Source organism: Sebastes fasciatus, chromosome 22, assembly GCF_043250625.1.
Source record: "Sebastes fasciatus isolate fSebFas1 chromosome 22, fSebFas1.pri, whole genome shotgun sequence".
NCBI classification, from domain to species: Eukaryota; Metazoa; Chordata; class Actinopteri; order Perciformes; family Sebastidae; genus Sebastes; species Sebastes fasciatus.
The window spans coordinates 12,126,395-12,384,908 of record NC_133816.1 but is presented as its reverse complement, the minus strand read 5'-3'; the positions used below and the strand labels follow the sequence as shown (position 1 = coordinate 12,384,908).

The window sequence follows — 258,514 nt, the reverse complement described above, 5'->3', positions numbered from 1 at the left end:
CCAAATTCTGGGTGATAAATCAGGAGATGACGGCGGCAGTGATGATGTCGATGACACACATTGCTCCTCTATGAATAATTTAAAAACTTCTACTTCGTGTTTTATTTATTCACCTGCCTTCCAGGAGTTTATTTCTACGAGTATGTAGAGAGGTTGGTCAGGGTTAAGTACAACTCGTCTTTAAACTGTTAGCGGTTGACTTAGCCGCCTTGGTGCTCCGGATGGGATCCCCATTGGTTCCTAAAAGCAGCTCACAAATATAATTTTTTCATTTTTAAAACAGGCTCAGTAATTTTCTAAAACAGCTGGGCACTGTAGTTTTTAATAATCATAACTCAAACAGGAGGAAATGGGGCATTTGTCGGGGACTATTTTCAGCGGTGGATGAATACACATTTAGCTCCCTAGTAAGTATTTTACAGCAACAGGACTGTATGTGTGCGTTTGACCCCAAATAAACAGTGTCCACGTTTATGGTAATGAAGGAACATTAATGTGCACATGGTTATTTCTATAAAATAAAAAAAATATTCGTTAAACATTCACATTTTGTGCTGAAACGCGCCACTGTTCAATAGCAGCCTCGAAAAGCTACTTTTCAAATTTTGAACGATGATATTGGCTGCAAGATTTCTTTATTTGCAACACAAACATGGGACAATAACTATCTTTAATCATGGTCTAATCTAAAATAATCAAAAGACCTCATTCGTATTTTTGCTTTTAAATCACCTTCAACGTGCACACGGACCACCTGCTAAGCCGAAGGATAAAAAGCTGCGGTGATTCATGCCAGTGACGTCCTTGTGATTTAATGAGTCTTTTCTCTCTCAGTGTGTTGCTCTCTTTACAGGCACCACCTGAGCACCAAAACCTCCTCCAGCCTGTCACCCCGACCTTTACTAATGATTCTTCACCATGTTAATAAAGGTGAAATTGTCACTTAACATTAGCTGTTGTCTGGTGTGTCTTTCAGTGGGCGACATTGTCAGAAAACTCCTCATTAAAACTGGGCCTATTGAGAAATCTAGTATTTTCTGTAGTAATCTTCTCTGTAAGGCGTGGCAGTATGACAAATACAGGCTTTTTTTTTTTTATCAATATATATATATATATCAATATTGCCGCAATATCATCTTATAATTGGCATTTTATTCTATAAAATATAAATGGACAAAACAAGCCTAAATGTTGTCAGCAAGACCAACACTGAGGTCATGTGCTCAGTATTTGTTTCTGGGACTTCTGGAGATTTTAGCAACCTGTTGGGAGTTCGTTAAAAACTACTGCTAACTGGTATTAAGTCGGACTTTTTGGCATTTATTAGTAATATATAACTATTTTAAAAAATGCTTTATGACACGTTATAACAATATTAAATAATAATAATAATAATAATAATAATAATACAAAATTGATTCAGCATTTACCTAACTGTGGAATCAAAAATCAAAATATCTATTTAGTTATTTATTTTTCCTTTCCTTCTTGGTATAGTCATGTTATGTGTGTGTAAATGTATGTATAATACAAAAAAAAATCAAAATATCTGAATCTAAATGTTTTAGATCTTCATGATGGGAAAATAATAATAATTTTCAATGAATGAAAAAATATGAAAATATTCAAATATTTTAGTTTTTTTTGTATACATATATTATTTAATATAATAATAGATTTTAATTTGACCCCCCAAAAATAACTCAAGTATTTCTAAAATCATGGAATATTCATTTTTTTATTTGTTTATTAAGTTCATTATTTTCTATTGAAAATGTATATCTTTATTTTACCATGCGCATAATCATGAATTACATACAGTAGAAATAATCCCAATTGCTTAACAGCTGTGCTCAACAACCTATTTGTGTTAGTTGAAGGCATGACTGAGCTTCACAAACATCTATTTCAAGCTGCAAAAATCGGTCAAAGGTTATTCCTTCAAAATAAAAGTCTCAGATGATAAAAAAAACAAGCTACTTTCGATTCGACTGAAATGTAGAAGTTGCAGATTACTAAAGTGTCAGCAACGCTAATAAGTTATTCTCATGTGTTAATGAGTATTGTCATCGCAGTGCTTCCTAAAAGGTTTCTGTCAGAAGGGGGATTCGAACCCCCGCCTCCAGGGGAGACTGCGACCTGAACGCAGCGCCTTAGACCGCTCGGCCATCCTGACACATTATAAACGCATAACACATATATAAATAAACATAACAGGTCGGGAAATAGACATTTTTGTGATTTATTGATGGATATCACATGTTTTCAATAAAAAAAAAAATACATAAGAAAATATAATATTTAAATAAATACATTTTAATTAATAATGAATAATTTAATTTTTTTTTTTTTTTTTAAGAAATTAAAATATAATCAGACTTACCCTCCTCTTAGGATGTCTCAAGTGCAGTATGTTTCCTGTCATTTCACACACCTGCTGCAGTTCTTGCCCTCAACATAAAGAGCTGCAAATTCAAGGTGAAAGTTCAAGTTTATGATCATTTGATAGCATTAAAAAAAGTAGATAAACAAGGTCCTGCAAGCCTCCTTAAAACAGTAACCCCTTAATATACAGTTGCATTTCACTACATGTTTTTTTACAGCTGCATCAGTCCATTAAATAGAAATATTTTAGATGTGATCTGCAGCATTTTATACATTTAAAAAAAAAAGTCACTCGACATATTTGGTAACTTTTAGGTCTCAGCTAAAATTAAAAATAAAATGATTTGAGTTTGAGTTCATAATAAATTGAATGAATGAATGAATGAATGAAAGACTTTATTTCGAACATAAATATAAATAAAAACAGATACAAAATAATAACAAACAAAACAAGAGTAATAGTGTCCAAAAAGGAGTAGGTAGAAGTAAAACTTCTATTTCCCTACCCCTTTCTCACTTCTCCTCTAATAACTCATATATCATAGAATGATAATATAATATAATATATAAACTATCCCAGATTTTTTTACATCCCAAATGAAATATATGAACAGCATCCCAAGTTTATTTACAACCCACATGTCCATCCGGAGTTAAAAAGTAGATGTAAACCAACCGTTAACGCAACTCTTCCTCAACCATATAACTCCCAAAAATATCTTTTTTGTATAGCTTTTTAAAGTGATTTATATTTGTGCTCCGCTTCAACCCATCACCTAACCCATTCCACAAATCCACCCCACAGACTGAATATAGTTGACCACTAGCAGGATAGGGGTATTTTACATAACATTTTAACATACTGCATACTGTGAGAATTTGTTGTCTGTGTTTCACTGTTAAGAGTCCAAGATGGTCAAATATGGTAAAATATATACTATTATTATATATTATTGTGTGTTATTTTTCAATTTTCTAAATGGGTTGCCTCATCAGAATACCTACCAGTGTTTTTGGCACTTCAGACACTATTTAGGTGCAATAGTCTGAAAATTTTTTGCACATGGTCAATTAAGATGTTGGAGAAACACAACTCAATATAAAAAGTAGGGCTGTCAAAGTTAACACGATAATAACGCGTTAACGTAAATTCGTTTTAACGCCACAAATTTCTTTAACACATTGCGATTTTTAGGTTGTAGCGTACTCAGTTTTAAGCAAAGGAAACTAAATAATGCTCCAAACTTACGTTAAATTTTGGCGAGGAAAAACGGGCATAGCCATTTTCGAAGGGGTCCCTTGACCTCTGACCTCAAGATATGTGAATGAAAATGGGTTCTATGGGTACCCACGAGTCTCCCCTTTACAGACTTGCCCACTTTATGATGATCACATGCAGTTTGGGGCAAGTCATAGTCAAGTCAGCACACTGACACACTGACAGCTGTTGTTGCCTGTTGAGCTGCAGTTTGCATAGAGATTTGAGCATATTTTTTATGCTAAATGCAGTACCTGTGAGGGCTTCTGGACAATATTTGTCATTGTTTTGTGTTGTTAATTGATTTCCAGTAATAGATATATACATACATTAGCATAAAGCAAGCATATTTGCCCACAATGTGCAACCTGACTAAGGCAGACAGATCAAATGCTTTTGGAATAGTTTCACGCAAATACACTGCAAAGACGATAGGTGACGCTGGCGGCTGAAGCGCATGCCTGCAGGATTACTGATCAGTCTTTTTTAACAGTCTCATTATAGCCTGGAAAATTGAGAATATGTCAGATAAAAAGTTACAAGAAGTGAGACTGGACAAAAAGCAGTGAAGATGAACAACCAGTCGAGGAGCTCCCACCAAGCAACACTGCCAGATGCATCATGAAAACCCATGTTGATAAGAGTATTAAATACTTGACAAATCTCCCTTTAAGGTACATTTTGAACAGATACAAAAAATGTGCAATTAATTTACGATTAATCACGATTAACTATGGATAATCATGTGATTAATCGCAATTAAATATTTGCATCGATTGACAGCCCTAATAAAAAGACACATAGATCATGAATCATCTATTAAAAGTAGAAATACAATGCCATAATGCATGTCATACTGTTGCATTTGGGCTAAAATTATTATTTTCTAAATTGTAATTAATCAAGTAGGTTCCACTAACATTAAAAGGGAGATGGACAGACAGACAAGACAGCATGAAACAATAATAAAGACCAAATTAAAAGGCGTGGGCACCATCTTACTAAAATTATTCTTCCTCTTTTAATTTTAATTGGTCTTTAAAATCATTAAGAGACAAGTTTTTTCTTCATAGAGGCAGAGATCGTGCTGCGTTTCCTCCCAAACTCTGCTGCAGCTCTGGAGGACCGCCAAAAGAAGCAAAGAAACCCCAGCAGCTTATCTTTTTTACATCTCTGCCATGATTGGCTCAGACGTCACACATGCCTTTCATCCTGGAAATCTCAAACCTGGCAACCCCTCCCTCATCTGCATCCACACAAGGATTCTAAAACGAAACAGAGGTTTAATGAAGCTGCAACGTCTGGTTTAGTTTACTGTAGCATCTGGTCGTTTGATACTCGGAGCAGAATTAGACCGACGTGACAGATTTCAACGCCACTGATCTGATGTGTTTCTGAGCATGTGACAAAGAGGAGAAGCTTGTGATTATCTGTTAAAATCTACATGTGTGAAATGAGCAAAAAAATGTAGTAAGAGATTATGAGAGAGAGGGCGACACAAACACACACTCACCTGCTCCGGCTCTGGCCTACTCAGCACTAATGACTGTGTGATTGGATTATCCGGGCTTTTAGCAGCACCACAGCTGCAGCTGACAGAGAAGCTAACCTGCAAAGGCCAAGCTGGGGTCAACAAGAGGTCACCTGGGTCGCGACCTTTCCATAAGACGAGGGCCTTGGGCGGGACGGCAGAGGAGAGGCGTAGAATGAAAGACGAGTGATAAGAGGGAGGTGTTTTTTTTAGCAGGATGGTGACAGACAGGATCCATGTTTCTGGGAATCCAGAGATGCTGGAAAGAGAGGAGGAGGAGGGAGGAAGGATGGAGAAGGGAGACGGGATACGTTGTGACAGAAGAGCCTCGCAGACACTGCTGGCCTCCTGGTGACTCCACTGTACGCTGGAAACACAAACAAACAACTCTCCTTTTTTCTCTCTCTCACACTTACTGCCTTCTCTATCATAACAAAAACGTGTCCGAGCCATTACGTTTTGTCCAAACAGACCTCAAAACAGAGGATATCATTTCCCATGACCCCGAACTATCCTTTAACCATCTGCTAGGATGCCAGCAGGGATTTTTATAAGCACTTAATGGGATATTTGATATGTGGGCCACGTTCACCCCTTCATATGACATCACCATGTAGTCACAGATTTAAATTTGTACGTGCTGAGATCAGACTGGACAACAACAGTCTCCGCTCCATTGTCTGACTGATTATATACCTCGCCATACTCGATATTCTATTCAAGTCTATGGTATATTGCTGTACTATATTTATGCCGTATACTCAGTGGTGTAGTGGCAACAGACCGTTGCTATGTATAACAGACTGTTGCTATGGGCACAATTCTGATCTCGGACTCTGGCCGACCGTTTTTGTGTCAAATCATTGATTTCTTCAGTAAGCAGCCGTGTAATAAGCGGGATAATGTACAGCTAGCGGGTCATTATTGTGAAATAAACCCTTTCAGGGCGATGCAAGACCCCTCCACTTGTCGGGGTTTATTTCACAACAATGAACGCCTTGCTGTTCATTATCCCTTACTGTGCTACTATATTACTAGATGACTACACCTTATACTAAGTCTCATATTCCATACTATATAATGTACCATATTATACTATATTGTGTTAATATCTAGACAAACACAGAGTACCATTACTTAAGGAGGACCTATAGAGAGGCGAAGTCCCGCCCCTTCCGGTGGGACCTTATTTGGGAAAAAATATGAACAGTAGTCAACGGCGAGAGACAAATATTTTTTTGATTCACACACATATGATGTTTGTTGAAAATACGTAATTAGAAAGACTACACACCCTAAGTCGTGTAGTGACGTCTCTCTCGCTGAAGCTACGATGCCTGTGTGTTTCATACTGGGATGTACTCACACCAGCAACGGGTCTGATCGTTCTTTCTCTTCCCGGCTGATAAAAAGACAATGGTCAATGGTCGACAAAGTTACAAAGCCCAAAGTCCACGCCAAAGGGAGTTACTCTCCCCCACAGAAACACTGCTCCTGAACTGCCTGAAACCCCTTGATTGAAGTCCCGCCTTTTCTTCCGTAACATGGTGATGTCACCAAGTAACGCATTTGCATAATACCTGCCTATCAGCTAGTTTGGCACGCCCTCAAACATGTTCTAGTAGAAACCCAAAATACAAGTATGCACCCTGAAATAAACATGATATGTCCTCTTTAATCACATCATATATTAGTCTGGTGTACACTGTTTACATAGACTTGTTGACTCTACTGCTATCAATCCCACTACTGTGACTTTACTCTGTCATCTGTCTCCAAATGCTCTGCATACTTAGTTTGTTATATTATTATTTATTTCTGTTATGTTCAATACTATATAACTGCATTTAATTCTGTCCCTGTGCTGCTGCAATAGCTGAATTTCCCCGCTGGGAATCAATATCTTAAAGTGAATTCATGTTACTGTATTTTATGAGTCACTACTACGCTGACATAGGAGACACATGAATATTTGAGGCTGCAGGTGTAAATGAATGAGTCCAGTCCAGAGCTGAGAATAGCCGCCCGTGAGTCAATTCCCTGCAGGGGATTTGTCTCTGCATTAGCTTAGACCAGAGGATGATGACCGAGTCTATTAGAGTGAGTAAATGACAATACTCTCAGCGCATGTTACACACACACAGATTCACACACTGATCCACTGAGCTGAGGGAGAATATTCACGAGCAGTGTGCTGCTGGCTACTGTTGTTATTGATCATCCTGCTAACTCCACAGGAGTAGAGAACGCAAACTATTTAAAAACTGTAATCATTAATGGATTCAGGTGGATTTCTTTAGGATTTTACGTAGCTCAATTGTGTATTTATTGTACATTTTATAATTAATGTTTCCAACTCATTTATCCTGTAAAGGGCCAAGTTTTGTATGAATGTTTTGTGCATTAGTCTCCCTTTATTTTACTGTATTGGTTATCCAAACCTCTAAACTCTTTTTTCCAAAATGTGTGAAGATGTATGAAAACAAGTCCCTAAAGCTAGAACTGAACACTCGTGGAGACTCTTTGTCTTGTTTACTCAGTCTAAGATCAAATATTTCCTCATACAAATCATACTTTTTATTAATTGTTTTGGATTGTGTGCTGTGGCAACCTGTGGCTTGCAGAGCAAACAAGCTCTAGCACGTTTTTACATACTGTAATGTGGTTAACACTGTTGTCTTTTCATTTTTTCCCGTCTTTTCATCTTTTAATCACTACTAAAATGTGTTATAGAGTTTTTTTGTGTTTATTATATTTGCATATATATATACAGTATATATGCATACATTTTAATTTACATTTGCCTTAAATTCTGCCTCCAAAGATAAATAATTTAATTTAATTTAATTTAATTTAATTTAATTTAATTTAATTTAATTTAATTTAATTTAATTTAATTTAATTTAATTTAATTAAGCGTTTTTGACTCTATTTTATTTGGGTAATGTTCTTGTGTAGCTGCGTTGTGTTAAGACAAAATTAAACAACAGCGGATTTGAGAGGTTTCTCTAATTTTCTTAAAAAGAAAAAGGGTTTTGTAGAAAATCATGTTTACTTCAATGAGGTATTGAAAATAGTATTACTTCAGTATATTTACTGAAAACTTAACTATAATATGAATCCTGGTATTGAAAATGTTCAACAATACTCAGGATTTAGTTTAAATTAGATGGCTGGAATTAAATAGAAAATACAAATTAGAAGAAATTATACTCCTAAAGAAAGCCACCTGATCACTCTAAAGTCCCTGTAAACTAATTATAGTTTATATCTCTATTCTTTTATTAGTCCATCTAGTTTGTCCGTCACCTTTATAACACTCTGAACTCCACTAAACAGTATGTTTGGTTGACTGATGTATTCTTGTTGCACTGTGTATGTATTTGTTTTTTATAAAAGCCTAACTGCAAATTAGCTAAATGCCATTTTTATATGATATTTATCCATCCCTGCAGAAAAACCTTAATCTCAATTTATCAAGGCCATAGTTGCTGTGACAGAAAACAAACTTACATGTTAACCATCCACTCTGTCAGGCTGTACGTGTGTATTAAATAGCTGCAGCTGGTGGTTTTTCCACCCTGAGCTCTGTAGGTGTCACTCTAACTCTGTGATCGGCCACCTGTTGCTCCGACACAGTTCTTCAGTACTGAGCTCGAAGTCTTTAGAACTGCACGGGAAGGAATTTAACTTGGTATTTGAATAGAAAAATAAATAAATTACTAACAAAAAAGTGAAAAAATATATATATTTTTTTATCTATAAGAAGGTATAAATTAAAAACAATTTGCATAGTGTATATTTTCTCCCACAAAAATGTTTTATTTAGTAGTGTTTATTATTATGAATGGGATTTTATGATTTTTCCCCCTTTGAATTTCCTGTTTTGTCCCTTATACACCCTTATACACCTGAGTTTTTGTTTTTTTTAAATAATAATATCCCCTTTAATTTCTGTGCTCATGCCAGACTAAACTGTAAAAGTCTGTACGAAAAGAACACGTCACTGTAGTCAGCACTGTACGCCCGACGAAATACCAGACACCCTGTCAGCGTCTCCTGTAACGGCAGCTACATCACCGTCTCACAGTGATGATGTCAGAGGGGAAGCCGTCTGCTGAACCCGGCACAAAGTGGCACAGTCTCCTCCGGGTTACGACAGGAAAGGAAGCGGGGTGTCTGGTCATGGTGGGCACACAGTGGCACAGTCTGCTCACACAGATACATGCATTCACACACTGCAGCTCATAGATAGACGCATCTGTCTGGGAATTAACAGCATAAATTAGCGTGATTTTCTTTGTTACAAAGAATTATTTCTCGCTCTTAAATCATAACTTGCTGTACGTTTAGTCGCCTCACCTTGATTGCTGCTTATTTTCTCTTCAATAAAGCCAATTTGCTCTTATCAGTGTTACCTGATTGCACTCTTATTTCTCATGAACGCTGGCTTTAAATGCAATCACATCATTTCTGCTTAAATGTCAATGATCTCAAATTTAGATCCTAATATTTATTTTACTGCAAATGGACAAATTTGAATGAGCTACAATATACAGAATACTCATACAGAGGAGAGGTTTAACCAGTAAGGATATTATAAATATGCTTCTCTGTAAAAGACACGTCTCAAAGGGCAAAGGTCAACACCAGACTCCCTTACGAAAAAGTAGTATACTTCAACTTTATTTTATGAAGTAAACTTCAGTAAAGTATATTTCCCAAGTATACCTTACGTAGTAAGTACTAAAATCAATGCACTAGTATACTTGTAAGTGTACTACTAAATCGGCCCACTTCTTAGTTTATAAAAGTATACTTTTAAGTGTGCTTTAAGTGTAAGAATAGTAAACTTTGAGTATACAACTAGTTCTAAGTTGTATTTTGTACTACAACTGAAGTGAACTATACGTATAGGTATACTATTAGTTTGCTAGTTATATACTTGTAGCCCACTTTTTAGTTTAAGAAAGTACACTCTATGTAAACTACTAGTTTGATAGCTTTTACTGCAAGTCTTCTTTAACTTATAGTACTTAGCCAGTGATTGATGCACTACATGCTGTAAGGCTCCTTTTGAGATAAAAAAAAATGCCTTCACGGTGAACAGAGAATTAAAAAACATAGATGATTTGAAGTAAATAAATATCCAAATATACGATTACAAACTCTCACACACTCTAAAAGGCTACTCTACCAAAAAGTAAGCATAAGCCAAGTATACTTAGACTTTCTGTATACTTCTAAGTATGAGCAAAGTATACTTAAGTATACTTTTGTTAAGTATATCTCTGATAAGTACATAAAAAGTAAACTGAAAGCATACTCTCTTATTTTAAACTTAAAAGAAGTATACTAATAGCACACTTGAATAAACTTCTCCTCCACATATACTGGAATGAGAGCAACTATATGTGATTAAAACATAAACTGCTGCTTGTTTTAATACTGAGATTAAGCCGGTCACGTTTCATTCTCACGTCCATTTTTCGCTCATCTTTCAAACTGTCTTTCTCTTGTTATTGGTCTCACAGCATTACACAACTTCTTCTCACAAGGTCACACTCTGTGTCTATACCAACTTTAGAAGACGAAGTGTTCGGCTGAAAATAAGTCTAAAAGTCCAGTATGAAAACAGGGTTAAAAGACGGAGATGAGATGACACAAGACATGAAAAACATCTGTATTCATCACCAAGGCCACGCCCATTCCTCCCCCTCTATATCTCCCTCCATCCCATCATCACACCATCACTCCTCCCTGTATACTGCCTGTACTCCTCATCCTCGACTGGCCCTGACACTCTTTTTCATCCTTACCTTGCATTTCCTGTTGCTCATCCTCTCTCTTTCCCTCCTTCTATCCATTTTGTTTCCTCTTTTTTTAAAATCCTGTTCCTTTTCTAACGTTTTCCCAACTTTTCTCTTCCTAAAATGTTCTCCCTCAAACTCCCTTCTCCATCCTCCTTCCCCCCTCCCACTCTTCTTCTCCTCATCCTCGCCATTTCTCCTCCCACTCCCCTGATCTTCCTATCCATCCCTTTTTGTCTTTATTCACTCTTCATATTTTTTTCCCCCTACCTTCCTCCCTCCTCCTCCTCCTCTATGTGCAGCTGGTGGGGCCCTTCCATTAGTCCTGACATGCAGAGGCACTGATTCTGTAAAGGTCGTGACCTCTCGCAGCGGGCTTCGCCAGGGCTTAGTCCTGCTACACACTCACACATCTGCGTGCCCCGGGATGCCCGCCGCATGCATAACTCACCCTTTACACACACACACACACACACACACTGGGCGGCGCAGACACACACTCATATCTGCAGAGTATACTGTATATACGTACGTGCACGCTTAGATTCACACAACTCTGGCCTTCTTTCATCATGCTGACTTAACCCCTCCCTCAATAACACCAACTGACTGCACAGCTGCTGTGTATGTGTGTGTGTGTGTGTGTGAGAGTCAGATGTGGAGTGGGAGAAATCCTGCTTAATTGGACTGCTGCAGGCTTGGGAAAGACCCATGGTCACTCTCTTTTTCTCACCCCTCTCTCTCTCCCTTTTTATCGTCCACCTGTACTCTTTATAATCCTGTGTTTCTATGATCAACAGCGGCGGTGGTTGTACAGTATACGCTGCGCAGCTGCACTGAATGTAGGTGTGCTTTGGGAATCCACTCAAACATAACAAAAAGAAGAGAAAAAAAAAAGCTAAGAGGCAAATTACTGATCATCATCCGTCATTTACAACATCGGCAAACAGGCGTTTATATTTAGCCACAGTCATCAGGTGTGCTGCCTTTCACAAGCACAATATCAGATGGGAGAAAAAAAATGAAGGACACACTGCGGTTCAGCTTTAGAATCAGTATTATCAACTATCAACTCAAGGTTTTCACAATACTAGAACTGATTGACTGAGTAGAAGTGCAAGAAACTTTTCTCCAGTTTGGTGACAGCTGGTAGCAGCTACGCACAAGGCCGATGCCTTAAGAAAGTAGTAATGCAGAATTTATGTTGAATTTTCCGTTTCTTTCTTTTCATTTTTGACCACTACTAGTTTCTTTTTTTTTTTTAGATTGTGTGACAGTATTGTATTTATTATATTGACATTTATCTTTGTATTTATTTAAACCCATTTGCATATATTTATATTTTCTTTTGTGGTGGTCTCAAATCCCGCCTTTAGAGATGAATCATTTTAATCAATTGATTTAATTACGTTTTAGTTTTTAGTTTTAATTTTTGACTATTTTATTTAAGCAATGTTCTTGTGTAGCTGCGTTGTGTTAAGACGAAAACAGTGCATTTGAGAAGTCTTGTCTGATTTTTTGCGTAAAAGTTGAAATAATTTGCATTTAAATTGCTCAATCATACCTTTTACATATAGTCTTTATGAAATCACATTTTGCATTACTTTAGGGTATTTAATGTAATGTAATTACCTTTATAATTTAAATAATAAAACATAAAACATAAATGTAATTTATCATATTAATTCTATGTTTTTTTTTGATAATTTGATAACACAGCATGAATTAATTAACAAATAAAATAAATATAAAAAATATATATTAAACTACATTGCAATAATGTAAAAAAACATAAAAAATAATGTAATTCATCATAATTAATTCTGTGATTTCTTTTCGATGTGATATCCTGATTTTATGTTAAGTCAGTGATGTTAAGTCAGTGATATACTAGTGAAAAGAGCGTCTAACTATTTTTAAACACATTTTTGCTGCAACTTGTGGCACAATTATTTTCTATTACATTTACACATACAAGGGTTTTAGCAACAAGTATGTTTATGGAAAAGTTGCGATCAAATTGAAATTGAATGAACATAATGAAAAAACTTCTGAACTCAATGCAAATAATAAAGTGAATCTCTTGTTACTATGAACATGATGCTACGACATTAACCCCAGCAGATATACCTGAGGCTTTTCACAGTTTGGTATCACCTTTAATTCTTTCACTTTTATAGATGATCAGCATCAGAAAATGAAGCACTCGCTTTTGGCGAGTAGAGACAGTTCTGTTCTTTCTTTAAATAGATAATCAAGCACAACAATCATCATAATGCTGTTCTACATAAAGTTTTGCAAAAGCGGGTCTAACACATGTGGACCCAGTGGTCCATCTGAGTTAAAACACGTAAAGTTCCTGCTGTTTGTGAATGAAACCCACACACTCTGTAGATTTCCATACTGAAAACAACTTTCCCTCCACAGTCTCGCCTCTTTCTTGCCCTTTTACCCAACCAGTATATGTCTTCATCTCATTTTACCACTGTTTTCATCTACTGAACATCTCCCCTTCCTCAGCTCTGCTCTTTCATCTTCTCTCCCCTCCTCCCTCCCTGAACCCGTCACTGCTCACTGTAACTGGCAACTTTGCTTCTCTCCCCTTTTGTGGCGGTGACAAAGGGGGCCGGTGCCCTCTCGCAGGCTATGTTACAGGCTGTCACATGAGGCGGACACTCTGGGACGGCCCAGCGTTATCTGCTGTGACAACTCAGATTACTTCCACAGCCTCCCATCTGATCAGCACATCCAATTCAATTAGTGGCAATTAGTCCTGGTCCTCCCCCCCTGTGTCTCCACAAAAAAGCAAAGCTGCCGAGCTCAACCTGGCAGGCTGGCTGGTGAACAACTTTTGGAGCAACTTGTAGTTCCCCCCACCCGTCATCCCCCAATTACCCTCACACACACACACAATGACTCATTCACACATTCATACTCATATTCACCGTCAGAGCACATATTCAAAGTGACACATCACATAGAAGCCACAGTTTTCTGCACATAAACTCCCACACATCCAATTCAGCGGCAACACAGAGGGACGTGCATGAATGCAATCTGCACCTAAACGAGTACAAAATTAAAGCAACTATAATCAATATTTTTTATAATAACAAAGGATCAAATGACTACATGTTATAGCGATGAAAACATAGATTTATCGCCTAACTTTGCAGTTCCTCTCAGCTTTATGGAGCATTTTAGCATCTTTTAGCTCATTGTTTTGGTTTTCTGGCTCGCAACGTTATTGTTTTTGTTCACTCCCATTGCTGTCTTAGAATTGGCTGCAGCAGGTAGCTATTTACCAAAAGGCAGGCAGACAAAGTTAGCGACTAGCTGGGGAACATAGTGGAGCTTTAAAGAGCCAAATATTTCCCTCAGGAGTTGGTGGAGACCAAAACAGAGCTAAAAAACAGTGATTATTGGACTTGTGTTCACTAAGTGACCAGAAACTCTACTTCAAATAGATGCTAATGTAACGTGAGGGTTCAATATGTGGTGGTTCATCACTCTTGTCCAGAAAAAACAGCTGGATGGAAACGGATAACTATCTTAAGCAGCAATTTACTTACTTTTCTGGTCTTCACACTTCGTCCGCTTCACACCTCCTTGTTCCTAACTCACATGTGACTGAACTAACCAATCAGAAACAAGGAGGACTGAGCCTGAGGTAAATGTGAGGAAAACCACAGAGGTAGATTCAGACCAGGAACGGCGTGTCAATATGCGCTCGTTACAAGCATAGTGTCCTTTCAAAATTAACTTCCATTTTTAGGAAGTCGTGGTTGACATTAACTTCATTGACGTGTGACTCACGTGACTAAAGACTGACGTGAAAAAATAAGTCAACGTTACTTTTAGTTTCATACGAGACACAAACACTGGTTTCCTGGTTGAAAGTCTTGTTTATTTGACCCATCCAACACCCAACATCCAACACTCCCGCCGGCCCTTAGCGCAATCTCACGCTATCAATACTACGTCACTTGCTCTGACTGTCGAATAATGCCGCGAGTGGGTTTACATTGGAGTTAGTTGAAAGCCCAGTTCGTCACATACTATTGCTAAAGGGTGCCTCCGTGCGTTAGTTTCGGATGCCTATTGTCACTTACCAAATGACAGTATCTGACGAGTTGGGAATGAGAACGGGTTTGGCTAGAGGACAACAGGTTCAAAAAGTCTACTTTGTTTTATTTCAATGATTTTGGAGGCATAAAAAGGTAAAATTATCGAGTCATACAATAAGTCTGAAACATAAACAGATTTGTGTAACAGAGATATGTTTCTGTTCTGCTTTCATCTCCTATTAATCTTCTTGTGACCCCTCAGGTTCATCTTGTGACCCCTTGTGGGGTCCCGACCCACAGGTTGGCAACTACTGGTTTAGTGTTTAAATTCACACAAACTGAAAACACATTCAAACAACTACAAAACTTGAAAGAATATGCCAGAAAAAGAAAGTCTGCACCGATGCCCTCTGGTTTGTGGAACCCTTTTGTGTGCCGCCCACCCCCTTTTTCCCCCACACTCGCCCGTCCTCACCCCCCCTTACTGTGGGCCCGCGCACACCTGGCCTTCGCAAATTAGGGCCCTGTAAAAAACCAGCGAGCGGAGAGAAAAGCGGGATGCATGGTGGAACGAGGGGAGGGGAAGGGGAAGGGGGGAAGTTTGGTCGACGGGGTCTTTCAGCATTCCGATGGAGCAAAAAGTTAATGACGGCTCTATTGTGTTGTGAGAAAGCTGGCCGGAGGAGAAGTGTTACAGGGAATCACGGCCTGTGCCAGTGAGCAGTGACAAAAGGGGGCCGGTCATGAGCATGCATTGAGTTTTTACCATATTTATATCGCTTACATGGTCGCTGAAAAAAGTGCACTCACTCATCCTCGCTTCGGAAACAAAAGCAAATTTGTTTGGCGCGGCAAAGCGGCAAATAATGAGAGGACTTTGTTTTCCTGAGACAAACACATCAAGGTTATCAAGAGAGGCCCGAATTGTGTTTAAGGCCTCAAAGAAAAATGTTTTAATGCTCATTTTTTAAATCATATCCAATCACTTTTTTCGCTCCTTAACTCCCTCCCTCGCCTCCCTCTTCATAAAAGCCGCCCTAACACGCCCGCCTTCCGCACAGGCCTTAATGCATGCTGACAGCTTCCCTCCGTAATTGGTGATCACACCCAGATGGATGGTTCCTTAATTTGCTGTTCCCAATAAAGCCAGGCCGCTCAGGGGAAAAGGGGCTGCAGGGGGAGTTGAGCTGTGGAGGTGGTGGTGAGGGGGATCTTTGATTTGTTGGTTATAGATACAAGAGCAGTAAACACCCAAGGCTTCGGGCCCGACAGTTTGACCGGGCTTTTGTTCACACGTCCATTGAAAAGCAGAGAGGGGCCCCTTCCTCCTCCTCCTCCGCCTCCCTTCCTCTTCCCCAATAATCCCGTTGTGAGCCCCTGCTCCGGCTCTCTCACTAGCTCCCTCTGTTTTCAGTCCGGCCCGGAAATGCTCTGCATGAGGATGTATGAGTGTGTGTGTGTGTGTGTGTGGGGGCGTCCTGCGTTTGAGGCGAGGGCAGCAGGACGAGGAAGTGATCTCTTGTGTGCATGTGTGTCTTTTCCCTTTTCATTGATAAAAACAGATTGCTGCAGTCCGACTGAATGAAGTATGAATGGAGGCAGTGAAGTTCCCGAGGTTATAGGTTACGGTCCGGGTAGGAACCTCGGTTCATGTGTGGTCGTTTTAGGCTCTATTAGGGAGAACGCAAATAGGGTGACGGACTGGGTCGAGGTGGAGACCCCCTGTTACTAATGAGGGCAACCTGCAGTGACCCCGGGGCTGCAGAGGGTCAAGCCGAGCCTGATGGGATGATCCAAGTGTGAAACCAAGATTTAGAAATGAGACATTTTTATATGCAATACCAGTTACAAGTTTGGACTTCACTAAAGGTACAATATATAATATCAGAATGCAAATTATGCATCATTAACCACAAAATAATTACGTTAAACTTGACAAATAACCCCCTAAAATACACCCAAATTTGACAAAATGACATCTTATATGAAAGCCCTGTTTAGGACTGAACCTCCACTGCGTCCTACAGGCCATTATATCAGAAAATATGCTAACATCAGCAACGCCCTGCTCTTTTTTGGATTTGGGAAATTTTACACCCTGGTAACCACAGCCAAAGTGATAATGTAATTTAGTGCTTTGTCCACCTATGCATTTCTAGCATCCAAACAGGGTTGTGTTAGCATGAATTGCTATTTAAATTTAACTTTTATAATACCGTTCTAAAATATAGCTCCACACTGCAATGTAAGAATGATAAAATTGTAATAATATAAAATTTACATGGTACAACAAATAGCGGTACACGGACGTTCGAGTCTAATACGTACACCCTGTGATGGCGAAATGTACGTGGTGGACCCCTGCATACTCGCAGACGCGGAGAGTATAACTTCGGCTTAAAGGGACCTATTTTGCTTTTCCTCTTTCCTTTAGTGTGTTATATCGTTTTTTTGTTCATGTAAAAGGTCTGCAAAGTAACAAAGCCCAAAGTTCACACAGAAACACTGCTCCTGAACTGCCTGAAACACCGTGCTTGAAGTCCCGCCTTTTCTTCCATAACGTGGTGATGTCACCAAGTAACGTATTTGCATAATACTTGTCTAGTGGCACGCCCTCAAACAAAGCTAGTTAGAGCGGAGCTGGAGTGGAGTCTGAAGAGTTTGGGTCAGTTGACCAATCACAACAGAGTGGGCCAGCTGACCAATCAGAGCAGACTGGGCTTTTCTGTTTCAGACGGAGGATGAGAAGAGATGCTGCAGCACAGCCAGTATGAGACAAATAATGTGTTTTTTGAAAATTAAAGCACGTTGTAGTAGAAACCAAAATACAACCTGAAGATGAGGATAATAGGTCCTCTTTAAGAATGGTGACTTTGGCCTGGGACCTGTTAGCCTCAGTCTTCTTTTAGCACACTAGCTGTATCATGTTTGCAGCCATCATATTCATATTTAGGACACTTCAACATGTTTCTTCTTTTAAAACAAGTCAGCTGAAAGCCTTCAAAAGTCAGCGACTGAAGTTTTCAGCCAAATCATGGAGTTAGTGTTGTTAAACTAGCTGATTAAATCTGCCAGCGACAGTCTGCATTTCAGTTGGCAAAACCGTCAGCTAGAAATGAGAAACATGCCATGGACACGGATAATTAAAATCACACAAAGGACGATCACTTAAATCTGCTTTAGAAATGATCATGGCACAATCAATATCTGCCTAAAGAGACACAAATATCCTCAGAAAACTTCATTCATATGAGACGAGTGGCCTTAAAGCTTTCAATGAGATACTCAATACTCCAGTAGAGCCACAAGTGACTGACATCTAAACATACAAGGACATATAAGCACTCTCTATTAAGATTGTCTTAATGAATAAAATCTTAAGTACTTTCTTCCCTCTCCTCTTTCTTTCAGACTAAATGCTGCACTTTCCACCACGGACTGCACTCTACTCATCATCACCTCACCTGTTATTTCCTAAAAAGGACTTTCTTGTGCCGTTCTAAATCCTTCTCAGTGTCGCTGAATATGTAATTAGCTATTGTCGGTTTGCCTTTGAATGCGTCGCCGGTTCACCGAGTCTTGAAGCATGATAGAATATAAGAATGTTTCTGCACACAACCTTGCATTCATTAGCGGAGAGAAGCACTCTGCTGTGCATTAACGCCGTGCTTTACTCTTAAAGTGAAGGTGGAGGAAGAAAGTGAAAGACATTATTGGCGGATTTAAAAGCAGAATTCATCAACTTTGCTCGAAATCCAAGGAGTTCAAGGTTTCGAGACTGTTTGCGGTGGTTAACGGTGAAAGATCATGTGCTTTAGAGGCCGGGTGCATTGTGCTCCGGGAGACAAACGAAGGTGCCATGTTGTGTCCTTGGGGGTGTGATCACTTTCTGAAAACCCACTGACCTAATCGAGGAAGATAAGCGCTGGAATGGCCGCCCCGCTACAAAAGCAGCTTTACACCCAAGGCCAAAGTCAATCTGCAGCTCTGTCCGCTGATTCACAGCACAACACGACACGACACAAGAATGCCTGACGCTTGTTTCATATCATCTGAATGCACACTAAACACTCACAGTACGAACGCAGAGGTGAAGAGGTGATGCAAACATTTGGGTGCGCAGACAAAAGATAAAGAAGGAGGAGAAGCGTCCTTGAATACGACAGAAAAGTGTAAATTGAAAAGAAAACTTAGGTAGCAGAGTCATTGTCCTGTTACACCATTGCTCACCAGGTTCGTTGTAAAGGAGGTTAGAATATAATTAGTTTCACGTCTTCAGCTGCGTTTCTTTGTGTCGCCGCGGCGAGATTCATTCAGCTCTGTGAAAGGTGGAGAAATTGAAAATGGGAACAGTGCGATGATGTGTTGTCACGAGAGAGTGTGTAACAATGCCACAAAACACAACAATGGTGGTCCACCTACAATTGTTTGGTCTAAATGCCTGTTTGCCTTTGCACAACAATGAATCAGTAAAAAAAACACTTAAAATACTTACAATAAAGTGGTCCTGTTGTCTCTTATTAAATGCTAAATATATGTCCAAAAAACAAACAGTGTTTTTACACCAACCCCAAAACTTTTACATATTTTTCAAGCTAGATACTCTTGAAATGCCGTTTCAGCTTGACTTTAAATGTCTCCAAAGGCCTTTTTCAATGCCGATATTTTGACTTGTCATAGTAGAAAATGCACAGGTGTCGCTAATAACACTAACGATGACTCTGTTCAGCTCAAGTGTCCCAGTAAGTCATGTGACAGCGAACAGGGAAGCACAAAACCATGACCCTGAAACTGAGGCTACGTTCCAAATCGCGTACTTTTTCTGTTTACTTTTACTGCAGCTGCCCTCACAAAGTACATACTGTTGCATGCTGTATGCATATTACGACAAACTACTTCTTCACAACATTGCGCCTTGAACTTTGACCCTCTAGCTCAAGTGTGCAGAGGATTGTTGGTCAGAATAGCCAGAAAAGCATGCTGGCTTGTATACTGCAAAATGTGACCGGATGTAGCAGTAGTACTTTTTGTACATACTATGTATTGGGACATACTAAATCTTTTTCTGGCATACTAAATAGTACATAAGTATTGGAACGCACAGTGAAGCAGCTAAATGGATCTTTAATTGTGTGCTTCAACCTGTTCTTTCTTGGGCTATAAAACCCATACACAATTTACTTTTTAATAGTTAACATGCTTAATATATTGTACATTTCAATGCACACATTCCACTGCCTCTTTCATCATCTCACATCCTTCCTTTGCTCCTTTTAAATCCTTCAATCTGGTCCGTCTCTCTCTCTCTGGACGATTTTGGGTCGGTTTGGTTCTCACAGGAATGCAGCTGTGAATCTTTTCGGCGAGCTTAAGCCCCGACTCTTGTGTGAATCGTGTCAAAACACGCAGACATCACTTAGTCCAGCGAGAGCCGAGAGAGGCAGGCGGGCTCGGGGCCTCCGCTGAGCTGTCCGGCCCTTAAGGTCACCTGGCAATTAACCTCTGACCGGGCAGCGTGTCCCCGCCCGAATTTCTTAACGTGTCTTTCGCTCTGTCCTCTCACTCTTCCTCTAGATTTCTCTGCTTGTATCCACTTTGGAGACTTTCATTTTCATGTTCTTGGTTTGCTTTGTTTTTCCTGGCTCGGTCAAATATAAAGGGATAGTGAAACTGCCTGTAAATGTGTGGGAAAATCGAACCAAATTCATGCTCGCTGGTGTTGCTCAACAGCCGACAAACCCAACTACTATTCCATCATCTCCCTCCTCTCTTCGTCTGCTCAGCCAAACTAATCCAAACCCTCCCTCTCCTCTCCTCGCCCCCCCGACAACGCGACCCTTGACCCTACGCACCTCTTTGAATGTCACATGACCGTGCAGGTGTGGAGGGGTCTCTGCCCCGGCCAACCCCCAATTAGTGACCCTAATTAGTGAAGGGGCCCCCCTGCTGGGCCGCTGAGCTGCTTTATAGGAGGAGGAGGAGGGATGGAGGAAGGAGGGCAGGGGGAGGAAAGGTGGGGGGGGGGTGGTGGCAGGAAAGTGATGCATTCCTAAAGGTCCGTGGACCCTCCAGAATCACACACAAACACATACGGCAGCTGTTAAAAAAGAAAACACGGAGCCAACATGGAGCTGAGAGTTCATCAGTTGATGCACAACAAACAGCTTTTGAGTGCTGATGTGGAGTTGATCCAGAGCTCGCTGTTAAACATGAGACAAGTGGGAAGCATCAGGTGCACATCACAGACAAACACAACATGCATCCTCTCTATATTTTCTTTCATTTGTTTGTATATATTGAATTTTTTTTCTAATCCTGCATCCCGTTGTTGATTTTTCATAACAAACATCCCTCCATTTAACATTTTATAAACACACTATTGCATGCAGCTATAAGGACATTTTAATTGTTTATTAATGTGCAGTATTTGTTGGCAATTATAACTTCTCCTATGAAGACATAGTTTACTGTACTGTCATTTATTATCCATTTATACACCAGCATCCACTAGTATATACAGTGTAGTTGTTGACAAATACATTAATAAACACTTATATCTACTTACAACTAAATTAAAGGGTGTTAAATGTTAATATATGACTTATAAATACTAAAAATAAATAAAATAATAATAATAATAATAATTATAACAATAATAATATATCTTATTGTATAATAAATACTTAAAAAAATTACATAAAAATCCCTACAACGTTAACATATTTTGATGACTTTTGATGATTCTATTTAATTTTATCTTTAACAAAATTCTAATAAGGAAATAGGAAATAAATGTGTAATGTAATTCTGAGACAGTTCTTTTTAAAGTTTTATTTTATTTCATTTTATTTTATTTTAAAATATAAATTAAAAAAATAAAGTTGTGAGTCAGTTATTTTTAGAATTTAATTTAATTCAATTTTAAAATTAAATAAATAAATAAATTTCTGAGCTTGTTATTAAAGTTTATTCAGATGTGTTGGCTTTCCAAACAATTTTTAATTTCCAAAGGATTTACTCGAAAATGATTGTTTATTGATTATTAAGTTAATTGAGTTTATTCTTATGTTGAATTGTAGGCTTCCCTGGAGACAAATTTAATGTTTGCATTTTCAGCTGACCTGCTGTGACTAAAAGACTAGATATTAATTGGAAATAATTAATTGGAAAAGTACCAATTAACATATGTTTTTATATATAAATACCAAATTACATTGCCCTTTCTAGGAACCTTTTATAGTAACAAATCAAATCCTTTCTAGAAAATCTTTAGAAAACAATAACATAACATATTCTGCTTTAAATATAATAATAATATATTACTATTAATACTTTATTAACTGCTCAGTATTTCTCTGCACACCATTAGTTAATATGGCCACTGATGAGAGATTACCAATTAAACCCCAATAAAATGCCAGTTAGTGGAGTTGTGTAGCTGCTGACTGGAGGCTGTTAACGGCCACAGTTTGTTCCTCTGCTGCAGGAAATCCCCTCCTGTCCGTCCCCTCCCGGCCCTCCGACCGTCCTCTACAGCAGGCCACCCATCTGGTCTCCTTTCTGCCGGCCCTCTCGCCTTTTCCTCGCTCAAATAAAGGTGCCAATCACTATAATTGGCACCCTGCAGATCAATTGTCCAAGCTTGAAGGAGTGCCCCTCGCTGAAGTCTGGGGGATATACGTTACCTTTTTTTACAGCTTAATAAAACCTACACTTGTTCTTTCTTTCTTATTGTTTATTCTTTATTTGACACATAGTTTTAGTAGAAAATAGTTAATAGTGAGTTAGCTGACACATTTTAGGTTTTTAAATCAGCGAGCTGAACTGTTTTATAGTCACAGAGCATCCCACAGCCAGCATCCCTCCTGTGTCAGTCCAGGTAACATGCAACAGGTGGCAACAGATGGAGGCCCAAAGTGTTTTTCAGTGGCGGAAGAAGTACTCAGATCTTTTACTTAATTAAACCACAATGTGGAAATGCTTTGTTAGAAGTAAAAGTATTAGTATTAGCATAAAAATATACTGCTAGTAAAAGTACTCACAATACAGAATGGTCCATTTCAGAATAATGTATATTATATGGATTATAAATACTGATGCATTAATGTGTACATCACTTTAATGTTGCAGCTGGTGAAGATGGAGCTGATTTTAATTACTTTATATACTTATGGGTATAGCTTGTGAATGTCAATATAGTCTTAACTGATAATAATACGTCAGATTTATGTGTTGATTATATTTTGTATTATTAATCCCAATATGCAAAGTAATTAACGTTATTAGTGGAGTAAAATGTACAATATTTGCCCCTAAAATGTGTTGGAGTAGAAGTATAAAGTAAAGCAGCAGAAAATGGGAATACTCAAGTAAAGTACAAGTACATCAGGATTCGTGATCAATATTACTGTAGGACTGGAGATGTTATTTTTGGTGTTTAAATGACAGTTATATACAGATGACTATGCATTCTCTCTCTTCTTTTTGTCTACCGTTATATAGTAGTATAGTATATATATCGTCTATAGTTGAAACTGTCACACAAAATTAACTGTTTTGTTGTCTTGTGCAAAAATTACAAACTACTCCAACTACAGGATCAAATCTTTTGGTTACCAAAAATATACTCTAAAGGGACATTTAGGCATCAAATTAGTCCCTCACTTTTAGTTTTTGGAACTATTTGATCAAAAGGAGATATTACTTTCATCTGGCATTTTTCAATATTGTTCAAAATTGTGTATTTATTGTTCGGGGAAAGAAAGATTCTACTCCGATCTCTTTATATGAAGTCAATTAAACTTGTGGTTTCATTAGCAGTCCTGTATAAAAACACTGTACTTCCGCTAATTTTTCATTCTAATAAAATTCTTTTTTTTGTCATGAAAATATGAGATTTATTTATGACAGACGTGAAGCAGAATAGCTCGGGTCATTCCACATTTGGGAAGTATGTTCTCATAATTTCATCCAATTAATGTCCCAAGGGCAGCTCAGTCAATTCAGCCTTTGTGAGCCACCGACCAAACCAAAACAGAATTAAAAGTGCAAAGTATTTAACGGCCTACGCAGAGAGACCCGGAAAGGTGAAATGTCCACTGCATTGATGTTTTCGCCACGCTGATGGGGAGGACAAAGGAGCCAAGGTTCTTTTGCAAAGGCACGCCCCAAAATCCTCGCCGTGAATAGAAAGAGCTCCGACGTGCAGATGTCAGTCATGTTTGTGGATTTTGATACAAACAGAAACTCATATTTTTACTGAATAGTCCTTTAAAAGTGGACATTTCTTTGTGGTGGCGAAACTGTCCACAGGCATCTCCGATTTTAGTTTCCGTGGCCTTGACGCAGGCGAGAAAGTGAAGAAAACACAGGAGGCAAATTACATAGACATATATTTATATGCATATGAATAAAAATACATATACATATTGTACAATATCTCGGCCGAGCGTGAAAACAGCTCTGTCAGCCCAGAAACAGAAGTAAGCCTCTTTTAAATAAGTGCAAAATGTTAATGAGACAAAGAATTGTAAAGCATATATAAAGTCTTTTTTTCTGAATCTTCCATCGCATTTTTTGTTTTTCCTGTTAAAATCACATGGAGCGGACATGGAGATAACTTGTGCAAAGACCCATTTATATATATTCATATATAAATTTATATCTATGTACATAAGAGTTTGTTCATCATAAGTAGTAGCTGGTGCCATTAGCTTGACATTACTGCTTAAAGAAAAGAAGTTATGGCCTATGCAGGGCCTTGGCTGTGCATAAAGAAACAAAAATAAAATATTTCCACACAATCTCAAAAGGACTTTACCCCATCAGAGGAACTCATGATGGCGTAGTGAGAAAAGGCCCTTCATGAGATGGTGGTGACCTAAACAAGTGCAAGATGTCACACAACAAAAGCAACACGTCCACTCAGCTGGGATGAGAAGAAACCTAAGAAGAAGCTAAAGAGGGGAAAATAAAAAAACAAAAAAGGCTTTGTTTAACTGATGCAAGGCTTTACAAAGCTTCTCTCTGTCCAAGACAAGTGGCATCTCCCTCAATCTTCACCTAGCCTCGCCATGACTGAGCGTACGATACAGTAACTGCAGATTTACATTACAAAACACCACCGTACAGTGACAGAACATGGAGTCAGTGCTGATTCTCAATGTCGAGGGAAACCACAAATGTCCTGAAAATGGGATCAATTTAGAGAGTTTTTTTTACAGAGTTCATGTATCTGCCATCGTGTGCAGCTCTAAATCATGCAACAAATGTTGAATATTCCAGCAAAAAAAGGGGGGAAACTGACTGTGTTTTGCTTAGGACACAGCAGGAAAGCAACTTAGCTTAGACCCTCTTGTGAGTAAAGATGAGGGTTTGTGAAAAGGCCTTACACGAGAAGCAAGCCTCCTGACCTCTCAGCTCCATCTCCCTGCTTAATATTTGATGCCGCAGCGTGTGAATTATGGATGGTGCTTATAGAAAATAATACAGTGTTCGACAACAGCATAGGTGCGCCGCTGCAAAGAGCCGCGAGTGGATGACAGGGGTTCTCGGGGCCTGAACACAACAACAACAAATCACCTTCTACACAGCCGGCGCTACACGGGTGCAAAAAGGCCCCGGTGAGCCGCCAGACGGGGTGTTTTCAGAGGCTGAGGTCAGAACAGCGTGCATTTATCTGCAGCTGGAAACATGTCTTTGCTGCAGCCTGGCCTTTACTCGTGAGCAGCTTTTTAAATTGAGAGTGTCCGTGAGAGAAAAACGTATTAAACCACACAATGAGAGCAAACCTAGACATGAATAGATACATGAGGTGAAAATGAGAAGTTATGAAAAGGGGGCGAGAGCTCATCTGACACACACAAATTGAGGGCAAACTGTTGGGAATGGCAGGTTCTCGCAGGTGAGTTTTGGTTTTGTTTGGACAACAAGAAAATCTGGCTTCATATGGAGGGAAAAATAGCACAGCTGATCCTGTTTCTCTCCTCCTTCAGCCTGGCGTGCATGAATTTGACGTCTCAAAGTGGGCTGTTTTTTCGGATCCTGAAGAAAATTTAGGTTAATTTAAAAATATAGCTGAAGGAAAACTGTAGCTTATCTGGCTTTAATTCTGAAAAAACACCTTTCTAAGAATAAACTGACTCCAAACCCTGACTCTTACTAAAGCTGGGAGGTTATTTTGGGGGGGGGGGAGAAACAGGAAGATGAATAAAAACCTACAAACATAAAGTGCTTTCAATGAGAGGCGAGCAGACGGGCTGCAGTCTAACGGGAGGGCGAGCTAGTAGTCATCGTAAAACATCAAAAAGGGGGGAAACACAAATTTAAAGAAAAATCATCGAAAAGATTCACATGTGATGCTGCATCCTATGTGCACACAGTAAAAGTTGAGTAACAGATTTCTTGTGATCATTATGGATATGACCTGATGAATCGGTGCTTCTGATAGTTATGATGTTGTTGCAAATAGAGCTGTCCTCGACCGAAGAAATTCTACGTCGACTAATCGATTAGTTGATTTAATCGACAGATCTGTAAAACTGAGTTTCTCCACAAAGAATCGAACTTTAAATCTGTTGAAATAAGTAATTCAGCATGAAAAAAAACATTAAAAAATGACTAATCGACTAAAGAGATCTTAGTCGACTAAAAGGGAGCAGCCCTAGTTGCAAACCATAAAATGGGCAACTTAAAAAAGAAGAAGTTTAAGTGTTTGGGGGTAAAACAGCAGCAAATTCTACAGATGTCATGGCTCATTTTGAAGTTGCGTATTAGTCCCAACTTGGGCTGCGACTGTTAACTGATTAATCTGCCAACTATTTGTCTGTAAAAATGTTAAAAAAACTGTGAAAAACTTACAATTTCTCAGAGGCCGTGGTGATTTACTGTCATATGTGACAAAGAAAAACAGCAAATTATCACGTTTTTGAAGCAGAAAATGTTGAGTATTTTTCCAAAAAATCATTTAACAGATTATCAAAACTGTTGCAGATTACTTTTCTGTCGATTAATCAACTAATCGTTGCAGCTCGGGTCTCAACCACGCTGATAAACAAGATGTAAAACTGACTGAAACTGACTCCTTTTGAAAAGCGGCTTTCATTTCCGGCCTACAAGTTTGGTTCTGTGGATAAAAAAAATTTCCAAAAAACTCGGCCAGATGTTTCTATTTTATTTAGTGTCTCTTAGACGTTTCCGTGAATCAAAGATTGAAAAGTTAATCTGGGTTCAAAGGTCATGACCTTGCTTCAGTGATTGGAGGACACCTCCAAAGCTTAATATCCATAAATGCTTTGGCAGACTCTGACCAGCTATTCTCCTCATGTTCTTTTATATTAAACTATCGGATCTAGATATGTGATTTTTGCACCGTTTGTCCAGATCCTACCACATATTATTTCATACACAAACACAACCAAATAAAGAATTTACAAAAGCTACTGCTGGACACCAAACAGACTGATATTAAATGCTACGATTCTTTTTTTTTTTTCTTCCGTGTTTCTTCCATATCATGATAGCACATTAACTAAAATCAAACATGGCCACTTATGTACTGAAATGTGTACAAACTGCTCTCTTTGAAACACCACTCCTCTCATTCAGACTCTGATTCAGTCTGAACTATCCACGTCAAGTATGTTTTTTTTTTCCTGAACAGTAAATGAAGGCCTGTATAGAGAGAAAACCACACACACAAACGCACTGGACAAAAGAGTGAAGAGTCACTTGAAACCACTGCGAAGAGAGCGGTGATAAAAACATCTGTCTGTCAGGGTTCACGCAACATACACACACACAGCATTTCTGCAAAAATTCACAAGTTTTTTTTTGTTTTTTTTTATGTGTCTCCGTCACATTGCGTCCTTTTTCACCATTTTGTGTCCCAACAGTGCTGTGGCACAAAATGGCGCCACGAGGGACCTTTTTTCACATTTCTCATGATCCAGTGTCAACGAACGACTGAGGAGAAACGCTCTTACAAAGACCAGTCCCCTGGCGTCCTAAAAGAGGGACACGTTACTTAAGAAACCGTCTTCTTCCCTCCCAGATCCGTCTCCTTCCTGTCCAGCCGCATGTACGGCTCAAAAGCCGAAGAACCGCAACCGTAGGCGGACGTCAGTTCGTGATGAGCGCCCCCAAGCAGCGGCATGGAGAAGCAGAGGGAGTGCGGTGGCGGGACGCCCAGCCGCGGTGACGGTGGGGTGCCGCCCAGCGACGGCAGCGACAGCCCGAAAGTCCCCCCAGATAGGGAGTTGGGAGGGGTATTGCTGCTGATCCCCGGAGAGGTGGAGGAGCCGCCCGGGCTGCTCAGTAGGGAGCCGTTGGGGTGCTGCGGGGGACCCAGGAGGGAGTTGTGTGGGATGGGGCCCGACAGGAGGCGACCCTGCTCCAGGAGGCGCAGGATGTTGCAGGTGGCCAACGACTCGTTGGAGGAGGAGGAGCGTTTGTCTGAATCCTTGGTGGTGTCCTTCTTCTGTTTGGTCCGGCGGTTTTGGAACCACACCTTGACCTGCAACAACCAGCAGGAAAGATTCACATTATTGTTTGGTCCCAAACACACACTTGAGTCAGCAAAATCAGAAATGAAAAGGCTTGAAAACTTTACAAAGGCTTGTCATCACAACACTGATTCAAAAGAAGAAGTTTCATATGTTCTTTACGTCATAAAAATAACTAAATCCTTCTGATTATATGTACATTTTAAAGTTATTTTGTGTCCGTATTGTACCACAAAGCTCCTACTATCAGAGGTGTGGACCTCAGGCATATGACTTGAGTCACAAATTTGATGACTTCAGACTCGAGTCGACTTGAGAAAGTCAAAAAAGACTCGCAACTCGACTTGGACTCTAACACTAGTGATTAAGACCAGTGAAAAATATTGACAGACGCAAATGACAATACATTTGAAGAAGATTACATCATGACTTGTTTAGGACTCGAAACTCAAAGTTAAGGACTTGTGACTTGACTCTGGACTTGACAGTCTTGACTCGGGACTTGACTCAGGACTTGACAGTCTTGACTCGGGACTTGACTCAGGACTTGTCAATCTTGACTTGGGTTTTGACTCGGGACTTGTCAGTCGTGACTTGGGACTTGACCGTCTTGATTTGGAACTTGACAGTCTTGACTTGGGACTTATCAGTCTTGACTTGGGACTTGAGTGCAAAGACTTGAGACTTGCAAAACAATGACTTGGTCCCACCTCTGTCTACTGATAAAAGTGATTCATAACTCGTGAATTATTCACATCGTTTTCTTCCTTTTAACATGATAACGTGTCGCAGATCACTGAAGTTTCACTAACTAACACTAACTCATCCTGACATTATCCTCTTCCTTTACATGCCTAAAAGTTGATAGTTTGCACAGGCTGAACACACGTGTAGCTGACTTCTTTGTGACCTCTGCTTGATGCATATCTATGCTCCGTGAGCTCACGGTTTGCGAGCGGTGAGAGCACGCAACACCTTCGCAGTAAACCGGTCATACACGCATAAATCCGTGCCGAACAAGCAGAGATGCTGTAATCCCCCGGCACCAGCCGTTGGATCAACTCTGTTGTTCTCTGCACATTTGATCATGGTTGGTCCCATGCACTTTACCTCCTCTCACACTTCCAAGACTAGAAATGTACATGTGGGGACAGGCAGTGACATGAGAGCTATAAAGCAGAGTGAGAATATTGTCAGTCACGATAGAGACACTGAAAATAGAAAGATATGTTCGCAGAAGTCTAAATATAGCCTCAGAAAATGGAAAATAAAAGTATGCAAATGCACCACAAATCAAGCTTTTCTGGCTCTAGAGGAAAAAGAAAGTGAAAATGTAAAACAGAAAAAGTCAGCATCTGCACTATCATCATCTTTCACGGCAGCAAACTTCAGACTTGGGACTTGACTCCAGACTTGTCAGTCTTTACTTGGAACCTGGCTTGGGACTTGTCAGTCTTAACTTGGGACTTGACTCGGGCCTTGTCAGTCTTAACTTGGGACTTGACTCGGGCCTTGTCAGTCTTAACTTGGGACTTGACAGGGGACTTGTATGTGTTTACTTGGGACTTAACTCTGGACTTGTCAGTGTTGATTTGGGACTTGACTTGGGACTTGTCTGTCTTGACTTGGGACTTGACTTGAGACTTGACTTGGGACTTGTCATGTGTTGAGTGGACTTGTCAGTCTTGACTTGGGACTTAACTAGGGACTTGTCAGTCTTGACTTGGGATGTGTCTGTCTTGACTTGGGACTTGACTTGAGACTTGACTTGGGACTTAACTTGGGACTTGACTTGGGACTTAACATGGGACTTGACTTGGGACTTGCCTGTCTTGACTTCAGGCTTGACTTAGAACTTGTCAGTCTTGACTTGGGACTTGACTCTAGACTTGTCAGTCCTTACTTGGGACTTGACTTGGGACTTGTCTGGGGACTTGTCAGTCTTAACTCTGTACTTGTCTTGGGACAGGCAGTCTTGATAGAGACACTGAAAATAGAAAGATATGTGTGCAAGTCTAAATATAGCCTCAGAACATGGAGAACAAAAGTATGCAAATGCAAATCAAGCTTTTGTGGCTCTAGAGGAAAAAGAAAGTGAAGATGTAACACAAAAAAAAGTCATCATCTGCACCATCGTCTTCTCTCACGGCAACAAACTTCAGAGTTTCACCACACCAGCCGTCACGCCACTTGCAGCAGATTGAGCAAAGCTCGGTGAACTCTGCCTGTCCCTGCTCGCCGTGTTTAATTGATGGGAGTGCAGCGCAGCTTTAATGTATAGCGTGTGGAAATGTCGGGGCTTGGTGGGATGTTGATTGGAGGGCACGCCGGGGTCAGAGGAGATCGCTGCACGGAGAGCAGCCTCAGAGACGAATCACACACATGAAAAATGTATATCATCCTGACCGAGTTTCACTACAGCACCGCTCGCTGTGTGGCATGCAGGATGGTGGTTAGTGTTTTCATCTTGCTGTCATATGGGGAGCATTTAAATGAAATATTGTTACCGTCTTGTTATGATACGAGGTGATGATAAAAATTTAAACATGTACAAAACTTCTGGGAAAATCTTGTTTTTCACCTTAAGAATTAATTTTACAGCCAATCTTTCATTTCTTCCGACAATTTTTTTCTGGATTACTATAAGATTAACCCATTTGTGCCCAAAGACTATATTTAGTATGATAAGGAAAAATGACACAACATTTGTTCTGATTGGTCTAAAGTCTTGAAATTTGGTACAGACATACTTTGGGTACATATCTAACAGTACAACTTTGAAATTATTAGATCACATGAAAAAGCTCACTTTTATTAATAGTCAAAATCAGGATTTTTTTTTAAAAATGAGAAAAAACAATATTGTTTATTAAAGGTTTTCCATATGAAATATTTTTAACACAGCATATGCGTACATATCTTTGATATTCAACTTGTTATGTGTTCATAGATACCAAATACTTGATTGTGCTCCTTGTATCTTCTTAGACAAAGACATTTTCTTATCGTGCTATATTTAGTATATTGCAACAGTAGTCCCATGTACCCAAAGACTAGATGATGATATGATTTATGATAAGAAAAACTCACTTTTCAGCCAAACAGTTTCACTGATTTTGAAAATTTCTTCATAACACTTCCACCAAAGGAAATTAAAATTTCAGTTGCGGGCACAAATGGGTTAAAAAGGGACTGTGTGATAAGTTGGTCGGTGTAATTGATTGTTTTTCTTAAGAAACGACTGAAACCGATTAATCAATAATCAAGATTGTTGACGATTAGTTGACGATTAATCGATTAATTATTGCAGCTGTAATGTCTACGATGTCTTGATTTGTTCCACCAACAGCCCAAAACTCAAACATGATCAAATTAGAATGATAGAAAACCGAGAAAAGAAGCAAATCCATCCCATTGAGTAGCAGGAATGAATTGGGGAATTTTGTGTCAAAAATGACATTAATATGACGTATTATCTTCTGAGCACATCTAAAAACTTAAATGTTTTGTTGTTGTGTTGATTCAAGTGTGGAGAAGTTGATTAAAAGACCATTTTCTTTTGGTTAAAACCAGAGTTTGCATAATCAAAATCTTTCAATCCGTCAATGAAGACAACATTTAAGCAAAACGATTGCTTGAAAAGATTTATGTTGTAAAGCACAAAGTATGTTTGTGTAGATAGAAATCAGCGGAACAAACAAACATGTTTATCCGTCCTCTATTTTCTACTCATCCTCTTCTACATTACAACACTACATTGAAAGTTATTTCTGCATACGGCAGACTGTCCGTCAGCCTCATCGCGATTCTTCGTAGAACTCCAGTAATCTAATCCCTGATACGTGGGGATTGGAAGCAGACGACTTAACGGGAAACTCCTCTAACAGCAGAAATGCGTAAGCCTGTGAAGGGTCGGTGGCTTGATTCAATTAAAAGTTTCATAATCATTTGTTGGCTGCACAACAGCCAGACGACACACGTAGATTCCACGAATAAAGCCATGAAGATACAACGCAAACACAGCAGGACTGTGTGAGCACACACACACTCACAGAGGTCACATGAGGCCTGAACATGCGACAGTCTCTCTCACACACACACACACACACACACACACTTGCAGTGAGCGAACCTCTCACATGACCCCAATAATCAGTGAGACCCACTGCTCTGTCAGAGGACCTTTGGGTGTCGAGAACCTCGTCACTGTGCAGGTGTAAAACAACGATCTGGAGTTGATATCAGAACGATTTTAAGGTTTTCACAGACGTTACAGAGTTCAAATAGCGCCTTAACTTCAGAGGATCATCAAACACACTGAGTTGGCACTTAAAGTTTCATCTCAACCTGCTCTTAAGTTAGGGTCAGACCACTACAACAAAACATTGACTAAATCACTGGTATGTAAACTAAGTAAAATATGTATGTAAACTAAGTAAAATAAGCATGCATGGCAATTACAGCATGGTTAGGGAAAGATGACGGTTATGTGAAATAAACTGTGGTTATAATATGGTTCAACCCGATTTCACGGGAAAGTGTATATATATCAAGACATTACAAGGACATTTCGCTTGTCATGACGACGCACTTTTTCGCTTTTTGCGTCATTTTCTTTTTGTGTCATTTGTACACCACGCAACAAAACTATGGTAACGTCTGCAGTTAAGTTTAGGCAACAACAACATTCAGTGAGGTTTAGGAAAAACATCATAGTTGGGCTTAAAATAAGTACGTAAACTAAGTAAAATATGAATGTAAACTAAGTAAATTATGAATGTAAACTAAGTAAATTATGAATGTAAAGTAAGTAAATTATGAATGTAAAGTAAGTATGTAAACTAAGTAAAATATGTATGTAAACTAAGTAAAATATGTATGTAAACTAAGTAAAATAAGTATGTAAACTAAGTAAAATATGTATGTAAACTAAGTAAAATATGTATGTAAACTAAGTAAATTATGAATGTAAAGTAAGTATGTAAACTAAGTAAAATATGTATGTAAACTAAGTAAAATATGTATGTAAACTAAGTAAATTATGAATGTAAACTAAGTAAATTATGAATGTAAAGTAAGTATGTAAACTAAGTAAAATATGTATGTAAACTAAGTAAAATATGTATGTAAACTAAGTAAAATAAGTATGTAAACTAAGTAAAATAAGTATGTAAACTAAGTAAAATATGTATGTAAACTAAGTAAATTATGAATGTAAACTAAGTAAATTATGAATGTAAAGTAAGTATGTAAACTAAGTAAAATATGTATGTAAACTAAGTAAAATATGTATGTAAACTAAGTAAAATAAGTATGTAAACTAAGTAAAATATGTATGTAAACTAAGTAAAATATGTATGTAAACTAAGTAAATTATGAATGTAAAGTAAGTATGTAAACTAAGTAAAATATGTATGTAAACTAAGTAAAATATGTATGTAAACTAAGTAAATTATGAATGTAAAGTAAGTATGTAAACTAAGTAAAATATGTATGTAAACTAAGTAAATTATGAATGTAAAGTAAGTATGTAAACTAAGTAAAATATGTATGTAAACTAAGTAAAATATGTATGTAAACTAAGTAAAATAAGTATGTAAACTAAGTAAAATATGTATGTAAACTAAGTAAAATATGTATGTAAACTAAGTAAATTATGTATGTAAACTAAGTAAATTATGAATGTAAAGTAAGTATGTAAACTAAGTAAAATATGTATGTAAACTAAGTAAAATAAGTATGTAAACTAAGTAAATTATGAATGTAAAGTAAGTATGTAAACTAAGTAAAATATGTATGTAAACTAAGTAAATTATGAATGTAAAGTAAGTATGTAAACTAAGTAAAATAAGTATGTAAACTAAGTAAACACGTCACAAATGTCACTAAAAAACGCGTCACAAGCATCACTAACGTAACTCAGAAAACAAAACAACGGTCTCCTGGTTGGAAGTCCTGTGTTTGTTGGACCCATCCACCTCCCCTGCCGCTTCATACGCTTTTTTTGTGCGACCAGGCTGTATGGCTAGTGTTAAGCAACTAAAACACTTGTTTAAGGTAGGAAAAGCTTGTGGTTACAGATTAAAAAAGACAAATATTGACTACAGGTGTGTAACTGGATTCAAACTCTGGTTTCCTGCATGAAAGTCAGATTTACTTTCAGCCTCGCTACATAAGGGGAAGTATTTCCTGCACTGGCATCGATGCTCCCCAGTGATTCCTCTATTCTCTTCTAGTCTGTAGCGTGTCACCTAGGCACCTTCGTGCAGCTGGCATGAGTTTATCTTGTAAATGACGAGGAGCTTGTGTGGAGGTGATCAGGCTGTAACTATAGTATCACTGCACTCTAAAGGCTCAACGGGCAGCGGGTGCAAGTGAGATCATAGTTTCAACGACTGACCACGACACAAATAATGGGATCGGAGAGGATCCAGCAGCTCAGAGAGGAATAATGACGCCAGCAAGTCTTACTGTAAAGACCCAAAAGAGGCACAGAGGGGGGGATAGTGGAGATGGAGATAAGATAGAGGGAGGGAGGGATAAGCAGCAGAAAGCTTCTACATTTCTTCCTCGTTAGCTCACAAACCGCCTCTCTAAAATCTCTCTCTACATTTTACTCATGCGCCACCGCCTGCCAAACACCCACATCCCTTTAAAAGCTTTCACTACCGATGAAACTCCCAACCAATCCCTCTCCTTTATCCCAGCACTGTGGGTGTGTCTCCGTCTTCTGTTCACTCCACAGTCCTCCTATCCATCGGCGGGGGGAAAAGGGGAAAAAAAAAAAGCTTTCTGGTGTTTTACTGGGATTTTATTAGAGGGGGAAAATGATGAGAAGAGAAGAAAGCAAAGCTGCCTTTGGTACATCTACACTATTGGATGTAAATCCTTTTTAATGGGATCCAGGGTTCAGAGCTGGGGCAGAGATTACCGAGGGAGATCTGGATCTGGCGTGACCTGCATCTGCCCCGGCCGCGCCCTCTGCACCCCGCCCTGTTGCACTCTGGCCTACCGGGGCGAGGCCGGGGCGATGAGTCGAGGTCGGCAAACCCAAGACTGGTGGAAGTATTCACATTATTAACCATGTTATTGTGTTTTTAGGTCAAGCACATCTTGAACAGTGATTGTCCTCTTGTCTTTTTGTTGAATGTTGATTAATTCGATGTTGATTTAATGACAAGAAAACGCTGCCATTTAAGGAAAAGTCTGATGTTATTCTGTATTTTCCGTACGGTACCAACCTGACTACCCTGCCCTGTGCTCAGTGATTACTACTGAAGACGTAAATCTTTACAAATACCTCACAAATATATGGTTTCTTCTCTTTCTTTCTTTTTTTCAGTCGATTAGACTGTTTTCAGGCTATTGAATAGGAGTTATCGGTCGCTATAAGCCCCATAGATGTGGGTCAATAGGGGCCTACTAAACCCAACAGTAGGTTTTATCATCCATCTAAAAATCTAAAAAAAACACAGTGTTTTTCCCTACGTAGTTTTGTTGCCTAAACCTAAAGAAGCCTTTTGGTTTCATTGGTTTCATTCAGTTTTACAACGTGTTAGAATGCGTTGCTTTTAAGTTTCATTTTCACTTTTATAACGTAGCAAGCAACCCACATGGTTATAGCGACCGATAAGGCCTATTCACTAAATCAGCTGGGCACTGTAGTTTTTATCAAACATCACTCAAACAGGAGTAAATAGTGCATTTGTTGGGGACTATTTTCGCCTGCTGATGAATACACATTTGGTGCTCAAGTGAGTATTTAAAGCAGCAGAACAGTGTATGTCAGACTGACTGAAATAAACTACAGTGCCCACGTTTACTGTAATGAAGGAACATGTCACCCAGTGCAACAGTGTGACACATAGATGTGTTTTTAATTGTTTTTGAACCACTGAGAGGAATAAGATATATTAAGCTTTGGCTTAGTAGTCGGAACAATTCATTTTTAGTTTTGATCTTTTTATGGAACATTTTGACAATGAGAAGAATTATATGTTATCGCCAGCCGTGTCATTTAAGACAGCTGCAGATTTAGTTAATTTCTATGTGTAAATTGCATCTGAAAGAGAAGACTGTGAGTGATTATGTATGGAAAATCGTTAAATTACATTTTTATGATTTGCAAAGCAGCAGGAGGAGTCGGTTGACAGATTTTTCCTTTTTCCTCTTGTTTTTATTACTTTCCATCTACATGACAGTCAGTTCTTTAAACATGTATGTGCCACTCTGTGGGAATTTATAATAATAATAATAAACTTTATTTATATAGCACCTTTAATACAGGGGGAGTAGTTCAAAGTGCTTTACAACAAAGTGAAGAAACAAGAGAATAAATAAAAACAGATTAAAACGTGCAAATACTGCACTATAAAATCAAGCAAAAAAACAAAGGAAGGCATAAGAACAATAAAACAAGTTAAAGATAAGTATAAAACAAAGGAAGAGTGACAGGTTGTTAATGTTGCAATGCCGAATAAATACGTTTTAAATTGTCGTTTAAAAATGTTCACAGAGATTGCATCTCTTATAGCCTTGGGTAGTAAATTCCAGTCTTGGTGCATAGTTAAAAACGGTTGAGCTGCCAATTTTCTTATTTGTGTGATAGTTTGTATTTTCCTAATTCTAATGAAAAGTTTATTTTTTAAATCAGTGCAAGACAAAGAAATTGTGTCAGCACAACATTAGGAATATAGGTGTAAAGACGAAGAGAATATATATTAAGGGTAACACAAAAAGTGGTTTATATATTGTATGTATATATTCACAAGAGGAGAGCAGGAATATAATGTAAATGTTTTATGAGTTTGTTGCAATCAATGTGATGTACTATCGTTTTAGAATTAAATTTAAGACATCATGTTTTAGCCCCTTTACAGCAATTCCCCCTTACTACCAGGTCAGCTGCCACATTTAAAAAAACGACTGTATTGACTGATATTTTTATATATTTTTTATATTAACACTTAGTAACTGTGCTGCCCATGGAAATAAAGTTGACTTACTTAATTATATACTTCATTGTAATCTGATGATTACAGGAAAAGGTAGGAGTTCTGGTTGTGGGTATTTGTATGTGTCAATATGATTATTATAGTATGTTGAGAAAAGACAAAAATATAAAAAAACGTAAGAAAATCTTAAAGGTCTTATTGATAAAAAATTTTATGTAGACAAATATTATTTAAAACACATTTTTTTTATAAAAAATAAATAAAAGTATGGCTTTTCCTGAAGAAAAAAAAAAGATTATGATTGAAAAGAATTGGCGGGTCCAAAATTAATGTTTTGTTTACACCTGTGGAAGATATCTGACATTTGGTTCCCACTTCTAACAAGGCTTGTGAGCCAATAGTAAAACAACATTGGTATCACGTTGTATCTCTGGGTCGTCATTTAACGTGGAAAAAAACGGATAAATGGCTGAGATTGACGGTAAGAGCCTGGCAACGACTTGTTGTGAAGTGAAAGCAATGGAACGGGGGAGGTAAAATGCAACATGCAGTGGCTGAATGTTATCAATAGCACCTTTAAACAATTGCCTCTATATGTAACTGTATGCATATAAAGTCCTCACGCTTCCACAACAAAATCTTTCATCTAATCTGATTGATTTCAACTGGAAATACAAATCAAGGAAGCAAGAAACAGCAACTGTCAAGCAAGAGAGAGGTGGGACGTCACTGATGAACGAGGACAACAACAACAACAACAACAAGGTAGGGGATAAAAACGAGAGGACGGGTGTAAGTGTAAGCAGGGCGGGGTAAACTGAAGGTCAGCGAGAGATGATCAGGCCACCATGCGTGAATACATAGAGGTCAGCCAATCAGAGGCCTGCGCTGTGAATCTAGACAGCTGCAAAGAGAGCGGCAGGCGAACTGGGCTAGAGGTAGAAAGGTTAAGCCAGATGAAGACCCAACGGACAGATCAACTGGGCATCCATATGTGTCCATACAATAAAGCAGCTAAGCTCTGCCCCCCAACATGTTAAAGTTGGACTAAAGATGATTTGTTTGATGTTTTTCTATAATTCTATCTCCTGTATATTTATCACTCTGTTTTTAATCACTTTACTGCGATGCAATAAAGCTGAACTGATCTAAGCTACGACGATGGAGAGCATTAACTAAAAACATCTCATCAACACTCTCCTGCCCGGTCGTATAATGCCGATAATGCAGAGTGAAATGCAGGATTGTGACCGTAAAGTCTTTAAGAAGGACACTTTGGTGACAGTCTTTCACACTTTCTATGACCCCTCCAGCAGCCCGGTGCTCCCGCTGTGACCTCGTTCAGACCCTCTGATCCCAGGCATGTGATGAGCCGCGGCATACAATGAAAACTCTTTACCATGGAGCGGACCAGCGGCTATTCAACCGTACGTAACAAACCAGCGGATACTCAACTATATGTAATGTAAAGCACCAATGGAAACCAGTGTGCGTTCAGCTGTACTGTGTGTGACGGACCAGTGGTCGCCATTATTGAAGAAACCAAAAAGTAATGGGCTGAACCAATGACTTACTCAATTGTGTGTGATGGATCAAACACATCAGTCTTTTTAAACATCATATAATGACACCAGCACCAATTATTTACAATAAAATGATTGTCTTTTAACTTAAACTGTGTCCCCTAGTGGATGTCTAAATGCACCAGACACCTCTGTTTAGAGTATTTTCATGTTTATGCTGATGTTTTATTTATCTTGTTCGCGTATTTTTTGATATGTCCATGCATTTGTTGTATTATTTTGTCTAGCCCAAGCACACATCAAGATAAATTTCAATACATTTTTCAGTGACATAGTAATACATTTATTTAAACTTGAATCTTAATGAAAACTGGCGACTGTTTCTGTAAATTTAACTTTTTCTTTTCATGTTAACAGAGCCATTTGACGGATCATTAACCTCACAGAAAAGTTTACTTATTAATTTAAGATAATGTTGTTGGATAATTTAATGTAAGAGACCATGTAAAATATTAAACAAACAAATATTTATTTATTTATTTATTTATTTATTTATTGTCTTTTATAATGAAAACTGGCAACTGTTTTGTTACATTAAAGTTTTACTTTTAGAGCCATTTGACAGATAAATGATTAAAAAAAATAGGCCCGTTAACCCTAAAGAAAATGTGTTTAGAAATAAACTAAAACAGTTAGTTATTCGTTTCTTATTCTATTTTGGTAAAAATACAAATCGGGATGCAAGTTGTATAATTTGTGTAAGCATATGCACTTAAACGGACGTCTATCTCAAGCTAAATATGGGCCAACATTGTTTTAATTAAAACATTTCCTGCGTTATTTATTTATATGATCAAGTCTCTCGGTCAATCAGTGTCTTTTTCACACCAGAAGAGGGTTGTTTGACCACTCAGAGCCAACGTCCGTGCAAAACAAAGGATGAGGGAAAGATTAGACACTAGTGATGGTGTTCTAGACAGCTTAACGATAGTTTAGCCACATTTGGGACTAGCGCTATCCATTGCATCAACATAATTAATTCAGTTGTGTCTTGTATTGCAAATTTTCGCAATGAGCAGAATAATAAAATGCATCAGACTTAGTGTGCAAGGTTTCTGTGCCTAACGTTTTTTTTTATTGGATGACGGATAATAAAAAAAACTCAAAATACAGACTTGTGTGCAAAGACTTTACATATGAAGGGAGACAGTGCATTTCCTTTCTGTGCCACTAAACTTGGGAATAGTTTACCTCCAATTCAGTTGACAATTTTAAAAACATTGCACGCTTTTCTTAAGTTATGCTCTATTGTTCTGTGATTTTTTCTGTTTTGTTAATTATATTCTTTTGTTTGTTGTTTTTGTTACAACCGTGCAGGGCCGGCTCGAGCCCTTTTGGTGCCCTCAGCGAAATTTGGATTTGGACCCCCCGCTCTAGGGTCGCTCTAGATTCTAAAAGATTTTTATTTTCATAAATAACTGTATTTATTATCATGTAAATAAACCATTGGTCCCTGATATTGTTAGCTTAAAAGTGTTTAGTCAGTTTCACTACAATTTACACTTTTATTAACAAATAAGTGCGGCCGGGCAGATGAAAAAGTGAGTTACGGGGGTGAAAAGTGTATTTCTTTCTTTCTTTCTTTCTTTCTTTCTTTCTTTGTTCATTTGTCACCTCAATGCAGAAAATGAGGAAGGGCGCCCAACGTCATTTTTAAAATGTTTTTAAATACATTTATTTTTTTAGAGGACGACCAGCGCCCCCCAGAAGGTGACGCCCTAGGCGACCGCCTATATGGCCTATGCCCTAAGCCGGCCCTGCAACCGTGTCTTTTTGATCATTTGTGTTACATGCTTTTATTGTGAAGAAGTTCTGTTTTAAAACAGCTATGTAAACAGGGCCGTGTCTTCACAGAGGACAGGACCTCAGTCTTGTTTCTGGGCTTTTTGAAGGAATAAAACGGTCTCTGGCATTGTGCAGGTGGTTTTTACAGCAGCATTTAGATCTTGAGCAGAAACTGTACAAACTGACCCAAATCTTTTTTGTTTTGTTTTTCAAATCCATCAGTATTAGGATTACAGAACCAAAGATCACCAAGGGTCACTTCATGTGAGACAACAGCCCGGTTCTGCTCTTCAAGACTCTTCCCGCAAGCACATCCAGCATCGGCCGACCTCACCTCCATCTTCCTCTTCTTCCTCTCCTCCTCATCATGCTGTACATTCAACCTGCCTCGCATCTTCTTACACCCTCAAACCCGTGCCAATGTCTCCACCGTCACATTTCACCTGACCCCAACACCTCGAAGCCCTCCATCACCTAAATTTGCCCGAATAAACCCGTACCGTAGCACATGTCCAGCCAGGTTCAAACAGGGGTTAACCCCGTCTTATAGAATCGCTGGTAGATATGGCTGCTTAATCCTCCTTAGCGCAAAAGCACTTGGGACTGTTATGAGGCCCACCTCTCTCTCTCTCTCTCTCTCTCTCTCCACCCTTCCTTCCCATCCTCCGTCCGTTCACCGCCCTCGCTCCCCACGCCCCAGTGAACCCCACCAGGTTCAGATAACAGCCTCCACCTCCACCGCCCTTCTCACACTGTAATGTTAGAGATGTGCTGCACTCATTCAGCCAACCAAACCAGCAGGTGTTTGAATGTGGTCCATGACTTTTCTTGCATGTCACCCCGCAGTCACTCGAATCACCTCCGGCAAAAAACAAATCGGGCGTCGTGTCTTTGTTCTTTTAGGAATCATATTTGATTTTGTTGTCACAGCTGGCAAAAGCGAGACACAGAGTTCTTAAAACTGAGGACAGTTTCACAATTCAGCTGCAACACACTTTTATCCCTATATTTTACATCTCTACACATAACATCTATTGCACGTCTGTCTGTTCTGGAGAGCGGGATGTGTGCATATATTTGCAACTTGTTATGAGTCCATAGAAGAGTCCAAATACTTGATCGTGCTCCTCGTAGTTTCTGAGATGCAGACATTTTCGTATCATACTATATCTAGACTTTGGGCACACGAGACTACTGTTTTTTAAAATATAATGGAGTATATTGCAAAAACAGTAGTTTATGTGCCCAAATATTAGATGTAGTATGATAATAAAAACAAAATTTTCAGCCAAATGTTCTGACTAATTTTGAAAATTTGAGCAATCCCAGAGAACATTTTCACCAAAGGAAATTAAAAATTTCAGTTGTGGGCAAAAATGGGTTCACGTTTTTATATATATATAATATTTTCATTAAATTGTACCCACATTTTGATTAATTGGTGGGCACGAATTAAATAATTTTGCCAGTGCACAAGGCTCAGTCATTCATTCCAGCTTAATAAGTCCCTTGTTCTTGGTTGTAGATAGCTGCAGTCTGGACAGAGACTCTGTAAGCTTTACTTTATCTTGGGGATGAGTTATCAAGACATGTTGACTCCGCTTTGCAAAGGATTATTGTTAGTAAAAGGTAATTAAGGAGGATACTGAGAGCTTGTGGATGATGATATGCTGATTTGGAGGATGCTATCGGCTTTATTGTAAAACGATTTCATTAATTGAGGCCACAAATTACATCTCATTCGCACACATTTCTCTCTCTGTGGCCACTCGTTGTATGAGGATAGAGGGCGTCGTTCGCTGCACAGATGGTAAAGCCCTTTGAGACAAATTTGTAATTCATGATTTTGGAAGTGGTGGAAAGTAACCAAGTACATTTACTCAAGTAAAGTATTTCTATTTTTACTTCTACTTTGCTGTAATATTGCACGCCTTACTCCACTGAATTTAACAGTTATAGTTACTTTTTCAGACAAGTTTACAAAACGTGGTGTAAAAACAACATAGACCACCCCAAAACTGAAAACCTGAAAATGCTATCTAAATAAAGAAAATATCTAGAATAAATCACTCAGAAGAAATAGCTCCTTCACTACCAATAGTATCCTCTGGAGTCTATTCATCTGTGAATACACTGATCATGTTTTATTTACAGTAACTTTATTTATACATCATGTAGAGACAAGCTGAGAACACCAGTGTTGATGTGGGATTTTGTATGAACACAGACTGACATAGTTTTATTTACATTTTTCTGCTGTATTTTAGGGGTGTAAATCACAAGTTGCATATGATTTTACAATTGTATTACTGGGCTCTTCCAGACATTTAAATGAAAAACAATCTATTGTTTTTAATAAAAAGAATAAATATACATTTCTAAATAAAGGTGTATCTTAAAGATGACGATACGTATGGATGTTTTCACTTTGCATCGATGATATTGGATCGTTGAATAGATATATTGATACAGATCAATGTATCGTTACACCCCTACGGTATTTGTGTGTATAAAATAGTGAAACAATATCGTTTTTACACATAGAACGGCTCTATAATAATACTTTGAGTGATTATAACTAAAGATTTGTACATGTTTATGTCATTTTTCATGTATTTTGGGTTCCTGGCAGATTTATATAATACAGTTCAATTGAAAAAATGAAAAGTCTGACTTCCTAAACAAGAACGCTAATCTGCATAACGAGTACTTTCACTTTTGATAATTGAAGTACACCTTGCAGAAAATAATTTTACGTGAGCGTTTGTGAGGATTCTTACGTTCCCTCTCCACTGGTGCTCCCATGCAGGTAAATCTGCCAGTTTAACTGTGTTACACATTTGCTTGGCGAATGACACAAAGTGGTTACATGGACGACCTTTGACCCCAATGGCAACTTGAGGTCTTGTGTGTGTGTGTGTGTGTGTGTGCGTAAAAAGTGAAAACCTCTTGTGTCCAATTTTGCTGATTTCCCCGCTTTCACGTCAGTTGAAGGATTACATGTTCCTCCATATGTTTGGAAAATTGCACCATCCTTGGCCTCACACACACTTCACTCTGCCAGAAGCTGATGAAACGAGTCAATTCAGTCTGAGAGAGTGATTAAGGACAAATGCAAATACGACTTAATTGCTATTATGTCCTTCTGATTATCTAATCAGTTGATTAGATAATCAGAGCCTCGCGGGTTTCTTCCCTGACCATCAGTCGGACAAAAGTTCCCGTTCTGAGGACGATGATGCTCTCGCTTTAGGTCACCGCGGAGGAAAGTTTCTTTACGACGACAAACATTTGAACTGAAAGCACAAAGCAGCAAGTGTCCGACCGTCTGTCTGTGTCCCTTCCTATCTCTTTCTCTATTCGGAGTGTTTGGACAATCCCCGCACTGTGCTGCCTCGTCTCCGCTACATCTGCACGGCTATACGTCATTGCCGGGTCCTCGACGCTCCAGACGAGTGGCCAGACACCGTCTGTCTGGGCCGTCATGGAGAACAATGCACACAACGAGGACATTCACTGTACGCAGACACATAGACGCAACTTGTCATCTTGGAAACGCAGATTTCCTACAGTACGTGGTACCAAACTGAGTCTTTTGAGAGGAAAAAAGAGCTGACATTTTTCTGTTTTCGAGCCCAGAGTGTCTATTTACCACTACAACTAAACAATTACACAATCCTTAATTCAAACAAATGCTCCGAGATTAAATTTGACACCAATAGCACAAGAAGGTGTAACTTCATAACAGGGACTTTAGATTTACCAGGTTTCATAAGAGCTTACTCTCTGGGTTCTTCACACTACTCACAATAATACTACTAATACGTTTTAGTAAGAGATCGCTTTTCAAGATACTCAACGATGCTTTACATGTTAAAAAAAGATCCTAGCAGGACAATAGCAGCTCCAGCTCCGACCCTGACCTCTAAACCTCCAAGCCAAGAGGCAAAAAAAAAATACAAGACAGCAACAAGAAGCATCACTTTAAAGTTTTCACAGCGAGCACACTAAACTGTGCTCGAGGCTGTTTGGTATCAGAGAGTCGTCCGTCTGAGAGAAAAGACAGCAGGCGGAACATGAGAGGAAGTGTGACGCTGATCTCAGACGACTTGCACACCTGTCGCAGGTCAGCTGTTTCTTAAATCATGTCAAGTATCACTAACTTAAAAAATGTGTTTCCGGCAGATAAATCAGTAATGGTCGCATGATGTAGTGGCTGAAACAACATTCATATAATCAATGCCTTCATGAGAAAAAAATAGAGCTGTCACAGTTAACGCGATAATAACACGTTAACGCAAATTTGTTTTAATGTGACGTGTCCATTTTCAAAGGGGTCCCTTGACCTCTGACCTCAAGATATGTTAATGAAAATGGGTTCTATGGGTACCCACGAGTCTCCCCTTTACAGACATGCCCACTTTATGATGATCACATGCAGTTTGGGGCAAGTCATAGTCAAGTCAGCACACTGACACACTGACAGCCGTTGTTGCCTGTTGGGCTGCAGTTTGCCATGTTATGATTTGAGCATATTTTTTATGTTAAATGCAGTACCTGTGAGGGTTTCTGGACAATATTTGTTATTGTTTTGTTTCCTCCATGACCGCTCGGGGATTCTAACATATATATACATACATTAGCATAAAGCAGCATATTTTCCCACCCCCATGTTGATAAGAGTATTAAATACTTGACAAACCTCCCTTTAAGGTACATTTTGAGCAGATAAAAAAAAAAAATTGTAATTAATCGTGTTTAACTATGGACAATCATACGATTAATCATGATTAAATATTTGAATCGTTTGACGGACCTAAAAAAAATAAAAAATACAATGAATTTGTCCCTACCTGGCTTCCGTATATCTCTTTGAGTGTGAGCCAATAAAATCAAAGCCACGTGTCTAAACTTTAGCAAACGCTAATTTATTCTTATAAAATGTACATATCTCTATTCTAACAGCAGGTACGTCATTTTAGTTTACTAGTTCTTGAGTCAAAAAGTTGAAGTTTCAAACACTGAAACTAACCAGAGTTTAAGTCGAATGCATGGACCCTGATAGCAACAACTTCACAATCAAATAGTCCATCTTCTCCTCATCCTCGTGTAAACAGATCTACAATGACCTGCAGGTGTTTTCTGTGATAAAAAATGAGAAAGGTTTAGGAGCTTTCTCTGTGTTTTAAAGCCCAAGGTTGCACGTAAAATCAATCCAACACACAAGCACATAGGGCTGCAACTAACCATTATTTTCATTGTCGGTTAATCTGTTGATTATTTTCTTGATTAATTGATTAGTTGTTTGGTCTATAAAATGGTGAAAAATGTCGATCAGTGTTTCCCAAAGCCCAAGATGACGTCCTTAAATGTCTTGTTTTGTCCACAACTCAAAGACATTCAGTTTACTGTCATGGAGGAGTAAAGAAACCAGAAAATATTCACATTTAAGAAGCTGCAATCAGAGAATTTAAATGTTTTTTCTTGAAAAATTACTCAAACCGATTATCAACAACATCCTCATGACAACTAATTGATTAATCGTTGCAGCTCTACACATACAGTATATACCACATCTCAGGGTCTGGATGATAAAGTTGTTCCTACACACTGTAAATAACGGTGTTATTCTCTCTGTTACACATACAGTTTGCATAATAATTCAATCATTCTAATTATTTATGCTCATTAAAGTCACAAATACATTTTAAAAGGGGAATTTATCACCTTATTAACTAATTTTAAATAACAAATGGTCTGTTTGTGTGCTTAGAAATAACACCTGTTTGATAATAAATGTCCCCAAAAATGACAATTATTTTGGCACTTGCATTTTTACATCCTGACTAGTTAGTCCAGTGTTTACCAGTAAGAAGGTAGCAATTTAATAGCCATGCATTTCAAAAAATAAAAACCTGCCTCCACTTATCGCTCTATCACAGCTTTTTAAATGACAAAATTATAAGAATTGTGGTGTTTTGGGGGATTTTCACATCTGGTTTCCTTCTCTTAAAACACAACATCTGGCCTGAATTTAATTACATTGAAAATCTTTAACTTTGTGACTGCTAAATATTAAGCGCAAGGCCTTTTTTGCCACTTTAAAACACAATTGAACAGTCTCTTCCTAAGTTATATCCACTTTATAGCAGAATCAAATTGATATCCTCAAACATCTGTGACCAAAAAAAAGGACATTTGCTCACATCATGTGTATTGTCCACCCAGCTTTACATTAAAGATTAAACATGGCTCCGTCACTGAGCTCTCTCCCATTTGCTGCAGGATTAAAAACCAGTTTAACACGGCCCAGAGACCATTAAACCCATAGCTTCTCCATGGAAGGGCTGCGAACAACAATAGGCTGATACAATGGCAGCGTGTACGTCAGCTGCACTCAACTCAGGAGGGACTGTGGAAGAGCTTAAAGTGACCACACAGCATGGCGTCCTAAAATCTGCTCAAGTCACACTGTCAAACCTGTCGGAGCAGGCAGGACACGTCCAGGAATGTGTGAAAGTCTTTTATCATGCAAGAAAAAGGAAGTAGTTTGACACATTTTCAGGGGAAATGTGAGGAAAACAGGAGCCAAAATGTCCATTTAATTACTAAGAGGTACACCTAAAGAGCCTCTTTCTCCTCTTTAGACAGGAATAAACAGGAAAAAACAGCAGTTTCTCTGTGTGACAGTAGATTCACACAGTTTTCAAACATGAATTAATCCTAAAACAACACACACATGCAGGAAAAACAAGTTCACAATAAGAGCTGAAGCATCCCTGAACATCTATGGGCAAACTGATCACTGTGTGTGTGTGTGTGTGTGTGTGTGTGTGTGTGTGTGTGTGTGTGTGTGTGTGGCACCCCCTCCTGCTGTGTTACCCTGTAGCTGGGAGCCACCTGCTGGGACGAAGAGGAGAGGTAACGGATTACTCAGTAACGCGTTACTGCAGCGTGATTACTGAACGCACAAAGAGTTGTAGGTTTCCTCTCATGATGCTGCAGCTACTAAGAGGCAAAAATAAGTTTATATACTTGTGGTTTGGCCACATTTTGAGGCTCCAATATCATAATGAGGTTAAATTATCCATTTATTTAGGCCTATTTTGATTATTTCAGGCTGATCTGAAGTATAATTTGGAGGAAAAGTGGCTGTTTTCTTCTTCTGCAGGTGGAACTTTGAAATATTTGCACTTTTTTGACGGAGCATTAATGTTGAATATTAACTCATTTACAAGTCTTGGAGGATGAAATTGAAAAGTAAAGAAATGCAGACTAACGTAATTTAAATAATTACTGACTAATATATGAGATATACATATACATACATATATAAGATAATATATGCATCTGTTTATATCATGTTTATTTTTTTGTTTAAAGCTTATTTTGTATATTGTATATTGGTAGAAATTCAATTTCTTTATTCTTATTTTATTCTAACGTTTTTATCTATTCTTTTGTTATTATACTGTTTGACTTGCACCAACAAAACCAAAGCAAATTCCTAGTGTATACCTCTTACACCTGGCAATAAACACCATTCTGATTCTGATTCTGATCTTATTAATGTTTGTGTTACTTCTGAAGCAAGTAAGAAATAAGCAGTATTTTTCTTTTCCAGATCAGCAGCAGCTGCCTCGGATGAGACTCCATCCAGCTGGACGCACCTTTATGCAGCTTTTTCTTCTTTTTTTTAACCTGTTTTCTTATTTTACACATATTTGTCCTGTTTATTGAACAGCTGTGGGTCTTTGCTGACTTAGTTTTTATCAAGAGAATAGTTTTTGGAGAAGAAATTGTGCGCAATGGTCACCAAAAATCCTCAATTTAAAAAATAGAATTCAGGTTTTATGTTTAATCCAAGTTATGTGCGTCTCGGCGAGACACTTTGGAGACAAAATATTCAAATTATTTCTAATATTCTTATTTTCAGACATCACTCAAGTTGTCTTTAAAAAAAAAAATCCACTTTTCTTTCTATAATTCTGTCATAAATTTTACATTTTAGCCCCTTTTTTGTATTTTGCGTGCGTGTATGTTTCTGCTGCCTCATTGCCTCAGTGATGACCAGTTTGAATACCTGACCAAACTAATTGGAGTTACATTATGGGTCAACGACCAAATCCCCAAACATTGTTAAAAAACACTTAACGATCCAATCTCCCATGTTACTGAAATTAGTATTTGTGTTTCAGAATCAGAATCAGAATCAGAATCAGAATCAGAATCAGAATGGTGTTTATTGCCAGGTGTAAGAGGTATACACTAGGAATTTGCTTTGGTTTTGTTGGTGCAAGTTAAACAGTATAATAACAAAAGAATAGATATAAACGTTAGAATAAAATAAGAATAAAAAAATTTAATTTCTACCAATATACAATATACAAAATAAGCTATAAACAAAATAAACATGACATAGACAGATAGTGTAAATATTGCCGGTGTGCAGTCACAGATAAAGAGGCCTGTCATGGTCATAAATAAAGTTTATAAAAAAAGGTGTCAGATGATGTTTTAGGTGCTAATGTTTCTGAAACCAGAAGGGAAAGTTCACTTGTTTGATTTGAATTGAAAACAAGTTGTTGTTTTTTTTTTGTCAGATTTTTTGGTTAAAATTCAAGTGTAAGATTTCATTATGTATAAAGAGTTGAGTGGGAGTTTGGCACAACGAAAGTTGGAAGGCGCAGTTAGTTTTACTTTATAGCTTATTAAGGTTTATTAAGTAACAATGAGTAGCCAGACAAAACGAAAACAGATGATTTTCTGTTTAAATTTTCATCATACAAGTAAATATTTCGATTGCAATTTCTGAATCTAATCGGAATAAAAGAGAGAAAAAGTTTGAGCTCGAAAAAAAACATTGAAAAAAGACCCACAAACTCGAAGTTATTCCAGGTTTCAATGCCTTTTGTTGCTTTGAAATGAAGCGTATACAGCCTCCTTTTGCTCCAAAACCTCCAAAACCTCCAAACCCAACCAACTGCAGAAAAAGAACAGTTTTTCAACCCCCAACAGAAACCATGTAGCTTTAAAAACCTGGAGAAAACTGTAATAGATAGATAGATAGATAGATAGATAGATAGATAGATAGATAAGATAGATAGATAGATAGATAGATAGATAGATAGATAGATAGATAGATAGATAGATAGATAGATAGATAGATAGAATGGAGCTGCTTTAGTGGTCTGTAAAACCTGTGAAAACCTTGAATAGTGAACTAAAAAGCCCTTCAACAAACACTGTATAAATCACCTGAAACCAACAAAACAGCACAAACAACTCACTTAAAAAGGACCTACAACTTTGAGAGAGCCTCCATCCATCTTTCCTTTTGTGATTAGCCTTGAATGTTGCATTTGCTTAAAAAATATGCTCCAATAGAAAAGAGATAATGAGAAGAAAAGAGAAGTAATGCCAACTAAAAGCCTTTCGATCACGCGTAAAAGCTGCCTTTCAATGCCACATTAAGGAGATTCAGAGCGAAAAGGGTTCAATATTTGACGCCATTACTGAGGAGACTTTTATTATTTACATTTTTGTTCTCACTTGAAGGTCAGGCAGTTTTTCCATTCAGCCAATCCGCTGCTGCCCAGAGTCTCCTCAGCAGCAGCAGCAGGAAGCTGAGGCCCTCCCATTAACACCCCTAGTGTCAGCACTAATGAGGGACACAGTGGCTGCTCTGTGTGCTCTCACACACACACACACACACGCACACACACACAGAAACCTTAAACTGAAACATGAAAGTCAGTAAATAAAGGTGTTATTCTCTCTGTTACACATACATTTTACATTATAATTCAATCATTCTAGTTATTTATGCTCATTAAAGTCACAAATTCTTTAAAAAGGGGAATTTATCACCTTGTTATAGCTAATTTTAAATAACAAATGGTCTGTTTGTGTGCTTAGAAATAACACCTGTTTGATAATAAATGTGAGTCAGATATGATCAGATATGATCAGTTTGACCAGAAATGTTCAGTGATGTTTCAGCTCTTATTGTGAAGGTGTGTTTCCTGCATGTGGGTGTTGTTTTAGGATTACTTCATGTTTGAAAACTGTGTGAATTTAGTGTACCACAGAGAAACTGCTGTTTTCCCTGTTTATTCCTGTCTAAAGAGGAGAAAGAGGCTCTTTAGGTGTACCTCTTAGTAATTAAATGAAAATGTTGGCTCCTGTTTTCTTCACATTTACCTGAAAATGTGTCAAACTACTTCCTTTTTCTTGCATGAAACACACACTCACACACACACACACACAGATATTAATGTTGGTGTACTCCACAGTGATGATGCGTAAAGCTGCTGCAACAAGTGTTTTATGCACAAGAGGTGATTTAAGTCTGCAAAAGGCCTCCAATCAAAATACATTTCAACCTACTTTCATTTTATTTCCTGGATTTATTTTCGAGGTTTTCGTTTCTGAAACCTGTCACCATCACTACATCCCATAATTATACCCTTTGTTTTGGTGACGTCTATATTGACATGTTAGTTAGTTCCTTATGATGTGCGCACAAATATCCAATGCACTCACAGACACTCACTTAGATCTGTATTTGGAGACTATATGGCTCCAATAATAAGTGCACTGTTATAATACATAAATAAAACACTCCAAGAGTTCAGCAGCTCGTCCTTCATAGCGCCACATTGCGTAAAATCATGTAAAAATTTGATAAAATGCGCAATATATACACTTCTCGCACGAATGGCCTCAAAAAAAAAAGTCTGAAATTGACAAGATACAACACCAATACGCATATTATTCTATAAACCTGCAGTATGTTGACTAAATCACATTTATATTGGCTATAGGTGAACGTCAAGTTAAGATTTGTGGAAAACTATACTTTACAAGTGCAATTACCTCTGTTTACATTACATCTATTTTTACATTTTATACTTCTAGTGTAACACTTCTGTTTATATTTATTTATTACATCTACTTTACCTGTTTTATATTGCTTTATAACTGTGTGTGTTTTACCTGTTGTATGTTTTATCTGCCTCGTTTAATCTTGTCAAGTATTTGTTTTAAAGCACTGACCAGAAGTGGCAACTGTGAATCTCGTTGTACTTAATATAATGACAATAAAGCTCTCTATTCTATTGTATTTATTCTATTCTATTCTATTCTATACGTGTTTTAATGGTGCATAAATAGACGATTCTTTTGTGATTTGTAGGTAAAAAAAACAACGAATTAAACCTGCAGTTCAGTGCATTATTACTGCATGAGTAAACGAGATAGAAAATCATAGTTAGTCTACTTCAATAAACATAATAATATATAAGCTTTAGTCTGCAGTGTGTGAGTGATGACGCACATAATACACACATAGGGGTCTATTTCTATTATTATTATTTAAGTAGCCTTCAACCAAGTAACCTATAATGACGAATAAAATTAGTCTGCTTTTTTGCCTTTTTGCCTTTTTGCAGGATTCAGGTGCAACCACTACGCATGACTTATGCTCCTGTCACGCGCATGCAATAGCCTATTATACGCAATTATTATTTTTCTTATGTAAATGTGGACACATTTTTGATTTTTTTAAAAGAACCTGGGCTATACATGAATTATCTGACCTATATAAATACACTGACTTATTATAAAAATGTAAGACTATAGTCATAGTAATGTAGTGTATAGGCTTCATGCAACATTTAAGGCCTTTATTGGCGCGTGCGCAAACCCCTGCATGGGGCTTATTTATTTATGGGTGACTTTTTTATATCTGTTTGTGCCGCAGTATACACCTGAATTAACATTAAGCATCATAAAAAAACTATTTTCCAAATGATCCTATTTTGAACTGAATTAGCTGCCTTGCTTCTTCAGAGTATGTGGTTGTATAGTTTTTCGGATAAAATGTTACTTTTGTAAAAGGCTTCATCACAGGCATCCAACTGCATCCAAAAAAAATTAAAACAAAAATAAAGTCCTTCAGTGTCCCTTTTGTGCCATTTTTTATATTATTCCAGTGGGTTTGTTTTTATATTGATACCAATGTCAGAATCATGTAAAACAACTTAATCAAATCTTTCATCAAATAAAACCAATGATGTTTATGTTATATTATGTTGCTTGTTATTGATGATGATATTCTTATAGATGCTCCTTGTGTAAAGCAAATTCCCCCCTAGAGGCAATAAAGGTTTCATTCATTCAAAATCTTGTAAACATGTTTCAGCCTGGATTTAAGACCCGGATGTGTCCATTTAAGGAGTGTTCTGGGCGGAGCTTCTTCTACTCCTCCTCTCTGATTGGCCGAGGAGCCAATTAAAGGCCCACAAACTCACCTGTGACTGAATCATTTGAAAGATCGTAATAAGCTACAACCTTTGAATTTGGTCAATAAATAAGATAAGCTAACACTTTATTATTAAAATATATTTCCATCTCCATCCTCTTTCTTACCTGTGTTTCCGAGAGATTCAGCTGCCTCGCGAGCTCGGTGCGCTCGCGGCCCACCACGTACTGGCACCGCTGGAACTCGAGCTCGAGCCGGTACAGCTGTTCGGCAGTGAACGAAGTCCGCGTGCGCTTCGGCCGGTCCAGGTCGAGGCCCTTCGGCAGCACGATCTCACGGATGGTGCCTTTGGCGTCTGTTAGAGAATAAAAACAACAAAATAAAGTAATTTTTTAGAAGCAAATGCAACAACAACTTCCTGTTTACATAAGTTCAATAATAAATAATAATATATTTATTTATATAGCACTTCTCAAAACAGATGTTACAAAGTGCTTTACAAGACAATAAAAGCAGATAAATAGAGTAAAATATATGGTAACTGTTAAAGCAGAACATCACAGAACAATCCAATACTAATAGAGGTGGTAAAATGGTAGGACAAGTTGATAAAATAAATATACAGTATAAAATAATAATAATAATAATAATTAAAAAAATGTATATAGCACTTCTCAAAACAGATGTAGCAAAGTGCTTCACAAGACAATAAAAGCAGATAAATAAAGTAAAAGATATGGTAACTGCTAAAACAGAACATCAGACAATAAAAGCAGTAAATCAAATATGGTAACTGCTAAAGCAGAACATCACAGAACATATCAATAATAATAGAAGTGGTACTTGGTGGTAAAAAAAAGTGTTTTCAAAAGTTTTTTAAAAGTGGATACAGAGTTAGATGATTGTATCTCTATATAGGAAGTGCATTCCAGAGTTTGGAAGAAAAGCACTCAACTGAGACTATTATTATTATTATAAACTAAAATATCTAAATGGAATCACTTCCAATAGGTTAGAAACAGATAAACATCTCTTTAAGGCTGGAGTGAATCTATAGACTACATAGTGCCAAACGGATGTAATATTAATGAGTATCAGACTAATGGATTTAAAGAGAAAGACATGGATGGTTGCGCGTCTTTGAGATAAATGTGTTGTGTTTTTATGCACCAAATATTTTGAACAAGCTCCCAGAAACCTGGAGGACCAACTCCAACTCTTTTAAATCAAAGCTTGAAACTTTCCTGTTTGCTGCTGTCTTTTATTAAACCAGATAATGATCTTATATACTGCACTAGAGCTTTTGCTCTTGTGTGTTATATTCTATTTTAGCTTCTATCCTAGCTTTTATTTTTAGCTTGTTTTTATTTTCTAATCTTTAATGTTTTTATAACTGTTTTAATTATGTCTTAATGTTCTTTTGCACTTTGTCGCAATGTTTAGATACATTTTCTTTTTTTTCTGTACTGCTTCTTTTGTATGTATTTCATTTCTTTCTATTGGATTGTTTTCCACTGTTTGGTTAGGTTTCTCTGCACATTTTGTGTACTTCCTGTTGTTGTTTAACTTTTGTTGTATTTTTTTAATTATGTTAGTTTAGATCTTTCTTCCTTCTATGTTATTGTTTTTTTTCTCCTGGGGTTGGGGGGAGATCCTTTGTATAAGCCTGTGGCTTCTTGACCTCTCCTGACACATTTCTTATTTGTTTTTCTCATTGACTGGATTTTGTGCAGTTTTATATATGTGCAAATAAAAAATAAAAAAATGTTCTTGAATGTTTATGTAAAGCACTTTGAATTTCCCTGTTGCTGAAATGTGCTCTACAAATAAAGCTGCCTTGCCTTGCCTTTTAGCACAACGGAGTGTTAATAACACGCTTGTGCTCTGTGGAAAAAAAAGGCCAGTTTGTTATTATGTATGTACACAAGTGTGGTGAAAATAACACTTTTCTGTAATTATGCTTAAATTACTGGCTGGTATAAAAAAAAAACTCATATAGTTTGCCATTATTATACTCACTATAATCTATATTCAGTAGCTGAATGTATCAAATATTATAATCGAACGCGTAAATCCTCGTTCCACTAGCTGCGTAATGTTGCTCCACGTGATTGTAGATGCAGACTATACATCAGTTTTGAGTACTTAAACATGAAAATATCTAGCATCTGTATAGCTAGAATACTTTATTAGAAAAAAACACATTTTTTAAAATTATAAATAAGGGGTGATTAAAATACACACACACACACACACACACACACACACACACACACACAAGGAGAATTCTGCTCAGTTTTGCCCCAATTTCTCTCCATCGGAGTGAGTATGAGCACTGGATATCTGTCCTGGGCTATTAAGGGTTTTCCAATGAGTGGCGTTGCAAAAAAAAAAAAGGTGGCACAGCTTTGTTTATGTGGATTAAGTGCCAATCAAATGCTTCACTCTCTCCTGTTTCTAAAGTTAGAGGTCTGTGCGTCAGTATCTATCCACAACAACAATAACACTGTGGGTGAGTGTTGTTTTTTGGGACAAACTATGATTAAATATTGTAAATGTTTTTGGTTAGGCGTGGTTTTGGTAGGGCTTATTCGTGTTATTTTATTTTTCTATTTTATTTTATTTGTAGTTTATTACTCACTGCAGGCTATCTGATATTAATCTCACTTGATTTATTTTAAGAATTTGCTGCTTTGATAATTTTTTATACATATTGTAATTTTTTTTGGTTAGGCGTGGTTTTTGGTAGGGCTTATTCGTGTTATTTTATTTTTCTATTTTATTTTATTTGTAGTTTATTACACACTGTAGGCTATCTGCTATTAATCTCAGTTGATTTCTTTTAAGAAATTGCTGCTTTGATAATATTTTATTACAAAGATTGTCTGAAAAATCTGAACTTTTTAGATAGAAGAACAAAAATGTATATAGGACGTCATAGGAAACATTGAAACATACATTTTTTTTTTATCTGAGCTGTACCAGTGTTTGTTGTTGGGGTTTTTTTGGTTTTTTTATTGTGTTTGTGAAAATAAGAAAACCCAATAAACATATTAGGGGGAAAAAAATAAAATAAAAAAAAAGATAGAAGAAAAAAAACTTGAGAGCACGAAAACAACATATATTAAAAAAATTGAGTGCATTCAGATATTAGAGCGATATCCTGGATGGGTCATTACACCCAGAAGCCCTCGAGTTATTGTCTACCAAAAAAAAAATCACAATCTTTACTTTAATTTTGCTACAATCGACCAATTCTGGAATTTTAAAGACGCGTTCCATTCGATAGAATCTTCGTATTTTTTGGCTCCACTGAATATTTGTTCGTATTTATCACATTGAATGGAAGCGCAGAGGCCAGACAAGTCCTCCTCTTTGTCCAGGGTTTTTAGGTCATAAAATATGCAATTCAATAAAATATGAAGAGCTCTGAATTAAATATGAAACAAAACTGATTGAACCGAACATCCATAGTGTTTCTATAGGAAGGATTCCGGTTAGAGTAACCAAAACTCTGAGGTAACTTAAGTTTATTATTAATTTTATTTATTTTTGTTAGCTATAAAAGGAGATTTGGACATGTATTAAAGGCAGATCTTCGCTTTAAATCACGTATTTTTAAAGCGTGGTACAAAAAAAAATATCTGAGGTACAGCAGGTGTAGAGGAATGATATTTCATTAATTTATTCAACCTTTATTTTAACTCGGAAATACATTGAGGAAGAGAATCAGTGCGTAAAAGGTAAAATTGTGGGCTGTGTTTTGCCACATAATGGGAATTAAAAGAATTAATAAAATGCAGTAAAATAAATCAGTTAGAACGCCCTAATCTGCATTATTTCAATCACAGTATAGACAGTTATTCTTCAGTGTTTGGTTATAGCCTACAGGCCTTTGAAGCTACGTTATGAAACGTACCATGATGTCTCCATCTTTAAGCACGCGTAAATTGTCGCCAGGCAAATAATATTCTGCACCAGAGATGCTATAAAAACCTTCATAATATTTGTTTATTTGTTTAGCACAATTTAAGACTATACAACATAACAAAAAAAAAAAAGAATAATATAAAGTGCAGGAAGAGGCAAAAAAAAAACACTGGGCTTATCTGAAGCCTCCACCTAGAGACAAGATTAATATAAAGAAATAAAATGACTACATAATATAAATATTCAGACATACATTTACAGATTTTCTTCACTGGCCCCAGAGCAATAAAAAAAAAAAAAAATAACAGCTCAAACTGTGATGGAAACATTTGTGTGAGCAGAGGAGGAAACTGTCGCAGACATGCTGACCTCTTGGTGACCTCTCTGCAGAAAAACCCAGAGCATCCAGCAGGCTTAGCTTCAAAAACAAATCCTGACAGTATAGCTGTACAGTAAACCTTCACCAAAACACACACCTCCTCCTCTGGAGAGACACCATTAACCAGCGACTGATGCAACACTGTATGTTTTACTCAACTACCTTTGTTTACATTTATTTATTTATTACATCTACCCCAAAAAAGGCTAGTTACACATTAATGCAGCAAAATAAGTTATGCAATTATAACATATTGCAACTGACAGATCATCACATAATAAGTACTTCTTTATGTATATTTTACTATTAATGTTTACACAACAAGTACACATTTAATTGTTTTATTTTAACATTATTGCTCCGTTTACTCAAGTAAACGATCACAATAGTTTCCACCACCATTTGTTATAAGGGGTTAAATAAGAAACTACTGTGCAATATATCCTTGATGCAATATACACCTCAAGTGCAACTACCTTTGTTTACATTTTATTTATTCCATTTACCCATCTACCTGTTTTACAAGTGCAATTACCTCTGTTTACATTACATCTATTTTTATATTTTATACTTCTAGTGTAACACTTCTGTTTATATGTATTTATTACACCTACTTTACCTGTTTTTTTATTTGCTTTATATAACTGTGTGTGTTTTACCTGTTATATGTTTTAACGGCCTCGTTTAGACTTGTCAAGTATTTCTTTTAAAGCACTGACCAGAAGTGGCAAACTGTGAATCTCGTTGTATCTAATACAGTGACAACAAAGCTTTCTATTCTAGTAGAGACTATATATGAACACCTGATCTCATGTGAAAAAAAACAAGAATGCATTTAATTTAAAAGAAGCTGTCTTAAGTCTCTCTCTCGCCATTTTTCCTCGTGTGTCTCCTCCCCTCACCTTCTCTGTGTGATTTACTATTTTAAATTTCTCGTTTTATATATATTTATTGTACTATTCTCTGGCTAAACGAGCTGCCTTTTGTGTGCCACAGATACACGTTCAATAAAAAGATCAAACTAAGCAGCCTGCAACCATAATATTCACAACATCCGCCTACAACCGAGGACTGATAGGCCGGCATATTGATTCTGTCTACAGTAGAAACAGCTACACACCGATGCAACAAATATTGCACAAAAAATACCAGTTGCAATTTAAAATTTGCATTTTTCTTATGCAACTGAACTGAACAGTGCAATCTGCTGAGTTTCTGTTCTTGGAAAACATTAAATAAAAAAATCTCCTTCGTGGAAAACTTCACAATGACTCACATTCATATGTCACACATAATAATATATTTTAAATTCTCTATTTTTTTTCCCCCTCATTGTGTGCTTCTATTTACGTGCTTATATAAGTATTGCAAATGTCCTGAATGCAAGTAACCTTAAATAACCTCCAGGTTTAGACAGATTTATGCATGTTTTCTTTATGTTATTGGACGCTTGAAGCTTCCCTGTATAAGTATATAACACACATTTCATTTTCCATAATTTAACGTGCAAACATACATTAAATACAAATGTTTTAAGGCTATTTAGACTTAAAATATGACTCCAAAACCATCTATAATTATACAGATTTAAAAAAAAAATTTAAAAACACACCAGTGTTTGCTGTCTGTGGTGATTTTATCTTAATTTTCTGGATTTGATTTTATTTTTCTAACCTCTCATCCAGAGGCTGCAGGCCTCCTGCGATGGGGCGTGGACACTCATATTAAATTAAATATTATTCTCATGTTCATTAGCATAACGTTGGCACACAAAGACTCCCACACACACATCGCTTTATCGATGGAGAGCTGAATGATGTTTTCTTTCTTTCTATGAGCTTCTTTTGTTGATAAAAGCGACACAAACAGCCTGAATTTCTCGTAATTATCTTCCTTTGTTATCTTTTCTTTCCTCCGGTCTGATTTTCAACCTTCAGAGAATTATTCACTATACATGTGTGAGACAAATAATAAGGCAATGTATTAAGACAAGTCATTGTTTTGACTTCTAACCTGACCTATCCATTTGTTCTAAATGAACCAAAGGAGTTGTCACAGACTGTGCCAAAATATAGTGTTTTAATTCTATATTGCAATACATAGTTTTTATTTTAATAAATATCTAAGGGGTGTGTATCACGGAAGTGAAAGTAGCCTATTGTTACTACAGCAGGAGAAACCAGAGGTGTTGTATTGTTCAGCATCAGTCCAACTTTAAAAACACTTTTATGTTTAAATATCTGCTTCCTTTTCAGTTGAGGATATTTTATTGTAGCATTTTGGATATTTTTAAAAGGGAGAACTCCAAATTCCAAATTCCAGGTTCCAAATTCTAAGTTCCAAATGTATCATATATATTTATTCTTGAATTCTATGATTTGTAATTGCAGTGTCTGTGATGAAGCCTATATTTATATGTGTGTGTTGTATTGTTCAGCATCAGTCCAACTTTTAACACACTTTTATGTTTAAATATCTGCTTCCTTTTCAGTTCAGGATATTTTATTGTAGCAGTTTGGATCATTTTTTTAAAGGGAGAACTCCACATTCCAAATTCCAGGTTCCAAATTCTAAGTTTCAAATGTATGATATATATTTATTCTTGAATTCTATGATTCTAATTGCAGTGTCTGTGGTTGAAGCCTATATATTGATTGTGGATAGAATAACAGTGGGAGTTAAAATAGCCTTCCTGGAAAACTCTCACAGGTTTGATTTTTACGCAAAGAACAAAATCAGTGTCTTACCTCTCACTAATATCCTCCGACAGTAGTCAGGGTCCACTCCCAGAAGTTTGTCTTGTCCGTCTTCGCTGGAGGACGTCGGGGTGGACGCAGATGTCCCCGGGGTGTCCGTGGAGCTCTGCACCGGAGACCGGCACTTTGTCTCCATCCGGTCCGGACACAGTGGGTTGTTGGGTCCACAACGGTGGTTCCCATCGCCCATAGTGGTCGTGGCCTGATCAAACATCTAAACAAGTAACTTCTACTAAGATCTCTCTCTGTCCTTTATGTGGCTGCTGCTTTCACTCTCGTCTTTCTACTTTCTCCTCTTTGCAAGTGTTCTCCAGAGACGACTTTGAGAGCATGCCCTCCTCCTCTTCCTCTATAGCATCCAAAAAAAAAAAAAAAAAAAGTAGATCCACTTACAAAGGATGCATGATGCGGTCCTGCAGCAGCAACGGAACCGAGGTGCGCTTCAGGTGTCGCGGCATGACATGACGCACGGACGGGTCCGGAGTCCAAACCAAAGCTCAGCTCTGGATCCTGCTCTAACTTACAGGAGCCACAAGAAATGCATGATGGTGCAAGCTTGGAAAAAAAGGTACAAGGAGGGGGGCAAGCAAGCAAGGGAGGTGCCACAAACACACACACACACACACACACACTGCTCACCCACGTAGAAATAAAGTGAGAGGCGGTTGCGCGTAAAAACAAACCCACACAGAGCCAGGGAATAAAAGTTTCTCCTGGTGAGTCCTGGAGCAGCAGCCTGTTACTTCACCTCCTGCTCACATCGACTGCATCTGCGGATCCAGGGTTGCATTGCATGTTGTTGGTGCCACATAAGGGGCAAAGCATTTTGGAGCAAAGCTGTCTGTGTCTGCACCTCTTCAGGAGGAGTGGGAATGGGAAATAATGGGCACCTTTACGCACAGATATAAACGCGCTCTGGTGTTTTTTTTATCATTTCAAAGCTGGAAACATCACGTCTGCGCTGAACAGAGCAGAGCAGAGCAGAGCAGAGATGTTGGTTGGTGTGTGTGTGTGGAGGATATTTGTGGTGACACACGGTTGCACTTTACAGAGAGGCAGAAGCAGAAACATCGCGCGTCATTTCCTGCCCACGCAGGGTCGCAGCTGATTGGTCCACCGGCTGGGTGCACGTTTGTGACAACAAGAGGATGAGAGGCGCTGCTGCAGACAGACCGGAGATCAGCCGAGGAGGCATGACACCATGGTTGGGTTGTGTGCGCTTTCCTGCTCTGGAAGCCCACTGTTTTAGAATTTCCCAGTAAAATAACAGTAAAGAAACTGGCAGCAGGGTTGCCTTTATGATACTGTAAAATTAACAATATTATACTGTCGCTGAAATTTACAGCTTGGTACTGTTAATGAAAAATACAGTTTGAACAGTTTTTTTTTTAATTAATTTCACAGTATTTTACAGTTAATTTACTGTTCAAAGATACATTATACAGCTGTTTTTCACCTTTCTTTTATCTTACTGATTTGTTTTAATGCACTATTTAGGTTGTATTATTTACATACATTTTAATAAACATAATTTTTTTGTCCTAGATGAATAGACTTAGCAGGTTACAGACATAGGAATAGTCATACTAAATACAATTAAAGGCACTTGTTAGTGGAAAAAGGCTAAAATAGACTTGTTGACACTTTTCCCAAAAATGTCTGTCTCTAGCTGGCTACAAGCACAGAATGCAAACCAGAACAACATGTGAGTGAAGAACAGAGCTAATGCACTGATTTTACAATCATGTACAATGTACAAGCCTCACATGTGCAGACCAGGTCCCAGAATTAAAAAAATACTGCATGAAACTGTTACTGATGATACTTTAGACAGTTGATCAGCAGTAAAGTGCTGTTTTTTAAGAATGCATTATAGTTCAGTTAAAAAATGACCTATGAGCGTAATTTAACAGGTTTTATTTTGTATTAACAGTAAAGCACTGTTTTTAGCAATAACAGTGTTAATACTGTTGAAATCCTGCTGTAAATTAACAGAAATTGTTTACAGTGCAGCTCTCCGTCAGACTCTGACTCCTCTGCTTTTTTGTTTTAACTTTGAGCTCTGCAAAGAGAGAAACAGCAGTTCAACATCAAGGCTATGTATTTATTTTGCATTTGTTTTATGTTGTGGCGTCTGAAACTTTAATGTATGTTTAAATGCTGCTGTCTTGGGCCAGGTCTCTCTTGCAAAAGAGATTCTTAATCTCAATGAGTACTACCTGGTTAAATAAAGGTTAAATAAAATAAATAAATAAAGAAGCACTTCTGACCCAGTGAGGTAAAACTTAAATTACATTTAAGTTATTCTCTTTAGATCTCACTCATTCATGGGCCTCAAAATTCATAATATGAAAAGAAGATCTTAAAAACTGAATTTAATCAACATACATTAGGGCTGGGCAATATAATATTAATATCATGATATGAGACTAGATAATATATCATAATATGTTGTCTTTCCTGGTTTTAAAGACTTCACAGTAAAGGGATGTCATTTTCTGAACTCACCAGACTATTCTAGCTGTTCTATTATTTGCGTTAGTCATTATATTCACATTACTGATGATTATTTAGCAAATAGCAATAGTCAACTCTACAATATCGATATCGAGGTATTTGATTTTCTCCATATTGCCCAGTTCTATATGACCCAGTGAGGTAAAACTTAAATTAAATTTAAAGTGTATCACAAGTTATTCCCTTCAGATCTCACTCATTCATGGGCCTCAAAATTCAAAATATGAAAATAGGAGTTTAATCAACATAGACTACATGCATGCATAGTGTGTATAGGCCAATATATCAAGGCCAGCATTGGATTTTTAATAAATAGGCTACTGGATAATCATGTCTGATATGATTTAGGTTTCTATAAACAGAAATCCTGTAGTCACATCACTGCAAAAATGTATATATATTTGTCTAATTACTAGTCAAATATGTTATAACTTTTAATATAAGACACAATCACCTAACAAGTAACATTTCAGTGACTTGTTCTCAGACAATGCATCTTGTATATCTTGTTAAGTGACAAAATACTACTTTTGAGGCTTATTTATGACACACAACACTTCCTAATATTAGTGAAATAAAGCTCAAAATTAGTTTTCCCAGCTAATTTCAAAATCTCTTTTTATCCTTAAAGGCATAAACAGCACATTTTGTTTCCAGAAATCTTACCAAGAGAATTTTCACTTGTTCCATTGGCAGATTATTTTACTTATTATAAGCAAAATTACCTTGTATTCATGGTGTTTTTACATATTTTTAGAGTGGCTTTTTTCAGTTTCTTTTACAGCCACATTTTCTAAATGCATTCTTCATTAAAATACGTGATGTACCCCAGAGGTAGCAGTGACTTATTCACTAAGTATGGTGATGTGTTTAACGTTTTTTTTCGTTTCAGAAGTAGGGCTGTCAATCAATTAAAATATTTAATCGTGATTAATCACATGATTTTCCATAGTTAATCATGATTGATCGCAAATTAATCACACATTTTTTTATCTGTTCAAAATGTACCTTAAAGGTAGATTTGAAAAAAGTTAATAATCTTATCAACATGGGAGTGGGCAAATATGCTGCTTTATGTAAATGTATGTATATATTTATTATTGGAAATCAATTAACAACACAAAACAATGACAAATATTGTCCAGAAACCCTCACAGGTACTGCATTTAGCATAAAACATATGCTCAAATCATAACATGGCAAACTGAAGCCCAAAAGGCAGCAACAGCTGTCAGTGTGTCAGTGTGCTGACTTGACTCTGACTTGCCACAAACTGCATGTGATTATCATAAAGTGGGCATGTCTGTAAAGGGGAGACTCGTGGGTGCCCATAGAACCCATTTTCATTCACATATCTTGAGGTCAGAGGTCAAGGGACCCCTTTGAAAATGGTCACGAAAATGTAGCATAAGATTGGAGCGTTATTTAACCTCCTTCTTGACAAGCTAGTACGACATAGTTGGTACCAATGGATTCCTTAGGTTTTGTAGTTTCATATGATGCCAGTATCTTCACTCTAGCTTTAAATGAGCCAGCTACAACCTAAAAAAACACAAGTTAATGCGTTAAAGAAATTAGTGGCCTTAAAACAAATTTGCGTTATCACATTAAATTCGACAGCCCCTATTCTGAAGATGAGAATTAAGATGAGAATGACAATTCTGGTTAAAACAATGAAGAAAAAATTCAAATATCTGTAATATAAGCACAAAATATCACCTGTGTAGCATCTAGAAATAAGATTTATGGCCTCAACAACTCATATTGGTCACATCTTGTTACATATTCTGATATAATACAGTCCAATAACACCACAAACTAAAGCCTGAAAGACAGAGAGAGTAAAATTGTTAGATTCAACAGGTGTTCCTGTTATTTTGTCCACCCCCTCTCCATACACAAGTCTTGTTTTATGAAACGGTGATAGCACCCTGTTAACACACGATCTGCTCTGAGCACTACATGATGAAAAAAGAGCATAAAGTGATGTTTCTATTTGTTTTCCATTGCAGATAAAACACCTCATTCACAGTCATTTACAGTCATTTACTGTATATATGCAGCGGGGCCCATTCTCTGCTGTTGATGGTGCAGCCTGCAGTTTGTTGTGATTGTGAGATAATTTCAGTCGCAGGAATGATTGAAATACTGGGTGGAATTTCCTCTTTACAGGTGAACCATCTTTGAAAACACTGCAGAGAAGAAGAAGAGGGGGAAAAAAGGGGATTTTGAGCGGGATTATATAATTATAGTTTTGCCGTGTGTGTTTTTTCTTATTTTTCCTTATCCGAGGCCGTAATTACTGCACACAGCCGTGGGTCGTTACTCCTTTCAGCTGGCCTAATCTCACAGAGGATGAATAGAAACTGTCAATCAGACGCTGCACTCAGCAGCGAGACAAGAGGGGACTGATTGCTGCTGCTGTGCTGCCACACACACACACACACAAACACACACACACACACATACACACACACACACACACTAGTTCTTCCTCCTCTCCAGTGTTTTCACCCTCTCTGCCTTCAACTAAAAGTCTCCAAAAAAGCAGATTTTTACCACGTTTAACTTTTCTAAATGGACATTAAGGGGGTTTCTGAGCAGTTTACAGAACAGAAGTGCTCGCCATCTAATCGCCTGAAAAATGAAATACTTGCAGAAATCTCCAAATGTCAAAAGTTTTGGATTCCAAATCACAGCTTGACTTTTTCTATGGTGTTCCTCAAGGTCTTGGTGTCTTAATGTGGTATTTTGGAGGGATTATTGATCATTTTGATACATTTTTGAGTGGTAAAAAAAGGTTAAATTTAGCACCAAATCTGTGTAACAAACGGTATCAACCCAAAAATTGCTGCAACATCTTATGAGACATAATAGAGCGTGGGAATGACCATCATATACTTCTATCATGATGTTCTAAGCCCTTATACACTTTCACTAGTTATTTTAATTAATTTTTATTACAGATTCATGATTAGAACAACTTGACACACAGTGCTGAGCTGCATCTCAAATTAATCTTCAGGTTTCCAGCTTTCAGATGATGTACACCACTTGTATGTCACATCTACCGTTGACCTGCTATCGCCCCCTAAAGACCCCCTGTATCCCCCTGGAAAAGACAAAAACGGGTCTATTGTGGGTCTTAGAGGGTTAATATGCACAAATATATACACGGAACAATATTTAGGTATTAAAGAAACAAAATAACATGAGGAAGATAAATATAACAATTAATAATAGTCAGTTTAGAATTAAATCATTTGTGCCCAAAAAATAGATATAATATGACAAGGAAAAATGCCACAACCTTTGTTCTGATTGGTTGGACACGGACATACTTTGTGGAAGTATCTAACAGTACAACTTTGACATTTTTCAATCACATGAAAAATCACATTTTTATTAATAGTTTATTAATAGTCAGGAAATTTGAAAAAATTAGGAAAAATGTGTTTATTAAATGTTTTACATATGAAATATTTGTTTACACTGCATATGTGTGCATATCTTTGATATTCAACTTGTTATGAGATACAGCCATTTTATTATCGTACTATATCTAGTATATTGATAAAAACAGTAGTCCCATGTGCCCAAAGACAAGATATACTATCATAAGAAAAACTCACTTTTCAGCCAAATGGTTTGACCAATTTTTAAAATGTCTTCACATTTGTGCTTTGGGCAAGCCCAGACAACACTTCCACCAAATGAAAAAAAAAAATAATGCATAGATCAAGTATAAATAGTAAAAAAATAGCTTAATCTTGACCAGCTTCAGCATTATAAAATCTTCCACAATGAGCTCTACTTTATTTTGCTGATAGTACTTCTGTACTTAAATCAGGACTTTTACTTGCAACAGAGTGTTTTAACACTACTATTACTTTTACTTGATTAAAGGAACTGACTGCCTCTTCCACCACTAACAGTCGGTGTCCTCTTTGACCTCTTTGTCCTCTCTGTGTCCTTCTTAGTCATTTTTCATTCACTGCACGTCATGTTTTTTTTTAATCACTTCATCAGTAGGAGAGATGAATAACCACGTTTCCCTACTTTTGAAATGTTAACTGCCTTGAGGAGATGTTTATTAGCCTATAGGATAATTGAATTATTGTGTAGTTGTATGACCCCCATGGTGATCTGAAGCTTGAGACCACTGCAATCAGGGGGAAAAAATATGTTATTTTTTCTTGATGATGATTAAATCTAAACTCATTCCTCTAAACGTCAACCCTATTTTATTTGAATCCTATTTCTGCTACACTCAAAATCCAAATTACACCACACTGATGCCTATAGCCAGAGTGAAAACCCACATCTATACTCTCTGCCTGTATTTGCCTGCAGGCCAAAAGGGAAAAAAAGAAAATATTTGCACCAAGCACCGACTGCCTCATCTCCGTCCCCTCCACCCCCCCTCGTGTGCGGCTGGATTGCGGCCTCGTGGAGATGAATCTGATCAATCAGATCAATCAGCAGAGATTACTGTAATCCCAGAATCCCAGAGGTCAGAGGGAGGGCACCGGGCCACTCAGAGTTCACACATCCACACACACACACAAGCTCCAGACAAATCTGTGCAGGAATGGCAAACACGTATAGGAGTCCTGTGGAAAGTGTGATTTTAATGGAAAGATTAATTTCAGATGATTTATTCAGCCTGGTGCTGCGTTCAGGCGCGACTCAGCCATCATCATTAAGAACTTTAAACATGCACTGTCTGCTTTTAAACATGCACTATCTGCCTTTAAACATGCACTATCTGCCTTTAAACATGCACTATCTACCTTTAACATGCACTATTTACCTTCAAACATGCACGATCTACCTTTAAACATGCACTATATGCCTTTAAACATGCACTATCTGCCTTTAAACATGCACTATCTGCCTTTAAACATGCACTATCTGCAACCATCTTGGACTCTAACCACTGGCGCACTTTACACTTACTTTACACTATACATCCTATACCACTTTATAGACTGCACATATGTAAGTAACTACATGTATTTATTGACGGACTGTACAAACTATGTTCACCCATTCACTCTGTATTTTTTATATCTCTATTATTGTTTTTATAATTTTTGTATACCGTTACCTCTCCTGTGTTTCACTCTGTTTGCTGATGTTGCTGCTTTGACACCTGAATTTCCCTCTGGGGATTAATTAAAGGTTCATCTTATCTTATCTTATCAGAAAAAAACATGATTTATATCATAAAAATAAAAATGCATGTATTTATGATTTTCCAAGCCTTTATAAGAGGCAGTATTGCAAATTGTTTATTTTACGCACGTTATATCACACGCGTAAATTGGTTGGATCCAGTATGAATGTCGTATAACTGCTGCTGCTTTAACTAGAGATCCTGGAGAGAAAAAATAAATCAGGATTCAGGTGCGTTTACGTTGAAATACAAGCTTGGAAGGAGGAGGGAATGTAAAATTACGCATGATGGAGACGCAGCTTTACGCACCATTTATTAGAGTTTATTTATTTATTATTAGTCTTTATGATAAAATCTCAGAAGGCCTCTTTAAGTTTAGATACAAAAATATCTTGATGTTTTCTTCCTTCACTCTCAGAAGGACAACTTTTGTTTACAAGCTGTTATTCGAACGTTCCTGGCGCGTACAATGCGCGAAATTCTATCTGCTATATGATGCAGATCAGCGCAATGCAAATAAGGAAACATATAAGAAAATTCTAGAATCTATTATTTCGTTCAACTGAACCACTAAAAAACAGGACCACCGTGCAGAACTGCACTTCATTTTAACGAAATGTAGGCCGTTTTATAAATATATGAATTGTTATTAGTAGAAAATATTTTTTTTGTAGCAACTAAGTGCTACTAAAGGAAGTGTACAGGCAACACGTGAGTATAATAATAATACACGTATTATAGGAATTTATATTTACTAACCTTCAGTGAAAAATTCCGTTTCTGCCAGGTACCCAAAAAATACTGATAAAATAAAATTAATTTATCAGTATTTTTCAAATACATTTTATTTTATTTTATTTATATGTATGAATATATGATTATCCGTTTTGAACTTGTAAAAACGGATAATCATATATTCATACATATAAATAAAATAAAATATATTTTACTAGAGTATTTGTTGCATTAAAGGGACAAACTGTAGATTATTTGCAATAAAGGTTTAGGATGAATAATTGTAAAATCTTCATATTAATATTTCTCGCTTTTAACCACCTGCAGAGTTTAACAATATTTCTTATCAATAGGCTACAAACAGTAACATGTGAATTATTTAGACGCTGAAACGAGCTCATAGTTAATGCATGTTTACTCCATATGAATAACACTGTACACCACCACCAATACTACTAGGAACAATAATTAAACACCTGTTCTGTAGACAAATTAATAGTTTTCTTCACGATTTTAAAGCATTTTTTTTTTTATAACCTTACACCTGCTCGTAGTGTTGTTATAAAATCATAAGAGCAAGAAATATACTTTACATGTGCAAGAAAAAGAAGCAAAATTAAAAAAATATTTCTCCTGGTTTTCTTACAGAATGGATCCCTCCGCAGCTCTGCATCACTACTCTTCTTCTGATGATATTTAGTTTCATAGAGTATTAGTAGTAGTAGTTATAGTAGTAGTAGTGGTAGTGGTAATAGTAGTAGTAGCAGTAGTAGTAGTAGTAGTAGTAGAAGTAGTAGTAGTAGCAGTAGTATTAGTAGTAGCATTAGTAGTAGTAGTAGTATTAGTAGTAGCATTAGTAGTAGTAGTAGTAGCATTAGTAGTAGTAGTAGTAGTAGTAGAAGTAGTAGTAGTAGCAGTAGTATTAGTAGTAGCATTAGTAGTAGTAGTAGTATTAGTAGTAGCATTAGTAGTAGTAGTAGTATTAGTAGTAGCATTAGTAGTAGTAGTAGTATTAGTAGTAGCATTAGTAGTAGTAGTAGTAGCATTAGTAGTAGTAGTAGTAGTAGTAGTAGTAGCATTAGTAGTAGTAGTAGTAGTAGTAGTAGGATAGTAGTAGTAGTAGTAGGATAGTAGTAGTAGTAGTAGTAGTAGTAGTAGTAGTAGCATTAGTAGTAGTAGTAGTAGTAGTAGTAGTAGTAGTAGTAGTAGTAGCATTAGTAGTAGTAGTAGTAGTAGGATAGTAGTAGTAGTAGTAGGATAGTAGTAGTAGTAGTAGTAGTAGCATTAGTAGTAGTAGTAGTAGTAGTAGTAGTAGTAGTAGTAGTAGTAGGATAGTAGTAGTAGTAGTAGTAGTAGTAGTAGTAGCATTAGTAGTAGTAGTAGTAGTAGTAGTAGGATAGTAGTGGTAGTAGGATAGTAGTAGTAGTAGTAGTAGTAGTAGTGGTAGTAGTAGTAATAGTAGTAGTAGTAGTAGTAGGATAGTAGTAGTAGTAGTAGTAATAGTAGTAGTAGTAGTAGTAATAGTAGTAGTAGTAGTAGTAGGATAGTAGTAGTGATAGTAGTAGTAATAGTAGTAGTAGTAGTAGTAGGATAGTAGTAGTAGTAGTAGTAATAGTAGTAGTAGTAGTAGTAGTAGAAGTAGTAGGCTAGTAGTAGTAGTAGTAGTAGTAGTAATAGTAGTAGTAGTAGTAGTAGTAGAAGTAGTAGGCTAGTAGTAGTAGTAGTAGTAGTAGTAGTAGTAGTAGTAATAGTAGTAGTAGTAGTAGTAGTAGAAGTAGTAATAGTAGTAGTAGTAGTAGTAGTAGAAGTAGTAGGCTAGTAGTAGTAGTAGTAGTAGTAGTAGTAATAGTAGTAGTAGTAGTAGTAGTAGAAGTAGTAGGCTAGTAGTAGTAGTAGTAGTAGTAGAAGTAGTAGGCTAGTAGTAGTAGTAGTAGTAGTAGTAGTAATAGTAGTAGTAGTAGTAGTAGTAGAAGTAGTAGGCTAGTAGTAGTAGTAGTAGTAGTAGTAGTAGTAGCGGTGCTGTTGTGTCCAGGTTTAGTTCAGGACTCAAAGTGTCCCACACGGAGGAGAGAGCAGAGGACTCTGCAGAGTTTCTGTCAACTTTTCTTTGTTTCTGAACCCAGACACACACACGCACACACACAGTTAGTCATGTTTATATCCTCCCAAACATAATTCAAACAGCCAATACTGAATTATTTTTGAATGTCACATGTATATTTAACATTTTCATGGCATAAGTTGAGTGTTAATGGTGCATTTGGTGCTGTTTAATTTGCATTTTTCAGTAGTATTTATTGGCTGGAAATGAGCCAGAGAAAATCCACAAAGCCCTCACCTAATTTTTGTAGTTTACTTTGTCAGTAATGTTCAAATCTGAAAATAAAGTTTTAAATTTAAGCTTTGAAGCACAAACTCACAGTGATACTGTAATACCTCCTAATGCACTTTTGTCCCTAAATATTCATAATTATATTGATAATGTGGATTTAAAGGGCAGCAGGTCATGGAACAGCTTCAACTAAACTCCTTCTTTAATATCTAGAGATCTACACACAGACTGGTTAGCCTGACCTGGTCAACTGTTTAGTGTTGTTTTAGTAGTATTTTAGTGGAGGTAATACACTGATGTAAATCTCCAGTCAAGTGAAGGATGTAAAAGTTACTTTGAGTGAAGGTTTGTTGTTGCACTTTATCAATTTATGCTGTTTTTAGTGATCAGTTATGAGGCTTTTGTAAGCGCAGAGTAACCTCACAGATTTCACTGATCAGTGTTGGATTACTGCTCTATAATTACAATAGCATGTAATAATATTGGACACATTCTGATTTCTAATAAAATGCATTTTGTAACTAAAATTTCCTAAGTGAACCCAAATTATTATAGTCTATATATATATACTCCTTTATGAATCTTGAAAGCAATTATTCCCATCAACTATTTCTTAATTTTGCCATGTACAATACATCCATATTTAAAGCTAATCAAAGACTTTGAGAGGCAAAACATTTTTTTTTAAAGAACATTAACAGTTAATCAATAAGAAAGTATACGTTTTTTGAAGAAAAAAAAACATGTTTTCTATGCAAATCTTTAAAAGTATAAAGCAGCAAAGGAATCCACACTGGAATGAGACCATCAGAAAAATCTAGAAATTAGAAGGTACCATATACAGAAGTCTGATGTTTGCGGTAAGCTGCTAAAATATTTTTTTAATTGGTGTGATTTCAAATATTTGTCTATTTTAAGTGAAATTTCCGACTTAAATAAATATTAAAAAAGAAACACAAGTAAAAAGGTACAGATTTTGTACCTCAGTCCGGTACAGTGACTGAACAGTAGGTTCAGTAAAAGTGTTGTAGAGTCTTAAAACTACTTGTTGAATATTAAAAACAGGTTTATTCTCACACCTCTGGGGCTGATTTCACACTCACAGTGCAACATGCAGTGTTTCAATAAGTTAAAATGATCTATTCGTTCTTGCTCTTTATACCAAACATAATTCATGCTCTGTTAGGACCAGTTAATCTTGTAATTTCTAAGAATCTGAAATGTTTATATTTTATTATTACTTTAATCTCCACATGAGAACATATTTTGTGTAACATCGGTGTAGCGGTGTAGACTGCTACCTAGTGTCTCTGCTATGAACTGACAGAAGCCGAAATAAGTACCAAAACTCAAACACACATTTTTATTCATTTTTGACATTATAAAGTACAAATCACACACACAGAAGACAGATATCAACAAATAAACTGCTACATTCTTGAAACTATTGAGCATTTCAGTTTTACGCTAAGAAGAAACAAAGCAGACTTTGACCTGTTACTCGCAAGCAAACATCAAATAATTGTATATAATCTGTACCAACAGCTTGTGGTCGACTATGAAGAGAAATTACACACAGAATAATTTTCTTTAAGGCTGATGTATTCGATAGGGTATAAGAAAAACACAGAGGAAATGTCAGGATCATGGCACTAATGTATATTAAGCAGATCAGGCCTGGCAACTCTCTATGATCTGCACTCGTACTGTGATGAGAGCGATGGGTAGAGGATGGATAAGAGAGACAGACACATCTGTCTGAGGCAAGCCGGTGGAAGAAGTGGGATTTAACACTGGAAAGACAACAAAGTATGTGACCGGATGTGCAGGAGATGGTAAAACAACATCAGAAAGAGGACGGTACAATGAAAGGCACTTTGCGTGGCATGTGTGTTCTGAAGGCTTCATGAATTCAAACACCCGAACTCTGCTGGACCGGCTGCAGGAAGTTCTCTTAAAGGAAAAATCCACCCAAAACAAGATTATTCTTATTGTTGATTAATCTTATTGTTGATTAATCTAATTCCCGATTAGTGGATTAAAGGGATTGTATGTAAGTTTTTACAAATATAAACAGTTTTAATTGTTTTTTTTACTGCAAATGTGTGAACAAGTTGTAACCGAAACAAAAAATGAGACCTTCTGTGACTTTCTGAGTTTCCTCTATCAGCCCGTAGACTGCTTTTAATGTGACATTTTTCCAGGAAAATCGAATGGATGTGACGTCATGCACGTTCGCGAGTGCCTTTGCTCTCTTCAGCTCAGTTAAAAATTTTGTTTGGTTAGAAATGGAGTTCGCTAACGCCAACAAACAGCCAGCCCCCACCACAAATCAGACTCTAGTGAAGCCCATCTTGCAAAAACAGGAATGTGACCGACGTTGGGGGGGAAAACGAGGATCAACATCGGCCGGGCCTTCGATTCATGGAGGGATCTTTGTTTGGTTTTGGGTATCAAAACTGACCAAAATGGCAAAATTCCTATTGGACAGGTAAGCTAACATTACTGCCAAGCATGTGTAATATATATATAGTGATATTGTGGTTTTAGCTGTCAATCACGTTCAGTCTCGTGTGTGTCGCCTCACTGTTTTGACCGATGCTCGCTCGCGTCTAAGTAGTGCTAGCACAAGCGCGAGCAACAGGACGCTGACTGTCGTTGACGTAACGGCCACAGGTGTCACTGTTAACAAGCAATTTCTCATTCTTACATAGAGCCCCTTTAAGAGTTTGATCTGTTCAATGTCAGAGAATACAGAAAAAATGTCCAGTCTTCAAATGTCTTGTTTTCTCGGACCAACAGTCCAAAACCCAGAAATTTATATAAAGAAAATCCTCACATTTGCAGAGCTGACACCAGAGAATATTTGGCATCTCGGCTTGAAAAATGTCTTAATTCACTAATTTATTAATCAGAATAGCTGCACATTAAAGAGTAACTTCAGTATTTTTCAACCTGGACCGTATCTTTCCATGATTTTGTGTCTAACTGACTAATAGGAACAACAACTTCTGAAATTGGTCCAGTATTGAGGGAGAGCACTGCAGATAGCGGCTGCTCACAGGCTGTAATATGGTGCTATTGGGGCAAGCTGGCTGCGTCATTAACGTCCACTAAAAGTGCTTGTTTTTGCCATGACAGGCTTTGATTGTTATTAGAAGTGTCTGACAACATTATGGAAAGAGTCTCCCTCAAGGAGAAGTCTCGTTCTGAAATCTGGTGAGGTGGCGTAGACACAATAACAAACAGACCAAGCGAAAGGTAAGAAAACCGTTTTATTTCTCTGTTGGGTTCTTTCCATAATGTTGTCAGACACTGTCGGCGGCAAAAACAAGCACTTTTAGTGAACTTAATGTTACATTGATGCTGCTCACTTCAGCTTTATTTATTACCCTTAAAAACGGCTTGTACATTTCTTTAATTCTGTGGAAAGTGGCAAAACACAACAACATGTCAAAAGTTTGGTAGCAGAGATCTAAAACACAGACACTAAATATCTCATAATAATGAAAGACGAAGCGCTTCTTCCTAGATGCACTATTGCACACAAATGTTTCATCATCATGCAGGGAGATCCATCACAGAAAAAATACCTCAATAGATTAATGCACATGTTTAAGTGTTATTCATGTTCAGTTTTTCCCCCCTCTTTCTATTATTATTGCTTCCTCACCTAAATCTATTGAAATAAGTTCACACATGTTCTTTGGGATTTCCTGGGAAATACAGAAAAGATAGTTAATAACCTATATAACAATATAAGAGCACACTAGTTGGATTTTTCCTTTAAATGGAGAAATGTGACACTGCAGCAGTTTGTCCCCAAAAAGCCTTCAGATTGGATGAGCTTTACATACAGAGGTCTGCAGTGCCCCCTTATGGTTAAACAGAGACATTACAGGCTCAACTAATAAGTTAAACTCTTTTCCCCCTGAATTGTGCAGATTTATATTTCTTCCTATAGGTCAATTTGAAGCTACTTAATTAATAAAAGAGCCCTTGTTTAGTCCCTCACCTATAAATCCATGTGGGATTCAGTTTGCACTTCAGGAAAAAGAGGGAACCGGAGGTGAAAATGGATCTGATGCTGCACTGATTCAAAGAGCGCTGCCGCCCTCTAGTAGTTCAACGAGGGAAACACAGATTACCAACAGAAATGGAGACAAAATGAAGAGCGGGAGGAAACTAGTCTGTTCAGATGTTGTGAAAAGTTGCAGCAGAGGAATGTTTTTTTTTGCATGTAAATGTTCTCAGGACACAAACATCCTCTGAATCCAACACTGAACACTTGAAATGCTTTATGTACATTACGTGGCACTAAATCATTTGTGTGTACACTTTTTCCTATTTGGTGTGTGTATAATGTGGGAAGCGTACACTTCTATGTTGGAAAGTATGTATGTGTGTGTGTGTGTGTGTGTGTGTGTGTGTGTGTGTGTGTGTGTGTGTGTGTACTTCAGGTGGAAGGGGAGCTTGAGCTTTAGTCGAATCCCTGCCAGTCGCTCTGTTCAGAGTCGTACTCCAGCTCCACCCCGATGCAGCGGACTCCCTCCAGCAGCATGGGGGTACCGTGGTGACGATCTAGATGAGAGGAAGAGAGAGAAAAATAAATTCACTTTACTTTCAAACCTTAACAAGCAATGGGCTAAAGACTTTGATCCATATGCATTAGACATGGTTTATTTCAAGCAATGGGCTAAAGACTTTGATCCATATGCATTAGACATGGTTTATTTCAAGCTATGAACAACTCAGTTGTTCAGATAAAATGTGACATAAATAGTTGCACCAAGAATGAACAAAGAGAGCTAGAGAGAGAAGTTCAGACCCTGACGAGTCTGACGCTGTAGCAGGCTCAGTCTTAAAGCTAGAGTGAAGATACTGGTATCATATGAAACTATGAAACCTAACGAATGGTTGGTACCAACCATGTCATGTTAGCTTGTCGGGAAGGAGGCTAAATAACGCTACGAAGTTAGGCTAAATTTTGGTGAGGTAAAACTGTAATGGCCATTTTCACAGGGATCCCTTGACCTCTGACCTCAAGATATGTGAATGGTTCTATGGGTACCCCCGAGTCTCCCCTTTACAGACATGCCCACTTTGTGATAATCACATGCATTTTTCGGAAAAAAACATGCAGTTTTATGCATGCAGTGCAATTGTGTTATTTCCGTCTATTCTAAAAATGGTGTATTTTAATATTTCTGCATACTGGGCTCCCTCACAGTGCTGAGCTGCATCTCAAATTAAGCTTCAGGTTCCCAGCTTTCAGATGATGTACACCACTTCTATGTGGCATCTACTGCTGACCTGCTATCTCGCCCTAAAGACCCCCTGCTCCCCCTAAAAAAGACAGAAATGGGTCTATGTGGGTCTCTTCGGGACATGTAGCCTGCAGTAGCCTTTGAGAATAATATCAGCATCAAAACTCACAGTGAAAGGATGCAAGGATGTGAATGATTTGTCCTTTCTTTTCTCGCAGCAATAGCAAGTCTTGAGGCCGCATTTTGAACAAGCTGCAGGAAAAGAGCAACTGACTTTTGGCTGAGACGCAAATGAAGAGCGTGTTTCTCAAGATCTGTGAGGGTTAAAACTAGTTTCATTCTGGCTCCATTGAACCAAACAGAGTCACTTATTGTTAAATGAAAGGTTTCAGTCATATCAGTCCCACATTGCAAGATTATAATCCATGCGGTGTGTACACGGCGTAGGAGAAAGAACTGACTGGCTGAGACGCTCCGGTCAGGGCTACCCTTCCCCCTCCAACTGGAAGTATCTGCTTCTATGCAGTTCCTGACCCTCCCATGTGGAACACAGGAGCCTCCCATGTGGACGTCTCAAGTCTTAAAAGCTGTAGAGCGTAACGCAACAGATGATCACAGAAATCAGAACAGGAGTTAAACCTATTCACTCTGTACTGTTACGAACTGGTCAACCGCTTCAGTTCTCTGTCATAGTGCTTATGAACAAGGCAGCGTTGGTAACACATGTAAGTTGAATTTAACACGTACAATGAACATGTTTTAACCACTTGTGATGCAATGTTTCGCAGTGGGACAATTTAAATCACTAGCGTAATATTTTTATATTTCACTAATCTGTGTCTTGCTCACTATTAAAATTTCTTGTTGCCATAGAAACAGTCTCAAATGCATTGGTGGTTCAGTGGTAGAATTCTCGCCTGCCACGCGGGAGGCCCGGGTTCGATTCCCGGCCAATGCAATAACTTTAATTTTTCCACCATATCCATCATGTAATAGACTGCAGGGAATGACTGCAGACACACATAAATATATCCAATATAAAAAACAGTATTTATAATCATTAGGGCTGTAGCAAATGACTATATTCAGTATCAATTCATTATTTTTAAATTCATTATTTGGTCTTTGAATTGTCGATAAATAGGGAAATTGCTCTTTACAATTTCCCAGAGCCCAAAATGACGTCTTCAAATCAGCGTGTTTTGTTCAAACGACCATCCAAAACCTAAAGACATTTTATTTACAACAATATAAATCATAGAAAAGAAGCAAATCCTCACAATTGAGAAGCTGGAACTGACAAATATTTGTTTATTCTTGCTCGATGAAAGACTTGAATAATTAAGCGATTATTAAAATAGTCATACTTTTTTTTGCCAGTTGACTAATTGAAGTAATGATTACAACAAACACAACCTCAAAGATATTAACAGGCTTTATATAAGGCATTTATAATGACTGAAATGTTTGTTTTAAGCGTGTTTGTTCTCAATTACACACCGACATCTGGACAGATGTTCAGGTCACGTTCTGTGAGTAAAAATATACCAACACAACCACCAATCATCCTAAAGCGCACACTATCGCTACTATATTTACGCTGCCACTAATGGAAACACACATATGCCCTCTTTACCTAATTCTCCATCTGCTGACACAAATGCCAGCGTCTAATTCAGTCTCACTGACACAGATTTAAGTGGAGAAAATGCAAATTAATTACAGGCTCTTCTCTGCCTTCAAAGAGCTTTACAATAGAAGAGAGCAGGACAATAATGTTGCAGTGTTTGTTACACCTGAAAAACAACTTTGCATTTTATAAAATACCAAGGATTTGAACTGAAAAGATCCTCTGCACAGAGTCACCAGCAGGTACAGAGTCACCAGCAGGTGGCGGTAGCACACAAGTGAAAATAGTGCCCTCAGTTTCTGACTTTAAAACTAGAAGAGGAAGAAATAAGAGACTCTCAGCAGTCAGCTGTAGTAAAACTAATGGGCTTCAAAATGCTGATTATAAAAAAATTAGATCCAATTAGTGTGAAAGAACTTGCTGCTCCCACGTTGACATTAAAATGTGCTCATTAAAAACTCTGGATGAGGACTCTCTTCTGTGGAAAACTACATTTCTAAAATTCTATAAAGTATTGCTGAATGATAAGTCAATTATTCGATTAGTCAGTTGACAGAAAATGTATTGGCAGCTATTTTGATTGAAAAAATGCCAATGCCAACAGTGTCTTGTTCCAGCTTCTCGATCGTATCTTTTGGTTTCGGAAAGTTGGTCGGACAAAAGAAGCGATTAAAAGATATCACATTGGATTTTAGGACACTGGAATTGATTGTGAAAACTTTTCACAATTGTTTCACTTTTATGGACCAAACGATTAAAGTTGGCGGCATCTAGTGGTGAGGTTGCAGATTGCAACTAACTTAAACCTCTTCCGTGTGCCAAGCGTGGTGGAGAACTACCATGGCGAAAGACGAATGGCCCTACCTAGAGCTGTTGTAAGGGCAGCGTAGGCCATTTGGAGAGTAGCAGAGCCAGAGTGTGTGTGTGTGTACGAGGGAAATGAGTGTTGAAGCAAGAGAGAGAGAGCGGAGGCGGCGTTATTGACTCCGGCCCAAGCAGGAAAAAGTTAAGTGTTTGGTTTGTCCGTTATGGGCAACTATAGAAACATGGCGGCCGGCTCCGTGAAGAGGACCCGCTCCGTATGGATATATAAACGGCTCATTCTAAGCTAACGAAATCACAGATTAACTGATTGTGAAAATAATCGTTAGTTGCAGCCTTACTATAAAGATAAAAAGGGCAGTACGATGTTGAGTTTTAACAGCAAAAACTACAGTTGTTTTCATACGCAAATTGTAAATGTGCATAAAAACAGGCAGATGGAAACACTTTCAGTTCCCCATCTGTCAAAAACGAAGCTCCTCTACAAGCTACAGTGTGTTGCAAAGATGATTATCGCGTATATCGCTAAAGTCGCCTCACCCATGACTCTGGCGTGAACTCTGACTTTAACACAGACGTCCTCGTTGGTCTCGCTCAGCAGCAGCACCTCCTCACACAGAACCCCCTCCTGCTGGGCCATGTACTCGCACGTCACCTTCAGACCTCCTGGGAAACACACACACAGAGAAAAATACAAAGATGAAGAGGGGTTGGATTTCCTCACACACACGTAACACACTCTTTCTTTGTCTCTCTGCGTGAGGCGATGTTTTGAATATGGATCAGACTGATACGAGACGATCAAGAGAACAAAATGATGGTCACGAACATATTAAAACACACACACACACGCACGTAAACTCACACCTGTCGCTGTTAACATCAGCTGACCCAGCTCCAGACACAGTATGTAATAAAAAAGGGTGTGAAAGTGAGCTCACAGTAAAGGTCAATGACCTGCTTCAGTTACAGGCATTTAGTGGGCCCAGAAACATTAGAGGATCACTTTTGGCCCAAATCAGCAGGTTTAGTGGTGAGAGGGGAATCCATTTAAGACTCACACACGTGTAAAGTTTGCCATTTCATAGGTGTTTACAACCTCTGAGATCACAACGAGTGACGGGAATACAAGACAAACGCAGGAAAGTGTTTTGTTTTTATGATTTTTTTATGATTCCTCAGAGACAGATTGCTGCGCTAACGCTGTCTCGACTGTCTGTTCCTGTAATCCTCAGCCATCTGGTCCTCCACGCAGCCTGTAACAATGCCACCGAGAGTTAACTCGCAAAGTATTTCACATCAGGTCTGCCTGCAACACAAACAGGCGCATGCTAAACGTGTTTTTGCATTTGTATATTACACTGGATGAATGTTGCGTAGGATGTGGCTCAGAGAAGATAACTTGTGATACTGTTTGAGCCTAACCCCGAATTTCAAAGCGTCGGGTCGCAAAAGAGCGGCCAAACTCTGGCTTTGGCAATACTTTCGAGTATTCCTGATCTATTTTTCCATCAGCACTGATGCATATGATTCATTTACAACAGGTTACAGTTTTCTCTGAGTCCGAGCAAGGCCCAACTATTACATTATTACACTAAACAGTAAAGAAAACTATATTTGTGTACCACTTTTCAAAATGGAATCAATAAACAAACACTAATAAATGAAAAACAAGCCATCGGAAACTATAATGTCAAAGAAAAATGTCAGATAATGCTAAAATAAAGATAATATGATAATAAATAATAAGATAAAATAATGATAAAACTGTAAAATATGTAGTAAATTGTAATAATATAGTAAAGTAGTAGTGTTTATTGGCCGTCAACCTCTCGTTTACGCGCGTAGTATCGGGAAAAAAATAGACTTGAAGCCTAAATAAACGCTTCAGGTGGCGGTTATGCCCGGGAGACGCAGCCGAGACACAAGCCTGCACAGAGCTGGTGCAGACAGCTGCATGTCTGATGCCGTCTAGACGGGTTTTATTAAGAAAACTAATTTAAAGGGGATTTAAATAATTAATGACATTTAAGAGCTGCGTTTGCAGCTTGCAGCAACATCATCACAAGAGCAGTTTGATGGCAAATTAAAACAGAGATCTGACAGAAATGTCTACTGATCAAAATGCAACATACTGGAATTATAACACTGCTGTGCAATTTAGGGCTTGAGCTTACAGAGTGTGGGAGGATAAGATAAGAAGATAAGATAAGATAGAACTGTATTTATCCCGAAGGAAATTATTGTGTAGGAGTTGCAGAAACAAAGTAGGGAAGAGTGGAGGGGTTAAAGGTCAGAACTCGCCAGATAAATTATTGACGTCAACGTATATGTCCAGCCGATAGGTGACCAGAACTTGAAGTACAGAAATGCCAAACTAGGTTTGAGGTCATTTCCAAATAGTGTCATCTTTACATAGTTTGACCACCAGAGAGCGCTGGAGAAGAGACTTTTCAACTGTAAAATGTCCATTTCAATTCATATTGTGGTCACAATTTTAAAATAAAAGTAATTAATGGGATCCTTCTCAATAATTTAATTTTATGCTTGTGTAAAAAATTATAATATATAGTACTATTATTGGACTGTATCAGGCTGGTCATATATCAAAGTTATCCTTAAGTATGGCATTTACAAATGACCTTATCTAGTGCAGATTATTATGGTCATTTTGCCTCTTCAACAGTGGTTTCCAAGATGTTTTTTTGCAGCACAGACTGTTTTTTAATTAACAACATTGTTGAGGGCTGTCTGAAGAGGGTGTATTACTAAAAGTGGTTTACAGATAATGTATAACTTAAGTATTATTCTTATTATTCAGTGTGTTTTATTTTCCATTTTATGTCATGCATTATATGTATAACATTTCATCTTATTTTTTTTCAATCTTATTTTAAAATGCGTCACAGTTATTAGTCATCTGTTAAGCACCTGCCTTCATTAGCAGTTTGATTTATTCAGCCGCAGCCGGATAAACGGGGGCAGAGACCAACAAACTCGGCTCCCTGTCTGTCTTCCTCTAGAGTCCAACAATATACAGTTCAGTGTTTGTCAGGCTTTAATAGAATCCAACGCACGCATGGTGTGAAGTCATTTTATTATATTTGTAGGAACCAATTATGCACATATTTATATTTGGTATAATTGTTTATGTTATCAGCTGCAGTAACGTTGTAACTGATTCTCAAATAAACCCTGGCTCCCTGGCTCCTGGGAGTACATTGAGTCTTCCAAAAAAGAAGGGTTGAAATTGATTGGAGCACGAGTCAGAACTGAGATACCTTGCAGACTAATGGTACGTGTCCACAGCCTCCGTCCTTTCCAAGCTTCCTATTAGCTGTGCAATGCATTCTGGTAGTGTGGCGGCACGATTCGAGAGACGGGGCGTCACGTTGGCCGCTCCTGGTTTGCATAAAGTTGAGGTCTAGGCTACTTTATGCAAATCAGGGGCGTCCGGTGCGACTCGCTGCCTCTGGAAACTTCCGAGAAACTTTTAAACAGTCGTTGATCCAAAATAAAGACAGATTCAGCACCTGCGCAGCTTATTTCTCGCGGAAAGTGTTTGTCCAATCAGGAGCCTAGTGCCTTGTGTCTAGTGGCAGCCCATTAAGCGTCCAATGCTGGGAAGCGGGGCGATCTCTCGCGTTCCAAAAAACACCCCTGTGAACACGCACCCTTATAGCCCAACTGCCAGATGGGAGAAACTCGGAGTTGATCAAAATGTTAAAATGCAAATCAGTTATTAGTCATCGGTTAAGCACCTGCCTTCATTAGCAGTTTTATTAATGTAGCCACAACCGGTTAAACGGGGGCTGAGAGACCAGCAAACTAGACTCCCTGTCCAACAAAGCTGCAATATACAGTTCACTGTTTGTTCAGTATTAATCTCTTAATGGTGGTACTTCAGGGAAGCTTGATAAATATTGTGATAACACTGTTGACCATGATATTTAGCATGAAAATGTAGTAACCTTACCAGAGCTAATTGAGCAATAGAGAAGTTCTTTATATATTTTATATTTTAAAGAGCTTCTTTTAGATGCAAACTCTGCTGTGTTTATTCATGTTTGGTTTTTGATCTCACCCTCTGGTGCCGGTGTGATATCAGTGATCCGGAGGTGTGGACTGGGTACTCGAGCCGGACACACATCCTTCCCCAGAGCCGGGACCTCAGGCAAGGTGAACACTATTTCATAGCGGTGCTGCGTCTTTAGGAAGCCGACCTGCAGAGAGGGAGAGGGAGAGATATTTAGGGAGCTGAAAGGGAAAGATTTAGGAGGGAAAACAATGGCTGTCTTTCTCTCTCCCTCAAACTTTGGACTAATCCGTCTGTAACATAGGGAGAGGGGTTTATAGAGAGGCAAACAGACTTTGGCATGGCCTCACATTGCATAGTGTAAGTCCATTACAGCTCAATAAATAAAGGATTAATGAGAAACATGGATAAGTAATTCTTATAAGCACTGCACTGTTGGGCTGAGTTTTCCTTGAGGGAGTCCTCTAATTTAAATCATTAGTTATTGCTCTGCTGATCTTAATCCCCCCTCACCTCTGCCAAATTGGCAATTTCAGCCTGATGGGAAATAAAAATGAATCACCTCCTGGATTTCACTCAACTCCAAAAATATTCCAATAATACTAATCCCCTGTGAATAGATTTGTCAGTAATTCAAGAGCCTAATATTATTCATGGTTACACCTTCTACAGCGGTTTGGAGAGTGAAGCAGAGACGCCAGCATGGACCCCCAGAAGGACAAAATTCACTTGGCAGTTGGCAGGGATTTTTCTGTGTTAGCAATCAACAAGTTGAGTATTTCTGACCTTTGTTGATCTTTAGCAGAGCCAGAGCTACAGCTGCAATGATTAGTCGATCAACAGAAGGTTAATCTGCAACTATTTTGATAATTGATTAATCATTTAAAAAGGTACAGTGTGTAGGATTTGGCAATATCTAGAGGTGTGGTTGCAGACTGCGACCAACTGAGTCCGCTCACTCCTGGTTTTAGCTTCTCAAATGTGAATAAGTGCAGCTTTTTCTGATTCATATCACTGGACTTTGAATATCATGGGGTTTTGGGAATCTTGGTCAGACAAAACAACTAATTGGAAGACTTTGCCTCGCTATTTTCTGACATTTTACAATATAAACAATTAAAAGAAATGATCAACAGATAAATCAATAATGAAACCAATCAGTCGCAGCCGTATACAAGATCATGCATCAGGTTGTACGTGAATTTTCAGATACCTTTTTTAAATTCATACTAGCAACATGCAACATTTAAAAGGAGACTATAAGGTAGGGGAAGTGAGATCAAGAGCAGCAGACAAGGTAGAGAGATGGGGAGTGATGCAGAGGAAGCTGTGTAACTTTAGCAAAGAGAAACATTCATGAGGGAGTCGTCAGAGAGGAGTGAAGAAAGCCTCACAGACGAGTCGGGATAAAAAAAAGAGACACAGCGAGAGAGAGAGAGAGAGAGAAGGCCGCAGGGAAGTGCAGGCGAGGACAGATAAGCACCAAAGCCCCTCCGGCTAGAGCTGCAAACGGCAGCTACAGCCCCACACGACCCCCCGGTTAAAGCAGCAGAGCAGAGGCTGCAAACAGCAAGAAGTGAGAAGGGAGAGAGGGAACAGTGGAGCAGCGCTGCAGAGAAACACAATAATCATTCTTAGAGCGTAGTCCCACGCATGTCCAGACACTGTGAGCTGCGTCTGAAAAATTGATTTAATATGAATTTCATGCCGCGGATTCGGACCAAAAGAGAGGTTGCTTCGATGATGGAGACGGAGAAGTGATAACCAATATGAAACATTTTAGTTAGTAAGCAATTTAAAAGTCTAGTTTACGAGTGCACTGCCGAGCGATGACAGTGGTGTTTCTGAAGATGTGTAACACTGGGAGTGGCACACACCCAGAGACACAAACGGCTCATTGTTCATCAAAAGAAAATGGTGTAATTCTTCACTGAACTTGACTTGAGGAGGAAATACCACACATTTTATGAACTTGTATGTCCAGTTCACCGAGATGATTCAGTCAGTATATATGAACATGCAACACTCTTTACTAGCTACAAACTGGAGATCGTTACATGTACTGTAAGATGTCACTGGGAGGAAAAAAAAACGACAATCCTCCACAGACAGTGAATGAGGCACTAACCTATACGATTTGTGAGCTCTTTTATATTCTGGTTTACAGCTGTTGGCAGTGCTAGAATATAAAATGAATGTTGCTGTGACTCCAGATGGTAACTCAGTAAAGTCATTTTCATTCATTGAAAGTGCTGGCAAACCATTTTAAATGAAAAGTGTGTAAAATTTCAGGGGCTCTATTAGCAGATATTCATAACTATGTTTTCATTAGTGTACAATCACCTAAGAATCGTGTAATGAGCCTTGGTGCTACGCAGGTAACGTACCGTGGGTTTATCAGAGCTTGTTCGATGAAAACAACCGCTTACTGTGCCTGTAAACTACGCTGATGAGAGTGGTGAGACTGAACCAAAACAGTTTGGTTCAGTAAAGCTGAGGGTAACTGCTGTGTCAGACTATGGTTAGTTCAGATTCACCAAAGTCACACAATAACACAAACAAACTAACCGATCGAGGCAGTGGTAGACCAGCAACCCCGCTTTTCTGCGTGGTAAAATTGCAGTTTTTTTCCAATGGAGTCTGGTGGCTTTTGCGAGAACATATATGGATACAACGGCTTCAGTTCCTCGTCTGAAAGGGCTATCTGACGGCAAGGCAAAGCGGTGAAAATATTCTAAATATAGCGTACAATTAAACTGCTATTGGTTTTTTTTGTTGGGCCTTTCTTTTAGGTGGCTAAAATACATTTTGCTGCCAGCCCCGTCCACAGCAGTTCATTGCTTTGCCTCAGTGCGGTAACTGCTGTCTGCTTCTCCAAACTGGGGGCGTGCCGACCTTCATCTACTGTGAGGTAATACACTGACTGTGGATAAGTAGCTCATAAAACCCCACTTCAAAACACCCGAACTATCCCTTTAAACTAAAAATGTCCCTTCTCTTATTTTATGGCAATGCTTCCTGTAGGCAGCCACACATCGCATTAACCCATAATCTGGTTACTCACAGTAATATGATTATAGTTTTATATTGTAATATGCTTACAGAAAAAGCTCATAAACACAATCTGCAAGTTCAGAAACATGGCTTTCCTGAGTCACACTAATAATCTGAATTGGCCTCTGGAGCAGATCTCTGTAGCACTGACAGCTGCTCATTTCCATCCCCTGCTTCGCCATCTTAATCAAAAAACGAGATCAGACACACAGAAACACAACTATGTGTTAGAGCTACGTCACCCCGCCTGCGCTGACATGCAGACTTTGTGAAATTCAAATTAGTTTCATCAAAACGGGTATTCATACAGCTGCTGTATGCATACCACTCCAACCCACACACCTACATCTTTGGTCTTTACAATCACCACCCGGCCATCTCCATAGCAACACAACCCCCCTCCCTCCATGAAGAGCCATAACGCCGGGCTGACAGTACTCTGTGCCCACTCTCAAGTACGCTCAAAGAGCTTTGAGAAACACACTCACACGAACGGGCTGCTCTGTTACGGTGGAGGTCGCAGCCAAGTTTGTAGTCCATCTACACGTGCACATGCAGCTTTTAAGCAAATTGATTTGGCAGAGAATTACGTTCAAAGCTTGGAAAGGCTCAGCTACACTGAGCAGAACTTTCCTTTGGGGTTTTGATATAACTGAGAAACAGTAGACAGCTTTCTGAATGTGCTTGGTGTCTATTAAGGTAGATATACCATGCATGTTTAGTGCACTTCAACTTGGGAAAGTCGTTTTTACATTTATTATAAATCCACAGAAAAATATAAAGGTAGAAAAGGAATGTCTGAGTGGCTGAATTAATTAAATTAATTATTCAGTGACAATAAAACGGAGAGAAAATGAGCACAGAGGCAGCTTAAGTCATTCTGTGATATTGATATAAACGATCATAGGATATGCTCTGCCTGCAGACAGGAAATCGTTTCGAAAACGTGAGCTACTTGAGATGCACTTGATTTTGTGTGCCAGCCACTCAAAGAGAAACAAATCCATGACTTGCTCGATAAAGCATGCGGTCGGTTCCTCTGCCTGTGTGCATGTCTTTTTCTCAAACATCTAAATCAGTGCTTTTGAATTGTTTTTACATTAGGAGCTATTATTCATCTGTAGACAAGGTTTTACTCTTTAGTGTCCTCATCCAACATCTAAAAACATCCTAATGTCCTTTCCTAACCACTGTTCCTTGACCTTGACAGAAATCGTCATGAGGTCAAGGAAAGAGGATTGAAGCTGCATAAAATAAAGGAAGCATTGAAGCACCTTTCCTTAGTTTCACGTCCTGCGCTCAAATCCAGCCAAGGATCTTTGCTGCAAAGTATCCCTCATGTTTCTCCCTATATTTTTATTACTATTAATGATGCAATGTTGAATGCGTGTTCACAGGGATACTAATTCAAAGAAAAAAGGCCTTGAAGAACTGCTAATAGGACAGAAATAAATGAGCTACTGCATGTTTTAATTGAGCAGTTAGAGGGAACAAGTTTCATTTATGCAACCCTTCATTAGCATCACGATCATCAGCAGCTTCAACGTTAATTAAGTCACAGCTGAAACAAGTTAATGGTCACTGGTCGACAAATTTAAGACACATTAGTATTTTTTTTTTTTTCCACAGGCAGTTTTTGTTGGAGCCGTTTATGTTGCCGTTGCTTGGCTCCTAAGTTGAGCTCCCCCAGGGTCTCCGAGCTGACAGCAGAGAACAGATGAGAGGTCTGATATCATTATTCTGTCTTTATAGCCGACAGAGGAGATTAACGGTGATGAGAAAAGACTTTAATCTTCTCCTGGATGGTTCGCAGATAAAGCCCATCGATGCTCCACTAGATCAAAGAGTTACCTCCTGATATTATATCCACCACTCGAAGAACATGGCACCAAGGGAAGTCCAGTCCCTAATTAATTATGACAAGACTTTTAGGGCCAGTGGAAAACTAAACTAATTTAATATCTGCTTCAAAAAGTATTACTAGCCCGTCCTTACCTGCTTCCATGTTAGCATATCAGGCGTTTTTAACTGCATGTTTTTATTGTGAACCTGATCCACAAAGATATGATAACCCTGGCAGGAACATTAACTTGGACTTGGATTAAGTGATCTGCTGTACATGATGTCCATGAAGCAGATGGGGACTGAATAATGTCTGCATTCTGGGCAGAAAAAAACTACTCTAGCACACTTTTTTGGATCCAAGGGAGCATGTGATGATGCCAGCTGATGACTGAGCTTCGTAAAAAGGATGATCATTATCTAATAATGATAAACATTTCCTGTATTTGAGTCCCTCAAACGGAATTGATTCGTGCAAGAACATCATTGCTGGATTTATACAAGTACAGCACGCACATTTCTGTTTTTACTTTGAGTGAAAAAATCACGACAACAATCAGATTAAGCTCTTATCTAAATGTTCACAAACATGTAAATCTGGAATCTGAGAAAAAATTCAATTAAATCAAAGTGTTTTAACAGATCTTACTCGTCCACTGTAGCCATCAAGTGTCAGGCTATTGCAAGTTTAAACATACCTTGACCATGAAGTTGCCGTCGTCCTCCGGAGTCACCATGACAACGGAGTCATGCAGCTTTTCGTCAAAGTGAACATGTGATGGGGCTCCGGCGGCGGGGGGATCCTCTGAGAAACGCACGCCTCCTGCCTTTGCACAACCTGAGCGACAAGGGGGAAGAGGGAAGAGCCGCTGAAGGTCGGACATAACATGAACAAAAACATTGGATCCCTTTAAAAGGGAGAAAGAAAAGTGTTAAAGCCAGCCGACTCCTTTCAGTGACATAATGGAGTGTACTGTAGAGCACTTTACAGAGGCAGTCAATCCATCATATATAGTGTTGGCAGGACTGAAGGACACAGGAAGAGAAAAGAGAGATCAAAAAGCAAAGTAACATTAGAAAGAGAGAAAAAAAGTCTGAAGATGGGAAACGAATAAAGAGAAATGGATGATGGATGACAAAAAAGTACATGATTTGGAGTTAAAAATGGTAGAAAAGTTGCAGAAAATTCACCTTATTATCAATAAAAGCGTCAGTTAATCACTGAGACTATAAATTTTGTTGAAAAAAAGTCCAGCCGAGAGTAATAGTAGTAATAAAGTGATACTTTATTGCTCCATGCACAGCATCCTCTAGGGCCCCGCTACTTGAACAGATTACATTCTTGGTATCACAGGGCTTAGGGACCAATATACAGTCTTGTTTCGGTAATATTGCCTTTTTTTAATACCAACAACTGACCAATCATCCTGCCGATATGATGTAGTTTCTTCATTGACCTTTGCGACCGAATGCAGACTACTGGCAGCTCTAATAGAGTTTGAATCCTAGGGATGAACAAAATATAATCATTGGTGATCTTAGACTGCTAGCAAACACAATGTGTCATGAAACTTCTCCTTTCGATGAAATTACCCCTCTGCCAGTCTCCACGGGATCCCAGTGTCAGAGTAAAGGAGCTAAAGAAGTTTAGGCTTACAAGCTAAACACATTATTTCCCTTTAGGTTTTAGTGCTCTCCTATGACACCGAGGCACACTGATATTTATTGTTCTCATCCCCAGTGTGAGAGAATGGAAACTTGGTTCTCCAAATAAACCCCCTCCTCCCAAAAACAATAATTCTCTTTGACAACAAACCATTTGTCTGAATTTCTGCTCAAAGGGCTTCGGGTCTGATTATAGAGCATCACTTTCCCAGTCCTCAAACGAGAGTGAAACAGAAGTGAATACAACAAGAGATGGAGAAACATTTGTTACATTTACATAACCTTCTAAATGCTTATTTAATATTCTATTAATAGGAGGTTGTCCTTTTTTGGGACTCATCCATCACTTAAATTTGAATACCGTCCATTTCCCAAAGAAACTCTTCGGAAAATGTAAGTTACCAGTATGTGTGCGACTCTGAGATTACGTGATACGATACGATACGATAAAATAATAAGATGAGATAAGATGATACGATACGATAAGATAAGTTAAGGTACGATAAAATACTATACGATACGATAAGATAAAATAATATGATAAGATAAGATAATACGATTAGATAAGATAATACAATACGATAAGATACTATAAGATGAAATAATATGATAAGATAAGATAATACGATATGATAAGAAACTATAATAAGATACAATAAGATAAAATAATATAAGATAATGCAATAGGTACGATAAGATACTATAAGATATGATAAGATACAATAATACGATAAGATAAGATAAGATAATACGATACAATACGATAAGTTAAGACAAGACAAGACACGACACGATACGATAAGATGATAAGATAAGATAAGATAAGATAAGATAAGATAAGATAAGATAAGATAAGATAAGATAAGATAAGATAAGACGATACGATAGGATACGATAAAAGTAATATAAGATAAGATAAGATAATACGGCAAAACAAGACGAGAAGAAACTAAATTCAATAGTGCCTCCTTCCTGTGAACTACAAAAGGATTAACCTGTTGTCTTGTTGTGTAGTGTTATAGAGTTAGAGTCTATTTCACAAACGCACACACAATTCCTGGGCACCATATTTCTGATCGCCATCCTTCCAATTATTCTCGACTTATACAAAAACTTCAAAGGAGCTTCAATCAGCCATATGGCCACCGTGCTTGAGCTTTGTTTTGTAGCCAATATTACTGATTGCCAGCTCTATCAACACAGCATAGATGTACGTATCTTAAGTAACTAAAAATAAAAATGCACTACTTCACTGACTTGTGTGTATTTATACCCAGACTCACAAGGTGTCATAATGAACACATGAGGCGTTTTCACCACCACACTGAACAGGTATCTGGATTCAACAATATTAATTCAGTAAGCTAGATGTTGGTTTAATTAACACTGGCTTCAAAACAAGGCTGGTGCACAGCAGAAGATTTCCATTTCCATTTTCCCATTTATAGACGACTGGATGACTGGATTAATGCATGGTTTATTAAGTTATTATGGTGTGCAAAAACTAATTTAAGATAAAGCAAAAGTTATTACTATGTTTCATTTGCAATTACTTTAAATGTACACTCACTGAGATAACAGTTTTTACTTTTTCCTCACTGGTTTGAAGTGGGCGGGGCTTGGTTGGAAAAAGGTGATGTCATAGACTTCCATGCACCAATCACAATTTAGCAACATTGGAATCAAAGTCTGATGACTGTTGCTTATGTTGCCAGATCGCTGTCAATCAGATCTGATCAAACAATCAGTCCTGATGAAGCAGATTATCTCTTAATAAATGCCTGATGTTTTCTTTTTCAAATATTAACATTTGATTGTTACTTATTCAGTCATACATAGCTTTGAAACAAAGTTTTCAGGGACTTTAACTCAAGTTTAAACTTTAATCAGTTATGCTTGCCAACCTGACAGTCGGGGAGATTTTTATTCTTTTATGTCTCTTTCCAAAAAAAAGCTTTAAAATGGAATAAGCCTCTCTCCTTTTCTTCAAATTTATTGGCAAAGACATTTCTTCCCCTCCAGATCTGGAACAGATATACTCCTTTAAATCAGACGAGATTGTTGTCAACAGAGGATAATTTCCCTTTCATTGCCAAGTCATGACAAACCAAGGTGAAACCAGTGCCATCTTTATGAATTATTAAAAGGAACAGTGTGTAACATTTCGGGGGATCTCTTTGCAGAAATGGAATATAACATTGTAACTATGTTTTCATTAATGTAAAAATCACCTGAAACTAAGAATCGTTGTGTTTTCATGTTAGCTTAGAATGAGTCCTTCATATCTACATAGGGAGTGGGCCCTCTTCACGGAGTCCGCCATGTTGCTCCGCCATGTTTCTACAGTAGCCCAGAACAGACAAACCAAACACTGACTCTAGAGAGAGCATTTCACGTTTTTACATTACCTGAAGTTCTCAGATAGCAGTAACGAGAGCCGCAGAGCGCAAAACCATGGTGCCGCCGTCTGACTTCCATTGCTCCTAAAGTAGTGTTAATATAGTAAGGATGACCTCTGAGCGAGGCGAACGGTGTTACTACGGTTTTGCACTCGGCGGCTCAAGTTACCACAGTCTTGGAAAGGGAGGAGAGAGAAGAGGGGTACTCGGGTGGTTGCAATCTGCAACCACACCACTAGATGCCGCCAAATCCTACACACTGTACCTTTAATGCAACATTTATCTTGAAGATGGTAAATGGACTTGCATTTATATAGTGCTTTTTTAGTCTAGTCTTGATCAAAATACTAACTCACACACTGATGGCACAGCCTTCGGGAGCAATTTGGGGTTAAGTATCTTGCTCAAGGACACTTCGACATGTGACCGGAAGAGCCGGGGATCGAACCGCTGACCTTCCAATTGGTGGAGGACCTGCTCTACCTCTGAGCCACAGCCGCTCCATCAAGATCAAACCAATAGCAAAATGATAAATTTCATATTCCAGAAAAAACAGTATATGAAACTTTAATTTAATTACACATGGCTGGAACAATCGTGCTTTACACTGACTCAGACGGGGGAGATATACAGTATGAAGGGATGCAAAACTACTCATATCATAGTTGATCATTATTTGCATTTAATTGAATTCATATGCTGAATTATGTCTTTGCATTACATGTAGCCACGGACATTACTGGCCCACTTGGGCCCAGTTCCATTAAACTTTTATACGGACTCATATCAGAGATTAGAAATCCTTGCTATCAGCAATCTGGGTCACAATAATGAGTTGTGGAGTTACATAATGTTCCATATGTGCAGGATGGTGTGTGTGTGTGTGTGTGTGTGTGTGTGTGTGTGTAAAGCTGCGTATACAAAAGATAGTGCAGAACACCTTGCAATATTAGCAATATCCCGTGGTGGAAGTTCTGATTAAAGATATACAAGCGCAATATCCCAGGTCTCTCCAAAATCCAGATAAAGGATAACGAGTCAGGGTAAGTTAATATCCGGAAAATTTGTTTTTTCTTTTCGGACAATGTGCCTTCAATTTATATATTAAAGTAAAAGATTATTGATAGGTATTTTACAAATCAAGATTTCCACCATTTTACTAAATTATTTATAAAAGATAAGAAAGTACATAAAACCATGTATTTGATTACAAAAGTGTAGTATTGTAGTGTTTGGGGTTGGGTATTTAACATTTTACAATTAAGAGCATTGTGTTACGTGGAGTATATATTTTAACAATTGGAGACAGTTTAAAGACTAGACGTTTTCCCCAAATGCACACATGTTTATATCATTGTAAATTGTATATCTTTGGGTTTTTCAACTGTTGGTTTTCACTATTTTCTCAGCTCAGATTTATACGGTAACAATCATTTGTATTTTTTATCTTTTCAACAGATCAATGTTGTATTTTGCCGGCCACGTTTCAGCACACAGTTACACTACAGCTCTCTCACTATACTTCAGGAAACATCTGATCTAAAAGCACAGAACTCCTCCCTTTTGATTGGGCACCCTTGCTTTGAGGCTAGCTGTGACTGAGACCAAACATTAAAACATTCATCACCATAAAAACATCCCCTGGCTCGCCAAGAGTATGCAAGGGTGTATTTTTCCTCCGAGGGAAGAAAGACTCTTCTAATGACTGAATCAAGAGACCAAGACTTAAGCTATAAGTTGATCATCACATCACATGACGGGACTTGTTATTTAAGGTCACCATTCCTGCTATAAGAGGCTTTTTGTTTAAATCCTAGAAGTTCATACAATTGGGCTCCGTGACAGTAATTGCATTGACACACTAAGCTTAATAATGACGAGCTTTCATACTGTACGCCAGTCTATCAGTAGTTAGAGTCAAAAGGGAATGTTATACCCTTTGGAGTTTAGAAAGAGAGGGGGCTTTCATTAGCAATGAGTCTAACTGAACTTCCTCTCCAAAGTGAGAATCCATTCCAGAAATGGGACTAGTGTGTAACATTTCAGGGATCTATTGGCAGAAATGGAATATAATATTAATAAGTATCTTTAGTGTATAATCACCTGAAAATAGGAATCGTTGTGTTTTCGTCAGCTTAGAATGAGACGTTTATATCTACATGATGGCGGTCGGTGCAACCCCCAGTATGGAGAAGCACTTAACCACTTCACCTTGCCATCAGACAGCCCTTTCCGGTTAGATTTTTTGTTCTATTGTGTGACTTTGGTGACTTAGTCACACAATAACACAAACAAAGTAACCAATCGAGGCAGCGGTAGACCAGCAACTCCCATGTTCTGCGAGGAAAAAATTGGTGTTTTTTTCTATGGAGTCTGGTTGCTTTGGCAAGGGCATAGATAACAGCTTCAGTTACCGTCATCTAGGTAATACACTGACTATGGATTAGTACCTCATACAACCCCACTTCAAAACACCCAAACTATCCCTTTAACTGCACAGTGTTTAACCACTGTAAATGTGTGCAATATCATCTGCCTCAGTTTGAGCCTCCTACCACTACAGGTCTCATCTCTATTGTTATCATCACTATGGTTATTAATTTGTGAGGCAGCTGGCGGCGACGTTGTTTGCACCGGAAAAACATATCTGTCACTGGCCCATGTTACTGTCTACATCACTTTAATGTTTACTCCTTCAGCTCTTTTTACTTTATATATATATTTGCATTTGATGTACTTGCATCTGTACAAACAGCCTCAAAGCAGTAGTAGAGCTCTGGGCAAAGCCTCTGTCAGGCTCATTATAACAATACTGAGATCTGTGGCCTTTTAGATGGGTTGGATAATCTCAGAGATCATCAGAGCAGATATCCACACTTACCCTCTCAGTAGTAGCAGACCCGTAATCACACAGATGCATGTGCACACACAAATAAACATGCACTAGTGTACGCGCACGCAATCCCACTGAACTGGCTTATTTCAGATCTCTAATCTCTATCTACTTCTGTCCTTCCTCTAATCTGTAAAGGCTATATTTGCCTCTGCTCAGCTGGATATTGCAGAGCTCTGTTAGCCTTCTTCATTTTATTTATTTTATTGTCCTTTATTTCACCAGGTTTGTCCCATTGAGATCAAAGATCTTTTTTACAAGGGAGACCTGGCCAAGATAGCAGCAAGACAGTTATACTGAGAGTAACAGACAACACAAAAAATGACATTAAAACTTGCTCATACAAAACACTTGCACACAGACAACCTGGACTGCAGCGATTTCTCCAGAGCTTTAAACTCATTCAAGGTAACTACGTTTTGAAGTTGAAGATCAGATTGTAAATTATTCCAAGCAGTAGGTGCCGAAAACCTAAAAGCTTTCTTTCCCAATTCAGTTCGTACTTTGGGAACAACAAATTGCAAAATGTCCATAGAACAAAGATTGTGACTTCCAGTTTTTCTTTTTAAAAGAGAAGACAAGTAAGAAGGAACTAAACCCAGAATGCTTGGTGCAATGGTGAATCTCAGTGACCTGTGATACACGCTATCCAGCATGCAAAGACAATGAGCAGAAGCATTCATATACAACACATCTCCATATAACAGGTAAAAAGGTAGATTCCACCAGTTTCTGTTTCACACGAATAGAAAAGCAAGACTTGTTTCTGTAGTAAAATCCTAATAAGAGCTTCAGCTTTTTTACAACAGACTGAATGTGCTCCTTAAAAGACAAGTGGTCATCAATTAGGAATCCTAGATATTTAAAAGTAGATACCAACTCAATTTGTTAACCATTTCTCATTACATTTCTTCTCTGAACTCTTTCTCTTTGACCAAGATGTCACTACGCTCCAAATAAAACCAAAATCTGCATGTTTGTATAGGGAAAAAAAGGCAGGTTAGGACCAAAAAGAAGCACCACATATGGTGTTGATCAATGCAGCGTTTGCAGGCTGAACAGCTGAACTAGTTCGATCCTCCCTAAAACACCATCGCCTGCAATTGATCAACTCTGTCATGTGGTTTCCAAAAAGCACTAAGGCCAAGTTTCCATCCTGTTTTGATTCCCACTGTTAATCACAAGCTTCTCCATCTGGTGAAGACATTAATAAACAAAACACACCTGGAACTCTGGCATTTAACTCAAATTAAATTATGTTTTAAGTAAAGTCTTTTCCTTGCCACAGATCCAGTGATTTCTTTGCCAGTATTTTTCAAAATAAACACAAATATACGTTGGTGACGACATCCATACAGTATAGTCGGCTATATTCAAGAGGACCTATTATGCTTTCGTGCTTTTTTCCTTTCCTTTAGTGTTATTTTTTTTTGTGCATGTAAAAGGTCTGCAAAGTTACAAAGTCCAAAATCCACGCCAAAGAGAGTTACTCTCCTCCACAGAAACACTGTTCCTGAACTGCCTGAAATGCCTTGCTTGAAGTTCCGCCTTTTCTTCCATAACGTGGTGATGTCACCAAGTTACACATTTGCATTATACCTGCCTAGTGGCTAGTTTGGCACGCCATCAAACAAAGCTAGTTAGTACGGAGTTGGAGCGGAGTCTGAAGAGTTTAGTTCGGTTGACCAATCAGCGCAGACTGGGCTGAGGGGGAGGAGCTCAAACAGAGCGTTTCAGACAGAGGGTGAAAAGAGGTGCTGGTATAACAGCCGGTATGAGAAAAATGAAGCGTTTTTTGAACATTAAAGCATGTAAACATGTTCTAGTAGAAACCCAAGATACAAGTATGTACCTAAAAATAAGCATAATAGGTCCTCATTAAGAAAAAAAAGAGCAAAATGACGTGAAATACAAGAGGCGCTTTCCTTTTACCCTGGCGCTGCACTGACTCTGAGCTTTGGCGCCGCATTTCAAAGCGCTACATCTATCCAATTTGAATGTTTTGTGTTGTAAATGTCTTGCCTGATTTTATTTTCTGGTGCTGCAGCACAGCCGGTATAAGAAAAATAAAGCGTTTTTTGAACTTTAAAGCATGTAAACATGTTCTAGTAAAACCTAAAATACAAGCATGCACCTACAAGTGAGCATAATAGGTCCTCTTTAACATACAAAATAAGTGATTACAAAGAAAGTTTAAGGAGACAGTGTTGGTTTCATCTATTGTCTAAGACGGGTGTCCAAACTTTTTTCTAAGGGGATCAGATTTGATAATGTGAAAATACCTGAGGGCATTATCACAACTTTTTCTAACAACAACTGTCTTTTGTTCAAATGTACGTCACTCAGGTGCGAACAGGTCTTTCTACAAAGGAATTCAGCCTTTCTTTCACACCTTGTGAGTCACATAACACAAGAAACAAGCCGTTAGGAATCCTTATGAGTTCCATTAAGTTGATAAATATGTGGTTGTCAGACAACCACATCAGTGTTTTGCAAAATACTCTGTTTACACTCAAACTAATGATGAGCTTTTCAATAGCAAACTGGTTCTTCAGAGATCTTTGCCTATTGTTAAACTGCTCTAAGGAAACAAAGACCAAAACTGCACAATAAAAGCGTCAGCGCTCGCATTTTTAAAATACATTTATCCTCCCAAAGGTGGCAACACATTCCTACCTCTCCCCGTAAACAAAACACTCTTTCTGTGACATTTCAGTCCATCCCAGACACATGAAAAATACATAGAGGAAGTCAATAGAGAGGCTCCCTTTGCATCGCCCTTCATTCAGTGACCTTATCAAAGAGAACAAAGGCCTGCAGAGTGGTCCTTTAAGACAACAAGTACCCACGCTGCACTGGGGAGGAGATGCAGCATATTCATGGTAGTAATAATAACGTGATTTACGTCATTTACAGCTCTCTATCCCGTCTTGTTCCCTTCCAGTAATTTTTATTAAGCCCTTCCTGCTTTTGAGGAAATAAATTTGCTTGCCTTCACAAAAATCTGCTGACATAGACTCGGCCGCATCAACACACCCTTTTCCCAAGAAACTCAACTGAAAGAACAAATCGATTGTGAATTTAAATCTAATTGATTATCCTTCCTGCAAAGCCCCCAGGATGTCTCACCGGTGGAAAGGTTAATGTGGGGCTCTCAATCACGATACATTATAGTGCCATCCTGTTTTATTAATGCAACAGCCAAGCCCTTCTAAGAAACTTTCAATCCAGGGGGACGATTACAGCAAGTTGAATTCACCTACAGCAGATTATAGAAGCTACAAACATTATGATAGTAAAAGGGTTTATATGCACAGCAATGAGTTATATATTATATTGAGCTATATACTTTTGCTGCGTTTCCACCAAGAAGTTCCTGGTAATTTTAGTCCCGGGACTACTTTTCAAGGAACCCAAAGGTTCCTTCAACCCACTGATGTCTGCGTTTCCATAGTGGTCTAAAGACTAACTAACTTTACTTTTAATGTTATCAAACAAAGAGAAATGCTCTCCTCTCGTCTGAAAATGGCCTTACATCGATACTAGAGTACTTTTTTAATGAATGAAGCAACACATGAGTTGAAGCAGCGGCGCTGTGTGTGTGTTTGACAAATCAGCGACGGTCATCCCTGCAAACTCCACCCCAGAAGTTCCTGTACTTTCAGAAAGTACTACCACTTGACCAGGGCCTTTTTTGGGGGTGTAAAAAGTCCCTGGAACCTAATTTAGACCCTGGTCCCTGCGGTTGAAACACAATGACTTCCTCAAAAGGTTCCTAGTCCCGGAAAAAAGTTCCTGCGGTGGAAAAGGGGCTTATGTGATTTCCTGTACTATATGCACCTGTAAACTTTATTTTTTATTTTTGCGTATCATTGCTATTAAAATAAATTAGAAATGTGTTTTGATCCTGATCAACCTTAAAATCAAATGTCAAAAGAGCAAAGATGGAACAATTAAATAGAGACGATAGAGAATGAATATTGCCGACAGGAAATCTGGATTTAGCAACAGTAGACTGGTTTTATTTCTGTTACCAAACTGGGCTAGTTAAGACTTTCTCAGTACCTCCTCCACTTCCCCATAAGATGAATTTATGCAATCATTTTTTCAGCCTCTTGCCACATGATTGATGTAAACCAGTGATTCTCAAAGTGAGGTCCAGGGACCCCCAGGGTACTCTGTCAAGGGGTCCGTGACATAACTTGCTATAAATTGTAAAATTGTGCTGTATCATTTAAAAGTACATATCTACTCTCTCTGTTTAAAATGTATATAAGTTGTATTGATATTCAATAATATTGCAAATTTCCGGTATCTACAATTTAAAATGGATTTCACAGCTCCCCAAAACAGTAGAAAACAACTATTAGACTTTGTACTACTGAAAGACTTAGTAGAAGTGCCTTTAAATATGAAAAGTTAGTGTACATCACAGTAATTACAGCAGGCAATGAAAGCAATAATAAAAACTCACTCTTCTTTGCAGCAGCCATGTCACAGGAATAGGTCCAGCACCGACACACTCTGGGACACACTGTCACAGCGTTGTCATCTCAGCTTCTGACCTCAGAACAACCCTGCAAAAAACAAGTTAGGAAAGAGGAGACAATGAGGGAGAAGCATTTAGCAATATAAAGAGAGCGAGAGAGAGAGAAAGAAGATAGGCGATGATTAGATCAACAGAAGAGCACCGGGAGATAAGGTGGAAGGTAAAGGTTGAACATGAAAGCGAAATAAAACTCGCCACAGTAAGCTTCCCCGGGTGTTTTTCTTTCTAAATGCATGACCCCCGGTTGGCCTGTATTTCAGCTGAGAGCACAGCTGTGCTGTACCAGTCAATCCAGGAGTACCACAGACTCCCAGCAGAGACTTCAATTAAAGGAAAACAACAAAACGGTCTAAGAGGATTACCTCGGGGCTGGAGCTGCTGTTCCTGGACTTCGCACAGATGGAAAACATCCATCACATCTCTGGGAGGTGCTTAATATAAATAATAGCAGCACATAAGTGAAAGGGATAGTTGGCAGGTCTATGTAATCTACTGCCACAATGATACTTAAGAGCACAGCCTTATTATCAGGAATTACTGCTGTTATACAACAATAACCAACATAAATTCAGTCTGGCAATATTCCCTAAAGCTGTGACTTTACAGAATATTAAAACCAGGTGAAAGCTTTACATGACTACAAATTATGGGTGTAAGAAAATATTGAAAATATTGAGTATTGTGATATTGTATTTGGTATTGATTCTCAAAAACACCGTATTGATTCTAAATTAATATTCTACATGCAAAGATTAACTCTGTCAAAACTTTATTTCATTTGCTAGGTTACGCGCCCTCTCAGTGTATGTGCCCTCTCAAAGTAGTGCTATGATGTGGGATTTTACAGGAACTGTGATAAATGCAAATCCCACTGTTCTGATTGTATAAAAAATAGGGCTGTCAATGGATTAAAATATATAATCGCAATTAATTGCATGATTGTCCATAGTTAATCACAATTAATCGCACATTTTTTTATCTGATCAAAATGTACCTTAAAAGGGAGATTTGTCAAGTATGTCAAGTCAAGTAAGGGTCTGTAAAGGGGAGACTCATGGGTACCCATAGAACCCATTTTCATTCACATATCTCGAGGTCAGAGGTCAAGGGACCCCTTTGAAAATGGCCATGCCAGTTTTTCCTCACCAAAATTGAGCGTAATTTTGGAGCGTTATTTAGCCTCCTTTGTGAGAAGCTAGTATGACATGGTTGGTGCCGATGGATTCCTTCGGCTTTGTACTTTCATATGATGCCAGTATCTTCACTCTCCCGATACAACCTAAAAATCGCAAGTTGCGTTAATGCGTTAAAGAAATTAGTGGCGTTAAAACAAATTTGCGTTGACGCGTTATTATCGCGTTAACTTTGACAACCCTAATTGCGATATAGTGAATCGTAAACCCTATATCATGATATCGTATCGCCAGATTCTTGCCAATACACAACCCTACTACAACTAGCATTTTTTACACTGGCTTCCCCACACAACTGTACTGGTTGCTGCTTGATGTCTGTGAATATACAGTATCTGTATTGTGGTGGCTTTTGAGTGTTGTTTTCAATTCAGAACCAGAACAATGTGCGGCAAGAAGACGTTTCCTCTCACTCTTTATGCCAAGCAAACACTTGATCTCAGCACAGATAGTTTGGCAGATGCGGCTCATGTTATATACTGTATATTTATTTTTTTGCAGTCTTGACCAAGTCAATCTTACTCCAATCTGGACACATACAAAAATCAGATGCTGCCCTTGAAATGTTGTTGTTGAAAAATACCAACTGTGCCAATGTGACCTCGTTCTTAGAAATCTGTGATTCCTTTTAGTGGGTGGTATAAGCATTTTGGTTCCTTTTACACTAACAGGAACCGCTCACATCTGGCAGACCAGTGACCCACCATGAACCCCTCGTGGTTTACACTTCCTTCTTTCAATGTGTAGCAAGGCTGGGAATGAAGACGCAGCTAGCGAGGATCCAGAGTCTTTGCTTTTCTTGCTACAACACACAAGGGAGGCACGGGTGTCACATCATGGGACAGAGAAATGTCATGTCCACTGAGAATAGGTCGGAATCAGCGAATGATCTACTTTTAACAGTGGGAAATATCAGTGCTGTTTTGGGGGCGCCTAAATGGGTCACTATGATTAGAAAACCACTGATGAGCTTCAAATGTACTCGCCTCCAGCTGTGAGAGGATCAGGGTGAAGGACGTCTGTTGGACAGAAAATGCTTTAGGGGATTGTTGTCACATCAGATACATTACTTACTTTGACCACTACCACTGTATGTAGCTTGTTGAAGGATAATACAGCCGCGACAATGAATACATTAGCTGTCAACTATTAACTTGACCTACCGTACCTGTGCATTGTTTTCCTGTACAAAGAGGGATTGATACAGACTCACTCATTTTCAGTTTCACGTCCAGTAGAATAGAATAGAAAATACTTTATCGTCTACTTTTTGCGTACAAAAGGCAGAAATTTGTCTTTGGCAAAAACTGCTATTAAAAAGGGTACATTAAAACACAACATATCACATCCAGACAGGACACATTTAAACACATTTACATAAAAACACAATATATATATAGCAGCTACATTAAAAGGAGCACCAGGCAGGTACTTGATGGTGAGGACTTAATCCAGGTTAAATCAATAGATATAAAATGCTGTGTGCTGAGGTAGCAGTCTGGCTTCAGAGAGTGGGTGTCCTTACAGATTACGATACTTTATGGCAACAGGGACACATTTTTTTATATGTTTTTCTTTGCACAGGGGACTCTGTACCCTTGCCCTGAAAGTGGTGATTTAAGGGACAGCTGTGGTCATCTAAGGTTTTGCCACGAAAGCGTTGGACTGCTTTGCCGTTGTGATAGGACAGTGGGGTCTGTTTGCAGCCTGTAATTGTACTGCCAAGTTGGACTACTTTGGAGAGCTTTGTCTCGCTTTTGACACTTAGGTGCTCGAACCAGGACCCAATGGTTAAAAGTGAGCATACTTTCAATTAATAAATAAAAAGTTTTAATCTGGCTTCACTATTGGCTTGTTTACAACCTGTCAAATCATCTGATTGTGTTTCTAGCCCCGTCTGTACGATATCAAGGTGTTCCAAGATCTCTGTAATACTTTGGTGAGTACAAAGTTATCCTAATCGACAGAAATGATGGTCACACTTTAAATTTATAATTTTCTCCCATTCCCCCTCCATCGGCTGGGCTCTAAAGCAGAGTTGTTGAAGGTTGCATGCTGGAAAGACAGTTGTGCATTTGAATTACCCATCATAAAACTTACAGTGTTGGGTGGTGCTACTAGGCTGTTGAATTCCATGTGTGTACATACTAACATGGTGCAGGATGTATTGTCAATGTCAACAAGGACCGGTGTGAACGAAAAAAGCAGATGTGATGGTTTGTGTGGTTAGAGATACTCTACTGTTCTATTATATTCACACGGTGATAACCCATGCATTGCACGTACTGGTTCCTCCTACAGTAGCCTTCAAAGGGTGCGAGCACTGAACTTAATTTACATGCGTGACCACCTTATCTAAATCCTGCAGCCCGACCGAGCTTTGCTGCTGACAGCTCGTCCTCAGCTGACAAATTAAAATTGCAGATGCCACGGAGAGCAGCAACAGGTACCCGTCTCCTGGTTTGAATTTATGCTTTCTATTTTGGGAAAGTGATTTGATCTTCTCCATGTGACACAGACACATGCTGGGAGTGGCAGGAAACATGACATTCAAGTTAACATTATCTCACTATACCCTGTATATACAGCGCTTTACCTTTGTTCTATGTTGCACCAGCCAATAAGCTGTGTTACTAGAGCTTAAATAATTAGCTGATTAATTGATTAGTGGATCAACCGAAAATGTATCTGAGACATTTGTATCAGCACTTATTGGTTTCAGTTAGAGCTGCAACGATTAATCAATTAGTTGTCAATTATTAAATTAATCGGCAACTATTTTGATAGTCGATTAATCGGTTTGAGTAATTTTTGAGAGAAAAAGTCAAAATTCTCTGATTGCAGCTTCTTAAATGTGAATATTTTCTGGTTTCTTTACTCTTCTATGACAACAAACTGAATATCTTTGAGTTGTGGACAAAACAAGACATTTGAGAACATCATCTTGGGCTTTGGGAAACACTGATCGACATTTTTCACCATTTTCTGACATTTTATAGACCAAAACAACTAATCGATTAATCGAGAAAAATAATAGTCACCTTAACCGACAATGAAAATAATCGTTAGTTGCAATAATTTTTAAGCAAAAATGCCAAAAGAAATTCTTCGAAAGTTGGCTCCAGCTTCTCAAATGTGACTATTTGCTTACTTTCTTCATCTTTTATGATGGTAAACTAAATATATTTGAGTTTAAACTGCTTGAATAGGTCAACGTTGTCTCTAAGAACTGGTGTCACTATTTTCTGGCATTTTATAGACTAAGCAGTTAAAGTACGCCTCTATACGGTACTGTAGCACCCTCAACATAGACTATTTGTTTATTCCTGCTATATGGGTACTATGTACATGACCCAATATGTAAACTATAATCAATAGTCTCATATCTGTTTACACTGCCTCATTTGCACTGTTACCACATCCATATCTATTTATTCTGTAAGTGTAAGTGTAACTGGTCTACTGGGAGCAGTGCTTTGCATTGATCTTTGCATCAATTTAAGCTCTAAAAAAGACCTTTAATTCTACACATTTTAAACATCAAATTAAAAACATTTAATTTTTTCGCTCTTCATTATGCACGTGATGAAAAAAAAAAGGTTTAAATTATTATTATTTGTATTACCTATGAGAGATAACTCATCATAACATAACAAGACTGTGCCTGAAGTATAAATATACACACTAAAAGTGACTTTGGTATACCTACAGTAGGCCTGCAGCAGGATTTACAGTGTTTGACACATACTATGTAGTACAGCAGCCACACACAATAACAGAAATTAACATTATTGACTGTCACATAAACACACATGTTAGCAAGTGTCCCGACAGGTGCTCCGTCCATGCTAGGTGTTGTAATCCCCCTAAAAAGTTACACAAACTCACATTTCTTTTGGTTTGCTTACCTTTTCTACTTTTATCAGTCGTGCATCCAACTGCACAGATAACCCAGATCGTCGTGGACGTGTTAAACACTCAACCGGGCACCAAAACCTCCAGCTCTCCTCTTCTCTCCACTACACCACTACACTACTACTTTCTCCACAGGACAATTTCCGCATTTGATCACGTGGTCGCGGCTCCTCGTGTTGCTGCTCTGCTGCTTACAACCCGTTGGGTTTTTTGCAGATGTTTTAAATATAATAGACACCCGAGACACCTGAGCTGATCTTCCTCTACTGTGTCTACTCTGTGTCGCTGAGAAGTGTAGATCAGAGCTGGTTGCTAAGCAGCGGTTGTTCTCTCTCTCTCTCTCCATCGCGTGCCACCAGTGAGTGCTCTATTGTAGGTGAATGGCGCCATCTAGTGGTGATTTGTGTGCATAGGACGAGTGAAATAAAATGATCTGCTGTTTCTATAATTCACATTTGTTCCCAAACTTTTGGCTTCTTCATACAGAACTTTGAGCTATTTATTTATTTATTTATTTATTTATACATGTGTTTATTTATACATTTATACATTTATCTATTTATTCATAGTTTACTTTTCTTTCTTTCCCTTTTGTGACAAAATACCCAGTGGTGGAATGTCACTTGTTCCCAAACTTTTGGCTTCTTCATACAGAACTTTAAGCTATTTATTTATTTAATTATACATTTATACATTTATCTATTTATTCATATATATTAGTGTATTTATATTTCGGACACAGTTTACTTAATTTGCAGCAGCACCTGGCCCCGCCCCCTCATCCTAAAGTTCCCGGATGGAAAAGAAAAGAAAACGTCACCGCAGCTAACTAACGGAGAGCGTCTCTGAACCAGGTGAGTCGCACATTTACAGGTTTTCTACACTTTTTTACACGCTTGGCTCGGTTACGAACGTTAAATGTATTAACCGGGTATGTTTTAGGCTTGTAAAAGGCATTTTTAAAACGCTTTATTTTATTTCTTTGATACACCGAGCACCAACGTCCATCAAGCCCAAGTTTGAGATTTCAGCTACCTAGCAACAAGCTACCTAGCGACAAGCTACCTAGCAACAGGCCCGTCTTCACGGTAAGAAAGTGACTAACATCGAATTTCAATGATTGGTGACATTAAACTGTAAACGCAAACAATAACGTTACATATTTGTTGGGTAAAAAATAACGTTACTGGTTTTTAATCTAGAAGTAATTACTGCTTGACCCGTAGTGGTTAAAGGGACTGTTTGTAAGAATCAGAAATGCTTGTTAACAGTGACACCTGTGGTCGTTAAGTCAGTGCTCGCTCTAAATAGACATGAACGAGCATTGCTCAAAACCAGTGGCGGCTGGTGGAAATGTTTCTAGGTAGGGCTGTGCCACATCCAATCAATTTCAGCAAACATCCCGGTATGATTTAATGCATAAAAGCGAAGGTATCAAAAATACATTACTACTTTTCAGTTAAATAATCAACAATTATTTTATTCCAACAGGAGCAGTAAAGAATGCTTAGAAAAACAAAACAGTATAACATGTACTCAGTGGTGGAAAGTAACTAAGTACATTTACTCAAGCACTGCATTTAAGTACAATTTTGAGTTACTTGTACTTTACTTGAGTATTTCCATGTTCTGATACTTTCTACTTCTACTCCACTACATCTCAGAGGGAAATATTGTATATTGTACTTTTTACTCCACTACATTGATTTAATAACTTTAGTTACTTTACAGATTCAGATTATTAATTCAAAATATAATCAACAAATACATTATGTATTATTATAGATTAAACTACCCAGCAGTATATAAAGTCATTAAAATGAGCTCCACCTTAACCAGCTGCAACATTAAAGTGATGAACACATTAATGCATCAATAAGTATAATCCAATTATATACATTATTCTGCATAATGTGTACTTTTATGTTTGGTACTTTAAAGCTGAAGGAAGCGAGATTGGAGCAAAAATTATTAAAAAACAGTTATTTTTATAAAACGGACACTATATCCTTTTTGACATGGCAGACACATTTTCTTGGCATTCTTTTATGTGGCACTTTTTTAAAAATCATATTTCCAGGCATACATTGGAACAGATGGCAGCAAAGTTGACGGTATGTTAACATTTCTAATACTCTAATACCAATCAATGCTAATTATATCAATTATTGAGAGAACAACTTAAATATCAGGAGCAACCTTTCAAGTCTCATGTTTGACCAGTGAATTCTACATGCATCACACCACTTCCCTGCAATGTTTTGATGGACTTTGTTTATTTTATATATTAATCTCACCAAATCCAAGCCTTTAAATCTCAGCAGAATTGCCAACCTTAATAGTAATATCCAATCTGTTTTTCTGAGCCTTTGCTGGATAGCTAAACAGAGAACACAACTCACTCAAGATAACATTCACCCACAATAAATTGTATTACATAGTGAGCAAAACTAGTACACCAAATGTAAATTACATGTCTTGGTTAAATTGTTTAGCTCTCAGGGAAGAATACAATGGTTTGGTAATGGAAAGGCATTGAATTTCCAGTAAATCCATAAAGTCAGGGGACTGCAGAGCTAACCACACGTTTATAAACCCCGCCTCCTTGGGTGACATCAGCAGCCCGGCTAGCTCAGTCGGTAGAGCATGAGACTCTTAATCTCAGGGTCGTGGGTTCGAGCCCCACGTTGGGCGCTTACACTTTTCTATTTCTTGGTCAATTGTTAAACAATACTGATTATGGCACCAACTAACATTTATTTAAATTTTAGATGAATCTGTAGATTATTTTCTCGATTAATCAATTAGTTGTTTGGTCCACAAAATGTCAGAAAATACTGAAAAAGGTCCATCAGTGTTTCCAAAAGCCCAAGATGACGTCCTCAAATGTCTTGTTTTGTCCACAACTCAAAGATATTTAGTTTACTGTCATATAGGAGCCTATTTCTTGCCTCAAATGTTTTCAGAATCATCTTGTAGTGTACGGTTTAGCTGTAAAATGTAAAATTAAATTAAATTAAATTAAATTAAATTAAATTAAATTAAATTGAATTTGACATGTATCACACCACTTCCCTGTGGACTGTTTTTGATGGACTTTGTTTATATTATATGTTAATCTCACCAAATCCAAGCCTTTAAATCTCAGCAGAATTGCCAAGTTTATTAGCAATATCCAATCTGTTTTTCTGAGCCTTTGTTGGATAGCTACAAAGAGAACATAACTCAACAAGATAACTTTTAGTTTGGTAGTGGCTCTAATGTCTAATGTTAGAGACCTATAGAGGTGAATGCATGGTGAAATGTGTAGCCTGGCTAGCTCAGTCGGTAGAGCATGAGACTCTTAATCTCAGGGTCGTGGGTTCGAGCCCCACGTTGGGCTCATACACTTTTCTTTTTCTTTTTCTTGGGCAGATAAATTCAATTCATTCAAGCTGTGTTCCTCACAGGCTTTTCCATACATTACTTTTAAAATAGACATTTAAACATCACAGAGCAGCTGCCATTCTCAGGACACTATCTGACATATCAGCAAGAATTCTTGGCTCCCTGGTGCCGCAGTTCTGGTGTTAGATAAGAACAGTAGAAAGTTGTGAAGTTGTAAAGTAATATATGTACATGATAACATTCAGTGCTGGGTTTGTATTACTGGACAAACCTAAAGGGAACTAGACTGAAGTACCAATCCATCTCCTTGACATTGTGCTATCTTTGAAGTCTTGGCAAGTGCTAGTACTCATGAGTATGGACAAGATACCTAAAGAAATTGCATGAGTGGCAACAGGATATTGAAAATGATGAGCCCAACGTGGGGCTCGAACCCACGACCCTGAGATTAAGAGTCTCATGCTCTACCGACTGAGCTAGCCGGGCTACGCTAACACAGCCACACCCCCCCATGCATATAATTAATGGCCCTGCATGTCTCTCCCTTGTTCATCTCCTATCCCCCCGTTGATGCAGAGCAGACACACAGACAAATAATGTGAACTGTGCTGTATGCACCGTCTTGGTCTCTGTGGCGCAATTGGTTAGCGCGTTCGGCTGTTAACCGAAAGGTTGGTGGTTCAAGCCCACCCAGGGACGATAAGGTTTTGTTACAAGTGCACACTAACCTAATGTGTAAATCCCAGTGCCAGAGCTATCCTTATCTTGTGTGCTTTTTTCCAATTAAATATGCTCTCATTCAACAGGAAATGAGACATACTTTCACTGAAAGAGTGGGAGTGAACTGTACTTAAGTTGTACATGAAAACTCAGATCCTGCAGTTTGAAATTGCTTTGTGTGTCAACTAATAAGACAATACCAGTTCCAATTATTTTGGAGTTGATAGCCCAAGTTATTGTCAGTGATATATTTCAAAGAATCTACCAGGTTTAAGTTCGGAAAATTTAAACTGGAGGGACTGTTGGTCTTCTGACAAAGCTGTTATGAAGGCATACATAACATATCCTGCCCTCTTCCTCACGGCTCTTCTCCACGGCTCTTCCCCTCCCCCATTGTTTTCCCAATGGCTGTCTGAGGTTTGAAAAAAGAAGTGCCGTCCCTGGGTGGACTCGAACCACCAACCTTTCGGTTAACAGCCGAACGCGCTAACCGATTGCGCCACAGAGACAGGTGACATAGTGTTGCAGAGGTTTGGCTTATGTATTGTCAGTGATGGGAGGAGTATATTGAGATCCAACCTTTATCATGATTGTGTTTATTGCCAAGTGGATTTTCACATACAAGAAATGATTGAAAGACTGGTTTCAAGGGTGAAACACTCACATAGCTTGCCCCGGAAAGAGCATTAGTAAATTCTTGCAAAGGGTGTAATGCCAGGTTAACGGACTCAAGTACATTTGTATTTGGAAGGATCCGTGCTTTTGGCACGTGACAAGTGTTGTCAAAGGTGTTCCCTCCTAAATCAGAGAGACAATTAAGAATACATAAAAAAAATACATTATGTTCCATTAATATTCTGACAATGCAGCATCGGATTACAGTGTGTGACATCTTGTAACCCACCAGACCTGTGATCATGTCATTAAGATGTATAACCGAATAATGTTCTGTGCTTTGTATTCATGGAATCAAGGATTTTCTCTTTGATGGTCTTGGTTAAATCGGTGTCATGTTCCTTTTCTGCAAAAACTGATGTCTTTCGAGAGATGAAGGACTGGACTGGTTTGCCTCTTACCATGGCAATTAGCTTGTTCATTTCTGTGATGTTACGTGGTCATTTTCAAGATCCTCTCCATCATCTTTTGCCTTGAGCCCCATCTGGTTGGGCATTCTGTGATGAGTGAATGCTCTGGGTAGGACAAATGCCCGCATGCTGGGTGAATGGATAGCGTGTTCATTTACGTAAAGTTACGTGGTTATATAAGCACAAAACGTCCCTGGGTGGGCTTGAACCACCAACCTTTCGGTTAACAGCCGAACGCGCTAACCAATTGCGCCACAGAGACTCCTATGGGCTTAAGCTGTGGGGGCGTGGCGCGCATTTTCAGCCCCACCCAATTGCACTTGCTTTTTACTTCTAGAAAGTTGGGCTGGAAATGTATATATCTACCAGTTTATTTTCCAGGTTAAATCGGTGTCATCTTCCTTTTCTGCAAGAACTGATGTCTTCAAGAGATGAAGGACTGATTTCACAGAAGAAACACTCACATAGCTTTCCCCGGAAAGCGCATCAGTAAATTCTTGCAAAGGGTTTAATGCCAGGTTAACAGACAGGTTATCTAGGTCCTGCCAGGATGGATTCAGATGATTTATTTTTCGGTCTGCCGAGGGGACATCAGATTTGGCCCGCCGCATTTTCAAGATCCTCTCCATCAGCCTTGAGCCCTATCTTGTTGGGCTCAAGGGCTGTTTTCGAAACAGCATACTGCATACTACTGAGGAGCGCAGTATGCAGTATACAGTACATACTGTATACTGCGTTCCTCAGTAGTATGCAGTATGTGACAGTTAAAGTGATGTATTTAGCAGTATGCTAGACGAGGCTTAAGCCTTCAAACCAGCTCTTAAAGCACAGGACAAAAAAACTAACTTGTACCACTATTACAATATTATCAAAAAATACAACTTTGATTTTGTTGTTTATGTTGTGCTTGTTTACTTTATAAGATACTGCAGGTTTAAACTATTTATTCTGACAGCTCATAAAGAAGTCCGACAAACAGGATCATCAACGAGGAGAGACGGGAAATATAAAACATTCATCCACAACGTTTACTTTACTCAAACTGCTTTTTCAGTTACAGCAAAAGGACTGATCTCCCTCCAGATATTAGAGAAATGTTAAAAAAGTGTCATGTTGTCTCATCAGGAACCTCTCTGCCCCGTCAGAAGCTGCTCTTTCCCTCTCCTCTTCTCTCTCCTCTCCTCTTCCCTCTCCTCTTCCTCTCCTCTCATCTTCTCTCGCCACTCTGCTGCTCTGCAGCCGCTCTGTGAGCGTCACTGGCCGGCTCTCCAGCGAGCTACGCCCGCGGGTGATTGTGGAGCTTTTTAACTCGAAAAAAGGCAAATAAACACAGGTTCCTGTTAATTTATAATGGACATCTGTGTTGTGATATTTAAACAAACTATCCGTCAACAAGGAAATCAAAGCCTCTCGTCTACAGACCGGTCTCTAGAGAGCTCCAGCAGCTCATAGCGGTCTCTGAGCGTGACTACCCGGCTTGCTGGCAGCGACCCGGGCAGGCGCTCGCTGGCTGTCACGGTATTCTGTGGAGCTTCTAAACTCCGACAACGGTGGAACAAATGTTCGATTCGCCATCTAACTTCGTAAAACTGCCAATATTAATAATCTACACAGTTGATTTCTCGCCTCAAAAACTTTCAGAAGTGAATTTAGTGATGAAATGGCTACAGAAAACGTAAAAAAAGAGCAGCTTTTGGCTGCTGTTTTTATACCCGTAGCCTGTGCTGTTCCGCCGCTTTGCATTGTGGGATACAGTAGGCGAGATAGACTGGTCCGATGCATACTGGAGAATTTTTCCAAATCAGTACGTCATCCGGGTATTTCTGGCATACTGGAGATTTTGCTTTTGTTCGCATACTGCATACTACATACTACATTTTGGCCAAATCAGTACGTACTACTAGTATAGTATGCGGTTTCGAAAACAGCCAAGGTCATCATTCTGTGATGAGTGAATGCTCTGGGTAGGACAAATGCCCGCATGCGGGGTGAAAGCACAAAACGTCCCTGGGTGGGCTTGAACCACCAACCTTTCGGTTAACAGCCGAACGCGCTAACCAATTGCGCCACAGAGACTCCTATGGCCTTAAGCTGTGGGGGCGTGGCGCGCATTTTCAGCCCCACCCAATTGCACTTGCTTTTTACTTCTAGAAAGTTGGGCTGGAAATGTATATGTTTATCAGTTTATTTTCCAGGTTAAATCGGTGTCATCTTCCTTTTCTGCAAGAACTGATGTCTTCAAGAGATGAAGGACTGATTTCACAGAAGAAACACTCACATAGCTTTCCCCGGAAAGCGTATCAGTAAATTCTTGCAAAGGGTTTAAAGCCAGGTTTACAGACTCAAAATACATCTAGGTCCTGCCAGGATAGAACCAGATGATTTTTTTTTCGGTCTGCCGAGAGGATATCAGATATGGCCCGCCGCATTTTCAAGATCCTCTCCATCATCTTTTGCCTTGAGCCCCTTCTTGTTGGGCATTCTGTGATGAGTGAATGCTCTGGGTAGGACAAATGCCCGCATGCTGGGTGAATGGATAGCGTGTTCATTTACATAAAGTTACATGGTTATATAAGCACAAATCGTCCCTGGGTGGGCTTGAACCACCAACCTTTCGGTTAACAGCCGAACGCGCTAACCAATTGCGCCACAGAGACTCCTATGGCCTTACGCTGAGGGGGCGTCGCGTGCATCTTCAGCCCCACCCAATTGCACTTGCTTTTTACTTCTAGAAGTTGGGATGGAAATGTATATGTTTATCAGTTTATTTTCCAGGTTAAATCGGTGTCATCTTCATTTTCTGCAAGAACTGATGTCTTCAAGAGATGAAGGACTGATTTCACAGAAGAAACACTCACATAGCTTTCCCCGGAAAGTGCATCAGTAAATTCTTGCAAAGGGTGTAATGCCAGGTTAACAGACTCAAGCACATCTAGGTCCTGCCAGGATGGATTCAGATGACTTATTTTTCGGTCTGCCGAGGGGACATCAGATTTGGCCCGCCGCATTTTCAAGATCCTCTCCATCAGCCTTGAGCCCTATTGGGCATTCTGTGATGAGTGAATGCTCTGGGTAGGACAAATGCCCGCATGCGGGGTGAATGGATAGCGTGTTCATTCACGTAAAGTTACGTATATATATATATATAAGCACAAAACGTCTTTGGGTGGGCTTGAACCACCAACCTTTCGGTTAACAGCCGCTAACCAATCGCGCTTCAGAGACTCCTATGGCAGGTTGCTGGGGGGGGTGTGGCCTCGATCTACAGCCCTCCCGAAATGCACTTGCCAATTCAATAGCCGAACACACTATGTAAAGTCACATGGTCATATAAGAACAAATCGTCCCTGGGTGGGCTTGAACCACCAACCTTTCGGTTAACAGCCGAACGCGCTAACCAATTGCGCCACAGAGACTCCTATTCTCTTCTGCCAACAATAATCAGAGTGGAGAAAATAATATTGTCAGAAAAGTTTGAAAAAATTTCCCCAAGTCTTCACTTGCTCCAGAGCCAAAAACAATATAATTACAATCATATCAATACTGTCTCAGTTCATATTCATTTTTATGGTTAGTTTATAATTAGTTACACACAGCAAGGTGCAAACCAATGAGAGCTTCAATGCAAGTCCATCCCAATTAAAACACATTGCACAAGTCTTTTCCACTACATTTTACTTTATTCAACACACATTTTCTTGCCTTTATCAGCTTGGTGTCTGAGGCTGCGTCCAGTTTCCTTATATACAGTCCAGTAATCAGTCATGTAGAGGATGTATAAAAAATAACATTATCCTTTTTTTATCATTATTATTACAAAAGGATGATGATAATGTTATTTTGAATCAATGAACTTGGAAGATATAAAGAATGTACTTAAGGATAGTCTAACTATATAATCTAGACCTGGGAAGTTTTATTTATACTAATGCATTAACAGTTAATTGCATTGCATTCAAGTCTTGAATAAATTCAAGTTTACACACGCAACATAAACACTTTTATTCTGCATGTTATAAACCTCAAACCTGCCGGGGTCGGGATTCGATCCGGCGCTCTTGTGGACGTGTCTTCCTTCTCCAGAAATGCACAAAAAGTATTTATTTTTTCTGTAAGAAAAATACTACGATATATAGACAATAAAATGCCAGAGGAGTGAAATAGGTGCTGCAGAATTGTGTTTTGTTTCTCATTTTCTCTCTTTTCTTCTCCCCATCCCTTCTTTGGCAGGCAGGTACAGCTAGCAGATGACAGGCAAACCAAAACTCCATACAGCAACGAAACAATGAAGACAAACTGACAAAGCTGGTCTGGTATGTGTAGTGAATGACTGATTGGGGAAGTGAGAACAGATGAGCAGGAGGTCTTCAGTGATCTGTTGTCTTCTTATTTGTTACATTTTTCCATTCATTTATTCAGTTTTTCCCTTTAATTTTCACCTGTCTGTATCTAATTGAGTAACTTTAACCTCAATAACCTCTAATGTCCCTGTAGATTAGTATTAGTATTCATTTAATTTCATTGCATAATGTCTTTGAGTAGGTTTGACATTCATCCCCTCATGCAGCTAATTATTTGTATTTCCTGTTTTTACATTTTTTCATATACAGTACATTTAATTAACAACACACCTGCTGTTGTATATTATTCAGTCATTTATTCAGCATGATTGTCATGGGTATTGGATTTTATAAAACATGGTAAATGTTGCCACTACATTAATATACTGTAGATATGGCCAACATGCAACAAGGCACCAAATGCTCTATAAAAAAAAGTCATACTTAATTTCCAACATTACTCATCATTTAGTACAGCATTCAAATTTAAGTGGAGGAAATCTTCAGATTGACTTTTCAAGCGTCTATATTTCTGATCGAGAAATCTTTCAAATCTGTCTCGATTCACTCATAGGCCCTTTGATGTACTCAACTGTTAAAGACAATAATGACTATGCGGCTGGTATAATATCATACAACTCAACTATTTAGCATATAAACTTGTTCCGATTAAGATATCATTATTATTGACATGATTGTGAAATGTAGTGCTTGCATGTGTGTGTACATGCGTGCAAATAAACAATATGTTGCTGAAACACAAGGTCAACTTTTAATTAACAATACACACTGGCTACCATCCTACACTGTACGACTTTAAAAAAAATGATCAGGAACCATTCGCAGTCTCTTGAAAAATGTTAAACTCCTCGCCTAACAATATCATGATCTACAGTAGCTACTGACTATGTCAAGCATAAACCAATACCAGTTCTGACCTTGAGCCTCAAACATTTGAAGCAAAAAACAAACTGTAGAGAATTAAATTCAAGATCTGTAACCGATCAAACAAAGCCCTGCAGGGTGGGAGTGCAGATGAGGGTGGTGGCTGCAGGAGTTTGGAGGTCATTTTCAGAGACACCTCTCTAATCACCAGACTCGGGTCCTAGCTCTGATTTTCTCTCAAATCCTGTCCCTGCTCCCCATCTGTGGCTCCAGTTTGAGCTGATGTGGTCTGATTCTTCTGTGAAGTGTTCAGGGCTAGCTGCATGGCCCATACACTCAGAGGCCTCATGTATGCCAGAGAGCGGTAGATGCCCTTCTCACAGTAGGCTTCGGGAGTCTGGAAGGCCATGCCCAGCCTCTCCCACACAGTTCGGTAGCAACCCTCCGCTGTGCGCATACCCTCCTCCTGCATTCCCTGAGAGAAAAAGACAGCGGCAGAGACGTGAGGCAGTATTTCACTTCTTGTCACACAGTCAACAACCAGCCATATAGACATCATCAGCTATCATCAAGCTACTTTTAGGGCAGTGTCCTTAAACAAACATCAATCAATCCATCCATCCATTAACTTCTGCTCATTCGGGGCCGGGTTGCGGTGGCAGCAGGCTTAGCAGGGTATTGCAGATGTCCCTGTCCCCAGCAACATTTTCCAGCTCTTCCTGGGGAACCCCGAGGCGTTCCTATGCAAGACGAGATACATAATCTCTCCAGCATGTTCTGGGTCTACCCCAGAGCCCCTTACCAGTTGGATGTGCCAGGAAAACCTCTAAAGAGAGGCGTCCAAGAGGCATCCTGATCAGATGACTATCTCTAAGGCATTCTTTTGGTCACTACCCAAAGCTCATGACAATAGGTAAGGGTCGAAACATGGATGGACCGGTTAATCAAGAGCTTTGCCTTCCGGCTCAGCTCCCTCTTCCCCACAACGCTCCGGTACAACGCCCGCATAACTGCTGACCTGTCCATCTACCCCCGAGATACCTGAATTGCGTGTTAGCTGCACTGACAACAAAATTTCAATGTATACCTTATTGTTTTACCCCTTGAATGTAAAGTAGATACTAAAATACAAACACACTTACCTCATGGATCATAGTGGCTGCCAGTCCATACACTACTCCAATCCAAACCTCATCTGACTGGACACTGGAACGGTCGGGCACTCCTTCAGGACGCATGCCGTTAACTGCCCCCATCTGGCCGCCAGCGAAGCTCATCACATTCAAGTCAAAGACAGATTTTAGTGCACTCTGGATTTTTTCTTTTGGAAAAGCCTGGAGGGAGAGAGGAAGTGATGCCGAGACCACAAAGCTTTCATGAAAACATTACTTAATTGATGTTTGTGTAATTTGCAGCTTGGCATAGGAGAAGGAAGGGATATTAGGTCATGGACATTAAACAAAAAACAATGTACTGTGCGTAATTGTACATATATTTACAAGATTCAAATTAATCTGAGTCTTGGCACTATTCAAAAAGCTATTTTGCGACTATGTATTACAGAAGAAACGGGGGAAAGAAAAAGTAGAGAATAGCCCTTGACAGGAAATGAAGGTGAGGAGATAAATGAGACACACCTGTTAGGGAGGGGGAAACTAACAGACAGCATGGAGGAGGACAGAAACACAAGTGAAAGTGGCTAAAGGAGGAGATAACTAAAAAAGCTTAATCCAGCTTCTGCTAAAAAAGGACAAACAGTGACGTTTATAAAAGTAAGAGTGGCAGTTAGTTGTTCCAATAACTGGATGGACTTCCCTGGGCAACAAAGTGCTGCTGGAAGTGTGCTGATCTTGTTCAACTATCTCTGTGACCTGCTCGGATGGGACTGTGGACTTCCTCTTCTTTGTTTGGCCTACACAAGTCAAGTCTCCTCCCCTACAACTCTCCAGGCTTCTCACATTCTCCTGCCTGAGGTTAATGTGCATTACCCCTCATATTCTACCCTTAGCCAAATTACATCTATTTTTGCACTGCCCCTTACCCTGCTCATTGCCTACTTGGACATAAGAGCTTGCCTACAGTTTAACGGTGGCACTTGTGTTTTAACTTGCCTGGTAGTCATCCTCTCCCAGCCCAGACGCTCTCAGGAACCAGTGGCCAGCACACTGGTCAGCCATGACACTATTAGAAAGGTCTCTCCCACTGCTGTCATAGTTGTAGTACTTGCCTAAACATGAAAAGGAAAATAGAAATAAAGGAAAGGCATTTCGCTGTAGAAATAATGGAATTTTAACAGATTAACGGAAAACAGCGGCTGCATTTTTTCTTTTTGTTTTAAGTCACTGATGTGTGACTGGATGTAGGAATAAGCAAATGAGTTTATCATGCCTCTCACTATTAATTTAGCTTTTCAAGAGATATTTTTAAACCTGCACTAAATGCAACAGAGTGAACCCTTTCCATATAAATATTACATATAGATAGATATAACTTACCGTTCCACAGCAGTTTGTCAAAAGCAGCACTGCCCCGGTCCAAGATGTCTCTGTAACGTTGGTATGTCTCCTCGTTGTCCACCAGTCTGGCCATTTTACACATCACACACAGGGATGCCAACCACAGCCCACCACAGTACGCACTGTAAAACACAAAATACAAGAGTCAAATGTAACCTTGCTGTAATCATGTAAAACACTTAAGAGTTTGACTTCATGGGAAATACATTACAAGCTTAAACTTTAAGTACCAATATCTGTAAAAATGAACTCATATTTAGCTGCATTAATCCAGTTGTTTTTATAAAAACCTCAGTTGAGATATTTCTTTGGGGAAAAAACTTAATAGTATGATCACTAGTTGATTTGAATCTAAAAGTATAATTGAATTACACTAAATGTGCTAATTAAACAATATTATTCTTCAAATGATCTTGTCAGTGTATGAATCCCTTTGCATGGCCTATGTTAATTTCCCAGCTTTGAAACTTTATGTACTGTGAGCCCGCTGTGTCTACCGTTTTGCAAGATGAAATTGTAAACAGGAAGTGTCAGTTTTGGAAGCCTAAGTCTTTCATCCTTGCTACAGCCTCTGAACTCAACCTTGGTCACAGTTAGAGAAGCACTGCAGCTGCAGCTATTAAACACAACTCAATGTTTCCTTCACTTTGTCATGAGTCATGCTTTTTCCATTGCCATTTCCTTCCCTCTCTCCCTTCCCCCTGCCTTCCAATTCAGGCTTGAAGTTGTAAATGCAGTTCTTTGAATTATCATACAGTAGTTTTTCTTTGAGGACTGCTCAATTAATTAAAATACATGTTAAGGATTAGATTAAATCAAAATAGAGGGTTACATTTATTGGCAGCTAAGATATTTATTGCTTCAATGTTCCTAATTTGTTAACAGAATTTTAATATTTTAACGGTACTGTAGGTTTTGACTGTGCAAATAATGACTGTGTAGTAGCGTTGAGCACTAAGTTAAAATACCTAATCACACTAAATTATTCTTTATCATCATACCACAACATCTGAAATGACTGGTGTATAAGACAACCCAAGGGAGGGAATCCTGTGTACATCGAATAAGGGATATTCAACACTTATCTGCACTTTTCTGTAACCTAATCTCTATTGATAGCGTTTATTTCAGGGCTACCATGTTTTATCCATAGACCGTGTATAAGAAGAGGACATAGTCACTGCGACGTCATCCATTGGTTTGTGGACAACAGTTCTGAAGCTTCGAGTTCTGCATTTTAGCCGTCGCCATCTTTGATTTTTGGCACCAAAAATGACGCAGAGGGTGGAGCTACAACTGAACGCTGAATAAGACATTTTTAGGTGACCAAAATGTTTCAATTAACTTTCATGAACTGAAAACACACTGTGAAAGGGTTAAACCTCTAAGACGAAAACACGGACAACTCCCAGACCGGACAACGCCGTGGTAGCGACCTGTCAATCACAAGGTAGCCACGCCCTAAAGCATCCCCTGCTTTATGGTCAATTTGACTCCAAATGGGACCATAATTTACTAAATGAACATCATGCTGTATTGAAGAAGACTTGAAACTAGCGATTGAGACCATAAACTCATGTTTACAATGTTTACTGAGGTAATAAATCAAGTGAGAAGTAGGCTCATTTTCTCATAGACTTCTATACAATCAGACTTCTTTTTGCAACCAGAGGAGTCGCCCCCTGCTGGCTATTAGAAAGAGTGCAGGTTTAAAGCACTTCCACATTAGCTTTACTCTTCAGAACCGGAGGTTGCCGCCTGGTATTATCATCCTCTCACCTTGGTCCAGTCACCGTCCAACCGTCGTAGGTCTGGTCAGCATATCCAGAGTTCTCTATCAGGCCATCTCCATCCAGGTCGAACTTCATCTCTGACTCCATCACCGCCTAGCAGACCAACCACAATAGAAGACAGCTGGGTGAGCAAGCAACATATAATCCAGTATGTTTTGTATTACTACTACAGATGGGATCCAACTCGGTCAGTTGTACCTGGCAGACTGGCCACATGTCCCGCAGATACTGACTGTCCTGGGTGAGATGAAAGTCCCTGTAGACCTGCAGGACAAACTTCAGGTTCAGGTCCTTCCAGTCTGCAGTGTCATGGATGAGGTAGGCATTTACCCTCTGCCATGGCTCATCATCTAGGGACAGAATCATGTTGTACTGAGACTGAGAGACAATTTATGATGGTAAACATTTGAAAAATGCTTCTTTTTTTTTAAGCAAGTTTCAAGTGTCTGCACTGCACAGAAACTCCTCAAACATTGAGTTATTCAGTCCCCTCAGACATGCAGTTAACGAGTCTTTCTCTTACCTGGGTCTCCTATGTCGTGAGGCACCACATTTTTGGCCTTGACAGGAGAATACCGCCCACTCATCAGATGGAGCCTCTCGGTTGGGTCCTGCTGAACCACACTGCCAGCTGAGAAGAGATTAATGCTGTAAAACCTTGCCCCGTTGTTGCTCTTTATTACACATGCTTAGATAATTGATAAGACACTAAGATAACACTTCACTTCACTCACCAATATCATATTGCACACTCAAGGCAAGTTTGGGCCACAGCATTATAAGTGCAAAGGAGGCGTAGAAGTGCACGTCGTAGGTGTTGTACATTCTGTACTCCTGACCTGGGAAACAACAATAACTTAGTAATGTCGGTCACATATTTCATATGGGCAGATCTTTCTTTTCACTTTTGCCAACTGAATAGTTCAAAGTTTTAACATTTTAATGAAAATAATCGATTGTCAAAATAGCTGCAGATTAATTTTCTGTCTATCAACTAATCGACTAATAATTTCAGCTCTAAACGTCCGTGTCTAGCCTCGCAGACTAACACCTGTTTCCTTCCTTGTCACTTACCTTCTAGGTAGGCGAAACGGCCGAACTCCTTGATGACAGCGGGCTGTGCTGGCAGCCCCCCGTCCTCGCTGCGCACACCACCGCTGACATCAGCGTCCTCTGGTAGCTCCGTCCACACCGTCCCTCCATCCGCCACAAAGTACAACTCGTTAAACAGGGCTGACTTATACCAGGAGGGGAGAGAGCTGCAACACAACCACGGTGACAGGATAAACAATTATAAGCATTCATAGATGGAAAACTATTGATTGATATTGAGGTAATAAATCATCGTTGTTTTTCGATAAATTAGTGTTTATCTCTCATTTAACCTACAGAGCTTTCAGAGTGAACTACCTGTCCTGCACTATGGGTCTCTGCCACTCCTCAATGCTCTTCTCCCACTGTTTGTAGTGTGTTAGGGCGTAGTGACTGAGCGAGGGGGACGCGTCCCCTTTGGTCCCAAAGTAACGAGTGTATCTCCTGGAAACGGAAAAGACACAAGCAGATGTTAGCGGCGCTGCATGTTCGTCAACAAATACATAAGCAGCAAACAAACAGATTTTTATTCACATTTTAAAAGCCTTGTTGACTTTTGCATTCCCTCACAGTATTCCACAATGAGGTCAGAGGTGTGGCAGTTTCAGTTGGGCCTGAGGCTTTGAAATGGGACAAGGCATTGAAATTATATTTGTTTGGTTGTCACTGAAGTTTGTTTTGCAGTTAGGGACACCTATTGTACTTTGGTCACAGAAAATAGTTGGGCTGCAATTTGTGACGAATGCAAAAATGCATCCGAGACGGGGATAAAAAACAAAAAAAAGAAAGCCAATAGCTTTGTTTATGCTCCAAACAGTGTCCCCGGCACCAAAAGTGACCCAAACCAAACAACCACAGCAAAGAAAGTTAACACTAGTGTGGCCTTTCTTTGAGTTATCAGTAACGAATGTAATAGAAAACAGGGAAAACCATATCTGTAATGACAAACTCCAGCTTGTTTACATTTCTGCAAAGCAACACACTGTATGTGTGTTTGATGTACCTGATGTGTTCCCTCTCCCTAGAGCCGAAGGTGATTGTGGGCATGTCCCAGGACAGGCAGAACTCTAGGCTGTTATGGCTCTGAGCCGGCACTGAGCAGCCCACAGCCAACGCTGCTGCCACCTTCTCTCCCTTCGGCGTCGGCGGGCTGGATCCTGCAGAGGTGAGAGGCAGAGAGGGAGGGCAGGATACCATGGAGGTTAGCATGGGTCATACATGGCACAAAACTATAGATCACACCGCACACCTGGTGCCCATTTATAGAATTCATTCTTACTCTATCCTTTTCATAACAGGGCATTTATCCTTTTCTGGATAGGCCACTTATGGGTCATAATTAAGAGTATACCCACTTCTCCAGGCACCACTACACCACTGGAGGTCATCATGCTATTGCTTGTTTTAGGCAGTAAAACGAACGTTTTATTATATCGGCTCAAAATGTTTAATGCTCAAGTGATGTATTGCCATTGTGGGTGTTTTACTGTTCATCAGTTTCTTTCATCCTACTTCTTCTTTCCACTCCTTTTTCGTGTTACTGCTTCATATTGAGGAAACGTCAACTTTCGACATCTGTTCCGTTATGAATCTGCCTCATCCCTCCACATTCTGTTTTAAGCACTGACCTGTAGGAGAGTCCAGCCGTCCGTCAGTGATGAGGTCACTCCACAGGCCGCTGCAGGTTCCCTTTGGGCTGAACGCTGTCTGGTGACTGACCTCCCTGTCAGGCTGTTAAAATGTGCACACACACACACACACACACACACACACACACACACACACACTTGGTAAATCTATAACCTAATGCTCACTAACACTACAGATTTCACAACCAGTTAATTATTATAAATCCACTTCCAGATAACAGAGACTATTGTTTATTCCCCGAGAACTGCTTGTGCAGCAAACTCCAGTACAACCTACTACAAAAACCTCAGAGCTGCTAAAAATCACAAGCTTGTAAATCAAACCTGTTCTCGGGCTGCGATGCACAGAGTGTAAGGGTTGACCGCAGGGCAGTGATGTAGCAAGACCCCAGACACCGCCTCCCCCTCCTTCTCCAGGTGGAATGGTTCATTCCAGTGTCCCCCGCACTTGTCGTCCTTGTGTCCCGACCCGTTGACCATAGTGAACATGATGGAGACGTCCAGAGCGTAGTCATTCTGGTTCTCGATTTCCCACACAAATACTGCCACTGGGAGACTAGAGTCCTGAGAGAAAGGAGATACACATGGTGGAATAGCCAACATGTCAACATACACCACTTGGACCAAGCAACCAAATGACTTATTAAGCTTCTACTTGCAACTGCAAAAAGCTAAAAGCAAGACAAATATTCAAGCAGCTCGTTAGAAATCAAATTATTTATTTATAACTGGAAAAAAAAGGCTACAAATGCTACCTCCCTTTTAGTTTTTGTGTGGATGCTCTTTTTATTCATGGATTATCAGTATACTGTAATTTGGACATATCTTGCCCGTCTGACTGCTTGGCTAAAACTGTTATGTGCAGAAGGTGAAACATCAATCATGGTCCGGGAGTTCCTAGATCTTAGATTGTTTGGGCAAATTCAAATGGGCTTCTTATGCGTAAGACATTACGTGTGTCATAATAAGATGTCTTAAAAAGGTACAGTGTGTAGGATTTGGCGGCGTCTTGTAGTGTCGTGGCAGATTGAAACCAACTGAGTCCAACCACTCTCCAAGACGCGGTAACACGACCCGCCGAGTGCAAAACTGTGGTAACGCCGTTCGCCTCGCTCAGAGGTCATCCTTACCAACACTAACTCTACTTTAGGAGCAACGGAAGTCAGACGGCGGCTGGTGGTACCACAGTTTTGCACTCTGCGGCTCACGTTACCGCAGTTTCACAAGCGTGTCGGAAAACTACGAGGTAACGTAAAAATGTGAAAGGCTCTCTCTAGAGCCAGTGGTTGGTTTGTCCGTTCCGGGCTACTGCTACTAATGCTACACTGACCGATCAATACTGGATTTTTGAGGCTGATACTGATAAACAATCTTGATACAGTTACCTCAAGATTTTTTTTTTTATTTGAGCAATGTGACCAAGATACTGAACTTGACATTTTACAGTTGAAAAGTCCCCCTGCCAGCGCTCACAGGTGGAAGGTGTGATGGTGACACCGTTTCTAAACTACCTCAAACCTAGTTTGGTATTTTTGTACTGCAATTTCTTGTAACCAATTGGCCGACATATACACTGATACCAACATACCTGCAATGAGCTAATATCGGATTATGTAGTTGCCTAACTGTGTCTTTATGACCAAGATGTGATGGTTGAATCTGGAATCCACCCATTTTCAAAGAGTCCTTGTTTAATTTTCTCAAATCAACTGCACAGAGCTGACAAAAGTATCATAACTATATTGGACTTTATGAAATCCAGCGATGCCTCAGTTACCTGGTAGTCATGGGGGATGACTGGGGAAATCTGTCTGCAGGTTAAGGTGACGTTCTGTCCCGGCAGGTGGTAGACGGTCCAGGCGCGGGGGTACAAGGCGTGATAGAAGGCGTACTCTCCGCAGTAGCCCCAGTTCCAGCCTTGTAGTGTGGGAGGACGCTCTACAGATAGCACCTGCTGGTAAACTGTTTGTCCACCACGTCGCAAACACACTGTGAACTAAGACACAGAAAAAGGATGTGAACACAGTGATTTTGTTTGTGTACTTTAGGAGATTAGACATTACCACAAGTTTTTTGTGTGTAATTTACTTTTATTTGTGTACTTCCCCCTTGAAACTGCCTCATCTTCCGACATATCCCAGAATGCCCTCTGACAACCCTGTGAGTAAATGTTTAAACCTGAATGTGCATCCTGCTATTGATTATACATTCAGGTGGGGAGCCCTGTAGGCGTAATGACAGTAACTGCAATAGATCGAGTTTTCCAAGGGGAAAAAAAGTCACACCCTTTCCTCAAACACACCATGCTTTGTATTATAGTCTACTGAGGCTGCTGTCTGTCTCCTCCACACCAATGCCTGGATTAGTATTATTGTGTGAAGCAACTGAAAATTGTCCTAGCATTAAACTCCACTGTGGCTGCATTGGAAATATGTTAATGTGACATTTAGAATTGACTAATCAGCCTAGGCAGGAAGGCCCACCCATAGTCAGTTGATTCACAGCTTGGCCCAAAGAATAGCAAAAGCAATAAGGAAAAAGAATAAGGAAAATAATGGGATAAAGATAAATAAATGGCATTATATCAAAAACAAAATAATTATGTACAGAACAAATAAAGTAATTTATATGCAATAAATACATGAATATATATTTCAACAATACAGAAATAAACGAACAAATAAATGTGAAAATAAATGAAAATGCTTATAATTATTCTTTTATATTTTATGTCTTTATATTTCCACATTTGTCTATTCTTTTATTTTTTTCTCTTTATATTTATACTTTTTTATTTACTTATTATTTTATTTGTTTCTCTTTATAGTTACAATTTTTTATTTACTTATACATTCTTTTATTTATTCCTAATTATATTTCCAGTTATTTATATATATATATATATATATATATATATATACAGTATATATGTACAGTATGTTTATATATATATATATATATATTATTTTATATAATATATTATTTTTAGTTATTTTTTTACAGATGTATTCTTTATTATGGTGAATAAGAAAATAACAGATCCATTATAATGTAGATTAATAGCAGGGCACTGTTTTTAACTGTGTTATAAAGGGTTTATTTCCTCATCAGCATTTGGCTGGTACTTCATATGGGCTGTTCTTATGGATTATGAGAATAAAAAAACAACTAAACCCGCCCCATAGAAGTCTAGAGATACGTGACTACTTACTAAACCTTGACTTAAAAGGCTGTAGGAGAAACTGTTGGAATCTGTTTGCTGAGATTCAAATAAGTCAGCGAGATAAAGCCAAATAAATATCCTTTATGGTGTTTGCTTTCACACAAGCCTCCGTCTATTTGACACCATGTATACCTGGTTTGCTGTGACAGTTTTGTAGTGGTACATTCCAGGGTTAAGTTGCCATCTGCAGAACTCCCCCCTCCAACCTCTCGTGATGGTACCTCCTCCAATACCGCCAAGTGGAGCACCTGCAAATTAGAGAGTGGAGTCAAGTTGAAATCAGTCACTTTTTCAGTTACTTATAAGGTCAAATTCAAAAGGGTCAAAATAGGTTTTGGTCCAAAATTAGTAGTAGTAGCACACTCCTGAACTCACCATATATTTGACGCAAGGGTTGGGCGCGAAACATATCAATGAATGGAGCTTTCTTTTCCACCTGGGTCTTCTTGTACCACCATTTTAGATACCTGGATGAACACACAGAGTATACAGTACACCGATTACCTTACAATCAGAAGTGGAAGGATAAAAGTAAATGAAGATGGCTGAAAACAACAAATATTCAGACACAGAGTCAGTTATGCACCCTAACTACAGTCATGTGTTGCAGGGTTAAGGAATAGGCATGCTCTTATCAAATGGGTTTATAATTAACCACCAAAAGCAATATGTGCAATTGGTTAACATGCTTTTTTCTCCTTTCTTGTTTAACAGCTCTTTCCAAGCCTTCAGCACTGGAACCAACAGTGTATGTGTAACATGTGTGCATGAATGTGTGTCTAGTTGCAGCACTCGCCATCACACTAGGGTTGTGGTGTAAAATATTAATTAGGCTATGTTACAAGAGGTTTCAAACAGCTCCCGGAGCCCAGAGGCCTGAGGGCTCAGACGATCACAGATAACGCGAGTCATTAGTCTTCATTTATGTTCTGAACTCTGATCTCGGACATGGTAGACTTTATGCTCATAACGCCAAATAAAGTAGAACGCTGCTGCTGGGGCTGAGGAGTTGTATTTTAGTAGACAAGTTATTAGTTCAGCACAAAACAGGCTGCAATGCTTATAATACCTCTTAGAGTGGGGCAGCATAGCTAACCCATTATTCAGTTTGTGATAAAAGCGCCAAATTTGGTACATGTATAGCTTAATATATTTCTAAGAAATCTGGATATTGGGTCATTGCAGACATGCATCATTTTAACTTTTAGCTCCTCGACTTTGAGTGGTCCTTGAAGGGTCTCTAGAGGGTCCCAGCAAAATGAGAAACAGATTTAGGATGCGACAAACATGCTTACAGTCCCAATGTCACAGACTGACCATAATGTATCTGCAGCAAGCTTACGGTTGGTGAACAGAATGCCCAACAAGCTATCTACCATGCTACCTTATGATTGACAGGTGGCTACCACGGCATTGTCCGCATTTTTGTCTTACAACTTTAACCGGTTGTGCTTAGCTCCACCCTCTCGTGTCACTTCTGGTTGCAACAGCCAAGATTGCGACAGCCAAAATGCCGAACTCAAGGCTTCAAAACGGCAGTCCACAAACCAATGGGTGACGTCACGGTGACTAAGTCCACTTCTTATATACAGTCTATGGTATTAACACCGCCAGGGATCATGTTTACACCCTCATCCATCTGTGGTCTGAGGCAGATTTAATTGGGCTGACAAACGGTTTAGGAAGCCCCTTCAACTGAAGGAAACCAGAGTACAAGCTTCAACAGAAATAATGGCAGCGTCAGCAACTATTTCTGTGTTGCTGCTTGGAAAGCAGGGTTTTCCCCAGGAAACTGCTCAGCAGGTGCTAAGCCACTCAGATCCTGAAGCATCTCGTCGCTGCAAGAAACCCTGGTATAGCGACCTAATATTAATATGGCTCATTAACTCTACAATATGTGCAGCATCAAAAACCAAAACAGGTAGAAATGTAGCTTAGTGCTCAGCATTATGACCTCGTTTACACACCAATATAATCAATAACGTTTCAGCCACAAAGGGGGCTTTCTCCTTGTTGCGAGGAAGATCCCATGGAATTGCAAAAACTGCTGTGCATGCCAGTGCAGGGCCGGACTGTATTGCAAACAATAACTTAAGCTCAGCCCAGAGGAACAACAATGGTCCGCCGATGCAGCTCCACTCAGGAGATGAATAGGATCAGTTAGAGCGAGCTATTTGAAGCCATGGCAGGTCGCATTATTGTCAGGATCTTGTTGTTTTGGCGGGTCAGCCGGAATGCAAACAGTCAGTTCTCACCCTGATCCGGCTCTGAATCCAGGCCACAGTATGCTAAACTGAATCTAACCTGTGTGTGTGTGCTCAAGCTGCCACCTTGTTCACCACCACAGTCAAGACATCACCAGTGTTTATCCAATCACATTCCTACTTTTCCCCTCAAAGCTTCTTTATTATAAAATAATGTATGAACTTATTGTTCCACAATTAGCTTGTTTGTTTTAGGTACAGTATGCTGTACAAAAAGCCCAGATAATTTACAGTATTTCTATATATTTTTCTAGCAACAGGCACTTATATAAAGGCCTGTATGGTGAACATTTTGTTTGTATTATAGTAATCCTGTATTGCTACACCACTCACTCAAATGATGAAGAGCTGGCGGTGTGGCTCTATGTGGTTTTAAGACTATCCAAACAACCTCCTCCTACTGCATAACAACTACCACATTAATCTGTGCAATAATTGACTAATGTTGCCATGGCGATTAAGCTGACAAAGACACACTTTTGCAGTGGCCTGAGATAGTGCAGCAGATTTGCAGCAGCATTGCAACAGATTTCTGAAAAGTGACACAAGTTTGCGGTTAACTGTTTAAACCGTTTTCTGGGAACTTTTTTAGTCATCATTAACAAAAAACACATGGGAGTTCAAATCACTAAAGAGCAGGCCTGACGGACAGATGACGATGGTCATACCAGACTCCCTCTCAGGATTGAAATGATAAGTGTTGCTGGCCGTGCGCCCGACGACAATCCACTAAAGCTTCGGAATGTATCACTTAACATCTCGGATGTCGGGAGGTTGTTGGCAAAACAAACACGGTCAGATGTTGAGATCTGCGCTGGACTTTTTTTCTATAACTTTAGGGTGACTCTTTGGCTGCAGAGATTTAAGATGTACTCTCTGGATACTTAACAAGCAGACATGTCATGTTTGTGGGACTGTAGGCTAAATGATAGACCACCTCAATCCTACTGCCTTTATTGCTGGAGAGGTTTAGAAGTCTTGGAGGAGTAAATAACCTACACAAACCTAAGGAATCCATTGGTACCAACCATATCATTTTAGCTTGAAGAGAAGGAGGCTTAAATAACGCTACTAAACTGAAACTAAATTTTGGCGAGGAAAGACTTTCATGGCTATTTTCAAAGACCTCAAGGTATGTGAATGAAAATGGGTTCTATGGGTACCCACGAGTCTCCCCTTTACAGACATGCCCACTTTATGATAATCACATGCAGTTTTGGGGAAAAACTATGCAGTTTTTGAATGCAGTATAAATGTGTTATTTTCGCCTAATGATAATATTTACATCATTATTCTCATTTTTTTGAAAAACATATTAAAATGATTATGGTGTCATTTTTGCGGGGATCTGTACCAAACAAAGATGTTTTTGTAAGTCTGTAGAATATGATGTGTAGGCCAGGACATCTCTATAGCATATTTAATTTAATATGGTATTTTGACACAGATTTCACCTTTAACAAATATTGCCATTTTAACAAATACTGCGATTTGAAAATTGCAGATCGCCTCTCTAATTTGCTGGTACAGCAATATCGAGGCAAAATCCTCAGCAAGAAACACCAAGACCTATCTTATCTGCATTGGAATAGACTAAACAAAACGGCAGACCACGTTGCAAAAGAGCCTTTCACCCCGTTACTCGGGTGTTTAAGGTTCTCCTCTTATCTGTACGCAGAGTCTAAAACAAGTAGACACAGCAACTAACTTTGTCCTTTAGCCATGATAAGAAAACTATGCCTATCAGTTTTAAATGCATTAGGAAAATGAACTGGTTTGATACTGTTGTAATGCTTCTTACTGGGTTATTGTGATGAATGCTGAAATTAGGGCTGGGTGATATGGAGAATATCAAATATCACAATATTTCTTACCAAATACCTCAATATTGGGTTGACTATTGTTGCATTTACAAAATATTTACACAATTATATTTTTGATAAATAATCATCAGTAATGTGTATATAATGACTACATGGGTATAGGGAAATAACAGAACAGCAAGAACAGTTTGGTAAGTTTAGAAAAATGACATCACTTTACTGTAATGTATATAACTATATTTCGATACCCAAAATCTAAGACGAAATCTAGTCTCATATCGCGATATTGATATAATATCGATATATTGCCCAGCCCTAGCTGTAAGGTATATTTTTTAACTGCACATTAAACTTCCGTAATGTGGACAATTAAATGTTTTATATTATTGGAGTGCATGAAAAATTCAATATGATAACTTACGGCAGAAGGCGCGGTTGCACTTCACACCTGCTCCCTGTTGTGGGTTGAGAAATATGGCACTATAGGCTAATGCCTCCCCTGGTACGACACCGTGGAAACATTCACGGCTGGGGCCATTATCATGGTATATAGACTAAAGGTTGCTGTGACATATGGATGTGTAAACTGAATGCAGCCTGTGTCAACAGAGGAAACAATCTCTTGTGGGTGGCTAACTTCATCTATCATAGAAAACAAGGTGTGGACCTGTAGACTATGTTGATTTTTAAACTGCCATAGGTAAATAAGTCATACTCCCATACAGGGTCTAAAATTAAGTTGTTTCCTCACGTGCCACTGTGGCAGGTCACTGAACATTTCTACTAGCCACACAATGTTTTTGTCTGCCACTTCTGAAATCTATGTAAAATGCTTTAGAATCGTAAACACTAGGGCTGTGTTTTGGCAAGAATCTGGCGATACGATAGCCTACATATTATGATACAGGGGTTACAATTCAATATGTTGCAGTACTGTAAGCAAGGCAATATATTGCGACTTTTTAAAAATCAAATTTTAGGAAAACTGTCATAGTACAAAGAACACACCGCCATATGCATAAAGATCTAGTAGAGTCTAGTAGAGTAAATTATTTTTTAAACTTCTTTATGCAATCAGAATAGTAGGATTTGCATTTAACACAGAGGACACATCTCTTTGCAAAATAAAATAAAGTATTGACTGAGTTAATCTTTGCTTTTTAACTATTAAATAGAAATCAATACACGTTTTTTTGAGAATCGATACAGTATCACAAAACATAATATTGCAGTACTCTCTATTTTGATATTTTCAGTCATTAGTAATATACAGTAGAAATATGGATCATGTAACCTTAATCCCTGACTATTTTTAATTGCTTTTTAAAACTAATATGTGTTAATATAAGGAAAACCTGTCTGCCCTGGTGGCAGGTGACCTGAAATTTGTAACTGCCATAGCCAATATTTACCCTGTATTTGGCAGGTGGCAGGTGCTAATTTCATTTCCTGCTCCCATATCAGGGTCATTTTTTAAGGTTGGTCATAATTTGCATCTCCTCTGTAATGACTGGAAATTACTTGATAAGGGACATTTTTCCAGAGTCATCTCTGCTCAGTCTACTGCTTGTAAACAGAGTGCATTTTGTAGAGTTTTGTACTGTACATGAATGAGTGAATGTCTCACCTGATCCCCAGCCCAATGTGCTCCAAGACATTGGACAGCGAGACATCCTTTGCTTGAAAAGGCTTTCTCTTCTCCTTGAACTCGTGTGCCAGACAGATACGCCATCCCTCCTTGGGCACTCCATATCCCATTTCCTTGGAGACATACCTGCTCATGAGGTCTGCCGAGGATTGCTCACCCCACTCTGAAGTCATTTTAGCAGCCAATGGGGAGCTTAAAAGTATGTATGAATGGGTAGCAGGAAAAAAAACACTTGTGATCACAAATCAGGGGATTTGTCACCACCAGCTTTTTGTCAATGGAGTCAAGTCAAATCTGTCACCGTGGAGCAAAAACACTGAGGTGCAATTATATGAGTGGAGCTTCAAGGAGTCATTCCTGTGGAGTGAAACCGGTTCTCAGACTGACAAGCTCTGAATACCTGCAGGGAAATAATTGCTTCTTTGAGTAGAAGGTCCCAGTGCCATTATAATAAGATTATTATCCACAAGAGACCTCTATAGCTAGAGGGAACTAGTTGCAAGCATCACTATCACTCTCGGGATTCTTGCAGAGATGTGCCCTTTGCAGACCCTTTTGCATGGAGTCCGGATGTGTCTGTGCTGTCAGCAGCTTGGAAGACCAACAGGAAGTACTGAGGATGCAGATCTCAGTGGGTTTAGTCAGGACACCTACAATGAGATCAAACAAAAAATGGTTAAAAAGGCAGTGATCACATTTTACCTGGTGTAACCTGCAGGAGGCCAAACAAGCATCTGCATGCTGCATAACATGAATCATGTAACCTTAGCTGATCCAGTGTAACAGTGGCTAACTTCACCAGCGAACTCGTCATTAACAGCAGCAGAAAAGTGTTGTTTTTTGTTGTAAAATACCGGAGCAAAGGCGTCATTCCTCTGTCAGGTCCGGCCCTGCTGTAGTTTCTGCTAGCACGGCTCTGTGTGTTATGCAAATACATTTGTCACTGGGCAACATTTTGCCCTCAAGCTTATCTCTCAGGTAACATTTTCTCTCAGGCTGCCTCCTTTATACAAGATGAGCCACTCCAAAACCTCAAGCAAAGCTACTAACCCGTCGGCAACCTTTACTATCAAAAGAGACATTTTAGGCAAAAAAAAAAAAGAAGAAAGAAATCTGTCTGGAGCCGCAAAACATTTGAGTATTGTGATGAAGGTAACACAGTTTATAGTTTGAGTATATAGTATATAAGTCTAATGCAGTGAGGGCCAAAGAGCAAATGTACTACGGAGTATAAGGGCCACATTGAGGGAAAAAACGTCTGAGATTTACAGAATAAAGTCATAACTCTACGAGAAAAAGTCGTAATATTATGAGAATAAAGTCATAACTTTACGATAAAAAAGTAGTAGTATTACAAGAATAAAGTCATAACTTTACAAGAAAAAAGTTGTAATATTCCGATAATAAAGTCATAACTTTACAAGAAAAAGGTCGTAATATTACGATAATAAAGTCATAACTTTACGAGAAAAAAGTTGTAATATTACGATAATAAAGTCATAACTTTACGAGAATTTTTTTTTAATATTACGATAATAAAACACGTAAAATTACTACTTTATAATATTATGACATTATTCTTGTAATATTATGACTTTATTATTGAGATCTCAGATTATTTTTTTTTCCCTCAATGTGTTCAAGCAAATTTAATTTAATTTAATTGAGTGGTTAATTGTTGGAGTTTGATTGAGTCAAAATCAGCAAACAGCTTGGAAGTAAATGATGCCTGACAAGCCGATTTGAGGGATTATTAAAACCCTTCTCCAGCAATGCCGTGGCTGAGCCTGTACCATTCTTAAATAAAAGGGGGGATTTTATTCATCCCCACTTATTATTCTTCCCTCCAAATGTCAAACATCGGTTCATTTTGATCAATATACATGTTATAAAAGCCTTATAACCCGACGTATGTAGAATATGATGTGTTGAGTGCACAAAAACATTTTTCTATTTGTAGATAAAAAGCTTACGCCTCCCTACAAGTTACCATAGCAACAGTCCACCTCTCGTTTGCTGTGCCACGGGACGACTTCTAAATAACCGACCAAAAACTATCACTGAAATTGCACACTGCTGTTTTATATAATATATAATATGTTTAATTAAGAGTGACATACTACGAGGATGTTAAACAGAACATATACTTAAAGAAAACAAATTCCTGACTCTTTGTTTGTTATAATGTAGGTAGTTTTGTTTCCCTGTGTTAGTGATTGGTCGTCCAGCAGCGGATGTACACCATCTATAGCTAGATGTGTTGTTTACTGTAGCTGTGACTGCTAAGCTAACCAGATGTCTGATGTCTAGTTCTTCTGGAAAGACAGTCAAATTGTGTATTGTTTTATCCGAGAAGTAACATTTAGGTGCACCCTGGTGATAAGACAACGCAATAGTCTTGCTGCAGTAACGTTTGAGTTACAAGGTATGTCTTTAAATGAGCCTTTAAACAGCAGCTATTAGCAAGCTGGAGCAAACTAGTTAACTTCTGTGTGCAGGCTGACCAGCTAACAGACATCAGATCATAAGTTATATATGTTGTTTGTTGTTGATAGATTGTGTCAAGAGTCAAAGGGATTACTCACAACCTGGAAAACCAAAAGCTGTTCTTATTAATTGAATAGAATAGAAAGCTTTATTGTCATTGTATTAAATACAAGGAGATTCACAGTTTGTCACTTCTGGTCAGTGCTTTAAAACAAATACTTGACAAGACTAAACGAGGCAGATAAAACATATAACAGGTAAAACACAGAGTTATAAAGCAAATAAAACAGGTAAAGTAGATGTAATAAATAAATATAAACAGAAGTGTTACACTACAAGTATAAAATATAAACATGAGTGGATTTAAGGCAATGCATACTTTGCAGAAAATGTTATTGTTGTGTTTAAGTATGTTGGTGGAAAACTGAAGTCTTGCTGTTAGTGATTTAATGTGGTAACGTATTATGTTATTGGTGTGTTACAGATGATCGAGGTGGTGGCCTCCATGGCCAGAGGCCCTGTGTTTCTAGCTGGGGAGCTCATGGAGTGTCTCATAACTTTCACCAACCCGATGTCCCACCTGTCCACCTCTGCCAGCTGGTAAGATTAAACTCCTTTCACTTCTTCACTGAACATAGACATGATGGTACCACCTTCTGTCTCTGCATTTGTAGTGTACTAAGGACTGGTACCCCACTACTGGCAATTGCTATGATTTTTTTGGGGGAGGTTGATGAGAATTTGCCATGAATTATAAATCTAAAATAGAAATTGTCTAAAATATATCCGTTTTAAAATGTGCAATTGTTCACAGCATGAAGAATGTGTGCAATGCAACAATGTGTGTTAATGTAACGCATTGATATCGATTCAGAGACCTTAAGTTAATGTAACATGCAGAGTCCATTGGGCTGGATAAGAGTTCTGCTATCTACTACTTTTTTTAAATGTTTCTTTTGAATTTGTGCATCTGTACATCATTATTTTTATGCATCATCTTGACTGTTGTCTAGTGTCTTGTAACCCCATATGGACAGGGAGCATGTGATGCAGGACACTTAAATCAATCATTTAACCTATCACTCTGTAAACGCCCTTGTGTAACCCTTGTGTTCTCTGACTGTGTCCCAGTGAGATGCTGGCATGGGCCAGTGCCCAAATCCACTGCCAGTTTCATGCGAGTGAGAGCAGAGTGGCGCTGCCGGCCCGGGGCAACAAACAGGATGTCCAGGCTGAGAGCAACACAGTGCTTATTCCAAGCAGAGGTTAGTGGGGGGAGGAATAACATGTAATCTGAGATAAACAGAAATCATTATCTGCCATTTAAAACATTCATTGAAGTATATTTGTATATATTTATATGTGTTGTGTTTTAAATAAACAAAGATTTAAAAGGTTCTGGATATTATGAGCATTTCTGAATAGTCTTATTGCTTAGGTATCGGCTCAATACTAATTCCTTTCTTCTGCAGGAGAGCGAGGTCAGTGTGTGCTGGACACACCACCTAAGATATTATTCTGTGATCTGCGCCTGGATCCCGGGGAGAGCAAAACCTGTATGTGTATACATTGTCTAAAAAAAGTGAAATCTTCTTTTTTATTGAGTGTCATAAAACTATAACAAATGAATACTACTTTTAAAAGAAGAAATGAAAACCATAGTGACACGTTTTACATAATAGAGATTTTGAATGTTTCATATCTTGTAGTTTTTCCCAAATGGTCATACAACATTTATAAATGAACATATTTGTGTTTGTGTCTGTGATTCAAACAGCCTGACATGCGTACTTCCCTCTCCCACAGATTCATACAGTGAGATCGTGCCCATAGATGGTCCACCTAGTTTCCGAGGTCAGGCGGTGAAGTACGTCTACAAACTGACCATCGGCTGCCAGAGAGTCAACTCTCCTATCAAACTACTCAGAGTTCCCTTCAGAGTGCTGGTTCTGCAAGGTGAGATACATTTGGACCCATGATTACTTCTGCTTTAACATAATTTGTGGTGAAGAACAGAAAGAGGAAAACTACAGCAATAGCCAGATAAATGCTGTGAAGTTTTCTTCTACACACTTAAGCAGGTAACACCCAAGAAATGTTTTTGTGGTTAGTGAAGGGGACCAGTTTATTTTGTGATTTACCATGCTCTTGGGTCTGTAGAAATAAAGACAGTGTAATGCTTTTTGTTGCAACAATTAGAGTCATGTTATTTGTCTTCTGTCACACACAAATCTTGAATGTTGTGCTTTTCCTGTCTAACCTGTAGGCATGCCGGAGCCTCCGTTTCCCCAGGATGAGGAGGTTTCCCCCTCCAACCCGTTCCTGGAGGAAGAGGAAGCGAGCCGCAGGGATGCTCGGCCTTTGGAGAGAGCGCTGGACATGCTGATGGTCAACACCTCAAGACGCTGCTCCCGTGAGTCAGATCTCTGTCTCGCTGGTCTTTGCTATAGTTTAAAGCACTGTGTTATTTCACTGTAGTTGTTTTGTTTTTAACCCAAAGAATGATCCGCTTTTGGTGTGTCACCAGCAGAGCAGTTTAGTAAATAGTAACAGTAGTTTAGTAAATACTCTGGACCTCTAAAATATACTTGTATTCTACTTTTAATCTTCTTTTCTGAATTATATTTTCCACAGGTTTTTATTTGGATGTCCACATTTGACTGGTGTGTTCCTTTGTGTTGAACAGACATGTTTAATATCACCAATATGCGTGGGAAAGTGGCAAAGTTCTGCATCTTCAAGACCGTTTACAGACTCGGGGAGGACATCATCGGCACATTCAACTTCTCAGAGGGAGACATTCCCTGCCTGCAGGTGTGTGTTCGCCGTTCTTGTTTTTGTGCATTGCTGCACTCTCCGGTTTTTGGACAGTAGTTTTTAAAATGTTAATTATAATATCCGGTTTAATGTTCTCCAGTATTCAGTGAGCCTTCAGAATGAGGAGGAGATCCAGGAGCAGTACCAGCAGCGCCCCGGACAGGTCATCAGTGTGACTGGACACGGCCGACACATGGAGTCCTGCCTCCACACCGCCTCCAGCCACTTCTCTCTCCCCATCCCCCTCAATGTCACGCCGGGTTTCAGCACAGACATAGGTCAGTCCCCAGTAGACGTCTCAAGTGATATTTCAGACACCACAATTTTTTTTTCCATTCTTGCAATTATGATTTATATTTACATTTAAAAATGACACTGATGGGCCTGATTGGCAGAAGATCTTTATGTATTTATTTGGCCAAACATGAAATCTCAGACTCCACTACCATGTCTTGTAGATCAGTGTCATCATAGTGAAAATAGCTTCTTCTTGGTTGTTAGATCTTTCATTAATAGAATGTTTCGTGAGCCATCGTTAGACTAAATGTTAATAGAAATCATTCACACATCAAATATGGAATATTTTACCCATCTAAAGTGAAAGCAAATTTGTCCCACTTAGGTACTTAGGTTCAGCGTGACTTCCATTTTCTGAGGATATCATTATCTCCCTGATGTTCACCGTGAATAAATGTTCATAAATCCACTTTGAAATCATAGAAAAAATGCTTCTTATGACTTCAGAACGTTTTTAAGTTTTCTTCAGTATCAAAGTAATCCAGTAACAGTTGTCTGTACATCCATGGTTATATTGCAAACAGCAACTGCTAATAGATAATTCAGCATACCTTTAATGGTGCTAAAAATTGCTCTAGATAGGGCCATTCGAGTTTTCGTGTCGACCACTGTAGGTCGCCAACACGCTGGGCACACGGGAGAAGTTTCAGCTGGTTGCAATCTGCAACCTCACCGCTAGATGCCGCCAGATCCTACACATTGCACCTTTAAGAGGTTAATTAGGCCCGAGTTAGTGCCTTTTGATGAATGTATCAAGCTCTTTTTCTAACTCCACATTATGCAAGAACTTGTTAATCACACATCAACTTAACAATCCAAATTTGAACTCTGCTTGTACAGTGATCCTGAGGTGGCGCCTCCACTTCGAATTTGTCACCGCCCGGGAGCCCATGGAACCGCCCACTGTTCTGCAGAACCAATCAGAGGTCACAGTCTGGGCAGGGGCAGAGCATGTCGACGTGGATACCTTCAGCTGGGATCTGCCTATCAAAGTCCTGCCCACCAACCCGGCCTTGGCATCCTACATGTCCCACTTTACAGGGACCAACAGCATTAATATATGACCCGTTGTGTGTGTGTGTGTGTGTGAAATTGTGAATGTGAGATAGTCAGAAGTGTTTCTGAGGGTATTGACGTGTGTGTGTGTGTGTGTTTGTGTGTGTGTGTGTGTGTGTGTGTGTGTGTGTGTGTGACAGAGAGAGCCTGTTTTTTTTCTTTCCAGATGTGTTAGCACAGAGGTGCACATTTCAGGAACAAAGGAGCATTATTTTTGTTGTTTTCATTGTATATGCAGAGCCAGTGATGGATTCCATATGTATATTATGCAACCTATGTTATGCCTTTTTCTTATGCATTTTGCAGTGCATCTTAACTCCATATGCATCTTTCTTTTTGGACCTCATGACGCGCAACTATCTCCGTGGTTGATGTGCATCTCTGTATTTATTTCATTTTTTTATTTCTTTACTCACTCGCACACTTTCTTTGTCTTTTTATGAAAAAAAATGTTTCTTATTCAAAATGTTTTTACTGTTTTGTTTTTTTTCTTTCTGCTTGAGCAAAGGCTGTGTTGAAATGTAAATACTACAAGAGAAAAAATAAATAAAATGTGATTTAAATTTGATAGATTACGTGTGAGGAAGTCACTTCACAAAACATGTCTTTTCTTTGTAAACAAGATTTTTATTTGGAGGGTAAATGAGTTACAGCAGAGAACAGGTCAAATTCAACAGGAATTGTTATATATATATATATATATTAATGTATGTATATATTTGCTTATATTTACAATAAGTCATTATTGGATTATTTCAAGAATCGGGCAAACAGCTTACTGTAATAACGAATTTCAAACATACAAACATACATACTAAATTTGTTAATGTGGTTCATCATTTGGTGCTCAGTGTTAAAAATAATCTCTGCTGCAGTTTTACTTAAATATATTTTCACAGATATATTCTCACTCACATTTCCTTCATTGATAATACAATTTAAAAAAAGTACAGATGCTGTTAATATTAGTACAGTATGTGTATAAAGTGGTTACTGGTATTTAACTATTGTGAGTATTGGTTTCGCAGGCAAACAGACTGAGCAGATGGTCGCTGGTCTGAGTGGGTTTCTACCCGTCGAGCTGGTGCTGCAGCTGAAGCGATCCGTGGCTGGGGTCCCGGATGTCCTCGCCTGGGGAGCAGAGCAGACGGGGGTCGGCTGTCTGGACCAGGGACACTTTGCAGGACACCTGCTCCACCCGCACCTCACACCACGCAGGGAAATCCACCGGCCTCTGCACCCTGGACCGTGAGGTAAAGGAGAAGAATGTGGCTTTTTGCACTTTTTCAAGCACTCTTATAAAACACTTTTCCTTCTTTACACTCCCCACTTTATTCTTTGTAATGTGGGACTGTAAACTCATAACTCTATTGGAAAATCAACAGAGGTTGCAGGTTATGGAGTTGATCTTCCAAAACAGTCAAGTCTTAACCCTCATCCTTCCGACTGGGGTCCCCGCAGACCCCAAAAATATACTTTGTCATATCTCACAGGTGCTTTATTTTATCCATGTGGTTCACGACTTTGTCAATCAATTTGTTCCTGGTGACTTCTTGTCATTATTTTCTGTTTTTGTTTTAATTAATGCTTTAAAAAAAACAACAATGTATTGGGGTAGCAGTTTAAATAGATAAAATAGAATAGATAGCCAACATGTTTTCCATGAGTCCTGATGTAAAGAATCATACACTACCAGGGGGGTAGGGGCACTGTCAGTCATTTTGAAGGAGACCGACACAGATCTCCTCATATGCTCCATCTATTTTAGTTTTACACGATATGCTAATTAACTGTTACTTTCCTAAAATAATAACTAATAATGTTTTGAGAAGAAATACGTTTTTCTATGATGGTTGTTTCTTATAGTAGTTTATTCAGTCGGTAGTCCTTTTATATTAAATAGGTTGGTAGGATGAGGATCAATGCAAGTGGTGGAAAGTACATTTACTCAAGCACTGTACTTAAGTAGAGTTTTGAGGTACTAGTAACTTATTAAATTACCTCCATTCTATGCTACTTTAAACTTCTACTTTACTACATTTTAGAGAGAAATAGGGTCGTTTTTATTCCGCTACATTTAACTGATTTATTTTTAAGTTATTATATGAAGCATATGATCAGCTTATAAAATATATTGTACAATTTTTAATCCAGAATATTATCCCAAAAAGTATATAAAATAGTTTCACTGAGCCTCAGCCAACTTTAAAATGCTGTTTACATCAGAAGTAATAAGACAATAGACACTCTAAGGTCCATTCTGCATCATGACTACTTTTACTACTTACATTTATATTGCAGGACTTGTAACAGAGTGTTTTTAAATGATAGTATTGCTGCATTTACTCAGGTAAAGAGCTTGAATACTTATACACTGCAACACAAATGTCGCCATGAAGACATATCAATCTAGATCCATCACTATGAAGTAACTTTTACTGCTTTGTGCAGTCTCTCTGAAGCTATAGCTGCAGTACAGTAACCGTGGTCATCTGGACACCAAAACACACAGGTTGTTTGTGAACTCACGTCTCGCAGCAGCCGACGCCGACGGGGTGCAGACAGGTGCATTGCATGCAAGCGTCGTCCATCCAGGATTCACCCAGCGAGTAGTGCCTCCCCTCGTACACGCACAGTGCTGGAACAACACACGGCAGTCAAAACATTTACTCATAAAGATTATTTTTCAAAGTCCAGATAATATTGTTAGAGACCTCACCTCTGGAGTTGAAGTGGCACAACATGGGTGCAGCCGACCCACCGCTGGTCCACAGGAGAAACCCTGCAGCTGCAAGCACCCAGTTGACCCCGGCGATCTCCATCTTCATCTGGTCTGGTCAGCTTCTGGTTCCTCTTCTTCATTTGCTCCCCTATTTATACATCCTGGGGCTTTACGACCACGGCGTGGAGGGGTGGTCAGCGCCGTCATGTGGCCCACAGGCCTGGCTGAAGAAGGTGTCAGCGGTGCCATCCATTGGGGAATGAGGAGGCGGTGGTCTGTGTGGAGGGAGTGGGGGGGGGGGTGAAGATCTTGGCGCTGTTTTGGCACTCCGGAGATCACCTCGCTTCGCTTCAGCAGGCATGAACCTCTAAAGTGAGAAACAATGACACATCCATGTGGTGACTAAGAGATGGAAGGGTAGGAGAGAGGTGAGATGGAGGGCAGGGGAGAGAGAGGGAGAAAGAGAGGTGACGTCCAAGGAGAGGAGGAGGAAGAGAGAGAGAGAGGGATGGAATTATCAAACATGATTCATCACCATTCAACCTCTCATATGGTTTTGTCGGCCAGGTCGCCGTCCAGAAACTGAAGAAGTGACTAATGCACAGCATGTAAAACACATGCCTAAATACTGATCTGCTGAAATTAATAAAACAAATTTCTAAACTAGAAATATAGAGTTAAAAGAGCTTCAGATGATCTACGCAGGGGGCTGTCAAACTAAAGGAAAACATTGAATACATAAGTGGAGAAACATATCATATGCCCAGTATGCTTCCATACAGGGCACAAGGAGTCACTGAATAGTTTGGGGAGTATGAAAATGATGTAAATCAAATGCTATGGCCTAACAGTAGGACAACCATCCACCACCATAATCATTTATTTTTATTTTGGAAGAATGATGTTCATCCCGCAAGTAGAGTTCAGAGACAATGTTGGTTTTCCTTTCATTATCTGTATGTTCATACACACTAGTCTACTCTGTAGACTGTACACGCATTTCTGCTGCAGGGGCCTGCTGTAACCTCTGAACCCTGTCGACCTCGGAAGAAATACCTCATATTAATATTATAATTATTTAATCGTGATTAATCACACTTTTTTTATCTGTTCAAAATGTACCTTAAAGGGAGATTTGTCAAGTATTTAATACTCTTATCGACATGGGAGAGGGCAAATATGCTTGATTTATGCAAATGTATGTATATATTTATTATTGGAAATCAATTAACAACACAAAACAATGACAGATATTGTCCAGAAACCCTCACAGGTACTGCATTTAGCATAACAAATATGCTCAAATCATAACATGGCAAACTGCAGCCCAACAGGCAACAACAGCTGTCAGTGTGTCAGTGTGCTGACTTGACTATGACTTGCCCCAAAACTGCATGTGATTATCATAAAGTGGGCATGTCTGTAAAAGGGAGACCCGTGGGTACCCATAGAACCCATTTTCATTCACATATATTGAGGTCAAAGGTCAAGGGACCCCCTTGTTATGTTAATGCACCAAAGAAATTTGTGGCTTTAGGACAAATTTGTGTTAACGCTTAACGTTACTATCACCTTAACTTTGACAGCCCTAGATATTATATTTATGTTTTAGATTAAATATTATATATTCAACCTCTTTTTAGTAGAGCTCAACTGATATATCAGGGGATGGATATTATCAGACGGTGGCTTTTTATGAGTATATTAGTATTGAGAAATTATTAAAAACACACAATACTGAAGAGAACAAAACACTTGAAGTAATTTAGAAAAACAGTAATTAATGCACAGTTTGAACAGCAATGTCTCACATCATCTTTATCCACTGATAAAGGCGACGAGATGTGGCTGAAAGCTCTGGAAAAAACAAGTAAGTGGACATTGTGATAAGAGTGCTTATTGTCAAATTGCTATTTCCAAGGTCAAGAATGAATTTTCACGCTCAACTTTAAAGAATAAATCTATTATTTTAACACTTTAATACAGTTTATTAAAGCCAGTATTTGTATAACAAACATGTATCACAAGATCATAACCAAAAATCCATTTGCTTTTGTTCATAATTTGGGTTATATATCCTTGATTTCAGCCCCCAAAATCCAGTATCTACCGTATTGGGCTTTATTGTACTGCATGTTGTGCAGATGTGTGCATTTCTGTGTGATCTTTGTGTCAGCTCTCATAAGTATCCCTGCATCCCTGGAAGAAAAAAAGCAAAATGTCCAAAGTGTACAATGTGATCTGACCTGACCAAGGCCAGCCAAGCCAAAAAAACATTAGCTCATCTTCTTCCAGTTGTTTGCTGTCGGCAGTCTGAGGTGCGAGATCATAGGAAAAATCCTCTCAAGCCTCTCACAGGACGCCCCGGGGCCTCATAACACGGGCTTTTACGTGCCTTTTCTCTGGTACCCCCACAGTAGTCGGAGAGTGTTGATAGGCCTCCCTCATCAGTCGGGGGTGCCTCTCCATTCATTCGATTTGTATGACTCACAGTTGCCTCTCTCAAGCTGTGCATTGTTTCTATGGAGACGTTGCAGTTCAAGCACTGTTGTCATTAATAAGAGCAATATACAAGTAACGATAAATAATAATAACACCTGACAGCAGAGATGGTTTGAGCATGAGGTCAGTTTCCTCCTTCAATTGATTTTATTCAGATGCGGTTTCAGAGGATGGAAGATGTTTTAATGGCTGAACTTTAACTCGGGTGGTGCTGACCTCTTCAGAGCCTGTGGGTCCCATACAATACCCCGACGATGAGTTCACACCCTGATTTGACAACCGGTTGTCGTCAGCGTTGATGAAAAGGGAGGACCTCATCAAAACAAAAGATGAGGATTTTCCTGTCGAACGCCTGCTGCCCTTCACAGATATGCATTTAATTGGTGACAAGTGTGTTTTAATTGGGGAGAACTTTCTGTTTGAAAGTTTAAGGGGCTGTCGTCATGTTTCGTGTCATGACTGTTTTCGTAGTCATTAAATATCTTCCATGTAGACAAACTGTACCCTAAGAGGCTAGTAAACTCGTGCTCTAAAGATGTTCTTCTTCGATATGATTAATCTACATATTTCTATAACTGTATGTTAATTGCAGACAATAATCATACATAGTACAATGCAATTTGACTAGTGTGACTAGTTCACATTACCTAAACTGTTGTGCATCAATTTATGCAAAATGTATTTTCTTTCATTTGATCTTTCTCATCTCTCTGATACCATACAAATATGTCTGTCTGATTTACTATCAGTAGCACTATTAATAAATAAATAAATACCATCCAACTCGAACCTTTAATACATCAAATGTACAGTTGAAATTAAAAAAAAAAAATTTAAAAGAGGAACCATAATTTATACATTAACACAATTCTTTGTGTCCTCTCCCAAGCTTTACAAACAACATTTGCAACAATCTGGCAGCAGCACACAAAGACAAGAAATAAAGCCATAAATACAAATTTATTGGCTTTATAAATGCAATACATTTTTAAATTTGCAAGATTCAAACTATAGTACATCCATAATTTATTAATTTCTTTTTGTTATCCTTAATGTTTACATTTAACATATTTATGATGATGATTTTGATTTACTTTTATAACCAAAATACTTAAAAACAATATAATATTATACATGGAGGACGTGTAGCTTTTAACCAATTGTTTTTACGTTTTTAATCAATCATTTAAGCATATAAATATATGGATAAAAGGAATATGGGTATAGAAAAGTAAAGGTGCTTAATAAACTCTAACATAGAACCATTTTAACTTTATAAACTGTTCATAATGGTGTATGTTAGCCCATATGGACCCATAATATAAGAAATATATACTTTCAATTATGAAATAAAAATACTAAAATTCTACATTCATGAACAGAAACTCAAGTTCCACTTACTAGCGGTTTCCAGGGCTTTCAAAAGTATCTCACGGTCTTCACAAGCAGATGGAGTTTGCGCAGTTGTGATGGAGATAGATTTGTTATGGGCCCAGTAGCTTTTTTGCACTTTTATGGCAACAGAAACAATCCCCATGACAACTGAGCAAACTCAATCTGCTGATGAAGACTGTGTGGTACTGTTGAAAGCTCCAGAAAAAAACAAAACAGGAAGTTGACCTTGATTTTGGATTGGTTTTTTTACAAATTAACCCAAGCTCTACTAGCTTTTGTCAAGGCTTTGGCGACAGACCACAAAATACACCAAGAAAGAAATAAAAACATGGATCATTTGTATTTTTTTATGGCTCTACTCACCTACCACACAGATATTATTCCTATTAGTACAAAACATGGCATTATAATACAATATTTCATAAGATAAGATAAGATGAGATGGCATACGCATTTATTGATATACAGAGGGGAAACAGAATAATTCAAGATAAACAGAGAAAAAATATATAATAAGATGTACAGTATATATATATACATATATACATGTATATATATATATATATACATGTATATATATATATATATACATGTATATATGTATATATACATATATACATGTATATATGTATATATACATATATACATGTATATATGTATATATATATCATTATATATAATGATATATAATGATATATATTTATATATATACACATATATATAATAATGTATATATATACATATATATATACACACATTATTATGGCAATTATAATATATTATCCATTTATACATATATATATAAATATAATGATATATATATATCATATATATAATGATATATATTTAATTATATATATAATTACTAATAATTAATTATACAAATAATGTGTATATATAAAAATGTATATATATATACATATTATTATATTATTATGGCAATTATTATTAGATATACATATGTATATATGTGTGTATATATATATACATATGTATATATATGTATATAATAATAATATAATTATTATTATCGATATTACTATATATATATTATATATATATATACATATATATAATTATTATTATTATTATTATATATATATATATGTAAATATATATACATATATATATGTATATATATGTATATATACATATATATGTGTGTGTGTTGTAATGTGTAATGTTTTGTCAACACTACACTCTTGGGTGTACTGTCTCTTTAATACGCACGCTGTAAACTCCTCCTCTTTTCTCACTTCCTCTTTGGTCCCATCAGACTCGACAAATCAACACACGATACACTGATCGCCTCCTCAGTTTTATCAATAACACCGCATCGATGATCGCTTACTTTAGCCTGGCTGTAGATTCTGGCTGATGCTGTGTTGTGTTGTTGTGTAGCTATCAAAAGCATCAAATCATGCTCCGGTGAGACAACCCTTAAAATAATGTCTTTACCGTGATTACATGCGCTCAAAGTTACCTTTCTAAACGTGTGCACGGACTGGTACGGTAGATATCCGTGTGCGCGGTAGTTTACACGGTGTTTCTGAGGAGTGTTTGTGTGCTGAGCCGAGGCCTTGTCTGCAAAGTCTCGTTACCACCGAGCGGGATTTCATGTTGAAGTCGTCAGGTTTCTGCTTCATATCTAGTGCTTTCCCGTCGCAGGATGGACACTGATAAGTTCAACTATGTTTACAGCTGTGACCTGGACATCAACGTTCAACTTAAGATGTAAGTTTGTGTACTTAACGCGTCGCTTTTTGGTAAGCAAGCGGTGTGTAACTAATCTATCTTGTGACAGGATGCTGACTCTGTTTGCTGAGTGTGACTGTGTGGTTGGACGACATGTGTCTCATTGTTTCATCTGACTTTAAACTGTGTCACAACAGACTCTGTTTATCTATCAAAAATTAATCAAATAGTCAAATAAATGCCATATTTATATATATATATAATTATTTATATATATATATATGTGTGTGTATATATATAATTATATATATATATATATACACACACATATATAGCTTTAAACTGTGTCACAACAGACTGTTTATCCATCAAATATTAATCAAATAGTCAAATAAATGCCATATTTATATATATATAATTATATATATATATATATATATATATATATATATATATATATGTGTGTATATATATATATATAATTTTTTTTAATATATATATATATATATATATACATATAGCTTTAAACTGTCACAACAGACTATCTATCAAATATTAATCAAATAGTCAAATAAATGCCATATTTATATATATATATATATATATAATTATTTATATATATATATGTGTATATATATAATTTTTTATATATATATATATAGCTTTAAACTTTAAACTGTCTTTAAACAGACTGTTTATCCATCAAATATTAATCAAATAGTCAAATAAATGCCATATTTATTATATAAACATATATATATATAAAAATATATATGTGTCTCATTGTTTCATCTGACTTTAAGCTTTAAACTGTCACAACAGCCTGTTTATCTATCAAATATTAATCAAATAGTCAAATAAATTCCATATTTATTATATATATAATTTTATATATATATATATATATATATATATATATATATATATATATATATATCCTCCTGGGAACCGAGTAAAAAAAGTCTTCCAATTTACTTTTTTGTGTGATTTCCTTCCTATTTAGGGTTAAAAGAAAATCTTACATTTTAGGCTTTTTAAACTTTATTTTTTATTTTACAGCATGTCCACTGTAAAGAAAAGTTAGCAACAACTCCTATCATTTGTGAAGGTGTGTCTAAAAATGCTTGGTATTTTTTTTATTTCAGAACTGATTGTAAAATTAATTATCATTAAAAAAAATCACACTATAAATAACTGATTCTAATTAATTGACTAAAATTATTTTACTAAATACATGTTGATATATTGCCCCTGATGAATTGTGATGCTTGTTGTGTTTTATTTTTATTGCGCTATATTTATTGTCTATTGGTGAGACAAAGACAAACAGGCCTTTTTCAGAACAAACATTTTGACTGTCCTAGTAGGAAAAGTACAGGTGTAACTAATAACACTAACGACGGCTCTGTTCCATTACAGTGTCTCAGTGAGAGCCAGCATGCACAACACCAGGACCCTGAAATCAAAGCAGCTAAATGGAATTCAGCCATCAATAATTTCGTTATTTACACCTGTGATGTTTTTTTACTGTGACATGTCAAAATGTCTTCAGTGAAAAAGGCCTGTTTCCTGCCCTGTTGGGACAAAACAGTTATATCATATTCTAAACCAGTAAACTGAATCCAGTCATTTGACTGAAGTGGAGTAACATTTGATGTTTACTTTCATCACCATGACTCAGGGAGTATATTCTTGGTCGGGGCTCTTGATCTGAAAGCACAGCTGCCTCTTTATTAAAATCATGTGCATGTCTCATGAGTCTAATTATTGCATTTTAATGGCCTAATTAAGTAAACAGCTGTGAACTGTATCCAGATTCTCTCTCTCATATCAATTTTAATGAAATGCATATAAGCCATCTAATCTTATTATAGTGTTTACATCAAGGAATCTATGGAAATATGTTGATAGTTATTTATTTGATGATATATATTCATATTTTATTTGTCCTTATACTCCTATTTTATATGTTAGTGTTAAGCAAAAACAAGAAAAAATCCCAGAACACAAGTTGTAATCACCTTTTCTGTATCATCACAGTCGTTGTCCTTTGTGACAAATGTTGACTTATTTGTGAGAGGACAAGTTGGATCACTCTTTATAACATCAACAAAAGAACATATGTGATACTCCGCTTCCTCACCGACCGACTCTGTCTCCTCTCTCCTCTTCCAGAGGCAGTTTAGAGGGGAAACGAGAGCAGAAGAGCTACAAAGCCCTGCTCGAAGACCCAATGCTGCGGTTCTCTGGCCTCTACCAGGAGAACTGCTCGGACCTCTACGTCACCTGTCAGGTGTTTGCTGAAGGAAAGCCTCTCGCTCTGCCCGTTCGCACCTCGTACAAAGCATTTAGCACACGTTGGAAGTGAGTACTAAGCTGTCTCTTTCTGTATTTTCCTCTTTTCAGTCTCTAGACTCTTTGTTTCATCAAATGAAGCAGATATTCCCCCCAAAATTACATAAAAACCTCTCTGTAATGTTGATAAGATTATTTTACCACCAAAAACCACCTCCCTCTTAGTGTGCCCTGTTTCTTATTTTACCTTCTTCAGAGCTGAAAAGACTAAACTCCCTCCAATACTAGCAAATCCTTTTTCCAGTAGTTTCATTTCAGTCCTTCAGACCTTTATCTTCTTCTTCTTACACTCTCTCTATCCTCTCTCCTGCTGTCCTGTGCAGCTGGAACGAGTGGCTGCGGCTGCCGGTCAAGTACCCAGACCTTCCCCAAAGTGCCCAGGTTGCTCTCACAGTGTGGGACATCTATGGGCCCGGCAGAGCCGTCCCCGTCGGGGGAACCACTGTCACCCTGTTTGGCAAATATGGGTGAGTCTAACCTCGCAGTATCACTTGAGGTTTGTTACTGATACAATGAAACAATGTTGGAATGATGGTGGTGGCAATGATTACGATGATACAATTTTTAATATTAAGGTACAGTATATTATTTTGTAGTGATGATCATGGGTGGTGATGCCGATGCCGAGAATTATAGAGAGGAGTCATGTTCTGTCTTCCAGAGGTTGTAGTGTGCTCAGTTTTAAAGCTAGAGTGAAGATGAAGACTGGTATCATATGAAACTAGAAAACTATGTCCAAGTAAAGCTAACTTTTCAGCAAAGGCAGCTTAATAACACTTCAAAGTTGTGCTAAATTTTGGTGAGGAAAAACTGGCATGGTCATTTTCGAAGGGGTCCATTGACCTCTGATCTCAAGATATGTGAATGTAAATGGGTTCTATGGGTACCCACGAGTGTCCTCTTTACAGACATGCCCACTTTATGATAATCACATGCAGTTTGGGGGAAAAACATGCAGTCTTTTTCATGAAGTATAAATGTGTTATTTTTGCCTATTCTAATATAGTGTGGTTCTGCTGTTTTCTTTATACTATGATAACTTTCCTCAAATTAAATTAAAACAATTCACAATATTTTGCCTTGCTTACAGTATCGCAATATATTAAATCGCTATCCCAGTATCATGATACGAAAAAAAGACATAATACAGACAGAGAATTATATTAAAAGTTACTAAAAACAACGGGAAAACTCATTTCTGATGCAATATTCACAAGAAATAATCCGCTCAAAATTCATCCAAATCGCTCGTTTTACACAATTCCTGCAGTTATTGTGTTCACTATTTAGGTTAATTGTACCGTTTATCAGTTGTTCTGTACTGTTATTGTTATGCATTGAATATGATATGAAATATCCATAAAATATGTTACTTAGTCAGGGGTCGTCAGTTTAATTGGGAACCACTGCTGTATGTTTCTATGTTATATTGTATGTTTTTTTTTAGATGTTTTTATGCTTGCTGCAGCACAAATTGCCCTCGCTGTACAAATAATAAATTGACTTGGAAAGTTATGTGTTTTGCCACCAGCTTGAAAGATCAACTTTGACTTCACCTCCTTCCACCTTCATCTGCACTTTGTTTGATTTTTATGTAAAAGTGCACTGAAATAGCAAAAATGATAACAGTCATTTTAAAGCACCCCCTTCCTATCTTCGTCTAGTATGTTCAGGCAAGGGATGCATGACCTGAAGGTTTGGCCGGGTGTGGAGGGGGATGGAGGAGAGCCCACCACCACGCCAGGACGCACCAGCAGCAGCCTGACAGAGGACCAGATGGGCAGACTGGCCAAGGTACAATACTGGGGTGTAGTAGTGAGGATAGGATTTTGTGTGTGTGACTAAATGGCTGAAAGAGAGAGGATAAGGGAAAGAGATTAGATGGAGGGTGAACAGGAAACATTGTGTGTGTGTGCGTTGGAAAAGGAGAGAAACCCACCGATACGACTCCGTGTCTAAACCATCATCTGTTCCAGGGCCCTGACCTGGAGGTACTCGGTGATGTGAGTACAAGTGGTGGAGTTAGTGTTGGCAATGCAGAATGTGCGTGTGTGTGTGAAGAAGGCCTTGGTCCAAACGTATTTGCAAAGTAATTGTATCCCGCACTGCTTAAATAAGGATTACCACATTTAGAACAATTCAGACCGTAATTAAACGTACAAATGCTTCCTTCATCTGTTAAATCCCTTTGCATTGTTTAATGTGGTGAAATCCAGATGTTGTATAAACCTAATCAGTGCATTTACAAATACATTTTGACCCAGATTTTGGTGTGAACACTCGTCTGTCAAGGAGTACGGCTGCATTCCTGAAAGCATCACACACATTGATTTTTAAGTTTTCTGCTGTTGCCATACGTTAGTGTATTTTGTGTAAAGCGTGTGTGTGCATGTTTTTCTCGTTTATGTGAACACAAGAAAATGTTTGTCGACTTGTTGCAGCTTTATGGACTATTTAGGGGAGTTCATTTCATTTTCTCTGATTGGACTGTTTTTTAATCATTTAATTGATTCTTGTATTTTTTTTTTTATTAATCCTGAGTGCCGTTGACTTAATCACATCCAAAGTTTTTTTCTAGGCTGCTACCAGTTCATATGTTGTTTTTAAAGAGTGAGTACTAATTCTAACCAGCTGAGTTGTGGGCTTCCCGTTCATGGCCAAATGTGTGCTTACATTCCCGACACCCACACTGACTGACGAGTGGATTGGCTGCTGAGTGTGTGACCGGAGATGCTGGATTGGATTGGCTGCTGGCACTGGATTTGTGCATGATTGGTCGAGTTGTTTGCACAGCAGCCACCATGCTGTGACCAGTTCTGCTGCTGCAACAGAAACCTCAAACCCTTTTTTGGTATTTTGGTGAACTTTTTTTTTCCTCTTTCTTCCATCTTTCTCTCTCCATCCAGCTGACAAAGGCCCATCGACAGGGCCACATGGTGAAGGTTGACTGGCTGGACCGTCTGACCTTCAGAGAGATTGAGATGATCAACGAGGTGAGTTGGTTTATCTGGATTGTGTTTCAAAACAGCATTTTCTTTTTTTCCTGTATTGGAAAAGGCCGCTTTGCTCCAGGATGAAATATCTCAAAAACTATTTGATGGATTGCCTTGACGTTTTGTACAGACATTCATGGTCGGTAACACTTTATAATAACCATCATTTATAAATGGTAACTTTAACTTAGTGGAGCATTTAGCAGCTAAAGAGACAGATATTTCCCTCAGGAGTTGGTGGAGACCAAAATTGGAGATAAAAGAGAGACTATATTGGACTTATATTTGCCAGTTCACCAGATACACAACTCCAAATATATGTTACTTTATATCTAACTGTTTGCTAACAAGTTTGCCATATCAACTTAAAGGGTGATAATATGTCAATGTCGTGTTCACAACTTGTTTCCGCTGCTCCCAAAACAATATTTATTGCAGGTTTAACTGTTTCTGTTATTATAATCTTTTACTAACTATTTTTTGTGTTTAGAATTTAAACCTTTTTTTCTTCATGTGTGTCTCTGCAGAGTGAGAAACGCAGCTCTAACTTCATGTACCTCATGGTGGAGTTTCCCCGTGTCAAAACAAATGACAAGGAATACAGCATTGTCTATTATGAAAAGGTATTTTCATATTTCTATATGAGCACATAACTACATCTAATATCTGTAAACGATTCCAGCTGATTGGTGTATTTCACTCTGTCCCCACTCAGGATGGAGACGACGCATCGCCTGTTCTTACCAGCTCCGACATTGTTAAAGTTCCTGACCCACAGATGGGGATGGTGAGAGGACACACACACACACACACACACACACACTTACATTGTAGACAAAAATGCATTTATGGTGACTTTGATTTTTTTTAAAAGGTACGTCATTATTAATGTGAATTCCATGTACATGTATGTACAAATAAAACAATAATTTAGCATTCATAGTTTTTCTATCTATACATGCAGTATTTTCCAATTCATGATCTTCCTACAGGAGAACCTGGTTGAGAGCAAGCATCACAAACTGGCTCGTAGCCTCCGCAGTGGGCCCTCAGATCACGACCTGAAGCCCAACGCTGCCACACGTGACCAGCTTAATGTAAGTCAAAAAGCAGTCTAGCTTTTATTTAGGGTCCGCGTGTAATCAAATCCAACAGTAAATAAGTTTTTTTTTTTTTTTTAAATAATATTAAATTCAAATGAAATTCTTTAAACGTCGAGAAACAACAAAGTTATAATAAAAAAAATAAGCACTCCAGCAGTATCACTGGTGATTACTTGGTTGAATTAACAGCTCTAGCTCTGCATTTGCGTGCGTTTACAGTGAATTTTACAGATGCTATGAATGTAACTCAGCTCAGTACCAGAACAAACTGTTTTAACATACACAGATATAAATACTCAAGGATCATTTCTCTGGCTGTTACGCTCAGTTAAAGCTCTTTGATATTCAGATTCAAAGAAGGATATCAAGGCGTTTTAACTTGCAGATAAAGCTTGTTATTTATTAAAGCACATACTGCTGTCTTCTTTTCCTTGCAAGTCAAAGTGCCTCCACAGCCTTTATGTTTGGTATGCCTTGGTATGTCTTTACCGTGTCTGCTTTTGTAAATTGATTTGATATCTGTGTGTCTGTATGCACCAACAGATCATTGTGAGCTACCCTCCAACCAAGATGCTGAGCTCTGAAGAACAGGACCTGGTGTGGAAGTTCAGATACTACCTCACCACACAGGAGAAGGTGAGTGTGTTTCTTATATTCTGCTCCGCCATACCCAAGTCTACTGAGGTTCCTATCTCGATCCTCTTCTCTCCCACATGCTCAATGCTTCTTCCTCCTCCTCTCGCTGCAGGCCCTGACAAAGTTCCTTAAGTGTGTGAACTGGGATCTGCCCCAGGAGGCCAAGCAGGCTCTGGAGCTGCTGGGGAAGTGGAGGCCGATGGATGTGGAAGACTCCCTGGAGCTGCTGTCCTCCCAGTTCACCAACCCCACGGTCAGACGCTACGCTGTGACGCGCCTGCAGCAGGCAGATGATGAGGTAGGCGTAGGAGGACTGCGGGGGCGGGGGTCAGGAGGAGAGTATAATGGTGTGGGTGAATTATGATGATGATTTTCTGTGTGTATAAAACTTTGAAGTCTCCTGAGATAAAACTGTATTCCAAAGTTATACTTATCACACAGTTATGAAGACAGTGCTGTTTAAAGGTGATAAATTCAAAATTGGGAGCAGATCTATGATTGAGGGATTGCGTGCACACTGCTCTCAACTTGGTGAAAGCTGAGTCGGTGGCTCGCAGCTAACGGTGCTAACAGTGCAAACAATGGCAACAGTGCTGACAGAGTAAACAGTGTTAAACTGGGTGGGAACCAGTTTAAAAAGTTTTCTGTTTATGTCATGCTACTAGCACTACTAGCTACTGGCTGATAGCCGGTTGTTTGGGAACAGAGACGTTAATACATCCACCACGGTACAGGCTTACAGCATGCAGCCCATGGGTGTATTATAAGATAATGAAAGTGTTGAATTACAGCCAATATATCCATTATTACAGCCGCATACAACTTGCAGGAACCGGATATGTCATGAGCGAGCAGGGTGGTGCAGTCCCGTGGGTCTGATGCACGTTCATTATGCTGAGGAAAATAACTCTGGATTCAGTTAATAGTCTATTTTACAACTTTTAGGACATAATGATTTAAATGAGGGCTATTTAAGTGTTCGTACTGGGAAGTTGATTTACCTAACAAAAAGTCTCTTTATACATCCATGGCCATGGACATTGGCATTTTCAGTCCAAAAGGGCGCTACCACAGCGTTATCTAGCGGCTGTTATCAAAAAAGCACCGGCGCTTCGCCTCTTTGCTTCTGGGATGACGTTATCAGCTGTAACCGCTGTATGAGTGCAGTGCAGAGCGGTGGCGATTAGATAGCCAGTGGCACACACACTGGGACTCAAATGCATGTGCGGCCAGACTGGCTATGTAAACAAAGCACAGAGAAGCTCAGATTACAACACACACAGAGGGAGAGCGACTTCATTCTCTGCTCAGGTAGACATTACTCCTCCATATCTTTATATAGCAAATAGTTGTTTTCTGCTATTCTAATGCTTTGAATTTCAAATTTAGCACCTTTTAAAGTTATTTAATGATAAACATGAGCTTTAAATCCAAAATATGAAGCACTTTGGAAATAAACTCTTTGGCATAATTATCCCCATCTCTTCACTTTCTCTCTAGGACCTGCTGATGTATCTTCTCCAGCTGGTCCAGGCGCTCAAGTATGAGAACTTCAGTGATATTCAGGGAGGCTTGGAGCCAGGCAGCAAGAGAGACAGCCAGGGACTTTCAGATGACTCTGCAATGGACAGGTCAGTACTTGGATGAGAAGTTATATCTGCTACTCTGCCCGTGGATCATAAATAAGTCAACAGTACCAGCAGCTTTGACAGAAGCAAGACACATGTGCAGGATCTGTTGTTGTCACTTGATAAAAATGTAAAAAATGTTTTTTTGTACTTCCAGTTCTTGTTTTTTTTTTTTTTTTACAGCCTAGATCTAAATTTACCTCAAACTCTCACTGGTTGGGAGAGTATTTGCTGCATTGCAGAATTTGGTTATTTTTGTTTCAGAAGCCATAACGACTCTGTAGAGCTCCGGCCAGAATCTGGAGGCGGAGCTCTGCCTTACTCAGCACACCATCTAATCATTTTAAAGTAACAGTGTGTAACATTTCGGGGGATCTATTTAGGCAGAAGTGGAATATAATATCCATAACTATGTTTTCATTAGTGTATAATCACCTGAAACTAAGAATCATTGTGTTTTCGTTAGCTTAGAATGAGCCCTTCATATCTACATAGGGAGCGGGTCCTCTTCAGAGTCCACTATGTTGCTCTGCCATGTTTCTACAGTAGCCCAGAACGGACAAACCAAACACTGGCTCTAGAGAGAACCTTTCACGTTTTTACATTACCTGAAGGCCACCGTAGTTCTCCGACACGCTTGTGAACCTGTGCAAAAACGTGGTACCGCCAGCCGCCGTCTGACTTCTGTTTCTCCTAAAATAGTTTTATTATGGTAAGGATGGCCTCTGAGCGCTCGGCGGCTCACGTTACCACAGTCTTGGAAAGGGAGGAGTCTGCGATCAGCACCACTAGATGCCACCAAATCCTCCACACTGAACATTTAAGTCAAAATGCACTTACATTTTTAATTACCATGTTCTTTGACTATTTCTTTTTACTCTTTCTGTAGTTCCCAGATCCTGTCTGGCACATCTGGACCTTCCACTGCCACGCAGAAAGGCAAGGAAGGAGCCGACAGCGAAACTCAAGAGGTATAATGTCACTGAAAAGAAAACTAGAGCAGGAAAGAAACTGTCCTATAGGGGAATACAGTTTGAATCCGTATTAATCCCCACATGGCACATGGACAAACACCAGTTAATGAAGGGATTCAGAAATACAGTATTGTGCCAGAAATTTCAAATGTATTTCTGTTCCACAGAAGACGCAGGGCTGAAAAGAAAACCCACAATCTATTAGTTTCAGCCTGGCATTGACGTGTCATTGTGTCTGTATCTCTTTGCAGCAAGACTTGTGCACATTTCTCATCTCCCGTGCTTGCAAGAACTCCGAACTCGCCAACTATTTGTATTGGTGAGTAGCAGTTCAAAGCATCTTAGTTTATTATTACTGAAAATGTCCTTGTGTTTATATTCATCTGTCTAAAACCTGTGTCTTCTTAAGGTATGTGATTGTGGAGTGTGAGGATCAGGACACCCAGCAGAGAGATCCTAAGACCCACGAGATGTACCTGAACGTCATGAGGAGGTTCAGTCAGGCGTTACTCAAGGTCAGCCACTCAGGAATCAAACATTGTGTCTGTATGGGTTCTGCAGCAAACTGAACTACAACACATACTACATATATTTTTCCTTGTGCGTTCCCTTTTAACACAAACACTTCGTCTTCCCTCCAGGGTGATAAGAGCGTGAGGGTGATGCGGTCGCTGTTGGCCGCCCAGCAGACGTTTGTAGACAGACTGGTGCAGCTGATGAAAGCCGTGCAAAGGGAGAGCGGAAATCGTAAGAAGAAGGTAACAACTGAATACCCGCACATGCAAATACTTGCTAAACCTATACAGTATTTTCTCTCAGAGTTCAAATTATGCAGTATACATCTCTATCTTTTATAGTGCAAATATTTCTAAAACGTGCTTTCATTCGTTTTGGGTTTTTTTTGTGCAGATTTGTTAACAATCATTCAGAATTTATTAAATTATACACTGCAATGACATATGATTTTTCATCCTGAATCTGTTTGGGCCATAGATGTATATACTGTATGTAGATACCGCTTTGGTATCTACATAGCCCGTTGCTGCGATTATGTCATCGACTTAGCGACCGCCATATTGACAGCAGCGTCCCTCCTCATGTGTCTGCAGACGGAGCGGCTGCAGGCTCTTCTGGCGGACAACGAGAAGGTGAATCTCTCAGAGATCGAGCCGATTCCTCTTCCTCTGGAGCCTCAGATCAGGATCAGAGGCATCGTCCCCGAGACGGCCACACTCTTCAAGGTACAGAAAACAAACTTTCATCCTCACGAATCACTTCTGTTCTGCTTTGTGTTGGCTAAAAGCAGTATCTGTGTGAAACATTGGTCATGAGTCTTTACCCTGTGTGTGTGTGTGTTTGTGTGTGTCAGAGCGCTCTGATGCCAGCCAAGCTGATCTTCAAGGCTGAGGATGGAGCCATGTACCCAGTTATCTTCAAACATGGAGACGACCTGAGACAGGATCAGCTCATCCTTCAGATCATCTCGCTCATGGACAAAGTAAGGATACTCTACGGTATACAGTAGGATTAGTCGTCAACTATTAAATTAATACCCAACTATTTTGATAATTGATTAATCGGTTTGAGTAATTAAAAAAAAATAGTCTAAATTCTCTGATTTCAGCTTCTTAAAACTGAATATCTTTGAGTTGTGGACAAAACAAGACATTTGAGGACGTCGTTTTTGGAAACACTGATTGACATTTTTAATCGATTAATCAACAGATGAATCATTAGTAGCAGCCCTAGTATGTTAGCGGGTTTATGGATGGGAAATTGATGTATTTGGTGGTGGTTTAATTTAATTAGACTGCCAGGCACTTATAGTTTTTGATCTCTTTGGGTTTTCTTTTCTATGAAAATCTTTTCAGTTGACAGAAGGGTAAAAGTTCATTATAATGTTTTTGATCATCTTTGAATTCAAGAAGTCCTTTTATTTATTTCTTGAAGAATAATGACAGAAAATACAGTTTTAACGTTTGTGTTTTGTTTTTTTGGCTTACAGCTCTTGAGGAAAGAGAATCTGGACTTGAAGTTGACACCTTACAAAGTGTTGGCCACCAGCACCAAGCACGGTAAGAAAGTGGTGACCACTCATCACTCTGTTTGGTTGGAAAAAATAAGATAACTGAATAAATGCAGACTTTATCTGATGGTGATAAAGAATATCTTTGTGAAGGATATCTGGCATAAAGGAGCAGCAGCATATTTAGTTACTGAAAGAACAAAGTACTCTATTGTCCATCTTACTGCTGTATCTTCCAGCCTCACCAAAAACAATTATATTCTGCTTCCAGGTTTTATGCAGTTTGTTCAGTCTGTTCCTGTTGCTGAAGTCCTGGCTACTGAAGGCAACATCCAGGTGAGCAGAGGTGTAGAAACAATCAGGAGAAGTTGAGAAACAACGTAATCTGTCCCTTTTATTCACATGATTTGTTTCAACAGAGCTTCTTCAGGAGGCATGCACCGAGTGAAAAAGGACCCTACGGCATCAGCTCAGAGGTGATGGACACGTACGTCAAGAGCTGCGGTGAGTCGGTTTTGACAGGGGCATGTTTATGGGGTTGGTATGCTCTATCTGCAGAACACACTCAGCTTTTCTTAGATAAAAGTAGGAGGGCTTCAAGGAAAACATGTTGGGAACCACTGGTCTAACCAATGCTGTCTGTCTCACTGCTTCCTTCCAGCTGGTTACTGTGTCATCACATACATCCTCGGAGTAGGAGACAGACACTTGGACAATCTGTTACTGACAAAGACCGGTGAGGCAAACATGCTCTTTCAGACACTCGTTTATTAACATCCCAGTTTATGGATCAGCTTTAGAATCGTATCTCCTCTCTTCATCCAGGGAAACTCTTCCACATCGACTTCGGCTACATCCTGGGTCGAGACCCCAAACCGCTGCCTCCGCCCATGAAGCTGAGCAAAGAGATGGTGGAGGGGATGGGAGGCATGCAGAGCGAGCAGTACCAGGAGTTCAGGAAGCAGTGCTACACGGCCTTCCTGCACCTCAGGAGGTAAAGAGACCGGACACACAAATACACATGCGAACAGAAATAACTCAATTTGATTGTAGAGGAGAGTCATGCTACAAATCATGTCTATTTTACATTATCGATGACCATTTTCCAAAGCATCCAATTGAGTTTCTACCTTTTTAATGCTGTTACTGGTATCAAATCAGTAGAGCATGAGAATAAACAAGCTTGAGCTAAGCACAGGACAAAGCAGCGATAGTTTCATCTTTGTAAGGAAGATGCAATGAGATTAAAACTACAGTACATTTCCACACATATTGAACCACTGAGGTAAAATATCCTTCTTCCCTTCCTTCCATTTCTTCAGATACTCCAACCTGATCCTTAATCTGTTCTCTCTCATGGTGGACGCCAATATTCCTGACATCGCCCTGGAGCCTGACAAGACAGTTAAGAAGGTAAGTTTGTTGTTAGTGGAAAGGAACACCGTGTTCCCAATGAATCCCATGATACTCTTGCTAGTTTCTGAAGATCACCAACCCTGCCTTTAACTTTAAAATGTAAAAAATGTTATACAAGGTGAGCATGCCCCCGGAACCCCCTAGAGGGAGTGGGAAACAATGAAGCAAATACTTTTTTTCAGTGGAGTTTAGATCTATGAATAACGTTTTAAATGGACCTCCTCATTTTGCCTCCAGGTGCAGGACAAGTTCAGATTGGACCTATCGGACGAGGAGGCGGTCCATTACATGCAGAGTCTGATCGATGAGAGTGTGGGTGCTCTGTTTGCTGCTGTGGTCGAACAGATACACAAGTTTGCTCAGGTATGTGTACTCAAACACACAATACACTTTTAAATAAAGTGGTTTGGAAATAGGTAGGCACTTTCAAAAAATACTCAGGTGATTGGATGAACCATCTGTCAGTCAAACTAACAAAAGCGAGCTAACTGAATGCGAAAACATTGCCGTTCTTTGCTCTTCTTTCAATGAATAATTACTCCCCAGTTCTAATATAACCTCATTAGGAGCCGCCATTGTTGTTTAGAACTAACAGTCGCCTCTCTGTGTCATCTCACGCTATGGTCTCACACACCTAAGCCACGCCCCTAGCTCCTCACAGGACGCTGATCGGTCCGTCGTCCACGCCGCGCACGGAGACATTATGTTTTCAGCTTGTACGTACCATTTTCATGAATGCGATATCTCAGGAACGCCTGGAGGAAATTTCTTCAAATTTGGCACAAACGTCCACTTGGAATCAAGGATGGATTAGGTCACTGCTGTCCCATTCTCGTGAACGCAATATCTCAGGAATGCCTTGAGGGAATTTTTTCAGATGTGGCCCAAATGTCAACTTGAAGTCAAGGATGAACTGGTTAGATTTTGGTGGTCAATAGTCAAGATCACTGTGACCTCACCTCCGTCTCATTCTCGTGAACGCAATATCTCGGATGGACGGACGGACAACCTGAAAACATAATGCCTCTGCCCACGGCACAGAGGCATAACTAAATTATTTGGGAAAAAAACGGGCTAAAATGTGCAGCACCTCCTCTGGCAACATGTTAAAAAGTTATTAGATCTAAGAAACTTTGTTCCCGTCTCTCTTCAGTACTGGCGCAGATGAGCAGAACAGAGACTGCTGAGACAAGGCTGGACTGGATTGGACATATGCAGCAGGAACACATGACGGTATGGCTCCAATCCGACTGATACCATGTGTGTATGAGAGAGGCTGAAAGAAAGAAACCCAATGACACTGTTAAAGGCCAAGAATGCACTGCCAATCTTTACTGCAAGATGGTTAAACAAGGACACGGTTGTCTTTGTTTGCTTATGTATATATAATGTATATTAATTATTAAATGAATGAATGAATGAAATGTATGGCCAAATAAAAGACTGTTGATACAAGTGAACATAGTGGCCGTTTCTTGTTTTTTTACTTGTGTATTTTTCCTAATTTTAGCCCGAAAATGTGCTGCTATGCAGCGTTTATGGCGCGCAACATGTTTCTTAATTGAGCATTGCTGACCATCTGCGGATGGTCATACCGTCGACACTGGGGGTAGAAACAAGTCGAACCCCCAGAGGGTTGGTGAGTCACCGAACGAGTGACTAAGCATTTCCTGCCAGACATGAAAAAAGTCGGTTCATGTGATTTAAGCACGAGCTATACATTTCTTCAAGTACTTTCTTTTCTGGTGTTTTAATGCAGCCACAGATTAACTTCAACAAATGTCCTAATACTCAATAGAACAGAGACTACAGCATCTAATGAAAGGACGTTTTTAAAATTAGGCACAATAAGCAGACGTGACATACTATACTGTGATTTTTTTTTTTTTGACATACTATACTATGACTTTATTTTATTTGTTCAACATACTATACTATTTTCGACATAACATACTATGACTTTTTTCTTTTTTTTTGACATTATACTATGATTTTTCTTTTTTCGACATACTGTCCTATTATTTTCAAGATAACATACTACACTTTTAAAAATTTTCGACATACTATGACTTGTTTTCGATATACTATACTATGACTTTTTAAAATTTTTTTAACATACTATACAATGACTTTATTTTTTCAACAAACTATACTATGACTATTTTATTTTTTGAAATAACATACTATTACCTTTTTTCAACATACTATTCTATGACTTTTATTTTTACGACAAACCACACTGACTTCTTTCGACATACTATACTGTGGCTTTTTTCTTAAAAAAAAATTGACATGCTACTGACTTTTTTTTATTTTTTCGACATACTATGACTATTTTATTTGTTCAACTTACTATACTATGATTTTTTTTGACATACTATACTATGACTTTTTCTCATGAAATCTTTCGACATGCTATACTATGACGATTTTTTTCATAGAATATTTCGACATAATATACCATATCTTTTTTCCTGACATTTTTTCGACATACTTTACTATGATTTTTTTCATGAAATTTTCCGACATGCTATACTATGACTTTTTTTGCATTTCTTTCAGCAAACTAAATGATAACTTTAGACGTGCTGTATGTATGTGTACCTTTAGGTGCATTCTGCACCGATGCTACATCCTCTTTCCTGTGTCTCTTCTTCAGTTTCCCCTCCTGTAGAGTGAGCCAGGTTTTCAAGGCCTGAACTCCATTTTCATGCTCCGACCAACCTTCCAAAAGCTGAATCTGAAATACAAACAGAATTCACAACAACATACGCAAACCAAAAATATAAGTAAAATAGAATTACCGCCTCGCGGTTTCTATGCTGCCGCCAACCAGTCAAGTTGCAGTTTACATCCATTGTTACGTGATGTAATGTGCCACAGCTAAGGTTCACTTGGAGTTTAAGTAAGTGGGATGTGGTGTAATGTAATTTTATCAGCTTGGCATTTAACCTGCCGATGATGTCAGTTTTAGATCCGGCTCACAGGCTCTGTTGGGTGCCGGAGTGTAACTGTGTGTCATGCTGCATGTAAGATTAACTGCCGACAATGTCCAAGTAAATAGTCTACACGCTAACTCAAAGTAGACTTCATTGCTTGTGAAAAAAAACGACAACAGTATATCATAAAAAAGTTACAATATAGTTGGTCATAAAAACAAATACATAAGTCATTGTATAGTTTCTCATAAAAAATATCATTAAAATATCATGGTATATTATTTCATAAAAAATGTTAATAAATGCCATAAAAACTCATAGTATAGTATGTCATAAAGTTATTAAAAAGTCATACTATAGTATGCCACAAAAAAATATTAAAAAGTCATGGTATATTATGTCATCAAATATGTAAATGAATGTCATAAACAACTCATAGTATGGTATGTTATAAAAGTCATGGTATAGTATGAAATAAAAACACTTAAAGTCATAATATAGTATGTCAAAAAAGAATTAGGAAAAAGTCATAGTATAGTACATCATAAAAAATGTCCTAAAACAGTCATAGTACAGAAATAAATAAAAGAAATGTCATAAAAAGTCATAGTAAAGTATCAAATTGTTATAAAAGTCATAATATAGTATATCATAAAAAAAATTATGAAAAAGTCATAGTATAGTACGTCATAAAAAATGTCCTAAAACAGTCATAGTACAGTATGAAATTAAAAACAAATGACATAAAAAAGTCTTAGTATAGTATGAAATAAGTCATAATATAGTATATCATAAGACATTTCATTAAAAAGTCATAGTGATAAAATAATGTCATAAAAAACTGTCATAAAAAAGTCATAGTTTAGTATGAAATAATATTTCATAAAAATTCATTGTATAATATGTCATAAAAAGTCACAAAAAAGTCATAGTATAGTAGGGCGTCAAAATAAAACTGATAAACCTGAAAAAAGTAATATAAAAATTAAAATAAAATGTCAAACATTTCACTTCTTTTTAAACCTGTTCTAAGATTTCATAATATAATAGTTAATTGCTTTGACCAAAATGTTAAACTGTCTGAAGTCTACATTTTTAATACACTAATAACAGAAATTAAATTGCAAATAATTACTTTAAATGATCAGTAACACTGTCGACCGCCATAAACTCAACGAGGAAATGACCAACTTGTCAGAAACACAATTTTAGCCTACATTTTTTATTAAAAATAGTGCAATAACAGTTTTAAACAAATTGCATTTATATGACATTTAGATCAAGATTTAACTGATTAATTGAGCTTGTAAATTTGTTTTTAATCTCATATCAACATAAGAGAACCATGGTTTGATAACCTTGATACACCTTTACATGATTTGTTATTAGCTTTAGTACATACACACAGTATTCTGTCTATCATCAATATAAAAGAAGGCCACCTCAGAAACACACTGCAGTTCACTCCACAAGACATGTGCATGTCACAATACACACACACAACCAGATGACGAGCAGAATTAAATCCACATCAATGGATATTCTTGGAAATATAACTGCAAATAGCAGAAAAACAAACATGTACCAGCTCCACTGTTGTGTAGTCAGGTGCTCATTCACACAAGCCAGCTTCTTGCTTCATACATTAATCATCTCCCCACAAGCACCGTGCTTATTAATAAAAGCCATACACACTGGCTTGTACGTGGAGCTTTGGATAACCCCCCAGGTCTCTGTGGACTCTGGAAGAAGTGGAACGGGAAACAAACAATGCCCCGAAGGCTCCCCAATGTTGCGGAAAGAATGCAACACCAGCAAAACAGAAGGCAGAAAAGCGAGATGTCAAGATGTTCCCTGGTTTCATGCAGGAGGCGGGATGAGGTGTCGGTCACGGGTAAGAGGCAGCAAAGCTCCGACGGGGCAACTGTGAGTCAGAAAAGAAAAAACTATCCTCATTATCCTATCACTTGAGGGGGGGTGGGGGAGCAGCATGAAGGAGCTGTTGGCTGCATGTGGGGGGTCAGACGTTCGTGTTTATGAAGCTTATGGTTTGGACCGGCCTGTTGAGTGTCACTGGACCTCAGCACGAAAAGGCAGAGGGGGAAGAACCGCAACCAGATTTAGATTTTTCACTGAATCAGTTGTACATACTCAGAAAAAACACAGCTCCTTTTGGACTTGTCAGATAAACTATTTCTGCTTCGTTGGTGATTCTCACTCACCAGTCGATTCTCTGACCCTCTCGGTGCCGCACTCTGACTCATATCTGACAAGAAGTCAGAGCCAGAGGAATGTGCTTATATGTTTAAAATTTTGAGCCACGTTTCTATCACTCGATGACAGACGCCAGCTAAACAGAATTACATTTTAGAGGTCATCTGGTGGCTTTCAATAAGGAATTCAATATTGGGTCGTGACCTTTCGTCGTCATTCATCTTCCTAGTAATGGACTCCGTTCAAGTCCAAAAGAAATGACTGTCAGAGGTCAGAGGTCAGGTACAGAACAAAGGACCCATTAACTTGCTCAAAGTCACATCAGCATATTTTGCTGTAATGGGGTTTGGACCTCACTGCAGGACGCCGTGGCCTACTGAGGCTCAAGGTTAAATCTTTTGTTCAGCTAATAAACCCCAAAGATATTCTGTTTTCTGTGTTTATTCCACAGAATTTATGGAATAAAGTATGACCGTTGATGGATTTTTTTAAGCAGATACAGATGTTTATATTTGAGAGTCAGAAAATCCATATATTTTCCACCATTTATCTGGGTCCTGGTCGCGGTGGCAGCAGGCCCAGCAAAGGTAGCCCTTGCCCCGTCCTTTAACTCTTCCTGGGGAATTCACAGGAGAGGAGGCGTCCAGGAGGCATCTGAATAAGTTCCAAGAACCACCGCAACTGTCTCCTTTCAACACAAAAATAAGTCAACTGTGAACTGTCATTATCCAAAGTTTATAACCATATAACCATATATATATATATATATATATATGGTAATGATCATTCAAATTTAAGAATAATGACAGAGATATGTTCTGAGCGAGACGTTTTACACTTGAAAAATTAACTTGTAAACTTACTTACTTAAATGTACTTGTAAGGGTGTAAAAAAAAATCAAAAATATCGAGCATCGCAATATTATGTTTTGTGATACTGTATCGATTCTTAATTAAGAGTTACGTGTAGATTCTTATTTTTTTTATTATTTTTATTTTTTATTTACTTATTCTAATGCATTTATTTTTAAGGTGTTAATTTATTTTATTTATACTATTTTTTTTTTTAAATCGCAGTATATCACCTTGGTTACAGTATCGCAATATATTGAATCATAACAACTGCATCATGATACGGATCGTATCGCCAGATTCTTGCCAATACACAGCCCTATGTACTTGTATATATCCAGAGATTTCAAGTGGACTTTAGTAAATCACACTTGCAGAAGTATAACAAGTGTAACTCCCTCTTCTATGTATATCAAACCTCCTACATTACACAGTGATGTGGTGAAACCCACTGACAAATACCTGTATAAAGCAACACTCACTGTAAGATGGCGCTCAGTCTTTCAGTCTCCATTTGTCCCACATGTCTCCTCAGAAGACGAGTGGGATGCCGATACCAGAGTCCGGGCCTCGCTCCAGCTCCTTCCAGCCGCTGTCCCAGTACACTGAACCTGAGCTGGGATGGTAATGGAGAGGATCCCTGGTGCGTGTCGAGGTCTGGTCCTGGTTACAGGAGGATTCAACGGATATTTGGTCGTCAGTGAATTCCAGGTGGATGTCACAAGTGTCGACAGGGACCGGAGAAAGGGGGACCAAAGAGACTGGATCGTGAACGGACACCTTAACTGGATCATGAACGGACGCCTTAATGAAAGAAAAAAAAAAAAAAAAGATGAAGATGAAAAATCTGTCAAGGAGAAAGAGTAGACTTGATTCGATACCAGTATTGGAAATACTTTCACAGTGCCAAATCCAACAAGTAAAACGGCGATATGTTCAGCATTTAAGGCTTCTGTTAACAAAAATCGCAATAAATCGTTCTATTGAACCGCAATACATATCAGGGCATCTCTAAGAAATAGGCAGTGTACTTTTGTATCAATGACTTCTGAGTAAAAAGACAAAATGAATCATACCGGAGGCTTGGGTTGATTTTCAGAGGTTGGTGCAGCTCGGCTCGGTCTTCTCAGAAACACAGTGAGAAGTGGAAGAAGGAGCAGAGAAGTCAGCCCGATGCCCAGACACAAAGCAGGCAGTAGAACTGAAGAGAAAACACAATACAGGATGAACAAATCACTGCCACAAACAAACAAACAAACAACTCTGCAGAAGTTCACACACAGTGTCAACAAGATGCGCCACCAAGAGCTTTAACTGGCTCTGCACAAAGTCTCTGAGTTCACCTCTGGACTGGACAACGATGCATTTAGCAATCTTAAATGCTAAAATACTGTGAAGAGCCTTGTGCTATTGCAACTTCCCCTAAAGGGTCTAGTGCAAAACATTCCTAAGTGTGTGTTGGCTGGAGCTCAATTTCCTCCTGCAAAGAGCCTATGCATTAGAGTTTAGGTGCCTAATAGCATCAGGGTACATACTGTCAACATACGTCAATGGACACTGGAACACTTTGCATTGGAGGAAACTAGACCTCATCTTAACGTACAATAAATGACCTTTGTAAAAAACTGAAGATCTCTCTCTGAGTGAGTCATGATGATCTGTCACGTCCTCTGTGCTCCTTTGTGACCCTCTATGCGTTGAAATGTGATCAAATTTAAGGCCTCTTTAGGTCGAAGCTAAAGGTCATCACAGGTGACTCGTCTTCAGTTTTCCTCTCACCTGATTTGGAAAGAGTCTCCACACACTGAGGAGCAGATTTTGGGGAAGCAGCCATGGAGAAGGTCGGGAAGGAGAAGTTGGCCACCGCACAGTAGTTCTGACCTGGAGCCAAACCAGAGAACTCTACATGGGACACCACTTCCTGGGTCCAAACCGTACGGCTCTGCAGGAACACAAAATAATACCAGAGATTCAAAAGGTAGAAACAATTCACTGACACTGAGTTGATTTGGGGCAGTGGTTCCCAACCTGGGGTCCGGGCCCCCCTTAAGGTACGTGCATAAAGTAGCCTAGATCTCAACTTTATGCAAATGAGAAGCGGCTAACGTGACGCCCCGTCTCTTGAAATCGCGCCGCCACACTACCAGAATGCATTGAACGGCTGCTTACATAGACAATGAATGGGAAGTGTGGAAAGGTCGTCAAAATTTGATTTGCACATGTATAGCTAAAATCATAATAACACACCTGCTGGACAATTTATACAAAAGTCTGGATATAAAACTATTTAAAAAGATATTTTTTTATATATATATATATATATATTTATATATATATATATACTTAGTAGCAAAAACGAACGAAATATTCTGCTTCAATCCTTATTTGTTGGCGTTTAGCCTTTCAAAAAAATCATTTTCACTGCGGTCAAAAACCTATTTGCTCTCCCGCTCGATGCACATACTGGCGGTCTAGCAGCACCATAAATTACATTTATTCAACCACAATAAGCAAAAAGCTATTTTGGCTCTAATGCTATCATAGTAAGTGAATTAAGTAGTTACAAACAGAAAGATCATATCATGTATCTATATTCAAATCTGTCAAGACGTTATCACTTTATTTATGTTGACGAAACTGACGAGTTCATTAAAGAAAGTAGATTTAATAAAAAAAAAGAGTAACTCATTTAATACACTGAATCAATTAATTCAAATTGAGGATTTTGATCGAGGATTTGTCACTTTTTTAGGGTGAGGTTGCTTCAAGGAGAATAGATTGGGAACCACTGATTTAGGAGGACTCTTGCTTGCGGTTATACATTTTGTCATTTCATAATTTTATGTGTTTAAGATGCCAACACAATCGTACACAAAACCTGACAAGTGGGTTTTCTTGTTTAAAAATCACCTTCAGGAATTGCTCAGATTTTATACTGCACATTAGTGCAACACTGGATGCACTGAGCAGGATCCAACGTTTGTTTACTCAATTTTGCAGGAAAGCATGCTAAGTACTGACTTTAAATTAAATATACATTTTGTTTTTTTGTTTTATTAATATCAACACAACAGAAGCATGTAAGACCTGGTACTCAGAGTGATTGAGCTCGTTGTACACAGTCACTGTGGTCCAGGGGTCAATCATTTCAGAGATGGGACAGCACCTCCCCAGAGAGCACCTCCTGTTGGCCGCACAGGGGAACTGCACCTTCACCAGCAGCTGGTCGTCTTCCAAAGAGGCTGAGACAGAGGGAGGGCTGAAGGCTGGAGAGGGCAGAAGACAGAGAGGGACTATTATCATATTACACATAAAAGCAGGTTATTGTACTTCTTTTAAACTGCAGACTCTCACTGACTGAAGTCACTGTAGTCAAACTTGCGTGGCTTCATCCAGACGGTGGAGATGGGGCTGAGGTGGACGCCCAGACGAACCATGTTGTACAGCTCAAAGTTTGAGAAGGCCTGCGAGACGTCACAGCTGCGGGACGACACCCAAACGCACCACGGCACGTCCTGCCAGGGGTCCCTGCAACAAGAGTTCACTACACAGTCACATTACGTACAAATACGTGCACGAACAAAACACAGAACTATAAGACATTTTCTCCAAGATCCACACATGAATGCTGTAATTATGCCGCCTATTCAACCTTTAACTGAAGTGCGGTAGTTTGAAACTGTAGAAACTATTCTTCATTGTTTCCATTTAAAATTTCACATCTTTGGTTTTCTTAATGTAAGTTTAAAGATGTTTGTCTAAACTGAGAGGATGTCGATATTTTATGTGACTCGTTCTTTGCGTTTATATGATTTTTGATATTTTACTTTAGTTTTCTTCATCTGAAGTAGGGGGAGATCGACTGTATCAGCCTGTGTCTTCTTGACTTTTCCTGTCATCTGTTTCAAGATTCAAGTTTCAAGATGTTTATTGTCACTCCGGTTATACAAATGCAATCGTGTAAAACGCTTTTGCTGGGAGGCTCCTTAAAAGAAGGAAAATAAATGGTAAATATAAAAGGACATGCCAAATATAATACAATAAAATATAAGAAGCAATAAAAATGAGAATTTATTTATTTAATTGTATTTTATTTTATTTAATTAATAATGTACAGGGGTTTGACTGCACAGTTTTACTTCTATGTGCAAAAAAATCCCTAAAATAATAATAATGTAAAATAATAATGTATATATATATATATAAACAAATGGTTGCTATTTATACCAGTATAAATAGCAACCACAAGTGTATGTGTAAGTGCAATAAAAACATGTGAGGGAATAAAGCTGAATGTAGGGTAAAGTGTGTTGTGTCTGCAGACAAATCAGAAGCAAAATCAAAATGTGAAGTTACAGGATTGTCTCACACACACCTACACACACACACACACGCTGGCACACACAGACAAGAGGACTTACCCCTGTATCTTTGTCTGCACGGTATAGGTGGTATTAGGGCTGGCATGGGGACAATCCCACCGCAGGAGGCATCCTAAGTCCAGTGATTCCACAGCAGGATAGCAGACTGACCCAGTCGACCCTGGGAAGTTCGCACGAAACGAGTACATCCAAAATAGCACGCTCACACGGATCTTTATTGACCCGTTAAGTCTGACTGTCACAACTTTGCTAGCACTTGCAAGCATGAGCACCCGCGGAGGAGACTTATTGAAACGGCTAGAGAAGTTGAATAAAATTACTGTGATATTAAGTTCAGTACTCACCAGTGATCAGCAGGGCGACCACGACACACAACCCCACTGTGGTTACACCTGGTGTCTCCATGGCAACTTGGTGACCTCTGGATCAAGAGACTGTGATGGTCTTGACTACAGCCTGTAGAGTGCCGTGGGTCCCTGACTCCTTTTAAAAGCAAGACAACCTGTGAAGACTCACTGAGGAGGAGATGCAGTGAGCTGCAGGGAAAGTGATAGACTGGAGTCAGACTGGAGGGTGGAAGGGGTGGAGAGGCCGGTGAGAGATGAAAGGCTGTAATCTACTTAGAGGAGGACGAGAAGATTGAGAGACGGAGACGGTTAAAAGTTCAAGATGAACTTGTTTCATGATTTTTAAAAAGATATTAGATTAGAGCTGCTACCATTAATCAATTAGTTATCAACTATTAAATGAATCGGCAACTATTTTGATAATCGATTAAAAGTTAAAAATCTCTGATTCCAGCTTCTTAAATGTGAATATTTTCTGGTTTCTTTACTCCTCTTTGACAGTAAACTGAATATCCTTGGATAAAACAAGACATTTTTCATCTTGGGTTTTGGGGAACACTCACATTTTTCACCATTTTCTGACATTTTATAGAACAAACAACTAATCAAGAAAATAATCGACTGATTAATCAACAATGAAAATAATTGTTTTTTTTGCAGCCCTCGTCAACATAAAATAAAAAAATAAAATTTTGACGTGATGATGGCCCAAAACGAGAATTTATTACAATTAATCCTGAGAGGATATATGAATCACCAAAGTCATCAGGATGATAATCCATCTAATTGTTGAGATATTTCACATCACGGCTAAAAAAAAGAAGCAGATACACGTCAGCAGAACTGCATTCTATCGTTTTATTCAATGCCATCTTTAAATAATAAGAATCTGTACATCTCTTAAGCAGGTCTTTGACCATTCATTCCCAAAAGTAATAATAATAACAACAATAGTTTCCTTATTAACAACAGTAATACAGTTGAAGTGCTTAACCAGGCGCCCAGAAGGGCCAATAGAGATCATACAGCAACAAAAAAGGTCAAAAGAACGGTGTACAGCACACACTCTCTTACCTTTCCTCTCTCTCACACACACACACACACACACGCATCCAGCCTCTCACACTGAATCCATCACACACTCCATGTTACACACACACACAGCCCAGCAGTGCACCATACACCCTCTTGACAATTAAATACATTAAAGCAAAAACTGCCTGTTCATTCAGAAACAGCACCAAACATCAAATATCATTGCAGCAGTAATAATACTAAGCTTAACATTCCTCATTTCAGCATCATCAGTATCATCAGTCATAAGAATCTTTACATCTGCGGTAATATACAGGATCCAACCAACTGGGCCCCAAACTGGAGTGTTTTTAAGGCCGGCATGCTGAACAGTTCTGGACGCTGTGGATCATCAGTCAGATCTGCATGTCGCCCTCAGCCCTGCAGAGGGCGACATGCAACAAGTTGTTCCTTGTCCCACAGCTTTCATGGACAAAGTCAGCCTGGAGTGTGTTTTAGTAAACCGAGCTGCACCAAAAAGTGTGTCTGGAAAGTAAGCAGGGTATTGCTGCGTTAAAATCTGTGCAAAATTTCTAAGAGGACCCGCTTAATTTCCAGGGATCTTTTGGTGCAGAGCTCCCACACATCTTTTCTCTGTGTATTTGGTGTTGAGAAGTTTATGTCTGCGCCCCCGGCAAGGCGAGTCCCGGCTCCAGGCCGGTGGTGGTGGGGGTAGGAGATGGCGGCAGGTCCTTGGGTCCCGGGCAAAGCAGCCCACGTGAGGCTGCGTGGTCCACGTTCAAGTTCTTGTAAGGGTTCCTGCGCGGTGGAGCTCTGAGACACATAGAGGGGAAGCGGAGGCCGGCGAGGCAGCAGCCGGGACAGGAGATCACCTCCTCCTGGTCCAGGGAGTGTCCGCTGCCGGAGCCGAACGGCGACGAACCGGCGGGGTCGCCGGTAGGGGAGTGGTAGCCGTTGTTGTTGGTTGTGGTGGGAGCGCTGGTCGTGGTGGCGCTCCATCCCGTGGGTCGATTCACGACGACGTTGTTGTTGTCCAATTGAGAGAGGGGAGGCAGGCACGGCGGCCCGTTGGAGATGGCCGACCCCCAACCGTTTGAGAAGGGAGGAGTGGAGGGTTGGATGGGAGTCGAGGAGTTTGATGGAGGAGGGGAGAGTTTGGAGTAAGGAGATGAAGTGCTGTCCTGTGTGTCCGGAGAGCTTGCGCAGTCCATTGGCTCCTCATCCCCCTCCTCCCCCTCATCCTCCTCCTCCTGGTCCAGCAGGTCCAGCGACATGGGTTCAAGCGACAGAGGAAGACCTGAATCATTCCCACTCCCATCCCCGATCTCCTTCTCTTCTCCTAACAGTCTCTCTTCTTCACTCACTCCATTCATCTCGCCGTTTAACTCAGACGTGGACTCCTCCTCGGTCAGGACGGTGTTCGGCGCTGACGTGAGGTGCGGAGGAGGCGTGCACGGCAGCGAGTGGCAGCGCCGGTGCCTCCTGGGTAGCTCATAGCCGTCGCTCTCTGGGTCGTCGCAGTCTGGCGGAGGCGGCAGGGTGAAGGTGAGCGAGATGACGGACTTGCTGGGAGTGTCGAACAGCTTGATCTTGCCGCCCTTGAGGTCCTCCCTCTGAGAGAAAGGGTTGACCCGAGCAGGAATCGCCATGGTATCAGAGGGGGGCGTATCCGGGGGATGGAGCATGTCGGATTTGCTGCGGGAGAGGCGAGGATCTGACAGGACGCAGAGGGATCGCCTTCGTAAGGCGCCAATTGCTGGAGAAACCGCTTTAAAGAAAAAGAATGAAAGATAATTATTAATCTGCAGGAACAAACACGTTCACCATTTAGTGCCAACAGTTCAGAGTGTTTGATGACTCACCTTTGACCGTCGGTTCGTCCTTCTGTTTCCTCTCCGCCTGTCTCCTCTCCAGCTCCAACACGATTTGGGAGAAGGATGGACGGAGCTTTGAACTCATCTGGCAGGAGGGAGAAACAAATTCAACAGATGGAACAAAAGCATGAAGGAAAACGGAGACAAAAACTACAGTACATTTTTTTTAAATACTGCAAAAATCGTCATAAATTTATATTTGATTTGGTTATCCGTAAACTCAAAAGAAATTGAGGAGATGGAAACATGGCTTGGAGGTTAGAAGGTGGATGGATGCCACCTAGTGAGCAACTCTGAAAAGTGAAGTCAATGCTGAAGTGCCTTAAACTTGCATTCTTTCTAATGGCCAGCAGGGGGCGACTCCTCTGGTTGTATAGAAGTCTATGAGAAAATGAGCCTTGATTTATTACCTCAGTAAACATTGTAAACATGAGTTTATGGTTTCAATTGCTAGTTTCAAGTCTTCTTCAATACAGCATGATGTTCATTGAGTAAATTATGGTCCCATTTAGAGTCAAATAGACCATAAAGCAGGGGATGCTTTAGGACGTGGCTACCTTGTGATTGACAGGTCGCTACCACGGCGTTGTCCGGTCTGGGAGTTGTCCGTGTTTTTGTCTTATAACTTCTTTCACGGTGTGTTTTCAGCTCATGAAAGTTCATTGTAACAGTTTGGTCGCGTAAAAATGTCTCATTCAGCATTCGGTTGTACTTAGCTCCACCCTCTCGTGTCACTTCTGGTGGCAAAAAAACAAGACGGTGACGGCCAAAATGCCGAACTCGAGGCTTCAAAACGGCAGTCCACAAACCAATGGGTGACATCACGATGACGTTATAACCTTCGTGAAGGTATAATTTATTGCAGTCCACTTATATACAGTCTATGATGCCACTCCTCCCACTATGACGTTAGCCCATGTTACATTTCTGGCTTCATCTATCTGTTATAATTATGGCTTTCAGGCATTTAAACACAGGTTACAGAATGCTCTTTAACTGCTCTGTTTAAACATGACTGACGGGACCATTTAGGATAAACGGACAAGGTGCACCTATCTAAAACTACTGCAGTATTGTGCAATAGTCCTGCAATAAATTATACCTTTACAAAGGTTATAATGTTCAGTTTTTGTTGAGACTGATCTACAGCATTTTGGAGGATGTAGTCAGTGGTGCTATTCAATTGGATTGCACTGTACAATACCGTAACGCACCTACACTTGAGCTGACATGAGGCACAACCTAAAGATACAAGTGATCCGGCAGCAAAGAAGAGAAGGCAGGGTGTGTGTTTGTGTCAGATGAGTGATTCTTACATTACAGCAGGCGAAGGCCAGCCCCAGGAAATCAGAAGGACAATCTCCCGCCATCTGCTGAAAGGTCACCACATCCAAACCAAAGTCCTGTACAAACAAAGGATTTTGAAAGTTACACAAGGGTTTACATTCATGTCAGTGTGTGTTCTTTCAAAAAAAATGTGTGTTCAATTTAAAGAGCCCTTGAAAAATAACACAGCATGAAAAGGAAATCCCCTTACGCCACCGTCTGTTTAATATTGGCTTCAACTGACGTACTATTATATATATATATATATATTATATATATTCAGTAAATGGCCACAAGGGGGGGAAATTCTCTTGGAGTGCTATTAAGTTTATTTTGATTAATTTAATACTTTTTGTTTCTGGAGCCGTTTCACCAACAATTTGTTTTTAATTTTTCTGCAGCAGTGAGCAGCTCGACCTTTTTCCCCCCCATGCATTGCATTGTGGGACAACAGTGAACATCAACAGCATACTCAAAAAGAAAGTTTTTATACCAACTGTTTTGAATATACTTGCTTATACACTGTGCATATGCAATGCAGATCATAAGGCATGTAGTATTTTGGCATATATATATAAGGCATATGTATTTTGTCAGTTATTTTGAGTGCTTTAGCAGAAACATCTTGCGCACATGCAAGCTTTTTCTAAGATAAGAAATTCAGCTTCCTGTTTGTCCAAGATGAAAATCAGCAGTTAGATTCCAAAATGAGATATCCACCATTGTACGTATTTTTTTAATCATGTCCGATGTGGTGAAACATGTTGCTTAAACTCGAGTCATTTTGACATCGCTGCTTGCACAACAGTCATGTGCTTTTGAAATACTGACAGACTTCAGGCAGTAACTGAATACAGGAACTGTCCTACAAGACCATTAATATCAATAATGGTTTTATTATTCACGCCGTGATATAATAAAGGGCTCCGTGACATTAGATGATGAGTACGTGATGATAAGTGAACAGGGGGAATCATTAGTGATGACAATGTTTTCATCGTTACCACAGTGCGTGGCAGGATGTCGGGGTCGGCCTGTATCCTCCCAATAACCTCACACAGGATGATCCCGTACGCAAACACATCCACCTGCGGAGAGAGGAAGACGAATCGATCACACATCGAGGGGTGAAGATGAGATCAAGTAAAACAGGGAGACACAACGACAATATGCTGTTTATATTTTTTACTTGTGCGTTTATTAACCAAACTTCATAAAATTATTATTAATTTTTAATGAAATGCTTTGAAAAAACACTCAAATCAAAATATCTTGTAATATAAAATTACAATTGTAAATGCTTTTATTGTAGTAATGACGGTCTGAAATTCTGATTATGTAAATTAGGTGGATTTATATTATTTTTTTGCAATATAATCTAAAAACATGCGCTACATTCTGGATGTGGTTTATACTAATTTGTAGTTTCTTGTGATCCCAGGCAGGCTGCATAACACAGAACATGTCATCATCATCCCTAAAGTGCAACCCTAACAGGCAATTAGGATGCCCACTACAGAAAAATACAAGCCAAGCAGCAGTGCACCTCTTACATAACTAAATTACTGTTTGCCTTTAATATAATAACTGATTTATCAAATATGTATTGCTTTACTTCACTGCCTGGGTTTATTTGACTGGCTTTCATCACACCCACTGTGGACCTTGAACTCTTGCCACAATCTGCAGCTGAAAGGTAATGAAGACAGCGATCCGTCAGTACCTTCTCATTATACACCTCTCCTCGGAGCACCTCCGGGGCCATCCAGTAGGGGGAGCCGACGACAGCCAGAGGCACCTGATCCTCTTCCTCACTGCAGAGAGAGAGAGAGAAGAGGAACATTCATGTTAAACCAGCACTTATTTGAGGCTCTTGAATCCATTTCACAACATTCGTGTTTAAAATTGGTATATTCAATTTTGGGGATTTTTGGCTTTAAAATATATCACAGCTTGGGATAAGAATAATGTTTCCGTAAGAGCTTATGAGTCTGTTATATATTCATATATCAATGAATATGAAATCTTCAAAACTTTTAGAGAGAGATACCAATCAGCACTAAATCCAGTTGTGATGCTTTTACAGAGGTTAGGCTGAAATTGCCTGAAAGAAATTAGTGGATTTCATACCAAATACAGTTTAACAAAAAGGCATCATTAAAGGGTTGTTTCACCCAAATTATAAAAAACAGTGACTGGCACCTGCCATGCAGAAGGTTTTTGTTTTAAGATTTCTGCCCCCACTCACATACAGGGGAGATGAATGTGAACATATTTGTGGTGCCACTTCAAATTCATTTCCCAACATCTGAGTTTAAAGGGACAGTGTGTAGGATTTGGCAGCATCCAGTTGTGTGGTTGCAGATTGCAACCAACCGATTACCCCTCCACTAACTCCTCCCTTTCCAAGACTGCGGTAATGTGAGCCGCCGAGTGTAAAACAAGCCTGTCGGAGAACTACGGTGGCCTTCAGGTAACGTAAAAATGTGAAAGGCTCTCTCTAGAGCCAGTGTTTGGTTTGTCCTTTCTGGGCTACTGTACTGTCGAAACATGGCGAAGCAACATGGCGGACTACGTGAAGAGGACCTGCTCCCTATGTAGATAGGAAGGGCTCATTCTAAGCTAACGAAAACACAACGATTCTTAGTTTCAGGTGATTATACACTAATGAAAACATAGTTATGAATATTATATTCCATTTCTGCTAATAGATCCCCCGAAATGTTACACACTGTTCCTTTAAAAAAAAATATCACACCATGGATAAGAAAATCGAGCTGAAATAATTCATAGATTAAGCGATTAGACGATCAACAGAAAGCTTTAATGATCAATTAATTGTTTGTTCTTTAAACAGGCAAAAAATTGCAAATATTCTCTGGTTCCAGCTGCTAAATGGAAATATTTTCTGCTTTTAATTGGTGTGTTGTACACCATATTAAACTGCTGATTGGACAAAACAAGCAATGTAAAAATGTCACCTTGGGCTTTAGGTAATAGTGATGGACATTTTTCACCGCTTAATTATCATTTCTTTTTTAATGCCAAAGGATTAATTGAAAAAATAATAAGCAAATTAAATCAATAATGAAAATATCTATGCTGCCCTAGTAAAAAAGGCTTCGGGTCAACAACTACATCAAAAGTGCATTATGTTTTAATTCCCGACAGTGATGCATGAGAAATGAAATGAAAACATGTTTTCCATTCAGGAGATTTGCAATTTGTAAGAGACGATGACAGATAAGCAAATGGTTGGACAAGAACAGTCAAGTAAAGCTGGCGTCACGCTCCATTTCATTAACGCAGAACCCAATCAAGAGAGAGAGAGATAGAGGGGTTGTATGGGGTGAGAGTGTGTTTGTGTGCACTTCCTCTGTATCTAAGAAACCACAATGTTTTTCAGTTCGGTGGAGATATCATTGTGCAATATTAGCTGAATAAAAAGGAAGGAAGACAAGAATGTGCAAGGATTACGTGCTCACACACACAAACACACATACACACACCCTGCTGGCAGATACTTCCTTTCCTGTGCTATTTCCATCTGCTACTGTGGGCTATGATACTGCAAAAAAACACACAGCGAGGGAAGTGATGGCAGAGGGAGGGATGAGGAGCCGAGACGGTCGTGGCTCCCAACGTAAACACCATTTGGAGAAGTGGACCGACAGAAAAGAGAAAACAGAGAGAGCGCGGAAGGCAACGGAGGGAAAACAGAAAACTCATAAATGAACTTAAGTACGGACACCAGAGGAATGATGGGAGTAAATGACAGGAGTGACTTGCTGTACGAGGTGCAGCAGAGATCCAGTTAGAGCAAAAGGAGGAGGACTGGAATAGTTTGACCTTATTTGGAGTGCTTTTCCTGAACCCCCTCCATCTCCTCTCCTCTCCTTCCCTCCCCTCCTTTCCTTTCCTTCATGCCACAAGCACAGTGGTAGCACTCCAACACAAACACACGAGAAGGGTTGTCAACGTCGCCCATTCTCCGTCAGCGCTCCGCGACAGGATACAACAGTGTTTGACTAAAATGTAAAAGCAAACATGCCCTTGAAAACGACGGAAACACTATTCACCAGCTGTTATTGAAACAGAGGCTGGAGCAAACAGAGGCTTCATGTTTGATTGCTGCAGGTATGCAAAAATACACAATGACACACACTTGCATATTTGCCAACCCTCCCGATTTTCCCAGGTGACTCATGTTTTTCATTGCCCCCTCCCAGTTTCCTGCCGGGGTCACAATTCTCCCATATTTCTCCTGATTTATGACAATATTTCACACCTTGCGCTCGCCGCACATCACAACGCGCAACGCCCAAAGTGGGGCTTTGCTCGACGCAGCAAAAAGCCGTTATGGCGCGGCGCAAGCCATTGGAAATAACGGCTTTCAGAGCGCAGTGGTACACGATAGCCTATTACTCTATGCCAGAGATTCACACAAGTTAACGCCAGAGGGCCAAATTATTCTAAATTCTTTCCTGAGAATTAAAGGTAAAATTAAAAGTATTTAAGATTAAAAAATGCTGTTGCAGTGTACTTATTATTTTGTGTTTTCTTTCTTTAAAAGTCACCAGAATGCAGGAAACAAAGTCTCTGAAATGTTTCTGGGAACCCATAATCACCGCTTTGATTTTGAAATCCTCCCTATTTTCTCAAGGTTGGCAAGTATGCACACTTGCATGTGTAAAATATCAACTTTTTAGCCTCGTTTTTAGCTGGATGGACATGCTTTAAATGGATCTTTACAAAAAGCATGAAAGCTTTTCCAACCTGACAGTGACACGCACACTTGTGTAAACACAAAAGGTGGTCGGGCACAAACAGAGCCAGCGGAAACGCACACTCACAACACACAGAAAAGGGCAGGTCAAGTTTCTGTGGCAGCTGCCTCGTCTCAGCGAGAGTCGTGTGTTTACTAAATGACTGCAGACAGAGCGAGGAGGGGAGGATGAGGAGCTAATGGGACGTAACTGTGTGTCGAGTGTGTGTGTGCCTCTGACATAACGGCTGCCCGTTGATGCTCTACATTGTTATCAGTTCACTGCCTGCCCGTTGATCCATTTATGGACAAACAATATTCATAAAGATGACAAACCGTCTAACTTATATGGACGTTGAGGAGAAGTGATGTCAAGTCGTAGATAAACTGAGGACAAGAGAAAGTACTTCTGGTGAAGTCATGTGTTTAATTACAATTTGAACTAGTGGTACTTAACTGGAACATTTCCATTTTGGAAGACTTTAAAGGGGACACATCATGCTTGTTTTTCAGGTTCATACTTGGATTTCGGTTTCTACTAGAACATGTTTACATGCTTAATGTTCAAAAAACACATTATTATTCTCATACAGTCTGTCTGATTATACTTTTATTCACCCTCTCTCTGAAACCCTCCGTTTTAGCGCCTGTCTCTTTAACCCTCTGAGACCCATATTTGTTGTTTTTAGGGGGGGACAGGGGGTCTTTAGGAGCAGATAGCAGGTCAACAGTAGATGTCACATAGAAGTGGTGTACATCATCTGAAAGCTGGGAACCTGAAGGTTAATTTGAGATGCAGCTCAGCACTGTGTGTCAAGCTGTTCTAGTCATAAATTAGAAATAAACATGATTTAATTCATTCATAATTTAAAATAAATTGTGAAAGTGTATGTAATGGTTTATGATGGAAGTATATGATGGCCATTCCCATGCTTTATTATGTCTCATAAGTTATGGCAGCAATTTTGGGGTTGATACCATTTGTTACACAGATATCTATAGATAGCTATCTTTATATCTATATATAGCACATAGACCTGCTTTATAATAAAAAAAAGACATGATAATGTCACTTTCTACCATACGGGACCTTTAAAGGAATACAGCATTTTGGGAAATATGCTTATTCTCTTTCTTGCAGAGAGATCGATGAGTTTTTCACTGGACATGTCATATAAACTTTATATTTTCCAATTTTGGAGATCTTTGTATACCTGTTTTTTTATTATTATTTTAATTTAGGACTTTTTCCTTCTTTGCCTTGAAGTATTTTCCTTATTCCTACTGTTAGTTAAGTAAAGGATTTGATCATCAAGCGTTATGGGAGATATGAGGTCACCGGAGAACCAGCTGAAGGAAATAAAACTTGATAGCTGTAACATTGCTGGTCATTCATAGTCGGCACAAGCCAGCGGTGAATTGATGGCGGTGAATAAAATATGCCACATAAATGTCACGCCGTATTAAAAACACGCAGCTGCAAAACACAGAGGAGGAAACACAACGAGACGACGGCGACAGAGCAGCGAGTCTGCGGTACGTCATGACCGCCTTGAAAGGACGCTTCACAATATTAATAAAAAGTTCCCCAAACAGTGAGTGGCGGTGGAGAAGAGGGGGGGGGTTAACCACAACGTTCGGCGGGGAGGCATCATGTGCATACTTTGGAAAAACCGGACTGTGCTTTGGTGAGTAATGCGTCTCTTTCTGTGTGTCCCGAGAAAACGAGAAGCTGTGGGAGAGATTTTTGCTCAGGCAGATATGCCACGAGGGATAAATAAGACAAAGGGAGAAGTGGAGGAATGCGATTTATTGAGCGTGACTTATCTAATCACAGACTGTTGATAGAAGTTTAGATGAATGCACTGACCTGTAATCTGGGATTTTTTCCGCCAGGCCAAAGTCTCCCACCACGGCCGAGCACACGCAGCGGTTCCAGCGCACCAGGCAGTTCTGCACAGAGTGGTCAGAGGTCACACACATCTCTATTACTGCTGTTAAGTGTGTGTCCAGTGTGTGTGTGTGTGAGCATTCCTTTATATATGGCTGCATGTGTTTTATTGAGCAGAGCTTTTCATTTGCTGTAAAGGCTTTTTAAGTGACCGAATTTAAGTCTTTAGCTCGGAGAACTGCTGATGTTTCCACACTTAGAGAAATGATTGGTTTCTGGGCCATTTTCCACTATGAAGTGATTATTTCACCATGTCAACTTCAGGGTCTCCTCAAATCTGATGTGCTAATATCCAACGGTTTCCAGCATGTCAACATTTCCTTTGTAGGCTAGAGATTTCAGACACCGATTCCTCTTTGAACCATATAATATAAAATAAAAGATTGCGTCAGAATAGTCGTTTTTCTCTGTTTTTTGTAACGTTTTAGGACGCTTTCATAAGCAATAGTCCCAATCAGAGTGAAATTGATACTTTTGGTTTGTTCTCTATTCAGTCTGGTTTCACAGTGTGCAAATTACAGCAAGCCAAATAAAGATAATAATTAGCTGAGGGGCGTGTAGGAAGGAGCGAATTGATCTTTTTCATCTCAAGAGCTGACACTTCTATGCAGGGGATCGCAGACTTTGATATATTGCTGTGGACGTTTTTTTTCACTTTGATTTGGCACTGATCTGCTGAGCGAACGAATCCCTTCTCCTCCAGTTCATCTCCAATGACTTTATAAATGTCACTATTTTTGTGGACTTCATTTAGCATATTCTGTATGTTCAGATGTCAAGCAAACATCAGACTTCTGCAGAAGTCAGAGTCAGTCCTCTCCCACTCATGTTAACCGGTCAATTACCTGTGTCCATCTCAACAAATGCCCTGTGTTTTGGTTCACTTGGAAACGGTCCGTGACCACCTCTCGCAAGCTGTCTTGGACCGGTTGTTTTGGTCCGCACCAGAGTACGATTACTGCGTTCACAAAGGCCAAAATGAACTGCAGCAGGGTTCGATTAAAACGGACTAAATGTTGGCCTGTGAAAGCGGCCTTAGAGCTTTATATGTTGTGATTTGTACACTTTATCTCCATGTTTTACTTCATTGTCTCTCATATTTCACTCTCCTTTCTCACACTCTGTAAATTTCTGTTTTAAAAAGTGCTACACTGACCAGTGTTGAAACACATAAGAGGTCTGAGGGAGTCTGAAGGTGTGAGATAAATGATCGATTGTATGTATGTCTAGTCATTTGTTTTATACATTTGTTTTCTCTTGCTTTGCTCTCTTGGTTTGTTCTCTTGTTTCTTAACATGAGTCATCAATGTGTATAAAATTCACCAAATAACTTTAATTACACGTTATTTTACGCTGCTATAAAGCTGAAAAAATGGAAAAATAAGATTGCTTTTATGTGCCAATGTAGGCTGCATTCAACAATAACTTGCAATAAAAATATTCTTAAACATAAACAATGTTTGCCTGATTGCTTGTTTATGAGTGTGCTGCTGTCACCTCCTTTCTTTCATTTCTACCTGTGAGCTAAATCCTACATTTATTAGCATATCAACCTCAGCATTAGCTGCCTGCTACTAAAGCCAACTGCTGGTTTAGGTCAATCTAGCTGGAAGCTGTTTTAGAGTTTAGTCCGTTTCCTGTTTCAGTAGCCTTCTGTGAACTCACGTATTCATTTTACATTCAGAACTTTATTGAATTGACCTGCAACATTTCCCACAGATCCTTTTTGTTGACGTAGGTGCAAGATCTGTGACGCACCTGCAAAGCCTCTAAATCTGCACCAGAGCTTTTGACTGTTTCCACAATCTACACTAAAAAGCATCATCAAATGTTTTGCCGTTACACGACTCTCATGTTCGAACATCATTGTGTTGACCTCTTTGTGCGTCACGTTCTTGTGGAACATCCATATGTTAAGTAATCGTAGTTTCTTGTGCATGTAATACACATGTATGGCTACCTTAGGAGCAAAGTCCCTGATGTTCAGTGATGTGTGTGTGTTTGTGTGTGTGTGTGTGCTGTACATGGGTACTGATGCGTGCATGTGTGCCGTGTCGTCACCTTGGAGGTGAGGTCCCTGTGGAAGATGCCCTTGCTGTGCAGGTACTGCAGTCCCCGGGCAATGTCCAGGGCCAGGACGATGCGCACGCTCCACGACAGGTACACGTCGCTGCCCAACAGCTGCTCCAAGTTACCGCCGTTGATGTACTGGATCATCGGGATGAACGGAGACAGAAAGGAGTTCATTATTAAACCACAAATCAACACACAAAGAGTTCTTTCCATTTGGAAATTGCTTCGATGTTGATATGAAAGCCGCTTCTCTTATTGTTTTGGAAAATTGTAACCAAAGTGTCTGACTGAAGTCGTGCAGTAATATACTGTAAAGATTGTGCTGTTAAACTTGCCCACGTGAATTTTGCCGTCAGTCGTTAAATAAATATTTAGTCTGTTATCAGCATGGTTATCAGCTTGTTTTATTGATAAGTCCACAGCTTAGTTTACCACTCCTTCTAAAGGTGACACGATCATTACAAAAGTCAATCATTTGTGAAGTCTTTTGTCAAGAATGCCGACATATTTGTTGGTTTCCGCTTCTAAAAACGTGAGGATTTACTGCTTTTCTCTGTCTTATATCACTCTAAATTCAATATCTCAGGGTTTAAAGTGCTGTTCTGACAAAACAAGTAACAAGTTGAAGATGTCACCTTAAGTTGTGAGAAATTGTGTAGCCAATTTTCAAAATGTTCTAAAGTTTTAAGAGATATGTGAGCTATTTTGCTTTTTTTTTGCTAGTGACAGTAGAGATAGAAACAGGAAACATAGGTGCAACATGAAATAAAAGTCACCGGGATGTTGCGGTTGTACGGATTTTAACCACAAGGTGACCAGAATTTCCCTTTTTCAGACATTTTATAGACTAAAAGATGAGTCGCCCTGCAGACAAGTCAATTCTTGGACCATTAAAGTAATTTCCCAGTCCATCAGCTAAATCTCCTCTTAACAGCTCACCTTTAATCCCTGTATGTCTGGAACATGCTGACCTTTTCCATCAATACAACACAATGACCTGTCACATAAATACTACCATTACAGCAGAACACCAAATCCCCTTTTCACTGTTGAGCAGCTCAGTTACCATGGCAACGTCAGGTAGATCAATCACACATAAGAAACCGGTGAAATGACGCAAGCTGCCTGACCTCAGTCTGTGCAACACAAGTCAACTGTCAGATGCTTTTACTGTGTTTTACACAGAGTTTATGTAGAGAGATGTGTTTGTTTTATAAAAACCGACAGAGCTGCTGCTTTAATGATCAAACTCTCTTTAGTATAAATCCAATTTCAAAAGGGATGAGTATCAAAAACATGCAAAAATAAATTAACAAAATTCAAGTTTTTTTTGGTTTCCAGCAAAGAAATGGGAGCAACAATCTACGCATGGAAATACAGAGAAGATTTGAATAGTGACTGGCTGAGATATATTAATAATTAATGTTTTTACAAGACGGGATCTTAGAAACTATAAAGTAGTACGCTCACTGTGAACTTCCATGTTAGGCTAAGAGTCATAATACTGCACTATTCATTATTTTACATGCAAATTGCAATTTGAATGATTTTGAAATCAAAAAGTTGCAACTTAGATTAGAACTTATGTCATTAAAGGGATAGTTCGGGTCTTTTGAAGTGGGGTTGTATGAGGTACTTATCCATAGTCAGTGTATTACCTACAGTAGATGACAGTCGTCACGCCCCCAGTTTGGAGAAGTAGACAGGAGTTACTGCACAGGTGCAAAGCAATGTACTGCTACGAGCAAAGTGCATTTTAGCCACCTAAAAGAAAGACCTACCTAGAAGTCGATGTTTCCGACGGGGTACTGAAGCTGTTATCGTCCGTCGTACCGTTATCAGCCGTTGTTTGTGTTATTGTGTGACTTTGGTTAGTTCATATCCACCAGAGTTACACAATATGACAAACAAACTCAGCGATCGAGGCAGCGGTAGACCAGCAACCCCTGTGTTCTGCGAGGTAAAATTACAGGATTTTTCAATGGAGTCTGGTGGCTTTTGCAAGAGGATAGATGGATACAACGGCTTCAGTTCCCCATCGGAAAGGGCTGTCTCACGGCAAGTGGTGAAAATATTCTATAAATAATGTACACTTAAACTGATATCTATGGTCCTGTGCGGTATCTCCTGTCTGCTTCTCCAAACTGGGGGGCATGCTGACAGTCATCTTCTGTAGGTAATATGCTGACTATGGATAATTACCTCATACAACCCAACTACAAAACACCTGAACTATCCCTTTAAGAGGGGCAAATTTTAGTAGGCTGTTCTTACCTCTGTGAGGGCGTGGAGCTGCCCCTCGTGGACACACACTCCTATAAACCTGGAGGCAGAGCAGAAAAAACACTTAACAACAGAAGGAGAACAACAGTTTCATGACACATATAATTAATTCTTCCAACAAGTCAAAGCTTGCTGGAAGAAGGTCACACACGATAGAAACAACAGAATGTAAACCAGGTGGAAAAAAAAAAACGAAAAAAGGACAGCATGTCGGGATTGTAAATGTTTCAGTTACCTGAGTATGTTGGGATGCGATAGTCGGTTCATGAGCTGGACCTCCCTGAGCATGTTGGCTCTGTTGCTGGCCAGGATGTTCATCTTCAGAGCCATTACCTGGCCTGACACACGATGCTGCACCTGGATCAGACGATGATAAAAAACACACAAAATAGTTTTATTCTGATCCACAATTGTGACTAAAATTATTTCAAAACTGTAGATTCAACATTGTCTGCGTAGAAATTGGAAAGCCAAGGAAATTACACAATAGAGCACCAGAAAAAACACTTTTTTAAAAAACAAAAAAAAGTTGAAAAAGCCTTAATTGCTCCAAAGAAACCTGACCGTTGATGAGAAGTATTATTCATAACACCTCACAGAACACATGAGCACATATTACAGATACGTAGCTAAACAGAACAGGCCTGCAGCAAGGTATTTATGATGATAAACCATTATACATACATCACATCAGTTAACACGATCTGAAGTAATAAAATGAAACTAGGACAGAGTGCTGAGTTATATGAACACTCAGGTGCTTTTGGAAAGTGGCCATGAAACATAAGCAGGTCAGCCGAGTTCCTTCATTTGTTTTGGCTGCGTCTGTGCCCCGACCTGCTGCTATGGCAATGGCTTCGTCTGGTATGGTAACCATGGTGACGCGACATGCTTCCTCCCCCCCCTCAGGCTACATGTGAGTGCATATTTGCTTGGCAAGTCGTTTGACTTCCGAAAGAAATTCACACGAGCAGCAGACGAGCACTAAAATCTCTGGCAGAGTGTAGAGAGAAGAAGTCAGAGGTGTTTCTGAGTCTGTCTGCCTGTGTGTTAGTGTGTGTTAGTGTGTGTTAGTGTGTGTGTTAGTGTGTGTCTGAAGTGAGAAATCCCAGTACTGTATGTGTGTAATTACCAGCGTTACTGTACAGTGAGAGAAGGCGAGAACATTTGGCATTACGCAACAACAAAGAAAGAACTTTTATTTTCCTTATTATTATTCTTTTTTTATATTTGTATATATTTTATAAAGACTCATAGTGTATATGTTGTATTGGTGCATTTTGTGTGATTTTACATGATTAAAGGGCCTAATCTATAGTATTTCGATGTTTAAATTATGGTCAGGTCTTAAGTTATACAGTATTTAAAAACTTGTAATTTATAATTCTAAGCATGTGTCACAGCTGTGTTTGCAACGGTAACACAAACCATCTTAAATTTGTATTTATTTGTTGTGTACAGTAGTGCTACTATATGCATTACAAATACGACTGGGTATTGAAAGTACTAAAGTTGGTAAAAAGAAGGTACTAAAATTAACTTTTTGTAGTTTATGCATATGGTGGTGTGTTCTTTATATGACAGTTTTCTTAAAATTAGATTTTAAAAAAAAATCACAATATATCGCCTTGCTTACAGTATCGCGATACATCGTTATATATTGAATTGGCCACACATTTGTTTGCATTTAGGAACTGCAAACCTAATTTCCTTCGAGCTAATAATATAAAGTTGAACCGGCACGGGAGGGTTTCAGGTTGTGGCTTCATCAGTGACACGTGTGTGTGTAATGAAAGAATGAAAAGGGTGAGGGAGGAGGTAGAGTGTGTGAAGGGTCAAAGTCTGCAGTAGGAAGTGTTGAGCTGGAGTTGGTGTGACACTGGCCTGGATCTCAGCTGCGCTCTGGATTTGAGTGGTGATGGAAAAGAAACCCACAAAGCCTATTAGAGACCAGACTAGAGTGCAGCGAGTAATGCTACACACACACACACACACACACACACACACACACACACACTTCATCTTTACGGCCAGTCAATGGGAGTCGATCTCTGCCGCCGCTCTAAATCCTTCCTCCACAGAGCCACTTGAGGTCTTCAGCCTGCGGAGAAGTGCTGCACACATGCATGGCTGCACGCATGTAAATCACACATATAATTGTGTACAGTAGTTGCTTCCTCTGGCGAAAGAGGAAGTCGGAGCAAGACATTTTAAACACGCGGCAGGAGCGTGGAGGGACTGCAGCACTAATCTTAATATAGTTACAGCACTTAGAGGACGAGGCAGACTCCTGTAGGCTGGTAGATGGAGCTCTGCGGCCGATTAGAGGGTTTCTTTATACACACAGCCTCCTCCTGCTCCCATTAGCGCAGATTTATCTGGCAAGCAGGGCTGTGAGGCTCTGCATCGCTGTGGATTTACATCACACATCTGCCTTCTCACTTAGCTGAAGAAACTCTTACATGCTCGTCGGGCATCCTGTGACTCTACTGTAATAGCCACACACACACACACACACACACACACACACACACACACACACACACACACACACACACACACACACACACACACACACACACACACACACACACACACTGACTCATATAGGCAGGTTACAGTGCAAACGTAAGCCAACTGCTGATGCAGCAGTGGTTGGAATTGCAACGCTGCTTCACCCAACTGTTTTGTCACCGACAGTTTTTAGCCTCCAAATAAACAACCTGTCACTCATCATTATTATTATTATTATTATTATTATTAAGGGCCGACAGTCTGTCTGCAACTTGGGCAACATTTTCTCAGGTGTGTGTGTGGGTGTGTGTGTGTGTGTGTTTGCCATCTGACAAGCTTAACCCTGCAAAGCCACCATGAGGTATGTGTGGTGCTTTTTTTTTTTTTCAAAATTCTTCATGCCAACCACTTTAACGGTCATCTCCATGGACTCGCCACTGGAATGCCGATGTCCACGCCTACGTCAAGATTACCCCATGATATGGAGCAATTACACACACACACACACAGAACAAACACACACATATCCACGACAGACTCGCATGCCTGCGCCTAGACACACCCTAAAGCTCTCCTTCAAAACACTCTCGGCCTTGTAAAGTGCTGCTGTCAGCAGAGGAAAGGTCGCGGGCATCTTTTGCTCTCGCTCCGTGCAGCCAACATGTGCAGCGATGTCTGTCATTAGCCGGCGGCCCGACGGGGCTGACTGATGCACAGAGAGGAGGAGGAGGACGTGCCAGAGACTGCAGATGGAGGATGCACACGAGGGCAAAAGATGCATTAGACCTTTAGAAAGCTGTGATTTTAAGGGAGTTCGGGTTTCTTCGATAGAAAATATGGAGAAGGTGGTAGCAGAGAAATTGCAGGAAAATGTGTTTCAGTCTCACAAAAAGTCCAAACCAGGAGTTTTAAAGGATGAAATTAACAAATGGGAATTTTGGTAATGCAAGAAACAAACTGAATCTATGAGTTTGTGTTGTATTGTTTTATCAGAGTTCTTATGTACGGGGCTGTAGCCTGGATTTTAAATGAAAAACTTGACAATCATGCGATTAATTGTGATTAAATATTTTAAACGATTAGCTAAAATATACATTTATTTCTACATGATTTTTTAAATGCTGTTTCAAAGCATTTCTGACAATGCCAGGAATACAATTCTGCTGGAGAAATACCAAATACTGCTATTTTTATGCATGTTTTTAGCCTTAAACTGTCAAATTTAAGGATTTTGACTCACCCTGTGAAAACATAGTGCATTAACTCCTTCTCAGGATGATCAAACACCCAATTTCCCTGAAACAATATCAAGTGAATGGCTTTACTGACCTGAATGGTAGCTACAGCCCTGTGTTTTTTCAATGTATGGGATTATTTTGTGTCTACAACACTTTACAGGTGTCCACCATGTAGTGGCGATTCTGACGAAAAAGAGAAAACTCTGCAGAACGAATCACATGTTACTGCAGTGTTGCAGACCACACAGCTCAATGACTTTGCCTCTGGACACTGGGTCAACTTTAAAGGCTTCTTTTCCCTCGTGGATTTCAAGGTTACTTCACAACTTCTCAGTGTTATCATAACTGAGGAGTCTCCAAATAAACGATGGAGATTGCTGGTGGAAGACTACTTTAGAATCAGTTTCTTGTCGCCGTAAGACTCTTAATCTCTCTAAATGTTGAGCAAACAGTCGGGTTATTGTGGTATTTACATGATAAAGCACTTTACAGTCTTACTGGTCTGTAGCCAGGCACATAAAAAACAGAATCTACCCTTCAAAAAGAGAAGTATCATCATCTTTAAATGTGCAGCTTCTGCAGCGTTTTTAACCAGACTAAAGCAAAAATTTGCCTAAGAATCAGCATTTTAAGGCATCACTTCAAGACAAAAACAGGAAAGCTTCAACCGATATGACAAGCGAGCTTTGAGCCCAAGTGTGAAGGGACGGTGAGTGAAATGTCCCTGAGGGGGTGGACTCCACTCACTTGGAGAATCAAGAAAATGAGTTTCTCCCACAAAGCAACTCAAGGCTTAAGCCGCCGCCGCCGCCTGAGGCTCTGCTCTCAGTTATAGCTTGAAGAAGCAAGTGTCAGAGTGTGAATGCATGTGTGCGGGCGACTGAGAAACGAGGCACTCGGCCAAGCCGCGTCCATCAGTGAGCGAGCAGGGAGGTCCCATTCCCCCCCTGAAACACAACCTGATCCAGGAGGCGAACAGTCCAGGTAGCAGACAAGGTGACACACAACGGCTCACTCGGTCTGTTGCACAACACTGGGATGACCACGCCCCTCCTCCTACACATGCACAAGCCTAAACATGAGGGGGTCAGTCAAGTTTATACACGCAGAAATACACGGGTATCGTGACTGACCTGGTGCTCACTAATCACCTGTTTGGTTTTTGTCTTTTAAATGAGTGAAAGAGTGCGTGGAGGTTTTGCAGTAGCAGGTTAAACGGACAGAAAGCCTGCCAAGAAGTGGATTGTTGGTCGACTAACTCGAAATCCTCAAAACCAGCCTGATAATGAAGACAATCTGAAACGATTGCATGAGAGTCTATGGAACAGAGCTGTTTAGTTGTCGAATCCTGGTCAGAGCTGGCTGATGCTACGCTTTGATTGGCCAGTCTGTGTTCGAGGGGTGGGACTTAACGAAATGTCAATTATGCCTGACTTTAAGCCTTAATATAATTTAAATGGATTTGTCAAGAGCGGGGAAATTAGCTATAGGGATCAGTTATTTTGTACCAGGCTGTAAACATGTTTATTTCCGCTGTAAAGTTGGGCATTTTAACACGGTGCTCTATGGATTGACTCGCTTTCGGAGCCTCAAGTGGCCATTTGAGGAACTGCAGTTTTTTGGCACTTCTACATTGGCTTCATTTTTCAGCACCGGAGGTTGCCGCTTGGCATTTACCAGGCAGAGAGGGTATAATGAGAGACTGAATTGAGTTGCATTATGGGAAATGAAGGATCTGGAACTTGACTCACACCTAAAAGTCAGTATATCTCGGCCTCTGCAGTTTCAATTTCGACCATCCTTTTTCCCTTTTCTTGCAATCTCTACAACTTTTTGCAAGTGCAATACTACATTTTCTGGAGTGCTCCTTTGATTTGCCCAGGCTTTGGGATATGAGTCTATGGACATTTCTCAGAGTCTTACAGATGTTGAGTTGGATTATCCAGAGAACAGGGACACAGTTTCTGGGAAGAGATGGTCCCGTTGAATCATTAAAACGTAATTTCACACAATTCCATTCACATCCACTGAATCAGGGAGGAAGCAGAGATTCAAGAGACCGATCTCTAAAAACCACAACTAGACACAACTGGAGATGACATATTTTGGTGAACCGAATCTTTACAAAACATGTCACAGAGGTGACAATAAAAACAACCGAGCCCTGCTGCACAAGAAAAACATTTCGCCATTTCTGTGATCAACACACACAAACACATATCCGCGCAGCCATTTGTTTACCCTCTGACAGGGCCTTCCTCGAGGTTTAAGCTACCACACTGCCAACATGTGGACGGGAGGAAACGCTCATTGTGCGTTGATGTAAACACATACACTAGTCTCTAGAGATAAAATCATAAAAACACTGGTAACCATAATGGAAAGGAGGAGGACCTGAAAGCAGATAATTGTGCAACTCTTGCCCAACACTTCTCTATTTTGATCCCGATCCATCTGAAATATCTTTAAGCGATAAACATGGTGGTTAAAGTGAAGTCAGGCACATCACATGGTCAGCGCTTTCGTGTTTGTGCGGCTGTGCAGAACATAAACAAAGCTAAATACTTGTGCTGCGAGTGGCAGCATGAGCAGGCCTGGACTGGAGCGAAGCGAGGGAGGAGAGGACTAATGGAGGGAAAAGAGCGCCACGCTAAGCTGCTGATGTTCAAGTCTGCACTGGCTCTCCCATACCAACACCGCCATTCAATAGCAACATGGACACACACAGAGCCTCCTAATCCCGAACACTGAAACTGATCACAAGCACACTGATGACAGCTGATGATGGACCGCGGTTTGTGCGTGCATTTAACTCCTTTGTTGTTGTTTTATCTGAGGGAAGACATTGTTTCGGCAGCCAGGATTTACTAAAGAACTGGTCACATCCCAACACGTCCTGCCGGGAGAGTCCCACAATCTTCCTTCTCTCATTGCACATGCTCTTTCAAGAGGCGTCATGTTGGAAAATTAACCTGAAACTGATGACAAAAAGATCCTGTCTTATTCAGAAAGATCATGTGTGCAAACTTAATCCAAAGGAAGAACACTAGAGCTGCAACCAACACTTATTATTTATCCAATTAATCAATCAATTGTTTAGTCTTTAGTCAATCGTTTTAGTCGTTAAAGAGCCAATCATGAACCGCACTATCGACGATTTGTGTCTGAGTATTCAATATGACAAAATACAACATAATGAGGGTTTTATCTTGTGAATTATAGACAAAACTCTTTCTCACTCATGTCAAACAAGAACTTCTGAACTATCTATATGATATGATTTTACTGAAAGTCAATATACGATAATACTGATCTTCTGTCCTAGATGAAAACTGGATATACACAACACATACAGTACACACACTGTACACACACTGTACACACACCGCAGCAGTGTTTGGCAACCCATTTCCTCACATTACCACTCTGACACAAGCAGCTGCCATGCACACACACACACACTCGCACACACTCACATATCATCATCTTCACTCAAGTTGACAGTATTTGTCCTTCGGAGACTCCAGTCTGTTTTAAAATCCCCTCTTTATCAAATTACTCTCCTTCAGCTTATTATCATCGTATCTCATGTGTGAGCATAAAAAGACGCTACACACTCACACACACCTCCATTACTAGACTCTAATCAGGCTAAATCACAGCTGGTATGATAATTACCATGATGACTAGTTTTGTAATTGAGAAATTCTCACCGTGTGACTCATGTAAATGTATTTGAATTTCAGTTTTACCTCCCACTTTTCGCAACATAATTACAAGACAAACATTCGCCATCAGCCCTGAAATTATCAAGAAAATGGAGCAACGAGACCTTCCCAATCTGTGCTGAATGGATTTAAGTTGAGCCCACAAACCAGGGTGCAACCAGGGCCAACAGACACTTTAAAACTGACGCAACAGATTGAAACATTTCTTTCTAAAACAATTAAAAGCGCTCAGTATTTCTCTAAAAAGATTTTGTTAGCAGGGTGGAAAAAACGGGGGCATATCTATGGATATCATATCCCCTTAATATGATAAACTGACGAGACCTTTCAAACAGTTTGATGTTCTCAGCGATCTTTTTCCCTAGGTCAAATATTCAATGCATGCTTCCCGGGGTCAATATGTTGAAATCACCCACAGTTGATGTTATACACCTCAAATTTACGAGCAAGACTATCGCACTCAATGTTTCTGTAAGTTATTAATAACTTACTCGGAACACTGATTTGCCACTTTCTGACCCACCCGGCCGAGGTGGGTTAGAACCTGTGATATTTTCTAGTAAGCTCAGCCCGAATCTGCCCGAATCCACCCAACACCCGGTGGTTGACCAGCACGTCACTAGTAGCTAGGCATAAGAGAGTTTTGTGCCTAAACTTAACCAAGTAGTTTTGGTGCCTAAACCTAACAAATTAGTTTTGGTGCCTAAACCTAACCAAGTAGTTTTTGTACCTTAACAAAGTATTTTTTGTACCTTAACTTAACAAAGTATTTTTTGTACCTAAACCTAACAAAGTTGTTTTGGTGCCTAAACTTAAATCAAGTAGTTTTTGTACTAAACTACCAAGTAGTTTTGGTGCCTAAACCTAACCAAGTAGCTTTTGCACCTTAACTTAACCAAGTAGTTTTTGTACTAAAGCTAACAAAGTCATTTTGGTGCCTAAACTTAATCAAGTAGTTTTGGTGCCTAAACCTAACAAAGTAGTTTTTGTACCTAAACATAACAAAGTACTTTTGGCGCCTTAAAGATTTGAATTGCAACCATTTCGAGGGCATGTCCTGTAGTACTGTGGACCCGCAGACAGACCTACTTGAAGCATAAAGACTGGAAACGGGGGAAACAGCTGGCCTGGCTCTGCGCAAAGGTTACAAAATCTGGCACATAACCCGCTGTTAAATCACGTTTTTTGTACAAATTATGCATAAAAGATATAATTTGTTAATTTGTTAGCTTTCTTCTAGCAGATGTAATTTGCTACCTTTAGCTAAGTGATCTGCTGTAGCTTCAGATTTAGCATAGAGGCATAAATGTGGTATCAATATTTTCTGTGTTTTTCTCAAAATGTTGAAACCCGTAACAAAAAGCATGTTGGTATGGTAAAAACATTAGCAATAAGCAACACTGACAACAAGCTATCTGGTTGCTCCTCAAAAGCCAATATACTGTAGATCCAAACATACAAGTCTTCTACAAGAAAATTCAGCACTAAAAGTCACTTTCCACCAAACCGTGATGCTGCGGAAGCTTTTGAAAACAATGTTGAGAGATTTCCATGTCTCATGTAAATTATGGAGAGGGGCCAAATGAAAACCAAATCTGATAAAAGGAAAAGTTCCTGCGTTTCCTGTTCTTGGACAGCTGGTGTTATCTGTATTAGCAAATATACTGATCCATTATCAGAACGGAAATGGCTGGACAATGACGCATTAGTTCAATTAGAAATCAATCCAACTTGTTTGTTTTAAAAAAAAACTGCAGCCCTTAGATGGAATAAATAAATATGTACTTCCTGTAGTTAAAGGAACGATTAAGCGATGGTGCAATGTCTTTGTGATTGAAAAAGTTTATTGCTTTCGAACCTTCAGGTTGAGTTTGAGGCTGATGGGAAGAAAAAAGCAAAGTGGGAGTCTTGCACAATGCCAAACACACTCACACACACTCACACACACACACACACACACCAGGAACTTTCCTTTGAAGAATATTAAAAAGGAGGATGAAAACAGCACCTGAAGGATTTGTCTCGACATGTGTGCTCCCCTCCTTTCTCCCTCCTTTTTGTATTACCCCTATATTTTTTTCAGGTTGCACAATTGCACACTGGAGAGGTGAATGGCTGCCTGTCTGCATGCCGCCGGCCTCCATTGATCTGCACTGAGGACTGAAGCGCAACACACACACACACACATATATGGCAGGAGGCCAGGAGCCTTTGTAGCCAAGTGCAGGACATCCATTTCAAAGCCTCAATGTAAGTAAATGCACCATATACATTTTAGCGACTACTAAATTAAACAAACAAAACATCCAAGAGAGGTTTTCTTCTGCAGAACAGTGGGGCCTTTCGCTCTGAACTAAAGCAGGATACCGAAACAATCGTTCAGTCAGCCATGTTAGCAATCTTTTTAAAAGTGACTGATAGCTGCGGTAACAATTTTGCATTTATATGGCGCCATCAAAAGGGCAAGCTGATCCAAACCTAAGTGCCAACTTGACAAGCCAGCAGTAAACACGGTGACATTTGCATGCTCATTGGCCATTCAAAGGGCAAGGCGGAGGGAGTGGCTTCAAAAGACTGAGTGTTGCACAAAGAGAGTGAAGTCACAACACGAAAAAGTCTCAATTAATGAGGTGTGGGTCGACTTGGCCGTGCATTTTTAAGACTTGATTGCTCAGAGAGCACATTTAATTCAGAGTTTCTTGACTTTAAATTGATGAAATGTTAAGGTCTCACTCTTACAAGGCTTAAATATGGTAGTATGAATCACTATTGTGTGAGTGACTCCACAATCCTGCCAATTGTTACGTGTTAACTTCTGACTGTTTAAATAAATGTTTATTTACTTGTGATGCCAAACGTACGTTCGGCCCATCCCACATGGGATTACGCGATATCGCTGTATGTCAGATCTTCCTGTCACATTAGTCAATTAATCTATTAGTTGATCAACAGAAAATTAATCTTTTTTTACAGCTGTTTGGACAAAACAATTCATTTGAAGACGTCAACTTTTAGGACGTCTCTATTTTCTGACATTTTATAGACCAAACTATTAATTAACAAAGTATTCAGGCTGGTTACTCCATTATTAGGCCTGCCACGATAATAAGGTTATCGACTTATCTTCCGATATATGGACATGGCCGTGATCATTTTTCTGTAAACGACTTATCGTACGATGTATGGATGTGACCTCAATGATTTTTTACGTTATTGACTTATCTTCCGATATATGGACATGGCCGTGATCATTTTTCTGTTATCGACTTATCGTACGATGTATGGATAATAACTTCTTTCCTCATCTTGCAGCTTTCTCCGCCGTATAAAACCCTTCAAAATCCCACTGAATATAACGGATTATTTTGGAGGGAGATACAAAGTTGTCACATAAATGACAGGTGCACTTATATCAACATCATGCATTCAGCTACAGACACAAAGCTCAAACATCTGGAAAGAGGAAGCAGGAAAGAAAGAGGTTACATAGAATACTACATCGCTCGCCACCTGTCCCGCATCAGTATAACGGAGCTCCTTATAATCTCTTAATAACATCAGTATTATCATATTATGCCGTTATACCTCTTAAGTTTGTTTAATTTACAAGTATTTTTTGTTGCAAAGTAAAGAATAAGGCTTCCTTTCAGTCTGAACACGCCAATTTCTCCAAACCTACATGACTGATTACTACAATACAAACTCTACCAACCACACGCTGAAACATGAACTCTGCAGAACACACGGACACCTTTGTTTGAAGCTGGAGTGATATGAGGAGAAATATCCAATTACACACTGCATATTATAAACAGGCATAAATTCCTCTAAATTACCCCCCCAAAAAATCCACATGTGCACATGTGGCTACTTGCACATGAACACAATAATACTTCTACTGTCTAAGATCAGAACTTTCACATAGCGTCACTCCTAGCAATTATCTCTACATGCAAAGTGTGATTATAGGGTGTAATTTTTACGATTATTATGTCAAAGGTTGCAACTAATTATTTTCCCCGTGTGAAATATTTTATGATTCAATCTATTGATCATTTAATAAGAAAAATTCCCACAATAGTGAAAAATTTCCATCACACTTTGACATCTTCAAATAGTTTTTGATTCGCCTGATCAACAATCCGAAACCAGAAAATTAAATCAATTTACAGCACAATGATACAAAACACAAAAACAGAAAAGCTGTACATTTTCACATTTGAGAAGCAGGAAACGGTAAATGTTAAGCATTTTTCCTTACTAAATAACGCAACCATTAAAGGGACTATTTGTAAGATTCAGAAATGCTGCTTAACAGCGACACCTGTGGCCTTGAAATCAACGAAAGTCAGCGTCGAGCTCGCGCTTGCTCGCTCTACATAGACACGAATGAGCATCGCTCAAAACAGTGAGGCGACAGACGTCAGCTAAAAGCACAATATCACTCTATATTTCAGCTGCTTGGCAGTAATGTTAGCTGACCAGACGAAGGTCTCTCCATGAATCAATGCTGATCTTAGTGTTGGCTTTTCCTGCTCAGCGCAGGCTTCAGCAGCGGGGCTCCTCAACGAGTTACGTTATCGCCTCCCGACCGCAGCCGGCAGCCGAAGACACCGGCACCCGGTCGGTAACGAGACGATAACGTAACTCGTTGAGGAGCCCCGTCACTTCACAAGACACGGAAAACCTCTGTTGGTCTGGAGGAGCTGCAGCAGTTATTTCTGCATAAACGTCCACTGTACATTCACTAGATATTCTCAGAGCTAAACTAATTCTTCTGCAGTGTGGAGTGAGCGCGCGTTCACGTCTAGAGGTGGAGCGAGACAGCGAGGATGCGCGCGCTGTCTGAGTGAAGGAGATCATGCAGCGGAGACGAGGCTCCGGCCACAAGCGAGCGCGCATATGCGAGTGAGCATATACGAACGCGCATATGCGAACGCGCATATGCGAACGCGCATATGCGAACGCGCATGTGTGCCGACCCGCTACATTTATACGCTTAAAAAGTTACAAACAGTCCCTTTAACTGATTATCAAAACTGTGTGCCAAATCAATGAAAAAGGTTCAACACTATACGTGACATACTTCAATAAATAAATTTTTTTTTTATAAAAGGTTCATACATGTTCTGACTCATCTATAATAAAATTATATTCGGTGCACACTACCATTACCAGAGTCTGGTGTTCAGTGATCCTGCCTTGGGATACGGAGAAACAACATGTGTGTAAATGTAAGTTTGCTGAGCATATTTTCAAATAAACTTTTTTTAAGCAGAAATTCAAAACATTTGCAGTTTCCACGCTCTCAAATGTGAGGATTTGATGCTTTTCTTTGTCATATGTGATTGCACACTGAATATTGTTAGGTGTTGGACAGTTGGTCGGACAAAACGAGACATTTTAAGATGTCACCCGAGGAACTGAGAGAATTTAGAACAGTAATTTTTCACTATTTTCAGACAGTTTTTTGACAAATCGATAATGAAAACCCTGTGATGCTCAAGATAATGCATGTCGAGCTCTTTCATCCTTGATCGCATACAAAACAAGACCTAGAAATTAAATTCACATCCATTAAAACAAACCTTATTTGCATATATAACACAAGTTTACTTCTCAAAGTGATTGCACTTTAGACTCTATAGCCCGCTTCTCTTTGTCCTGCGGTATCTCTCACCCATCACACTGTTGTTCTGTATGTGGCAGCTCAGAACCATCAGTAATGAGCCTCTATGCAAGTGAACAGCAGCGTGACAAATAGGACGAAGGTGGCGGGTCTGAACCGAGATGGGGAGCGTAGGGTTACCTGCACGTGTGCCAGTTCTACCTGTCCTGACCGTATCCATTTACACACCAAAACACACTGTGTCCACTTTACACAACATGTGGGTCACTGCGAACACGTGTGGAGAGGAGAGCACCATCAGATGGGACAGTGAGGTGAAAATTTCCACCATGACGCCATCCTTCTTAAAAAAAAAAAAAACCTCCATCGTTAACTTTCTCCTGCAACTATTCAGCATCATGTATGGTTTCTTCTTGGTGTTTGGTTTAAAGATGCACTGGTTGCCATAGATACCACTACTTTTATAGATGGTGAGGGATCATGCGAGTTAACAGGAAGTCAACACCAACACCAACACAAGGGATGCCAACAAACTAAACAGGCTGGTGAGGAAAGCTAGCTCTGTGGTTGGATCTGAACTGGACGATCTGGAGGTGGTGGCAGAGGGGAGGATGAGGAGGAAGCTGGACGCTATCCTGGAGAACACCTTCATGATGAGCTAGTCAAGATGAGGAGCATCTTCATCCACAGACTCATCCCCCCTCGGAACAACACAAAGAGCCTGGGTCAGTCCTTCATGCTGGTAGCCATCAGGCTCCATAACCAAGGCTGACCCCCATATGAGAACTATTAGGACTTTAAGAACTTTAAACATGCACTATCTGCCTTTAAACATGCACTATCTGCCTTTAAACATGCACTATCTGCCTTTAAACATGCACTATCTGCCTTTAAACATGCACTATCTGCCTTTAAACATGCACTATCTGCCTTTAAACATGCACTATCTGCAACCATCTTGGACTCTAACCACTGGAGCACTTTACACTATACATCCATATACCACTTTATAGACTGCACTTACTACATTTATTTATTGACGGACTGTACACACTATGTCCACCCATTCACTCTGTATCTTTTATATCTCTATTTTTGTTTTCATAATTTTTGTAAACCTTTACCTCTCCTGTGTTTCACTCTGTTTGCTGATGTTGCTGCTTTGACACCTGAATTTCCCTCTGGGGATTAATAAAGGTTCATCTTATCTTATCATGTCTTATGGTTTCTTCTTGGTGTTTGGTTTAGGATGCTCTGGTTGCCATAGATACCGCTTCTTTCATAGATGGTGAGGGATCATGTGAGTTAAAAGGAAGCGAACAACTGACTCTGAGAGCTGTCAAAAAAGTTAAGTCATCTAAACTTTGTCTTTGTGTAACCATGGAGACCTGGAGGCTGGAGGATGCTCACATTAAACCTTGAGCCCAACTTAAAGCACTCAAGAGAATCATGAAACACCACTGATCACACACACTTCCTCTCACCTTGAACACCTCGGAGAAGAAGCCAGCACCGATCTTCTCACGGCTGAAGTCATCCAGGCGGGCCAAGCTGGACACGGCGGTGCGCAGGGCCCGGTACGAGGACGGTCTGATCCGGTTGGTTCCATGGACGCTGTGCATGGGCGGCTCTGCCTCTACCTCTACCTGCTGTTGCTCCGGCTCCAGCTCGACCCTCTTCTCCGTCTCCATCTCGGACGCCCCGGGAGGAGGAGGAGTTGGAGGGAGGAGGAGGAGGACGTGGGACGTGTGCGTAGTTTAAAATCCAGCCCGACTACTTGTTTACATTTCCCATGTCGCGCTTCAAGGCCACAGCGCAGGAGGGCTCTCCTGGAGGAAAGGAATGAGAAACTCTCAGTGTGGGGGAAATGTCGCAGCTGTGGTCTGTAGGCCTAATTCCCTCTGTCAAATTCCTGCACACGACCGGGAACAAGTTGTCTGTGTCTAACAAACTATGCAGCTGCAGCGTTGCATGCTGCAGAGTCAGTGCGCAGTTTGGGTGAAGTCCCTCATGTCGTGCAGCAGAGAGGAGGCTGGGCCGTTTCTAAACTGCGCAGGCTGCTGCTGCTGCTGTCTTGGCAGCGTCTCTCTCTCTCTCTCTCTCTCTCTCTCTCTCTCTCTCTCTGTTTCCTTAACTGTGCTCCTCCTGCAGTGGAGAAGGCCGGGGCTCCCCTTCCTGGCTCCACCAATTGAATCCAGTGCGCACAGAGCTGCCTCGGTGACGCTGCAGCCTGTTAAAGCTGAAGAGGGAGAGAGGGAGAGAGGAGAGAGAGAGAGAGAGAGAGAGAGAGAGAGAGAGAGAGAGAGAGAGAGAGAGAGAGAGAGAGAGGAGAGAGGGTGGGCGGAAACATGGGGCTGTTAATTCACTAGTAAATCATAAAAGTGTGGATGTGACACTGACTGAAGTATAGAAGCATGATCCGATCAGTGTGGCAAATGCAGTGGCAGCCGGCCAATAGAGGCCCTCCCTGAGTCACACACAAAAAAACATTACTACTACTACTAATAATAATAATAATAAATATATTTTTATTATATTTTGTATTAATAATCTGAATCTGTAAAGTAACTAAAGTTGTCAGATAAATGTAGTGGAGTGAAAAAGTCTAATATTTCCCTCTGAGATGTAGTTGAGTAGAAGTAGAAAGTAGCAGAACATGGAAATACTCAAGTAAAGTAGAAGTACCTCAAAATTGTATTTAAGTACTTAGTTACATTCCACCACTGAGTACATTTTATACTGTTGTGTTTTTTAAAAGAATTATTTACTCTTCCTGTTGGAATAAAATAATTGTTAATTATTTAACTGCAAAGTAGTAATGTGTTTTTGATACCTTCACTTTTTTTTGCATTAAATCATACCGGGATGTTTGCTGAAATTGATTGGATGTGGTACAGCACTACCTAGAAACATTTCCACCAGCCGCCACTGGATGTGACACTGACTGAAGTATAGAAGCATGATCCAATCAGTGTGGCACATTTATTATAACATCACAAGACGCACGCACACAATGCTTCTGAGGCGTGATTACGCACAGCTCACATTGTGTTTTTCAAGATTCATTAATAATAACATTAATAATAAATATTAAAATATAAAACGCCCTCAGTGTAGTCAATAAATAAACTAAACTACCCTCTGCATAGGAACGATACCCCCAGAATATAAATATACAGTAAATAAATAAATACTTCCAAAAATGAATACAAAATAAATGCAAAAATAAATAAAGAAAGAAATGCAAAAATAAATAAGTACATTTAAATATTTATAAAAATAAATACACAAATAAATAAAAGGGAAAATTAAAACAGAAACACGATAAAGGAGTAAATTATTAATTAATTTATGGCTAAATTAATTTTTAATATTTTTGCTACATTTAATGATATTTATTTATTTATTAAGTTATGTTTGGTGTTGGCAGGTTGCTTTGAAGTGAGGTTGTATGAGGTACTTGTATTGTATTACCTACAGTAGATAGAGTTTGGAGAAACAGACTTGAGTACCAACACGGGAGCAAAGCAATGTACTGCTAACTAAACTACCCTCTGCATAGGAACAATACCCCCAGAATACAAATATACAGTATATAGATATGCTCCATGACCATGTTGAAAGAACTTAAAAAAAAAAAAAAATTAATATATTTCAGATAATTACACAATAGTGGAAGACAGCATATTGCACAGCATTTCAGTCCATTCAGTTCAGGTGTATTGTGTGTCAATAATGGTATATGGAGGTGAGGAGTGGGGTATTACCATGAAGACAAATATTTGCATTCATTGAAACACATGATGAAAAACAAACTAATCCATCAGAGTGCTGTAAATGAGGCTTGTTGGACGTATTATCTGCTCTCCTGTGAGATAACAAACCATGGATGCAGCCTCTCTCATTGTTAATGCACTTTGCACACACAACTGATCCAATCACTAGTATTCATGCAACGCACTAATAATAATAATGGTCGCTCGGTCACATTGGGGGTCTCTGCAGGATCTCTGCACAGTCCTACTGCGGATTATAAATTATGGATGTCAGACTGAGTTTGTGCAGCTCGTCTGTCACGGATGCACACAAACGCACCGCATAATATATTATTGCAGCTTCATGATTCAGAAAACGCTGACGCACTATACGAGCAGAGAGACGCGTGTTCTCCTGCAGAAAAAGGAGGATGTGACTTACCTGGCCTTCTTCTATAAACCTCCACATTGATGCACCGGTGTCCTCTGAGAGCAGATCAGCTGTACAGCGTCCGGTTACTGGAGCTTTGTTTTACTAATTCATCATCTTTGTGCTTCAGTGTGGTTTCGTTTTCCGTGCTGCTTCGCTGTGGGTTTGGTTGCATGAAGGAAGAAGAGGAGCGGTGACTTTTGCTGTGCTTTATTGGAGGCGGGTCCACACGTGACGCGCTGCAACAACATATACCTGTGGGGGCGTTTTGGACCAGCCCACTTCTTATATGGGCGTTTTTATTTTTTTTACTTTATTAGTTGTAACCCACAGAAGACATTCCACAAATATGTACCATGATATGCAAATATTTCACTACCCACAAACATGTAATTTTGTTTGCGTTGTGTAAAGTCACATCCACAAAAATACATTTGCAAATACACATAACTTACTCTGTAAATACGTATTTTAAGGTTTGCATGTAAAGTGATATATATATATGCATTTGTGCATCTATTTCGCATTTGCAGATCAGATATGGGCCACATGACATTTGTAACTTTCCTCTTGTTTCTTAACAGAATTTTGTCCGATTCGTATGGACGTTTTTATTGTACTGTATTAGTTGTAACCCAAAGAAGACATTCCACAAATATGTACCATGATAAATGCAAATATTTCACTACCCACAAAAGTATTTTTGTATTTGTGTTGTGTAAAGTCACATCCAGAAAAATACAGTGCGATTTGCAAATACGCATAACTTGTGACTTTACACAACACAAATACAAAAATACATGTTTGTGGGTAGTGAAATATTTGCAGATCATGGTACACATTTGGGAATTGTCTTCCGTGGATTACAACTATTATCTACAGATCTGCTGCGGTAAGAATTGGACAAAATTCTGTAAACAAACAGGAGGAAAGTTACAAATGTCATGTGGCCCAATCCACAGGAAGCGATCTGCAAATGCGCAAATAGCATTCCACATGTAGAAATAGATGCACATAGATCACACGGGAGACGTTTGAGTTGGTTGCAATCTGCAACCTGACCACTAGATGCCGCCAAATCCTACACACTGCACCTTTAATTTTATGAATATATTTATGTAGCTGCTGTATAGAGCTCTTTTCAAAACCCAGGTTGCTTCACACAAGGGAGCAAATTAGCATAAGCAATACAATTCAATCAAATGGAGAAGATTTAGGTAACAAGAGACATTAACTATACCAGAATGAAATTGGTCAAACTAATTCAAGTTATACAAGATAACAGAAATAAAGACAATTCAAGTAAAAGTCTCAATTAAAAGTATGTTTTGCTTAAGAAGATATTTAAAAGGTGATACTGACTCAGACGTGGATATTTACGCTCTTTACAGCTGATTGTGAACATTGTGTGGGGGATCCCCAGAGGCGCTGGATGCCAAAGAGCCATAAAAAAAGTGTGTCGTACAGCGTGAAGCCATCTCACACCTCACAGCCACATGCTCGGAGAGATGACACACCGCTAACACATTCAGCTGGAGGTGTGTGATGAGGTTTATGTCTTCCTTGCTGAACAGATCTGCGGTCTCTCACTGCATTATGTATCAGTTATCAGTCTATTAGCTCTGTCCTAAAGCCAGAGGAAAGACACTAAAGTCATAACCATTGTTGATAATAATATCTACTATTTATTATTTAGTGCCGCTGATCACTTATTCATCACACTCACTGTTATATCTGTTTTGAGTCCAAGTTGGGCTTCAGTGAGCATGTGTGTGGGGATTGTGTGCAAGCATTCATGCATGTGTCTGCGTGTTTAGGTGTGTGACAGGAGATTACGTTGACTCCCGTTGACCTTTCACACTGATCTCAGGGTTAATTTATCACCCAGAGGGGCTATGTGTTCTTGGACAGAGATTGTCCTCTGATGACTTTCTGTTGTCTTTATTGACTTACCGCTCAAATGACTAAACTATGTGTGTGTGGAGAGCAAACAACGAGACAATCTAACCAAACCCTCCTAACTTTATGGCAAACAATGGCTAGTAGATAGTGTACCCTACTACAATGTGGATATCTTAATTTGAAGATTGCAACCAATCTAGTACACCTCCGCTCAAAGTGAGCCCCTGAGTGCAAAACCGTAGTAACGCCGTTTGCCTTGCTTAGAGGCCATCCTTACCATAATAACACCACTTCAGGAGCAACTAAAGTCAGACAGCGGCTGACAGTACCACGTTTTCACAAGTGAGACTGCGAACTACGGTGGCCTTCAGGTAACATAAGGTCTCTCTCTAGAGCCAGTGTTTGGTTTGTCCGTTCTGGGCTACTGTAGAAACATGGCGGAGCAACATGGTGGACTCTGTGAAGAGGACCCGTTCCCTATGTAGATATGAAGGGCTCATTCTAAGGAACGATTCTTAGTTTCAGGTGATTGAACACTAATGACAACACAGTTATGAATATTATCTTCCATTTCTGCTAATATAGATCCCCCAAAATGTTACACACTGTTCCTTTAACTACAAAATCCTCCCTCACTTCTAATTTCTTTTATTCCCATTATAATAAGACTGGGCTTAAAATCAATGAGAGTCCATCTATCTTCTGGTCTCATGAGGGACAAAAAAAATTATTTTAATGAGGCTGGCCCTCATTCAGATCCCCTGCTGAAAAGTTTTAACAACGCCCAGCAGGAAGGGAATCAATAGCACGCTCCTCCTGCATCTAACACCTGAGCTGTTCAGACCTGCTTCACAAGACAGATCAATCCCCACAGAGCACAGTAGTAAATGTTGGACTAAAACTAATCCACAAGCTGTGAGTTACAGTGATTGAAAGGAAGCTCACCCACTTAATGATAACCCTACCTTCATATAAAGAAACCTGTCTCATTTACTTTATATTTGTTGTACTACTTCTACTCCAGCTAAGATGCCTGTATCCTCATAATAAATTCAATAACACCCCTAAATCTGGACAGCGCTCTGCTCAAGGACCCCTGCTCTCAACACAGTGTACAATGTAAATAAAACATCAAGCCTCTCCTGCATCTGAAATTCCAATTTCCATCTATACATCCAGGCCTGGACAGTAAAATCTATATCCTGAGCCTGCTGTGTCTCCCATCTGACCGTCCCGATGGTGGCCCCTAGTTAAGACTCATCTGTGGGTGCTAACGATCACACTCTCCCCCCGCTCGGCCCTTACAGGCAGCCAGGCGGGGGGCCAGGGGCCTTTATAATTGGTTTTTAGAGGACACCAGCTGTTTCATGTGCCCGCACGCCTGTCCCCAAAGGAGGAGCAGCGGGGGTGAGGGGAGTGAGGTACTGGAGTTGCCACATGGCCTGCATCCACATCCCCAACCCCCCATCTCTTCAACCTCCCCCTCCTCCCATGCTGGATGAAAGACTACTGCTGAGTAGACAAGTGGAGGTGCTGCTGCATAATACTGTATATGACAGGCTATTAAATAGGCATTATTGGTCGCTATAAGCCCCATAGATGTGGCTCAGTAGGGGCTTACTACACCCACTAGATTTTATCATCTATTCACATGGTAGATCAGCGAAAGAAGGTATAAAAGAACACGACAGTGACCGTAGTAATGACAGGAGCAGAAGCGGAAGTCAGTTGCTGTAGTATAGACAGTGTGAAACTCCATAAGGGGTGGAGGTCGGGGACGATGGATGACACAAAACACAGGGCTTTTACCCTGGAGAGCAGAGTTTGCATCCCGGGAGAAACCAACAATGTGTAGCTCTCTTTGTGTTCGTAGTTATTTAAACCCAAAGCATAATATTTTTCCCTCATCTAAAGTTTTTTTTTGCTTCAACCTAAAGAGGTTGTAGTTTTATTGCCTAAACGTAAAGAAGCCTTTTTGTTTGTGTTCAAAACGTAACAGTTTCACAACATGTTGGAACGTGTTGCTTTTATGTTTCACTTTCACTTTGACAACATAGTAGGCACCTAATGACCCACATCTATGAGGCTTATAGCGACTGATAATGCCTATTTAATGGGCTGATAACAGTAAAATCGGGCGGTTTTATTTTAAAAAGCTGGACAAAATAGGCCCCAATTATCAATAATGGTTTTATAAAAAATTTCCTCATAAAAACCCATATTTTCTCCTTTATTTAGTAGTAAATTTTGTTTATACTCTCAAACAGTGTATGGGAGTCACCTTGCATTACTAAGCAGCAGCTAATCAACCTAAAAAACGAATAAAATCTTGATTTTACGGGGGAAATCCTGTGAAGATTTACCTGCTTCCTCCACCCTGTGAAATATAATCTGGGTAAAACATTGGACACTTGCAATTTTAAGTAATGAAAATGGTCACTTAGGCACACAAACAACCACAAAGACACACGCTCAGCCAGCTTTTCAACCTCAAGGGACAGACGTATCAGCCTTCATTGGTCTCCAGGGCAGAGTGGAGGCGCTGGAAAGTGGATCAGAGGGAAGTGCAGCTTCATCCAAAGGGAATAAGTAAAGTAAATTACTGTCCACTCAGAGATGACTGGAACTAGAGGGGGGGATTTGTCTGTTATCTCATTAGGAAAATGAAATGCCTGGATATGCAATCCACTTGGTTGTGAGTGTTTTCAAGGAGAACAAATTATCAGACAGTTTCTTCTACAATGTGAGAGTCAAAATAAAAAACTATAGGTAGATGGCATGTATATCCTGTGACAACAGAGACAGGAAAGAAGATGGCAATCAATACAAAAGAGCCCGAAGCCATCCTCTGTTGTCCACTGACCCCGTATCATTTTACCCTCAAGGCCTGCATTCACAAAGGCTTTACGGTTCCCATAAAGTACGCCACAGCACATGCTAATACACAACATAATCTCAGAATAATGGGCAGTTAAGTGCAGTCACATTTGCTTTATGCACTTTCCCAGACAGCAGCATTTGTCCTGCAGCTTCACACAGGGATACAAACACTGCAAATTGTGTGTTTTCCCCGGTTTTCCCTCTTGTCTCTACATGCCCGGTAGTTTTCTGAGCCGCAGGTTTCAGTTTACAGGTAAGGAATGATCTGTTTTTCTCCACTCTGTTGGGACTGTGATGTGTTTGTGTGATGTTTTTGAACTGGGCGTATCCCCTTGAGGAGTATTTATCTTTTAATTCTGTGACCGTCGCATGCTGTTTATTTGCTAATGTGTTACCTCTCAATGTCTCAATGTGAGTAAAAAGTTGCAGCAAAATATCCACTTCCTTCAGTTGACATAATTTAACGAGAACTCACCTCAACTTCCTGCCTCCGAGCGCCATCTTTTAATCTCAAAACAGGCCGTGAAATTAGGTCCCTCCTGGAAAAAAAAGAGGATCAATAAATAGCTCAGCAGGGTGTTGATGTCATTCTGTGGATATTATTGATTCCACATTTCTTTTATTCACACAGTCGAGCCTTAATATGACATTTTCAACTAATATGATAAATGCACAAACCCCCTCTCATTAGACTACATTTATCAGGCCAAGGCAGCTGCTTTTTAAATTTAAATAAATATAAATCAAAGGTCTGTGTAGTGCGTTGATGGTGCAGTGTTACACACCAGCAGCAGACAGTATGGATTCTCTACTAACCCACTGACCTGCATTGCAGAGGCAGTTTTTTTCTTTTTGCTACGTGCTCTGTTTGTTCAATAAGAGATGAAAGTCTTTAACAGTGCTGCTCTCTAGTGTCCACACACTGTTGCTTCTGTTTGGTCTGTGTACAATAAGAAAAACTCCCTTCTGATATTATTTTGAGTCAAATGGCCCATTTCAGAATCCTAGATATTATATTATATTATATTATATTATATCATATTATATCATATTATATTATATCATATCATATCATATTATATTATATTATATCATATTATATTATACTATATTATATTATATTATATCATATTATATCATATTATATCATATTATATTATATCGTATTATATTATATTATATTATATTATATCATATTATATTATATCATATCATATTATATTATATCATATTATATCATATTATATCATATTATATCGTATTATATTATATTATATTATATTATATTATATTATATTATACTATATTATATTATATCATATTATATCATATTATATCATATTATATTATATCGTATTATATTATATTATATTATATCATATTATATTATATCATATCATATTATATTATATTATATTATATTATATTATATTATATCATATCATATTATATTATATTATATTATATTATATTACTTTAATGTTGCAACTTGTAAAGGTGGTGCTAATTCTATATACTGTATATACTGCTGGACAGTGGTGGAAGTACTCTGATAATTTACTTAAGAAAAAGTAGAAATACCATGAACTAAGTAAAAGTACAGAAGTATTTTATCAGTAAAAGTACTCATTATGCAGAATGACTCCTTTCACAGTTTTATATTATTATAGATAGATTTTATATTATTATGGAACATTTTTATTTTGTATTTACTTATAAGCCTTCTGTATTACTTATTTGCACTGTGGTTATATGTTATATATTGGTTATATGTTATATATTGCACGTCATAATGCAAATATTTGTACATATTTATTATAGTCTCATTTCTTATTCTTATTATTGTGTTTATATTGTAGCATTATGAACATAATTTACATGTTACATACTTTATTTCTATTTTCTTTACATTGCTTTATGTTTATATACGAGCAACTATAACGGCCCAATTTCACACCCGGGGATCCAATAAAGTATTTCTGATTCTGATTATATTAGACAAGTAAGAGCATTTTACTGTGGAGCCAATTTTAGACACTTTATATACGACAGTAGTATAGAACTGCATTATGTCATATCAGCATATCATGTGTGTTTTATGTAAAAAGTAACTATAAGTGTCAAATAAATGTAGTAGACTAAAGAGCACAGTGTTTCCCTCTAGTGTGGAATAGAGTAGAAGTATAAAGTAGCACAAAATGTAAAACTCAAGAAAAGTACAAATACCTCAAACCCTGAGTAAATGACCTTAGTTACATTCCACCACTGCTGATTTGTTTGATTATATTTTAATATAATTAAACTGAATATGCAAAGTAACTAGTAACTAAAGCTCTCAAATAAATGTAGTGGAGTAAAAAGTACAATATTTGCCACTGAAATGTAGAGTAGGAGTGTTAAGTAGCATAAATGGAAGTACAAGTATCTTGTATAATTGTATATAAGTACGGTACTTGAGTATTTGTTCTCAGTTATTATCCACCACTGATTTAGACCATCAGAAGAAAACAGAACTGCACAGTTCAATGAATACATATAATGTGAGTTTTTTTTATGCCTAGTCACACATTTGTTAGGGGGTGGGTTATTATTATTATTATAACTATAATAAATGCTTAATAATAATAATAATAATAATAATAATAATAATAATAATTATTATTATTATTATTATTAATAACTAGTTATTCACAAATCCATACTTGAATCCATAGGTTAAGCTGTACCTTTTATTACCTAGGAGGCCAATTTAGGTCATCGTCAAGCTAGCCATAATAAAGCCATTCCAGTAACGATTTTCAAAATAAAACTCACATTTCATAGTCTCATCGCATACAATTTTTGGATTAAAAGCTTGAAAGTTCATTCTGGATCCTGGAAATAGGAGTATGACCAATAAGTAAATACATAAATAAATATCTTAGTTCAAGGTCTACTTACTATCTTTTTTTTGGATCTTTCAACCCAACTCATGGTCTTCATCAGGACAACTCTACTGATGAAGATTGCCCTGGAAAAGAATTAGTAAGTAGACCTTGAGATTTTTTTGTGTCTTTCAGCTATATAGCCTACTATATGGTATAACTTAAAAACTCTGTGACATGAAAGATCTACTTAAAGGGACTGTTTGTAAGAATCAGAAAGAACCTCTGTTGGTCTGGAGGAGCTGCAGCAGTTATTTCTGCACAAACGTCCACTAGATATTCTCAGAGCTAAACTAACTCTTCTGCAGTGTGTAGTGTGAGCGCATGAACATATGGTGGAGCGAGAACGAGCGCGGTGTGTGAGTGAAGGCAAGCAGGCAGGCAGGCAGAGGAGCAGAGTACAGCAGAGACTCCGGCCCTGGAGACCAAAGCTACGGTCTCCCCTGCGTCCTCCGACCGCGGCCAACACTGTTTTGCAAAACGGGCTTCACTAGATAGATATAACTTTGTGGTTTTGGTGCTATCGTGTAGTTTGTGTTGGAGTCTGAGTCTGAACAGCGAGCGTGCATAGGCGACCCGGGTGATTTATACGTGTAAGAAGTTACAAACAGTCCCTTTAAATGTGAAAAAAGTAATAAGTACTAAATAAATGATATAAGCTACATTGTGCAAGTTTTATAGAACTTTTTATTGTTGGTGTTTTCATATATATAAAAAAATAAAGAATTGTGCAAGTAACTATAATATGAAAAAATACCCATACATGGATTATTTAAAATTATTTTAATTATTAAAAAAAGGAGAGAAAACAACAATATCCGGTTCCAGCCACAAGGAGGGTGAAAAGAGGATAAGTCAGACGTCACATCCTGAGGAACAACACATGCGCAGTAACAGATACAGCCACTAACCTGGTGAACTCGATACAATGTAGCAGGCTGGAGGAGGAGTTCCATAGTTGACAACAGATCCGGCTTGACCACAGCCGAACAGCAGCTGACACTCTCTCCTCCTCTCCTCGGTGGAAACATGGCACTGAGCCGTCTGCAGAAGGCTCAGATATGGCTCTTCAAGGCGGTTACAGGAGTCCTCTTCACGCTGTTTCGCTTCTTGTCCCCTCGGAGACCTGCTGTGTCCGGTAAGAAGCTCCCTCTCATCACCAACCCTCTCCTGCTGGTGTCAGCCACGCAGCTCGCCAAGAAGATCCGGAGGAAAGAGGTGTGTAGTTCCTTATTTCCTACATGCATATTGCAGCCAAACTAGCTGTGGTCCACTCTGTAAGGATCCATACCCTACATGCCTCTATAATGAAACCGCACCTGTGGAACAATAACACCTGTGCTTCTTGTCATTATACACATAGTGGACACAATAGAAGCAGCTGCTCTATAATAATGTCCCTATGAGGCATGTATTGTGTGACATTATCAGACAGGTTTGGGTTGGACTTTGTGTGCATTACATTGTAAGGCATCTACAGTATAGTGGAGAGGAGGAGAGACATTATTAATATCATAACTACAAGCTTCACAAATCATGTATTTATTGTTTTTGATTACAGCATATTGTTTTTATGTAGAGCTGAAAAAACTAATAAATTAGTCAACAATTATGATAATAGATTATTCATCATTTTTTAATATTTTTTTACTATGTCTTACATAATGTAAACAGAATGATTACTAGGTTAATTTAGAAAATAACCAGCACAATAATATATAGCCTAATGAAAATCATTGCAGTGGCAGCCTTACTGCATGTCCACAGCCATTATTATGTTAGCAGAGCAACATAAAAAGTTTAAAGGGACTGTTTGGAAGAATCAGAAATTGGTTGTTAACAGCGACACCTGCGGCCGTTAAGTCAACGAAAGTCAGCGTCCTGTTGCTCGCGCTCACTGAATGTGAGCGAGCATCCGTCAAAAACAGTGAGGCGACACACGCCAGCTAAAACCACAATATCACTCTATATTTCAGCTGCTTGGCAGTAATGTTAGCTGACCAGACGAAGGTCTCTCCATGAATCAATGCTGATCCAAGTGTTGGCTGTTCCTGCTTCAGCCTCCCGACCGCGGCCGGAGGAAACAGGGAGACACCGGCACCTGGTCGGAGACGATAACGTAACTCGCTGCGGAGCCCCGTCACTTCACAAGACACGGGAAACCTCTGTTGGCCTGGAGGAGCTGCAGTATTTATTTCTGCACAAACGTCCAGTGTACATTCACTAGATATTCTCAGAGCTCAACTAACTCTCCTGCAGTGTGTAGTGTGCGCGCATGCACGTGAGGTGGAGCGAGCTGTGAGTGAAGGCAGGCAGGCAGAGGAGCAGAGGAGCAGAGACTCCGGCCCTGGAGACCAAAGCTACGGTCTCCTCCGCGTCCTCCAACCGCGGCCAACACTGTTTAACAGACGGGCTTCACTAGATATAACTTTGTGGTTTTGGTGCTTCCGTGTAGTTTGTGTTGGAGCCTTGTCTGAACAGCGTAGCCACACGTGAGCGTGCACGGGACACCGACCCGGATTGATTTATACGTGTAAGAAGTTACAAACAGTCCCTTTAATTAATATTTTTTTTATTTTAGAATTTTTATTTATATTTTATTATTATTACCTTTTTTCTCTCCTTTATTTTTAAATAGTTTGTTTTTCAATTTACAGTTACTATCTGTACTGCAATAATGCACTGCAGTCATTTTATCCAATTCTGGCAGCATGACTTGTTTTTCTGTTCTGTGACTTTTCTGTGTAGTCATGCCCCTTTGTAGTTTAACTATAGTGTTTCTGCAGGTGTCAAGTGTTGAGGTGGTGCAGGCTTACATTAACAGGATCCAGGAAGTCAACCCTTTTCTGAACGCTGTTACAAAAGACAGGCAAGAAAGAATAATTCCTCCTCATCAGACAGTTTCCACTATGATGCGTACCCATCAGGAATTAAACAGAATTGGGTCAATACTTCTCCGTCCAGGTTTGATGCTGCTCTCCAGGAGGCGACGCAGGTCGACAAGCTGATTGAGGAGGAAACTGGAGGAGAGGAGGTGCTGGAGGATCGACTGCCTTTACTGGGAGTCCCACTCTCTGTCAAAGGGTCCTACGCCCTCCAGGGTAACCTCCAGAAATCATATCCCTGTCAGCCACTTGAAACCAGGCACTTCACTGAGATACAAACATCAAATAACCAGTATTTGAGTCAACATACTGATAACATATATCCATACAACTACTTGAATAGTTCAAACATACAATTACATTCAGGCTGCAATTCATCGTTTTAACAAATTTCCATCTTGCAGGTATGCCCCACACTACAGGTGTGATTCACAGGCGAGGAGTCGTGGCCACAGTCGACAATCCTCCGGTGGCCCTGCTGAAGAGATCGGGGGCGATCCCGATGGGCGTCACCAACACCAGTGAGCTGTGTATGTGGAGCGAGTCCCACAACCACCTCCACGGCATCACCAACAACCCCTACGACCTGGAGAGGACACCAGGAGGGAGTTCAGGTTAGAAACCTTAATTTTTAACTTTTAACTGAATGGTGAGTTTAAAGATTGACTTCTTGTTTACGCAGGGAATCCTGTTCTTGACTTTAGGTTCAAAGTCAAGAAGCATTTATTAAGAACGGCTAGTCGTGAAACGTTTGGGTTGTGCTACAACCCCTTGTTTTACGAATCAGAACAAGAGTTTGTACAATCAGGATCTGACTTCTGGGTACTAGAGGTATATATAGTATATATGCTGCTGTGGAGGCTCAGTGACGTAGGCCTGAGGGGCCCAATCACAGCCTGTCATGGCCAAGTAGAGACTTGGTTGAGTGGAAAGGGCTATCACTTTATTCAGTCGATGTTGCTGGAACAGCATAAGGCATTCGTACGAACTCTGTCTCATTCGTAAAACCAGGGTTGTAGCACAACTCAAATGTTTTTGACCACTATAATTAAACAAGAAAAAGCAGATCCATCAACTAGTCTCTCCTCTCTCTCTGTTAATGTCCTGTCCTCTTTCCTCTGCCTGCCTCAGGTGGGGAGGGCAGTATACTGGGAGGAGCAGGCGCAGTCATCGGCGTGGGCTCAGACATCGGCGGCAGCATCCGTATGCCCTGTTTCTTCAATGGAATATTTGGCCATAAAACCACTCCTGGTGAGAGAAACTGAATGTTAAATGTAGGACAGAAACATGAATGAATTAATGTAACTGCTGAATGTGTAAATATGTAACTGTTTGCTAACAAGTTTGCAATATAAACTCAAAAGGTGTTAATATGTCAATGTTGTGTTTGCAGCTTGTTTCCGTTGCTCCTAAATGGCCAAAAAAAAGCAGTTATTGCAGGTTTGAAAGAACACATTCATAAACCAGACTTCACCGTGACTTTGATGTGTTTCTGCAGGTGTCGTGTCATCTGAGAACCATCACCCTCCTTGCACTGGCAGACAAGAAGAGTACGCCAGCCTCGGTCCCATGTGCCGCTACGCTGAGGACCTGCTGCCCATGCTCAAGATCATGGCGGGACCCAACGCTCACATGTAAGAGTTCACATTCATAGCAGATGCTAGGCATAACCTACTTGCAGGCAGCTGGTAGGATAATGTAATATTTCAATAGCTTGTATAATCAAATTGTTGAGATGCAAATATGGCAATCATCAGGAGGCACACGCACAACCATAAACCCAGAATTGCCATTTAAGGCGGCCTGTTCCCCTCCGTTTGTGGGAAAAAGCTCTAATCAAGTGAATGCAAAGAACTTGAACCACAATTTAAAGTGCCTTACAGGGACAAGAGTCCGGTTTGAGTCGGGCACGCACCCAAACCCTGACAGTGTGTGTTAAAATAAAATCTTTGAGGTGCAATGGTTCAACAGTCATGTTTGTCTAATTTGCAGTATTTCTTCACACATGTACACAGGTTGTCCTTGAACACGAAGGTTGACATAAAGAAGCTGCGGTTCTTCACCATCCCTCACGATGGCGGCTCTCAAATGACAACGCCCGTCAGCAAAGAGCTCTTGGAGATTCAGAGGAAGGTGCGTCTAATCCAACTTCTGCAGAGTGTCTCGAGTTTGCAAAAAAGTTGCAAAATGAGTGCTGGAAAAACCAGACTTATCAGGAAGGTTTTTAGAATTAAAATCCTCATGTGATTGTTCTCCAGGTGGTGGAGCGTCTGGAGGCCGACCTCGGAGTGGAAGTCCAAGAAGTGCGTTTCCCTGAGCTCCGCTACGGCTACCAGATTTGGGACACCTACATGGGTCTTCCTGACAAGCAGGGCAAGGTAGGTCCTCCTGATCCAGAGCAGTGTGTCCCTGCATGCATGTCTGTACAGAACAGTGGCTTATCAGTTGTTTTTATCAGTTTTCCTGGTAGTTGAATGACCATAAACAGGAAAGACTGGAAAAACATTAACTTTGCTGTGGCCAAGACTCTACGTAATGAGTAAAAGAAAGCAGGCCGAGTCTTTGTCACAGCACTTATCGTAGTCTGCTGCCCAGAAATGGTTCACTAATCTGTTTAGCTATTAGGACACAGCATACCACTCACACATTTCTGCAGGGTCCTTCGGTTAGTGATTATAACCACCTTACCATTTCTTATTCTTCCTTTTTCTGGAGTTTTACTGCAAATTTGCATTCAATTTAAGACAAGAGTTGTGGTGGAAAGTAATTCATTGCTGATCTTTAGTACAATTTTGAGGTACCTTACTTGAGTATTTCTATTTTATGCTACTTTATATTTCTACTCCACTACTTTTCTGCATTTATCTGACAGCTATAGTTACTAGTTACTTAAAAAAACACATACGATTATAAAATACAATGCACTTTTAAAGATTAAACTAGTGGCTAATACGGGCTCAGATTTGTTGGGAGTCTCGTGGACGAACAGAAGCAAACCTGCTTAACTATTCTAAACGAAAAGGAGAATAATACTGCACGCTAGTATTCACATTCAAGTCAGTATGGGGCCAAATTGTAAAGCAGGAGAGAATAATGAGATTTAAAGATTTGTGTTTTATGCAGTACCTACAGCTGAAATCTATACTAGATAAAGACACAGATTAATAAATTGAAAGATATTGTAATAAATAGAGGCACAGTATCCAAACTTGACACACTTATCTCTCCTCCTGTAGTGGCATGGACAAAGTTAAATTACAATGGGAACGTGATCCTGGAAAACACCCACCACTAGAACAATGGGACACTATAATGTGACATTATCAAAATGTGTTAAATATAAAATGAAGATTTTTATCCAAAATATATAAAACAACACAGAAGCTGAATAAAATTAATTCTAATATGTGAGACTTATGTTGACATGGCTGTGGAGAGAGAGGATCTTTACTATATATGTTATGGCACTGCCCAGAAATAAGACGATTTTGGGAAGGAGTCCAAAATATGTTATGTTTAAGTAAGGGATAATGTCCGCTTGCGCTAAGTCCATTAATTTCTGATAATGGACACCTCAAAGGGCATTATCCCGCTTTAACCATGGTCACTTTCCAAGTGTGGCGACAGAAATATAAGATACACACTCTGTACTTTATGTGACTTTAGAAAGACAGAATAACGGTTTAAAATGTTTTTTTCCCCTCAGCCCCCTCGGCCATTTGTTGAGCTGATGGGGGAACCTGGAAGATCCGTGTGGCCTCTGTGGGAGCTGCTGAAATGGATGATGGGAAAATCAGCGCATACCATACCTGCTATCGGTAATAGAGGGGAAAAAACATTGATTTCTTTTGTTTATTTTAACTTGTATTAATCAATTAAGTTTCCTTTAACTGTCTTCATTTGTTAATATTTAATTGTCTGTTTTGATGGGTGCAATAAGACGTTCATTGCTGCTAATAAAGCAGCAATACTATGGAACCACAAAATTGTTCTATATTAAATAAAGAAAAAAGACATTATGAAAACGTACATGAATAAATTGTGTGGAATATATAAATGAACCAACAATGTGAAATAATCAAATTATTAAAACTCCACTCATTACCAAATAAAAAGTGACATTAAATAAAATGTCACTTAAAATAAAATTGAATTATTGATTTAAAAAAATTCCATTACAATATTAAAATAGACTTTTGAAAATGATTTGACAAATTGTTTCATTTATATATTACATATTTTCATTAATGCAATTATCTATTTTAATTATTTATTTATTTAATATTGAACACTTTGGGGCTCCGTACAACTTACAAATTAACTAACTGTTAAACTAGCTAATTTTAAAGGTACTAAATTGGAAGTTCAGAGCAAATCTATTGCCTCAACACAGCTCTCAACATGGCGACGGCTTGCCGCTAAGAGTGCAAATAAAGGCAACAGTGTTTACCTGAAGGGGAACCGGGAAGGTGGGCGCTACACCTCCACGATGTCGTAACCACCGTATGAGCGCAGTGCAGAGCGGCGGCCGTGAGCTGGTCAGTGGGGCACGCTCACATGCACTAAACATTATGTGTGTGTTCAGGTCTGGCCCTGCTGGAGATGACCCACGTGTCCAAACCCTCGGCCTTCTTCATCCAGCAGAAGGAGAAGCTGCAGAAGGAAGTGGACGAGCTGCTGGGCACCGACGGTGTTTTTCTTTACCCCTCGCACCCCAGAGTGGCTCCCAAACACCACCACCCGCTCTTCAGACCCTTTGACTTCGCCTACACAGGTCAGTTCGTCATATTTCAACAGGGACATATTACTTTGGCTTACTTTATTCTAATATTTCCAGTTATAGGACATATCCCAACCTCCAGGGAAGTTGTCAGAAAGTGCTCCCGTCTTATTTTTATTTCCACATACTCACCCTTTCTTCCCTACCTCCAGGTATAATCAACATCCTCGGGCTGCCGGTCACCCAGTGTCCCCTGGGTATGGGTGAAGAAGGGCTGCCTCTGGGCGTGCAGGTCGTTGCTGGGAAGATGCAGGACCATCTGACCCTCGAGGTGGCTCTCTACCTGGAGAAGACGTTCGGAGGCTGGAGGGAACCCGGGGCCAACTAAAACCACACTCACACGCTGACAGCCATTACCAAATCTACCAGACTGGAGCCGGTTGGACTGAAGATTGTGGTACTCTCTTATCTGCCTTGCTGCTTGCCGTAGTACACAAAGAGGTACAATCAGATCGCTGAATGTTCAGGTGGAAGAGATTTTTGCACTAATGAAAGTGTCAGTCATGATTTTATAATTTAGCCTGTTCAGAGACGATTACATCATTAGCACAAGCTTTAAAGAAAGATAGATTTTTATATTAGTGGAGCATTCACATTAACACACAAAATAAAGTTTTTTGACTGAGTAATACATTTAACACTTTAATATAGTGCCAGTGTCAACTGTCAAAGTCCTGTGTGTAGTGCAGATACCTGCATTTTATAGAACTTGGGCTTGTTTTTGGACTGGCACCTGTACAGTTACATGTGTATGTGCTACTGTTTTAACTCTCAAAAGGTCAGCACATGGTTCAAGGTTTTAAATGCCCTCCACACCCACACAAACGTTTCCGTTGGTCCAACTAATTAGACGTACGCTCAGGTTCAGAGCTAAGTGCTGATGTTACCTGACTCCATATACTTTAAATAAACATAAAGGTTTTGTCCTGTTGGAAAAGGTGCAACTCATCTAGAGAGATGACAATCAAGTGTGGTCAGGACATGCTCACACATCCCCGAGGAGGTCAGAATAATGAAACACCTTGTGTAGATGTGGAGGGGTTTTTAACTAATTAGGAATGGTAACAACAGATTTAAGTAAGGACTGGACAGTAAAACATGTTTTAACAAACCTCAGTTGTGTGGTAGCGTGAATGTTGCATAATAATAACTGTGGTATCTGTTTTATGCTCCAAATCATTTGTTTCATTTAATAAAATAAAAAAAGGTATGAATATTTCCTCTCATTTACTTAACATACATACATAATACATCAACTTTACAGCTTCTTATAACAAAACACTATTGTTGCAGCAGTTAAATTACAAACTAAAGGTAAGCTCATTAAAAAAATACAGAAAAAATTAACTTCAAATTTGTCCCTCTGAGTGTAAAACATTTAACATTACACATTTTCCTAATTTAAAGGACTAGTTTATCATTTTGGGAAACGTGCTTATTCACTTTCTTGCTGAAAGTTAGATGTGAAAATTGATACCAAATATGAAGGTACGGCCAGCAGTGTTGGCTCAGCTTGATCTGGAGGATGTCCCCCTGTTCTCTGCAAGACAGACAGGAGAAGGCAGACGTTGTGTTCAGGGACACCTCCTGTAATTATATGTGGTGGCATGTGATCTTAATGTTATTGTGATATTATCAGAGAGGTATGGGTTGGACTTTGTGTGTTATTCTATGCATTACATACTGTACATATACATACAGCAGGAGAATAAGTTTAAAGTATTTCTTTCTTCTTCCCCGCCCTGTTTTTAGGACGAACCCTTTTCAAGCTTCACCTAGAGGTTGCACTGCAATAGTAGGCAACGTGACTTGTTTTTCTGCTCTGTGACTTGTGTACATGCCTTTACATAGTCTAACTATAGTGTTTCTGCAAGGTGTGGAGGTGGTGCTTACCTTGACTGGATCCAGGAAGTCAACCCTTTTCTGAACGCTGTTATAAAAGACAGACAAGAAAGAATCATTCCTCCTTATCTGATACCTTTTTTCTTTTTGCGTTTATGGTACTCTAGGGTTGCAACGATAAATCGACAGAAAAATTAATCGGCAGGTATTTTGATAATTGTTTTACTCGTATTTTAAGCAAATATTTGCTGGTTTTCAAATGTGAGGATTCAAAGATCTTGTATTGGAAGCGCATTTTTCACTATTTTTGGACATTTTATGGACAAAAGACAAACAATTAATCGAGAAAATAATAGTTTGATTAATTGATAATAAAAAATAATAGTTAGTTGACCCTCCGTCCTCTCCCCACGGTGGAAACATGGCACTGAGCCGTCTGGAAAAGGCTCAGGTATGGCTCTTCAAGGCGGTCATGGGAGTCCTCTTTACGCTGTTTCGGCTCTTGTCCCCTCGGAGACCCGCTGTGTCCGGGAAGAAGCTCCCGCTCATCAACAACCCTCTCCTGCTGCAGTCAGCGACAAAGCTCGCCAAGAAGATCCGGAGAAAAGAGGTTTGTACCCGGTCAAACTACGAGACAACCGCTGCTGGCCAGACAAGAGTTAGCGTGTTTAATTAAATGGCTTCAGTCTAATAAATAGTCACTTCTTACATGTACACTTATTCTTCTTTACATGTGCTAACCCTTACCAAATGTATCATAGCAAATAAAATCAAAACCAGATGCTACTGTTTGGGCAAGTTCTGACCCGCAAGTTGGGGAAATTCTCGCAAGATGACCTCGAATAGTTGAGTTCAGGGTTTTTCCTTTTGTACATTTTAAAGTTAAATGCATCAATCTGGTGCACTTTGACAGCAAAATTAAGAGGTTAGATCTTTGTGTCCAAATTAATGTAAAAAAAAAAAATGAATAGAAAATAAAAGATGATTCAACCTTTAATTCTAAATTAAAGGTTAACATCGAATTCGACAGGTATTTTAAAGGGTCATTTACACCCATTATTATATAAGCAGGTGGGAAGTTTTCTTTTGCTTCTTGAACTAACACATGTATGAAAGCCAGTAGCACCTCTGGAATAACACCTGTGCTTCTTATCATTATACACTATTATTATTATTATAGTGGACACAATAGAAGCAGCTGCTCTATAATGTCCTTACAGCCTTTTATGAGGGATGTGATCTTAATGTTATTGTGACGTTGTCAGACAGGTATGGGTTGGATTTTGTGAGTTATTGTGTGCATTACATTGAAAGGCATCCACAGTATATTGGAAAGGAGGAGAGACAATATTAATATCATTACTACAAGCTTCACAAATGTTTTATTTATTGAAGGGCTACTGTATTGGCTTGCTGATAATAGATTATTCATAATTTTTAAGCACAATGCACTAGTTTCAGCTAGTAAAATGAGAATATCTTCAAGTTTTCAATGATAGAAATCTTTCGGAGGATGTGATTTTTACTATTTCTTACATATTTTAAACAGAATGATTAATAGTTTAATTGAGACAACAACCAGCACAATAATCTATAATAAAAATCACTGCTAGTTGCAGCCCTGCTGTATGTCCATGGCCATTATAATGTTCGCAGTAGCATCAAAAGTATTTTTTTTTTTTTTTAAACCTGTTTCATATTTCACCTGAAGGAATGCACTGCAATAGTTGTACATAGTTTGCATAATTGCATGTTTTTGTTCTGTGACTTGTGTAGTCATGCACCTATATGTAGTCCAATAGTGTTTCTGCAGGTGTCAAGTGTTGAGGTGGTGCAGGCTTACATTAACAGGATCCAGGAAGTCAACCCTTTTCTGAACGCTGTTACAAAAGACAGGCAAGAAAGAATAATTCCTCCTCATCAGACAGTTTCCACTATGATGCGTACCCATCAGGAATTAAACAGAATTGGGTCAATACTTCTCCGTCCAGGTTTGATGCTGCTCTCCAGGAGGCGACGCAGGTCGACAAGCTGATTGAGGAGGAAACTGGAGGAGAGGAGGTGCTGGAGGATCGACTGCCTTTACTGGGAGTCCCACTCTCTGTCAAAGGGTCCTACGCCCTCCAGGGTAACCTCCAGAAATCATATCTCCTGTCAGCCACTTGAAACCAGGCACTTCACTGAGATACAAACATCAAATAACCAGTATTTGAGTCAACATACTGATAACATATATCCATACACATACAACTACTTGGATAGTAAACATACAGTTAAACAGTAATTATTACATTTATGTAAGATTTTCAGGCTCTTTAGTTTTGATTTTATGCTACAGGTGAGCATTTTAATACTTTTCCGTGTTGCAGGTATGCCCCACACTACAGGTGTGGTCTCCAGGCGAGGAGTCGTGGCCACAGTCGACGCTCCTCTGGTGGCCCTGCTGAAGAGATCGGGGGCCATCCCGATGGGCGTCACCAACACCAGTGAGCTGTGTATGTGGTATGAGTGCCACAACCACCTCCACGGCATCACCAACAACCCCTACGACCTGGAGAGGACACCAGGAGGAAGTTCAGGTTAGAGACTTTAAAGCTTTAAAGGGTAACTTTGGTATTTTTCAACCTAGACCCTATTTTCCAACATTTTTGTGTGTAAGTTACTAATGGGGAGAAACATTTCTGAAATTGGTCGAGATAGAGCAGCGTCAATGTAACGTAAAGTCCACTTTAAATGCTTGTTTTTGCCACTGACAGGCTCAGATTGTTATTATAAGTGTCTGACGACATAATGGAAAGGACCCTACAGAGAAATAAAAAATGTTTCTTACCTTTCACTATATCCGTTTGTTATTGTGTCCAAGTCCCACTAAAGGAGAAGTCTCGCTGTGATATCTGAATATCCGTATACTCTGGCTCAAATAAATACGGACGGCCATCGAATTCAAAGACCTCGTCCACATTGTCAAAATCATCTAAATACTCAGCCACGTCATTGAAAATCTTTTAGATAACACTAAGCTACGCTTTCTGTGCTTCCATATAACAAACTCTGCCTGGATGGTTCTCGCATTGCCACCATGGATGAACTCCATTACTCCACTGTTCTTCACCAGATTTCAGAATGACACGTCTTCTTGAGCGAGACACTTTTAGTGGACGTAAATGACGGTGCCAGCTTGCCCCAATAGAATTACAATGCAGCCCGTGAGTTGCTGCCACCGACCCCTCACTGGCTCAATACTGGACCAATTTCTGAAATTGTTGTCCCTTTTAGTCAGTTTGACACAAAAACGTAGGAAACTGAATAGTAAGTTTAAGGATCAACTTCTCTTTTAGGCAGGGAATCCCGTCATTGACTTTAGCTTCAGAGTCAAGAAACTTTTATTGAGAACGGCTAATTGTCTGTTTGTATCTAGGAATAGTGCAGATTTTGCCTGATAACCATTTTACAGTAGCCTATACTGCAAACACACAAACACAGAGACTCAGTCCTTGGTTCCTTAAAGGGGATCTCCAATTTTACACATTAAAATCTGTTCACAGGTCTTGGGGAATACTACTACATGCTGCATATGTGAAAATAACGTCAAAGCTGAAGGTAAAGGCTACTTGTGGAGTTTTTGACCACTATGATTAAACAAGTTAAAGCAGATTCACCAACTAGTCTCTTCTCTCTCTCTGTTAATGTCCTGTCCTGTTTCCTCTGCCTGCCTCAGGTGGGGAAGGTAGTATACTGGCAGCAGCAGGCGCGGTCATCGGCATGGGCTCAGACATCGGCGGCAGCATCCGTGTGCCCTGTTTCTTCAACGGAATATTTGGCCATAAAACCTCTCCTGGTGAGAGAAAATGAATGTTAAATGTATATTAATGCAGCCACATCTTATTCAGTGTGCTGATGCAATATCCACTGTATTTAACTCCGGCCGCAGCAGGCAGCTGTTTTCGGTGAAAAAACTCTAAAAACCCAGCGTAAACTACCTGCTCAGCAGCAAACAGCAAATAGATACAGTTAGTGACTAGCTGGTGAACATAACTGGAGCATTTAGCAGATAAAGAGCCAAATATTTCCCTCAGGAGTTGGTGGAGACCAAAAACAGAGTTAAAAGAGGTAACTGTTTGCTGATAAATTCAGGATATAAACTCAAAAGGTGTTAATATGTTATTGTTGTGTTAACAGCTTGTTTCTGTTGAAAGCAGTTATTACAGGTTTAAAGAACACATTCATATACCAGACTTCACCGTGACTACGATGTGTTTCTGCAGGTGTTGTGTCAAATGAGAACCATCACCCTCCTGTCACTGGCAGACATGAAGAGTACGCCAGCAATGGTCCCATGTGCCGCTACGCTGAGGACCTCCTGCCCATGCTCAAGATCATGGTGGGGCCCAACGCTCACATGTAAGAGCTCACATTCATAGGTGATGTAGAACGCACAGTAGTGTTCTCTTTGCTTGTGCACAAATGCAGTCCTTATGTTGCCAGATCCGCTGTGAGAGGCTTACTTGCAGGCAGCTGGTAGGAAAATGTGTTGTTATAAAAGTAGATGTCATATTTCAATAGCTTGTATAATCAAATTGTTGACATGCAAATCTGGCAATCGTCAGTAGGCACACGCACATCCATAACCCAAGAATTGCCATATATGGCTGCCTGTTCCCCTCCTTTTGTGGGAAAGTTTCATCACAAAAATGTTACCTAAGAGTAAAAAGAAGAAGACCTGCTGTGCGAAATCAGCAGACAAAAAATAAAAAGATTAGCAGTGTATGTAGTCGTATCAGAAGACCCGAAACTGTCAAGAATATAGGATTCACAGAGGAATATCTGGCATGGTTCAACAGCTACTTCTCTGGTGTATAATCTAAGGGTTTCCTGTCTGACTCTCTGTACATGTCCAAGGGTGTCCCTCTAGGGTACATTCTAGGATTTTATGCTGCTCGCAGCTCTCACATCCACCTGTATGCTGATGACACCATTCTGTATACATCGAACCCCTCCCTGAACTCTGCCTGACTTCCCTGCAACACAGCTTCAACAGTATCCAACATCCCTTCTCCAACCTTCACCATCTTCTAAATACTAATAAAACGATCATCAGCAAAGCCCCTCCATATCTCTGCTCACTACTCAATATCTCCAACAGTATTCGTCATTGTAAATGAGAATTGGTTCTCATTGATTAAACGGTAATGTTTGTCTAATTTGCAGTATTTCTTTACATATTTGTACACAGGTTGTCCTTAAACACAAAGGTTGACCTCAAAAAGCTGCGGTTCTTCACCATCCCTCACGATGGCGGCTCTCAAATGACATACCCCGTCAGCAAAGAGCTCATGGAGATTCAGAGGAAGGTGCGTCTTAATCCAACTTCTGCAGACTGAGTCTGCAAAAAGTTGCAAAATGAGTGCTGGAAAACGAGGCTTTTTCAGGAAGGTTTTTAGAATTAAAATCTTCATGTGATGTTCTCCAGGTTGTTGAGTGTCTGGAGGCCGATCTTGGAGTTAAAGTTCAAGAAGTGCGTTTCCCTGAGCTCCGCTACAGCTTCCAGATCTGTGACACCTACCTCGGTCTTCCTGACAAGGAGGGCAAGGTAAGTCCTCCTGATCCAGAGCAGCCTGTCCCTGCATGCATGTCTGTACAGAACAGTGTTTTATCAGTTGTCCTGGTAGTAGAATGAAGATAAACAGGAGAGACAGGAGAGAAACATTAATCACTTTGCTGTTAACAAGACTCTCTGTGTAATCACAGTCCCAGTGACCTTGGCCTTTTACCACCAAAACCTAGTCAGTCATGTTTGTGCCAGATGAATGAAATTCCCTCCACTCGTTCCTGAGATATCGCATTCACAAGAATGGGATGTACGTACAGACAGTCGGACGGATGGACAACCCGAAAATGTGACGGACGGACGGACATATTTGGCACAAACGTACACTTGGACTCAAAGATGAACTGATTAGATTTTGGTGGTCAAGGTCACTGTGACCTCATGTCCGTCCCATTCTCGTGAACGCGACATCTCAGTAACGCCGACTCGAGTGGGTATTAAATACAATATTTCAGGCATCAAATCTTGTAGACAATTTCATTAAGAGAGCGTGTGTTTCTCTAATATTTAGTGTGATTACCTGTGCGCTACTGTTTTAAGGTACTTAATGATTAATAAATCGCTTACTCATTTTAAAAGCCTGGTGCTGAGATAACACACTCACAGTACACTAGGGCACTAACGCAGGTTAATGTTACCAGCGCGATAGTCAACCACATGACTCTGTCTGTTGTTGGTGAATGGGAGCAGCACAGCAGTGTGGCGACTGAAGTATAATATACACACTCTGTGTACTTAACGCGGCTTTAGAAGGACAAACTAACTGTTTAAAATGTTTCCTTCCCTCAGCCTCCTCCGGCATTGGTTGAGCTGATGGGGGAACCAGGACGACCAGTGTGGCCTCTGTGGGAGCTGCTGAAATGGATGATGGGAAAATCCGAGCATACCATGGCTTCTATCGGTAAAAGGGGGGGGATTTTATTTTTGATTTAAATTTATTTTAACTGCCTTTAACTGTTTTCATTTGTTAATATTTAATTGTCTGTTTTGATGGATGCAATAAAATGCTCATTGTTGCTAATAAAGCCACAATACTATGGAACCACAAAGTGTTCAATATTAAATAAAGACCTGAACAATGTGTGTGTGATGTGTTCAGGTCTGGCCTTGCTCGAGATGACCCATGTATCAAAACCCTCGACCTTCATCATCCAGCAGAAAGAGAAGCTGCAGAAGGAAGTGGACGAGCTGCTGGGCACCAACGGTGTTTTTCTTTACCCCTCGCACCCCATAGTGGCTCTCAAACACCACCACACGCTCTTCAGACCCTTTGAATTCTGCTACACAGGTCAGTCCTCGTCATCTATCAGCTTTCCTGCCACAAGTGTTCAGTCTAACTCTGTAAAAGAAAGAAAGCCAGGTGCTCAACTTGATTCATTCAACAAGATTTTGCAGGTTGAAATTTTGATATTTCAGTTGTCATTAGTTAAGACTAAATTTTAGCTCCAAAAGCATCAAAGGAAGAGTGTTTGTTCTGAATATAAGACAACCCTTTGCAGAATAACCTTAAGAAAGGTCACAAAAGCACAACATAATAAAAAATTGTGGGACCTATTACACCCATTTCTCATTCAGGTAATACGTAATCTTTCCAGTAATAGGACATCTCCCGACCTCCAGTAAAGTTGTCAGAAAGTGCTCCCGTCCCATTTTTATTTCCTCATACTCACCCTTTCTTCCCTGCCTCCAGGTATAATCAACATCCTCGGGCTGCCGGTCACCCAGTGTCCTCTGGGTCTGGGTGAGGAAGGTCTGCCTCTGGGCGTGCAGGTCATTGCTGGGAAGCTGCAGGACCATTTGACCCTCGAGGTGGCTCTCTACCTGGAGAAGACATTCGGAGGCTGGAGGGAACCCGGGGCCAACTAAAACCACACTCACCCCAAAATCAACACAAAATGAAAGTGCCTCATAGTAGCTTTAGGTAACAGTCAGGACTTGACAGTAAAAAATGTTTTAACACACCGACAAAACCTCAGTTGAGTGGTAATGTGAATATTGTATAATGGCAGTTAATCAACTGTGGTGCCTGTTTCATGCTGCAACTTATTTGTTTCATTTAATACAACAAAACAAAAGGTCTGAATCTTTTCTCTCATTGATAAACTTCACCGCTTCTTATAACAAAACATTTTTTGCAGCAGGTCAGATGGTTGTTCAACCAGTCAATAGTTACATTACAAATTAAGGGAAGATGGTTTTCAAAAAGGGCAAAGTTAACTTCAAAAAGACATTACACATTTTCCTAATTTAAAGGAATAGTTGGTCATTTTGGGAAACCTGCTTATCCACTTTTTTTTGAGAGTTAGATGAGAAAATGAATACCATGTATGAAGGTATGACCAGCAGTGGTCGCTAAGCTTGATCTGGATGATGTTTCCCTGCTCCGGGCACGGGTTCTCTGCAAGACAGACAGGAGGAAGCAGACTGGTTAATATTGGCCCTTCCAGGTTTGTGCGTGTGTTTAGGAACCATCAGGGACACTTCCTGTAATTATATAACTGTGTAGTGTCTTTATGCCACTGGTTTTGATTTAAAGATCAACTCTATTGCTGATGCACGAAAGCCAAGCCATTATATTGCTCCCTTCAAAGCCACCAGACTCCTTTGACAAAAACAGTAAGTTTACCTCGCAGAACTCGGGGGTTGCTACACAACTCTCCACACACATTTGCAAATAGTTTTGCTACAATAATGGCCCCATACAGGCGCACCCGGCTTATAAAGTCCTGCCACACCAAGCCGACGATCGGCTGTCTGTGCGCCCGTTGTCCTAGATTTTTCAGTGTGTCCCGCACCGTCTGCTCTAGTCTGCCAATGTTGGAGGTTTTTCGGCCGATTCAGCATGTTGAATCAGCGGTGGGATCACGTCTTTGCGGTGTGTTCAAGTGTAGCTTGTTGGCCAAGACAAAGGCAACGGGAGTCGACGCAACAGTTGGCCTTTATCGCCGCTAGTTCTTTGATGTCAGGTTGGTGTGTCTGGGCTTTTAAAGGGAATTGGAAATGACACCAGAGCAGACTGAGCTTTTTTGTGAGCGGGGCTTAAAGAGACTAGAGGCTAAAGCAGAGCATTTTAGAAAGAAGGGTGAATACGGGTACATTCAGACAGACAGTATGAGAAAAATGTTTTTTGAACATTAAAGCATGTAAAAATGTTCTAGTAGAAACCCAAAATACAAATATGAACCTGGAAAAGAGCATGATATGTCCCCTTTAAATAGGCCCCTGCGTCTGCTTGTAATGTTACCAGTCCTACCACTAGGTGTCACTATGCACATTCATATGTTAATGCCATCAGTGAATAAAGATGAGTGAACAGCAATAGAGGCAGCTGTGTGTAATACTGTATGCCAGATCATTAACTCCACTTTATATTGACGATCCTGTAATGTTTCGGTATCTACTCAGCTGCCGGCTACATATGCATCTCAATATTTCTTCAGAAATTTATGGTTTCAACATTGTTTTGGAGGGATTTTGTCTGAAATGCTCCCAGCTCAATGTACAGAGTTTGTCCGTCTGCTGTTTGCTGCTGAGCAGGAAGTGTACTTTGGGTTTATCAGAACTTTTTTGCTGAAAATGCTGTGGAGCTGAAGGGAAATGTACAGCCGGTTAACAATTATCTGTGGGCTCGTTACTATGAGCGCCTCCTTTCACATTACCCTTAATCAACAATAGAGTAGTGCAGCTTTAACATTCCGGAGTTAATTTTTGTTTTATTGTCAATCATCCCTACCTCTGAAAACTATGACGAATACAAATACAACCGGAATTGAGTCCAAACATTTGTTCTTATTCTTCCCACTATTCAAAATGGTACAGCAGCACATATGAAAGTTATAATAAAATCAACTAATAGTGATGAAAAGTTTAGACTACAGGATTCGTATTCTACAGAGTACGAGCTGATCAGCGTAAAAAGTCTCTGTAATCTTTCTCTAGGTCCTAATTGATTTCCTGAAGGCAAGGCAAGTTTATTTATAGCACATTTCAGCAACAAGGCAACTCAAAGCGCTATATAAAAAGACATTTTATATACAATTACAAGCAGTCATTAAAATAGAATAGGTGGCCTTATATGATCCGGGGGAATAGTCATTATGGTGAGTGAGACTGGGTGTTGCCTCTCTTTTATGAGGTAATGAGAATGAGGATACCTCTCCGCAAATGTGATAAAACAGGCTGAGCTTGTGTTGTGCAGAAAGAATGTAGGAGACGATGAGAAGCTCAGGTACAAACACAACCTCTAGCTACTTCAGCAATCATGGTTTGCTTTGCATGGTTTCCAAATCTTATGATGGAATAATAATAAATATCATTACAGCACAATACGTGTTGATCGGGTTCAGGAGTTTCTCAAAGTGCTCTTTCCACTGTTCCACAATAACCCCAGTCCGGGTCTGCAGTTCTCCTTCCTTGATAAACACAGCTTGAGTCGTCTAACGGTTTGCCAGAACGTCCTTAAGGCCAAACGAAGTCTCTTCTCTATTGTCACCCCGGGCCAACCAAGCCCGAAAAGCCTCCTTCTTCAGCTTCACGGTCTCCTTGGCTCCCAGGTTGCCAACACAACAGGCACCGATGACCTTTTGACCACAACTCTTATAGCAGTTGCTTCCACAATGGAGGAGTTGAACATGGCCCACTTGGATACCATGTTCCAAGCCTCTCCCGGGATGCGCAAAAAAATCTTCCGGAGATGGGAGTTGAAGACCTCGCAGCCAGGGGCCTCAGCCAGACGTTCCCAGTTCACCCTCACTACACTTGGGTTTTCCAGGTCTGTCCCCCGCCATCTGATCCAACTCGCCACCAAGTGGTGCTCAGTTGACAGCTCTGCTCCTCTTTTCACCCGACGGACGCAGAACTGATGATGCGACCACAAAGTTGATCATCGATCTTTGGCCAAGGGGTGTTCTAGTACCAAGTACACTTATGAACCTCCCTGTGCTCGAACATGGTGTTTGTTATGGCCAATCCATGACGAGCACAGAAGTCCAATAACAACGCACCACTCGGGTTCAGATCAGGCAGGCCGTTCCTCCCAATCACCCCCCTTCAGGTTTCTCCATCGTCGCTCACGTCAGCGTTAAAGTACCCCATCAGAACTATAGAGTCCCTAATCGGCGCCCCTTTCCAGGACACCACCCAGAGACTCCGAGAAGGCACTAAACAGCACTACGAGCTGCTGTTTAGTGCATAAGCACAAACAACAGTCAGAGACTTCCTCTCAGTGACTCGCAGTCGCATAGAGGCGACCTTCTTGTCTCCATGGTGAACTCTAACACAGCGGCACTCAACCGGGGGCTCTGAGTAGGAGGGGTCTTTGTTTTTAGGACAAACCTTTTTTATATTTCATTAAATCCAGGCAGCCTGAGCAGCTTTTTCTGCTCTGACTTGTATAGTAATGAGTCACAGAGTGAGTTGTGGAGAGTGGAGAGTGGTACAGGGCTTACATTGACAGAATCCATTTAGTCAAGGTAGGAGAATAGCTGTTTTTCTTAGGATGGGATTTTTATTTCTTACATATAATCAGAACGATTAATAGGTTAATTTAGACAACCAGCACAATAATCTATAATTACTGCTAGTTGCAGCCCTGCTGTATGTCCATGGTCATTATTATATTAGCAGGAGCATCATTTTTTTTCTTCTTCCCCTCTCAATTTTTAGGATAAACCTGTTTCATAACTGACCTTTAGTCATTTTGGCAGCATTTTTTATTATTTATTGACTTGTGTGGTCATGCTCTAAACTTCGTAGGTGGTGCAGGTTATACTTTGACAGGATCCAGGAAGTCAACCCTTTTCTGAACAGGGTGGCAAAAGACGGGCAAGAGAATCCTTCCTCCTTATCTGATACTTTTACTTTTGTATGTTTATTGTGGTCTAAAGTTGCAACGATTCCTCAACTAGTTGATTGACAGAAAATTAATCAAAAAGCTATTTTGATAATCGGATAATAGTTTTATTCATATTTTAAGCAAATTTGCGTCGGATTAATTGATAATAACAATAATAGTTAGTTGACCCTCCGTCCTCTCCCCACGGTGGAAACATGGCACTGAGCCATCTGGAAAAGGCTCAGGTATGGCTCTTCAAGGCGGTCATGGGAGTCCTCTCCATGCTGTTTCGCCTCTTCTCCCCTCGGAGACCTGCTCTGCCCGGTAAGAAGCTCCCGCTCATCAGCAACCCTCTCCTGCTCATGTCAGCGACGCAGCTTGCCAAGAAGATTCGGAGAAAAGAGGTGTGTACCCGCTCAAACTACGAGACAACCGCTGCAGGCCAGACAAGAGTTTAATTGGCTTCAGTCTTATAAATAGTCTTCTTAGACTTCTTACTTAAATATTTTAGTGGTTTAATATTCTAATAGTTTCAGCTTGTAGAATGTGTCGTTGGTCTCCCTCAAGGAAGAGTGAGGACACTGGGCCTTGTCTTTGTTACCTCCGCCAAGGTCGAAGGCCTAGGAAGGAGGTTATGTTTTCACCGGCGTTGGTTTGTTGGTTTGTCCGTTTGGAGGATAACTCCAAAAGTCCACGATGGATTTGAATGAAATCGTTTGGAGGGGTGGGGTGTGGCACAATGAACAATCCATTCGGATCATGATCCGGCTTCGGGAATTGTTTTAATAACTTCGCTCAGCCTGTGCATTAACACCACAGGCTTTAAGACATGCGCAGTGTAACTGATGACGCGTTCGTGACGCTTTCCTTCTGCCTGCAGAGGGACAGAGAGAGAGCGGGGGGTGGAGGGAGGGGGGGATTCAATCTTTTTTCACATTAAACTCTTTGAACTTACAGTTGGGTTCGACCAAAGCACACCTGGTGATTGTTGGGAAGAGTAATGACCACGGTTTAGGTGAGTTTTACTTTGTTTCTGTCCAGCTTCAATGAAGTGTTTAACGCTGCTCCGCTGCGTACAGCTGATCGCAACATAAATAAAAATACAAGTGGATAATGGCTCAAGCTGCACGGAGAGGGTGGGCGATCGTACTCGGGCAGCTTGGCGGAGGTCTGCGCTCTCCGAGTGCCATTCTAGTTTATAAATAAGCTGGCCACCGGCCGCCAGAACAGGAACGCCACCACAGGGGTGTTTTCTGATCTCACCATGACGTGATTCCTCCTCAGTTGCGGAGCAAAATGATGCAGCACCTTCTCGACCGAGCTCCAACAGGTTGTTGTGACGGGGGTCCAGCCATGTGCCTCCCACCCTGGCTTGGTCGAGGGTCCCACCCCGACCAGCCAGGTAGGCGTCTGTGAAAATGTGGTTGCACCAGAGAGTCCAAGAGCGCTTCTTGGCAAGTTTTCTCATGTCCTGTCTTGCCAGGAAGAGCGGAGCAGGAAAACGGAAAGAAAACCTGCCTTGTTTTTGTAACTTGTGAGGTCATGCACCTAATATGATTTTTCTGCAGGTGTCAAGTGTGGAGGTGGTGCAGGCTTACATTGACAGGATCCAGCAAGTCAATCCTTATCTGAATGCTGTTATAAAAGACAGGCAAGAAAGAATTATTCCTCCTTATCTGATAATGACCAACGATAAATGGATTAGTTGATCGACAGAAATCTGTCATATTCGCACAGAAAATGTGAAATTTGCAACTGAAAAGTATATGAATAGTTCTAACTGTAACACTCGAATTCTGCCATATTTACAGTTTACACTTTCATGCATAATCCTAAAATGAAGCCTTCTTTAATCAGGAATTAAACAGAATACTTCTCCATCCAGGTTTGATGCTGCTCTCCAGGAGGCGACCCAGGCCGACAAGCTGATTGAGGATGACACTGGAGGAGAGGAGGAGCTGGAGGATCGACTGCCTTTACTGGGAGTCCCACTCTCTGTCAAAGAGGCCTATGCCGTCAAGGGTAACCTCCAGAAATCAAATCTCCTGTCAGCCTTTGTTGTCACTCTTTAGTTTTGATTTCATGCTGCAGTTCAGCATTTTAACAAATTTCCGTCTTGCAGGTATGCCCAACACTACAGGTGTGGTCTCCAGGCGAGGATTCCCGGCTATAGTCGACGCTCCTCCGGTGGCCCTGCTGAAGAGAGCGGGGGCCATCCCGATGGGCGTCACCAACACCAGTGAGCTGTGTATGTGGTACGAGTCCCACAACCACCTCTACGGCATCACCAACAACCCCTACGACCTGGAGAGGATGGCAGGAGGAAGTTCAGGTTAGAAACTGTTGCTTTAACTGTTGCTGTCCCTTCTAGTCAGTTAGACACAAAAACATGGGACAGGGAATCCCGTTGTTGACTTCGGTTCAGTCAAGAAGCTTTTATTCAGAACGGCTAATTGTCTATTTGTATCTAGGAATAGCGCTGGCTTTGCCTGATAATCATATTACAGTAGCCTACACTGCAAACACACAAACACAGAGACTCAGTCCTTGGTTCCTTAAAGGGGATCTCTAATTTTTACGCATTAAAGTCTGTTCACAGGTCTTGGGGAATACTGCTTCATGCTGCATATGTGAAAAACGTTGTGTGAAGCTGAAGTTAAAAGTACTTTGTGGAGTTTTTGACCATTATAATTGAACAAGCAGATCAACCAACTTGTCTCTCCTCTCTCTCTGTTAATGTCCTGTCCTGTTTCCTCTGTCTACCTCAGGTGGGGAGGGCAGTATACTGGCAGCAGCAGGCTCGGTCATCGGCATGGGCTCAGACATCGGCGGCAGCATCCGAATGCCCTGTTACTTCAACGGAATATTTGGCCACAAAACCTCTCCTGGTGAGAGAAAATGAATGTTAAATGTATATTAATGCAGCATGCAATTTCCATTGTACTTAACTTTGGCGGCAGCAGGCAGCTGTTTTCAGTGAAAGAACTCACCGTAAACTACCTGCTCAGCAGCAAACGGCACACAGACAGAGCATTTAGCAGCTAAAGGGCCAGATATTTCCCTCAGGAGTTGGTGAAGACCAAAAACAGAGTTAAAAGAGAGTGAATATTGGACTTACATTCATCAGCCGGAAAGAAACATGAACAGCATGAATGAGCTCTGTAACTGCTGGATGTGTTAATAAGCAACTGTTGGCTAACAAGTTCTTAACTGCTACTGCAGGTTTAAAGAACATATTTATATACCAGACTTAATTGTGACTGTCTACGATGCCAGGGGTCGGCACGCCTAGGTCCCTGCTTCGCCTGCCGCCCGGCCCACATAGGCAACTGACCCTAATGCTGATCCTTGTGAGTGGTGGTCTAACCCTCACCTATTGTCATGAGCTCTGGGTAGTGACCGTAAGAATGAGATCGCGGCTGCAAGCAGCCGAAATGAGCTTCTTCTGTGAGGTGGCTGGGCTCAGCCGTGGAGATAGGGTGAGGAGCTCAGACATCCGGAAGGAGCTCGGAGTAGAGCTACTGCTCCTTCGTGTCGAAAGGGGCCAGCTGAGGTGGTTTGGGAATCAGATCAGGATGCCACCTGGACGCCTCCCATTAGAGGTTTTCTGGGTACGTCCAACTGGTAAGAGCCCCGGGGTAGACCCAGAACACGCTGGAGAGATTATATATCTCGTCTGTATGGCCTGCTGCCCCCATGACCTGGCCCCGGATAAGCGGAAGAAAAAGGATGGATGGATGGATGGATTAACTTCACCGTGGCTGTGATGTGTTTCTGCAGGTGTCGTGTCAAATGAGAACCATCACCCTCCTGTCACTGGCAGACATAAAGAGTTCGGCTGCAATGGTCCCATGTGCCGCTACGCTGAGGACCTGCTGCCCATGCTCAAGATCATGGCGGGACCCAACGCTCACATGTAAGTGCTCACATTCATAGCACATGTAGAACACAGTAGTGTTCTCTTTGCTTGTGCACATATGCAGTTATCATGTTGCCAGACTTGCTGCGAGAGGCTTACTTGGAGGTAGCTGAAAGGAAAATGTGTCCTTTTAAAAGTAGATGTTGTATTTCAACAGCTTGTATAATCAAATTGTTGAGACAAATACTGTGTCCATCATCAGGAGGCACAGGCACATCCAAAACCTTAGAATTACCATATAATAAAGTGTCAACAAGAGCAGGGATGTACGGTGACAGACATGAAGACGGAATGGTTAGAAATGAAGTTAGATGACAAAATCCAAAGAAGAAAGGTCCATAATTCTCTCTTAAGAATGAATCTGTTCGTACGAGTGTTTCTTGCATGAGGCTCAATGTTTCCATCACAAACGGTCCTCCTCAGGTAAAGGTGATGGTATGAGGGGGAATTAGATGCAAATGTACCATTTAGAAATGTAAATAATGTCGTTATTCACTGAAACTCTGATCAAGTGAATGCAAAGAACTTGAACCACAAGAGGGAAAGAGTCAGGTTTGAGTCGGGCACGCACCCAAACCCTGACAGTGTGTGTTAAAATCAAATCTTTGAGGTGCAATGGTTCAACGGTAATGTTTGTCTAATTTCTTCACACGTGTTCACAGGTTGTCCTTAAACGAGAAGGTTGACATAAAGAAGCTGCGGTTCTTCACCATCCCTCACGATGGCGGCTCTCTATTGACATACCCCGTCACCAAAGAGCTCTTGGAGATTCAGAGGAAGGTGCGTCTAATCCAACTTCTGCAGAGTGTCTCGAGTCTGCAAAAAGTTACAGAATGAGTGCTGGAAAACCAGACTTATCAGGAAGGTTTTTAGAATTAAAATCCTCATGTGATGTTCTCCAGGTGGTGAAGCGTCTAGAGGCCGACCTCGGAGTGGAAGTCCAAGAAGTGCGTTTCCCTGAGCTCCGCTACAGCTACCAGATTTGGGACACCTACCAAGCTCTTCCTGACAACGAGGGCAAGGTAGGTCCTCCTGATCCAGAGCGGTGTGTCCCTGCATGCATGTCTGTACAGAACAGTGTTTTATCAGTTTTCCTGACAAACATTAGTTACTTTGCTGTGGCCAAGACTCTCTATCTAATAAGTGAAAGAAAGCAGGCCAAGTCTTAGTCACAGCACCTTTTGTAGTCTGCTGCCCAGAAATGGTTCAGTAATCTGTTTAGCTGGCAGGGCACAGCATACCACTCACACACGTGCAATGTGTAAACTAAAATTAGTAAAATCCATATAATTGTAAGTTGTAGTAGTATGATTACTTGTAATTACTTACTGTAATGTATTGGGTAATTACAGAGTAACATTAAAGCAGAATAAAGAAGTTTGATCTGTAATTACACTGCCATCTCTATCATATGGAAATTACATTTATGTTCCTTAAAAAAATTGTTTTCACAGCGGAAAGGTAAGGACAGTGACATTTCATGGTATACATTGTCTTCATTTAGTACTATGATTGGAAAATATTTACATATTTCATGCAAATGGGTACAAATGCTAAATACTCTGCAACTACAAAGTCTTATGTAAGCCTCTGTGGTAGCCTCAGTCTATACAGAAACGACCCACCTGTTTTAGCATGTATGTGTTCAGCTTTAACTTTACTCTGCAATTAACCAATACTTTACACACTCCGTGTACTTTGTGACTTTAGAAAGACAAAATAATGTGTTTCAATTGTTTCCTTCCCTCAGCTTCCTCCGGCGTTGGTTGAGCTGCTGGGGGAACCAGGACGACCCATGCGGCCTCTGTGGGAGCTGCTGAAATGGATGGTGGGAAAATCAGAGCATACCATGCCTTCTATCCGTAAGAGGGGGGAAAAAAACATAGATTTTTATCATTTATTTTAACTGGTATTAATCAATTAAATTTTCCTATTAGTTTTGAACAAGTTCCATAACCTGAACATTGTGTGTGTGACGTGTTCAGGTCTGTCCCTGTTGGAGATGACCCGTGCGTCCAAACCCTCGGCCTTCATCATCCAGCAGAAGGAGAAGCTGCAGAAGAAAGTGGACGCGCTGTTGGGCACCGACGGTGTTTTTCTTTACCCCTCGCACCCCAGAGTGGCTCCCAAACACCACCACACGCTCTTCAGACCCTTTGACTTCTGCTACACAGGTCAGTCCTCGTCATATTTCAGCAGTCCAAGTCTTCAGTCTCACTCTGTAAAAGAAAGAAAGTCAGGTGCAAGCTGCAAATTCATTTGTAAGATTTTGCAGGTTGAAATGACTCTGCTCAAAGGATGACAATGTTTGTTCACTGGTTCATACCAACAAAGAACTGTTTTCTTGATCATTTCTTTTTTTTTTTTTTTAACCTAAAGAGGTCTTGTACGTCTTTTACTCTGGCTTACTTTATTTTAATTCTGCCGTGACGGTAACTTTTACTAAAGTAAAAAAAAAAAAAAAAAAATTAAAAATGATTTACTGTACTGGTCTGAATATAAGATAAATGTTATTTCACTATGCAGAATAACCCAAAGAAAGGTCACAAAAGCACAACATAATAAAAATTGTGAGAGTAGTTCCAGTAGAGAAAATGCGATGAAGTGCCCTCTAGGATGCCCTTCCAGGAGAGAAAACATGATGAAGTGCCCTCTAGGGTGCCCTTCCAGTAGAGAAAACATGATGAAGTGCCCTCTAAGGTGCCCTTCCAGGAGAGAAAACATGATGAAGTGCCCTCTAGGGTGCCCTTCCAGTAGAGAAAACATGATGAAGTGCCCTCTAAGGTGCCCTTCCAGGAGAGAAAACATGATGAAGTGCCCTCTAGGGTGCCCTTCCAGTAGAGAAAACATGATGAAGTGCCCTCTAAGGTGCCCTTCCAGTAGAGAAAACATGATGAAGTGCCCTCTAAGGTGCCCTTCCAGTAGAGAAAACATGATGAAGTGCCCTCTAAGGTGCCCTTCCAGGAGAGAAAACATGATGAAGTGCCCTCTAGGGTGCCCTTCCAGTAGAGAAAACATGATGAAGTGCCCTCTAAGGTGCCCTTCCAGTAGAGAAAACATGATGAAGTGCCCTCTAAGGTGCCCTTCCAGTAGAGAAAACATGATGAAGTGCCCTCTAAGGTGCCCTTCCAGTAGAGAAAACATGATTAAGTGCCCTCTAAGGTGCCCTTCCAGTAGAGAAAACACAATGAAGAGCCCTTTAGGGTGGCCCTAAAATTGGGAAAACATGGTTCAGTGCCATATAAGGTTGCCCTACAGGCTAGAAATCTTTTTGCACACTGGTGCCCCACCGGGAGCAGATGGTGCCCTTTTTATTTTTTTCGCCACTGATTACAGCCCTTTCTCATTCGGGACATAGTCAATATCTTTACATTTCATACATTAGATTAGATTAGAAAGCTAATGGAGAAACTCATTCGCCATCAAATCAACTCCTTCAGGCAACAAATAGGCCGATAGACATTATATAAACAGCACACAACAAATGAATAACACCATACTCGATGCTAATTAAGGCTTCTTATTCCATCAGAATACTCCACGATACATAGTATTTCCAGTTACAGGACATTTCCTGACCTCCAGTAAAGTTGTGAAAAGGTGCTCCAGTCTTATTTTTATTTCCATACTCACCCGTTCTTCCCTACCTCCAGGTATATTCAACATCCTCGGGCTGTCGGCCACACAGTGCCCTCTGGGTCTGAGTGAGGAAGGTCTGCCTCTGGGCGTGCAGGTCGTTGCTGGGAAGCTGCAGGACCGTCTGACCCTCGAGGTGGCTCTCTACCTGGAGAAGACGTTCGGAGGCTGGAGGGAACCCGGGGCCAACTAAAACCACACACTCACACGTCGACAGCCATTACCAAATCTATCACTTTTAATACTTCAGGGACATTAGACAAGCTCACATTGGCACATAGACAACTCATCAACTATTGCCTTATGTCAGCTAAGAAATGCTTGTTGATATTGTGGCATTCCTAAAGTTAGAATGTGGCTGGATGATCTTCTCAATACTTTTGAGGTGGAGAGGTTTAGATATATTAGAAAAGATCTTATCTGATGCCATCTGACAACCTTTCATTCAATATTTTTGCAAAAGCAACAAACAGAGTAATGCTATTGACAGGTTGTTTTTTTTGGTGGTGTGGTTGGTTGGGGTTTCTTTTATACATTTTTCTTTTTTTTCTGTCTTCTTTCCTTCCCTTCCCTAATTATCTGTGTATTGCATTTGTATTGTATTGTATTGTATATTTAATTTATGCATACTGGCTCCACTCTCAATGCAAATGTTTAAATAAAAAGACGTACAATCAGATCGCTGAATGTTCAACTGGAAGATATTTTTGCACTAATGAGTTGTTCCAATTAGTGTCAGTCAAGATTTTATAATTTACCCCGTTCAAGGCCCATGACGTCATGAGCAAAAGTTTTTAAAAAAACACAGATTTTTTACATTCGTGGAAATTAATTTCCAAACTAAAAAGGTGAACTGGTTCTCACTCACTAAAGAAATACAGCAAACATGAACTTCAAAAAGACTGTGAGTGCAAAACATAAACATTACACATTTTCCTAATTTAAAAGGAATAGTTTGTCATTTTGCTTTTGTTTGTCTTGCTGAGACTTCGATGAGGAAATCGATACCACTCATGTCTGTATAATAAATTAAAAGGTACTGCCAACAGTGGATTAGTTTAGTTTAGCACAAAGACTGAAAACTGGGGGGAAAAGCTAGCCTGACTGTCCAAAGGTAACACAATCCACCTACCAGCTCCTCTAATAGCTCACCGATTAACACATTCTCTTTGTTTAAACTGTTCAAGCACTTTAGAGTAAATACGTCACGATGTGTTTTTTCTGGGGGTTATGTGTGGAACCATTTCTTGGCTGAGCTATTCCTTTAAACATAAAAGGTAAACAAGAGTGACAGCACTTTAGTTTCCTGTAAGAGTTAAAATACTTGAATTCAACTTCAAGGACACAGTTACAGTAAATCCAATTTGGGTCGAAATACTGCTGGAAACCCCGCTGCAATGTCTGGCGTCATGTTAACGTACAGGAATTTAACAAACCCTCCCGAATACATTGATCAGCATCTGAATATTTCACAACAGTGTAAACGTATGGAGGGGAGGGAAAACCCCTGATAAATTCAATAAAAGTTAGTAAGAAAGATAAGAAAAGCCCCTCTGGAGTCTGTCGTCACTTTATTTTCTTCCCTTCTTTGGAAAAAAAGGATGAAAAATTGATGAAAACATCTACCAGAAGGCTCCGAACAGAACTTGACAGCATTGAGAACTCATTTTCTCCACACCTTTTTCTTTTTCTTTTTTTTTTTTCCCGGTCACCTCTATGATGACTTGTCATTATTGTTCTCCGTTTTTTTTGTCACAAACGATGATTTCTGTTTCTGAAAGGTAGAAGATAAGCTGCAAATGTGACATTCATACAGAAAAATACAGACAGCTCGTCTTTTTCTTCTTTCTTAGACGCGTGACATGCTTGTACCTCGGAGTACAAATGCTGAAAAGGTGCCCCGTCGTGAGAATAAAATCCTCTGCTCAGACTCGTATAACTCTTCTCGGCCACAGCATCATTCAGGAATCGGAGGTGATTTTAAAAACTGAAACAATAAAAGTGTAAGGGAAACAACCAAACAAAAAAGTACAGAAATATTCTTCAAAGAGTCCTGCATTTTGGCGGTGCAGGAACAGGGAGGACCTCTCTCTCTCCTTGGTGACCTCTCACCCGCCCAAGTGCTCGATTTGGCCCAAATGTGTATGCAAATACTTGTAAGTGTGTAAACATGGTTTTGTTTCGAAGTTGATAAGAAATTTCGGGTGTGTGATTTTTGAGCGAGGTGAAGCGCCCTCAGGAGGTATTGGTGATGGGTTTGTATTTCTTGAGGCGGGTCCACTGTCCTGTGGAGTAGTTCATTTCGAAGACTGTGTCCACCAGCATGGTGGTGCTGCCGGTGCCGTCGGCTTTGGGCAGGACCTCCGTGTGTTCGCTCAGCTTGATCTGGATGATGTCCCCCTGCTCCGGGCACGGGTTCTCTGGAAGAAGGCAGACTGGTTGTTATTATTGGCCCTACCAGGTTTGTGCGTTGTGTTTCGGAACCATCAGGGGAAACCTCCTGTAACTATATATCACTGTGTCGTGCATTTATGCCACTGGTTTTGATGAATGAACTCCCTCGAAAATGACATTGGATGCGACCACTCAGACAGACTATAGGTTGAACTTACTGGGAATTTAGATACCTGTATTTCCTGGGAAGGTTTCCAAAATGTGGTTCTGTTGCCTGGTTAAAATACCTGCTGGATCTCATGGTTTTTTTGCATGTTTGTTCACTCACTGAATAAAATCATATCTACAAAACACCAAAGACACCTCCTCCAAACGTCATTAACGCTTCCTTGCAACTGTCGTAGATATAGTCCGATCTTAAAATGCATTTAGATTTATATTATAATTTATAACTGGATCAACCTTTCACCAGCAGCGGCTTCTTCAAATTACTTTTCATGCTGAAATGACAGTTTACAGTTCAGCTGCATGGCAAAATGTTTTTTTCTGATCAAAAAGAAAACAAAGCTGAGTGCAAAATCTGTGATGATGTTTCAACAACAGACCTCTATCCCTAATTCAGAGCTGTAGGGCACGGTGAGGAAGATGAAATCAGGCTTACTAAGGCAGAACATTTGAACTAATTAGAAATGAGTGTTTAGATAAGATTACTCCTGTACCTCTGGATCCAGCCATGAAGCCCAGGATCAGGGCCTTCTCTGGTCTGGTGACCTTGTTGGCTGTCTTGAACATCTCCTGGGCAGCGTACATCTGGTCTCTCTGAGGAGCACAAACAGCAAGCAGCAGAGAATTTAGCTGACAATAATACTGAAGACTACGCTCTATATCTTCTAAAATATTTTATATATTTGTTCTATATGAGTAATTTCTTGTTTTTTTGTGCTTCTTCATCTTACCGTGAGTGACAGATTCTTTTTGGGCTGGGGCTGTGGTGGCGTAGGGGTTGGTGTCGGGGTGGGGGTCTGAGGTGTGCTGGGAGGCTGGGTGGGGGTCTCCGGCTGGCTGGCGGTGGCAGCTGCTGGGGGCCCGTTGCTGGCCGGGGTGGAGACCGGCGTGCTGGGGGACGTGGGGGTTGCGGGATTTGCCGTGTTGCCCGCGTTGTACATAGGCGTCCTCTGTTTGTACTGGCCTGGTAAGGTGGCGGTGGCGCCAGCGCCCGCTGTTGCCGACTCCTCCGGTTGGCGAGCCGACTGCAGCGTGTCCCGTCCCGAACCACCGGCGTTCGCTTCAGAAGAAAAAAAGACATTGTGAGACTGACATGATGCTCTGCTGATGCCTGCAGGGAAGTTTTCTCTGCCTCCTTAAACTAATAAGTGTATGAAATCACTAAGCTCTGGATGCAAGAAAACTTTTTGTCTGAGTCAACAATACGATGCTATGTGGCCCCGTCTAACCTGGCTGGGCCTCGGAGCTGGGAATGTAAGAGGAGGAGGGAACCATGCTGGGTGTGGCCGGGAGGTAGCTGGTCGACGGCAGAGGATTCTCGTTCAACGCCCCCAGTTTCTGAAAAACAAAACTGTATTTGTTACGATATGGCCAGAGACAAACTGAGCAAGACAGAGGGGGTGGAGGGGGTAATATGAGACGAAACGGGACAAATCCAAAATGTTTGAGTGTTGTGAACATCTGGAGTCGCGCACCTGTGCAGAGACGAGGCCGGCAGCGTAGTCGGGTGTTGTGTTTTCCACCACCGCTGCTGCTGCTGCTTCTTCTTTGGCTGCTTTCTCTCCGGCTTCCGTTTCTACGGCGGAAAAAAACATTAATACGGACTAATAAACTCATAGCGTAGCTCTAAAACTTGGGCTGATGGAAGGCTGGAAATATAATTACCCAAAGTCTTTCTTCTCCTCTTAGCTTCTCTTCCAGCTCCGACCATGTCCAGCTCTGAAATATCTAGCAGCTGAAAAAGGAGAAAAAAGGCAAATTATGAGAAAAATTTTAACCTAAAGAACAAGACAATAAAACACAACTGCAAATTAAATACACAAGGCATAAAATTAAGCAGGACTTTTTGGAAATCTGACATTACCTTGACCCCCCTCTCCTTGCGCAGGGGCGTCCGTGCAGGGGCAATAGGTGCGCGGTTACTGGGAGGGCTGAACATACTGGGGGCAGTGGGACTGCGGAATGGGGCTTTGGGGATCCCCTTGAGAGGAGCTGTGATGCAAATATTGATACATGCATCAGCAACAGAAGTCACAATAAAGAATACTTTTTGACAGATAAAAATGAACATTGTGATGGTATTTTTTAAAAGCACTGAGAGAGCAGATGTGTGGGTGCATTTATTGATCTTCAACTCACTAGTAGTGTCAATCTTTTTGACCAATCCTCTCCCTTTGGCATGAAAAGGCACTCCGGCTGTCTTTTTTAGCTGTTGGGCTGTCTCTATGGCTAGAATAGAAAAGAAAAGGATACACAACAGAATAAAAACAATGCACAATGGCAATAGATTCTTACAATTTAACAATATTACAAGGCAGAAGGAAACCCTTTTTGTAAGACACGTAAAAGCTTCATAATTCACAAGTGGGATATTTATTGACATTTTATATCGTAGAACAAAACGTTAAAATCTCTTAAGCTTGTGTTAACCACAGACCTTATTTCAGGCATTAAACCAATTCAAAAAACACATTGACTTCAAGACAAAGGAACTGGAAATGCTGAAATGTTAACTCATTTCCGGGTTTTAGGACCTCATTCCTGCAGCACTCTATTTTAACCTAGCAAATACAAATATGTCAAAAACAAGACACGGAAAGTAAAAACAACCCTGGTGCTTCAAAATACTGCTGTAGAGAAAAGCAGTGTGTATTAGTTGAAGTTTAAAGGAACTTACATTTCTGTAGCAGCTCTGCTCTGAGGGTTGCACTCTTGGGCTTCCTCTTCAGCTGGAAATGTTTGACGGGGGGTGTGAGGGGTCCCACCAGAGTGGTTAACGCACTCTTGTTCAGGTACTGGCACTCCAGAGGAAGCATGGCAGACGCCTCACACTCACCCACTGGGGAGGAAAAGAGGGGAAAACGTTAACCGGCAATTTATCGCAGAACAGATACTTTCCTCTCACGTAGGGCGCAGAACGTACGTGGTAGTTGGCCATTGGCTGTGGTCTTTGCAGTGTGTTTCAGTGCAACAGTCGCCTTTCCTTTCTGCTAGCTCTTTAAAGTCGGTTTGGTGTGTCTGGGCCTTTAGTGAACTATGCATGTTTCATATAATGGTGTAATATCCAATGATAGTTATCAAGGCAGGAAATTCCCACACTCATCAGCCAAAGTACGCCATGTTTATCTAGGCTATGAGCCACTTCGGTGGTTAACCAACTATCATTTGGAAATGCTTTTAACAAAACCATTTTTTACTTTTACCATTTGTGTGAAATTGTCACAATTCTTTTTTTTTTTTAAAGTTCTTTTTTTGGGGACATTTTTCCATTTTATTGAGAGGACAGTGGATAGAGTCTTGGAAAGGGGGGAGAGAGAGAGTGGATGCGGAAAGGGCCACAGGCCGGATTCGAACCCGGGCCGCCGCGGTCAGGACCAAGCCTTGATACATGGACGCCCGCTCTACCAACTGAGCTAACCCAGGCGCCGAAATTGTCACAATTCGCATATGAATTCTTGACTTATGACCAAAAACGTGTTTTGAGAGATCACAGTGACCTTTGATCACCAAAATATAATCAGTTCATCCTTGAATCCAAGTGGACATTTGTGCCAAATTTAAAGAAATTCCCTCCAGGCATTCCTGAGATAGCGCGTTCATGAGAATGGTACAGACGTGGCTATCGTCGGCATAGAGGCATTAAAAAAATGCAAATATATTATGCTCACTTGGCCCACAAATTACCCCTTTACACAAAACTACTGACTATATTCACAAGTAAAATATTGAACCCCAGTTGCTCCAGCCATTAAAAAGCTTCATAAAATGACAGACATAATAAAAGTTCTTCTTTCATTTACTCTTCCAAAGAGTACCAGCATCGTATGTGGATATCTAAACTTATGTATAAGCCCAATTGCTAAGGAACTGTTCTAAATTTAATCATAATGTGTAGGCAATTCAGCTCTATGTATATATTATTCTTTTTCAGAGCAATGGGCTTAGTAATAGATCAGTAATTGTGTGTCATTATATTTACAAAAGACACAGTCACACATTCCCTACCTTTCTCCCTGAGCTCTCCAAGAATATCCTGCACATTTGGATTCTGCTCCTCCAAGTCCAGATTGAGAGAGCCGGTCTCTGGGAAGGACTTGAGGATGTCTGCGACCATCAGCACCCAGGGCTCTGAGTCCACCGTAGCCAGCTGGATTATCTCCGACAGGGCCTCCTTCATCTGCGAGAGAGGAAGACGGTGTTAGTGAAACTAGGGCTGGGCAATATGACCAAAATCTTCTGTCCCGATAAAGGTCATTTCACATCTGTATCTGAACTAACCACATGGTAAAGCCTATTTTTGTATACTCCAGTGTGAATGAAATACTTAACTAATGAAAAGTACTAACTATATCTCAATATATGATTTCATCACGATATGATTCCATTAAAAGACGATAAATTATCATCATCATTATTGAATTACCACCCAGGCCTAAGTGAAACCACTTTAATAAACAAAAGATGAACGCCTTACGCTGCCTGAGGACTTCATGATCACAGAATAACTTATTACTGTTAAACAAACTTTTTTTTTGCAGATTAATCTTTCCAGCTTTTTAAATAAATCATTTATTGAACTTAATACTATACTAATAATGACAAATGCCCATTAGAAGCCAATAGCGCTGTCTTTAATTTGCTTATTTTGTCAAAACAACAGCCACAAAATCCAAAATGCATTTAACTAACAATATCAAATGAATAAACGCTCATCACATTTTAGAAGCAAAGATCGTCTTTGGTTTATTTTCTGTTGATCAAGCGTTCATTCTACTGTTACTGTTGTTCAGTACTTGCTGTGTAGCTGGAGATGTGTTAAGAGGACAAGTGACCTAGAATCACTTTTATTTCATGCATGCAGCTTGTTTACATTCACACTGATGACATGCAGCCAAGAGTATATTTCAGAGCGACCTACAATATTGCTCAGTATTTACAATTGGAGACAACGCCATCAGTTAAAATGAAGGCAGACATCTGGCAGCAGTCAAATCATGTCAGATCATTTGAGTACAGGAGGTACAACCGGAACACCCAGTCACACTTCATCCGATTTTCTTGTGCTGACGTGTAAAAGTACATGAGAGCCACCTGCTGACTGTACAAGAAACACTGTCCTCACTTTACAATATACAAGACAGACTCAGCTCTCTCTATTGTGGGCAGAACGAAACAGAAACCAGTAACTATGTACGTTTACTAAAGTGCTGTATTTACACTTAAATACATTTGGAGGTAATTAACTTTTTACTGACTATTTACACTTACATGTTATATACTTGTACTCCACATTGTTTTGGAATCAGAGGAATAGATGCACAAATGCATATATATATTACTTTACATGTAAATCTTAAAATACGTATTTACAGAGTAAGTAATGTGTATTTGCAAATCGCCCATTATTTTTGTGGATGTGACTTAACACAACACAAATACAAAAATACATGTTTGTGGATAGTGAAATATTTGGAAATCATGGTACACATTTGTGGAATGAACTACTAAAGTCCAATTAAAAATGCCACACCCGTTTGCGCTGGGCATACTAAACTGGGGGGAAAAAGTTTGGAAACTTGTGTTTGGTGGATTATTTCTCTGTTGTTACAATGCTAATTGGCATTGTATTTTACATCGTTGGAAAGCCTGTTTATTTACCTTCACAATGGTGTCCAACTTGTAAGGATCATGCATTTGTGGGATGAGCAGCACAGCTGATTATGTGGGGAGCGCCCAAGTAAAATGTGCCAAAATGCTCTGCCAATGGTAAATGTATTCTCCTGTTGGTTTTGAATCGTGTTTTGAGTTGTTTGATGGATTGGATGATTGAACTCTCTATCAGTAACAAGGAACAAACAAGACATATTGGCACTGTTTACCATTTGCAGAGCATTTTGGCAAATTTGTCTTGGGCGCTACACACATAATCAACTGTGCTGCTCATCCCACAAATGCATGATCCTTACAAGTTGGAGCATTGTATTAAGGGGGTTGTGATCCAGATGGTGCTGTGCAGTGCAAAGAATAAATGTGGGGTTAATACTGTACTAAATAAGTTCATTTTTTAGAAGAATTAAGTGAGCAAAAATGGAATATCGTGCACATTCTGTTCTGAAATATGCACCTTTTTAACTTTAATAACAAAACAGACATTATATATATATATGTATATATATGTTGTGTGTATATATATATACATATATATATATATATATACACACAACATATTTTTTTTGTTGCCTAAAATGTCTCTTTTGCCAGTAAAGGTTGCTGACCCCTGGTTTAAGGCAGGTGAAGCAGTGCCCTGTGTGACTAGATGCTGGTACCTCCTCCAGCTCAGTCAGCTCAGTCAGCTCTCTCCAGAGCCCATCCCACCATCATGTCTGTGTGAGCACCGCCAGGCTAATGTCTCCCGCTGTCGCTGCTAAACCACCGCTGAAAAACACGCTATTCATGTGATAACCTCCAGTCAGTCGTGTTGCTACCTAACGCTAAATTAATATAGATGTTGTTCTGCAACAGCGGAGGTAGAAAGCTCAGGAACAGAAGCGGGATGTTAAGATTTAGAGCAACTAGTCGGAGGTTGAGCTCGTTTCTTAGCTTTGTATTGAAGTTAGCAGCTTCTCTTTACCTGTCATGCTAACGGCTAGTAGGGATGGGGAGTCCGGCTCTTTTTAGTGAGCCAGATCATTTGGCTCAGCTCAACAAGAAGAAGAGCCGGCTCTTTCGGCTCCAAAACTCGGCTCTTCGTTTTACCACTTCTGCCTTTTATATAATTCAGTCAAATTTAGCTTTAGCTGTTTTGACCTATGATTAGTAGGAGTGCACATATATCACTTAAATTATTCAATATTATTATACTAAACCTTATAATTTCCAGAATATCGTTATTTTACATGCTGCTTCGTTTCCGACTGTCACTCATCTCGTCTGCTATTCGCTCACCGCACCTCAGCGTAACGCATCGCATCGCAACGCACCGAACCGCAACGCACCGCACTCCACTGTCTTTATCTCCTCCTCTTCCTCCTGCTCTGTACCTGTAGATCGTCAGCGCGCCGTGCAGCCCCGCCCCTCCCTGCTTGATGGTATGATCCTTGTCTGTCATCACCCGATTGGTCGCACGGACGTCAATAACACAACGTTCAGTCATGGTACGTGTCCACAGGCTCCGTCCTTTCCACGCTTCCCATTCATTGTCTATGTAAGCAGCCATGCAATGCATTCTGGTAGCGTGGCGGCGCGATTCGAGAAAATGGAGCGTCACAACGGTCGTTCATCATTGTAACTTTTTACACGTATAAATCTACCGGGTCGGTTTCCCATGCGCGCTCGCGTGTGGCTACGCTGTTCAGACTCCCTGTGGACATGTACCATCAGACTCCAACACAAACTACACAGAAGCACCAAAACCTCAAAGTTATATCTAGTGAAGCCCGTCTTGCAAAACAGTGTTGGCGGCGGTCTGAGTACGCGGGGGAGACCGTAGCTTTGGTCTCCAGGGCCGGAGTCTCTGCTCCTCTGCCTGCTTGCTCTATTCACACACCGCGCTCGTTCTCGCTCCACCTCTAGACATGAATGCGCGCTCACTACACACTGCAGAAGAGTTAGTAGCTCTGAGAATATCTAGTGAATGTACAGTAGACGTTTGTGCAGAAATAAATGCTGCAGCTCCTCCAGATGAACAAAGGTTTTCCATGTCTTGTGAAGTGACGGGGCTCTGCAGAGAGAAACATTATCGTCTCTGAACTGGTGCCGGTGTCTCCCTCCGACCGTGGTCGGGAGGCTGAAGCAGGAAAAGCCAACACTAGGATCAGCAGTGATTCATGGAGAGACCTCCGTCTGGTCAGCTAACATTACTGCCAAGCAGGTGAAATATAGAGTGATATTGTGGCTGACGTGTGTCGCCTCACTGTTTTGAGCGATGCTCGTTCATGTCTATGTAAAGCGAGCACAAGCGCGAGCCCGACGCTGACTTTCGTTGACTTAACGGCCACAGGTGTCGCTGTTAACAAGCATTTCTGAAAGTTACAAACGGTTCCTTTAAACGAGCCGGCTCGTTGAACCGGCTCGTTCTTAACCACCCATCCCTAACGGCTAGCTAGCCTGCTAGCGCTTAGCAACCCACCTCGTCAACGGTCCTCCGCGGCAGATGCAGCATCCCGAGCAGCAGCTTCAGCTTCACCGGCGGCGACAAGCTGGAGAAGCACAGCCGTATGTTGTCGATCACCGACACGGTGAGCAGAGAAGCGATGCTCGGCGGCGTCCACAGCTCGTCCGTGGAGCCTAATTTGTTGTGAAGCCACAGGCCGGTGTCGCTGTCCTTCATCGACGCCATCTTGGAAAAAGAAGTGTTTTGAGTTCGGGCATTTTAACGGGCTACCTAAGACAACATGTCAGGACCCCGCCCACAGCCAGCAGAGAGAGGAGAGGAGGGAGAGAGGAGAGAGGAGAGGAGGGAGGACAGAGGGGAGAGGAGAGAGGAGAGAGGAGAGGAGGGAGGAGAGAGGGGAGAGGAGAGGAGAGAGGAGAGGAGAGGAGGGGAGAGGAGAGAGGAGAGAGGGGAGAGGAGAGAGAAGAGGAGAGAGGGGAGAGGAGAGGAGAGAGGAGAGAGAAGAGGAGAGAGGAGAGGAGAGGAGAGGAGAGAGAGAGGAGAGGAGGGGAGAGGAGAGGAGAGAGGGGAGAGGAGAGGAGAGAGGAGAGAGAGGAGAGGAGAGGAGAGAGAGGAGAGAGAGGAGAGAGGAGAGGGGAGAGGAGAGGAGAGAGGAGAGAGAGGAGAGGAGAGGAGAGAGGAGAGGAGAGGAGAGAGAGGAGAGAGGAGAGAGAGGAGAGGAGAGGAGAGAGAGAGGAGAGAGAGAGGAGAGAGAGGAGAGGAGAGGAGAGAGGAGAGAGAGGAGAGAGAGGAGAGGAGAGGAGAGGAGAGAGAGGAGAGAGGAGAGAGAGGAGAGGAGAGGAGAGAGGGGAGGAGAGGAGAGAGGGGAGGAGAGGAGAGGAGAGGAGAGAGAGGAGAGAGGAGAGAGAGAGGAGAGAGGAGAGAGAGGAGAGAGAGGAGAGAGGAGAGAGAGAGGAGAGAGGAGAGGAGAGGGGAGAGGGGAGAGGAGAGGAGAGAGAGGAGAGAGGAGAGGAGAGAGGAGAGGAGAGGAGAGAGGAGAGGAGAGGTCGGGGGCAGCAAGGAACTACAATACAACCATAAAAACAATAAAACTACAAACAACAATACAACCAGAAAAACACACATCATCTACAATAAAACTATGAACCATAAATACACACCTCTACTATAAAACTAATTAATGAACAACAATACAACCAGAAATACAATAAAACTACAATTAAACTAATCAAGGAAATACAATAAAACCAGAAAAATAAAACTACAATTAAACTAATCAATGAACAACAATACAACCAGAAAAACACACATCATTTACAATCAAACTATGAACCATAAATACACACCTCTACTATAAAACTAATCAATGAACTACAACACAACCATAAATACAGTATAACATCTACTATACAACTAATCAATGAACAACAATACAAGCAGAAAAACATCATCGACTATAAAACTAATCAATGAACAACAATACAACCAGAAAAACATCATTTACAATCAAACTATGAACCATAAATACACACCTCTACTATACAACTAATCAATGAACAACAATACAACCATAAATACAATAACTCTACAATAAAACTATGAACCATAACAACAATCATCTACAATAAAACTATAGGTGTACTTCACTTTAATACTATGGCCATACCTCGGGTATGATCAGTTGTAACCTTTTATTTTTATATATATGTTGTACATATATATATAATATTATATTATACATATATATAATATATATATATATGTTGTACATATATATATAATATAATATTATATATGTTGTACATATATATATTATATATAATATTATATATATGTTGTACATATATATATATTATATATATATGTTGTACATATATATACGTGTACAACATATATATATATTGTACACATATATATATATATTATAACATATATATATGTTGTACATATATATATATAATATTATATATATATATGTTGTACATATATACATAGCAATAGTGCATTGTAGGCTATTTAAAGTAAAAGTAATTATTATGTAGAATGGTTCAGAGTGTTATTATATATATTATTACTTATGTATTAGTATAAGCAGCAGTTTAATGTGGTAATTTTTACTATTTTATATACGTTGGATACTTTAATCTATAACATATACTTTATATACTCATCCTATGTTAAATCTTATTGTGAAACTAGTAGCCAAAGCTGTAAAATATGAAGTAAAGGACAATATTTCCCTCTGAAATGTTGAGGAGTGGCAAAAAAACAAATTTACTTATTTACTTCCCACCAGTGATGATAAGATGTATAGTTTTCCACGGCCTTTATTTTGAAATGTGTTCACCGGAAGTCTTGATTCTGGTCCTCCTTAGCAAATTTTGAGATGAACCAACGCGCATGCGCAGTCCTGTTAATCTACATTAAACAATTCTAGGTGGGCATCTTGAGCTGATCTGCAAATATCATCGACTAATTCACGGTAGGTTAACATGCATTTTGTTTAATAAACGGTAATGCTTCTCTCTAGTCTGTATTTGTTTAAATAGATAAACATTTAGAGGATGAAAACTGGACTATTTATTCTAAACAAAGCCTATATCAGTATTCTGTTATTGCATTGACTGTGGGCCGTGTAGGACATTTTTCTGTTGTTATATAGCGAGATTTAACCACTCTCCTGTTCTGCACATTTCTGATTTGAAAAAGGTAATTGAACACATCACCACCATGGCATCCAGTGGATATTATCTTCAGGCAGCGGTGCTCCTTCTGGCTGTGCAGCTCCTCTGTCTCGGTGGTGCAGCCGATGCGGATCAGGACACTGGGACTGTCATCCCTGCAGAAAGTAGGTGCATTTAAATAGGAGATTTTTCATTTTTTTCTGCCTTTTCAGTGCAGGTTTTTAAAAAAAATGTTTGTTAGGTTGAAAATGTGTCTGCCACAGTGATGTTTTTCATGTTGTAATGATAGCAGGTCCCCACGGGGTTTCTCAGTGGGAATTGTAGGTCATCCTAATTAGTGTAGCCTATATATCACAACATGAGAGATGGGCCTGCACTGCTACTTTAAAGGTCCCATATTATAAAAAAGTGAGATTTTCATGTTTTTTTTTTTTATTATAAAGTAGGTTTAAGTCCTATATAAATACTGTGAAAGTATCGAAACACTCAATCCACAGGGAAATACACAGTCCATATTCAGAAACTCTGCATTTGAAACAAGCTGTCAGGATTTCTGTCCATTTGTGATGTCACAAATATACAATATTTAGACCCTTTACACAGATTTAAACATAAAAATTCTAAATGTGTCCCAGTTTATTTCCTGGTGCAGTGTATGTGAATGACATCAGCTGACAGGAAGTAAACATGGACCCAAACTGTTGCCTAGTAACACAATTTCGTTGAAATGCACTAAAACGGAGCGTTTCAGGCAGAGGGTGAATCCAGGTATATTCAGGCAGACAGCATGATGAAAATAAAGTTTTTTTTTTAACAATACAGCATGTAAACATGTTCTAGTAGAAACACAAAATACAAGTAAGAACCTGAAAATGAGTACGATATGGGACCTTTAAAGGCAAATACCTATTATTTTGTATTGCAGCCACCATTGGTGATAATTGGAAATTTGACCCTTTTGTCATTAAAAAAAGGATTAGCCTTCTCCACAGTTATATTTACTATACAATCTACATCAATAAAGCAAGACTATGCACATTTTTAAAAGAGAAATCACAATCTTCTTACAAATGAAAAGTTGAATTCAAAAGCAATACAACACACCCTTGCGCAATTCAATACTCTCAGAGGTTTTGCTGCTACAGCCCTACTTGGTCTGGTATGACGAGCAAACCTTATGTAAATATGGCTGTGTAGTTGACCGACAGCTCTGAGTCAGGTCACAGACTTATGTGAATCTCTTTATTTCTGAGTTCTTTCGTCTTATTTTCCAGGTCGCCCATGTGTGGACTGTCATGCATTTGAGTTTATGCAGAGGGCACTGCAGGATCTAAAGAAGACTGCGTTCAACCTTGATGCCAGGGTAGGTGAAGAGAGCCTATATTATTCCGTTTTATCATTTTTTTAAATTTTTTTTACCTCCCATGCTAAAGTGTTAAATTAGCTTATGATTCACCAGCTGACGAGTCTTCCATAAAACAATTGGTGTATGATAATGGTGACTTTGTGGGTTGGATAATGACGGCTGATTATATGCTATCATTTTACTTTTTTTTTGTAATCACATTTTTATTTTTCAATACTGGGGGTTAGATTGAATATAACAGCAAATCATCAGCATTTACATGGTATTTTTTTAACCAAGTGTATTATTTTCGTATTACACAGCTTTGTTGAATGCTCGATTCTGATTGGTCAATCGCGGCGTTCTACAGTCTGTTATTTCTTTATAGCAGACCGCGTTGCTATGTATAACAGACCGTTGCTATGGCCACAGTTCTAATGTTGGACTCTGGCAGACCGTTTTTGTGTCAAATTGTTGATTTCTTAAGTAAGTAGCCGTTTAAGAAGCAGGATAATGTACAGCTAGCGGGTCATTGTTGTGAAATAAACTCCTTCAGGGTGATGCAAGACCTGTCAGGGTTTATTTCACAACAATGACCGGCTCGCTGTATATTATCTCTTACATATCTGCTAAATAATATATATAAATAAAAATATGCTGTCATTTTACATACATTGTATTTAATGTGATCTTGTGTAGTAGGTTTCACAATGAAGTCAGGTTCTTAAAAAAAAGTATATACAATTAATATAAGTGTAATTGTCTTTATTTATATAAATGTATATGACCTAGCAAATGATAAATTACGGCTAAATTTGTTATCATGCTTTCCATAATAACGTTAGTATGTGTATAAAAAAGCCACACAAATGTATGCATTATAATGTGCTAACCCAATAATAGACCTGATACTTGTTTGATAAATATTATGTTATTATGTTATTGTTATGTATAAAAAATGTTTGCCAAAAAATGTAAAATACGATTTCCAATGTCAACAATGAATCTTTAAAGGTACAGTAACTACCATAATGTGAGCCGCAGAGTGTAAAACCGTGTTACCGCCAGCTGCCTTCTGTTGCTACTAAAGTAGTGTTATTATGGTAAAGATGGCCTCTGAGCGAGGCGAACGGCGTTACCACGGTTTTGGAAAGGGAGGATTGAGTGGAGGGGTTGCAATATGCAACCAACTGAATCATACACATACGCACCTTTAACCTTTTGATCAACTCAGAGCTTCTCCCATCTGGATTTTGGTGGTTGGACAGTAGGAAGACACAGTTTATTGCTCTTTTAGTAAATTAATTCAACTGAAACTGTAAAAGTGACGGGGAGAAAAATGGGATTTTTTGAAAAGAGTAAATTACGCCCTCGAGTCCAGCTGATGTTTACACGTTGTTTTGTCCGTTGCAGACAGAGACGCTGGTGCTGAGGGCGGAGAGGAGGGCTCTGTGTGACTGTATGCCCACCAACTCACTGCGCTGATTACACCTGAGGACGCCTCCACCTGTCATCACACCCCGGCACACTGACGACAACCCTGTTCCAAACCTCTACTCATGTACAGCGATTTTCATCTTAACTTATTCTCGCAATAGGCACTTTATTTTATTTTCTCTCATATCACTGTTGGGTGAAGCTATGATTTGAAATCGTGCATCAGAAGGCATGTTATTGTTTTGCCTTATTCGGGGCGGCTTTTATACCACTGATGTTTTACATTGTGAAACACATGGCTGTGAAACTAGTTTGTTTTCATCGTCATAGGATTTGGGTCAGTTCTCATCCGTCTCCTATGAGGCATAAACTATTTTTTGTACTTTTTAGTATTTGACTGTATAATGTAGATACAGTAGAATGCATTGATAAATTCACTTGTCGAATGTGTTGTATGAGATTAATGTTTACGACGATTATACACATCAAACTGTAGCATCACAAGGAATTTATTTAACTGATCAAAATATTTCAATAACATTCAAATTAATTTAGGAATTTCACAGATTCAAATTAGTTGATTTGCAGCCTGGCTTCTTTTGCATAAAAAAAGGTTGGGTAACTTATTAAAGAATATTTTTCTCTTTTTTTTGGTAAAGAAATCAGCAGAAATAATAATTTTACCAGAAGTTCAAACAATATTTTCAGACTTTTTTTAGGCAGAAAAAGCGTACTTGTAGGTCTTGATTTAGCACAGCACTGTAGCATGAATTTACAGCACTTTTTGTTAACCTGCTGTTAATGTACAGTAGATTGTATGTATAGATTATGTATATGTACACGGGTCTTCTTTGTCTGACAAAGGTGTATGCAAGAATAGTGATAAAATGATATAGTAATTAAATGAGCTGCAATATTGACGGGGGAAGGAAGGACGGATAGAGGAACACTGGCTGCAGCAGGGGACATAGAGATAGAAATAATAATTGTCTTATTGTTGCTTGTTCATGAACAGTGTACTTTGTTAACATTATGTCACAAGACACCCCGTTTTTTGTCTTAATGTTGTACCTATCAATAAAAACAATGAATGATCTTTAATGCTTTTATTATTTCCTCTGGCTGGGACTTTTCTCACAGATCACGCTGATGATCTGGAATAAAAAAGCAGTGTGGGTTTGTGCTGGCATTAATATAGACACAAATTCATTAATTCGTTAATTCCTTTAGTGGTCTCTGCTGGGTCTCACAGCTCAGTTGTAGGTGTAGTCCTGTGATGACTGTGTGAAAAATGTGTAAAAAGTGTTTCCACTTCTACAATTAGCCTCTAGGGCTTCAACTTAAAATCATTTTCATTACAGATTCGGTAACACTTCATTTTACAGGAACGCAAATTTCATGATAATTAGGTGATAATTAGCAAGTAAGCTACTTGAAATTTCTTTGGAATTAGTGCCAAATTACTCCAATATGTACCTCAAAATGTATCAAACATTACTTTATTATAAACATTACATATAATTATATGCTAAAATAGCATATAATGGTTAAAATAGGGGCCTTAGGCTTCAGAAGCGGCTGCTCGCCATCAGAGGTGGAAAACCAAAACTAATAGAAGACACTTCTGATCAGGCACATATCTCATTATTATGTGACTTATTGTCAACATAAATGTAACCTGGTAGCTAAAGTAATGATTGAGGGAGTTTTTTTAAAGAAATTTCAAATAAGTTATTTGCTAAATTATTATCTATTTTATCAGCAGACATGGAAATAAAACATATCAATTAACTTTGTATTCTTTTCCTGGAAATGTATCAAATATAATTATTAAATAATGTTTATAATAAAGTAATTTTTGAGGTAAATATTGGGGTAATTTGGCAGTAATTCAAAAGAAATTTCAAATAAGTTATTTGCTAATTATCATCTCATTACCATGACATTTGCGGACAAGTAAAATTAAGTGTAAATAGCAGAATATATATTCTATATGTATATAATTATATTCCACTATTTCCCAAATAGCTGGTAATTATCATCTAATTACCATGAAATTTGCAGACCTGTAAAATGAAGTGTTACCCAACATACTTATTAATATTATATCCCATTTCTGCAAATAGATCCCCCTTAATGTAACACACTGTCCCTTTAAGGATCACTTTGGGAGTGAAGGCAGGTTATGTATTTAGGTAGTAGGCTGCCCTTTACATTAGCATCTGTGTTACAGGTTATTATTTTACAATTTGTCTAATACGGATTACCTAAGAGCAACACCTTGAATCATAGCAGCACTTCCCCTTCATTTATCCAAGAAGATGCTCTGCAGAGCCTCAACCCTGTCTGAGCAGTGTGTGTGTGTGTGTGTGTGTGTGTGTGTGTGTGTGTGTGTGTGTGTGTTACCAGTCACAGAAGTGATGTTTTAAGGTCTTGCTGTTTTAGCTGACCTCATCCCCTCCCACACACACACACAGCTCTTTATTTATTTACAACAGGGATTACAGCATGGAAAAAAAACAAACCCTGCAATACCCTTATCTACACCAGCAGGAGGAGTCCTAAGTAAAGGCATGCCGCCAGCTGTGTCGCAGCAATGCAGCACTCTCTACTTTCCCCCATGGCTGTAAATGCAGATGGGGTGAAATATTGTAAAAAGATACAAAAAGAGGAAACTGAGGCACTACATTGGCCGCCGAAGTGCCTGCAGTGACCTGGCAGGAATCTCAGCCCAGAGGCACCACCGTGTACCGCCAGCACTATTGAGGCAAATCCCCTTATACTGCACCAACCTTATCACACGGGATACTCCAGTTCTGCTGCTGAGGCAGCTTTAACAGACTTTTATTGAGACTGAGAGGGTTGCCGGGACACCAAGTATACGCTGAATCACTCTGAAAAATCCTTGTTGTCAAGCAGCCTCCACTTTCTCCCTCACTCCCTCTCCCACTCACTCACTGGCTCCTTCTCTCTACAGGGGCCTTTCAACTTTTCTTTCATCTGCTCCCGGAAAAGCTGACTGAATCATTCCAGCTGTTTGAAATTCTCTGGTGGGGGCAAGCAAGCAACATCTTCAATATTTTCTTCCCCTTTTATCTTACTTTGGCAGCGCTTTGACCTTGCCCACAAAAGTTTGCTCACCTCACCATGTGGGACTCACTTAGCATGCCAGAAGGCAAGGAAACCCCCAGCCTGGGCGAATCTGAAGCATGTCAATTTATAAATTCACCCATGTTCTCTGGGCTTTATGAAGGAAGACTGAGTGGAAAGGTCAGAGGTCAGTTTATAGCACAAGACTGCGTATACTGTAGATATTCGTGGTGGTTCCCACGCTTTTTTGGTTGGCCCAGCCCTGTCAGATGAGCTCAATCAACACCATGCGTCATGCGTTACATGTGTTCATTTGAATTGACTTTAAACTGGATGTTGTGTAAACCTATTGATTATATAAAAGTGAATATTGTTACAATTACTTTTTCGAACAATTGAATTGTGAGAGTTTAAGTTGGTTGGATCAAGTTTGCATTCATACTGCTACCACTTAGAGTGGTAAAAGATAGTTTGAACCATTTATCTATGAGGCTACTTTTAGCTATTTTAACCATTTATACAATAGGCCTACTTTTAGTTAACTATTTGACCTGTTTATTGATGACTTTTAGCTAATTATTTGAACTGTTAATTGATTCCGTTTAGCTAGCTATTTGAACTGTTTAATTGAAAACTCTTGCGATACTCTCTGCCGGACGGCCTATCTTAACCCTAACAATTCAAGGTCAATGCCTAACCTTAACCATCTTGCGAGAGTTTAGCAAATCTAGGGTTACAATCTAGACACAGCTTGTATTTTCTCAGACATCATCCTTTTTTGTCTGACATCGAAGCATTTGTAGTGAATACTGAAAGGGGTAGTTACCTCAAATCCCAAGTTCTAGTAAATGCTCTCAGTCGAGATATTTAAGTTTTGCTGCAAGCAGACTATGTTCTTTTGGAGCTGCTGATTCAATGAAAA

General features: G+C 39.5%; 12 protein-coding genes, 2 long non-coding RNA genes and 11 other non-coding genes across 35 annotated transcripts; 11 read left to right on the top strand and 14 right to left on the bottom strand.

Annotated features, from left to right (window-relative positions):
* Positions 1 to 2,093: 2,093 nt before the first annotated feature.
* Positions 2,094 to 2,176, bottom strand: trnal-cag (transfer RNA leucine (anticodon CAG)). Its single transcript has one exon. It is a non-coding gene; the product is annotated as a tRNA-Leu (tRNA).
* Positions 2,177 to 24,467: 22,291 nt separating this feature from the next.
* On the bottom strand, positions 24,468 to 60,419 carry vax2 (ventral anterior homeobox 2). The gene is made up of 3 exons (XM_074623966.1): positions 60,197 to 60,419; positions 53,308 to 53,495; positions 24,468 to 28,564 (listed from the first exon to the last, which is right to left on the bottom strand). The coding sequence occupies exons 1-3, from the start codon at positions 60,417 to 60,419 to the stop codon at positions 28,076 to 28,078; spliced, it is 900 nt and encodes a 299-aa protein (XP_074480067.1). The 3' UTR covers positions 24,468 to 28,075.
* LOC141760866 (uncharacterized) lies at positions 60,290 to 61,495 on the top strand. The gene is made up of 3 exons (XR_012592471.1): positions 60,290 to 60,427; positions 60,510 to 60,773; positions 61,257 to 61,495. It is a non-coding gene; the product is annotated as an uncharacterized LOC141760866 (long non-coding RNA).
* Positions 61,496 to 72,317: 10,822 nt separating this feature from the next.
* On the bottom strand, positions 72,318 to 104,601 carry adisspb (adipose secreted signaling protein b). The gene is made up of 7 exons (XM_074623058.1): positions 104,227 to 104,601; positions 99,051 to 99,153; positions 88,318 to 88,457; positions 82,772 to 82,910; positions 79,228 to 79,353; positions 74,515 to 75,549; positions 72,318 to 74,457 (listed from the first exon to the last, which is right to left on the bottom strand). Exons 2-6 carry the CDS (start codon positions 99,067 to 99,069, stop codon positions 75,449 to 75,451), a joined length of 525 nt encoding a protein of 174 aa, XP_074479159.1. The 5' UTR covers positions 99,070 to 99,153; positions 104,227 to 104,601; the 3' UTR covers positions 72,318 to 74,457; positions 74,515 to 75,448.
* On the top strand, positions 77,123 to 77,193 carry trnag-gcc (transfer RNA glycine (anticodon GCC)). The gene has a single exon. It is a non-coding gene; the product is annotated as a tRNA-Gly (tRNA).
* Positions 104,602 to 105,018: 417 nt separating the features above from the next.
* Positions 105,019 to 118,456, top strand: LOC141760356 (uncharacterized). The gene is made up of 3 exons (XR_012592334.1): positions 105,019 to 105,087; positions 113,656 to 113,738; positions 118,320 to 118,456. It is a non-coding gene; the product is annotated as an uncharacterized LOC141760356 (long non-coding RNA).
* Positions 106,855 to 106,927, top strand: trnak-cuu (transfer RNA lysine (anticodon CUU)). Its single transcript has one exon. It is a non-coding gene; the product is annotated as a tRNA-Lys (tRNA).
* On the top strand, positions 107,543 to 107,615 carry trnak-cuu (transfer RNA lysine (anticodon CUU)). The gene has a single exon. It is a non-coding gene; the product is annotated as a tRNA-Lys (tRNA).
* Positions 108,034 to 108,106, bottom strand: trnak-cuu (transfer RNA lysine (anticodon CUU)). Its single transcript has one exon. It is a non-coding gene; the product is annotated as a tRNA-Lys (tRNA).
* trnan-guu (transfer RNA asparagine (anticodon GUU)) lies at positions 108,246 to 108,319 on the top strand. The gene has a single exon. It is a non-coding gene; the product is annotated as a tRNA-Asn (tRNA).
* On the bottom strand, positions 108,776 to 108,849 carry trnan-guu (transfer RNA asparagine (anticodon GUU)). Its single transcript has one exon. It is a non-coding gene; the product is annotated as a tRNA-Asn (tRNA).
* Positions 109,614 to 109,687, bottom strand: trnan-guu (transfer RNA asparagine (anticodon GUU)). Its single transcript has one exon. It is a non-coding gene; the product is annotated as a tRNA-Asn (tRNA).
* Positions 111,428 to 111,501, bottom strand: trnan-guu (transfer RNA asparagine (anticodon GUU)). Its single transcript has one exon. It is a non-coding gene; the product is annotated as a tRNA-Asn (tRNA).
* Positions 112,009 to 112,082, bottom strand: trnan-guu (transfer RNA asparagine (anticodon GUU)). The gene has a single exon. It is a non-coding gene; the product is annotated as a tRNA-Asn (tRNA).
* On the bottom strand, positions 112,768 to 112,841 carry trnan-guu (transfer RNA asparagine (anticodon GUU)). Its single transcript has one exon. It is a non-coding gene; the product is annotated as a tRNA-Asn (tRNA).
* Positions 114,061 to 131,634, bottom strand: gba2 (glucosidase, beta (bile acid) 2). Of its 3 annotated transcripts, none has more exons than XM_074623063.1 (18): positions 131,513 to 131,634; positions 130,638 to 131,308; positions 125,299 to 125,390; positions 125,056 to 125,171; positions 123,478 to 123,696; positions 122,025 to 122,264; positions 121,680 to 121,782; positions 121,055 to 121,208; positions 120,370 to 120,495; positions 120,034 to 120,218; positions 119,694 to 119,798; positions 119,483 to 119,590; positions 119,158 to 119,309; positions 118,946 to 119,052; positions 117,146 to 117,288; positions 116,762 to 116,877; positions 115,793 to 115,984; positions 114,061 to 115,125 (listed from the first exon to the last, which is right to left on the bottom strand). In XM_074623063.1, the coding sequence occupies exons 2-18, from the start codon at positions 130,829 to 130,831 to the stop codon at positions 114,871 to 114,873; spliced, it is 2,607 nt and encodes an 868-aa protein (XP_074479164.1). In that variant the 5' UTR covers positions 130,832 to 131,308; positions 131,513 to 131,634; the 3' UTR covers positions 114,061 to 114,870. The 3 variants fall into 3 exon arrangements, with proteins under 3 accessions (XP_074479164.1, XP_074479165.1, XP_074479166.1); XM_074623064.1 differs by having other exon boundaries at positions 131,423 to 131,561; XM_074623065.1 differs by lacking the exons at positions 114,061 to 115,125; positions 115,793 to 115,984 and having other exon boundaries at positions 116,751 to 116,877.
* A 1,254-nt stretch (positions 131,635 to 132,888) lies between these two features.
* rgp1 (GP1 homolog, RAB6A GEF complex partner 1) lies at positions 132,889 to 177,425 on the top strand. Of its 3 annotated transcripts, none has more exons than XR_012592466.1 (10): positions 132,889 to 133,083; positions 133,630 to 133,745; positions 134,277 to 134,410; positions 134,618 to 134,701; positions 134,952 to 135,101; positions 135,412 to 135,558; positions 135,832 to 135,959; positions 136,063 to 136,240; positions 137,100 to 137,404; positions 177,411 to 177,425. XR_012592466.1 is itself a non-coding variant. In XM_074623949.1 (9 exons), the coding sequence occupies exons 2-9, from the start codon at positions 133,630 to 133,632 to the stop codon at positions 137,321 to 137,323; spliced, it is 1,161 nt and encodes a 386-aa protein (XP_074480050.1). In that variant the 5' UTR covers positions 132,889 to 133,083; the 3' UTR covers positions 137,324 to 137,883. The 3 variants fall into 3 exon arrangements, 1 of the variants encoding a protein (XP_074480050.1); XR_012592465.1 differs by lacking the exon at positions 177,411 to 177,425 and adding an exon at positions 137,462 to 137,883 and having other exon boundaries at positions 137,100 to 137,422; XM_074623949.1 differs by lacking the exon at positions 177,411 to 177,425 and having other exon boundaries at positions 137,100 to 137,883.
* msmp1 (microseminoprotein, prostate associated 1) lies at positions 138,086 to 140,212 on the bottom strand. The gene is made up of 3 exons (XM_074623950.1): positions 140,035 to 140,212; positions 139,845 to 139,953; positions 138,086 to 138,556 (listed from the first exon to the last, which is right to left on the bottom strand). Exons 1-3 carry the CDS (start codon positions 140,141 to 140,143, stop codon positions 138,385 to 138,387), a joined length of 390 nt encoding a protein of 129 aa, XP_074480051.1. The 5' UTR covers positions 140,144 to 140,212; the 3' UTR covers positions 138,086 to 138,384.
* Positions 145,283 to 160,220, top strand: pik3c3 (phosphatidylinositol 3-kinase, catalytic subunit type 3). Of its 2 annotated transcripts, XM_074622902.1 has the most exons (26): positions 145,283 to 145,668; positions 147,805 to 147,993; positions 148,308 to 148,451; positions 149,649 to 149,778; positions 149,961 to 149,987; positions 150,891 to 150,977; positions 151,505 to 151,600; positions 151,693 to 151,764; positions 151,970 to 152,074; positions 152,624 to 152,716; positions 152,829 to 153,014; positions 154,217 to 154,347; positions 155,234 to 155,315; positions 155,570 to 155,637; positions 155,728 to 155,833; positions 155,960 to 156,076; positions 156,428 to 156,559; positions 156,688 to 156,816; positions 157,324 to 157,393; positions 157,616 to 157,680; positions 157,764 to 157,848; positions 158,006 to 158,080; positions 158,170 to 158,338; positions 158,667 to 158,757; positions 158,998 to 159,123; positions 159,914 to 160,220. In XM_074622902.1, exons 1-26 carry the CDS (start codon positions 145,604 to 145,606, stop codon positions 159,926 to 159,928), a joined length of 2,655 nt encoding a protein of 884 aa, XP_074479003.1. In that variant the 5' UTR covers positions 145,283 to 145,603; the 3' UTR covers positions 159,929 to 160,220. The 2 variants fall into 2 exon arrangements, with proteins under 2 accessions (XP_074479003.1, XP_074479004.1); XM_074622903.1 differs by lacking the exon at positions 149,961 to 149,987.
* LOC141760436 (uncharacterized) lies at positions 161,354 to 169,836 on the bottom strand. Of its 3 annotated transcripts, XM_074623252.1 has the most exons (8): positions 169,492 to 169,836; positions 169,187 to 169,307; positions 168,124 to 168,293; positions 167,853 to 168,031; positions 166,545 to 166,707; positions 165,842 to 165,966; positions 165,248 to 165,569; positions 162,690 to 163,623 (listed from the first exon to the last, which is right to left on the bottom strand). In XM_074623252.1, the coding sequence occupies exons 1-7, from the start codon at positions 169,550 to 169,552 to the stop codon at positions 165,297 to 165,299; spliced, it is 1,092 nt and encodes a 363-aa protein (XP_074479353.1). In that variant the 5' UTR covers positions 169,553 to 169,836; the 3' UTR covers positions 162,690 to 163,623; positions 165,248 to 165,296. The 3 variants fall into 3 exon arrangements, with proteins under 3 accessions (XP_074479352.1, XP_074479353.1, XP_074479351.1); XM_074623251.1 differs by lacking the exons at positions 162,690 to 163,623; positions 169,492 to 169,836 and adding an exon at positions 161,354 to 161,500 and having other exon boundaries at positions 169,187 to 169,473; XM_074623250.1 differs by lacking the exon at positions 169,492 to 169,836 and having other exon boundaries at positions 169,187 to 169,473.
* On the bottom strand, positions 170,340 to 202,316 carry tesk1b (testis associated actin remodelling kinase 1b). The gene is made up of 11 exons (XM_074623940.1): positions 202,108 to 202,316; positions 199,395 to 200,149; positions 185,037 to 185,158; positions 184,793 to 184,841; positions 182,507 to 182,653; positions 180,365 to 180,447; positions 175,453 to 175,543; positions 174,734 to 174,817; positions 173,720 to 173,806; positions 172,392 to 172,488; positions 170,340 to 172,297 (listed from the first exon to the last, which is right to left on the bottom strand). The coding sequence occupies exons 2-11, from the start codon at positions 199,599 to 199,601 to the stop codon at positions 171,186 to 171,188; spliced, it is 2,079 nt and encodes a 692-aa protein (XP_074480041.1). The 5' UTR covers positions 199,602 to 200,149; positions 202,108 to 202,316; the 3' UTR covers positions 170,340 to 171,185.
* An 8,385-nt stretch (positions 202,317 to 210,701) lies between these two features.
* LOC141760851 (fatty-acid amide hydrolase 2-B-like) lies at positions 210,702 to 226,961 on the top strand. 2 transcript variants are annotated; one of them, XM_074623944.1, is made up of 11 exons: positions 210,702 to 211,019; positions 212,588 to 212,670; positions 212,766 to 212,902; positions 213,091 to 213,300; positions 213,818 to 213,937; positions 214,185 to 214,320; positions 214,702 to 214,819; positions 214,945 to 215,064; positions 216,393 to 216,504; positions 217,272 to 217,460; positions 226,607 to 226,961. In XM_074623944.1, exons 1-11 carry the CDS (start codon positions 210,831 to 210,833, stop codon positions 226,780 to 226,782), a joined length of 1,590 nt encoding a protein of 529 aa, XP_074480045.1. In that variant the 5' UTR covers positions 210,702 to 210,830; the 3' UTR covers positions 226,783 to 226,961. The 2 variants fall into 2 exon arrangements, with proteins under 2 accessions (XP_074480045.1, XP_074480043.1); XM_074623942.1 differs by lacking the exon at positions 226,607 to 226,961 and adding an exon at positions 217,619 to 218,682 and having other exon boundaries at positions 210,705 to 211,019.
* Positions 219,689 to 239,854, top strand: LOC141760852 (fatty-acid amide hydrolase 2-A-like). Of its 3 annotated transcripts, none has more exons than XM_074623946.1 (11): positions 219,699 to 219,918; positions 232,318 to 232,400; positions 232,635 to 232,771; positions 232,872 to 233,081; positions 233,518 to 233,637; positions 234,530 to 234,665; positions 235,331 to 235,448; positions 235,571 to 235,690; positions 236,419 to 236,530; positions 236,654 to 236,842; positions 238,322 to 239,854. In XM_074623946.1, the coding sequence occupies exons 1-11, from the start codon at positions 219,730 to 219,732 to the stop codon at positions 238,495 to 238,497; spliced, it is 1,590 nt and encodes a 529-aa protein (XP_074480047.1). In that variant the 5' UTR covers positions 219,699 to 219,729; the 3' UTR covers positions 238,498 to 239,854. The 3 variants fall into 3 exon arrangements, with proteins under 3 accessions (XP_074480048.1, XP_074480047.1, XP_074480046.1); XM_074623945.1 differs by lacking the exon at positions 219,699 to 219,918 and adding an exon at positions 230,392 to 231,153; XM_074623947.1 differs by lacking the exons at positions 232,318 to 232,400; positions 232,635 to 232,771; positions 232,872 to 233,081; ... (5 more) ...; positions 236,654 to 236,842; positions 238,322 to 239,854 and adding exons at positions 221,122 to 221,204; positions 221,300 to 221,436; positions 221,678 to 221,887; ... (4 more) ...; positions 225,706 to 225,817; positions 226,016 to 226,418 and having other exon boundaries at positions 219,689 to 219,918.
* Positions 239,855 to 239,858: 4 nt separating this feature from the next.
* Positions 239,859 to 249,340, bottom strand: nelfa (negative elongation factor complex member A). The gene is made up of 11 exons (XM_074623941.1): positions 249,052 to 249,340; positions 244,929 to 245,100; positions 243,601 to 243,762; positions 243,063 to 243,152; positions 242,788 to 242,915; positions 242,589 to 242,658; positions 242,399 to 242,499; positions 242,153 to 242,261; positions 241,655 to 241,983; positions 241,418 to 241,517; positions 239,859 to 240,724 (listed from the first exon to the last, which is right to left on the bottom strand). Exons 1-11 carry the CDS (start codon positions 249,259 to 249,261, stop codon positions 240,540 to 240,542), a joined length of 1,656 nt encoding a protein of 551 aa, XP_074480042.1. The 5' UTR covers positions 249,262 to 249,340; the 3' UTR covers positions 239,859 to 240,539.
* Positions 249,341 to 251,383: 2,043 nt separating this feature from the next.
* Positions 251,384 to 255,598, top strand: nicol1 (NELL2 interacting cell ontogeny regulator 1). The gene is made up of 4 exons (XM_074623820.1): positions 251,384 to 251,518; positions 251,746 to 251,884; positions 252,995 to 253,083; positions 254,479 to 255,598. Exons 2-4 carry the CDS (start codon positions 251,767 to 251,769, stop codon positions 254,548 to 254,550), a joined length of 279 nt encoding a protein of 92 aa, XP_074479921.1. The 5' UTR covers positions 251,384 to 251,518; positions 251,746 to 251,766; the 3' UTR covers positions 254,551 to 255,598.
* The last annotated feature ends 2,916 nt before the right edge of the window (positions 255,599 to 258,514 follow it).

What these genes read in the sequence shown, in the direction of transcription:
- gba2 (XM_074623063.1), bottom strand. Translation starts at nt 130,831, where the DNA reads ATGACTTCAGAGTGGGGTGAGCAATCCTCGGCAGACCTCATGAGCAGG. An exon ending in TCATCCCCCATGACTACCAG is followed by an intron (nt 122,265 to 123,477) that starts GTAACTGAGGCA and finishes CCTTTCTCTCAG; the next exon opens with GACTCTAGTCTCCCAGTGGC. An exon ending in TGGGAGAGGATGACTACCAG is followed by an intron (nt 115,985 to 116,761) that starts GCAAGTTAAAAC and finishes CTCTCCCTCCAG; the next exon opens with GCTTTTCCAAAAGAAAAAAT.
- msmp1 (XM_074623950.1), bottom strand. Translation starts at nt 140,143, where the DNA reads ATGAAGATGGAGATCGCCGGGGTCAACTGGGTGCTTGCAGCTGCAGGG. An exon ending in GTGCCACTTCAACTCCAGAG is followed by an intron (nt 139,954 to 140,034) that starts GTGAGGTCTCTA and finishes GTGTTGTTCCAG; the next exon opens with CACTGTGCGTGTACGAGGGG. An exon ending in GGCGTCGGCTGCTGCGAGAC is followed by an intron (nt 138,557 to 139,844) that starts GTGAGTTCACAA and finishes CTCACGGTCCAG; the next exon opens with GGTGCAGAGGCCGGTGGATT.
- nicol1 (XM_074623820.1), top strand. Translation starts at nt 251,767, where the DNA reads ATGGCATCCAGTGGATATTATCTTCAGGCAGCGGTGCTCCTTCTGGCT. An exon ending in GACTGTCATCCCTGCAGAAA is followed by an intron (nt 251,885 to 252,994) that starts GTAGGTGCATTT and finishes CTTATTTTCCAG; the next exon opens with GTCGCCCATGTGTGGACTGT. An exon ending in CGTTCAACCTTGATGCCAGG is followed by an intron (nt 253,084 to 254,478) that starts GTAGGTGAAGAG and finishes TGTCCGTTGCAG; the next exon opens with ACAGAGACGCTGGTGCTGAG.
- rgp1 (XM_074623949.1), top strand. Translation starts at nt 133,630, where the DNA reads ATGATCGAGGTGGTGGCCTCCATGGCCAGAGGCCCTGTGTTTCTAGCT. An exon ending in AGTGCTTATTCCAAGCAGAG is followed by an intron (nt 134,411 to 134,617) that starts GTTAGTGGGGGG and finishes TTTCTTCTGCAG; the next exon opens with GAGAGCGAGGTCAGTGTGTG. An exon ending in GGGTTTCAGCACAGACATAG is followed by an intron (nt 136,241 to 137,099) that starts GTCAGTCCCCAG and finishes CTGCTTGTACAG; the next exon opens with TGATCCTGAGGTGGCGCCTC.
- vax2 (XM_074623966.1), bottom strand. Translation starts at nt 60,419, where the DNA reads ATGTTTGATCAGGCCACGACCACTATGGGCGATGGGAACCACCGTTGT. An exon ending in TCGGAGGATATTAGTGAGAG is followed by an intron (nt 53,496 to 60,196) that starts GTAAGACACTGA and finishes ATTCTCTAACAG; the next exon opens with ACGCCAAAGGCACCATCCGT. An exon ending in TGAATCTCTCGGAAACACAG is followed by an intron (nt 28,565 to 53,307) that starts GTAAGAAAGAGG and finishes TGGTTGTTGCAG; the next exon opens with GTCAAGGTGTGGTTCCAAAA.
- LOC141760852 (XM_074623946.1), top strand. Translation starts at nt 219,730, where the DNA reads ATGGCACTGAGCCGTCTGGAAAAGGCTCAGGTATGGCTCTTCAAGGCG. An exon ending in TGGCCACAAAACCTCTCCTG is followed by an intron (nt 233,638 to 234,529) that starts GTGAGAGAAAAT and finishes GTGTTTCTGCAG; the next exon opens with GTGTCGTGTCAAATGAGAAC. An exon ending in TCTTGGAGATTCAGAGGAAG is followed by an intron (nt 235,449 to 235,570) that starts GTGCGTCTAATC and finishes GATGTTCTCCAG; the next exon opens with GTGGTGAAGCGTCTAGAGGC.
- adisspb (XM_074623058.1), bottom strand. An exon ending in ACGGCAACTTCATGGTCAAG is followed by an intron (nt 82,911 to 88,317) that starts GTATGTTTAAAC and finishes CCCTCTCTGCAG; the next exon opens with GTCGGCTTCCTAAAGACGCA. An exon ending in AGTTCACGCCAGAGTCATGG is followed by an intron (nt 75,550 to 79,227) that starts GTGAGGCGACTT and finishes CCTCTCATCTAG; the next exon opens with ATCGTCACCACGGTACCCCC.
- nelfa (XM_074623941.1), bottom strand. Translation starts at nt 249,261, where the DNA reads ATGGCGTCGATGAAGGACAGCGACACCGGCCTGTGGCTTCACAACAAA. An exon ending in GAGGAGAAGAAAGACTTTGG is followed by an intron (nt 242,500 to 242,588) that starts GTAATTATATTT and finishes TTTCCGCCGTAG; the next exon opens with AAACGGAAGCCGGAGAGAAA. An exon ending in CAGCTCCGAGGCCCAGCCAG is followed by an intron (nt 241,984 to 242,152) that starts GTTAGACGGGGC and finishes TTTCTTCTGAAG; the next exon opens with CGAACGCCGGTGGTTCGGGA.
- LOC141760851 (XM_074623944.1), top strand. Translation starts at nt 210,831, where the DNA reads ATGGCACTGAGCCGTCTGCAGAAGGCTCAGATATGGCTCTTCAAGGCG. An exon ending in AGAAGATCCGGAGGAAAGAG is followed by an intron (nt 211,020 to 212,587) that starts GTGTGTAGTTCC and finishes GTGTTTCTGCAG; the next exon opens with GTGTCAAGTGTTGAGGTGGT. An exon ending in AACGCTGTTACAAAAGACAG is followed by an intron (nt 212,671 to 212,765) that starts GCAAGAAAGAAT and finishes TTCTCCGTCCAG; the next exon opens with GTTTGATGCTGCTCTCCAGG.
- pik3c3 (XM_074622902.1), top strand. Translation starts at nt 145,604, where the DNA reads ATGGACACTGATAAGTTCAACTATGTTTACAGCTGTGACCTGGACATC. An exon ending in TGCAGCAGGCAGATGATGAG is followed by an intron (nt 153,015 to 154,216) that starts GTAGGCGTAGGA and finishes CTTTCTCTCTAG; the next exon opens with GACCTGCTGATGTATCTTCT. An exon ending in CTACTGAAGGCAACATCCAG is followed by an intron (nt 157,681 to 157,763) that starts GTGAGCAGAGGT and finishes TTGTTTCAACAG; the next exon opens with AGCTTCTTCAGGAGGCATGC.
- LOC141760436 (XM_074623251.1), bottom strand. Translation starts at nt 169,413, where the DNA reads ATGCTTGCAAGTGCTAGCAAAGTTGTGACAGTCAGACTTAACGGGTCA. An exon ending in GTTTGACTACAGTGACTTCA is followed by an intron (nt 168,032 to 168,123) that starts GTCAGTGAGAGT and finishes TGCCCTCTCCAG; the next exon opens with CCTTCAGCCCTCCCTCTGTC. An exon ending in TCAATCACTCTGAGTACCAG is followed by an intron (nt 166,708 to 167,852) that starts GTCTTACATGCT and finishes GTGTTCCTGCAG; the next exon opens with AGCCGTACGGTTTGGACCCA.
- tesk1b (XM_074623940.1), bottom strand. Translation starts at nt 199,601, where the DNA reads ATGGAGACGGAGAAGAGGGTCGAGCTGGAGCCGGAGCAACAGCAGGTA. An exon ending in AGCTCCACGCCCTCACAGAG is followed by an intron (nt 182,654 to 184,792) that starts GTAAGAACAGCC and finishes CCGATGATCCAG; the next exon opens with TACATCAACGGCGGTAACTT. An exon ending in GAGAGGTGTATAATGAGAAG is followed by an intron (nt 174,818 to 175,452) that starts GTACTGACGGAT and finishes CTCTCTCCGCAG; the next exon opens with GTGGATGTGTTTGCGTACGG.